Source organism: Cololabis saira, chromosome 20 (genome assembly GCF_033807715.1).
Source record: "Cololabis saira isolate AMF1-May2022 chromosome 20, fColSai1.1, whole genome shotgun sequence".
In the NCBI taxonomy this organism is placed as follows: domain Eukaryota; kingdom Metazoa; phylum Chordata; class Actinopteri; order Beloniformes; family Belonidae; genus Cololabis; species Cololabis saira.
In genome coordinates, this window is record NC_084606.1 from 16921090 (window position 1) to 17125806 (window position 204717).

Genomic DNA, 204717 nt, shown 5'->3' on the forward strand with positions numbered 1-204717 from the left:
GGAAAATATCACCAGAAAAATTACTTATTTGACCATTTTCACCCGTTTCAAGTAAATTTTCACTTGAAATAAGTAGAAAAATCTGCCAGTGGGACAAGATTTATCTTCTTATTACAAGCAAAAAAATCTTGAAACAGGTGATTTTTTTTTTCCAGTGATGAGTCTTGTTTTAAGTGTAATAAGATTTTTTACTAAAATGGGACATTTTAACTAGAAATAGGACAAATATTCTTATTTTGAGTTTTTGCAGTGATCCATTTTACTTATCCTGTGAAGGACAGAATCATATTGATAAGTTCAGAAAACTGTTTTTTATTTTTGTGTTTTGATGTATTTGATGTAAGCAGTAATGTGTATACTTGTGTGTTATTTTTGTGCTGGAACTGGAAATAACTTTGTGTGTTATGAAGGGAATAAGCAAAACGTAAGAGGGAGATGCTGGAAATAAAAAGATGAATTCAATTCAATTCAATTCAGTTTTATTCATAATCTATTACAACAGCAGTTGTCTCTAGGCCCTTTCCAGAGACCCAGAACATGACCTGAAGAAGAAATAACTTGAAAAAGTATTTTCCAAACTTTATTCAGTATATAATGTGTAGAAGAAAAAGGGTGCACAGGGTAAGGTCTACAAACACAAAGAATAAATCAAGGACAAAGCGCTTTACTGCGGCCTATCACTCACAAAAACATATCCCTCAAGCTGACATCAGTTGTATTTAACTGTCAACTTTCCAAACAGAGACATAAGTATCCCTGTTCACAGCTAATTCTTAGCCAAACATAATCATGAGGTTTGATTACTTTCCCTCCACGGCATTCACAAATACAAACGCTCAAAAGAAGAAAAGATCAAGATATCACCTCAATAGACACAATATGATGCAATCCAATACAGAAGATAGACAGAAAACCCTGTCAGTGCAACAAACCAGAGAAGAAATGACCAACACTTTCACTTTATTTTAATCATGTTCTTGTTCTTAAACTGTGAAGTGTTAGATAACCACTTTGAAGTAATAATACGTGCATGATGCAACTCTAAAGAAATATAACTGTATGCAGCAGCTTAGAGACAGAAAAACACAAACTTTGGGACTTTCCAAGGGAAACCATTTGGATTTTGTTTGTCACATTTAGGAAGTCAAAAAAACACGTTACTATTTTGCACTGAAAAGATAAATATGATCACAATTTATAATTTCTTCTCAGGTTTTAATGGAGCTGGATCTGTCTGTCACTGTTCTGCATGCTGATGGTTGTGGAAACGCAGAACAAGCGCAGGACTGGCTTAAACTCCTGCAGAGGTGGGGCATCACCAGGCCCGCTGAATTTATATTGTATGACAGAACATTAAAACAGCTAGCTTTCATTTGTCTCTTTTACACCAAGCCTGTTTAATCCTCCCTTCTGTCTTGCCCAGGATGTTCTTAAAATAGTCGCGTCTGTTCTTCTCTATTGTGGAAAAGCTCACCAAACTGGTTTGGTGTGCATCTATTCTCAGAAAGAGACGGCTCAGTCTTCTTGTGTCACGTTCGAGAAGAAAAAAAGAAGTCTTCCTGTATAAACAAAAATACTGTATTTTTATTGTCATATTTATATGCTTCACAAATGCAAAATCACAACTCACAATAGCAAAATGGAAGAGGAAGGACAAAAGGAGAACAGAAAAGCCTGCTGGGAAATAACCACAATTAGTGACCAGTATCAACATTTTTGTCAAACAAACCACCAAATTCAGGGGAGATTTGCTAGATCCAAATGTGGTACTGGCCTTTTACAGTACTGTCTGAAACACTTGAAAAGCCCTCATAAAAGTTAAAGCACCACAGTTCGGATGGAACATTTCTGCAGGTTCCTTATTTTGGGTTTTGAAATCGTAGCAAACACAGAGAGCTGTTAGGAAACAGGCAGAAACAAGGAACTGTTCCTGTGGACTCAACAAAACATTGTTTCTTTCTCTTAGTCATGTAAATCACAAATACCAAAAAATATATGAGGAATGTTCACAGAGAGAGAAAGGGGCTATAATCTAAAGGGAGAACTACATTTTAGAAAACATAAAGTAGGAACAACAATGAAAAGCATGTGCATATCGAACTGTGGAGTGACTGCAGGAAATGAAACAAAGTACTAACATAAATCTGTTTAAAAAGAAATACAAGAAATTATTTATAAACAGGTATATGGAAGAGGAAATGGCTTAACGAGGAGTGTGAGAATCAAATAAAATAGGGAAAAATGGTATGTTATATTTGCTTAAGATATGTTTAGATATTTATGTGGATATTTATGTAGTATATATTATATGTTGAGAGGGATAGTTTTAAATTATATAATATATGTTATATATTTATTGGGTATGTACCACATATATATTTATAGGGATATTTATGTAGTTTATATAGTGTATATTTATATAGATTTATATAATATTTTTATTTTCAAGATATTGATATGATATTTATGTAATATTTATATTTTCTATATACTTATATGGATAATTATGTAATAATAGGAATGTTTACGTAGTATTTATATAGATTATATTTATATGGATATTGTGTAGATATAATAATAGCAATAATGTAAATCCATAGGGTTATAAAGGGGTAGGAACTAGGAAAAAGTGTATACTTCTTCCTACTCCTTTTTTTCGAACATATGTGAATATGAAGATGTAAATGTTTTTCTTTGTATTTTTTATTTATTTTATTTTTTTTAACTTTCATTTTTATATACATGTTCGAAATAAAAATTAAATAAAAAAAAAACAAAAAAACCCCAACAAAATGGGTATTTTCTGTTCTCACAAGCTGACGGCTAATAAATGTGTTTGCATGTTTGCGTGGGTGTATTTGAACATGATTTGCATTTTCTTTTACAGTTTGTTGTGTGCTTTTACTTATGTACAGTAAGTCAGGATTATGTGCACTGGTTTTACATGTTATAAATGTCAGATGTTGTTTTTCACTTAAGAGTAAAAATGAAAATGACCTCCTTTTCAATTAAAAAAAATACATAAAAAATTAATATATATATAATCTTAGTGCATTTTATTATCAGAAAATAAACTTTTTTTTTACTATACCATTATGTATTTTTATAAAACTTAATTTAAAAAAAAGAAGCCTAGAATCAAATGTGCAATAATGGATACTGACATGATTCAGTCCCTTATAGATCCATCTTCACCTTGAAGTAAATGTTTCTTGTAATACTTAATTTGTCTCTAGCATCATTGTGGAGGAATCTTATCCCATTCTTTACAACATGGATTCACTTCCTTGAGGTTTTATTGTCACAGTTCTCTTTCATTTCAACTGGTTTGATGTCTGGACCTTTATTTAGACTCTTTTCTGACTAAATTCAGAAAGTCACAATGCTCCTTTCCTAGGCGCAGGATACATGCCGTGTCCACCGAGAGAAACCATTGGACATGATGGATTGTCCAATCAATCATAAGAGCCTGAATGACATCATCACCTGAATTCCACCACTTCCTGCCTTGACAGCAACAGGCTTTTTTTTTTTTTTTTAAGTGTTGCACATTGCATGGCCTCAGATCTTCTAGACATGGCAGATAGGTCTCTGCTTTCGGGTATCTTTCCTCAGTGCCTAAAAACACCCATCATCAAGCCACTTTTAAAGTAAAATAGTCTAGACAGGTCACTGATGAACAGCTATAGGCCCATATCAAACCTCCCCTTAGTACAATCATAGAACATGCTGTTTTTCAACATCTGTATAACATCCCAACATAAAAGTACTGTTTTGATGTTTTCCAGTAAGGTTTGTGACCACATCACAGCAATGAGACAGGTAAAGGTCCTTATTGACACTGGTTCCAGTACGGATAGCGACAACATTTCAGTCTTGGTCTTACTGGATCTCAGTGCTACGTTCAACACGGTCGATCATAACATCTTGATAGACCGGTTGAAGAACTGGGTGGGACTTTCTGGCACAGTGCCTGGTTGGAGTCATATTTAAAAGACAGAGACTATTTTGGGTCTTTAGGTAGCCACAAATTGGAGCCAACAAACATAACGTGGAGTTCATCAAGGTTTCACACTGGGGCCTCTGTTGTTAAACATCTATATGCTCCCACTTGCTCAAATTATAAGAACTAAATGTGTTACCATAACTATGCAGATGACACACAAATCTACTGTATATAATCATCTCACCAGGAGACAATTATCCAATTCAAACATTGATCAAATGAAATAGTGGATAAGAAAGAAAGAAAGAAAGAAAGAAAGAAAGAAAGAAAGAAAGAAAGAAAGAAAGAAAGAAAGAAAGAAAGAAAGAAAGAAAGAAAGAAAGAAAGAAAGAAAGAAAGAAACAAACTGGAAATTGTACTTTCCTGGACTTTAATATTCAAGTTTCCATTGAGGCCTGTAGAACATTGAACTCCCAAACTGCTTGGAAATGGTTTTATAACGCTTTTCAGATTGATGTGTGTCAAAAATGGATTTGTTAAGACTATTGCTGTTGGCACTGCGCTAACAAACATCTGAATGCTCCAGTTATAGAGGTCTGCACACCTGATGATGATCAGTTCCTCAAGGGCTGATGATCAGCAGTACCTGACAACTAACCCTCTTAAATACTGTAGAAGCAGCAGAAGGGTACTTAGTATTGCCCATATGATTGCTCGCATACTGTTTTTGTTTTTTTGCTTAATTTCTTTGTTAACGAGTGGCACAATAAAAAATAATAAACAAGGTATTACGTTGTTTGTTTCAAGTTGTTTTTGATTGGATTGTTGTAAAATAGGTGTAATCTTTTCACTTGACTATAATATTGATTGCCAGAAGTAAGTGAAAGTATAATGCATTAACCAAGTGCCCATCGTCCTTCCTTAGATTAATATAAGCAAAAGATCACAGAAAAATCAAACACAAAAAAAACCCTAAACAAACAGTTTTAGCTACATTTTGGGTCCTGTCCTGGCACAACATAAATAACTGACATCATTTCAGGAATACAATGATCACCACACAGGTAATTGTTCAAAAATACTTTCAATTAGCACCTAAACCACTCTTTCATTTCAAATAAGAGCAGACTGTTGTTGCAAAAGAAAGGCAGGATGAACTGTCTTCTTCTGTTAGACTGTTACCGCCACAGATATGGATACAAAAATTTGCAGTAAAAATATTGCAGTTGAAAGAACAATATGCTATATTACGGAGACATTTAAAGAGATTCAACTACAGTGAAGAAAATTTTAGGATGTCCAAGAGCAGCAAGGGCCAAGATCATTGGTGTCACCAGTGCAGAGCTTGCTCAATGATGGCACCTTGTGGGTGTGAATAAAAGTGAAGGAAAAAACATTTTTGCTTTTTCTGAAGAAAAACCAAAAACGTTTTTTTGGACTGCAAAACACTGGTACAGAGTTTTCTCTGAAGATGAATCTTGTCCCATCCTTCTAACATCCCAAGACCATCCATGTTTGGGCGTTCTGATGTAAAGGAGTGTCTTTATTTACTATTGTACCCTACAACACTGCCACGAATAAAGGATGGTATCTGAATGTTCTCTAAGCATCTTCTCTGTACAATTGAGTTGTAATTTGTTGAACATCCATGGATTTTCCAGTATGCCTTAGGGCAAAAGTAATAACAAAAAGACTGAGACTGAGACTGATTATTGCATTGAAATCTTGGACTCCTCAGATCTTATTTTCATTGAGAACCTGTGAGTGCAGTTGGAATTTCGTTGCGGTGAAGTTAATAATTTCTTAGCGTGAGAAATGCCATGTGAGCGTGTGAACTTGTTGAAATGCGTGTGTCTCACGCTCAGTATGTGAGACTTGAGAGACCTGCATGGTTTGTCAGTTGAGCTTAATATTACACTACCTGGTGGGTCAGTAAAAACTGATGCAGTAGCCTATGTCTATCTGGCAGCATTGGAAACACAGGGAACTCAGGAAAGTAGCATTATCTTAGTGTCTATGCTCTATAGACAGAATATACATTTAAAATTTAAAGATCTACTGGCTCATTTATTTATACTTAAAAAAAGCAAACCAGGAATGAATTTCATAGCTTCATAGCTTGAATTTAAATGAAATGAAATGAAATTAAATGTTTCCTTTCATGAAATGATTCAAAGCTGTCATATCATACAAATTCGTTACTTCTGTTCAGATGGTTTCTCCAATTATGCTATCAAATTAGTATTAGCTTGGAGACCAAACTCAGAGTCGAAATTAGGATTTAAACCAATTTCTTTACCTTCAGAGAAATTTCCTGCTACTTTAATCAAATCTGAACTACAGTTAAAATACTTCGTACAGTGCTTTTACTCTTATTTTTCTTTCGTAAATGTATAATTTAACTTAATACTATGCTAAACCAATGTTGACAAAGTGATGTGCGAGCACCGTGCAGTACCAAGTGAGGCCACACGGTGGCAGTAACGACATTTTATTTACCAACTGTCTAGTCTCAATGTTAATCGTTATTGTCTTGTGGTGAAACTCTGGCAAAAAAAAGTTGTCCCAAAAAGGTTTCAAAGACTGTTTTACCATTTGAAGTAGTGGTTAAGTAGTAATGCTTACAGTGAATAGCTGAATTACAACAATGTAATAATATAGAATAATTAAACAACCCTAACTTTTACACCACATGACCCAAAATCTTTTTCTATGCCTCATTTATTTGTTTCTGAGTTACAAAGTGCGTCAATGGAAAAACTGAACAACAAAAAAATAAAGTAGTTTATTTGTAAAGTAGTAATAATACTTCAATAAAGAGGTATAACAGCCACCAGACAGGACATTTTTTTTGTAATAAAGTAGAACCTGAAAATATATCCTGCCTTGGAATAGCAGTAACAACATGAGAACAGTTTAAATAATGAATCACATTCATCACTTCAAAATATGGCTCATTTCAGTCCCATAGAGACCTTAAAAGGAACGTATGCTTATTAATAATTTGGTTAGGACGAGACAAAGTCTTATTAGACACAATATAGAGTACAGCCAAACATGGGCTAAATATACAATATAACTGATTACATATACACCCAAACAAGATCTAAATACACAATATAACTGATTAAATATACACCCAAACAAGGGCTAAATGTAAAACTGAACTACTGCTACTCCAAACCAGTACTTTTTATAACGCAAAAGGAGAAGCCGCTGACAGTGTTCATCACCCAGACGGTTTCTCTTTGGGGTGAGCACGAGTCCTACACTGAAAAGTCTTTCAACAGGTGCACTGGACGGTGTTGCAGCGTTATACCGGAGTGCCACTTTTTCAACCCTTGGAAAGAGGTGAAGGCTTTCCATCACAGGGGCAGATCTAAGATTATCTATCAACTCTGTTTCCACGGACATGAGTGCATTTTAGTAATTTAGTTGTTCAACCCCCCCAAAAAAGCCATCCTCTCTGGGGGCAGCAGTCGCAGCAGCTGGATGAGGATCAGGCATCTGGGTTGAAGGTTCCTCTGACAAGGAGCTGCGCTCTGTAATGAGCAGGAACTTGATGTGGTCTTTTCTTGGTGTCTCACTTACCCAGCGAAGCTTAAACTTGGGCACTGAGACAGCAGCCAGCAATGCATCCTTGGAGTCCAGAGTTGCAGCAAACCGGCATTTGATTGCTTTCACAATGATATCAGGGAGTTCATCAGTCCTCTTTGATAGTCCATTTTTAACTGCAAGGGTTTTGGCCATTAGAATTTCCAAAGTTGGCTGAAGTGTACCATTAAAACAAGTATTATAGTATTATATCGTTTGGAAAATAATTAATTTATTATTAGTGACATCACTGACCCAGAAGAGATTTTATAATCCAACTTCAAGATTCAAATTTATCTCCACATAATTTCACGCCATGTTGCATTTGCTGCAGGGTAAATTACAGGGCCATGTCCAAAACGGTTTAAATCTGCTGAAAGATTTGCGTGTTCGTTTGTCTAGTGCACAATAAGAAAACCAGTGAACAGAATCAAATATTAAGACAAGCTTTATTATATCATGCACAATATTTTCCAGCCGGAAGTACACTTTTCTCAAACCACATAGGTAGGAGAGTAATGCACACGGTGGTCATCGATCCAGTTGTACAGTATTTATACTGACAAGGGATATGTTTTGTACGTGAACCCCATCCGTGGAGCCAGCAGGGGGGAAGACACCCAAACATGTCACACCTTCAGCTGTATATCCCTATTGATTGCTTGCTACAGGATGGGTCCCATCAGTGTTAAAACAGCTGTTCTATTTCGTCCCTACTGACCGCCAGGCGGTGCTGTAAGCACTGGATATCTTCCCTCGCGCATGCGCATGTCGAGTACAATACCAACAATGTCACGTCACCCGTGACCCCTGCATGACCCCCGGAAGGGTATATCTTCCGGCGTCAGCATGGGATCGGCTCCTTATTTCTTCTCGCATCGCGCGTCTGAAGTACAGGACGGAAATAGGAGCTTTGTGAAAGCTTCTTCCTTTCCTCCCTAAAACCGCCGGCCCCCGTGCAGCTTCGTGCCGTAAGGTAGGAGTAACGATCTCTGTCGTCCTCCGAGAGGCTGTGGCCGCGCGGTATTTATTGGTATTTATTGGTGTTCGTTGCGGCGGCGGCGGCGTCTCCCCGCCCCGCCCCCCTGGCCCAGCTGACAGAAGGTAAGCTGTTGGCTGCGCCCGACACCTGAACATTCTGTGCAGTTATTTTTTCTGCTGAAAAAAAAAAAAGAAAAAAAAGAAGACAGAAAGGGATTATTTTTTTCTTTGGAAAAAACAATACAAACACCTTTTTTTGTCTTTCTTACAGCCGTGGTGAAGGCCACGCCCCTCTCCCACCGGCTCATTTGTGGTGACGGCAGCGTTTCGCTCCCTCTCCCACTTTATTAATGTGACAACATTATTTTTTCCTTGCAGATTATTTTTTTCTTTTGAAAAAAAAGGAAAAAAAAAAGGAAAGAAACGAGAGAGGATTGTTCTCTTCTTTTTGAGTAAAGACGCCTATTTTTGCCTTTTCTCATAGCCGTGGTGACGGCAGCGTGGCCCTCCCCTCTCCCGCCTGCATATTGGCGGTGACGGCAGCGTGCTCGCTGTGGTGACGGCAGCGTTTCCGCTCCCCTCTCCCACTGACACACCTGTGTTGACTGTAGCGTGGCCCTCCCCTCTCCCGCCTGTATATTGGCGGTGACGGCAGCGTGCTCGCTGTGGTGACGGCAGCGTTTCCGCTCCCCTCTCCCACTGACACCTACGTGGTGATGGCAGCTCGTCCGCTCCCTCTCCCACCGGCACATCCGTGGTGACGGCAGCGTGACCGCTCCCCTCTCCCACCGACACATTCGTGTGGACGGCAGCGTGACCGCTCCCACCGACACATTCGTGTGGACGGCAGCGTGTCCGCTCGTCTCTCCTACCAGCACATCCGTGGTGACGGCAGCGTGTCCGCTCCCTCTCCCACTGACACATCCGTGCTGACGGTAGCGTGGCCGCTCCCCTCTCCCACCGGCATATTGGTGGTGACGGCAGCGTGCTCGCTGTGGTGACGGCAGCGTTTCCGCTCCCCTCTCCCACTGACACACCTGTGTTGACGGTAGCGTGGCCCTCCCCTCTCCCGCCTGTATATTGGCGGTGACGGCATCGTGCTCGCTGTGGTGACGGCAGCGTTTCCGCTCCCCTCTCCCACTGACACCTACGTGGTGATGGCAGCTCGTCCGCTCCCTCTCCCACCGGCACATCCGTGGTGACGGCAGCGTGACCGCTCCCCTCTCCCACCGACACATTCGTGTGGACGGCAGCGTGACCGCTCCCACCGACACATTCGTGTGGACGGCAGCGTGTCCGCTCGTCTCTCCTACCAGCACATCCGTGGTGACGGCAGCGTGTCCGCTCCCTCTCCCACTGACACATCCGTGCTGACGGTAGCGTGGCCGCTCCCCTCTCCCACCGGCATATTGGTGGTGACGGCAGCGTGCTCGCTGTGGTGACGGCAGCGTTTCCGCTCACCTCTCCCACCGACACCTACGTGGTGACTGCAGCGCGTCCGCTCCCCTCTCCCACCGGCACATCCGTGGTGACGGCAGCGTGACCGCTCCCACCGACACATTCGTGTGAACGGCAGCGTGTCCGCTCCTCTCTCCTGCCAGCACATCCGTGGCGACGGCAGCGTGTCCGCTCCCTCTCCCACCGGTCGCTGTGATGGAGCGTTCATGCCCAGGGTGCATGGCCGCCCTGGACCCTGCGGATGACCAGGACCTCTGCGTGTCGTGCCTCGGCCCTGAGCAGCGGGGCCGTTGGCCAGCCTCCCCTCATCTCAGCCGGGGTCTTCTCTGAAGCGATCGGCAAAGAGAGTGGTGGGGGCCCCCAAACGACGGCGGATGACGAGCCAGCTCTCCTCGAAGGTAGATCGCTTGGCTGCCGACATGGAGCAGATGACGGCGCCCCTCCTCAATCTGCAACCAGGTACTGGCCAGGTGGAACCTGCCATGCCAGAGTTTGCTCTGGGGTCGCCACCGCCGCTGCCGGAGGACGCCATCTCCATTGCAGCCTCGGCGAGCCACTTCAACGTGTCATCAGGGGACCCGGCCTCACAGCGCTCGGGGTTCTCCTCGCACTCATCTGCCCAGAGCTCTCGGGAGGGGACGGTTTGTTCCTCCGTGCAGAGCATTATCCGCACTGCCCTGGCACACTTGCAGCCGAATGCACCGCGTGCGGAGGTGGCCTCTAGCGCCTTCCACAGGCGCAATCCTTCTCCGGTGGAATTCACATTCCGTCTTTGTCGGAGTTTTTTGAGGGCGCTGCACTCATGCTGGAGAGATGTCACAGCCGGCTGATGACCGTGCTCTGATGGCGATGGAGGACGCTGCTGTGGCTGGTCTCCACCACATGCCCCCCCCATCGAGCCCTCCATTGCAGCACTGATAGTGGCTCCTGATGAGGCTCTGAAGCCAGATCCCAAGTGCCCCTCTACCCAGAGTAGGGTTACTGATGGGCATATTTGTAAGGCTTATGAAACAGCGGCACGCATCGGCCGGCTGGGGAACACCCTTTTTTCATCTGCTACTGGCTCTCTCCACCTCCCTGCAGGATGCACAGGTGGATGATTCCACACAGGACATGTGTGACATATCCCTACAGGCTTTTTGCCTCCCAAACAAGGGAACTGGGGCGGCTGATGTCCACCCTGGTGCACACGCGCCGTCATGTCTGACTGGCGCAGTCACCCCTGACAGAGACTGCTCGTAGGGTTCTTCGTCAGGCACTGGCAGAACCGGGGGAGCTGTTTGGGGCAACTGCCCTGGAAGCTCTGAACCGCACCGCCCTGGCTGATGAGACCAGGCAGCGGCTGGTGTACCTTCACAGGGGTGCGGCCGCCTCCTGTACACCGGGAGGCCCTTCACCGGCCCCCGGGCCTCGCCCCCGGCCGCCTGCCCACGGCGGCCGGCGCGGCTTTCAGCGGTCTGTGAGTCAGCCTGCTGGTGACTTTCGCCCCCCTGTGCGCGGACCGTCCCACCAGCGTCGGGGCGTTGATCCCGACCGTCGCCCCCCCGGGACGTCCGGAGCCCGGGGGAGACGGCGCTAAGGCCACGGAGCCGGTCGTCAGCTACTTTTCCGGCAGCAGCTCGGTTACTGGGCTGCCTGCTCATTGGGGCCCGGGTGGTTTCCACCCTAGCCCGGGGGTACGTATTGCAGTTCCGACACCGGCCTCCTATCTCCGGCCGGGTTGAGATGACCATCGTCAGAGACCCGGCAAACATTCCGGCTCGGGCTCAGGTGTTGCCCGCCCTACTGGCCAAGAGCGCCATCATGCCGGTGGACCCCCCGCCGCGGCCTGGGGGTTCTACTTGAGCTACTTTCTCGTCAGCAAGAGAGACGACGGACGTCGTCCCATCTTGGACTTGAGGGACCTCGACGAATACATGAAGGTCTTGCCCTTCCGGAGGCTTGACCACAGCAGATGCTCTGCGTTGGTCAGGAGGAAGTGGTTTGCAACTGTGGACCTACGGGGCGCTTGTTTCACGTGCCGGTCGCGGCACGTCACCGGTGGTTCCGGGGGCTCGCCTACCGGGGCCACCGTTGTCGGTTCAGGGTGCTCCTGTGCGGGCTCTCCCTGTCACCGAGGACTTTTTTCACCAGGTGCGTGATGGCAACCCTTGCCCCTCTTATACCTTTGGGCCTGCTGTCGCTACGCCCCCTGCAATGTGGCTGGACAGCCTCGCCTGGATGCCAAGAGGCACGGGCGCAGGCTGGTCAGGGTTTCGCGGGTGTGTGTCTATACCCTTGCACCCTGAAGAGGCGGGACATTCCGGCTGAGGGGTGTGCCCTTAGGCGCTTTCCCCTCCCTGCCGGGAGGCTGTCATCAGTAGTCCTCCCGGGTCCGCACGCGCTACATCAACGTGCTGGAGCTCTGGGCTCTGCACTTCACACTAACATTTTTTGCAACTCCTGTGGGGGAGGCACGTGCCGGGTCGGTCGGACAGTGTGTCCACTGTTCCTTGATCGGCCACCAGAGGGGGCCCCGACTCTGCACAGCTGCTGCAGGTGTCCCGGGGCCTCCTAGCGTGGACAGCTCCTCGCCTGCCCGGCCTTCGGGCGATGTTCCTGCCTGGAGACAGGAACCGGGTGACGGACTTCCTCTCCCGGCGCAAGCCGCCTTTGCAGAGGGTCCTCCAGAGGGCTCACGGGCTCCTCTTGGTGGCCCCCTTCCGACCGGGGAAACATAGTTTCCACTGCTGCGGAGGCTCTGCTGCGACACAACATGACGCCCCCCAGAGGGACCGTCTTTTCCAGCCGGGGATTCAGGTTTTGCACCACGACCCCGTCGTTTTTGGCTCTGAGTCTGGCCGCTGCGGCGCCCGACCCATTGTTGTCAAGCTGTCCTGAACCTGTCAGGGCTGGCATCTCGAATGCCCATGTGCCTCCCACCCGCCTCTGGTATGAGTGCGAGTGGGGGAGATTCTCTGCCTGGTGTGCAGACGGGGCAGAGGACCCTGTTCTTTGCCCCGTGGCCACGATCCTGGGGTTCCTTTCGGTCCCTCCTGGATGGTGGCCGTGCTCAGTCCACTTTAAGGGTGTATGTGGCGGTCATTTCATCGCAACATGCCCTGGTTGAGAATGCCACCGTGGGGTGCCACCGGCTGGTTTCTCTTTCTCAGGGGGGCTCTGAGGCTGCCCCCCCCCGAGGAGCCCAAAGGCCCCAGTTTTCGATTCCATTCGATTTTATTTATATAGCGTCTAATACAACAGATGTTGTCTCTAGACGCTTTCCAGAGAACCAGAACATAAACATGAATATAAACCCCCGAGCAGTGTGGGACCTGCCCATGGTGCTAGGTGCCCTCTCTTCTCCACCCTTTTGGGCCCTTGGCCCGGGTGGGCCTGAAGTGGCTCTCTACGGAGATAGCTTTTCTCCTCGCCATGACATCGGCGAGTCGATGAGTTACATGCCCTGTCAGTCAGCTCAGGGGCTACGTTGTGGCCGAACGTGGCGTTCCTGCCCTAGGTCCTGCAGAGAGTGGGCCAAGCCTTTTGTGCCCCGTACGGGCCCTTGCTGCTTATGCTACCGCGCCTGTGCGACGGTCGGAGCAGCTTGTTCTCTGCCATGGTGGCCCCAACAGGGGGCGTGCTGTTTCTGGACAGCGCCGTCCCACTGGGTGGTGGACACCGTCGAGCGCACCCACAGGGCCAGTGGCCGCCCCTTACCAGTGGGGGTGAGGTGCCACTCGACCAGAAGCGTCGCAGCTTCTTGGCTGCCTTGCAGGGGGTGCCTCTGGAGGACATCTGCACCGCGACTTCATGGACGTCGCCAGACACGTTCTCCAGGTTTTACCGGATCAATGTCGCCACTCCCAACCATTGGGCGTGGTTCTACTCCCGGGTCCTTCTGCCCCTGGTCAGTGAGGTATGTGACCGGGATCCTACGTGACATTGTTGGTATTGGTCATCCAGTGCTTACAGCACCGCCTGGCGGTCAGTAGGGACGAAATAGAACGAAAGTTACGCCTGTAACTACGGTTCTATGAGTCCCGGATGACCGCCAGGCCTGCCGGTCACTCCGAATCCTCGTGCTCTCGCGAGAAGATTCTAGGAGCCGATCCCATGCTGACGCCGGAAGATATACCCTTCCGGGGGTCATGCAGGGGTCACGGGTGACGTGACATTGTTGGTATTGTACTCGACATGCGCATGCGCGAGGGAAGATATCCAGTGCTTACAGCACCGCCTGGCGGTCATCCGGGACTCATAGAACCGTAGTTACAGGCGTAACTTTCGTTTCTCTTCATCGTCTTCACCTAAAGAGAAAACAGCTGAACAATCTTAACAGTCTAGTCATAAAAAGCAGGAGGTGATCCTGCATGAGAGTAACCACCAGTGTAGCATCTTATAAAAAAAATCCCTTCTAACCTTGAAACAATTTCATAAAATCCTAACACTGCCTTAGTTTATTTCATTGTTCTGCATAGGCTGTGTTGAATTAAATGTCCTAATAATAAGACAATAAAAAATCTACCACAACATAATTAAATAAATGAGGATGAAGGAAATAAGTGGAGGACTGTTTTATCCTTTGAGACATATTTTAATAAGGCCTGGAATGTACAGATATAAACAGTACAAATATGATTATTTCACAATTGGAGACAGTAAAAATAAATCAGATCTGATTTTCAACTGGAGACTCAAAAATGTTGTGTTATCATCATCCAGTCACACCACGAACATTTTAAAACCAACATCAACACACACTAGCCCTTGTTACATTAGTATGAAAATATATTCTCAGTATTTCAAGTCTACACAACAATTACCCAAGAACCTTTGCTCAGGACATCCATCAGATTGCCAGTTCATCATTTTTTTTATTTTTTTGTCCGGTTAATAAAATCCTGTTAAGATTTCAATATTATAGAAAAGGCAGCTGTTAAATGTAAAAAAAAAAAAAAAAGCATTTTTATATTACTGTGGTTATCATGTTATCAACTCCAAAATTTGAAACCACGCATGCTAAAAAACACAAAGAATGTCTATTGTTTGTACAACAGTTTTTCAAGAGTTTAAACTATTCCTAGAGGAAGGATGAACATAAATAACATTAAATAATAGCCCAGGAATCATAAGATGCTCATTAAAAATCTTTTGATAGTAACACATTTAACGTCTTTACTCGGCTTAATTCGTTAGCGTGCTAGCATTTAGCGCTAAGGCTATGCCGTCTCGAATTACCTCAGTTTTGCTGCTATGCTGGCATGTATTGAAGTGTTTGTCTACATGAAAGTTTGATGCACAAAGAGGAAAACAAGGGATTGCACTTCCTCCTCAGTGGTTCATGATTGTGGTGTACTGATGACATGCTACCAGAGTGGCTAAAACCATGAACTCCCTGAACAACGGATTCAGCAGACGCTGTTTTAATCTCCTCTGGGCCATTCATGTTTTCCAGACTGATTTAGTTTGTTTTTTTATTCCTCTTTCACTTGAACAATAAGCTGTTTTGTATGCTATGCAAGTAACCAACACTATTAACAGGCTGCATACAAATTTATAAGCACACCTATGTGTTTGTTACACCGCAGCATCATCTTTCACAAACAAAAATGCTGCGTAAACCTGTTAAATTGATACAAAACAGGCTGTCTTGTAATGGAGAATATTTGAATCACTGTGGCGTTCACACTATGTGATTAATGGACAAGGGGGCACAATCTGTGGAAATCAGGCAAAACAGTAGTTGACCGAAAATGGTCAGGGAGAGGAAACAAGTGGTGAAAACTACGCAGTGATTCATTCAGGGCAAAGATAAAAAAAAAAACCAAGTCAAAGAAAATTGGCAAAGGTATCAATTAAAACACCTGTCTGTGCTACATAGAGAACTGAAGGTGATGTAAAAATGACAACACTTTCATAATGAATAGGCCTAAGAGTGTGCGTGCTTGGATTGTGACAAATGGTGTTCAAATTTGTGTCATATGAAAGTAGTCTTACCCATACTGTAGATTAAATGAAGAAGTATAAATTAACAAAGTGAGATAACCAGGGTGTGAGCAAAGGTAATAAAATGATATATCAGGGCTTATAATGGCTTTGTTGCAGCTTTCAGAGCAAAAAAAACTATATAATATAACAATAATAAGTTCTTTTGACGTTTCCCTTCTTAGTTTTAGATTATTTCCATTGGTTCCATGTTTGACAAGGTTATTTATTTATTTTTTTTAATATAGGATCTATGCAGATCCAGGATGCTTCATTGAAGGTCCTTTGGCTGGAAATATGTGCCAATCAGTTAAAAAGGAGACACTCACCAGGAGAAGTCTCAATTTACTTAAAGGGAACTGTTAAATAAAAAGGTTTCTAGTCCTATTGCCGCTCCAAAATTAGACCAGACAGCGCGTTGATGTCCTTCTCCCCTGGATGGCACTGCAGAACCAGCGTCACCATGTTGTCCTGGTCCGGGAAGACTTGAGAAAGCTGCTCTCTCAGGGCAGTCGTTTCCTCTGGAGTCCTGTCATTCTGCGGGAATCCTCCCGCAATCAGTCCGGGACCCGCGGGCCCATGCTGGTTTCCCACGGCAAACCTTTTCCCGTACGGCCTCCCCTTAGCCCTGCTCCCCTCACCCGGCGCATCCAGAGCGCCTCTAAGTGTTCGGTCTCGGTAGTTCAAGACTTCGGTTTGGGAGCGAGGAGGTTTGGAGGAAGGAAAAGCAGTCGCTACGCCGGCAAAAGAGTGATTTCCTGGATCGGGAGTCCTGAGGGGTGGCAAGAAAATCATAAAGCATCAAAATCAGACTTTTAACATTAATTTAAGATAAGCGATATCCCACATGTGGTCGGTTTGTTACCTGTGCTCCGAGCGGAGGAAGTCATTTAGGTGAGGTCCACTTCTTCCTAGAGGGTCATCGGGGACCATAAAGAGGTCGCCCACAAATGTGTACTGTAGAAGTCTGAAGAAGTAACGAGAGATCACACCAGAGGGTCAACGGCCACTACTGCTTCCTGATTCAACATAGTAAACAGTACAGGTGCATTGATTTCTACCTCTTTTTGATTATGTCCCTCCACGCAGGGGACACGTCCAAGAGGTCCCTAAGGTTGTTGTTGGTCACGATTATGCCGTCTGTCTTTTGTGCAACCTGCAGTATTAGTCTGTGGAAACAAGGGGAACGAGGGTTTAATTTGAGTTCTGTTTTTGAGCATAAAAAAAGAAACAAAAAAAGGAGAGGAGATGCATGTCAGATGATAACTTTCACCGCCCAGATTCTGCTAGGAAGTTCCTAAAATAAGTAATTTTCTGTTCACTGACCCACCTGACTAATAATGCAAGACGTTCTTTCAGCAACTGTACACCTACCTGTCGTCGTGAGAGCAGATCTTCTTGCCTTGGAACTCCCTGGAGGGGGTGTAGGAGAGCAGGCCCAGCTTCTGCAGCTCCGTCAGATAGTGCTGCTCTGAAAAACAAAGAACAACTGAGTTCGGTCTGCACAGACAGGAAACACCTACACTTTGTTAAACACACACCACATTGCTGCGCTCAGACTCAAATTGTTTCCCCCTTTAACTTGACTAAGAATACAACACAAGCAAGCCACACGTCGGAGGTCAGTCCCCCTCGGACTGGACACAGAAGTAAATACACATCTGTGGGAAGCACAGAGGGTTTTATGGCTTTAAAGCTTCAAAGGATTACTGTAGCAGCAAAGACTGCAAAGGAAACGCTGAAGGAGAGCGTTACTCAACTGTGAGATACAGCTGGAGAGATTTCAGCTGTAATCCTGATATCTGCACTCATGAAAACAGCAGTAGTAGCTGTTGTTGTGAGTTATTCTGAATCAGTTAGCAGGTGAAAGGACTACGCTGCTGGAAGCTTTCTAGTTTGCACTTGACGTGCATTTACAGTAGTATTGACCAGTATTAAAATCCAGTATGTAAAGCATCATTTAAATGTCACCTTTGATCTTGGGGTCACTCTTCTGTCGCCACTGCGGCAGCATAGCGCTGATGTGACGATGGCCGCGGTCCCAAAAGTGCTGAACGGCCAGAGCGATGCCTCGACAGGAGAAGAAATGGCCCAGACCATGACTGTGGAGGACATGAACGACACGTGAAAAAATGCTCTGACCAAATCAAGTGTTGAGCAAAGTCACAGTTGGATGACTTTTTGAAACTAAAGACGTCTTCAGCTTCCTCTCACTTCTACCACACTTGGATCTTATCTCGAGTCTTGTGTAATTCTCCTGTTTCTGAAGTTCTGATTTGTTAACTTGTGGTCGAGAGGTGTAGAAGCTGCTGGTGTCTTTCTGTCGCTCCACCGTTGAGAGTTTCCTCTCATACTGCATCACAGTGTGTGCCACAAGTCAGAGCTGCGGTTTCCTGGTTCCTGAACTCATCGCGGTCCAAGCACACTGATTACAGATTGACTTCACCTGGACACCTGGAGTTTTTTAAACTAGAGCTTTTTGTCAGTTCTCATCCTGTCGTATCCAGCCCAGTTTCAGAGTTCTTGCCCCTGCCTCGCCTGACTTGGACCTCGCCGTCGACCTCCCTATGGATTATCCCGCTATTCTGTCCTCCGTGGGTCCTGTCTGCAGACCCGTTACAGTGTGGTTCTCCCACTGCACCGAGGGAGACGGGCAGAGGCTAGGGATGGTGGTGAAGGCAGCACAGAAGGTCGTCGGTTAGCGCCTTCCATCTTTGAAGGACACTTAGGCCCCGTTTACATGTACTGTAGCAAAAATGGTGGTGTTTTCATGCGATTTGGCCGTTCGTTTATACGAAAACGAAGCTCAAAGTCACCAAAAACGATCATTTGTGAAAACTCCGGCCAAAGTGGAGATTTGCAAAAACTCCGTCTTCACGTTTGCTTTTAAACAGAGGGAAACGGACAGCGTATTTATGCAGGTTCGTGTAAATGAAGAGATTTTGAAAACTATCTGATGTAAATGATGGAATTTTTCTAAATGTAGAGGGGGAAATATCAGTTTTTGTAAATACCCGGCTATGTGTAAACGTGGCCTTATTCAGTACGCTGCCTCAGCATGGAGGGCTAGTCTACTGCACGTTATAGATGTCTCCGTGCTTCAGCACATGCTGATAGACATGGCTGTCATTAACAGACCATGATGACCCTTAATTAAATTCAGGTGTTGAAATGTCTAAAACTTGCAGGACACCGGTTCTCGAGCACCGACTACAGTATGTGCACCCCAGGCAATAACTAATTTACCTTGCGCTTTTACTGCCTTTTAATGCCGCTTTGTTCCTTCCTGTGCTACAGTAACGTCTGCTGCAAGAGTTATAGTCCGTCATCAGTCGTTTCTCTTCCCCCGTTCTTTCCCCTCTCTTTTATTTTTTTAACAGGCCTGTGCTTAAAGATATGAGCAAATTTCTACACTCTAATGCACCTTTGCTGAATAACCGGTTCCTTATGTTTCCTAACACACACTTCCTAATTTACACAACATTTGAATAATACATCAGGCAATGTAAGTGAGACTGTAATTCCAGTCCTCGATGAGTGCTCTCCTGAATGTTTCAGATGTTTCTCTGCTTCAACACACCTTTAACACGATTTAACTGGCCGTGTCATTAACAGACTCGTGTGGACCTTGATGAGTAGCCGATGATGGTCCATTCATTCCAATCAGATATGCTGAAGCTAGACTTGTAGTTCTTGAGACCGGTCTTGATCTCAAGACCACAAAAAAGTGGTCTTGGTCTCGTCTCGGTCTCGATCTTGGGTCTCTCGGTCTTGCCATTGCACACACCAAGTTCTTCCCCTAGTTAATGTACAGTTTTGTAAACTATTTGTATTTTGCATTTGATTTAATGTTTTGGTGCATCTGCATGTGTGTCTGTATGTAATTACAGTATTGTGTTTATAATGGCCTTGTTTGAATAAATATATGGCATCATAGGCCTTTGAATAATATTTGCATATTGTTATGATTGATTAAGGTCTATGCTATTTCAGTGATGCTGATATTCAGTGTAATCTGGCTACTATAATGGTAAATAATGAAAATTCAAGTGGATAATTGTATATCTTTAATATTTAAAATTCACGTTTCATCTACAAATTAAGTACAATTTAAATCAGTAACATTTACTACTTATTACTTGGAGGGGGGTGTTGGAGGCTGGTTATTCTGTTAGATGACTTTGGGACTACCGTAGTTAGTAGTTGTGTCAATCCTTAAAAGCACTGGAGTCAATCCTCCAATAGTGTAGAAATAGCGGTAGTGCAGTCGCCACACATATCTGATTTCAGCTGATTGATGAAAACATTTATAGTGAGTTCAACATCAGACATCCACTTATCTGTGTTATTGTACTGCAGTTGAATACAACCTCATATGGAAACTAGCTGAACCAGTATGGTGCTGATGTTCTACAACTCCTGCAAGATGATGAAATAACTAGGTTTCTTTTTGGTCTCGGTTTTGAGCTGAACTAGTCTTGGTCTTGTCTTGGTCTTGGTACTCTCTGGTCTCTCGGTTTAGGCGGTCTTGACTACAAGTCTAGCCGAAGCAGGGAAACATCTTAAACGTGCCGGGACACATGGGGGACACATGCAAAACATTCTTCTTGTAATACTGAAAATAAACTGTTAGACACAGAAGTTCTCACGTTTGGCTGTGTTTCCTACCTCATAGCGACGTTGCTGCCGTCGATGATGATCACCCTCAGTTTTGGGTCTCCAGGTTTGTCCGGGAGCTTCAGCTCAAAGGGGGTCTGCAGACCCTCCATGAAGCGCTGCTCCCCCGTCACCACCACCGAAGACGTGAAGGGCCGACCCTCCCTCGCTCTGGTCGAAGGCGCGTCTTCGACGGCTGCTTTCGAAGCTTTAAAAAACTGCTTCAAGGAGTTTGAATAATGAGCTTTCGTGTTTGAAGTGTCATTGTGAGTTTGATGATTTTGTTTTGAGCTTGGCCGGTAGGGGGTCCTGCCGTGCTGCGCGTCAGACTGGAAACCGTTGTGAGGGGGATCTAAGGAGGGGGGATAGGTAGCCATGGGTGGCCCTTTGACCTCAGGCAGGATGGCTTGTGGCATCAGAGGCTCGTTGTACCTTGGCTGTGAGGTGTATTCACTTACAGGAGGCTGTCTGGGATTATTATTCCAGGTGAGCAAATATGGTTCTGCTACAGGTGGGGAAGAGTTTGGGACCTTCACCTGCGCTTTCATATCAGGTTCTCTGTCTTTTTCAGTGAAGAAAAGCTCCACTTCTCTTCCATTGGCCTGAGATGGGTCAACATTGGGTTCATTGTTGTTCAACACCGCATCATCAGTCTCCCTCGGTCCCTCCATGAAGCCCGCCACATCCCTGCATCCCTCTCTCTGCAGCTCCAGCAGCAGCTGACGAGTGGAGCCCTCGGGCAGCATGCTGTACACCTTGGCTACGTTCTGCTCGGTGTACCCACAACTGGCTGCTGCCTTTTTCAACACCCCCAGGACAAAATCCTCTTGATCTGCCTCCTTTACCTCCACATTACCTTCATCTTGGAAGGGTTTGGTACTCCCCACCTTGCCCCCCTCTTCTTCTTGTACTTCTCCATTACTTCTTAGGGCCAGATCTCCTCCGGCAGCGATTCCCTCGTACTCCTTGTGTTCTGTCTCGCAGGGTCGGTTGTCGTCCCGATTCAAAGGGGTAACCTCTTGATTTTTTGGGTCTGGAGCACCATGACTTCGCTGCTGCCGGTCGCTGCAATCCTGCTCCTGCTGGACCAAGTCCAGTATCTGTGAAGCCTCTTTAGGTCCTGTTCTTGCCAGGACTCGCTTCACAACGTCCTCCGTGTAGCCCATGGCTGTGAAAAACTTCAACAGAAGCCAGAACTCCTTGTTTCCCATTGACAAGTGCTGCTCTTGGTCTTCATCCTGCCGTTGCCCCTCTTTCACCGAGAGGTCTAACGTTCCCTGCTGATCTAACTGCGCCCCTTCGTCCATCTTTTCCTCAGCGCCCTCCGCCCTCCCTCTGGTGCTTGCAGAAAATGCCTGAAAGAGCAAGTCAGTGGATGGAGAGTCTTTCCGCATTTGATCAGCCATTCCTTCAGGCCATCGATCCGTAGTGCTTGAGGCAGCGCCGAGTGTTTGCCGTGTTGCACCTGGTTTGTCCCATCCGTCCTCAGAATCATGTGGTTTTCCACCTGTATTCCCATGCGCCAGTGCTTGGCTCGGGCTTGATCCAAGATCTGCTTCTTTCACCAGATCCAGCAGGATTTCTTTCACTAACCCGGGCAGCACAAGAAGATCCAGAATGTGTCTGTCCTCCCATTTCTCCACCAGAGTTTTGAAGGCCCGGCGTGAGTCCAGGGACTCGCCCAAGCCCCTGTCTGGTGTCTCTGAGCGGCGGGACTGCGTCCCTTCATACCTCGCCACAAGGTCACCGATAAGCGAGTAGGCTCGCACCACCGGCTCGGTGAGACCTGATATGAGCAGGAATCCAGGTGACCCCACCTGTTAAATACAACAGAACTACGTTGATCTCGGTCCGCCTCATGACGACAAACACAACAACATGAACAGTCTTAAAAAAACTTGTGTTTTTGGAAATGAAATTATGATTAAAGAAGGTTAAAACAGATTAATGAGACTGAAGGATCAACAATACTCACCAGATGTTTCTTATTTTAAATGGAAATAATTGTAAAGCCATGGAAACTAAGAAACTAGTCAAGAGGATGTGATTACTTTAATTTACTTGAATGAATGACTATGTGGTTCTGTCCCATTTATTTATTTAGTAAGAGCTTTCCATTTTGGCACTTTTTTATAAATATATATATAAATATATATATATATATATATATATATATATATATATATATATATATATATATATATATATATATATATATATATATGTATATATATATATAAAATGTGTGTGTTACAAAAAGCTGTACATTTTTCCTGAGTTGCATATTTGTATTTTAAAAGATTAATGTTATTAATAGACTAAAAACTCCCCATGGCAACATATCGGTCTGACACATAACTATTAATATTGACTAATAATGGGCTTTTTTTACAACAATATAAGTACTAGATATCGCATGATTGGCCAATCTCATTGTTACCCCAATAAAATCAAGAGTGGCACAATAAGCATGACTTCGCTGTTGGTGGCTTAATTTAATAAAGGAAGTGATACGAGGTTTCTGTTCTTTTTTCATTTTTTTCCACATGAAGAAGCATTTCTAAATTTCATCTTTCATTTCTATGTTGTGGCAGCGACAGTAAGGGATACAAATCCATTTTTATGGTGTTAGTTGCAGCAGTTAATAGACTCTTAGTCATTTATTTGATGAAATGTAAACAAATTGGTTTTGTTCTGGATAGCAGCTGAACTCCACCAGCTTCAAAATCACTCTTCAGAAACCAAGGAGTCACGTCACTCAACGTTCATTGTTTTGTACAGTCTATTGGCACTTTTCCACTAGCACCTACTCAGCTCTACTCATCTCAGCTCGGCTCGAATTGGCCAAGTTTCTTTTCCACAACAATTCAGCACCCAGATGAGAAGTGGGCGGGTTGGAGCGAAGCTGCTGTGACGTATTTGATTGTGTGATCTAAACGAATAAGACAACAACACTAAAGATGTAGAACCTGGAGGAGATGATAAATATGTGACTTGTGTTCGATATCAAGTTAAAAAATGAGAGTGAAGGAAGCTTCTAGCGGCAATGCTTTTAAAAAAAAAATGTTTGTCTCGGCGCTACTGAAAAGTCAGCTGGTAGCCGAGCACCCTCTTTAATTTTCTCCTCTATGGGCTCAAATTAAAGCCATAAATATTTTGTATCTGTAAATAAACTTTGTACTTGTAGAAATAAATAAGAAAAAAAGAGAAACATATTTTCTCATCAACAAAGCATATTTTACATTTTTATACATCACATTACATTTTATTGTTATTGTTATTTTATTGTCTTAAAAATGGTTCAAATATGTTATTTTGTTTGTTGTTGTTTGTATTTTTTTTAATTTGTTTTGTTGATAAAAAAATATGTCTCTATTTTTGTGAGGGGGGATATATATTGTTTTTCGGCACTACCTTGTTCTCTATAGCTGATATAACATGAATTACTCCTATGTGGGATCAATAAAGTTCTTATTTTTGCCGTCTGAGAAAATTAAATATATTATATTTGGTGCCTAACTGTTTCCCAAGTATATTAGTGCGTGTGTGAATGAATAAATGAGACATAAAACGTAAATTTCTTTGTAGAAAGGCGCTTTATGAAAATAAGTCCATTTACTTGTATTAGTTTACAGCGCAGTCTTGCCACATCCAATATGGCGGCGACGTCAGTAGGCGATGCAATGTGCTGATTGGCTCTCCAGAAACTCTTTGAAACCGGTGCCAAAGATCGCTGATTGGCTCTTATTATTGGCACGTCAAAACAGTGCCATAATTCGCCATAATTCGTAGTTGTAAAAAAAGTTTGTAGCTTTTGTAAAAAAAGTTTGTAGCTTTGTATATCCAATGTTGCACACAGACAAATTAATTCCACAGCTACAAAAATGTTTTACACATGCACAAAATATTTCTACAAGTACAAATATTTTTTGCCCATGCACAAAATATTTATACAAGTACAAATATTTTTTGCAAGTACAAATATTTTTTGCACACGCACAAAATATTTCTACAAGTACAAAGTTTATTTACAGATAAAAAATATTTATGGCTTTAATTTGAGCCCATACTCCTCAGCCACCAGGTTTATGAACATCTGCACCTCAGAGTTGGATCATGAAACAGACTTTTGTGCTGCCATTGCTTGTTGAATAAAATGAACAAGAAGCCGCCGTCAGAGTCGCTCTTTGGCTGATGTCACCTCCTGACTCAGATGTCTGACTCCAACCCCCCGACTCGGTGGTGTAGTGTGATGACGTCAGATACAGCCCGACTCAGCCGCTTAGAACCTCGGCAGAGTAGTTACAGAAAAGTATCTACTCGGCACGTTAGACTCCTAGTGGAAAAGCGCCAAACTGAGGCTAGGAGAGGCGAGTTGGGCTGAGTAGGTACTAGTGGAAAAGCGCCAGATATGATGTCTCCATAGAGAGGTGTTTCAGGCATATCAAAAAAGGGGGAGACCAAGGGGCCTCCCTCCAAGGACACAATGATAAGATTGCATCCCTCACCTGACTTGGAAATACCTCGGTATTCCCCGGAGGGGGAACTAGAGGGGATTTCCAGGGAGAGGAAGCTGACGCATTGATGAATGGATAGTCATTAACTTGATTTATTATTATCTTGTATTTAAATCAAACTGAGAATTGGACTCATGCTTGACGATTCATGAAGACATGACCTTTGCTTCTAATAAACTGAGCCTTGCTTTGTCATTTCTGATATTTTTTTTACAATATTGTAAGTTGATAAAGTGAAAAACTTTGAAGGGCAGATTAATCAAAGATTGAAATGCAGGACTTACCACTATTTGCGCAGAGGTGTTTCTTATCAGGCTGTCCATGAACAGGCCTTTGGCTCCACAGAAGACACAGTGAAGGACCCCAGGATACGAGACCTCCTGCTGCTCCTCCTGATTCACCACTCCTTTCACAAATAACTAAAAGAGGAAAATATTCAAGCTAATTGTTGGGTGGAAAAAAGGGTAGCATACAGGACTAAACAATGACAACCCATCATGGCACCATATATGGAAATACATTGCTTTTAAGTATTTATCGTAACTAAAGATCTACAGACTCATTTGTTTCACAGATTTTAGATGCGTCACGTCAGTGCAGTAAAGTAATAAAGAAGACTCAGAAAAATAAAATATATTTGTATTGAAATGTTCACTGCAGTCAGTGTCAGTTTACATAAAGTCGAGGCTTATGTGGTGAATTCCTGGTGAATTGTGGTGCAATGAGTAAGAGGTGTATAAAGGCAGATTGTCAGCCAGTGCAATCTGCATGATTTACCACCATTTTCACACTGTTGAGTTTGCAAACGTTGCATGAAACAGTGGGAGCTGCCTCGAGTGAAACCTATATTTTGCTCTGGGTTTGGTAAGTTCCCCAAAGAGACACATTGTCCGAATGTAAATGTTTAAGATGGGTTTTTTGGGGCGGAAATGCAAAGACAGAATTGGATGATATTAAAAAGCCTTAAATAGAACTTGAGTTAAGATTTTGAGAGTCGCTTTAATTGACTGAAATACATTGTGAAAAACACACAGTATTTTGATTGCTTCTCAGCTACATTGCTAAAAAAGAAAAAAAGCTATTTTAAAAGTGGTAAGAAGAAATGGCGGGGAAAGCATACTCAGACTGTCTGCAGAGTCTGAAAAGCAAATAGAAAGACGTCCTTACAAACCGGCAGCTTTAGGAAGAATGCTGAAAATCGGCAAAAGAGAAAAAGGGAAAGCACAGAGAACAGAGGCAAGAAGTAACAAGATCCAGGAGAAAACACTTTAGCAGTTTACAAAATCAAAAAAAAAAACCCACCACCAACAACACAAAGACAAAAAAACAAAAACAATAATGTCACATGAGGAAAGTCTCTGAATATATAACAGAGAAGAAACAAGAGAAAACTTGAGTGTGAACTACAATTTCAAAGGTAACACTGTTTGAATGAAGTGGTCTGAAACTTTAAGGAGGAGGTATTATTGTGCTTTAAGGGGTTTCCCCTTTTCATCTGTTTTTGTTTTTTCTGTTACTCATTTGCATCTACAAAATGTCTAGAAGTGGGTTTTTTCAATTTCCCGAACTACTATTTAATTACTTCCATCCCTTATTGGTAGATATCATTTGTTGATTTTGTTTACTTTTATGTTTTTATCCTATTTGTTACTACCTCAAACTTTATTTATTTCATTTAACTGCCAGTCACAATAAAACAAAAAAAACTTCTAAAGCAAAACATACGAAATTCAAGTCTTTCTCTGATAAACTGACTTGTGTCTCATCAAAACTGTTAGAGAGGACCCACAGATGGTTGGTATGTAGCGTCTTCTTGTCTTAGTGTTTGCAGTATTTGATCCCTGTTTTACTGCTTTGTTGTTGCACAGGAACACACTTTGCTCAGCTCAGGTAATCTTAACCTCTGTAACCAAACACACACGTCATACCACACTCCCATCAATATTCATAACATAACCAACAGGTTTTGGTTTGACACTCAACTCACACTAGTTGATCAACATTTAAAAGTTTGATGAGTCATTTTCTGGGAAGAACGCCATTTCTTTACAGCCATCTATGTGCATGCGCCGCAGCCTCGAAATTTTCACCAAAATTTCCGGAGCTATGAGCCAAAAATGCAAATGTCTTAAGACATTATGTCGCAATGCATTGTGGGTAGTAGTGATGTCAGCAGGCCGGAATGACAAGTGGGACAAGTGAGATAAATAAATACGACTTCCATTCTTTCATAATTTAAACCAAATGGGTTACGAAAACACCAGACATTTGTGAAGTTTCATGTTTTGGCCTGTTATCGATGGTGATGGAAAGCCAGTGTGACGTCTGCTCCGGGATCAACGGTGTGTCAGCTTTCTGGGCCGACCTTCAACTCGGGCAACATCAATCACCCTCTTAACAGAGATCTAGTATTCTGTCTTGAGACTTTTGGTTTCTATATTATTCTTACTCATACTACAGGATGGATTCTGGATTTCATTTGTGCTCATGGTCTCACTCTTTCTAACTTTGTTGTTGACAAAATCATTTGCTCCTTGTTCAACATCAAACTCACTCTCCCCATAACAAAGCTTCCATGAGTGATTTATTTTCGTTAAATTAAGGACATCAAACCTTGAGGTATTGCCAGTCCCCTGAAAATACTCCATTCATCCATCCCGATGATCTGGGTTGGTCTTAACAATAGTCTTAATTCTCTTAGTTGGTTTACTCCTGAACTACAGGTATTTGAAAGCCAACAGCTTTTATGTTGTCATGTTGTTCTTAAAAATAAGCTCAGAAATCACGTATTACATTATGCCAATTATTACACTAGCATAACCTGCTCAAATGAAGGCAATTGAAAGACTTTGTTTTGACTCCTCAACAATATTCACAAACCCTGAACTACACCATCTCTCAACTACCGTTCTCAAAAGACTAATCTCCATTGGTATCCCTGACTCCCCCCTAGACTGGTTTAAATCTTATCTCTCAGTTTGTCCAATTTTAAGTTCCCAGCTGTCCCCTGTCATCCCTGGTGTGCCCCTGGGTTCTGTTCTGGGTTCCCTTCTCGTCATGATTTACCTCCTCCTTCTTGCCAATATATCCCACAAATATTACAAAATTTGCACCACTATGCAGATGACACCAAGATCTATTTCTCAAGCCAACACAATTTCACCCTCCCACTTTCCTCCCTCACTGCTTCAAGGAATTGACATGCTGTTTTTTTTTTTTTTTTTTTTTTTTAAATTCTAATGATAAGAAAAAATGTCTTCTCTCCAAAAGACTATCACTCAATTCTCACATCCATCCATGTATCCATCATTGCAATTTTCTTCTCTCCAGTCTTATTCACAAATCCCTCCACAGGCTTCAACTGGTTCAGATTCTGCAGCTCGTATTATTACCAAACCCGTTAAACATTCCACCGATAACCTTCACCCTTCATACCGGTGTGACCTCCTCCACATTTATACCGCCTCTTGTTCCCTTAGTGCCGGGACACACCAACCCAACAGCCGACCGTCGGCAGAAAAGCAGTCGTACTGAAAGTCGCCTACCGCCTGCCCGAGTCTCCCAAAAAAATACACCCAAACACAGCAACCCGGCGTCGACTATAGCGTACGTTCTCTACGTCAGTGCCAAATGACGGATCACTCTAGTCTAGAGTTCTGAACAGAACCCGCTGTCATGAGTCAGTGTTTTCATTTCTGAAAGAAGAAAATACGATAATAATGGAAGTATACTGGCGTTCCCAACACAGACAAACACAATCCAAATCCAAACTGATGCCATGATAGAATGTAGTGTAGCGTCTGTGCCATCGCTGTTTATCTAGTATGTTAACTCTGATTCGCTAGTCAAGGGCTAGCACTCCACCAATAAGATTGGTCATAGAGGCTCATTCTACATGTCGAATCAGCCAAAATGAACGGACAACTGCACGGGACACACCAACCCGACTCGAGTCACTGATCTCGCCCGACGGTGCCTGACGGCCGATTATCGGTTTGGTGTGTCGTTGCCCTTAGATGTGTCTGTTTCTCAGCAGAGCTCAGAAACAGAGTACGATAAGGAATAACCCCAAACATTTTGCCACATGCCCATGTTAAAAGTACAGTCCCTGTAATTAGTTCCTCTAGTACGGAAAAGTGCCTTACTTTGGCAGCTTCCACATTGGCCTTCGGCCCTCGCAGTTTCAGCCATATTTGACCGTTGTTGCCATGAGGCATGTCGTCCGCCCCAATTCCAAAGTTCACCCTGAAAATCCGCTCCACGGTGCTGTGCAGGGAGGCCAGCGATACCCGCAGAATCTCAGCACATGCAAACTCGTCCTCTACATCATAATCTCCGCCCCCTCCTCCGGCTCCCTTGCTTCTTTCAATGTCCATCGTGTCTTCTTAAATTGGCGGTGCAGAGCTGAACATTCTGTGGAAAACAAAAATAAAATCTGTTACATTTTCAAAACTGCGATAAAAATATAAACTAAAGACTGGTTATATTCTTATCAATACACTCTATGAAATAAAAATGATTTCGCCTCATAAATGCCCAATTTGAGGTTACCGCAAGTTGTATATCATCCCTCCAAATGTGTCCAATTTTTATAATTATCCAAAAGAACAGACTGAACCGAATCCACACACTGGCAACATGTATTGGTTGAAGCTGGCTGAGCTGGCTTGATAAACCAGTGTGGCAACTTTGAACCTTAATTGTGCCAAACACAGCAGTCATCATGGCTCCTGGGAGTACTCCAAAACACGACCCATAAGTAATTATTTTGAGCTGCTTTGGATGAAATAAGTATTAAATGGGTGTAATGATGTGCATATAGATGGCAAACAACTAATGTGTTACATTTTGTACAAAAATCATACATAAAATTGTGATTTTATGACAATACCAAAAGAGCAACATGTGCTTATTCTACAGAGAAAGAAAAAAGAAAAAAAACATAAATGTATTGTGGGAAAATGTGTTTTGAACAATAAACTGATTATAAAAACTGTCGCTGATTATGTTTTTGTGTATCAATCAACACATTTTTCCAGCTCTGCCAAGTGCCAAGTGATATATCTGAAAAATTGTAACTTTCTCTACTAAGCAACTATCAGTGATAGAGGAACTAAATAAATAGTGAGTCCAAAATATTACAATAAATTTTGATGGAAACCAGTTCTAGTAGCAGTTATTTATAGAGCTGGAAACAAACCAACCCAAGACTGATACTGACATAATTCACTAATCAAAAACAGCAAAATGTGGAGCATATGATGTAAAAACTAGCTTATCAAGTTCAGGCTGCATATAGCTCATACAACACATGCCAACGCCCAAGTTTGGACCGATTCATAAACTCTAGGACGTCTCTGGTCCACTTAGCACTTGCAAGTGTTGTGACATAGCCGTTAGTGCCAAAACTAGGCCAGATTTGGTCCAAATGTGTCTGTATCTAGACAGTATTTGATAATTATAGATTATATTTTCCAATAAAGATTACACCTGAAAACAACAAACTGGATGCCAGAATCAGTTACTGGGATCTGTATATTGGAATCAGATCTATTTCTGTAAATCTAGTTGTAACAGGTGTTGTGATCGAACCTGATCACCCCGGATCTGTTGATCGAGCTGGAAAAGTTAAAGAATGACAGAAGACTGGGACAGAATTTAATAGTCCTCTGCAGAAAGAGAAGTCAGCCTGATCCGCTGAGTTATGACCCCTCTGTGTGTGAGACTAGGTTTTATTGCTTTTTCATAGTGGGAGGAAGACACCTCTTATCTCGTGCCTGGAACAGAATGCTCCTTTCAGTGAGAAGTCAGAGTAAACTCACACTAAGCTTAACACAAACACACATTAGGTTGATCAGCCGATACAGTTTAGTTATGACTTATTTTATTCAACACAGGCTACATGTGACACTATTTTGGCTCTTATGCAAGACTGCATGTAGTTGGATGAGGTCACATCAGGGCATCTGAGGGGACTTTTTGTCTTCCTGGGTGGCACCTCTATGACTGTGACTGACTTTAAGACATTAAAGGAGTGGCAACCCTGAAAGGTATGGGATTACATGATCCCGTGTCTAACTGCATGGTATATCATAGCTACATTACAGATTAATTACACTTTAAACTATATTAATTAATCCAGAAACACTTAAAATAGATGTAACTTAAAGCACAATATTCCCCATTCAAATGAGAAAGATTTCTTATTTAAGTACGGTGCATAAATGGAAATATTTTAGATTAGATTAGATTAGATTCAACTTTATTGTCATTGCACAGAGTACACGGACTGAGACAACGAAATGCAGTTAGTATCTAACCAGAAGTGCAAAGAAGCAGAAAGTGAGGAATATACAGTGGAATAAAATAATGGGGTACAGTGTGTGCAAAGTGAGCAGCAGTTTTGTAAACTGTGACAAACTATGAAATGATATATAGCCTACAGTATGAAAGATATGTACAATACAGTAAAATAGTAAATTATGCTGAGACTATAAACATAAGAATATACAGTATAAAGAATAGAATATGTGCAGTCTAAATATATAAACAAGTACTTATAATGTTGCACAACTCCCTCACAGTAATAACTACTTGCAGAAATTGGGAAATAAGGCTTAATAAGTGCAGATACTGACACTCCGTTGAGGTGTGAGTGTTATTGTGAGACAGAGAGCCGAGCGCGTTTCTGTCAGGAGAAATAAAACCAGGAAGAGGAGGCTCCTCAAACCAAAACACAAAAGAACAACGTTTTACAGACTTTGGTGGTCTAAATGTAAATGTTTATACGGTTTCGGCGTGGCTTTCTTACGTGCGGCGGGTCGTCCGGGTCAATCAGAGTTTCGTTTCCATGCCAGCAGCCGCTCCTCGCTGCGCTTCTTCCGCAATCACCAAACAACAACAAGTGTGGGTCCAAAGTTCAGCTCGGGGGAAGGAGGGAAGAAATGAGGAAATAAAAGAGGAAAGAAAGGAGGAAAGGACGTCCCTGCTGGGGCTCGACGACAACTCCCGAGCCCAACATCGGCGGAGAAAATCCCGAAGACAAAACCGAAACTAGAGAGTCGGATCAGCAGGCGCGTCTGGCTGCGACGATAATGTTTTTATTACTATCATGCGCTCAGCATCTGCTGATGACGTTACAGTCCTCTAAACTCTCCGCTGTGGTAACAATATACCTCCAGTGTATGTATAAAAGGCGACGATATTGAAAGATATATACTTTTCTTAACAAATGTATCATTAAAAATGCGATTTGAAATGTTGTTTTGACTTTTTGTCAAGAGTCAAAGAGGAGACTGAGGGGATTTCCAGTGACGTCAGCAGCGAGGCTCTCACTCCCCCCCAGTCTCTCAGTGGCAGCATATGTCTCCATTCAATAATTCACTCTTTAAAAAAAAAAAAAAAACCCAACAACTTACACAAAAAAAAAAGGTTTCAAACTCATCGGAGGGGGACTGAAGGGAAGTCAGGGTCAAAGCAGGAAGAGAAACGTTTCCATCTACACAACTTCCTGGATCAGCTGATTCACTACTAGTCAAGTTAAAGGGGAACTAGTTTAAAAGCTTACTGTATCTCACAACTCTTCTTTTAAAAAGAGCAGAGGTGTCAAAAGTATTCCCATTCATTACTCAGGTAGAAGTATAGATACTAGAGTTTAAAAATACTCCTGTAGAAGTTGAAGTATCAACTCAAGTTTTTTACTCAAGTAAAAGTATAAAAGTACTGGTTTCAAAACTACTTAAAGTATAAAAGTAAAAGTAATGTAAGGGGGAAAAAAGCCATTAAGGACAAAAGCTATTGAAAATGAATGCATCTTAGTATAATGCAAATATATTAAAGAACCATATATGTATACTATTGAGCATTAACATGTGTTTCAGAGAGCAGAAGATATGATGACTAGTTGCCTATAAGTATTGTAATGGTGCAAAAAGTCAAACTTCAGAGGCATGTTATCATTTATCCTAACCTTTATTGGAATGAACATCCAAGTTTAGTTGCAGGAATCTGAGGGCGACGGATGTAAGAACAAAACTGGACAAGAACATCTGAAACAACCACAACCAAATTCACTCTATCTGGATGGAGCAATTTAACTGGATAGTTTTGTTTTAAAGGATGAAATGAAATAGAGTAACGAGGCTGTTTTTAAAATGTAAGGAGTAAAAAGTACAGATAATTGTGTGAAAATTTAAGGAGTAAAAGTAAAAAGTCGTCTGAAAAATAATTACTCCAGTGAGGTATAGATAACCAAACTTTCTACTTAAGTAAGGTAACGAAGTATTTGTACTTTGTTACTTGACACCTCTGAAAAAGAGATATGAACAAAGAATGACAATTATTTTAGTGATGCATTTATATGCATTTAATATGTTTTCCTCCCTCTTTTTATGATTTTTGTGTAGTTGTCAAGTAGTCTCCTCTTGCAGTATACCTTGTTTTGTTAGATTTGTGACTCAGTGGGTAGAAATGTCAACATTGTTTCTTTAAACTGTGAAGAATGATTTGGAATATTGTAAACCACATGTATTAATGTTCAGTGTTCATATTGTACTGCTGGGAATGGGTGCAGCTGCCATCAGGTTAGAAATAACCTACGGATCCTGGACAGGTCATCCGTCCAAAATGTACTGCTGCTATGCCTGAAAAAATACACTCTCTTCATGCTTCAGATCTTAAAATTCAGTATAAAGCACCTGAGATGAAGAGCAGCAAGCCATGCCTCACCATGTCCTTGTTCGTTTACCAGAAACGGATAGAATAAAATCGAAGAACCCTCCTCCCAATTGTCCTTTGAAGAACCAGCTTTAGCAGCAATAGCTTTGATCAATCAAGTTCCACAATTTGCATCTTGGATCTGGAAAACTTCAGACATTTTTTCACCAAGAAAGATGCAGATCTGCTCAAAAAGTCTGTTTTTGAGTATGTTCACCACTTTTGCTGCTGCAAAGGACTCGATTGAACCAAGGGAAGACGAATTTATGACCTGTGCCAGACTGTGCCAGATAAAAAGGAAGACATTGATGCTGTGGTCATATTCATTTCATATTCATTCCTTTCTATATCGGCCCTGCAATGGATAGGGTGGACCACTTCCCTAAAATGTGAGGTTCTTGGGGACTATCCCAGATGGTCAGTTTGAATTCCTCTTTTGTGGGATCTTGTGAGAGCAACAGAGAAGCCCCATGACACATGGTGAACAAGTTAATCGCGTCTATTTTTCTTCATAATGTTTTCCGTGTTGTACAACTTTAAAAAAGGCTTTGTCAGTTTTACAAAAAAACTCATTTAAAGGAGCATGAGGCAGAATTTATGAAAAAAAAATGCGTATACGTTTTAAGTTTTCTAGCAATAATGTCAGATGAAGCGTTCCAAACCAAAAAGAATGAGCTCTCTAGTGTATCTCTCCGTTGCCTTGAACAGGCTGTGTGCTGCAAAATGCGCTGCAATTCTGGGCCCGAAATTCCCATGCTGTCCTGCGGATGTGACGTCACATGACACTGCATGCGCGTTGTCGACGGCGCTCGGCTTGGATACAGGAAGAAGACGAAACATATTGATACTGGATAAGACAATTCTGTTTTTCTATAATTTACAGACATTGATCCCTGCGAGTGACGTTGAGACTTTGTGCTTGATTAAACAATGACCTTTTATTTAACTCTAACTTTGAATATTGGGTTAAAGAGCATCTAATCGGACGTGTACCGGCCAATGGGCTGCAGTTACCATGGTAACAGTAAACTTAATGGGAAACGTAACTGGAGCTTTCTTTGGAGTCCCAAATGTGCTGCTCATTCAGCCTTTGAGCATTATGAAAACTGAAAGCTTCTTGCTGCATGATTCAGCCTCACGTGTCATCATCTCATCATGCGCTGATCTGGACTTCTAGTTTTAAACCTCTTAGAGTGAAACTTGATTAATTCCTCTATGTTTATCAGCCAAATATATATATACTTACATATGTACACACACGCATGCAAGTCTTGCAGTTTGCTCAGATTCAACTTTGGAAATTATTATATTTATTATATTATATTTATTCTGATATGTTCATGTTTCCAGAGAAGAGTCTTTCTACTGTTAATCTTTTCCGGCATCCCACACAATTGGTCCTCTTCTTACCGTGCTGTCATGAACATCAACATTTAACAGGTTAATTTTGGCCTGGAAAGTTTGAGACGTACAGTAACTCCTGGGTGTTATGCACATTTTCCGAGCAATGCACGGCCTGATCGTGGGGTTTCCTCTAGTCTCCTCCTGGGCAGATGGGCAACTGTCTTGAATGTTTTCCACTAATGAAAAATCTTTCTCGCTGTGGAATTATAGATTTCCAGTTGTTTGGAAACAGTTTTATAACCCTTTCTAATCTTCTCTGAGATCTTTGCTGATGTCGCTCCTCCTTTGCACTATGTTAACACACAACTGACTCCTCCAGGACCGGTCCTGAGGAAAGTCCTTTGTTTTGTTTCATATATTTTTCTCATTTAGTTACATTATTTAATGATATTAAGAAACGTTAAAGTTTTATTCTTCTCTTTTGAAACAAGAAAAGCTTGTTTCTTTTGGGTGCGATGTCTGTTACTTGAATCACGGTTTTTCAAAGAAGCTCTTTTAACAGCCTGTCGTTTCTAAACCTCAGAGATCGTATCTTGTCATAAAGCTGGGGGAAGTCATCACCTGATTGGGGTGACTCTTTCTGCCATAATGATGAACCAGCTTGTGCAGAGATAACAAAGATAATTGCTTTTATGCAGGAGCTCCCCACCGCTGATGATCAGTTATTCAAACGCATTATTTACTATTACTCTTTTAATACACTAATTCTGTATTGTAGGAAAGTTTTTGTGCCATAAATAATAAGACAGTGTTATATGTCACATTTTAAATTATCTCACATTTATTAAACGGATCTTTGATCAGCTCATACATTACCTTGCTACTCTGTTTGTCACATTAGTGTATGTAACGGTCATTCTCAGGAAAATACTTTCTTAAAAACAACACACTATATTTAAAACATGACACATATCGACTCCATTGAATCAGACCGTGAGGAATAAAAGAAAAAGAAAGAAGAAAAAGACAAGACACAGCTTGTTTCCTCAGTAACCTAGAAGCAGAAGTAACAGAGAGAGTTATGGGATGGCTTAGCGCAGTTTCACTTCTTCTTTCAGTACTCGCTGCAGTGCCAGGTTAAAAAGTCTCTGAATGAGCCGAGGGGTTTTTACACTCCTGACGCCACAGTTGAATGATGAAGGAGCAGGACACAACACAAAGGGTAAGTGTTCCCCTGTTTTTGGGGGGAAATTCACCTAGAGACTCTTATTACTGTCAGTATGTGACAGCCTGCAGTAGTTTGTCATGTAACTACCATAGTGGTTTATAACTAAAATATATCCTTAATTATGCATAGGCTATAAATATATCCCATCTAATCGAACAACACAAACCTGCCATAGATGAAAATAGTACATAGAACTATTTTCATATAAGCTTTACACAATTATTTATCATTTTACGAGTGTTTCTGTTGTTTTGTGAACTTTCTGGACTTCCTGTTGCGTGCCTACGATGCTGAACAACAAACAAGTGTGCTTCCCTGAAACCTGTCTAGGTGCGACTGCCCGTAAAAGGTAGAAAGAAAAGAAAAGAAAAGAAAGGGATTATACGGTGAGACATGACATGAAGAAGAATTTCAACTTTGAACCGAAAGATAAATGGCATATTCAAGATTATTATAATTTTTTTTTTTTTAGATTTAAGGGTTTGTGAACCCTGTGAATGTGTTACACATGAGCATGACGTGAAACGTCATAGCAATTTTCTTTAGGGTCGCAAACGTAGGAAGAAGAAGAAGTCAGTCAAATAAAGCAGTCAAAATATCACAATCAGTAATTACGTGATTGAGGAAAATGCATTTGAGGGACTATCAAAGTATATGAACTTCAACATTTGTTCTGCCAGACTGGGACTGAACTTGTGCCGTTGAAGAAACGTCCTCCAGGTTCCCCCGAACCTTCACACAAACAGCTCAGTTCAGGTCCTTCCGGACTATTTCAGCTGAGTGAAAGATTTGATCATCCGGTAGCTTTTCCAAAACTTAAATGTGATTCTTCTCTCAGCCCAGTCTCTAGAAGTATCAGCATGTGTTGTTTGGTTTCCTGACACAAGATTCAGGTCACAGGCTCATGATGTTGACACTTCCCTTGTACTTCACTCTTATACATAAGAAATCTATGTACCATCAACAAATCAAAGCATCTTGATGCAGATTCAGGACCAAATAAATGGATCAACTCAAACTTTGTTGGATAAATACACCAACAGCTTCACCATCCGTCTAGTTTGATGACTAATTTGAGTTTTATAACTATTTTCAAGTAGATGACAACAACTACGCTTTTTGAAAGAAACACTGTCAGAACTCTGTTTTGTTTGTGTCACAATACAGTTTGACAAAAGAGTGCTGTAAAGAATATTAACTTGATCTTTTAATAAAAATGTTCAGCTAATCACACGTGATTCCCATCGTACAAATTCGCAACAACTGACAACTGTTCACGTTGGCTACGTTGTTAGTCCTAGTAAATAAATTATGCCTTACCTCTAGTTATTAGCTATTCATTTTACCTGAATACAACCACACATGACTGTATAACACAATTGTATTGAGTCAAAATGCAGAAGCAGTGTGACAAATCAATTCAACTCTTGCTACTTTTTTTATTTCAAGTTTTTGTGACTCTAGTGGCCTTTATTCAAAGTCTAGACAGGAAGGGTGGAGAGAGATAGAATGACGACGACGTGCAGCTGCAGGAGGGCTGTAGCCTCGGTACATGGGCCGCTTGCTTTAACCACTGTGCGGCCTAGTTCTTGCTGCTTTTCTAGGAATTAGGCGGGTATGCTGCCGCCAAGTACTAGTGAAACGCATGGTTGTTAATACACAGTTATTCAGGCGTGTGATAACACAGTGTTGAGGGGGAACGACATTAGCAATGTTTTTAGAGAAGCAAGAGTCCCATCAGTCTGGGAAAAAAAAGTATAGGGCCATTTTCAGAGCATCACCCCACCGAGAGAAGAATTGTTGAGATTATAGACAAAAACAAAACTTTTCAATTCAGTCAGCAACCTTCCTGGGAGTCGACCCCGCCCCCACCCAGCAGTCAGACCATGCAATGAACATAAAACATGTAGTAAACTTGAAGAGCTAAATATCAGGCTCTGCAGGCCTCAGTTTGCATGTCAAATAGTAAAGTTCATGAGAGTTATGTTAGAAAAAGTGAAGTATCACTTGTTTGGACGGTTTCTAGCAGAAAGCTTCTTCTACTTAAAAGGGACATATTATGGCATTTAATGTATATTTTAAACAGGCCTTGAATGTCTTAAAAACAATCTTAAGCTTGTTTTTTCTACATAAATCAGAAATTCAGCCTGTGGGCCATGTCTCTAGTTTTACCGCTTCTAAAGCCTTTTTCTGTGCTTCATTCTGAGGGGAGGCGAGGCTATGATAATGAGGCTCTGCGCTGATTGGCTGCTTGAATGACGTGTAGCAGGGGAGGGAACAAAGCGTCGCTCTGGGGAGAAGAGCAGCGGCTGTGTAGAAAAGCGTGTCCACGGTTCTGCGTTAAATCGACGCGTACCCTACGCCGTAGGCTCTGCGTTGGTGTAACGCGGAACCATAAATCAGCCTTCAGTCACCTCGTCTTCACACAGGAAGATTTAATTTAATTCTAAACAGGTACACCACAATTATTTACTCCGATTCCTCATTTCATTTATGTTGCAAGACAAATGAATCATGTTAACTGTAAAGAAATCACAACACTGAATTTTCACAAATGGCAACTTTATTGTTAAACAGTCACCGCTTCTGAACAATGGCGGAGCTCCAGCCGGCGGAGTTGTGGGCGTGGTTTCAGCAGCGGAGGCCGACCTATGGAAATGAGCGCCTATGGTGACGTCACCATAGGCGCTGATTCAGAACGGCCCGTAGAAAGTCACATGACAGTGGAAGATTCTGCAGGGCGGGGGTACAGACCTTGCAGAAATTCATGGGATTTCATCTTTCCTGTGTTGGCAGGGTGAGGGGAGACCACTTTATATATGTTAAAACAAGAAAAAATGTGTTTTTCATAATAGCTCCCCTTTAATGATAACGTGGCAGGAAAGGTCCGGCTTAAAAAGCTGCAAACAAATCACAATATTGGATCAATGTCCTTTGGATAGATTAGACAACAGGGGAACATTTTGGCCATAATTACTTATATATGTATTATCTTGAGTATGTTTTTGTTTCTGCTCCAGTGAACTATGGCACTAAGCAGCTGTCCAGTTCCGGTGGAGATCGAAAACTCGGCCTTGGAGGGCTGGAAGGTGATTGGCTCTGGAGGTTTCGGACAAATATACAAAGCCAGGCATCGAAAGTGGTGCTGCGATGTTGCCATTAAACTGCTTCACCACGATGATGGGTAAGCTGTTTACACAAAATAGTTCTTAGCCGGAGGGGTGGGGGACAAGGTTACTAACGGTACAAATCAACACACACAGAACCAGCTCCTCTTTGCTGCGAGAAGTAGACATGATGCGTCAAGGAAGCAGCCCTCACGTTATTCATGTCCACGGGGTGTTCAGGGGTCGACTGCCTGACGCGGGTTCCTCCGTACAGCTTGGTTTGGTCATGGAGTTCATGGAGAGAGGATCACTTTCCTCTCTGCAGGTAAATTAATCAGTTCATCCCTGTCACTACGTTAGCCCAGACTGAAATAACTCTCGACTTTTGAGAGAAAATCAAGTCATTTTGCAAATTATTCAGTGATAAAAACGACCACCAGGGAGGAACTGAGTTGGTTTAATGTAGGTGAGCAAAGACTGTGGTTTGGGTAGCGGAACCTCTGTTGTCATGGATACCATTGTAAGTGCACAGCAAAAACTGTCCCTCTGATTTCAACGAAATAAATATCGTTGCCAGTGGGGTAAGAAAAAAATGTGTTCTAACGGACAATTGCTGGTAAAAGAAAGCAATGTTTGTCTAATCTCAGTTCAAACCTGCACATTTTGAATGTTAGAAACGTGAAAATTAATCAAGTACAGCTGAAAATGAGCTAAAAGACGGTGGCTGTGCAGAGAGAGCAGAGAGGCTGTAATCGTGTAAGCACTTTCTTTCTTTTATTAGGAAACTTTACAAGTACCCCCTCCCTGGCCGCTCGTCTCCAGAATGATTCACCAAGTGGCTTTGGGTATAAACTTCCTCCACAACCTCTCTCCCCCTCTGCTGCACCTGGATCTGAAGCCCAGCAACGTGCTACTGGACTTGTCTTTGAACGCCAAGGTGAGGGCCCGTGATTTCAGGGAGCGCTCGCCACGTTTCACCCGCCTCAGTCGACGCCACACACTCCATACAACATGGCTGGTTCAAAATGACCGACAGTCAAAAAAAGAGAAAAAAAAAAGAAAAAGAAAATGAAAAAAAAAGACCTACAGTGACTTTAATTTGTAACAATTTTTGTCTTTCAGATGTTTACTCATGTCAACATTAAGACTCATGTCCTGCCTACGTCCTTGCTTTCTGTTCTAATCTTTTCTTTCCCCCCTCACTCCCTCTTTTTAGCTCACAGACTTTGGCCTTGCCCGATTTTATCACAGCGTCACACGAGGTTCCAGGAAGGACAGCGACGAGGCTGGAACCATTAATTACATGCCACCAGAGGCGTTTACCATATCATACAGTCCTTCACAGGCCTCCGATATCTACAGGTAGAAAAGACCTTGACCACTTTCAACTGTTTAAATAAATAAAAAAAAAGGATCTTGATTTAATATCATTTAGTTTTATTTTATCTTATGAAAGCAGCTAATCAAGGTTGTAATAACAACTTACTTTATATAAGTCATTTAAAGGAGCTTGAGGCCGGATTGAGGCAGAATTTATGAAAAAAATTCGTATACGTTTTAAGTTTTCTAGTAATAATGTCAGATGTAGCGTTCCAAACCCAAAAGAATGAGCCCTCTAGTGTATCTCTCTGTTGCCTTGAACAGGCTGTGTGCTGCAAAATGTGCTGCAATTCGGGGGCCGAATTTCCCGCGCTGGGCTGCGGATGTGACGTCACATGACGCTGCATGCGCGTTCTCCCCGTTCTCCCGTGCCGGCTTCACTGTTGACTGCAGTACCCCCAACGGCCGTCGTGTTGAAGGGTGGCGCTAGAGAGTCTCATTTCTTAAAAGGAGCCTCAAGCTCCTTTAAGTCTGACTGAACGTTTGTGTATATGGTGGTGTTTGGAAACATGGAAAAATATAAGTTATACACTCATGCAGAGTTGTGAAAACCTGGGTATAATAACTGATCTTGGTATGAAATGAAAATGATAGTGAATGTTAATTTTTAAGTTCCATATAATACAGGAAAAAGCATTTCTTGAAATAATGCTTTACCAAAATAAGAAAAGCGTAATTGCAATCTAAAAAAGTTCCAGGTGCTTATGTAATGACTTCCTCTTCTGATGAACTTCCCCGAAATCCTTCCCCAACAGCTCCAAACAGACCACTACCGGTTACGAGATGTTATTAACTGAGACGATTAAAAATAATAGGACAACGTATGACAATAATGTGGTGATCGTACAATAGTTCAGTGAGTAATGGCATCTCTTTTCTTCTTTCAGCTATGGTATCCTGCTGTGGTCCATTATCACAGGGAAGCAACCCTATCCAAGTAAGTGATCCTTATGTCATGTAGAGTTGTTAAGCCAGACGCCAGGTTTAATATCTTGAACCTAAACTGTACACACTGGCAGACAGCGAGTACAATCAAGCCTTTTAAATCTTCCTTTTAAGTCTTTTCCTTCTTTAAGAGAACTTCCGAGGAGTCCCAATGGCAGCACGACTGGAAGTTGCTGGGGGCGTCCTTGTCAATTAAAAGACTATATATATAAAAAAGGGGAGAGCTAATTAGTGATCTGATGCAGTAGTGCTAGTCCGCTGTGGCGCTGGTCCCTGAACCGCTGTCCCACGTGTGTGTCCCAGTACACACACATCACAACACAAGCCACAACAAGCTCATTGATTTTTATTTATTCATTTTACATTTGTGCAGTTTTACAGGTTTAAATAACTAATGAAAGAATCAACCCTTTACATGAGCCATTGAATTAAACACATACATATTTATCACCAAAGCAACACAATTTTAGCTCATGAAAGCTACTGCATAAACAAACCCAATATTGAATCACTCAATTTTAATCTCTTAAGGTTGTTTTGGTGCTTATATTAATATATATATATATATATATATATATATATATATATATATATATATATATATATATATATATATATATATATATAATATAAATGTGCCTGTGCGCTAGTGCTGCATTGAAGTTATGAGGAAATATCTGGAAACTACAAGTAAATATGTAGATGTACAGTAGACCTTTATCAATGCCAAAAGTTACTTGATGTGACATATCAACTCTTGTCCTTGAAACCCCCTACTTTGTGTAGGCGGTGCCAGCAATAGGCACAAAATATTGTGTGCATATTACTTCATTTTGCCTCAGTATAATGTTTGTTGCTGATAGAAGAAGTTGCTGCTGAGACAGGACTTTATTTACAGTCACCATCACATTTGTTAGATTGTGATAAATGAATGACACGGTGAGGCTTAATAATATTTAAATTGAGAACTTGTAAAATGAGTTACAGACTTGTAGCTTTAATTTAGGAGGTTTCACAAAAACATGATTAATTTAGGAATTACCGGAATTTTGAAGAAAATTACCAAAATTTTCAAGGACTCAAAAACACATTTAGTAAACTGAACTAAGATAAACTTGTATCAGAATAATGGGAAGTGAAATGTGTGGAGAAGGAAAGGAACAGCTTATGACGCAAAGCAGACCGCGTTATGTGTCAGGCATGGGGGAGGCAGTATGGGGGAGGCAGTATTATGGTACGGGCATGAATGGCTGCAAATGGAAGGGTCCACTGGTGTTTATTGATGATGTGTATAGGACTTAACTTCCTGCTCACACTAAGGCAAATGGTACAAAACCGACTTCACTCGCTCGCTTATAATAAAGCTTAGGAAAAATTAAAGTAAATTGACCAATGTTGACCAACTAAAAAGTCAGATATTAACATTCAAATGTCTTGATCCTAAACAAACGATAAGTTAAACAGTGTTTTTGAAGAGGGTTTTCATTGATAACTGTTAAATGCTGTTGACAAAACCTTTATTACCTCTGGTCCTGAAAATCATACAAAATTATACTGCTTTAATCATCCTTAAAAATTGCCATTAAAACATTGGCATACTTAAATGTAAGAGAAGTCACCAACTTCCCAACAGAATTAATTTAGCAAAGGTTTTTGACTGTGTGTCTTTACAGCCATATATATTTTATTTTACATTTCTTTTTTCTCTCAGTGTGTTTTCTTGTTGAGCTGAAGTAAATTTCCCCGCAACGGGACGATTAAAGGTTCTGAATATGGCTGGGTTGCCACGGCAACACTAGTTCTGGCTTTCAGGTAGTAGAACAGGGCGTCGTAAATCCCCTTCTCTGGTCCAGCCACAGTTTGTGAAAGTGACTGGAGGGCACTGAAAAACACCTGAACACAGAGGTCTTGTTGTTAAAATGTGGACTGAAAATAATGAAAAATGTCGCGTGACATTTTCAGACCCCAGGTTCATTGTCAGCGTCCAAATACCGATTGACCAAACTGTACGTGCATTAAATTGCTTACAGACAACAGGCATATATTGACGTCTGTAAGCCACACTTAATAGGTGCAACAAACGTCTAACAATCGTGTTTAATTCTTCCTCTGCTCCAGATGCCATGTCCAGCATCGTGCGGATTCGGATCCCAGAGGGCGACCGTCCATCCCTGGACGAGATCAGATGTCAGGAGGCGGGACGTGCAGGCCTGGCAGGACTGATAGAGCTCATGAAAAGATGCTGGGAAACAAGACCCAGACAAAGACCTTCCTCTTTCGGTAAAACAAACTATGACCTTTGCGCCCTGGTGGAATCGTCAAAATGTGATACCTTGACATGTATAAATCAAACACATTAACAGGTGATGGTGTCACAGATCCATCTGGAGGTGGATGCTGTAATGAACCGTCGATCTGTAGCTGTCACGGCCTTGCTTCAAACAATCAGATCAAATGAGTAGAAAAATAAAACTTATCAAAGCCAAGGGGGAGAAAAGTATATTTAGACTATTTTTCACTACTTTGATTGCTGGAAAAACAAATAAAGTAAAGAAGTTGTAAAAGTTTGACTCTTGCCTCTGATGAAACCTTTTTTCCCTCCTGCATAGAGTGCACAGCTCTAACAGAAGAACTGTACAAGATGCACAAACATACGATCAACGATGCTGTCCATGAAGCGCTGAAGGAGCTGGTGAGGAGCAGATTTAATCTGACGGGCTCAAGTGAAGCTGTGATTAAGCTTATAACATGACACAGCAAAAAACTATTTATGTACATCATTTTCACCACAGCCCGACTCTTTCTCTTCCTCTTTTCAGGACCAAAAACAAGAAGCAGGAATGTCTCGTAATGATACAACTTTAGGTCAGTTTTATTCAATTAGATTATATTTGATATTTGTTTTTTAATTTTAATTAAATTGTTCCTATACCTAGCCAATTTAGCAGACTCCCTCCTCTATTACACTAAAACATGATTTCTAACTCTATTTTGTGTCTCTTTAATCAAACCAGCATCCTCTGTGTGAATTTTAATCAGACATGGATACATTTAAAATACTTTTTTTTTTTTTTTTGCAGTAACTTCTAGAGTTTATGCTCTGAACATTCACGATAATGTGCCAACGGGACGTCCGCCCGTTCAGGTGAGAGTCAAAAGTTTTGTTTTGGCTGAACAATGGGCATCTCCATGCAGAAATGCCTAAGTATGTTTCATTAACAGAGAGCAGCAGACTCTTTAATATCCCCCATGACACCGCTATGATACCACCGTATGGTCAATAAATTCCTGAAAGTGTTCATCTCTGAACCCACGAAGAAAACCAAGTGACTCACGATGCCGTCTGGGAGAGTTTTTTCTCTCGTTGCAACAAATGGGTTAACCCTGTTACTATATTTCTAATGTTTGCTGTGTGGAAATATCGTGCGCATCATTTCCTGCTGCATCAGGGGGATTTTTACAGGAAAGAATGGGTGAACGCAGCAAATCTAGTCTTAAAAAAAGTGAACAAGCCTCTAATCATGGCTACATCGTTTTTTAGATATGCATGTTGGGCTTCAGATTACGTGAACGTAACCGGATCACCTTCTGGCAGGTGTCAATGGCTTTTGTTGATAAATGTTGCAAAGACTTCGCAGAGTGTGTACTATTTCGACTTTTGTCAACCCTTATGCATATGAATGCTCAAAACATCCAGTGGGGATAGTTGGCCATAGAGAGCTTTTTCACTGGTTACTAAATATGTGGTTAGTTACATTAAAGTACACAATATGACATCAAACAACGACAGATCGCATAAACACTGCTGTAACTTGAGCTACAACCCAACCGTCTGACTAAAACTTTATTTATCATATTTTATATTGAAGGAAATGGCCGGACATTGGATTGCAAACGAAAGAGTTGAAGCAAAAGGTGAGAAGGAGGTTGGAGCTGAAGCTGGGAGGGTGGGGATTTACAATGCAACTCCATCCAAACCTTGTCATGGCTTTATGTCTCTTTTTCAGATTCCTATCCAGGTCAACCTCCAAGTGCGTGCAAAGCCGTCCCTGCCTGCTCATCCAAAGACTGTCAAGAGAAGACGTCCTCTGTTCATCCGATTCAGCCCTCGCCACCTCCTCTTTCAACTAGGATGATGCCTCAAAACAAAGCACCAAAATGCTCACAGCAAAAGTTTAAAGAGCTGTCGCCACAGTATCAGGTGGGCTTTGGGATATTCGCCCACACTTTATTGAGCTTATCTTGCAGTGAAATGCCGTATCCCATAAATTAGGGAGGAAAAAGCTCAGCATGCAAAGATAGGACGGAAATATGTGAGCGAAACGTTTGTAACCCATGATGGTGAGATGGTGAGCTGACTGAAAGGAACTGGCCGTGGGATCGATGTAGGTGTGGTAAACAGAAGAATGAGGACATCTGATGGATGGATGGAGTAATGCAAAAAACTGAAGAACAATGGAAAAAAATATGTTGCTTTGTAAATTAAAACTAAAATATTCGACTGAAACTCTAGAAGATTTAAAATTTGAAGCTCTGGAAGTTCAACTGCAACACAAATTTTAGTTTTTGCTTTCTTGAAAACAGTCCACAAGTAGAAAACTTGTTTTCATTGTATTAGCCCGTTTAAAGCCTGACATATGAAATAATACACAGAAAATCCTGTAAATATATATATTTTTTATTCCAAATGTTTATTGTACACTGAAATCAAACAATTGTGCATTTAACCGTTTCTAAAGAATATAGTTTGTATCGCTATAAATACATTAGATCATTTTCATTCATTTATAATCATATGAAATGATTTGTTTAATTTATTATTATTATTATTATTATTATTATTATTATTATTATTATTATTATTATTATTATTATTATTATTATTATTATTATTATTATTATTATTATTATTGGGATGGAGCAGAAGACCCAGAAATTCATGTATCAAACAGATCATGTATTATAAATTCAACCTGGTCTATGTAGCAATACCAACTCTGACCACATGGGGACATCATACCAGCAGGGTCTGTCCCGGTCTGCCCCAGGCATCAGGCCATAGACTGTATAAAACCATCACACACAAAAAAGTGCTCATCTAGTGGGACATGTAATACAAGACATACTGTCCCTTCTGCTTTTGATCAGTTTTTACACCTACTTCAGTCCTAATTAGTATCGTGGGGGGCCTGCTGGAGTCTTTCCAGCTGCTACCAAGAGAAAGGTGGGGTTCACCCTGGACGTGGTTGTCCATATTATTTAAGATTGTTTCATAAAAGCCACGTATTTCAATATCAAATGATGATTATAAAATGATTTAACAGAAAATGATGATATGTTAAGCTTCACATCTTCCAAAAAGGCGATCCTCAGCTGAGCATTAAGTCAAAATGTCCAAAATATGACCTTCAAATAAAACAAATCATTAGTGCAATGCTTTAACTGATTGAAAAATAAATAAACATTATTGTTCATTCTAACAAAAACACCCAGTTTGCGTTACCTTTCTGAAATAAATGACATAAACGCCGAGTTTCTCTTGAGAGGAGCACATTTGTTCAACTTGACATGTGGAGAAGCAGAAACAAATTACTGATGTTCATCATGTTGCACCATGTGTTTACATAAAAACTGTTCTTCTCTCCTCAGCGTCAGTTTTCCAGCCCTGAATCGCTCCTCTGCAATCCTCAACGAAGGATCAACATGCACTTCGTCAATGTGAACGGGTTTCAGTTCGGCAACAACAACACCATGTACATCCAGAGCCCAGACCCCTCCGAGAGGAAGCGGCACCCAACAGCGCCATCAACCATCAACCTCCCACTGCACTGAGGTCACGACGCAGGACGGACCTTTTTATTTTCACATTTCCCTCAGTGGTTCTTTTACAGTTCTCTTTTACAGTGTTTATGTGTGTGTTTTCTAATCCTTTTAATTTAGTGTTTCTTTTGAGTTAAAGTAATATTTCTGTTTTGATATTTTTTTTATTTATTTATTCTGCTTTTTCCCTTTGAAAGGATAAAAACAGCGTCCCACCCCCCTTTTGCACGGTCAGCAATATAAACATGAGCCAAGTCTGATCATATGGCTTTTGCTTTTTCACCAACTGAGGCCAGAAAAATCCAAACCGCAGCGCCAGCTTTGTTTCTGATGCCAAAGCTCTTCTTTCTCACAGACTGACTATTAATTTAAAGAATGTATATATATATATATATATATATATATATATATATATATATATATATATATATATATATATATATATATATATATATATATATATATATATATATATATATATATATACTGTACTATATGCTGTAAACTGTTGCCCATAAAGTTGGAATATTTAAAAAAAAATCTTCCCATGAAATGATTGTGGATGTTAATGTTACTGAAAACAAAATCATTCCAACTTTATGTGCACCATATGCACACATATTTCATTACATTTCCTAAAACTGTAATTTCACCAGCATTACTATGAAAAGAAAAATATTTTTCGTATCTGTCCTGAAAAAGTCAAAGCGTGCTATTTAAATGACTGTTCATGGAGAGGACTAAAACAGTTTTTGGCATCTACTGCTGTGCAATAGATTCCAACAATGTCTTTTTTTTACCCTTATTTGCCCTTTTGTACCCAAGAAAATGATGATGACTGAAAACGATTTGTTTTTGTAAATACAAGCTTACATTTGAACTCTTACCCATTAAATGACACGTTTGTTTGACTGGACTCGAATGATTCCCAAAGCAGAAGCTTCACAGATGTAGATTCAGTGAAATGTTGGAGTTAGTGTACCTGAAGGCAAGGCAAGGCCAGTTTATTTATATAGCACAATTCAACACAAGGTAATTCAAAGTGCTTTACATTGACATTAAAAGCGGCAAGACACAATTAGACAGTAAATAACAAATAAGATTGAATAAAATTATGAATAAGATAAGAAAAGAAGTAAAATAATAAAAAGCACAAGCTGTTAAAAATAAGGGCAGTAGAGTACAGCAGGTAAGTATTTAATTTAGGAGTACGCTTCAGTAAACAGTAATGTTTTTAGGCCTGATTTAAAGGAGCTGACAGTTGGAGCAGACCTCAGGTCTACAGGAAGTTTGTTCCACCGGTGAGGAGCAGAATAACTGAACGCTGCCTCACCTTGCTTGGTTCTGGTTCTGGAACCACAACAAACCAGATCCAGATGAACCTCAGGGGTCTGGGAGCTTGATAGGAACTAACAGATCCAGCATGTATTTTGGTCAAAGACCATTCAGGTCTTTGTAGACCAGCAGTAAGATTTTAAACTCTATCCTTTGACTCACTGGAAGCCAGTGCAGTGATTTCATGACCGGTGTAATGTGGTCCAGTTTCCTGGTGTTTGTAAGGACTCTGGCGGCAGCGTTCTGGATCAGCTGCAGCTGCCTGATAGATTTCTTGTTAAGGCCTGTAAAGATGCCATTGCAATAATCCAACCTATTGAAAATGAATGCATGAATACGTTTTTCCATGTCTTGTTTAGACAGAATCCCCTTAATTCTAGCAATGTTTTTTAGGTGGTAGTAGGCAGATTTAGTGATAAACTTTAGATGGCTGTTGAAGTTCAGGCCTGAGTCAGTAATTACACCCAGATTTCTGGCTTGATTTGTAGCCGTCAATGACATGGAGCCAAGGTGAGCGCTGATCTTTTCCATTTCCTTTTTAGGGCCAAAAATGATCACCTCTGTCTTTTCTGTATTTAGCTGGAGAAAATTCTGGCACATCCACTCATGGATTTGGTGAATACAGTTACACAATGAGATCAGGGGACTGTAGTCATGTGGTGACACTGGAATATAGAGTTGTGTGTCATCGGCAAAGGTATGGTAGGAAATGTTGTGATGTTTCATAATCTGAGCTAGGGGTAGCATATAGATGTTGAATAGAAGCGGTCCGAGTATAGACCCTTGAGGAACCCCACATGTGATCTTGGTTCTCTCAGACTCATGGTTTCCAATTGACACAAAAAAGGCCCTATCTTGCAAGTAGGATTTAAACCATTGAAGCACAGTGCCGGTAAGTCCCACTCACTTTTCCAGTCTGCTGAGAAGAATGTTATGATCAACTGTGTCGATTGCAGCACTGAGATCCAGTAATACCAGAACAGGATTTGCTTGCATCATTATTCAGATGAATATCATTTAAGACTTTGCTGAGTACAGTCTCAGTGCTGTGGTGTGGCCGAAATCCAGACTGAAATGCGTTAAAAAGGTTGTTTTGCATCATAAAAGCATGGATTTGCTGGAAAATGACCTTTTCAATGATTTTCCCCAAAAACGGCAGATTTGATACTGGCCTAGTGTTGTTGCATCCGGATTGGATTTTTTTAAGAAGCGGTTTTATTACTGCAGTACCTGAGGTATCCCTTGTGTTTTTATTTTCTTTTGCAGCATTCGTAAAATGTTCTTTGTCAAAGGAGAAGTCTGGGGGCTATGTTCAGCTGTGGATAAAACACATTTGGTGTTTAGTGCGCATCGCAGTTAAGTTGTAACAACAAAATAGCAGCTATATGAGGAATGCTGTAGGTTAAACAGTCTCAATGTAAAAACAAAACTGATGCTCCTGCTCGGTTTCCTGGAACACACCTTTTCTGGGAAACAGCAGGCCTGTTTTCTGCAGAACATCAATGATGTGAGATCTGTTGTTAGAAATATGGATTCGCAGTATGTGAGTTTATTGTCACGTGTTAGGACAATTTGTGTATAATTTTTCTCACTGTTCATTGGAAATAAAAGAAAGGAAGACTTAAACATTGAAATGGCTGCCAACATTCACTAAGATCTGAAAAAGAGAAGACATTCACCCAGGCTCAAATCGACGTGACGTAGATTAAATAAGGTTAACAATAAATCAGTAAAAATCAATGTAACATGTGATATTTACTGATCAAAGACTGAGGGAGGGCATCAGAGAAAACATATCTATCACAAGGAGCTGCTTTCATCCCCTCAGCATCACCTCAAAGTGTTGGTGCTGTGTGGTAAATATAACTTATGTGACGATTGCTTCACGTAAATAACAATTATCCCTTTCGACAACCAGTGACTTTGGTGATCAAACGTATATTTCGTCTTTAATCATCATGAAATTTACATTTTCAGTTCAAACACACACGTTTCAATTTCCTTCAGAGAGGATTTTCATTCTTCATCATAAGGTGCAATTTTAACAAGCTTTTTAGTTTGTAGTCTTCAAAACTACTTATATATAAGTTAGTATTATTTAAATGTAAAAGTATCTTCAAGCACACTTAGTCTTGCGATTCAGATGTCAAAGAGGCAAGTTTTCTGTTTATTCCATATGTATTAAAACATTAATTACACGTTAAAGTAAATTGTGTTTAACACGACTATTTCTGTTAATGTGAGATTAATACACACACGTTTCAAGAGTTATGAAACTCAGACAAACTTCTGGACCTGTAGTTTGGAGGAACAAGTAATAGTCCATATAAAACATTAGTTGAAGCATTAGGTCACATGACCCATTTGTTTCTGAAGAGCAATTTTGAAACCCTTTTTTCTTCGTACGGGCCACAGCCATGTTGATCGTGAAGCCGATGGAAACGTGTCGACCTTTTAAAACGTTGACTTGACTTGAATCCAAAATTAGTGGCTGGGTTGTTACAACCAAAAACGTAATAATGGCCAATAACGTAATAATTTTGGCCATTTCAAATTTAATAAAGCCAATAGTGTAATAATGTGCCAATAATGTAATAAAACTTTTGAGTCAATAATGTAATAACTTTTTGCCGATAATGTAATAAGGCATTACATTATTGGCTGGTTATTACGTTATTGGCCTGGTATTAAAAAATGATTACAAAATTATTACATTATCGGAAAAAAGTTATTACATTATTGACTCAAAAGTTTTATTACATTATTGGCACATTATTACACTATTGGCTTTATTACATTTGAAATGGCCAAAATTATTACGTTATTGGCAGTTATTACGTTATTGGCCTGGTATTAAAAAATGATTACAAAATTATTACATTATCGGAAAAAAGTTATTACATTATTGACTCAAAAGTTTTATTACATTATTGGCACATTATTACACTATTGGCTTTATTACATTTGAAATGGCCAAAATTATTACGTTATTGGCAGTTATTACGTTATTGGCCGTTATTACGTTTTTGGTTGTAACATGGGTTAATACGAATAGCTGGTTGCCTCGCTAAGCATGACAGTTTGATGATTACAGATGAGCAAACGACAGCGGTTAGCCATTGGCTGATCCAACTGTCAATCATATCAGAAGAAATACATTTATTGCTTGGTATAAATGTTTCTGTTTCAGGTCCCTTAGAACTCTTATGGTTGTCTCAGATGATTGAGACCCAAACGTTTTATTTTTACCAAATTTTAAATATATTTCTGCTCTAAAATTGGACATTTTAAGATGGGAGTCAACTGAGACGTTCAGCTGTGTATAAAAAACACATTTGGTGTTTAGTGCGCGTCGCAGTTTAGCCTGAGATATAAACGATGTAAAAAAGGAATATTGCAAACCCCAATTATTTAAATGAAATTCCAGTTGCAAAAGGAGGAGAGTAAAACGTACCGGCAGCAAGGATGTGATGTGCTTTACCCTCAGTTTATAATACAGGAAGTATCTCTGCTAGCAGACATCTGTCGATGATGAACTTTTGATTGTCTAAAGGGAGCAATTGTAGCATAGGATCAAATATCACTGCGATACATCCACATAATATACCACTAAAAAGCTTTTCTATATAAAATCTGTTGCCATTTTCTCAGCCAATTTTTGACTTTGAAGGTGTCACCTGCCTAGTCTTCCCTTCTTTCAGTTTTCCTACTCCATACACTCCATCCACGGCTCTAATGTGCTAACGCCGGCCTCTGCTGTGCACCAGGAAGCTGACACTGATGGTCCAGAGTGAACCCAGCAGGCTTCTGGCTCCGGTTCCCCTCCACACTGCCAATCCTCCATCTGCCACCAGATCCACCTCGGAGGGACACACTCTCACCGTGCGTCAGTGGAGATAACAAATAGGTTCATCAAAAAAAAGAAAAACCGGTTGTAACGACAAAATAGCAGCTATATGAGGAATGCTGTAGGTTAAACAGTCTCGATGTAAAAACAAAACTGATGCTCCTGCTCGGTTTCCTGGAACACACCTTTTCTGGGAAAGAGCAGGTCTGTTTTCTCCAGAACATCAATGATGGGAGGTTTCTGTTGTTAGAAATATGGATTCACAGTGTGTGAGTTTATTGTCATGTGTTAGGACAATTTGTTTATAATATTTTTCACTGTTCATTGGAAAAAAAAGAAAGGAAGACTTAAACAAGTGTTGACATTCATGCGAACGTCGTAACAGCTAATGAATCATTTGAAAACTAATAAATTATTTCTACATTTTAAAATAGTTATTTCACATTTTGCTTTTACTTTCCAAAGTTTTGGACTATATACTCCAAAAAGTATACTTTTGTGAGTTTATACCACAAACAGGGGGGTTGCTTTTGCATCAAAGGACAATGTTAATTTTGAAACTTAATTATGTCATTGTAAAATAGGAAGAGATTGTTTTGGAATTTCTAGCAGATCAGATAGAAATAAAATAGAGGGACTTCCTTAAAAAAGTATAGAGAAATGAATCTGTACTTTCGCAAATGTGAGTAACAGATTGATTAGAAATTTGCATGTATTCATTTCATGGTAAGACAACACATTTCCAGAGTAATCAAAATGTTCCGAGACGTCACAACAAATGTCCAAACAAAAAGCTGCTGGAACAATCTGGTAAAAGCTATGTCTGAGAGAATTACAGTTTTTCTCAATTGGTTTGGTACATTTCTCACATCAGAATTGAAATTCTCAAAAGTTCTTGTTCAGTTTTCACATCATCATGCCATTTGTGCAGATGAAAAAGGCAGTTTCTCATTGCATTGAACAAATTGCAAATGCTTTTGTCCATCCATGCAAATGATTGTGTACAATTCTCAGTTTTTTCGTACATTATCAATTGCTTTTGTCATGCTAATCAAAATGCTTTGTTATAGGAATCTATCAAATAGTCTCTTTCCCCAAAACATTTAGGCTATAGTTCATCATATAAGTCTTCACATGCAAAATGATTTACCAAGCCATCATAACATGTCAAGCATATATACATTTCCATAAGACATTTGTCTGTAAATATGATCTAAATTGGTAAATTCCTCCCAGGTGAATCTAGACTTTCTCTAATGAAAAGAGTTGATCAACCAATGATCGACAGTTTTCTGAATGAGCTCAAGGGAGCATCTCATGAACAATCTACTGGGGAGTATATAGGTAACCAGAGCACAATAAAAAGTTACAATGTCTGACAATGGAAGGACAACAGCCAAGAAGAAGGAGAGGAAGAGGGGTGAGGCTGCGTGGTGGAGGAGTAGGAAGAGGAAGAGGCAGAAGAGGCGGACACATGCGTGTTCCTGATGAAATCAGAGCAACACTTGTAGACCATGTTTTGAATCATGGGCTGACTATGGCTGAAGCGGGGAGAAGGGTGCAGCCAAATGTTGGCAGAACAACTGTGTCCTCAATTATTCAAACTTTCCGCAGAGAGAACAGGTGTGTAATCTAACAGTATGTGCTGAATTACATGGAGTTTACTGTATTTACATGTCAATACAATAATGCCCCATACAAAATTACAGTAGCCTATTCCACTGATGCTCTATACAATGCCATTGTGTCTTCCTCAAATTTGTTTTGGTTTACATTTCTATTTCCCACATAGGACTGCAAGACAAGTACACAGGGGTGGTAGAGGGCGGATTTTCACACCACACCAGGAGATGGCTATCTGCAACATTGTTGTTGAAAACAACGCCATTACACTGAGAGAGATACAGACTACTATTTTGCAGGACAATGACACATTTGCAAACATCCAAACAGTCAGTATCTCTACCATTGACAGAGTGCTAAAAAAACAACACATGCGCATGAAACAGCTATACACTGTCCCATTTGAAAGAAATGGTGAGAGGGTGAAGGAGCTGCGCTACCACTTTGTCCAGGTACAACTTTTATTCCAAAACTATATATAGATATGTCCTCGTTTGTAAGTCGCTTTGGGTTTACAGTAAAAGGTGTCTGCCAAATGCAATGTAATGTAAAGATGTACACTACACTACTGTATGTGTGGCATTTGCACATATGCTATGGCTGTAGAAAAGAAGATGCAATATGTCATATACGTTTGATCTAACTTCTTTTGCAAATGCATGTAATGCAGTAATTCCAAAAATAACATTTTGTCTTCTGTATTTAGCGCATGATGGAACTGGAAGCTAGTGATCCACCCTGTCACTTCATTTACATGGACGAGGCTGGCTTCAATCTGACAAAGCGCAGAAGACGGGGTTGAAACCTTATTGGACATCGAGCCACCATTGATGTGCCAGGCCAAAGGGGTGGCAACATAACTATGTGTGCCGCAATATCAGATAACGGTGTGCTGACACACATTCCACTGATGGGTCCATACAACTCTGAACGTCTAATAGCATTCCTAGACACTTTGTGTACAGGGATCATATCCTAGGTGGCCCAGCCGAGAATATGGCCCAGCCCAAATATGCCATAATATGGGACAATGTAAGCTTCCACAAGTCAAACCTAGTAAGGCAGTGGTACGCAAACCATAACAGAATGGTGATGGAGTTCTTACCACCATACTCCCCATTCCTCAACCCCATTGAGGAATTTTTCTCAGCCTGGAGGTGGAAGGTGTATGACCGAGAGCCACACACACAAGTGACCCTTCTGGCTGCAATGGATGCAGCATGCCAAGACATTACTGCAGATTCCTGCAGAGCATGGATTAGGCATGCAAGAAGATACTATCCACGCTGCCTTGCACGGGAGGACATCAGGTGTGACGTGGATGAGAATTTGTGGCCTAACAGACAGGAACGGGAAGAAGCTGAAGATCAGGATTGAGATTAGAATTTGGGGAGTTGTTCATATTTTTTTGTTTACCTACTGTATGACCTATGTTTATATTTTTGACCTATGTTTACACTTACGTATTGTATTTCACATTTGTTATGTGCAGTGCTGTCTTTTTTTTTCTTTATGGACTGCAATGTCAATGTTTGCCAATGAAGAAGTCATTCTGTAAATGTGAATCTTGTCTTTTCCAATCAATCTTACACGTATACATTATATGAGGTCAAATGTACAACACTTGTCATCACACCTAAACCACATTTTACATCAACATGTCCCTTCAAAGTGCCTTCAATTGCCAACATGACTAATGAATTTGACTGTCTTATCTGTACACAATGACACAATGATTAAACATTCTGATGGCACTGACAAGTATATTGACACAAAAACTTGCTTTTGAGGGATGGACTAAGGATTTTGAGCAAGAGACTGGCTTTTGCAGGTGATCCACAGTGTTTTGCTATTGGTTCAAACTGTTTTGAGAAATGCACTTGATCTTCTGCAAATTGCAAGAATGATTGGAAAAATGTACCAAAGTGATTGAGAAAAACTGTAAGACATTCTCAGTACCATCACTTGCTGATTCCATCACTGTTGGTCAATGTCTCATGAGGTTGTGTGGCCTGAATACTACCCAGGTAAGCCCATGCTACAGCTATGGCACCACGTTTCAATGTCTTTAGCTATACCTGGCCAATAGCAGCGGCTCCTGGCAAGGAGGACTGTCCTCTCCACTTCCTAGTGACCATTGTCATCGTGCTCACTTGAAAACACTTCTTTCTGAAGAGTGTGGGGTAGCAGCAGCTGGAGGATTTTTGGTGTTAGTTCCTGGCTGGTGCGGTGGAGGACGCTGTGATGCTTTACCAGCTGATCTCACTGACCTAATACCATTTTACAAGGTGTTGGCAACTCAACTCTCTCTCCTAATGTCTTGGGGGGTGACCAAGACTGGACCAAGGATTCTTTCTTTCTACTGCAAGACTCAAATCTGCTTGAATACACATTGCCAGAGCTGTGATGTCATTCTCACAATGGGCTGTGATCTAACATTATTTCTCATATCCTGTGGTACCTCCGTTCATGTCATCAGTCTGTCCAGGTACTGTCTGGAGAGAGCACCAACTCCATTGTTTGGTCCTGGGCGGTACTTGATGGTGAAGTCAAACAAAACTCGATGAGTGGCCCCCCGTTGTTCAACAGCACCCAGCTTGCCAGTCTGTAAATGACTCAAAGGGCCGTTATGAGTGCGTACCATAAAAGGAGGTCCCAAGATAGATAGATAGATAGATAGATAGATAGATAGATAGATAGATAGATAGATAGATAGATAGATAGATAGATAGATAGATAGATAGATAGATGGAAACATGGATAGATAGATCCAAACAATAGTGTTCTTTATTGTCACAAACATTTACAACAATGCAATTCATGCAAAAAATGCAGCAACTTGGCCATGGTGACTCCTGATTTAGGGTTTGCGATTGTGCCATATCACCAAATTGCACTCTTGGGAAAAAGCCGCCATGTTGGCTGCTATGTTTTGATCTGCACATCGTTTGTTCAGGTCATCTGTTCGTACTGTTTTTCTGATATACGATGAATGAGACTATTTTGTGGCTAAGTTGCTTCAACAGAACAAAAAGACTTTTCCACAACTTTCCTGCCTGGTGTGTATAAACATTAACATCTACAGCAACACGCCGTATTTACGGAGCCCCTGAAGGGACACAGATTTTTTTTTTTATATATAATGAGTTTTACTTTTACTTTAAGTGAGCACGTAAAGTTGTTTACGTGAGCACGTAAAACGTTTATGCACTCACTAAAAAGTTTTATGCGCTCTCGCAAAACTTATAAGTGAGCGCCTAAAAGTTGTTCTACGTGAGCGCGTAAAAACAAGTACATGGGAGTATTGCTGGAACTGGAGACGCTCCAGTTGCGCCCTGCCCTGTTTATGAATGGAAATGACATTACAGGATTTAGCTGAGCTATATTTTAACCTGGGACTCCATTATAAGGACATTACCACTTTGATTGCAAGTAAACAACTTTACCTGCTCACTTAAAGGTTTTACGTGTGCGCGTAAAGGTTGCACGCGCGTGCGTAAAACTCATTATAAAAAAAAGAATCTGTGTCCCTTTAGGGGCTCCGTACGTACTTCCACTATGAATGTTTACCTTCTTCTACTGTATAGATGTGCATGAGGACATGAGTTTGACACCACGTACTTAGACAAGAAGAGCTTGTCAGTTTGAACATCCTTTGTCCTGCAGCCATCCATTTCCAAATTGCACATGTAACATTAAAATGATTTGTAACTCCTCAGGTTTACGGAACAGAAATTAAATAATAGGCCATAATATTCAAGGAAAACATATCTTTAGTATTCAGTATTTTCAGCATTTTGTGCTCAGTGAATTTGACACCAGTTCGATATTGATCTCAACGTAAGGATGTATCCATTTTTAACTTTCTCCTTAAAGGTCTTAAATTAACAAAACAATATTTATTTTACAGTGCTTGTATAAGACACTCCATCTTAATTGTACTTTAACCACACCTATAAGGGGAACACTAGAAACCCAGAGAAGGTGGAAAATTTCCACCCACCCATTAGGTTCCCCCTCTCCAGTTTAAGGTAGGCCTTGTCCCCTCGCTCCATGATTATCAGCCCGGCATTGGTGGCTGCTTCCCTGGTCACATCCTGGTCACCTGCAAAAGCCGAGATCACAGGCCAGCCATTGAGAACCAAACTCACCTGGAGAAGACAAGATAAAGCACATAATTAAGGTAATAAGAAGAAACATTAACATAAACATATGAAATTTGCTGGCCGCTAGTCTGCCAGTGATATTTAAAGGAGTTTTCATTCATCATTTTGGACTGTCCGTTTATCCCTAGAACTGATCTTCTTACTTGTATTGTCTGTCGATTATAAACCTTGACGACATGAAAGCTGAAGCTGTAGACTCCTTTTCTGGGTGCCACAAAGATGCTTGTTGCTGGATCGAAATGGCTGCCAACATTCACTAAGATCTGAAAAAGAGAAGACATTCACCCTGGCTCAAATCCAAGTGTCCAATGGTTGACGTAGATTCAATAAGGTTAACAATAAATCAGTAAAAATCAATGTGACATGTGATATTTACTGAACAAAGACTGAGGGAGGGCATCAGAGAAAACATATCTATCACAGGGAGCTGCTTTCATCCCCTCAGCATCACCTCAAAGTGTTGGTGCTGTGTGGTAAATATAACTTATGTGATGATTGCTTCCCGTAAATAACAATTATCCCTTTCGACAACCAGTGACTTTGGTGATCAAACGTATATTTCGTCTACAATCATCATGAAATTTACATTTTCAGTTCAAACACACACATTTCAATTTCCTTCAGAGAGGATTTTCTCTCTTCATCATAAGGTGCAATTTTAACAAGCTTTTTAGTTTGTAGTCTTCAAAACTACTTATACTTATAAGTTAGTATTATTTAAATTTAAAAGTATCTTCAAGCACACTTAGTCTTGCGATTCAGATGTCAAAGAGGCAAGTTTTCTGTTTATTCCATATGTATTAAAGCATTAATAACATGTTAACGTAAATTGTGTTTAACGCGACTATTTCTGTTAATGTGAGATTAATACACACACGTTTCAAGAGTTATGAAACTCAGACAAACTACTGGACCTGTAGTTTGGAGGAACAAGTAATAGTCCATATAAAACATTAGTTGAAGCATTAGGTCACATGACCCATTTGTTTCTGAAGAGCAGTTTTGAAGCCTCTTTTTCTTCGTACGGGCCACAGCCATGTTGCTCGTGAAGCCGATGGAAACGTGTCGATTTTTTTAAAACGTTGACTTGACTTGAATCCAAAATTAGTGGCTGGGTTAATACAAATAGCTGGTTGCCTCGCTAAGCATGACAGTTTGATGATTACAGATGAGCAAACGATAGCGGTTAGCCATTGGCTGATCCAACTGTCAATCAATCATATCAGAAGAAATAAATGTATTGCTTGGTATAAATGTTTCTGTTTCAGGTCCCTTAGAACTGTTATGGTTGTCTCAAATGATTGAGACCCAAACGTTTTATTTTTACCAAATGTTAAATATATTTCTGCTCTTAAGTTGGACATTTTAAGATGGGAGTCAACTGAGACATTTGGCTCTAAAAGTAAGTTGATCTACTTTGATTCTCATGTTAAAATGTCCAACTTTAGAGCAGAGATTTACAGACTGTTTCAAAAGACTTAAAGATTCATTCAGTTTTTGTACAGTTGGTAAAAGTCTGTAAGATACACTGCCTGAAGCCTTGGTCACATGACCTAACGAGTGGTCTCTTTAAACTCACAGCACTAGTGTCGATTGACATTAGTTAGTTGTAGCATCAACTAGGTATATGAGGTAAAAACTGTGCTGCCTCAAAATGATTGCAATTCAATAATTTTAGATATTTCTTTGCAGAGTTATAGGCATCGTTGTGTTGATTTATCTTAGAACAAATGTAAACATCCAAAGCAAATGTTAGAAATGGGAAAAAACACAACTGTTGTGCATCCTCTCGAGATACCTGGGATGGATATGTGAACAACCCCAGGTATATTGTTTTAATTTTTTGTCTGGATAACTCTGTGAAACAGAGGAGATCTTCAAATGTTTTTCTACGGAGCTGATTGATTGATTGATATCTTTTATTTGGAACACAAGCACAAAAATAAATACATAAATAAATAAAACAGCAGAACAATAAATCAATAAAATAAAAAATAAAAATAATAATCACTAAATAATAAATGTACAATCGTAAACAAAGTAGACAAGACTTAATAAATATAGTAGCAAATGTGTCATGCTTAAAGCTAATCTATGAGCTCCGATTGCTGTGCAACTGATACTCAACACCCAGGGCTTATCTGCGTTTGATAGTTGGATCTTATCGGCAGATCAGTTTCACAAATAGTTAATCAAATACTGTATCACATAATCGCTCATCATCATGTATCCCGTGAATCTTTGGGCCATAGCACCAAAACAAGCTGGTCACAACAGTGACGGGGCTGGATCCTGCATTTCACATCCAAAAGCTGGCCACAGATACGTAGATGTTTGTTTTTACAGTGTCGTACTGCATTGTAACCAAGTGCCAACAATTTAAATTCAGGAAAATGCAGAAATAAGAAAAGATGCAGTTCATTAACTGCATGAACATTTTTTAATTTTTTTTGTAGCACATCAGACAAAGTTATACAGGAAAATGACGTTTACCTGTGTAGCACATTTCATGTACAAGACAATTCAAAGTGCTTAAAATGAAAACATTTCAATGCAATAAAAAGTAAGAGACTTTAAAACCAGACAGGCAGTGCATTGTGGGAGATTAATGAAATGCAACAATAAAAAAACAAAAAGGTCTTCAACCTTTACTTAAGGCAACTAGGAGTTTCAGCAGCTCTGATGCATTCTGGGAGTTTGTTCCACAGGTGAGGAGCACAAAAGCTGAACGCTGCCTCAGCATGTTTGGTTCTAACTCTGGCTACAGAAAGTAGGCGTGACCCTGACGACCTTCGTAATGGAAACTCCCCAGCTCCTCCAGTGTGGACCAGCTGAACAAGCTGGTAGCCATGGATACCTTCTATTGACATAAGATGGGATTTGTTCCTGTTCCTGTTCATTCAAGAGCACCTAACTACAGACTGTGTAAGGAGACCCACTGAGCTCCGCTCTAGATCAGAACCGTGTGACCGGGTCCGGTTTAGGTGTTAGTGCTCCATTGACCAGACGTCAGGGGCGGTTTACTCAACAACTCTTATTCCACGATGACCGAAGTAAAGTTTCATTAAAACATTCAAGTGGTTTTTTTGGAGTAAATTCAGTTGAAAGAAGTCCCAGAAGCATTTCCTGCGCTCGGCTTTTAGCCTTTTGCACATGAGTGAAATTCTTGCAGCTACTGTATACCAAACCAAGCAGACTGCAGAGTGATAAACTAACCACTTTGTAATGGCTCTTTTACACTGCAAAAACTCAAAATCTTACCAGGAATATTTGTCTTATTTCTAGTTAAAATGTCTAATTCTTAGTCATAAAATTTCATTACACTTAAAACAAGAGTCATTACCAGAAAAATAACTTGTTATTTGACAATTTTCACCTGTTTCAAGTAAATTTTCACTTGAAATAAGTAGAAAAATCTGCCAGTGGGACAAGATTTATCTTCTCATTACAAGCAAAAAAATCTTGTTCCACTGGCAGATTTTTCTACTTATTTTAAGTGAAAATCTACTTGAAACAGGTGAAAATTGTTGTTTTTTCCAGTGATGAGTCTTGTTTTAAGTGTAATGAGATTTTTTTGACTAAAAATGAGACATTTTAACAAGACATAAGACAAATATTCTTGTTAAGATTTTGAGTTTTTGCAGTGTACACATTTTGTGTCTTATGTTTGGGTTCAACACTTGCACTTGCCAGGCCAGCTGACAGTCTTGCCGGGGCTAAAATAATCTAAGATGGGCCCCCCTGCGCCCAGATCTCTCCTTCTCCACCTTCCTCTCCTTCTGCTCTTCAGGTTTTTATACAAGCTAATGGACGTTAACATTAGAGCTAGCCAGTTAGGTTAAGTTACAAGGTTGGTAAACGTTGGCTGCGCTGTTTCTTACCTTGCTCTACGCTGACTTTAATTCCAGCTTCACCGTCACCACCCTTTTTAAAATATTTGTGTAGAGAATCTTTGAGGCCTCTATTTTCTTCTTCTCTTTTTCTCTTTTCTCTTCTTTTCTGAGCACCGGACTTGTGCTGACCGGACATTTTGACCATTCTAATGGTTGAATTAAATGATAACATCAAATTTTGATCAGCGGCCAAACCATTTTTGTGTTGGGAGTTTTTACCACAAGGACAATTAGGAAGAAAACAAATAACAAGCTTTTATGTAACTCAAATACTACATATTTTTCCCACAAATAGGCATATTTTGAAGCATTTTGAAAAATGATTCCATAATTTAATGAGAATATATTTTTTTTTTTTCCAGTTCTGAGCCCCCCCCCCTACCCTGGGCCCGGTGTTGTGCCAAAAAGTGATTACCTGCCAGAATCTGATTTCCTCTGATTTCTGGCCGCCGGAGCGCGCACAGCAGCCCGTTGAACGATAGCGCTAAAACGTCAGATTTTCAGATTATGAAGCTCAAGAATGAGATCAAGTCATATTTAGGCAGAAACAACTTTTCATTAACTGTATTTGGCCTTCAATCAATTTTTGGCAGGTGAAAATGCCTATTTTGTGTTGTAATGGTCCTTTAAAAGAGTTAAAAGCAATCCTGTGAGCTCTAGTGTTTATATTATGAAGCTCATGAATGAGATCAAGTCATATTTAGGTAGAAACAACTTTTCAATAACTGTATTTAGCCTTCAATCAATTCTTGGCAGGTAAAAAGACCCATTTTCAGGGGAGAAATCAGATTCTGACAGGCAATCACTTTTTGGCACGACACCAGGACAACAGACCCGTTTGTCCCCCCCTATCGGCGGGCGTGCTTGCACCTTTGCACTTCTCACTTCTAAATGATAGGAAAAGCCCAATGATATTACAGTAAGCTTAGTGGAAATAAAACATTGGAATCGTCGATATTTCTATTTCTGTGCTATAGTAAGTACTGTATGGATGTTTATGTACAACATCTGGGGGCCTCCGGTGTGACCTACCTGGTCAAAGTAGATGGTCATGGTGCGGTTGCTCATCTCAGAGGGTTCGTGGTTGGTGTTGCGGATGGCTGAAAACGCCACCCGGCCCGTCCCCGACCTCACTGACATGCCCAGAGCGTTACCAGACGGCTCCGCCGTCGGCGTGGAGTCGCACACGACCAGACACTTCCCCTCCAGAACAATTGGCTCGGTGTCATTTTGACAGCTGACTTCTGCCGGCCCCCAGCGGCCGAGGAGCAGCAGCCCAGCGAGGAAGAGCATTTGGGGGGGCAAGTGTGGTGCAGGTGATAGAGTCGGACAGTTCATTGTTCGAGTTTTGTTTGTGGTTTTACTCCAAGATGGCCATCACAACGACTTGACAGAAAAAAATTAAAAACTCACTTTGGCCATAATTTTACCAGAGATGAGAAAATAAGACAATCCTTATATAAAATATAACGATCTGTGATCCTCACTTAAAGGTTGTGTTAGATTCTCCACGAAGGCCACTATTTGTTAACATCAAGATGGCGGCTTTCCATAATAGCAGACAGGAAGTGCTGCCTGGAAGGTGGAGGTGCAAATATCCAGTTCCCAAGGACGCGGCAGTAATGCTCTTCAGCCAACGGGGGCACCAATACAGAAAATCCAACCTGGTTTTGTAATTTTTAATTTTCACACCTGTCAGTGGGTGACATAAATGTGCACGTTAAAGATAGATGAATAAAACTCCAAAATATTAAAATATTGTGAAACTACACTTAATATGTTCATCAAAGTTAGAGACCATCCAATTTACACTGCTGTGAAATAAAAACTGACTAGAGAGAGAGGAGGAAATGTTGATATAATTAGAAAACTGGATATGCTGAGTGCTGAGGAACAAAATAAGTGATGAGGTAATGCTTTGGCGAGGAGGAGGCCCGCATGAGTGCTGCCAGCTGGACTCAGGATGGGGGACCGTGGACGTTCACATTCCCACCGCCGAGAAGCCATCTGTGGATAAACACTCGCACTCTCCTCGTGTGCTTTTCAGTTTAATCGTCCTGCCTGTGCTTGCATTCCTTCACACCAGCACATAACCATTTTCAGAATATAAACACATCAAAATAAGTCCAAAAAGAAGAAAAAAATGAATTTTCAGAGATGATAATATATTTTAAATGCAGCTGTTTTCTGATGATTAAGCAGTTACGTTTTTTTTTCTCTTATTCCCCAATAATGTAGCCAACAATTACAAAGCTTTTTCTACAAAACAAACCCTTGGAGCTAAAAAAACACACCCACCTTTGCAGCTACTCTGAAGCCAGCTTCTCCCAGCGGAGCTGAAGAGTCCTAGCAGCCCAGTTCCCCTGTTACCTCCAGTTTTACTTGAAGGTAACTCCTCCTTAATTTGCCCCCCCTCTCTCTTTTCCAGGGGACCCCTGCGTCAGAGCGGACCTCGTTTAATCACATCACAATCACGCCTCCTCGACCTCCCGCTCTTCCAAATCCTCTCTTTCAACCGATATCCTCAATGTGCAGACAAAAGTGTCAAATTCTTGAGAATAACAACATTAGATAGGTTTTTAAACTCTAGGCATCTTTATCAGAATCAGCTTTATTGGCCAACTTTGAACGTGCCTGACAAGGAATTTGACTCTGGTTATTCCGCTCACTGAACCCAGATTTAAATAGTAGCAAACAGTAAATAGACAAATGTAGCTCTTATTTACATATATACAATTTAAAAGTGAAAGGTGCAGCAGTATGAGGTAGACATGGTTATTGAAAGGTGCATTGTTACAGCATATGATTGTGGTTATCATTATTATCATTATTATAATTATTGCACGGTGATTGATTACTCTGAGACTCTATGAGTGATGACAGTTCATCAGAACAACACCTTGGGGGAAGAAACTGTCTCTGGGTCTGGAGGTTTTGGCTACAGAGCTCTGTAGCGCCGTCCAGAGGGGAGGAGTTCAGACAGACTGTGTCCTGGCAGAGCCGCCTGGGAGATTTGCGAGGCCCTGTGCGAAATGGCTGGGAGGCCCTTGCGCGTGAGCGTAGCGAGCGCACGCGAAATTTTTTGGGTTTTTCGGGTCGGATCGGGTGTCTATATGCGCAATTTTAACTCTCCAATTAGCAAAATATTGGATACCTTCCCCTGCCTCATCATCATCTCTTGCCTCGACGCGGGGCCCCACGGCTGCTTGAGACCCGGTCGGATGGGTGATTTTTGTAACAAATTTATCAAACAAGCCTTTCAGAGAGGCATTAAACTCTTCCATTTTCTTTCGTTTTTTTCTTTTTTCATTCCGTGATGGAAATTTCCTGAATCTGTCTCGTTCTCTCGACATTGTGTGATAGTTTGTTCCAACTCCACCCGTCTGGATCAGAGCAGCTTGTGTCTGCGCTTGGTCTGACGCAGTTGTATTGAACAACAGACACCACATCATTGCACATATATTTATTGATATGCACAGACTATTACACATTTAGGTCTGTAATGGAACGTGACTGTTGATATTTATAAGGGAAAAAACGAAAAAAAAAATTGAAAAAAATAAAATAAAAATAAGAAAAACAAAAAAAAACGGCCCCTATCGCGAGGCCCCTAGCGCGAGGCCCCTAGCGCGAGGCCCCTAGCGCGAGGCCCCGTGCGGTCGCATGGTTCGCACACCCCTTGCGGCGGCCCTGCCTGGGTTTGAGGGGTCTGCAGAGATGCTACCTGCCCGTTTCCTGGTCCTGGACCAGTACAGGTCCTGGATAGATGGGAGGTTAGTCCCAATTATCCTCTCCGCAGACCTAATTGTCCGTTGCAGTCTGTGCCTGTCTAGTTTGGTGGCTGATCCGAACCAGACTGTGATGGACGTGCAGACTGTATGATGGCATGTAGAAGGTGATCACACTGCCATCATATAGTTAAGAGTTTAGAAATAACACTATTCAGTATTAAAATGCATTCCTGTACTTTTAGTTATCCTACATGGAAATTAACACTAAACATTGATACAAAAAAAAGCTTGAACGGCACTATCGCTGGAATAAACTAGTCTACAGACAGAAATAAGAAAAAGTTTGGAGATTTGTTCGGCTTTTTTTTTTTTTATTAATGCTTGATACAGAAAAGTCCTGAGTCACATTGGGCTTTTTGTGTTTTATTGGCTTTGTTTTTCATGTAACTCATGGAATTTGTTTTTGTTAATTATCATTGCATAATCTGAAGCTGTCAACAGCTGAATTATTTAATAACTCTTGGCAGTCACGCTCAGAACAGTGTAATCTCACGCTCACTGACAATTTTAATTTAATTCATATGCCAGTCATCTTCATCTCTCAAAGGGAACCGCTAACCTCTCCTCATTCATCTGTCAGCTTTGTGGGAAATAGAAAATGACATATAATACCTCATCAAACGTTCAGGAAAAATAATATCACTATGCTTGTTATTTTCTCATTCAAAGTGTTCTTCCTTGGTTTTCTATTGAACATGTCGGTTCAGCTTCATCTTCTTCCAAGGGAGAGTTTCGGCATGAAGCGGGTGAAATGCAGGGCATTTATGTATCAAATGATGTTAAAGACTGGACTTGTATCCTATGATGACCCAACATGTGTACCACGGCTTAAGTGCTCCTATTCACAAATCCACTTTTCATCCGGTCAAACACCATAAAATTATACGATTTAATCAAATTCAAGACAGCAATAACAATGTACAAGGCACACAACCAGATGCTCCCACACTGTATCCTGGAGTTGTTCCAGGTGAGGGAAAGCAGGCACAACCTAAGGGGCTATGGCATTTTTGAGTAGAAATGGCCAAGAACAAAAAAAATGTCAAGGTGTATCAGTGTCGAAGGGGTGAAACTGTGGAACCGCCTGGATGAGGAACTAAAAAAAAGTAGCTCAATTTATAAATTTAAAAAAAATTATAAATCTAAAATAATGGATAAATATAGAACACAAATATAAATTATCTTCATATTAAACTGTCTAAATTATGCAACTTTCCTCCTGCAGCTATCCTCAAATCGTGAGTGACCACATCGATTTTCTTCTCTTCTTTGTTTATTTTCTTTGTTTTGTTCCTTCGTTTCGTTTTCTTCCTATTAGTATCTTTTGTTTCTGAAGTCTGCCTTTGTTGAAAAGGATAGGCAAAATAAGCCATGAGGCTTCAGCCTATACCTTTTTGGTCAAAAAAAAAAAAAAAAAAAGGAAATGTGTACATATATATAATATATATATTTATACCTGTGTGTATACTGTACATATACAGTGTGTATATGCAAACATCTTAAAATGTAAATGACCAAAACAAAATAAACTAAACTAAACTAAATTTGCCAAATCTACTTTTGTCCAGATTTGATCGATTACATTTGCAGCCATAACGAAACTCAAAATATTACGGTTTCAAGCAACCGTGAGAGTTTCCTGTAAAGCAACGAGCCGATCAAATCTGGCCGTGCTGCATTGCAACTGTCACAATAAGTACAACATGTTAACTACTCAGTTAATAACACCTTTTGCAATGAGGAAACTGCAGAGGTGTTACTTCCTCTGTACTGAGCAGACAGCAGTATGTAGAACTCTGTAGCGACAACAAGGATTATTTACTCCTTTCGGTGAATGTTCCTCGCTTACTATCTGAGCAGGGCATCCAGAATTTGAGCTATGCCCAACGTCATGCAAATGACGGCATCCAGTGTGAGCCACTTATCCAAACAAAGTAGACGTTGTTGTCTATTTTGCTGCCTGTCATAGGTATTCAATCTTTATGTCTGTTGCAATTAGTAGTTGTATCAGAGCTGAATATGTGAAAACTTTGCGTTGTGATTTAAAATCACAGAGAAGCTGCTGGTGGCCGTTTGCAGGACGCCTACTATTTGCGATCAGGACAGCGAGTAGAGGAGTTACGCTTGAATGAAAGTGGCAGAGGTTGAGAGCATAGGTATTTTATTGGCTGGATATTTACAACAAAGCAATAAAGTTTCAATCTCAGATGTGGTTGTCACTTCAATCTGTGACATTCCTCCAGTGCATGCAGCTATAAAAATGTGACCGCACACTTGTGGTGTAGTGGTTACAGACAGATATCAAACTCCCTTCCACCAAACATATTCCAAGTGCAGGACTGAATAAAACCAGCTTAAGAGCATAAAGTAACATAATCAAACATACACCAATATGCACCACAGTGTTCATAATGATATTTGAAATAACGCTTAACATGTAAATTACAGTCCCAGGGTTTTTTTTGTTATCTGTGCTTTGTCAAACTGTTGGTAAGTTTAGGTAACTAATAAGGAGCATTCATAGCAACAGTTGGCTGGGATTGTTTTACAAAAATATTCTGATACTTATCTATTTTATGTACATTTTCCACTTTTATAAGAAACAGGAGCTTATTTATGTCATTTATACAGATTTTTGCCTGAGGTTCAAAGCGTTCCAGCCTCCACTGGGAGACCAGCTTCCAGGGGACAGATGACCAGCGGCGCCGTGTTCCTCCCGTTGTCATGGAGGCAGGGATTGAAGTAGGGCTTCAGAGGCTCAGTGAAGGTCAACCCACTGTAAGTATAAATATGAGCCTTTGTGTCCGTGTTGTAGAAGGACAGCGATCCCTGCTCGTGGTCCAGGAACACGCTGACTCTCAGGGGTGTGTCGCTGATCTTGAGGGTGGTGGAGGGTCCGGTGCAGGCGCGCAGGCTCCCACCTTTCCTCCTGCAGATCACCCAGTAACCGTTGTCAGGACGGACATTGATGGAGCCCTTCCTGTTGATGGACTCCCTGGCAACACCGAGATCCCAGTCTGTTTTATCCCCAACCTGAAGCCAAAGAGAGAAAACCGGAGAAGCACAATTATGATCTCAACAACAGTGACAAGAGGAGCTGGTAACATGCAAAGTGATTTCTAGCTCAACAACCTTACGATGTAACTTACACTACACTGTAAGAAAAGCCTGTAGAAATTACCGTAAAAAACTGTGAAATAGCAACGGTGAAGGACGTTAAATTGTAAATTGTACAGGAGAAAATAGCTTTAATGAAGGCATAGTCATGCTAATTTGGCTGAAAATGGATGTTGAATTTACCAGTTTTGTACGTAAATTGTATAATGTTATTTTGTAAAGGATTACAGTTTAAAATTGTAAAATTCACAGGTTGTTCTGTAATGTGTTTTACAATCCGCTGTATCTTTTACAGTATTATTCTGGCAACCACAGCTGCCAGTTTTTTTCCGTAAAAACAACGTTTTTTTTCTTACAGTGTACTAAACATGGACCATCGATTTTGAGGTACTCACGCAACACTACAGTCATGTGACAAAGTGCAGAGTTATTTTAAAACATTATTTTTAAATTAAAGTATTCTAGCTCCATGTTGGAAGTGGGCTACATCCACCTGACACCAAAGTGGAACAGGGTCTAAATGCAACGGATCTAACATGTTTGACTTTTGAGACTCAAATTTGCACGAGTACATGAAGTTTGATGTGAAATAATCTGGTCTTCATCAGGTATTATAGTTAAATTCAAGCTGAGTTATGCTAAACATCATATCATCCATCCATCCATCCACGCATCTATCCATTAACCTCCCTCTCCCTGGACACCTCTTCCATCTTGATTAAAACCCCAACATTGTTGTTTTTTTACAACTTCTCTGTTTGAACTGTCCTAAGTTTCTTACCTGAACCACCCAATACCATCTCCCAAAGGTGAAGCTTTGTTTCCCCAGAACGGCAGTGCAGGAGTCGAACCTGCGGGGGTCGTTGGGGACTTTCCTCTGCTGGGAGCTCAGGCTCACCTACGGACCGCCATCATCACACTCATTAGCAACAACGATGATGTCAGTGGGATGAAAAGCTTCTGTGGGGGTCATACAGTCAGAGAGCAATGTACCTTTTTACCATCTGGAGACAAAACCAGCCAGCCTGCAGCAGTCACCGGATCCAGGATCACGTCCACTGGAGGTGACGAGCACAAACACATGTTGATTGAATTTTTCCACTTTTGAAAAGTTCAGTTGAGGTTGGATTTGTCTGCACTCTCATGGACATACCTGAATATTCACTCATCTTGACAACTTCTGCAAAGAAACAAAATGAAAACAAACATCATGAAACAGTTGGATACAACCAGATTATTTCAGTTTACAACTATTTTCTTCACAGGCTGGTGAGAAAGGGAAATCCTTTACCCTCTGCTGCAAGTTTCTGCTCGAGTTCCTGACAGATGTCCACGAGCCTGGAGAAAGTTCTCCTCACGGTTCTCACGTAGTGATCCGGATCAGTCATGACTTTGCACCAGTTTGTGGTAGAAGGTGGGGCACTCACATGTGAATAGCTCTAAAACAAAATCATTTTATTATTGAAGGACTACAAGAGCAAAGAGGTTTGGTTATGCAGCCGTGTCTAGTCTGTTACTAATTTTATGCTTGTATGCAATTTGCATATCTAAAATAATCTGATTAATGAGAGTTGAAAAGTGATATTAGGTGTGCTTGATTCTAACCTGCAGGAGATGAAGAGGTTCCTTGGTTTCCTCCAGGTGCTGCAGTTCACTCTGTCTCTGCTGCAGCTTATCAATCTCCTGCTGAAGCTCCAAGAGAAGCTCCTCTGCTCTCGTCTCCACCGCCTTGTGCTTCTGCTCGATCTCCTCGATCAGCAAAGTCTGATTTTTCTCAATGACACAGATTGCCATCGTAGCAAACTCCATACTTGTCTGTATCTGTTTTTCTCGATCAATCTGCAAGAATACATAAATTGAATATATCTAAGACAATGCAAAGTTATATATCAAAATGGGGGGAACGAAAGACATCTTTCCCTTTCCACAAAAACTAAATGTCAGTTGACATTTCACATGAGTGATTGGAAAAAAGAGTTATATTTCTATGAAATGGCATCACAAGTCCTTATCTAGTTCCTGGTAGGAAAAAAAAAACAGCAGGAAGTTTGGTGGATGCTCCATGACCAAACCACAGCTTGATCTGAAAGCCTGATGATGCAGCCAACAAGCTATTTAATATCATTTTTGGTAAAAGAATGAAGGATACAGAAATCCTTTTCACCACACTTTTCTTCAGTCGACTTGGTGTCGTGGTTCAACAGAGGGTACCTAATCTTTTTATGTAATTTTTCTTCACTCAATCTGTTATACTTTGAACCAAGTCTCAGAAAAGCTGAGAAAAATAACACATTTTATTTGCTCCCCGTTGATGTTGTACGTGATGTACAACTGCAGCGTTGGTGAAAATTCACATGGTAGAAATCCTGTCAAGCGGTTTATTTTTATTCCAACACATGATGTTAACCTAATTCCCAAAAGACTCAGTGGAAATGTTAAAAGGCTTGGACGGAGTCATTTTGCTGGAAAATGGTGACAAAATGAAAAAATATCAAGAACCTTACTCTGCTCAGCTCCACCGACTGCTTGATCTCCTCAGTCTTCTTAATCCTGACCTCGATCATCTGTTCAATCTCCGCCTGGGTCTTCTTCATCTGAGCCTTTGATGAAATTCAAAATAATATAAGAACTTTTACAACAGACTCAAACACAATTCAATGATTACAGTAACAACTTTTTTTGCTTTTATGCCCTTTTATATCCCCAAAATCGCTGCACCAAAGGTGAAAAAAAAAGCTGCCATTGAATGTGTTATGGATTATCATGACTTTCTGTGAAAATAGATCCAGCAGCTTCTTCTCACCTTGACCCTCTTGCTCTCTGTCTCCATGGCGACCACTTCATGGTGTTTATGGCCCCTTTCTGTGCATTTCTTGCAAACAGGCGTCTGGTCCCTCTTGCAGAACATCTCCAGGGTCTGGTTGTGTTTCGTGCAGAGGTGACTGTTGACGAAGGCGGCCGGATCCGTCAGCCTGTGCTTCATCATCACAGGATCCCTGAGGTGAGGCGTCAGGTGCGTTTCACAATAAGACCCCCGGCAGACGAGGCACGACTTGATCGCCGTTAACTTGTCTTCATCGCAGATGTCACAAAGTATGTCGTCGGGTTCAGGGGCTTGTCTTGCAGAGCGTCTCTTTGCTGGCACTGGCTTCTTAGCTGGTTCCCCGCTCAGAGAACTTTTGGTTTAACAGAAAACAGCTCAAGGTCAGGGTTTGAAAACCAACACTTAAACATCAGAGCTTCACTTTACGCTGCATTGCTGCAGAATTCATGAATCACAACATTTACAACATTTACATACTTTTTAAAGTGATCGGTGATGTCTCTCAAGCCCACGTTGACCTTGAGTTCTGGGCGGTTCTGAAAGGTGTCTTTGCACAGCGGACAATACCAGTTTGTTTTTGTATCCCAGAAATGATTGATGCATTCCCGGCAGAAGTTATGGCCACATGGGATGGAGACGGGATTGAAGAAGCACTCCAGACAGATGGCACACGTAAACTGTTCCTTACAGAATGCAGAGTCCATATTTCTGTTGGAAGAATGACATTATGTTATTGTGCATACGAATGAAACAAATTGTACTAAAAAACATTAAGTGAGGACCTACGGCTCTGTGGCAAAAACAATAAACCAAAATCTGATTAAGTGTCACCTTTTAAGGCTCTGACCTTAGTGTCAAGTCTCAAAGAGAAATTTATGGATACAAGACATTAAAAAAACACCAATTGTTGACCAAAAGTGTTTTATATGGAATGAAACTGAATTTAGTCTGAATTTAAAGAAGACGAAAAGCATTTTTTTTGCAGAATTTAAGTATTTATATGTATTTTTTATAAGTATATAATGTCAACAGTGCTATAAGAATATGTTAGAAAAAGCCATTGCAGCACAAACTCAGTGATCAAGTAAAGCTGACGTACTTCAGACTAAAGCAAGAATGAAAGCTCAGCCTCCAGCAGCATTTGCATATTAATACGGAGCTTCACTTTACAGGAATGTTCAAGAGTTGCATCAACATTAAGTCTGTTATCAGAGGGTGAGGAGTGTAAACATTCATAAAATACCAAAACAACACCAATTGCGCAGTCTTTTGTCTTTTCTGTTGTTTCAGTGAGCGAAACAACCGAAGACAAATTCCCTGTCTGGCATGTTCAGACTTGGACAATGAAGCTTATTCTATTCTACCATGCAGAGTGTTCCTAAAATGCACTTGTTATGTAAGCATCTCCCTCCTGTCGCTTGCTGTAAGTCCGTACTAGTCGACTAGCAAAGATGTGATGAGTAAAACTCAAAATCTGCAGGGAACTGAGTCAGGACAACATTGTAATTATACAATCTTGGGTGGGTTCGTTGTTTAACGACAATGTTTTATGCAGTAAAACAATCAGCTCTTAGAAAAGCGTTGCCTATATTGTAACTCATTGGGATTGTTGCCAAAACATCTGTAACATCTGAATCAAGTGTTGCAATGCTGCATGCTGCTTTAACATTTATTGATTTCTCTTTAATGCACAAATCATAAAAATAAAAAAAACACATATACAAACCTTTCACCTTGTAAAAACCCATCAAAGTGTTGCCCTACATTGGTACGGTGCATTTTGTGTTTAAATTTAGAGTAGTTGGAGTTTTTGAATTTAAAGCAAAGAGTAAGCAAAAGCTTAGACAAAAGACATTCCCAACATCTCTTTTCTGTTTATATTCTGACTGTCTTCACTATCTGCAAGTAGGAATAATGTCTTACCTTTGTGGACTGACAGACACTTGTCACCCGGTATGTTTCAGGGCAGCACGCCTGCCTTTAAACAGCCACACTTCCTGATGTATAGAAGACTGCGTTTCCTCCCACAGTTGCGTCACCTGCACAGATAAACTAGTAACTCAGGTTCTCCCTCTCAGCCTTTCATGGCTTTCAATCACAGAACAGAACAGTTTCAGTCTCAGTCACCTGATCCGGTGAGATAATACATTGTGTCCCGAGGACCATTCAAGGATATTGCGTCAAACAGTTCCTCTACAAATGAGTTCACGCTGGGTTGAAGCGTTCTCTCTCTTTTGAAATATTATGCAATGCTACAGTCTTTTCTCTGTCTATCACAACTGGTGTTCTCAGACAAGTTTTAGTCTTTATTTCACAATCAGAAATGGACTCTGGTATAGTTTTTTGTTTTGGTTCGAGGTGTGGAATTGGAGCGTGTTATATTGAAGTTGAAATGATTTATTTGTCATTGGGCCAGCGTTCCGACATATAGAAATTACACGCCAGTACAGCCCAGCAAGAGAACAGAAAAACAAAGAAAACACGACCAGTGGATACACTAGTGCAATTAGCAGAGAACGGATTACACTGGGAAAGAGGAGGGAAAGAAAGACTTAATAATAATAATAATAATAATAATAATAATAATAATAATATATATATATATATATATATATATATATTATTTTTTATTTTTTATTTTTTTACCTTGTCTGCACACATATTAATGAATGATACCATGACGGTAGAAACCAAAGGCATATGTGCATTATTACTATATTTAATATATATACATATATATACGCATACATATGCATACACATACATAAATATACACATACAGCACTGGAAATCTGCAACAAAAAACCACAAACAAAACACAAAACCGACAAAACCGACACGGAGCCGACCAAAACACGAACAGCAATCAACCCAAATCTTGAGATCTGATCGCAGTCTGAGCTAAGCTACCGCTAACTAACCCCAAAAACTACAGAGCAAGCATGCAGGTGAACAAGCCAGTGTGTATGATCATGCGTGTGTGTATGTGTGTGTGTGTGTGTGTGTGTATTATTATGTTATTATTATTATTACCTTATAATAATAATAATAATAATAATACATTTTATTTGGTGATGCCTTTCAAGTCACCCAAGGTCACCTTACAAAGAATAAAAGCATAAAATAAAAGCATAAAATAACAACATCAAGCATTATTACAACCAAACAACATCAACCAATATCATAGCCACAGAGACAGTGTACAGTCAGAGGGAGTAGGCCAGTTTGAAAAGGTGAATTTTGAGTTTGTATTTGAAAGTTGCTATGGAGTCTGAAAGTCTTATGTCTGGGGGGAGGTTCCATAGTCACCCATGGGGCCCCCATGGTACTGAGGCGTGATGTGGGGATGGTTAGTGGTCCAGCAGAGGTTGAGCGGAGGGTACGGGGGGGGCTGTATTCTTGGAGGAGGTCAGAGAGGTAAGTGGGGGCAAGATGGTGGAGAGCTTTGTAAGTGAGGAGGGGGTTTTTGTAGTGGATGCGGTGTTGGACCGGGAGCCAGTGAACTTGGATGAGAACAGGGGTGATGTGGTCAGATGACTTGGTGCGGGTGATAATCCCGGCGACCGGATTATCACACTGAGTGTAAATACACAGTGTGAAAGTGCAAAAAAACACCTCATACAAACAAATGTTTCCTAAAATGTTACCTGATATTTAGTTTTACTTTTTCAAGCATTTGATGTTTTTCAGAGATTAATTTTCAAGACATTCATAAAGAGTGATGAACGCAGCAATGTGAGCTAATTAAACCCTGGAAATATGCAGCATGAAAGGTCTAATAGAGGTCATCAGAGGTGTAATACCACTAAACATCACATAGCTGTGAGGCATGCTTTGTTGTAGATCTGATACTATTATCTTCAGAAAAAAAAATTGAATATATAAATATTTGCTTGTTGAAAATGCAAATATTTCCATTAGGTGAATATTGTTCTTCCTCAAAAATCCTAAAGGGAAGAGCTGAACTTCCATCCCCTCATCCTCCACTGCTGAAAACTACAGTGGCCGTTAATAAATAGGGACATTGTTTGGTTTATCCCCTCTGAGATGGTGCATCATGGTGGACCCTACAAGTCTGCAGCGTTTTTTTCTAATTTGCATGTTGATGTCTAAATACCGCACATATTTTTTTTATTTATTTTTTTTTATCCCCAATTTTTTTACCCATTTTTATCACTCAGTGCTCCTACCTAAGTCAGTCCTGGGCATTGCCGTCCTCTACCAATCCCAGGAGGGCCCTGCACTGAGCTCAGGTCTCCTCCGTACTTGAGGAGTGAGCAGGTCTTTTCACCAGACAGCGCGTGGAAGGATCACGTTAAGGATCATTATTGCATCCAGATCCTCCCCACCCCATCTGGTGCCCTGGCTGGCCGGGGCGCAAGGATACTGCACGTACAACACGACCCAGCAATGAGAATCTCTTTGTCTAGCCATCAGGTTTTACTTGTTTTACCAAGAAGCTTACTAATAAGTATAGGTGTGTAACTTTTGGACCCACAAGTGCATTCCAGCTCACACACTCCAACGCAATCTTGGTTGAGAAAACAAGACAACAATTCATCCATTTCATTTATTTATATGGTAATGCTAAAACTATTCCTTCTAAAATTAAAGTCGTAGATTATGACGTAGCATTCAAACAATAGAGGTTTTGTTGTGTTTATAATATGACAGTCATAAATAGTCATATTATGACTATTAATACTCGGTTACAGGAGGCAAACACTGCTCACGTAATGGAAGGAACACGGTGTCCTGGGGTATCTCCCCCCAGACCCAATGCCCCAGAGGTGTTGGATTGGATTTAGGTCCGGCAAACGTTGGGGGCAGTCAATGGTATCCATTCCTTCACCTTCCAGGAACTGTGCCTGTGTCATGCACCAGGAGGAACCCAGGCACCACTGCACCAGTGTTGGGTCTGACAATCGGTCCTAGGACGTCATCCTGATACCTAATGGTAGTCAGGGCTTTGTTGTCTAGCCTCTAGGGGTCTGTATGACCTTCCATGGACATACGTCCTCAGAACATCACTGAACCACTACCAAACCGGTCATGGTGAATGATGCTACAGGTAGCAGAATGTTCTCCATGACTTTTCCTCACCATTTCATGTTTGTCACATGTTCTGGTGTTCTATGACAAATGCTAACTGAGCTCAACAGTGACCAACGGGCCCAGTAAAGGCCCTCAGACCACCGTCATAAGGTCTGTTTTTGATTGTTTGGTCAGAGACATTCATACCAGTGGCCTGCTGGAGGTAACTTTGTAGGGCTCTGGCACGGCTCAATCTGTTCCTCCGTGCACAACGGAGCAGATACTGGTCTGGCTGGTGAGTTAAGGACCTTCTGTCCAGTTGTCCTCGGGTAACTGCCTGTCTCTTGAGACTGCACTGGAAGACATAGCAAACCTTCTGGCAATAGCATGTATTGATGCCACCCTGGAGGAGTTGGACTGCTTGGACTGTTCTGGGTACCAGTAGTCTCACTAATCCTAGCCAAATGCAAAACTAGTGAGAAACAATCAGAAAAGATGAGGAGGGACAGAAAAAAGGGTAGTGGTCTCCAGGGCCGCACCTGACTGAATTGAGGCCCAAAGCAAAATGAATGTATCATAGGTACAAAATGACCGTATAACAAGATGCCATTTAACTTGACAACCCTTATTAATAATAACAAATGTTCTGTATGTACAGATACAGTAGTTTGACTGTACGAGTCAAATAAAATAAATTCTACCTGAAATTAATAAATATTGAATAAAAAAATTCAACCTGAAATAAATAAAAAAAATTAAATGAAAAAAATAAACAAATCCAAGTCACAAATAGCCATCAGTTACTCATCAAAAGAAAGCTACTTTCACCACCTCAACCCCCCACAAAAAACTGAAAGCAGGTCCAGCAGGTCTGAAACCAGAACCAAACATGCACGTGTGCCTTTTACACGTGCACACTTCTCTATTTTCTGGACGCAAAGTCATCAATGAGGTCGAACGGTTCTTAAAAAGATAAATTGATATTAAACTATAGCCAATATGTTATATATTGGCAAAAATGTGTAGTTTACATACGACCAACTGGTCATTTTATCACTTCTTTTTCAACAGAGGTGAATGCAGATGGCATTAAAAAGACGTTCAATAAATGTTCATCAGGGCCGCTGGAAAAAACTAATCCTCCAGTCTAGACAGAGATGGAGACAGAGATTCCTGTCTGATGATTGGCAGCTCAGGTGTTTGTGTTACAAAGTTTTATTTCAACAAAATCCCCACCTTCAAGTGAAGCACAAGTTTCCTCGTGTTTGGCTTTTTTTTCTTCCTCTTGCTCTTGATTTGTGATGCCTTTTGGACGAAAGTTGAAATCTCCTCCTAAGTAGCTCTGCAAGAGCCTGCCTGCAAGCAGCCCTGTGATTGGTTAGATGTCGAGTGCTGTCAATCATTGCGTGGTGAGATTAGAGGTCTCTTTTCTCTCTTCCGCCTTACGATAGTGCACATGTGCTACCGTGCAAATGCATCCCCTCACTCAAAATGTGGCCGCTGATGATGTTCTGCGTTCAGGGAGGGCGGCCCTGGTGGTCTCCAGCGCCTGTTTGGGGGTTCTCTCATTAATGTCGCCCCTTTGGTGCACCTGTAATTCATTTTCATTAATGCTAAAGCTGCTGAAACTGCTGCTTAACTGACCAGATCCATAGCCCAGCATTTTTATTGACACTATATATATATATTGATATACTCTGATCAAAAGTATTCCTTTTTAATAAAGTAATTTTTTGAGCAGTGTATTATGACTATAATTTGGGTTTGGTTTTTTTAATGCTACAGAGAATTATAAACGTGGAAAAAGTTACCAATAGGTGTGTTTTCAGTTCTTTTACCATGTTAATTTGTGGGATACAAGAAAAATTTAAAACTGCAATCGTATTATAAGATGAAAATGGTTAAAACCAGGCCAACAACTAGATCAGGAGTCTGCAGTTCTCCGCCAAACTCTGGCTGACATTTACACGTACTGTCGATTATAATTACCATTCATATTTGTGGCAGGGTGGAGGTGCAACCACTCGGGTGATTGGGAACAAGTGTTCCCAATCAACCTCTCCACCCTGCCTGCCTTCATAAGAAGTGGCAGCAAGAGGGCGGCGGTCGGACTGAAGCTGAAAACACGTGTGTTGTGGTGAAGGATCAAATAAGGTGTTCGTGCACAAAACTCCGTGTCCTCTCTGTCCTGTCGGTTGGGCCCCGTAGCACTCGCCGTGCTACAATATTAAAGTAAATGGCGCTGGGAAAGGCTGCAGCAGGCCCCCATGACACTGCACTGGATTAAGCGAGCATAAGAAATGGATGGATGGATTGCCATAAATGCTTTACAACCGTGAGAAGGATCCAGACTGCTAGAGACGATCCAAGAAATGTAGACATAATAGATCTTATCTTAAAACTTTTCAAATGTTTCACATCTGAAACCTAATACCAGAAGAATGAAACTCAGCATTCCTTTTTGCTTAACAACTCATGCGCACTCACACGATCAAATTGAGTAGTAATGTTTCAAGTAAAACATATAAACCAGCTTTTATTTAAGACAAAGACAGTTTAAAACATCAAATCAATGATCAAACACTGACATAGGCTAAAGTGTCACGAGAAACACACATTAAGGGAAATAATTAAAATTAATTCAATTAATTTTTTTTAGATGATTTAAAACTTGAAACAGTAAAATAAAATAAAAACACTTAAATCAGACCAAACATCTCAATTTCCTAATGAATTTTCCTTTTTAATTCAGATTTGAATTTCCTGTCAGCTGTGTATTTAAATCAGAAAGCTAAAAAAAGTAGAACGCTAACTTTGTACACTTATACAATGCGATGCAGTAAGGACACGCAGCATCCTGCAGGTGAAGAGATATGTGCAGAAACAAAGAATGATCTTTCAGACCAAACATCTGAGCTGTAAATGTTTCTACTTGGTCTTTGCAATGCTGTCTTTCACCATTTTGTAAAAGACCACTACACCTATAATTACTGCAAAAACTTTGATGTACTTTTTGCTGGTGATTTTAACCACAGACTCAAAGATGCGGTGGATCCAGGCTCGTTTGCTCCCCCGGTGTTTCAGCATCTCCAGGGTGTAGCAGCCCCCGCTCTTTTCCTTCACCATCTTCTCTATTGTTTCCAGCAGCTGTGCCACCTGCAGGTGGTTGTTCCTGTATTCATCCTGCGGGTTGTTCTTCCAATATTTATTGTCAACGACGTGGCACCCGCCGCCACATTTCTCCGTCAGTTCTTTCAGACGTGTATTTTGTCTGACAAATGTCTCAATGTTCATTCCCTCAGATAACTGGTTGCCGTGCGTGAAAACAAGTGTGCAAAACTTTAAAACATCTGCAGAAAAATATTCACATATCTTTCTGATGACGTGTGACTCCTGCTCTGTGAATTTTTCTACTTGTAGCACAATGATGAAGGCATGAGGCCCAGGAGGGCACTCTGCGACACACCTCACGATGTCACGCCTCAGCTCCTGCTCGGATGTGCTGGGATGAAAGATGCCAGGCGTGTCAATCAGAGTGATGTTCCTCCCGTGAACTGGTCCAGATTCCGACGGACAAAAACCTCCCGCGGAGGTGGTAAAATGATTGACTTGGAACACGTTCTTTCCAAGTATGGTATTCGCCAGGCTGCTCTTCCCTGATCCAGTTTTCCCCAGCAGGACAATCCTCAAGGTGTTTGACGCTAGGAGAAGAAAAAAATCCCAACCGGTCATTCATCTGTGTGTTTTTACCTTTTAGTTACTATTAAAATGTACTAAAATAAAAGTTAACATTTGACTGCTTCCACACAAAACAACAACTGTTTAGATTACAGGACTTGGTGTCTTGAAATCTGCAGACTTGAAGTCATTGTGGAGTTCACACTACATGACTGATCAAAGATCGGGGGGGGCACACACGAGAGGATTTGATTGCACAGCAGGATTTGTTTACCTGAAAGTGGACAGAAGAGCTGTTTGTGTGATGATTTGATAAGAAGACAAACAATAAGACAAAGAACGGGTAAAAGCATGGATTAGATCCACAGCCATTAGTTATTACCGGTACTTCTGCTAACGTTTGCAAGTGAGTACAAAAAGTATTTTGTAATGAAAAAGCAACTGCCTACTCCTGTTGTGATGTGGCATGTTCATTGTAAAATGTTTATGGTAACTCTCCACTTACTTGAAACTTTCCCTTACAAGAGTTTCTCTTCCTTGTGGCGACATCACCCGACGTCTCACTCTGTCATTGGCTGTACCATAAACGGAGACTTCCTGCCCCCCCTTCACTAACCGTAATTAATGTTTTCCTGTCACATTTGACAAGCTTCTCACCAACATGCCTGCGACTAATTGTCAAACTGGTAAACTTGTGTTATTATCATGTAGCTCGTAAATAGCTTAACAGAAAAATATTCACATAACTTTCTGGTGACATGTGCCAATATGCAAATCATACCATGCCATAAATTGGTAAAGGCTCACCAAAAAATACTGCACAGGGAATCATTTATTGTGCTTACCTTTCTTGTTTATTTCTTGTTTATTTGTCCTAAACAGCTCGACTCGAGCCCGTCAAAAATGTAAAAAATATTAATTCAGACTAAAAAAAAAAAATGTATGGCATAGCAATACTTTCAATCTGTACACCTCAAAACGCACCGTGGATGTATTATTTTTTTAGAAATATATTTTTAATAAATATTCTACATATTCAACCTTTAAGTCTGAAAATACATTTGTTCAATTTTGAATAATTTAGTGTATTTTTATTGGGGGGACAATTCATGTTTTTCAGAAATTGGGGGGACATGTCCCCCCCGTCCCCCCCGGGATCTACACCCATGGTTACAGAGGTCAGTAATGATATCCTCCTGGACATTGATGCTGGAGATTATGTGTTCCTTGTCCAGCCGACAGCATTCAACGCAGTGGACCACAGGATTTCAATGTCTAGGCCAGTGTTTCCCAACCCTGGTCCTCGGGGCACACTGTCCTGCATGTTTTAGATGTTCCCCTGCTTCAGCACACCGTGATACAAGTGGCTGTGTCAACAACAGAAGTGTCAAGACCTTGATGACAAGCTAATTAGGACCATTAATTAGAATCAGGTGTGATGATGAAGGGAAACATCTAAAACATGCAGGACAGTGTGCCCCGAGGACCAGGGTTGGGAAAAACTGGTCTAGGCATCTGAAGTACCGCACTAAACTGGTTCAGGTCATGCTTGGCAAGAAAAACCATGCGTGGCTTTGCATCTATCATGGTTCTGATGTCTTTTGGGGTTCCACAGGGCTTTGTTTTAGAGCCAGTCCTTTTATCTATATATTTGCTTCCTTAAGGGCCCATTTTGAGAACTCATGGCTTATTCTGTCATCTATATGCTGATGACAGTCACATGTAGCCGCCACTAAAAAGGAAAGATGCTTTCTCTATTAAGCCTCTTGTGTTAATGCCGCGTTCCATTTACCTCGGAAATCGGAATTGGGAACTGGGAATGGCAGCCATCTTGGAATGGTAACTCGGGGGTGGTGAAGCTTCTCCCACTTTCCCAGTAGGAAATCCCACTTCGAAGGGCGTTCCAGTTGAAAATTCCGACTGGGAACTGGGAAATTCCGACTTCCGAGGACAAATAGAACGCGGCATAATTCTCCATTAACATTAACATTAACAGAGATAACACTGTTTGGGCCAAATGACTCTAGTGGCCCATCCTCAGTCGATTTTGCGTTTGTTGACTAACTTTTTAAAATATTAATTAAATTAAATTAAAACAGTTTCTGACTTGGGTTTAAAATTGGGCAAAAATTTCAAATAAAATTATCAGATATGCTCAGCGGTAAAGTCAAGCTTTTTAAATCTTTTCAACTTGCGAAAGCGAAACAATTTTCAACAGCTCCAGATTTTGAGACAGTAATCCATGCCTTCGTTACCTCCCAGCTGGATTACTGTAACTCAATTTATCCTGGAGTCAGTCGGTCTTCTCTCTCACGTCTCCAACTTGTCCAAAAGCACCGTCTCCTGGTTGGAGCTTGTTGGAGAGACTACATTATGCTGATTTTAGCATCGCTCCACTGGCTGCCTGTTGATTTTAGGGTTGAGTTGATTTTAAGATTCTTTTATTTGTTTTAAATCCTGAAACTGTCTCAGCCTGCTGTACCTCTCTGAGCTGCTCTCTCCCTGCTCCCTAGCTTGGTGCTCAGATCAGCTGATCAGCTCCTTCTGGAGATACCGAGGTGTAGGTGGAAGCTCAGAGGGAACAGAGCCTTCGCGTCTTCACCGCTGCACGTCAGCGAAGCCCCATCAGTGTCCACTTTTAAAACCGGTCTGAAAACCCACTTTTATGTTCTGGCCTTTGACCCAAGATGACACTCCTGTTTTTATTGCTCTTATTGTCCATCTTACTGGTGTTATTTCTTGTTTTGTGTTTTCATTGTATTTTGTGTTTTAGCATGTTTTTATAGTTTAAAATTGTCTGATTGTTTATGTTCAGCTGTTATGTTAGTACTCCACAAATAAAGTTAAGTTGTGCTGAAGGAACTAATTAGGAACAAAGAGATAACTAACCATTAAATCGTTATGAACATCTTAAATAGTGACCGATTAATGATCAGTTAATGTAAAGGGTGATAAATGAAAAGATATTAAATTTTAACTTTAAACTTACAACCACGGAAGTAACTATCGGCGGTGCAACCGGTGCAGCTGCACCGGGGCCCAGACGCCATCAGGGCCCGTGAAATAGGCTACCTGTCATGTTAAGTGCATGATGACGCGACGGCGTGACGTGAGTTTTTAACAAGAAAAAAGAAAATAGATGACCAAAATAGCCGTAGTAGCATCATGTTGAGCAAGCCCAAACCAAAAAAGCGGCGTACAAAACAGAAAAGAAAGAAATGACAGGATGATGTTAAAGCAAAAATGACAAAATTATTTTTTTACTGCAACCGAGGAAAAGGCCAGCGTCCCGCCGGAGAATAGCTTAGCAGCTTCCTCCATGAATGAAATGCGTTGACCCGAACGCCGGGGGCCAGGAGGAGACTTCCCCTGCTCCCCAGGGTGAGTGTGGCCAGTCACAACGTTACCTACATGGCGACCACAGCAGTTCTCTAGTGGCTGTGCATGTGTCTGTGTGTGCATGTGTGTGTGCATGTGTGTGTGCATGTGTGTGTGCATGTGGTGTACAATTTTGTTCAGGGCAGGGGGTGAGAGCACAAAAAAAAATGCACCAGGACCAGTCACCATGATGTTACGCCACTGCTTACACCATAAGTTGGCTTTGACGGCGCAGTGTGGACAAAGCAACATGAATGAGGAAGTGGTTGGTACATTTCCACTCTTCCAGCTCCTTCATGATTAATTTTACAATTATTATCACAGGTTTTTTAAAGGTTGTTTTAGTTTCAGGTCTTGTGGCCACAGAATAACGGAAGTTTTTCTCACCATCCATGATGAAGAAGGGAGGAATGTCCTGTTGTACTCAGCTGGCGTCTCCTCTCCTGCGTTTGCACTCAAAACAACCGTCACATTTTTCTTTCACTTTTGACTTGGCTGTGTTCCCAGAGAACATCCTGTAATTTCTACACTGAGATAAATGACTGTGTCTTCTGAAGCTGAGGGACTAAAAAAGCCTCTTCACATTTGACATTACTGTCCACAAATGATTACAATCACTTGTCGCACCAGAAAGTCTCATGTATTTAACTTGTTTGGTTTATTTCCAGTTATTTTGATGTTTTTCTGTGAGTGTTTTTTTTTTTCCTCACAAGTATCTGGTGTTTGATGGGTGGCAAATCTACATGAAAGTCTAAAGCAGACCATTTGTAGTTGTGAATGTGAACCATGAGATCAGATTTGACCAAAGTAGAATCGCACTGGAGTTAAATAGTGTGGTTGGTAGAATAAACGCAGATCTGTGGCACAGCTGTGTCACTCTGGTCAAAGAGAAAGGCTTTATTGCCCTCTAGTGATTGAATGGTGACATTTTCCGCGGTCCTTCCAGTCACCATTACACCAGTCCAAGTCCAAGTACAAGACATGCATTTTTCATTAATTGAATTAATAATACCACCGTTGGTGAAGCTTCATTTCACTTTTATGGCCCAGGCCTGTGGAACAGCCTGCCGGAGCCTCAGGGCCGCAGAGTGTGATAGTTGGGGGTCCTGCTGTCCTGGCCTGGATAGTTGGGGGTCCTGCTGTCCTGGCCTGGATAGTTGGGGGTCCTGCTCCAGGCCTGGATAGTTGGGGGTCCTGCTGTCCAGGCCTGGATAGTTGGGGGTCCTGCTGTCCTGGCCTGGATAGTTGGGGGTCCTGCTGTCCTGGCCTGGATAGTTGGGGGTCCTGCTGTCCTGGCCTGGATAGTTGGGGGTCCTGCTCCAGGCCTGGATAGTTGGGGGTCCTTGGGGCTTTATAGCCGTGGTGTGGGCCCCTCTCTGTCTGGGTCGGCGGGGTTTCTGCGTCCCCTGTAGTCGTGGGCTTGGACGGCTCTCGGTGTGGATGGTTCCCATAGGATGGTGTTTCCTCACCTGGTCTATCAGTGCTCAGCCATACTCCACTTTTATCACAAGGGTGGGGGTGCCGGGTGTGTATGCATCTGAATAGTATGCTGTGTGTGTGTTGTATGAATGAGGGTACGGGGAGTGGGGGGGTCAAGGGAGATTGTTTTTTTTATGTATTAATGTAAAGCACTTTGTGTTGCACTCCAGCTGCATGAAAAGTACTATATAAATAAATAAAGTTTAAAGGGGACCTATTATGAAAAACAAGTTTTTTCTTGTTTTAACATATATAAAGTGGTCTCCCCTCACCCTGCCAGCACAGGGGAGACAAAATACCCTTTACCCTGAATTTCTGCAAGGTCTTTGACCCCCGCCTTACAGAGTCCCCCAGTGTCACGTTTTTTTGAGCCGATGAAAATCTGCACCTAGGGTGACGTCACCCTAGGCGCAGAGGTTCGGCCTCCGCTGCTGAAACCACGCCCACAACCAGCTCTCAGGCTGGAGCGGTGCTTCCTTCAGCCAGTCGGACGCGGCGCCGCGGCGGAGCGGATCCGGGTTAAATCATCCAGGTTCCCGGGTGATTTGGGAGCTGGGTCCTCGGGGGTCTGTCCCAGGTCGAATCAGCTTCACCCTCCGAGATTTTCAGCCAAATCTGTCGGTTTGATCCCCGGTAACGGGCGATGCGCATAGGATGCGCCCCGGCCGCAGGCGATCTGTGCGCCCGCCGTGGGGTTGCGGCGCCCGTCGCACAGCATCCGCCGGGCAGATCCGGCTGAAATTGCGCTGGTCGGTCCCCGGGAGTCCCTGCTACCAGTCCAGGCGGGTTCCTGCGGTCCCGGCCGGTCGGAACCGGTCAGATTCCCCGGTTGAAGCCGCGGTGATGCGCGCTGCTCCAGCCTACTTCCTGGTTCCCAAAGCGGGGTTTCCGACTAAATTGTCCAGGTTCCCAGCCGCTTTGGGAGCAGGGATTTCTGGGGTACGTCCCAGGCTGGATCAGCTTCACCCTCCGAGATTTTCAGCGAAATCTGTCGGTTTGATCCCCGGTTATTTATATACAACTCATATTTTATTTTTTTAACAATAAAGTTGCCATTTGTGGAAATTCAGTGTTGTGATTTATTTACAGGCTCGGGCTGCTCTGGCGGAGCAGGTTTATTCTCCTCCCCTGCTACACGTCATTCAGGGAGCCAATCAGCACAGAGCCTCATTATCATACCCCCCCCCCCCCCCTCCCTTACAATGAGGCACAGAAAAAGGCTTTAGAAGCGGTAACACTATTGACAGGGCCCACAGGCTGGATTTCTGATTTATGTAGAAAAAACAAGCTTTAGATTGTTTTTAAGACATTCAAGGCCTGTTTAAAATATACATTAAATGCCATAATATGTCCCCTTTAAAGTTTAATAGAAATTATTAGAATAATTCAAATATGAGCTAATGGATGGACCTCCCACTGATGGAGGGAAACAGGAGGAAACATGAATCTGAACTAAGTATTTTCATGTATCTTTATGTACACCTGCTTCAATCCCATTCAGGTTCATGGAGGTCTGCTGGAGCTGATGCAGCTGTCAGCAGGCGAAAGTTGGGGTACACCCAGGATAGGGTCACTTATCCCTCATAAAACCAAAAACATTTCAAATGGTAAAAGTCCAAAATTAGTTTTCCCAGTGTTTTATGGACACGGACCAGTTTCTAAACAAGTTCTGTTGATTTTGGCAAAAACGGTACACGTCCTGTATCCATCCATCCATCCATCCATCCATCCATTATATATACCCGCTATATCCTTTCCAGGGTCACGGGAGCCTATCCCAGCTAATTTTCAGGCAAGAGGCAGGGGTCCACCCTGGACAGGTCGCTAGTCCATCGCAGGGCCATATATATACAAACAACCAGACACACTCACATCTACGGGCAATTTATAATCATCAATTAACCTACTACACATGTTTTTGGACTGTGGGAGGAAGCCGGAGTACCCGGAGGGAACCCACGCAAGCACAGGGAGAACATGCAAACTCCACACAGAAAGACCCTGCCGGGCCTGGGAGTGGAACCGGGGACCTTCTTGTTGTGAGGCAACAGTGCTAAAAACCAAGCCACCATGCTGAGTTCTGTCACTGATCATAATGAAATTATTATTATGCACTCATCTGGTGCGGTCATTCCCGCCACATGTATCCACATCGTTACTACCGTGCAGAAGAATGCAATTAACATGAATACGAGATATTACAATTTTATGTATTAGATATCTACAGATTTTCATCAAATATAAGACTTTGCTCAAAAGTACATAGTAACAGAGAACCCAGTGACTGACTGGAAAGTCAGTGGTTTGATCATCAGTCCCACCTTGTACTTAATTAGTGTGCTCATGCCCACCGAATCCCTACATTCAGACATTCACAGTCTATAAACCTTGAATTAAGTGTTACACAGCCAACACCATTGTTCACAACAATCTCTTAGCATTTTTTTATAGTTTAAAATTGTCTGATTGTTTATGTTCAGCTGTTGTGTTAAAGTGCTCCACAAATAAAGTTAAGTTGTGCTGAAGGAACTAATTAGGAACAAAGAGATAACTAACCATTAAATCGTTATGAAGGTCTTAAATAGTGACTGATTAATGATCAGTTAATGTAAAGGGTCATATTAAATGAAAAGATATGAAACTTTAACTCTAAACTTACAACCACAGGAGTAACAATTGGCGGTGTGACCGGTGCAGCTGCACCGGGGCCCAGACGCCATCAGGGCCCCGTGAAGGAGGGAGAGAAAAAACGTTTTTGTGAAGGGAATATTCCAATCCTCTTAATAGGCTACCTGTCATGTTAAGTGTATAATGACGCGACGGTGGCTTCCTCTCCCGCTCCGAGGGGGGAGGGGGGTTGACTAGGCCGGATGGACCCCGGCCTGAGTTGGGCGATGGGGGTGTGTGGCAGGGTGGAGGTGCAGCCACTCAGGTGATTGGGCACAGGTGGGCCCCGTCAACTTCTCCACCCTGCCTGCCTTCATAAGAACTGGCTGCACATCAGCAAGGGGGCTCTGCTGAAGGTGCTGGTGTATGTGTGTCTGCAGTGAAGGAGTGAATAAAAAGTTCCTGCACTAAACCCCGATGTCCTCGTGGCAACGAGCTTGCTACACCCTGCTCCCCAGGGTGAGTGTGGCCAGTCACAACGTTACCTACATGGCGACAACAGCAGTTCTCTTGTGGCTGTGCACGTGTCTGTGTGCACGTGTGTGTGCATGCGTGTGTGCATGTGGTGTACACCTTTGTTCAGGGCAGGGGTGAGAGCACAAAAAAAATGCACCAGGGCCAGTCACCATGATGTTACGCCACTGCTTACAACATAAATTGGCTTTGACGGCGCAGTGTGGACAAAGCAACATGAATGAGGAAGTGGTTGGTACATTTCCACTCTTCAAGCTCCTTCATGATTAATTTTACAATTAATATCACAGGTTTTTTAAAGGTTGTTTTAGTTTCAGGTCTTGTGGCCACAGAATAACGGAAGTTTATCTCACCATCCATGATGAAGAAGGGAGGAATGTCCTGTCGTACTCAACTGGCGTCTCCTTTCCTGCGTTTGCACCAGTGGCGTAGCCACGGGTGTGCCAGAGTGTGCCAGTGCCACCCAAAGAGACAGCTGGCACACCCAAAAATTTGATGCATTTTTTTTGTATAGTCTTCTAAGTATTCTAAATCTAGGCTAATCTAGGCTATTAGTATGTAATCATGATGTTCAAAATAATTCAAAATAAAAAATCTTATTTTTGCATGTAAAACCCCCCGTCAGGCGATGTGTCGCGGCAGCTGGACTGTTAAACCTAAATTATGGTTCCGCGTTAAATCAACGGCGTAGCCTACGGCGTAGGGTACGCGGCGACGCACAACGTACGGTGTGCGTCGCCGTGCACCTTACGCCGTAGGCTCTGCGTCAGTGTAACGCGGAACCATAAATCAGCCTTCAGACAACTCGTCAAACGGAAGGTGGATGGCGGACATGAGTTCCCATCCATTATTGAAGTCTTACACTCCTGCGACAAAGATGTTTTATCCAAGATTAACTGTTTGCATCGTATTCTGATAGCATTGCCTGTTACAAGTTGCTCCGTGGAGCCTTTTTTTAGTCGTCAACAGGACCAGAGCCGTCAGAGCGACGACAGAGAGACTGGGGAGCCTCTCGTTGCTCATGTTTGAAAAAGATTTGAAGTGTGCATTTTCTGTATTTAACAGCGTTTGTGTGTAATGTATATGATTAATATCAGCAGCACGTCATTATAGGCGCCCCTCTGCTCCTTCACCCGCCCCCCCTCTCTCCTCCCCGACACACACACTAGTATGAGGCTGCAGCTCCAATGCGCGCCCCCTCGAGCATGCGCTGGAGCGCAAGTGTTTTGGATTGACGGTAACTTTATGGAGAGGTAGAAAAAAAGAAGAGAGGAAGAGAGAGAAAGAATCAGGACAGGCAGGGGAAGCCAACAGATTGGTCTAATATTAGGTGGAAGAGCCACCTGGTAGGCTACTAAGTGATTAATATCTAAATATGATTTATATGGAAAGATTGCATAAGCAAGATTTGCAATTTATTCAAAGCTATTAAAAATGCTTGTTGCACAAAAACCTAAATGCCCAGTATGGTTTGAATTTCTGCTGACCAACCTGTCCTTTTGGGAAAATTATATTATTTTATTTTATTATTTTATAATAAAACCATCAGGCCAACCTTAAGCCAAATAGGTGTGTTCTGCCTCTGGTTAAATAGCTTTGTTGATCATGCGTAATGTGGATACGTTATGGCTCTGAGTGCATGAGTTATATTTCACTATGTTTGCTTCATTGGGTAGCTATGTGTGTGTGGTTATGTTTTTGTGATGTTTTTTTTAGGACATGCATAAAGTGTGGTTATTATATTACTTATTATTATATTATATATATTATTATACTTATTATATATTGAGAGTACACACAACATGTGGATATGTTTTGCACTGTTAATAATGGTGGATATACATGCTTTTGAATGTTTGTGGAGGTGTAACGTCTAGTTTTGTTGAAAAAAAATTTGGCACACCCAGTCTTTGCTGGTGCACACCCAAAGTCTCTTTTCTGGCTACGCCACTGGTTTGCACTCAAAACAACCGTCACATTTTTCTTTTAATTTTGACTTGGGTGTGTTCCCAGAGAACATCCTGTAATTTCTACACTGAGATAAATGACTGTGTCTTTGTGTAATATCAAGCTCTTGATTGTTTATAATACTCAAATTGAGATTTCTTTGAATATTATATTGTACTACATCCTTTTTTCAGACTTTATGCATTTGTCATAATAACTCATGGATACAGCATAAAAGCTCCCTTTTCATTCTTGTATTTACAGCTCGGTTCATGGCAGCTCCTTTGGACTCGATATTAAAGTTTTGCACTTTTACATTTCTGAGGTCCAGCAAACGCAGAATAATCTGAAGTTGTGTAGATACGGATGGGGACGCTGGCCGATTTAACTCTGAGTCTGTGACGTCGCTGCACGTGTGACAACATTGTTTTAAAGTTAGTCTCTTCAGACACACAAACACATGCTGCTTTCAAGCACATTTAGAGCCCAAACAGAGGGACATGACTCTGTTGTGTGAGAGGTTTTGAGTTGACAGTCACTTCAGTCCTCAAAATCGATGCTCTCAAATACAAAAAAAATATTTTTCATTGATAACGTGTCCTTTTTAAAAGGTGTGTTTTTACTGTAAGACTTCTGTCTTCTGTGTATTTGTCATTGACACATGAGCTGATTTTTTTTCATCCAGGTCCAATAACACTGGTTTCACGAACTCGTTGTTGTGAGTCTGACACTTATTCAACAATTCCCTATTTTAAGTACACGGAGGAAGACTTATTACATACTTAAACTATGTTTCAAAAGGGTCTCTTTAACTTAGCGTGAAGTTAGGCTCCTAAGGTCAGAGAACCTGACCAGTCATCATGAACCGGGCCGTTTGGGACACAGGAGCAATTTCTTTTCATACAGAAAACATTTGAGCACAGGTTTAGTTTTAAGAAACTATCAAAGAAGGTGTTCAGTCCGTCACAGAGGAATATTTCCTCCCTCTTTCTTCTGTCCGCTCTTTGGTCTTTGAATTTAAGGGAAATTAAAAGTTATTTTAATGTTTTTTTTATTGTAAAAATAATTTAATAAATAGTTCTATTTCTTACTATTTTATCACATAAATTTTTTATATAAATTGTTCATAGGTTCTACCAGACCCGTGGATCCTGTGTTGAAACAAAGTGTTAATGAGTGCAATAAAAAGCAAAGATTCTTTCAAAAGGTTATTTTATTATCCTGTATACAGTTGTACAAAAGCGACAGTTTGTCGCACACACAAGTGCAGATGTACGAGAAACGACAGGAGCGTCACTGAAAAGTCCAACTTTGCTGATGAGCAGGGAGTTTCCTCTCTTGGACCAGAGCCTTGGGACGGTTAAACAAATCCATACAACACTATACTACACTATGATTTAAACATCCTTCATAAATATATTGGTTTAAAATCCCCAGGAAAAAAACCCAAATATATTATACCTGTGTCAGCTTTGGATAAATGTGTAAGAAAACAAGATTAAATACAAACATGTATATGCGCCTATCTGCTGTTAATATGCCGCTAAACTTTGTAAGTCAAGTCTTCCACTAAACTTAATCCTTGGAGGCCCTAAGGCCGGGTCAAAGTAACCCCAGCCAGATCTCAGGCCCTCAGGTCCTCAGAGGACTGGCCTATCCCCTAAAGCCTTGCAAGGACTAAACAGATCCATAGCAGTGAATGTTAAACATGTTTATTAGCGTCGTTGTAGAAAATGTTGTGGTCGGGCTGCTGCATCCATGTGAAGCGGAGACCCGTCGCGACTCCATTCTCGTTCAGTTTCTGCGTCAACTGCAAAACAAGAATGTTCAACAACAGGTGAAAGACTCATCTTTTGATGTCTTTTGCCTTTTTACTTATTTTACAGTCTCTCTTTACAGTTTATTCTCCGCTAATATCACAAAGAAACTTGCCAGAGACTGGATGGCCTCCGTCACCGCGGGGTCATTCAGGTCAATCGTGGATTGCCGTACTGTCAGCTTGACGCGATACACTTTCGTGATGTTTACTGAAGAAAAAAAGGAAATAACCAGCATTCACGAACTCGACAATGGTATCGAAGACGCAAACATGGTGAGATTTTATCTCAAAATAACTCACAGTAGCACATGAAAGGATTTGTGGCTACACAGTGGTCTTCCACCAGCTGTCCAGATCTACTAGCATCGATCATGGTGACGCCACAGTCCCCCGTGGCGGCTAATGGATGGTTCGGCTTCCAGTGGTTAAAGATGTGCTCGGTGCCATCCGACCACCACTTCCAGGTGAATCTGTACATGCCAATGAAGGTCATGGTATCTTGTGGTACCACCTGACGGATCACGTTGCTCTCTGTTTCTGATCTCACGGTGGCCAGGTGTGTGTGGTGCTGCGCGCAGTAATCACGCGCTCTGTGCCACGTCTTTTCCTCATTTATGAAGATATATCTCTCAGTAGAATCGTTGGGCAAGTCTGAAAAGAGAAGATCGGACTATTTTTTTTGTTTGTTTGCACCAATACAGCACAGAGTAGTCCTTCACTTTCAGTCGGTGTGTTTTGACCAATTAGCAGTCTGCTAACTAATCTGCTGTTTTCCACCAGTTCTGTTCATAATATTAATGTGCAGAAAGAGAGTTTCTGAGCTTAAGACGGCATCTTTGCTGATGGGAGACGACTCAAGCGGAGACCTCCAGCAGTTACTGAGTCGTGACTCAGTCCTGTTTTCTGTGTGATATTGATGTATTGACTTCTCCTCTTTTTCAGAGTCCCTTCCCCTCGTGTGGTTTTGTCCGTTACAGTCACCTATTCTGTGTGTGTACATATAGTCCCTGTATTTCCCTTGTTTGTTGCCACTTCGTCTTTATTGTCTCCGTACGTTTACTTGTAGCTATTATCGTTCTTTGGTAGTTTCTAGTTTCTTGGTTTTGACCCCAGCCTGCGTACTGCCTGACCTCGCCTTTTGCCTGATCCCTGTCTGCTTAGTTTGCTCTCATGACAGATTACCTGTGCACAGAACCTGTTTTCTCCAGTAAAAAACGCTACCCAGCCTAACGCTGTGTTTGAGTCGTGCTATTGGCTACACTGACTATTGTTCGCTACACCCTCAGCCTGATGTACTGGGGCAATTCACAGCCGAACCTGAAGCAGCGATCAGAGGGTTGATAGGTAGCTTAGAGAAGCCTCTACTACAGCCATGGTGAGCTGGAAAGTGAAATCTCTCAATTTGCCAGTTCCATTTAAGCCCTTAAATATGGTGATGAGCTTGGGTTAGTGACTGTTGGCTGTTGTCAGGAATACAAGCTGCCAAACTTGGCTTTCTTTCAAGGGGTGACTGGGTTAACCTTTTTTTTAACCTGTTTATACAGTCGTAGTTCATAACTTATCATGTATCTGTCATAATATAATTACATAGAAGTTTTAGTTCTCCAGTTTACGGATAATATCTTGTCTTATATAATATTTACAATACATTTGTGCCCCTCCTCTCTTTGTCTTTCATCCTCTCTTTCCAATCCCCATCCTCTTTTCTTCTTCTTCCCAGCTGGCCTTCAGTAGGAGGGCCCCTCCTAATGATTCAGGTCCTGCTCAAGGTTTCTTCGCTCCTAAAGGGGAGTTCTTCTCGCCACTGTGTGGCTCAAACGTTTTATACTCGCCATTGTTTCTTTAATAATTGCTTGGGGGTCATGCTGTGGTCTCTAAGCGCCAGGAGACTATTTCTATTGTAATAAACGTTGTATAAAAACAATTGAACTGAATTGAGTTGATTGTTCTTGGAACACCTCGGTGTCCCCCTAGTACAGCTAAGAGGTGGCTGGGGAGAGGAATGTCTGGGGATCCCTGCTCAAACTATCGCCCCCATGACGGATGGATGGATGGATAAAAAAGTAACAAATGATGATCATGACCTTTGAATCTTGTCTTTCAAACACACTTAAAGTAATGTGTTGTCAAGTTTTTGCCCCCAAAAAGTGACACTTTACTCACCAGTATTTGTATTGTTGTAACAGACGAAAGGGTTATTTGCAGTGCAGTAATTATCCTCCCACTTGCCGTTCCGTAGGGCACCACATAACTCCCACGCACGCCTATAATTATTTGGAATACGGGCCCAGTTTCTGTAGTCTTCCGGTCGAAACTTCTTGTCGTCTGGCAGATACCTCCAGCTCCACCATATGTCGTACAGGCCTATCCACACCTTTCCGCTGAAGCTGCTGTCGACAGCTGCAATCAGCTGCTCCAGGTCGTTCATGGTGTCTACGGTGGCCAGGTCCGTGTACTCGTCCCTACAGTAGCTTTGGGCCGCATTCCAGGGCTTCGGCTCATTAATGAAAATGTACTGACGGAGACAGGAACAGAGCCCTGAAAACAAAGACACATTTCATTTTGTAGATATGTATATCATTAACTTTTCAAAGGGTAACACAATTTAATTTTTTTGTTAAATTGTCTGCGATATGTTTTTATCAAAACATGTTAAAACAATATTGTGCGCAGTTGGTTTTAAAGGAACCCTGGCTATTAAGACATGTAGGTCTTAAAAGATAAATGTTGGTATCAATTATAACAATGTGATATAAAAAACCTTGTTGATGTCTTCGTTTTTATAAAATTTGAAAATATAATTTAACTCGTAGGTCGCCATTGTTGTTTACATTCTGCGTAGGCTACGGCGTAGACGCCGTAGCTGTGTCCATCGTTTGATGACAGACCAGAGGCTGAGGGGACTGGCCCGAGACTTTGACGAAACGGGAGGCGCAGACTTCGTGTCAAATAGGCAAGAACATCTTTATTTAATTTAATGACGCCAGATCTGGCTGGGGTTTTTATTGTAGCATCGGCTATCTGCTAGTTGAAACGTGTGGTCGGTTAGTCTATCTGAGTTTTATGGTGTTTTTATAGTTCATGCTTTATGGTGCGGCACTTTTTTTTAGGTGCGCCGTTACCTTAATGTTTAGCTGTGTTTTGATCTGTGTTTCTGGTGCGCCGTCACCTGTTTAGGTATGTTTTCATCTGTTTCTGGGTGTCAAAACAGTGGACGGGGGCTAGCAGGAGCCACCGTCTGACGTTACTACCCAGAATGTAAACAACAATGGCGACCTACATGTTAAATTATATTTTCAAATTTTATAAAAACGAAGACATCAACAAGGTTTTTTATATCACATTGTTATAATTGATACCAACATTTATCTTTTAAGAACTACATGTCTTAATAGCCAGGGTTCCTTTTAAGGGGTTGGAGTCGGCATCTTCACTCTGGAACGAGCTGCCACTGCACATATGCCAGGCTCCTTCTATGGCTGTTTTTAAATCTCATCTTAAAACTATTTTTTTACGAACTAGCATTTAACTCGCCATGATTGTTGTATTTCATTTATGCATTTTATGTTTTACGTTGTCCTGTTTTCTTTTTCTTTTTCTTTCACTTTGGTCAGCTGTTGTTGTTTTTAAAGTGCTTTATAAATAAACTTGAACTTGAACTTGAACTTGGTAGTGATTGAGATTAAAAGTAAGAACACTTATCTCCATGAAACAAGCTTTACAATTTAGACTCAACAAAGTTCATCACTCTACATGAAAAAGAAGCTTCATCTCTAAGTACATATTGCTAATGGTACTGACTCCGGTTGTCGGTGCCACTAGTTGTTTATTTGCATTAACTCCACATATTTGATGGAAAATACATCAACTGGGATTCGCACCAGAGACCTGTCCATATTGCTCACAAAATACGCACGCACACAAACACACATAATAAGTGTATATCTATATCTGTGCTATAATCAGTTCGATCCACATGGTCTTCCTAAGTGCATGCATGTTTATATTTGTATTACAGAACTTTTCTTTATTCTGTCACTGCACTGTAACTTTTTCTCCTCTTCACTTTTCATATATTTATTATGTAAAGCACCAACTGCTTTATTGCTGAAATGCTACAGAAATTAACATTTGTGCATGTAACGTAGACATTCAAAAATTACCTATTAATGCAATTGTACAGAAAAATTCATCAATGTACAGAAGTGTTAAGTAAGGATAAATGATGATTATATCATTAAGAGGCATTCAATGCAAACAAATATAGTAAAAACACTGAAAATGTGTAATTTTGCAATCTGAAAGGTACATGTATAAAGTGTACATATATAAATATATATATATATATATATATATATATATATATATATATATATATATATTGTATGTATATATACATACATACATACATACATACATACATACATACATACATACATACATACATAAATACATACATACATACATACATACATACATACATACATACATACATACATACATACATACATACATACATACATACATACATACATACATATATATATACAAATATACAAAAGTATGCTGACTTACCTGATAGGAGGACAATACACAGTATGCCTGTAGATGAGAAATACTTATCAGAAACAATTAATTTAATTTACAGCATGAAGCTCCATAGCTACGTCACGTGCAGACAAGGAGAAAAACGCATTTGCTTTTATCTTATTGTGTAAACACATTGCATACCTGGACGAACTTGTCTGGAGGTTGATGACATCTCCTCAATTTTTGTCCCTTATCTAAAACTGAATAAAAGACCTAAATCAAAGCTGCGGTTGCACCTGTTACTTCCCCGTCTATCCCTCCAACCCTTTGATTTCTCCCGGTGTTCTCTACTTAAGTACATTCACGTCTCTTCACATGCAAAACGGATTGGGGCTTCTCTGAAAGATCTGTCAGGAGATCTTTTGCATCTTTTTTTGTGACCCATCCCTAAAACAGAAGCCACAACAAATCACGTTGCTCCAGCTATTAATTGGAATAGCAGTAGTCTTCAGTAAATTGTCGTTGCTATTCATGTAATGATTTTAAATTTGATTAATTGTCATAGAAACTGTTACCAATTGGATGAAGAGGAAGATGACTATGACCCGTGAAACATAGAGCAGCATTGTAGGGACAACTACTCTTTGTTGATGCAAAGCAGATGCAAAACGGTGAAGATTTGACTGATGTTGGAAGTGTACTGATGTGAAGTGGTGTGTGGCTCTGATGTGTTCAGTCGAGTTGAGGATAACACACAGATAAGAGATTGATATATAAGAGATTATTATAGATTATAAATTGTAAAGCAGATTGGTCAACCTTGTTTTTAAATATGCTATATAGATACATTTGACCTTTGACCTTGATAGCATTGAATTTATCCGAGTAATTTTGTGGCTGAATTCGCTTTGTACAAATCTGACACTATAATCTAAAAGCACCATTTTCAGAAAGTTTTCAGATTTTCAAAAATGTGAGAAAACATTTTGAAATGTATTTTTTCTCAAGGATTTTCATTTGACAGACAAAAAGCATCACTCAGAAACAAACAACAACAACAAAAAGAGATTTCCAGTTTCTTCATTCACCAGTTAAAGGAGCTTGAGGCCGGATTGAGGCAGGATTTATGAAAAAAATTCGTATACGTTTTAATTTTTCTAGTAATAATGTCAGATGAAGCGTTCCAAACCCAAAAGAATGAGCCCTCTAGTGCAGTGATTCTTAACCATAGGGCCGCGGCCCAACGTTGGGCCGCGAGCGCCCTCTAGAGGGCCGCAAAAAGAATTCAGTTTTGAAAGTGTGGGCCGCGAGGGCCGCGGGACTGCATAGCAACTCCCGACCAAATGAGGAGAAGAAGACACTGAGCTAGCTGTACGTGTAATAGTAAGAGAAATGGTGTGTATTTACAGAAAAAATAATTTATTTTGCACAGAGTACGTTTAGATCCGCCAGGATCAGGGATTCTACGGCATAGGCTCTGCGTCGATTTACGCAGAACCATAATTCAGGCTTAAGGCGGACGTAATTGAAGCCACAATGAGAAGGGGGAAGGGGGGCGTGATTTGCCAGTGATTGCCCGGCGGCGGCTCTGGGCGGGACACCTGGGGCGGACGGGGAGACCTGGGGCTCGCAGCCGAGAAGGAGACGAGACTCCCGGGGGAGGTGGGCCGGAGAGGCGGGCCGGAGAGGCGGGCCGGAGAGCCGGAGGAACCGCCCGACTGAGCGGGAGCCGACGCGTCCCCGCGGCCGCGGAGGTCGGCTGCCGCTCGGTGGGCGGGCTCCGTCGTTACTGCTGAAGATGCGTGGGCTGAAGTGTCTGCTGGACTGGACTGTTGTTGCAAAAGCATCGGAAAGTGACTGGGCTGCAGCGCGGAGGGCTGCGGGCTCGTGCCCGTCGCAGTTGATCAGGCTCGGATGAAGCCCGACACGCTGAGTCCTGACAACTGATTAATTTAATATCTTAAATAAATAAAATCTTAAAACACCCATGTTTGACTCCAGATACAGCTGTGAGGCAGCTTTCTCCACAATGGACATAATTAAAACTAAATATGAGCACCTTCTCATGTGTATGAGAACCTGACACCATCCAGCCCAGATTTAAAGTCCTGACAGGAGAAATTAGAGTTCAGTTCTCTCACTGAACGACAGAAAGTGGAGGCATAAGATTATAAGGGGAAGAAAGACAAACTGCAAAACTGTTCAATTGCTAAGATGTGTTTATATTCATTTATTATAAAAATGTGTTGAGACAATTAACAAAGAAAATGGGAAATTCAAACTGCTGGTAGAGAAATAAAATAAGATAGCATTTGAAAAATAAAATAAAATAAAATTTATTTTTAAGAGAAAAAAATATGTGTAATTCAAGTTAAACATGTTAAGTGGCAAATATTTTTGAAATGTACTTTTTTTAATATAACAGTCAGATGCAGATGTTGATACAACTATGAGGCTACTTGAATATATACACACAAATAATATATATATATATATATATATATATATATATATATATATATATATATATATATATATATATATATATATATATATATTATGATGTTATGATGCTTGAGTAAATCTTCTCTAAATGGACCTCTTAAAGTTTTAGTCGAATAACCCTGCTATACAATTTTAATATTTAATGGGCCCCGGGCCACTCTGTACTGAAAAAATTGGGCCCCAAGGTCAGAAAGGTTAAGAACCCCTGCTCTAGTGTATCTCTCCTTTGCCTTGAACAGGCTGTGTGCTGCAAAATGTGCTGCAATTCGGTCCCGAATTTCCCGCGCTGGGCTGCGGATGTGACGTCACATGACGCTGCATGTGCGTTCTCCCCGTTCTCCCGTGCCGGCTTCGCTGTTGGCTGCAGTACCCCCAACGGCCGTCGTGGTGAAGGGTGGCGCTAATGAGTCTCATTTCTTAAAAGGAGCCTCATGCTTCTTCAAGTCGTGTAGCTTATAAACCCTCTTCATAAAGATACCACCGCACACCATAGGGGGCAGTATATATGTGTCACATGCAAGCACCGACCATGGGCTGTAAAAAAATAAAGGACGAAACACTAGGTCACATGAGAGATCTGTGCTGAAATATTTGCAGACCCGCCATCAGACATTTACAGCAGAATATAGCTTTCAACATATTCTCGGCAGTGAAATCAAAAATTACTGTCATGTTTAACCGATGCTGGCTTTGGTTTTGTAACCCCTGGATGCGTTGATAAGTGCAGTAGCGCCAACCATCCAACTTCCAGGTTGAGGCTCATGCAGACCTGAGGTTTGTTGCAGTTTCTCGACCGGCCGCTAGAGGCTGGCTGCATAAGCTAGTCAATATCCATTGATTTCTATGTTAAAATGTCCAACTTCAGAGAAGAAATAAGCATATTTACAGCCTTTTGGTCTCAATTGTTTGATTTCACATCCATGACAACTCTGAGGGGGGTTGAATCTTTTGGTACCAAGTCAGGGCAGTTTATGTGAATCAATACATTTATTTCTGATATGATTGATTGACAGTCAGTTCAGCCAATGGTAAGTCGCTATCATGTGCTCATCTGAAATCGACAAGCTTACTGTGCCCAGCAAAGCGGGGCACGACAGTAATTTTTGATTTTGCCTTTCCACATGTTAAATGGTATATTCTGCTGTAAATGTCTGGCGGTAAAGCTAACTTTGATTGACATACAGTAGGGCATCTTCCTGTTGTCTTCCCGGACTGTGCTTAGGACGAAGAATAAAAAGGCTTCAAAACTTCAAAACTCCTCAGAAGCCAGTGGGTCACATGACCTAACTCTTAGTCCATTGTTTATTACAGTCTGCGGTCACAAGCTACACTCTAGTGTAAGAAACACCACAGCAAACGAGTGTTAATAATCATTTTGTTAGGATTTGGATTTAATTTGTGTTGTTCTCTCAGATGTAAGTCGCTTTGGATAAAAGTATCTGCTAAATGACAGTAGTAATACGACCTGTCCAGCTGGTCTCTGCTCCTCTGACTGCAGTGGATGTTTATAGCAGCTAATATCCTGTAATTTCCTATCTTGAACCAACCTTCTTAGTAAGTAGTTGACTGAATTGAAGTAATCATACTGTAAGGGGTCTCCAACCCTGGTCCTCGGGGACCACTGTCCTGCATGTATGAGATGTTTCCTTGTATCAACACACCTGTTCCTAATTAATGGCCATCATTAACCGGTCACCAAAGTCTTCACAAGTCTGTTAATGACACAGTCATTTGTATGAGGATGTGTTAAAGCAGGGAAACATCTAATGCTGCGTTCCATTTACCTCGGAAGTCGGAACTCGGAACTGGGAATGACGTCACAGCCGAGTTATCAGCGTTCCAGTTACAAAGTAGGTAAACAAGTTTGTAGTTCGCATATACCACATGAAAAATGTAAATTACACTATAGCAGCATATATATGCCGAACAATACTTGTATACGACTGAGCTCTCTACTGTTTACAACCGGGGGGCAGCCATCTTGGAATGTGAACTCGGGGGTGGTGAAGACTCTCCCACTTTCCCAGTGGGAAATCCCACTTCGAGGGGCGTTCCAGTTGAAAATTCCGCCTGGGAACTGGGAAATCCCCACTTCCGAGGACAAATGGAACGCGGCATAAAACATGCGGGACAGTGGGCCCCGAGGAGCAGGGTGGACGAGCACTGCTGGAAGAAGTAGTTACAGCATCATGGAGGTATGTTTCATGGCCACAGTAGAAGGCATAACTAGAGCTGTGGCTGTTGGCATGTTGTCTTCTTTGTTTATGTGGCAGGGTGGAGGAGCAGCCACTCAGCCGATTGGGCACACCTGTGCCCAATCAACCTCTCCACCCTGCCTGGCTACATAAGAAGTGGCTGCACACCAGCAAGAGGTCTGCTGGGAGAAGGTTCTGCTGGTGCACGTGTGGCGGTGTGATTGAATAAAGGAGTTCCTGCACAAAACCCTGTGTCCTCTGTCCTGTCGGTCGGCCCCAGTGGCAACGAGTTTGCTACAGTTTACATTTAAGAAAAAATATTCATGCAAATGTAGTGATGCAGGTTTTCTCAGTTAAATTCAGTTTAAATGCAGTTAGTTTAAATGCAGTTAGATTACATTATAAAAAGTCGGACCAGGTTTATCCACATTACCTTGCAATAATTATATAAGGTTGATGGGTGTATTTGCAGATAGATAGGTAGGTAGATCACAGATTAGTCATGCATTTCCTTTAGTTTCCTTCAGTAGTGTGAAGACAGAGAGCTTTGAAATCTGTACTGCAATTAAATATCACTTTCTTATGTCTGTCACATGATGTTCCCACTGAAAAAATTAACCCCAGAACATAGTTGGTTTGGTTAATGATAACAAATGCTGACCGCTTAGGCTTAACATTGTGCAGATCATTCATCATGTGTAAATAAGGAAGCTTTTATATCATGCTGTTCTTATCTGCAGTCCCTTGAACTGAGCTGTGCACTGCAGCGTTTGTTCAGCCACTGAAAGAAAGTCTTGCAGGTGTGTCGCAAGTGGAAAATCTTAACCATTGGACTCAAACACCACACCCATCATTCAAACACACACTTTACTCATGTGAGAACTATTGAGCTCTCATATAAATATATACACACATGCAGTCAGGTGCAGGTTTGTGCCCTGAGATGCCAATTATGCAATAATGCTTTGGTTGCTAACAGTATTTTGTGCTGTGAATGCTGCGGTTAAAAGTGAAGTTCAAGTGAAGCGTCTGCGGGTTGAGGAGAGGGAGGGCTGCGCTCACGAGTAACTGTTGGCATTACAGTTCCCTTTGTGACGGCTAACCCAGCAAGGTATTCACTTTAACCTTTACAGCAGGAGTCACCTGTTCCACCGTCCAAGAGGAACACAGCAGACGCTTCCATTGACAGATGTAAGTGAGAAACTTGTATTATGTTTAAATAGCTCAGAGAGAATGTCATTTTCTGACCATCAAAGCATTACGTTAGATACTAATGTTCATCTTTTAATGTACATTTTTGTCTTATACCACTAGTACATTTGAAAAAATAAATGTATTTTCGAGCAGCCCTTCACTGATTGTGTGAGATCTGTGTATTTACCTCTAACATGTGCTTAACTCCAGCTTTAATGTTATTGCAAAGGCGTCAGTCTTGAATGAAGGACCGAACCCTGTATATTACAGGTCATTATTATATTATTCTGAGGGGAGCCAATCACAACAAAGAGTCTGAGGTGTTCATTTGGTCTCCAAGCTCACCAGATGCAAACCTGAATCAGCCGGATTCAGTTGAATAATACTTTTTTAATCCCCAAAGGAAAATGAAATTGTTGCATTGTAAAATTAAATAAGCATGAGCTGTGAAGCTGGACAGTGGGCGTGTTTCATTCACCAGAGTTCATCATGAATGCATCAGTGTTGTGTTTATCGCTTGGCAACAGCTCTGGTGATGATGTCACAAGTAGCAGTGACATGGATGGAAAGTCGCAGTCAGCAGTTAAACATCTGGGTCCAAAAATGCTCCTTCACAGTGACACGTCTAGGATTTCAGCATCCGTTTTGAGTGAGCGCTACCTGTTAAGTTTTGGATTTAAAAATAAGGGGAATTTTCTGCAACCCGCTGTCCCACCAGCCCAACCAGGCCCAGTATCCCTTACATTTTAAGACAGGTTTACAAGAAACTAAAATATCTACCTGTCAATCACTTACAAACTACAATTATTTGCTCAGACTCTGACAGGCCGACCTTTATTGACATTGAAATGCTGTGGACATTCTCATGTATGTTTATTCCTATAATAGAGCATAAATGTATTTATTTTAAATATTTTCAGTTTATATACACATTGTCTTCAAGCAAAACATTTTCTTTTAATTTGTCATTTTCACTCATGTGGCTCTCTGGCATTCATGACTGATGACACAGACGCATGTTTCTGTGCCTCCAGCTTGTACTGCTGAAGGACATCAGTCCTTCCCCTGTGAGAGACACTAAAATCGCAGTTATACGTCTTTCAGAACGCGTAACTGAGCCCCATCCTGCTCCTCTTTAGGAAAGTACATTCGGTTTCCCAATTTTAGAGATATTTACACGAAGTCTTCGCTTTTTGGGCAGAAATCTCTCTGCAGCCATCCGTCTCTGATTTGTTGTTCCGAGTTTGTTCCCATTGTCACCACTAACCCGCGAGAACTGACACCCAGGGCACAGTTCTCGCAAGGCCAGGGACAATTGAGTTTGCTGTTTAAAAATTATTATTTTATAAAACGGGACATTTACAGGAAAAAACTAATACTGGGGGATGGCAGGAAAGAGGGGTATGGTAGTTTTCCAGCCAAAACGGGAAACTTGACAGGTATGTCCTGTAAGCATTGCCACCCCACTTCTGTTGGTCTGTCCGGAGCCTTTTGTCCACCGGTGTCACCAGACATGCATGTAGAGAGATGCTGGAGATCCAGAGCATGCTCCTGCAGCCACGTCTCAATAAACACAAACTTCAACAACAAAAAAGAACTGCAGAAATCCTGCTGGCATGGAAACATTTTTCCAAAAATGCAATTTAATCAGATAAAAGCTCCATAAAACTAAGGCCCCGTTTACACGGAGCAAAAACGGAGGCGTTTTCATGCATTTTGGCCGTTCGTTTACACGAAAACGGAGCTCAAAGTCACCAAAAACAATAATTTCTGAAAACTCTGGCCAAAGTGGAGATTTTCACGCTTGCGTTTGCGTCTAAACAGAGGGAAACGGAGATTTAGGCTTTAGAACGTCACATTATGCAACAGAAACGTCACCAGCGTCATGTGTGCGACCTGTGTTTACAATTTGTTTGGCCACCGTCAATATTTTCTTGTATTTTACCTGTTTTATATTCTAAAGTCACACTTAAAAGTAACTCCAATTGAATTATGGTCCCGCGTTAAATCGACGCAGAGCCTACGGCGTAGGGTACGCGGCGATGCGCGCCGTACGGTGTGCGTCGCCGCGTACCCTACGCCGTATCTCTGCGTTGGTGTAACGCGGAACCATAAATCAGCCTTAACTGGAAGTTACACGTGTCATTTGTTGATGTTTTTTCCAGGATTCTGATTGGCTGGCATGACGTTAACAGCGTATTTATGCGTTTCCGTGTAAACAAAGAGATTTTGAAAACGATCTCGTGTAAACGATGGAATTTTTTAAAACGTAGAGGGGGAAATATCCGTTTTTGTAAATACCCGGCTATGTGTAAACGGGGCCTAAGACCTCACCCTGAAACCCAGGATCTGCTTTACATCTGCTGGCCCAGACCCTGACTGGTCAGAGCTCTTTTGTTTGCACAAAGAGGACCTGCTCGTTATCACTCTGGGGGGCATGGTGTTGAGCCTGGAAGAAGAAAGCCACTGCTATCTAAGAGGAGCATTGCTGTCCTTCTGCAATTATTTAAATGTATGTTTGCATAAGCAAAACGCTGCTTTCCAGCATGACAACCATCTGTGAAACATAGTGGCAGCAGAATCATGGTCGGGGTCTGTTTCATTGCCTCCTCCCATTGACAGAACAGTACATTTTAATGTATAGCCGCGAATAAAATCTACATTTAAACTAAATTTAACTTGGAACAATGAATAGTAGTTATTGCTGTGAATGTCATGCCAGATACTCGGAGCGAGCGCTCAAATCTTTCCCAGACACAAATATGAAATATTATGTTTTTGCTCCTCAACAAAGGTTACACTTTTCAAATGTTTTATCAAGATAACTCGCCCATAATAACTTTGTTTCTAATATTGGTATGTGCTTTGACGTGTTGATGGTTTTAATCCGAGCAGAGTCTGGGCGTGACTGGTGACCGCAGCTAAAGGAGAAATCGATGACTAACACGCCGAGCAAAAGAGGAAGAACAGGAAGAGCTCCTGTACTTGAACATACATACTCGGTTGAACAAAAATAGAAACCAGAGCCAGAAGAGGAGCTTTGTCTTTCTCTCTGTTATGAATATTCACTGTTATTGTTGGTCTTTCTGAATATCAACAATATGCTTTAACAATTCTGTCACTGCGAAAGTGAGTTTTGGTGCATTCTACTTTTTAAAAACGTACTTCCTTTATTAAAGATGCTTCCTCCAACTGATCACGCGACTTCCTTATTCCTTGTCATGCAGGTAATGGCTTCCTCAGGTAACATGCTACCAGAAAAACAGTTCCAGTGCATCATCTGCCAGCAGGTGTTTAAAGACCCGGTGACGACTCCTTGTGGGCACAACTTCTGCCAGGCCTGCATCCAGAGCGTGTGGGACAGCAGCGACGCCTGCCGGTGCCCCGCCTGCGACAAGTCCTTTGGGTCCCGGCCCGAAATAAGCATCAACACCGCCTTCAAAGAGCTGGCAGACACATTTAGACAGATGGTCACCTGCTCTGCAGCCTCACCGCTGTCTGCAGCATCACCGCTGTCTGCAGCCTCACCTATGTCTGCAGCCGAGCCGGGCGAGGTGGCGTGCGACGTCTGCGGCGCCATGTCCCAGCAGGTGAAGGCCTCAAAGTCCTGCCTGGTGTGTCTGACCTCGTACTGCCAAGTCCACCTGGAGCCGCACCAGAGAGTCGCCACCCTGCAGCTGCACAAGCTGATGGAGCCAGTGAGGGACCTGCAGGACAGGATGTGCAAGAAGCACGACAGGCTGCTGGAGATGTTCTGCAAGGATGAGCAGATGTGCGTGTGCCAGTTCTGCACTGAGACCGAGCACAAGGATCACCACACTGTCCTGCTAGAGGACGAGAGCAGGGAGAGGAAGGTATAAAGAGGGGATCTTTACTTGAATACTAATATCTGACATTCAAACTTTCTGCACATCTCCCTTTATACTTAAAATCCACAAGATATCCTGATCAATAGAGAATGATCCTAACTCACAATATATATATATATATATATATATATGAAATTTCTGGATTCAGCTGAAGAGTTTGGGTCTTTCTTTGTCCGTTTTCTACTTCTTTAGGTCCAGATGAAGCAGACTGAGGCAGATTTTCAACAGATGATCCAGCAGCGCCTCGAGAAGATTGAGGAGATCAAAAACTGTCTGAAGTTCAGCTTGGTAAGTGACACGCTCAACTCGAATGTGCATTTTCATCATCAAGCAAATATTTAAGGTAGCACCATGAAAGATCTCAGATTCTAAATCAGCTTTCAGTGAGAGTTAAATGTGGAGACGTCCCCCTGGAAATGTTTTGATGGAAAGTCCATGAGGAGTTCTGGTCTTGCATTAATAATAGCAACATCATGAAATTTTTAATTTCCTTTTCTGGTTCAGTTGGTGTACAGAACTTCCTGAATGGAGCCATACATGGAGGCCTGTTCTCTTAAGTTCTGCAGTTATACTGAATATTTAAAACTTTTTCTGTACTTGCTGCAAAGGGGGATTTTGAAAAATGCAACAAATCAACGACTGAGGCTGAAGAGGATCATTTAAACTAAAAGAGAGTTTAAATTTAGACCTGTAACTTCATCTAAAATGTCTTGCTGCAGTTTGAAGAGTCCTGTTTAACCCGTTTTTTTGCAGCTGAGTGCAGAGAAGGAGATGACGGAGAGCGACCGACTCCTAACATCTCTGATCCGCTGTGTCGGGGAGAGGCAAGCTGAAGTCCACGCAGAGATCAAGGAGAAGCAGAGAGCTGCAGAGACGCGGGCGGAGCAGCTCATCGGTGAGCTGCGGCAGGAAACCACCGAGCTGCAGAGGCGGCAGGCTGAACTGGAGAAGCTGGAGAACTCCGAGGACCACCTGCATCTTCTACAGGTGACACAGTCAGAAAGACGAGGAGGAGACTTTTTCACTAAATAATGAATACGAGTTATTTTGTGCAGGGGAAACAATGAAAATGTAATTTCTTCACTGTGGCAGAGCTTGCCTTCTCTCGTGTCACCTCCACCCTCCAAAGAGTGGACGGAAATCAACGTTTGCCCTGAGCTCTGTGTGGGGACGGTGAGGAGAACGGTGTCCAAACTGCATGACGCCCTGAAGACTGAACTGGAAAGTTTAAATAAAGAAGGTAATGACGACTCCAACAATAAGGAAGCAAATAGAAACAGTTAAAGGAGCTTGAGGCTCCTTTTAAGAAATGAGACTCTCTAGCGCCACCCTTCACCACGACGGCCGTTGGGGGTACTGCAGCCAACAGTGAAGCCGGCACGGGAGAACGGGGAGAACGTGCATGCAGTGTCATGTGACGTGACATCCGCAGCCCAGCGCGGGAAATTCGGGACCGAATTGCAGCACATTTTGCAGCACACAGCCTGTTCAAGGCAAAGGAGAGATACACTAGAGGGCTCATTCTTTTGGGTTTGGAACGCTTCATCTGACATTATTACCGTATTGGCCCGAATATAAGACGGTGTTTTTTGCATTGAAATAAGACTGAAAAAGTGGGCGTCGTCTTACATTCGGGGTATAGACATTATACCCATTCACAACACTAGATGGCGCCAGATACCTTTTAAAGCAAATGCTGAACTTAACTCCCCAGGCCAAAGCGAACTCCTGTCACGAAGAAGAAAAATAAAAATAGCTGGTAGCATGAAGAAGAAAAATAAAAAATAGCAGTAAGAAAGAAAAGTGTGTGGAAGTTCGGCAGGTTAACCGGCAGCTGAGGAGAAGTTATGATGCAAACTTCAACATGATGATTTGAATGAGGCAAAATAACATGCTTTTTCTCTCAAATATATTGTTATAATCATTTGTTTCAGATTTACCGTAATTATTTTCTGTATAAAAAAAAATGTATTTGGTGTTCAAAAAGTCTTTTTTCAAACTGGGGTCTTGAAAAAGAGGGGGTCGTTTTATAATCAGGGTCGTCTTATATTCGGGCCAATACGGTACTAGAAAACTTAAAATGTATACGGATTTTTTTCATAAATCCTGCCACAATCCGGCCTCAAGCTCCTTTAAATATAAGTAAAAACTGAAGAGCTGCTGAACTCTGGTTCTGAATTTATATTTATCTGAGATTTGGGCCATTGTGTTGATTTTACACTGAGTGTGTTATGGAATGGTGGTTGGTCGGAGAGATGCAGGAGGCAGCAGTTAAAAAAACAGTGATTTATTAGTGAAAACAAAACCAGAAGCACGACTGAACAGGATACAAAAAAACAGAGCTTAAAACAAGAATCAAAAACTACAAAAACCTGGGCAAAAAACACGGAGGAACAAACAGTACGGACCAGCAGGGAGCAAGGGAAAGACAAGACCAGATAAACACAAGGGTTAACGAGACACAGGTGCAGACGATCAGGGCAGATGGGAAACAGGAACGTCAAACAAGAACTCAAACACAATAACATGGGCTTCAAAATAAAACAGGAAGTAACAAACCATGACATTGTGCCTTAATTTTGTCCATTGTAGTGTCTTTCCAGAAAAGATTAAATAGTTTCAGATGTAAAAATACAAACAGGAAATTAAAATACGAATCAACTCTGTGGTTTCAGAGGGAAAGACCCCATAAAGGGAGCAAAAAGAAATGGTTTGATTAAAAACATGATCCCAAAAAGTGAATGAACTGAAAAATGAGAGTTCCTGTTTTATCAGCAAAATTCAACTCATTTAAATCAGAGTCCGCATGGATGATCGTAAAGCTGCTGGGAGGCACAGATGTGTAGATGCAGCACGGCCGACTGCTTTCGAGCGGACTTTGGAAGTCTAAAGTGGTACGTGAGCCAGTGATCATCTGCTGCCATAAACTCATACCAGAGTCCAAACCTCAATATCGCTGTAAAACTGCAGGTTAAGGTTCTTCAGCCGGGCATCTTTCCAACGCCGTTGACAGGTGGTCCTTCACAGAGCCACACAGATGCTCATAGTCTCATGGTCTAAGATGTGTGTTAGGTTTTGGTTTTTATATTCTTGTGTTTTATTAGTTTTTCTGGTTTGATTTTCTGTTTAACTTCTTTCCTGTTTTATTTTGAAAGTCTAGTTCCCAATATCTTTTGGTTCTAGTTTGACTTCCCCTGCTGTATCTTCCCTGAGTGTTTGGGCCTATGCCCTGTGTTTGCGTCTTGGTCTTTTTGTGGCCTGGTTTTTTAAAGTTTTTCCATTGGAGGCCTACACGTTTCTTATTATTTTCAGGTTCCTGCTGTTGCAGCGCTTTCTGTTTTTAAATTGAGTATCTTTGTTCGAAACCTTTGGCACCTCTCGGTCTCCGTCATTTGGGTCCTGCACACCCTGATTGTAATATATAGACAATTAAACCAAACATGCATGTTTTTGAGAAGAAGCCATTTTGGAGGATGCTTTAGTAGCCACAGTAAAACCTGTGTTTCATTAGCTAATACATAGATGTAAAGTGCTGTAAAAGGACAAAAAAGGTGTACATATTAGCCTGTGAGCTGACATTAGTCACATCAAGTCACATCAACATATGAAGCATCCTTCTTCGTGTCATAACTATGACATTTATTAACCTATTCATTATTTCAGTCAAAAACAGTCATTTATAACTTATTTATGTTGAAAAGTAAAAAAAAAGAAGAAAAATCCTTATTTTTTATATATATGATGTGTTTTTACATATTCAACTTCAAAAATACATTATCAATGCCACGTTTTTTTAGTTAAGGTCACAGTTTTTCACAGTTTTGGTATTTAAGTTCCTGTTTTATTTTGAAACCCCATGTCCTTGTGTTTCAATTCAACTCAATTAGTACTTTATTCTCCCACTTGTGGAAATTTGTCTTGGACTCGACTGCTGAGCCACAAATGCCTCGATGTTTAAGTCAAGATATGTCTTGACTTCCCTTGGTCCTATCTGCCCTGATTGTGTGCACCTGTGTCTCCTCAAGCCTTTTGTGTATTATAAATACATTGGTGAATTTTATGTATTTTTTATTCACGTGTTGTTGTTTTTTTGTTTTGTTTTCATTTTTAATGGAGGTGGTACAGAGGTCTCTGAAATTCATGCATCAGAGGTGATACTTCCATTATAGGGTTTTAAACTATCTTCATTATTACACAGGTCCATCAGAAAACAGTCCATTCAACAAATGTTTTAAAACATCTTCTTTTCCCTCTGACAGAAATGAAGAGGATGCAGAAGTATGCAGGTATGCACATGTTAATCACTGATGTCTAGTTTCCTTTAGTTTATTCATCCCCATTTTCCTTTTTAACACCTTTTCAAATTCCTACTAATAACCTCAGTGGTTGTAGGCAAGCTGAGCAATCTTTGATCAGTATCAGTAAAATGTACTGTGGGAGTATTGATGGAACAACATGTCTTCTCTGTAGTTGAGGTGGTATTGGACCGGGACACGGCTCATCCAAACATCGTCCTGTCCGCTGATGGGAAAGAGGCAGGTAGAGGCGAGCTGCTGCACGTTGTTCCTGACATCCCCCAACGCTTCGACCCCGTCCTCTGTGTTCTGGGAAAGAAAGGCTTCCTGTCTGGGAGGTTCTACTTCCAGGTGGATTGATTCATTTCATCTTACGTTTGTCGTGAAAGTAGGGTTGCCACCTTTCAGAAATAGAAATAAGGGACGCCCTGATTTCAGCAGCGCAGGAGCCAAAAAAAAAAGCCCCAAAACTTCTAAACTGAATAAAAATGTGTTTATTTTATATGAAAAAACAAAATGCTTTGATTTAAAGTTTAAAGTGCTTTAATAGCATTGAACTTGCATGACTGTACAGACAAACAACCATACTAGCAACTGAAATATCCTCCTATGCTGTGTACGTCCACATCAGCCCAGATGTAGAATATAGATACAGGTGAAGAATATGGTGTAAAAGTTAATTTATTTCAATAATTCAACTAGAATATGGTGTAAAAGTTAATTTATTTCAATAATTCAACTAGAATATGGTGTAAAAGTTAATTTATTTCAATAATTCAACTAGAATATGGTGTAAAAGTTAATTTATTTCAATAATTCAACTAGAATATGGTGTAAAAGTTAATTTATTTCAATAATTCAACTAGAATATGGTGTAAAAGTTAACTTATTTCAATAATTCAACTAGAATATGGTGTAAAAGTTAATTTATTTCAATAATTCAACTAGAATATGGTGTAAAAGTTAATTTATTTCAATAATTCAACTAGAATATGGTGTAAAAGTTAATTTATTTCAATAATTCAACTAGAATATGGTGTAAAAGTTAATTTATTTCAATAATTCAACTAGAATATGGTGTAAAAGTTAACTTATTTCAATAATTCAACTAGAATATGGTGTAAAAGTTAATGTATTTCAATAATTCAACTAGAATATGGTGTAAAAGTTAATGTATTTCAATAATTCAACTAGAATATGGTGTAAAAGTTAATGTATTTCAATAATTCAACTAGAATATGGTGTAAAAGTTAATTTATTTCAATAATTCAACTAGAATATGGTGTAAAAGTTAATGAAAATACGGTACAAATCGTGTCCCGTATTAGTTCAATACGGGACGCAACATTTTTTTCTCAAATAAAGGACAATTCCGTATTTTACGGGACGGGTGGCAACCCTACGTGAAAGTGAGGATGCTAATCGTCGCTAATCCTCATGGTCTGTTTGTATCCAGGTTGCAGTGGGGAGAAAGACCTTCTGGGACCTGGGGGTAGTCAAAGAGTCTGTAAACAGGAAGGGCATGATCACCTCCACGCCGGAGAACGGCTTTTGGACAGTACGTCTGAGGAACGGCATTGAGTATCGAGCCCTGGATTCTCCCTCCGTCCTTCTCTCTCTTCAGAAGAAACCCCAGACTCTGGGAGTGTTTACGGACTATGAGGAGGGAACGGTGTCGTTCTTCGATGTGGAGGCCGGGTCTCACATCTACACCTTCTCCGGGTGTTTGTTCTCAGAGAGGATTTTCCCGTTCTTCAGTCCAGGAGTCTTGGATGATGGGAAGAATGCTGAACCATTGATTATTACGCCTATCAATCACGAGCCTTCAAGTTAAAAATTAGTCTTTGACTTCACTCTCTGGTTATCGGTGAAGTTTTATACAAACTTATTAAAAGTCTAGTTTCCTTCCTAACTGGGTTATATATAAATCTAAAGTTTATAAAGTTAGTGGTGATTATGCGTTGGACTGTATAGAAAAGACGGACTTGTCATCAAATGTCATATGTGAATATTGATCATTATATCAGCTGTGTGATGAATGATCCAGACAAAGTTACTATAAAGTAATTAGAACAAGTTCAGCACAGGAACCTGCTACCTGCAGGTGAACGAAACTTGAGAAAAGCACAAAAAAACGTGAAGGTGTTTTGTCCTCAGGGATTTACCAAGTCTCTGCAACACTTATAGCCCCAAAAACCTCTTGGTCTACGTTTTGAATTCACAATGTGTGTGCCTACCTGAATGAATGAAATACTGAGATTTCTTTTTTCGATCAATCTTTATGGTGTCACTTCTGTTTACTTTAATGTTCACAAAGCTAGATAAATATTAGACTTTGGAGATACATGTTCAATCTTCAGCTGCACCCTCAGGAGTAAATACGATCACTCCTGCCTTCAGAAACAACCACAACTTCAATAACTACTTAGTTAACTCAAGGCCTCATAATCTGATTTCATAAATGAATGGTTGTATAACTTTTCTTTGTATCTTTATTACGCCTATACGGTACCATCAAAAACACAACTATGAAAAATGAGTGAATCAGTGTCTGCTTTTTGATTTCATGTCGACTATTTAACTGCTTTAAACATTACACTGTGAACAGTATCTTTATAACGACACATATAAATACATTTAAACCTCGATCCCCAACATCTGATTATGAAGACACGTGTGTCTCAAATGCAAAAACTTGAATGATTAAAGCTTTTTAAAATGAATTGGACTTTGGACTCCACAAACTTAACATGATTCTGCAACACAGATTAACAATGTTGAACCGATTGTGATGGAAATGTAGCCTCGGCCATTTGATTAACCAAATCTACCGATGGGAATGTTAGCCTAGGCTACAGAGTGTGCAAGCTGATATTTTGTAGAAGACTGGCTCTGACGTTACAATGACCTGTTTATCAGAATCGTTAGGATTCGTCATCATTTGTGGTGTTTAAAATCGCTATGCATCCCTGCATAGTTAATGACATGGAAAAAGTATCAGCTGTCATAGAGGTTAATGTTGTGGAATCTGTCATGGAGACTGCAGGGAGACGAACGATATGATGGAAGAAAAGGCCAGACCTCACCTGGACAATAACATTTATTCTGCATCTGAGATATTAGAAAGTATTCATTTGAGAAGCTTTTAGTGTTACGTGTTACAAACTAAGTGTTTCTGTAGTCGTGCTTTAACATCTACCATGACATTAGATTAGTCTATGAAAAACTTGTATGTTATGATTATTGTTTTTTTTTTAGATAAATATGGGTTCATTGTCACTTTTTGACCTGAGACTTATTTGGTTTTACAAGACTTTTGCATCAGCCTGAGGACATCTTCTGTGTTTCCATGTGCTTTGCATAGAAGGGGATACTAAACCATGTGAGCATCACTACATCAGGACCGATTATTCAGGAAGAAATGTGGATTAACATTCATGAACCTTTTTGTGATATGTCCAACTGGTGTTAGGCGTGACCTCTGGTTTTATAAAAACAAAAGAAAAGAAAATTAATTTAAGCTCTTGTATAGTTTGTGTGTAACTCCGCAAACTAGACCTGCCCCTTGATTATTTATGATTCACAAGGGGCCAAGCTTTGTTATATCAAAATGGCTAAATAATCAGCTTGTAATCTCAAGATGATGGCACACGGATAAATATTATTGGGTTTCCTAATGCAGATGTGCAGCAACTGTTGGTTTTTGTTAGTGAGAACCAACATTCCTATCAAGCAAATGTCAGTCACCATGTTGCTGTTTCAGCAGCTGGTTCCTGTACAGAGCCTTTCATAGCTTGATTTTTCATATCTTTATTTTTTTTTACTTATGTCATTCTGTGTTTTGAAATTCATGAACACCGAGTGACCACGATGCCCAGTTTGGTCTGGTGGTATTATAATAATGCTCCATGTAGCCTGAGATCACTTTTTTCTAATTCACTTGTTATCTGACCAAAAAAAAGCTATTGGACTGAATTTTTTTAAGCAAATTTACAAAAGGGTTAGACTTGTTCAAATTCAATTAATTTTACCAAAACAATGTTGTGGAAAAAATCTGCTAAGTCAAGAAAGGTTTTGGAGAGGACCCAGATGCAGGAGAGCAGGAGCAGCAGTTCCAAAAAACTGAGATTTATTCACAAAAACTTAACCAAAAACACTGCTGAGCAGGATCAAAAAACAGAACATAAACATGAATAAGAAAACTAGGAAAACCTGACGAGGAGAACATGGAGGGAGTAAACAGTACGGACGAACAGGGAGCAGGGGAAAGACAAGACTAGATATACACAAGGGATAACGAGACACAGGTGCAGACGATCAGGGCAGATGGGAAACAGGAAGGCCAAATCAAAACTTAGGCCACGTTTACACGTAGCCGGGTATTTACAAAAACGGATATTTTCCCCTCTACGTTTTCAAAAAAATCCTCGTTTACACGGACCCGCATGGAAACGCTGTTAACGTCATGCCAGCCAATCAGAATCCTGGAAAAAACATCAACAAATGACACGTGTAACTTCCAGTTGAGGCTGATTTATGGTTCCGCGTGCCCTGCGCTGCAAGCTCTGCGTCGATCTGGCGCGGGACCATAATTCAGGCTTTACTTCCAAGACGGAATATAAAACAGGTAAAATACAAGAAAATATTGACGGTGGCCAAACTAATTGTAAACACAGGTCGCACACATGACGCTGGTGAGTTTCTGGTGCATAATGTGACGTTCTGAAGCTTAAATCTCCGTTTTCCTCCGTTTTCCTCCGTTTAGACGCAAACGTGAAAACAGAGTTTTTGAAAATCTCCACTGAGTTTTCAGAAATGATCATTTTTGGGGGCTTTGAGCTGCGTTTTCGTGTAAACGAACGGCCAAAACGCATGAAAACGCCTCCGTTTTTGCACCGTGTAAACGGGGCCTTAAACACCAGGACAGAGCTTCAATATAAAACCGGAAGGGTGAAACCCTGACATGCTAAACGTCTCTAGGTGAATAACTGGACTGAGAGCTGAGTGTTTACAGTAAGTTACCAAGAATTAGACTTGAGAGATGATCCAGGTTTCAGTAGATTTAATTAAACAGTCACATGAAAAAGGGTCAGAACAAACATCAGGTGTCTCGATGAAGAATAACAATGAAATAGAGGAGTGTACTGATATTTAAGCGTAGAGGATGATACATTCTAGTAGAGAAAACATTGGTGTTCCCACCGCTAATCTTTGTTTGGGCAGAGTACCAGTCTGCACTTGTAGTCGGCCAAAGCTATATTCTGCTGCTCTCAGCAGTTTGGGCTTCATCAAGTATGGGAAACACTTTTTTCCCATCACAAGCAAAAAAAACAAAAACACTTTACAAATATTTAGGATTTTTATTTTTGATTATTGAATATATAAATAAACAAATAAATAAAGTAAAAAAATGAAGTCAAGTGGCTATCCCTGGCTTAGCTGGCTAACGTATAGATATCTACAGACCCTTGAGGAAAATCTCAGTTGGTACGCGTATGCTGGTAGTCTGACAGAATATAGCTTCACTTTTCCTCCTCCATATGTACCAGTAACAACGCCAGACTTTCTCTCTGGCTCTGCACCTGAAATAATTTACTGAATGATGACTGTGATTAACTGTTTTGCACCCACTCGCTCAGATAATAACAGATGTGCTGTGTTTTGCACACTTCTCACCCAGAATTCTCCGTACTTTATATCTGGTATCAAAGCACAGCTGCTGCCACATCCTCAAAGTATCTCAGAAGACAAATACTGACACTAGATGAGTGTGAAGACTTACTGAGTCGCAACTCAGAGGGGAGGCTGTTTAGAAATTGGCTGTGATCCTCTGTGTCAGTCTGTCAGTCTCAGTCTTTCCTCTTCAGCTCTTTGATACTGGGGCTTCTTTTCTGAGCGAACTGATTGGCTCAGAGATCATCTCACTGTCTGCCATTGCTTCATCAGCAGAAACATTGATCATTTTATCCATTTTATTTGAGTAAACCTGGGTCTTTCACTCAGCTCTGTATTTTCTGCTGGATATTTTGCAGGTTCACATCAAGCTTTTTCAGCTTATCTCACCCTTCTGCTGCAGTTGGGCCTGTTTTGAGCCCTTCAAATTAATTCAGGTCTTCTGTTTCGCCTTTATACTGAGAAATGAACGCTGAAGGCTGCATCACTGCCTCTTCTCCCTCCTCTCCCTCTTAGCAAGAAGCTCCACATCCCTTTAAAGGAGCATGAGGCTCCTTTTAAGAAATGAGACTCATTAGCGCCACCCTTCGCCACGAAGGCCGCCGGGGGTACTGCAGCCAACAGTGAAGCCGGCACGGGAGAACCATGGATGTATTATAGAACTGGATGGTACATCGAAAATGGCCGCCCATTCTTTTCAATGCATTTTGCTCAGCCAGCGCATACGCCGAAAAAATTTCTGACTTCCGGGTTTACTTCCACGTTAACGGGCCCATAGAGCATGCGCAGTTAAGTCACCTCCCATGATGCTCTGGGGCCTCCCATCATGCCCCGGGGCAATGACGCAAATATTAATATAATATGTATTAATATAATATATTAATTAATGTATATTATTACATAGTATTACATATATTATTAATGTATTAATATAATATAATTACATAATATATATTAATATAAAACATCCGTGGAATGCACGGACACGGCTGTGACGTCAGCCGTGACGTCACGCCCAGAAACAGACTTTTCTTTTACTTTTCTGGCCGTTATAAAACATTTTTGACGGATATAAAGTCCATGACTGGAAAATATAGAATACAAAGATTAGTAATTGCCGGTGATTACAGCTGGAAGTGTCCTGTGAACAGTTTTAGAGGCTTCTCTTTTACTATTGCGGTCTATGGGAAAAAAGCTTTCTGGGCCCCATGGGATTTTTTGTTGCAGTACCGCGGCTGGCCACTGGAAAAAATCGGCGTGCCTTCTGAGTGCGAGATTCGGGGGCTGGGGAGAACGGGGAGAACGTGCATGCAGCGTCATTTGACGTCACATCCGCAGGACAGCGCGGGAAATTCCGGCCTGGAATTGCAGCACATTTTGCAGCACACAGCCTGTTCAAGGCAACGGAGAGATACGCTAGAGCAGTGCTTCTCAATCCTGGTCCTCGAGTACCACTGTCCTGCATGTTTTAGATGTTTCCCTGCACCAACACACCTGATTCTAATTAAAGGTCCTAATTAGCTTGTCACCAAGGTCTGCACAGTTCTGTTGATGACACAGGTACTTGTATCATGGTGTGCTGAAGCAGGGTAGCATCTAAAACATGCAGGACAGTGGTACTCGAGGACCAGGATTGAGAAACACTGCGCTAGAGGGCTCATTCTTTTTGGTTTGGAACGCTTCATCTGACATTATTACTAGAAAACTTAAAACATATACAAATTTTTTTTTAAGTGTTGTGTGTAGGTACATGAGCGAAATTTAGATGTGTAACCACTATTTACCAACCTCTTCAGAATATATTCTATTATATCCTCAACAGAAATAATGAGTATAATCACCACCAGACTCTTGTTTTTATGCAAAACATTTATTTCCCTCTCATTTATATCCCTGTTACATTTTCTTTTTTTTTGTGTTGATGCCATCAAATGCAAAATGTGTCAATATTTTCTATGAAATGGAAAGGTGTCTCAGTTTCAACATTGACCTGTTATTTATGTTCTACTGAGAAAAAAAATATGGGTTTATGACATTTTCAAATAATGGCATTTTGATATGATTTAAATTTTACATAGCGTCCAAACTTTTTGTGGAATTGGGGCTATACTAACTAGTTGTTACGAAGACAACCATGCAAATGTTTTGGAGCTGACTGGACACATCTCCTCGGATAACTTGCAAATAACAGTGGCAGTAGTCTGCCCGAACAAATCTGACTTTGAGATGCAAATATGGTCTGCCTAAAGTAAACAAAGCTTTTGGGTGAGTCAGGTTTATGGGCCTTCATGCCTTTTCAGAGCTGCCTACAAATGTTCTGTCAGCTTGAGGTGAGGATTTTGTGCTTAAATCCCTTTGCATATAATTTGGAGATATGCTCGGGGTGATTTGGTTACAGATTGGGTGTTTTTGGCCGAAAGCCATGCAAAAACCAGTGCATTGAAGCGTTTCATGATTTAACAATAATCTCTGTTGGTTCTGCGCGTGTGAACAGTTAAATACATCCTCCACTTGAAACAGAGCTAGCACTAGGTCAGACTAATTATTTTCATATCAAAGTCAATCTTTGTACCACCATTAATGCTAACACTCTTGGTTGAGGCACATTGAATTTCCAGGTATTAGAATGCAATGCAATCAGCATGTAGACTTATAAGAAACCTCAGTGTCTTTTAAAATGTTTAGTGACATTTCAAACACATGTAAAAACCCCAACCCATTTTTTACATGTTAAATAGTTTGTTGCTCTGGCAAGGCCTTAAATATCCCCTATTTAATATAGTTTATCTATTTAAATAATTTTATAGTGGTTGTAATGTATTATAAGGGAAATGTTTTAGCATTTTTTAGTTTGTGTATGATATAATGCACACGTAAATTGTTTGTCATGAACATTTGTCATCAGTTACAGTATGCAGTAACCATGGTATGAGACATATGCACCTACACAGAAGATCCTTAATTCCTGCAGCAATTACAATTTTTAGATGCTGACTTTTGTTGTGCAAGAAATAATATCTAGTACCTCTGTGTACAGTATATATATGTATGTGTGTTGATTATTGATGTTGTTTATCCATTTTCTATGGCCTCTTTTACTACGTGTTGTACATTGTCTTGTTATGTTACTCATGTCATGGTAGCAGATGGGCTTCCTTCTTGGGGAGGAAGAAATCAGAATCAGAATCAGAATTAGAATCAGAAAGAAGTTTATTGCCAAGTAGTTTAACACACACAAGGAATTTGTTGTGGTGATTGGTGCAATACAAAAGAACAAATAATATTAAAAGAGAAAATGTACAACATGTTGGAGTAATGAGTCTGTACAAAGGTGACCTAGGATGTGCATTAATGTGACGCATAAGGTCAGGAGTGGGGTCTTTATGTTAATGTAACGTAGAGTGGGATGGGGGGCCAGTCTGGTAGACGGGGGAGAGGGGGGATTGGGGCCTTGTTGACGAGGACAGCTGCAGTCGGGAAGAAACTGTTTTTGTGGCGTGAGGTTTTGGTCCTGATGGAGCGCAGCCTCCTGCCAGAGGGAAGAGTCTGGAACAGTTTATGTCCGGGGAGGGGAGGGGTTTGCTGCAATCTTTCCTGCACGCTTCAGGGTCCTGGAGGCGTGCAGGTCCTGGGAAGATGGAAGGTTGCAGCCAATCACCTTCTCTGCAGAGCGGATGATACGCTGCAGCTGCTCCTGTCCTTTACAGTGGCAGCAGCGTACCAGACGGTGATGGAGGAGGTGAGGATGGACTCAATGATGGCGGTGTAGAACTGCACCATCATTGTCTTTGGCAGGTTGAACTTCTTCAGCTGCAGCAGGAAGTACATCCTCTGCTGTGCTTTTTTGATGAGGTCAATATATAAAACAGCGTAGCAGAAATGTGTGTACCCAAGAAGTGTTTTAAAATAGTGGGAAAACAAAAAGAACAACAGTGCCACCAATAGTCCATGGGCCAGACCAGATATCAGTACCACTCAAGGTGACAAAACTTGCTTATAATTTTTGAAAATATCCATGTCTGTAGATGATATTTTGGTATGATAACCCTTCCTGAGTGGCAGCTGTATCATAGTTATCAGCTCATGAAATTACCCACCCCCTTCAGAAAATTACATTTTAGATGCTGGTGCATATCCTGGTTTAGACTCATGTACAGGATATCTGTCAATGTTTCACAATATTGTCTTTGGTATCATTTTACATGGGACCTTTTAAGCATTCATTCAAGCCAAGATGTGAATCTTTCTGACCAACATAGAGGTCACTGCAGCTCTTTAAACTATAAACAACACACATTTGTACACAATTTTCGCCTAAATTATATACTATATTTTAGTCCTGTGCATATCCTGTACACAGTACTGGAGTTGAGGGGGGATGGCATCCCCCCTGAAATAAAAACGGTCAAAATCATCCCCCCAGTAAAACTGCCATCAATGAATGTGGTTTTACTGCTATTTCAACATTTAGAGTCATCACCAGAAAAATAACACCAGAAAAATAACTTATTTGACAATTTTCACCTGTTTCAAGTTTATCTTCACTTGAAATAAGTTTTGGTAAAAAAAACCAGATTTATCTTCTTATTACAAGCAAAAAAATCTTGTTCCACTGGCAGATTTTTCTACTTATTTCAAGTGAAAATCTACTTGAAACAGGTGAAAATTGTTGTTTTTTCCCAGTGATGAGTCTTAAGATTTAAGTTTTAAGTGTAATGAGATTTCTTTACTAAAATGAGACATTTTAACTAGAAATAAGACAAATATTCTTGTTAAGATTTTTAGTTTTTGCAGTGATCCATTTTACTTATCCTGTGAAGGACAGAGTCATATTGATAAGTTCAGAAAACTGTTTTTTATTTTTGTGTTTTGATGTGTTTGATGTAAGCCCAGTGGATATTTAAAGCTTACAGAAGGCTGTATTTAACTGCTGCTATGTCATTCCTGCAGTATTTCTGCAGCTGTTTTGGTCAGTGCTATTATTTGTAATATATTATATTATTTGTAATCAGCACAAATTATCTGTCCCCATATGATAAAATCCACCATCCCCCCTGATTTATTTTTACAACTCGAGTACTGCCTGTACATGAGTCTAAACCAGGATATGCACCAGCATCTAAAATGTAATTTTCTGAAGGGGGTGGGTAACTTCATGAGCTGTGATAACTATGATATAGCTGCCACTCAGGAAGGGTTATCATACAAAAATATCATCTATATACATGGATCTTTTCCAAAATCAAAAGTAAGTTTTGTCACCTGAGTGGTACTGACAAGTGAAATTTTGGGCTCTGGCCCCGGACTACAAATGCTCATTTCATAGAAAGCGCAGCTGCAGCCGTGGCTGCAGATGCAGCGCATGGCCGCTGGGGGGAGTCGAGGCCCCGCCCCTCTCCGCTGACGTCATACGCAGCCTCCGCCCGCGCCTGCGTGCTGACGTCAGGAAGGAGTATCCTCTCTCCGACATGGCGGCGACCATTGAGAACAGCAATGCTGTACAGGCGACGAAGAAAAAGCACCTCGGGATCCCCGAAGCGGCGTTCGTGGTGCGTAGAAACCTCGACATTGGTCTGGCCGGCTCGAGTCTGCGGTTAAATCCACCCGGGCCGGGGTTAGCGGACGCGTAGCCGCGCGTTGCTGGCTAGGAGCTAGGCGGCTAGGCTAGCGGAGCTAACGGAGCCTCGCGTCCATCTATGGACTTCTCTGCTCCGCTCTCAGCTGCACCGTTTAGGCTCTGCTGTCACTCTTTTCCTGCAGTAATAAACCCACGTGGTGCAGAAGGGACATTAGGGGAAGGAGAGGGGGTTAATCTCTGCAACCAACGCCTCAAAAGTTATTGTCTTTTCATTAAGACGTGATAGATAGAGGGAAAATGATACGTTTTCTACTATAGGATATAACAAGGAAACCTGTTATATCTTTGCCTTCATTATATCATATTACTTTAAATTAATCACAATCCGTTTTGGGTGTTTTTTGGTCGTTTTTCCCTCGAAATAAAGGTTCATTTTCACATGACTGACAGGCGATAACTCATTAGGGCTCTTCGATTTTGCCCAAAAATAAAATCTCGATTTTTTTCTCTCAATCCGATTTTCGATTACGATTATTTTGTGAATTGACAAAAGGCAAAGAAATGATTTCAAATATGCTGTTTTTTTATTTTATTTTTTTATTGAACACTTTAAGTGCAAACTTTGCTCTTATTAAACCAAAAATGAATGAATAAAGTGCAAAACTCTGTAAAATAAGTTGAAAAAAAGTTTAAAAAAATATAATAAAATATAAAGTTTTATCTCTGAAAAAGCAAATCAGCACTTGCAAACATACAGTAAGTTATATTTCCAATTAAATAAAATAAGACATTTTCTAATTAAACTAAACTGGGTCTTTGCATGCTAAATAATAATGCAACCCATGAAGGAGGTAGAGGTGTGTAATGTCAGTCATTACATTTGCTATTCACATTTGCAAGTTTTTTGCAAGGAACACGAGCCGGTCTACCGCATCTGGCTTGAGGGATGCCCGGTGGCATGTTACAACGCCCCCTCCTACACTAAAGAGCCTCTCCGATGGGGCACCGATGGGGCCAAGTACCCCCTAACCAGCGCAAAACACTTTTGGTTGTAAAAAAAAAAGACCTAAAACAGAGCACTGTGCCATCAGTAACTGATTTATTAAACATAAAAATATTGCTGCTACGCTTCAACCACGACTCCATCGTTGGTCCAAGTGATTGACAGGTGAAGCCAGGTGATTGACAGGTTAGGTGGAACCATCCTGGTGTGGGGGAGACTCTGTGGTTTTAGGATAATAAGTTGAATAGCCTACTCCTGAAGATAAAATTAATTTTATGAATTTAGACTTATATTTTCCTCAATTATTTATGAAATATTTATTTTAAGGATTTTTGCATGGATGCTACTTTTTAAATATATGTATATTTTAAAATCTCACGTACCCCCTGCAGTGCCTTCACGTACCCCCGGGGGTACGCATACCCCCATTTGAGAACCACTGGTTTAGTACATACTAATTGTTAACTGTCAAAAGTAAAAGTGTGATAGTTGGGTATATTGAGATATCCCGAATTTCCCCTCTGGGGATCAATAAAGGACTGTCTTATCTCATCATCTTTTGATATTATTGTTGGTTTCCCTGAGTTCCTAAGATTTTTGCAAACACTATTTTCTTGAATAAAAGGTATTAATATGGTATCTCAACCAAATCCTATGTGTTATGTTCAGAATTTCTTTTATATTTAATGAAATCAGTGAGAGCCCCACCTATGTCATGTGCATGTAGTGTTATTGGCTGAAATTATTTACAAATATGTGTTGTAAACTGTTATTTACAGGCAAATTAAGGCTCGTAGAAGCCACATCACACCGGACGGCTCATCCGGGCGGCTGTACAGACACTGCAGAATTTGGTTGCTTTCCTCCTTCTCTGAGTTGGCAGGCTGAGGGGAGACACCTTTATATATGTTAAAGCAAGAAAAAACGTGTTTTTCATAATAGGTCCCCCTTCAAGAAAGGTTTTCATGGTATAAATTCTCCACCAGATAGTGCTGCAGATGTCAGACCCGAGATGTCTCTTGTGAGGCACTTTGACCTCAAATGCTTGTCTCTCTTTTTTTCTTCGAAAGTTCTGAGTTATTTATTTGTTTATAATCCCTCTCTCTCTTTTTCTGCCCTTACAGGAGGATGTCGACTCATTTATGAAGCTGCCCGGTAACGAGACGGCAGACGCGACTCTGAGGAGGCTGGATGAGCAGTGCCAGAAATACAAATATATGGAGCTCAACATGTCCCAGAAAAAGCTCCGGTAAAGCAAACAATGAGTTCAACATTTAAGAACATTAACAGTATTTGAACAAATTGTTGCACGCTATAAATGATTAGCAATGATTCGTTACTATTGTAATGTTATATTTTGTAATAATTCTGAGCCACTTTCAGTTTTCCTTGTGTGAAGACGTACTTTCTAAACCCATATCTCATGCAAGTATATGATCATGTACTGATTTCCAGTATTTCTTGAGTCAAACGTTTTCTCTTCTTTTGCAGGTTGAAAAACCAGATCCCACAAATCACGCAAACACTAGAAATCCTACGACACATGCAGAAGAAAAAGGTGTGTAACATGCCGTTATCTGTTTTTACAAGTGTAAATGTGTGAAGATCAAAGCATTTGGAGATGTTAACTCCTTTATCAAAGGTAACTGCAGCCAGGCGACATGTCAAAAACTGAAGGACATAAAACTTCTGCTGCTTCATCAGCAGCCAAGTCTTCACGGGGAAGATGGTTTATATCAGTAATCTGATACCCCGGTCATGATTTCTTTTTCAGAGCAGTCTGAACATGATGCTCCTCGTAGCAAATGTGCCATCCCACAAGTTGGTGGATATTCAATTTAAATAGTAGAGCTGTGCGATAAATCGATTTTAAATCTAAATCGGATTTATTAATCAAGACGATGTTAAAAAAAGGAAAATTGGAAAATCCATTTTTTTACTTTGTTTGGTCAAGAAGATTGTTAATGTTGTCACTTTACTAAACTCAAGGAGGATTTACAGTATCTTTCAGTTGCACTTCATTCCCAATCGGGAAATATGTTTATCTTTCTTTCAAAATAAAGATAAAATATTTGAAACAATTTATTCCATTGTCTTTTGTAGTTTTACCAAAAATAAATCGAAATCGAAAATCGGGTTTACAGGAAAAAAATCGGGATTTTATTTTTGTCCAAAATCGCCCAGCCCTATTAAATAGTTATGATGTTATTGTTGAATAGGATAATCGCGACCATGTTCTTCTGCTGGTCAAGTCGACCATCACACCTAGACGCGCGGAAGTCAGGAGCGTGTCATTTTATATGATAATCCGCAGAGAAGCGACCTCTGTTCAGCCTAAAAGCACAGACGAAGCTTCAGTCCCAATAAGAGGAGCAACGTGTGTTTCATTCAAGTATTTTGGATTCCTGCCGGCAACGTCACAAATGTTTTAAAGAAGCGGCTTCGTTGTAAAACAAATGTAAGAATGAACCTTTTTGTTGTTGTCCTGCAGGACACCAGAGAGGAGATGGAGACACACTTCCTCCTGGCTGAAGGCGTTTACTGCAAGGCCTCGGTGCCGCCCACCGACAAAGTCTGCCTATGGTTGGGGGTAAGTCGGGCTCTGCATCTCCGTGTAGCAACAAATGCAGTTCAAGTAGATAATAGCTTCATATTATTTTGAACATCGGTTGCAATAGTAGAGATTTCTGCAGCACGAGAATAAAAGGCTGTAGATTTAAGTTTGTCTTCATATCATCTCGTTGCGTCTCCTCTAAGGCCAACGTCATGCTAGAGTACGACATCGATGAAGCCCAGGCTCTCCTAGAGAAGAATCTGTCCACGGCGTCTCGCAACCTGGAGACACTCGAGGACGATCTGGACTTTCTCCGGGACCAGTGCACCACCACCGAAGTCAGTATCCTTTGAACGAAGTCTGGTCCCTGCAGGGACGGGGTGGTTGTTGGAGTCAGCAGCTGCACACGCTCATAGTTTACCTGTCGTTGTCCTCACTGTGGGCCAGGCGAGCCCTTCTGAACCATGAGCCGGGCTCTGGTCAGAACCTTTGACTCGGTTGTGTAGCTTGTGGTCGTAATACCACAACTAAAAAAGGCACTAATCATGTTGTGTACAGCGTTATTAGTCTCAGGCATCGTCGGCGAGGTGTGTTGACCCACTCGTCCTCACAACGTTGCTTCTTCTGTTCTACCATCGTGGAGTTGGACATGTGCTGGTGGGCTTTGAGCTGTTTCTGTGGTACAGTCTGGCCTTTCAGAGACTTTTCTGTGATGCACGCTCCTGGGAGACTGTTTCCCACTTGGAAATGATCTTTAAACTATAATCCAATAATCTGGAGCGTGAGGTGGATGACGCAGACCACATGAACGGAGCTCCAGCAGTGTGAAACTGCACTACTTGGAGACCTTTTTAATTCTCTGTAGAAAAAAATACAGATGAAATATTATTTATTTGCAAAAACATTGTTCAATTGGTACATTTAGAGCTATGTAATAGAGTTAAAAATATATTAATGAAAAAGAATGTGCTTTAAATCGATAGTGGCAATGTATTTTTTTAATTTTATTTTTTATTTTTGTTGATTTTGCTGATTTTTCTGATTGCATAGCTTGAAAATATTTGTTAAAAATTTTTTATTTGTGGTAAATCTGGCCTTTAGCCGTACTTATTCACTTTGCATCACTTAACTCTTTAATGCTCGACATGAAATAAAACAGAAAATCCTTTTTATTTATTTAATTTTTTTAATTAAAGTGTTTTATTTATTTTTACTTTTTTATCCCTAAGGTTGTCTTCAACAGATTCTAAGTTATACTTTAAAAATAAATGATCAAATACATAAAATTACAGAAAAAAATATACTTAGTCCTTTTCATATTATTTTGGTGCAGATCAAATATGATGCATCTGGCTTTATAGGGTTGATGTTTTAGGAAACGTCTTTGGTGTCGTGTTCATGTGCGTTTTAGCTGAAACTTTCAAGATGAAATGATTTGGTTGAAGGCTGGTTTCGTCCGGCTTAAACTGAACTAACCCTTTTCCTGCAGAACCTTTATTGACTTAACTGGCTTTCTCCAGACATGGCACGAGTCTACAACTGGGACGTGAAGAGAAGGAGCAAAGAAAAGAGCCTGAAATCAGCAGACAAGTCTTAATACCGAAGCACCTGCATCCTCTCTTTTTTTTTTTTTTTTTTTGCCGTCTCTTCCTAGTTATGAAAGTCTACGTGTCGATTCCTCGGAGCTTCGGAGCTCAGCATTTAGAGGACACACCTGAAACCCTCCTGCAGGTCTACGCTCCAGTCTGAACTCATCACGGTTGTGTGCAGGTGCCGGACGTGAGGCGGGAACGAGTGATGTTCAGTGTCCCCTCTTTCGGTTGAGCTCGCACTTCTACTGCTACTGTCTTCTGTTGAATTGTTACTTTTTAAAGTATTTTTTCAAGTAAAACATAACAAAAAACAAAGGCGACGAGGCAGTTTTGTATCTTTTTTTTAATAATTTATGTTCTTTTTTTTGAATGCAGGTTGTGAGTGACAGGTATCTCGCATCTTTCTTTTCCTTCCTGCTTTTTTTGTTTGTTTGTTTTCAATCCTTAAATTTCACACTTGTGCTTTTCTCCGCCAACGTTCACACTCGGGACTTTTATTTGAGTTCAAGTAGACGGACAGTCAGGGTGCTGATCATCAACAAAAGATGGATGCAGAACACAATAATCTTGCTTTGCTGCTTTGGTTTCGACCTACCGAAGGACTTTTAGGGGTTCACAAGGATCAGCTGGAGTCCTGCTTCTAATCTACCACCACCTCCTCCTCCTCCGTCCTCCCCTCCTCCACCCATCACCTCCTCATGCTTCTCTCCTCCCGGCCACTGTTCTGTGTGTATTTATTTGTTTCTTACTGTACTCATTAAACAGTCGATGAGGATGAAAAGAAAGAGATTTGGGAAAAGAGATCAGACCTCCATCTGGTGCTCTGTGTGTTTTTGTTTCACCAAGAGAAGAAAATGTGCTGCGAGAAGATGAGCTGTAAACAAATTAAATGAATGACCAAAGTACGGCCTTCCCCGCATCTGTACATGACGTTTTATGTGGTTGACTGAAGGGTTGCAGACTGATGGTGGTTCGTGTCTCCTGTTGATTCCCCTGGACCTTCGTCTGAAACCTTTTCTTCTTCTTTCCCCCAAAATTGATCCACTTACCTGTCACTTGTCCCATACCTGTCCTTTACCTGTCCCTTAGCCCTTGCCTGTCCCTCATCCTGGCTTCAGATTGTTAGTATAGCTGAATGAAGATGGTTGTGCAGGAGATTGTAAATATTTCCCTGGACGTCTCCAGTCCTGCATGTGATGATAGCAGCTGTAGCTGGAGGCTCAACAGACACTACATTTAGTTGAATACGGTAATTCCTCTTGTGGATTGTAAAAGTGATTTAAAACCTATTAGAATGAAATGGAAATACTTGAAATACGACAGTAATTCTGGAAAACGTGCGAGGAGAGAAATGAATTTAAGTTTGAATGAACGTCTCCAGAGGCCAGATGAGTGAGACTTTTGTGTAGTTTCATTTGAAACTATGATCAGAAATGCAATTTTTGATCCATTTAGACAACTAGATATCCCACATGTGGACTATCTGCAGAGTAAATATGCAAACGTTGCTCATAGTTGGAGAAATGCATGCTTAAATCTCTGAATCTTTAATGTATCTAACAATTCATATCATGTAAAAACTTAAAGTCCACCTTTACAGTCATTATGGGGGCTGTAATTTCATGTTCTGTGTAACACCAGAGCATCTATGAGTCGGAGACTCTTCTGTCAGCCAGCAATAGATGACTAGTGGAGCCTGAATGTTTTCATCCAAGACCCTGCAGGAGGTTCACGAGACGGCCTTTACAGTCGTGGTTCAGTTTTACCAGAACAGGAACAGATACCGGTTTGTGTCGGCCACATTTGTCAGCGTGTGCTTCCTGGACCGCGTTAACAGGATAATAAAAAGCTAATTTCTGCCTTTGGTGAAAACTGACATCTCGTGAAAAGTCAAATCACGACGAGTTGAATTTCCTTCTGACTTGGTTTCTTAGATCCAACTTTAACTTCAGTTTATTTGTGTGAAACGCTGCATAAAGAGTTCATAGGTAAGTCAAATCAAATCAAATCAAACTTTATTTTTAAAGCACCTTTCATACAAAAAAAATGTAACACAAAGTGCTTTTCATAAAACATAAACATAAAATGTATTAGTGACCCCCGCCCCCCCCCCTCCCCCTCCCCCTCCCCGCACACACACAGATAGACACACGCAGACACATGGTGCAGACATGGCTAGGCACAGAGGATCCAGGTGAGGAAACGGTAACAGGGAGCCGTCCACGCCAGGAGGTCTCATAGCCCGCAGCTACAAGGAGGGGGGGGGCCACAGAGACCATCCCGGCCCGGACGGATAGAGGAGTCCACACCACAGCGGTGAAGCCGTGGTGCAGAGCTCCACAACCTTCCAGGCCAGAACCATCCCCAGGACGACCCCCAGGACGACCCCCAGGACGACCCCCTGCAGGCCAGAGTCACTCCCAGCATGGAGGCTCCCCATGAGGAAACACTGGAGATAAAAGCTACAAGAAAACAGGATAAAATACACTAATAGAGTTTAAAAAGTATAACATAACGTAAAATCCAAAGTATGTCTAAAAAGCAAGACATTAAAAACTAAAGGACTAAGACAGTAAAATGTATAAAATAGACCATAAATAACGACTAAAATATTTAGATAAAACATTAAGATAAAACAATGAGAATAAATTATGATAATAAAAAAGGATAAACTAACTATAAAACAGAGTAGTAAGATCCAATAAAAATAAGGGTGAGCATAAAAAATGTAAAAGAGTTAAATGAGTCAGTTAAAAGCCTGATTAAAGAGATGAGTCTTGAGCCTCTTTTTAAAAACATCAACAGTCTCTGCGGCCCTGAGGTTCTCCGGGAGGCTGTTCCACAATCGGGGACCATAAAAACTGAATGCCGCCTCCCCGTGTGTCCTAGTTCTAACTTTTGGTATGGTTAAAAGGCCAGCACCGGAGGACCTCAGGGTCCGTGAGGGTTGATAGGGTAAAAGTAGTGCAGACAAATAAGAAGGCCCAAGACCATTAAGACACTTAAAAACTAGTAAAAGAACCTTAAAATCAACCCTGAAGCGCACAGGGAGCCAATGCAGCGATTTTAAAACAGGTGTAATGTGCTCCCGCCCTCTGGTCCTCGTCAGCACGCGTGCGGCTGAGTTCTGTAGTAATTGTAGATTGTACATGTTCTTTTTGGGAAGACCAGAGAGCAGGGCGTTACAATAATCTAAACGACATGAGAAAAGCATGCATTAGCACCTCCGTGCTGGCCTGAGAGAGAAACGGGCGGACTCTGGCTATGTTCTTAAGATGGTAAAAACAGATCTTTGTTATGTTTTTAATATGTGGAATAAAAGTGAGCTCAGAGTCAAAAATCACGCCCAGATTTTTAACTGATTTTGAGGGTTTAAAATCCTGTAACTTTGGTAAAAGTTTCTCTCTCTGGCCTTCAGGACCGATGAGTAAAATCTCTGTTTTGCCCTGGTTGAGCTGTAGGAAGTTTGCTGCCATCCATGACTTGATGTCTAAAATACAGTTAAAAAGGGCATCAATTGGCCCTGTGTCATCAGGAGACACGGCGATGTACAGTTGCGTATCGTCAGCATAGCTGTGGAATCTGATGCCGTGTCTCCTGATGACGTCCCCAAGGGGCAGCATGTACAGATTAAAAAGAGTTGGACCTAAAATTGACCCTTGGGGAACCCCACACCTTATCTTATAGATTCCTGAGGAACATGTATCCATACTTACGAAGAAACTACGATCAGTGAGGTAGGACGTGAACCATTTAAGAACAGTACCAGAGAGGCCGACCAGGTGCTTCAGTCTGTTTAATAAAATGTGATGGTCTACTGTATCGAAGGCGGCGGTTAGATCCAGCAGAACCAAGACTGTGAGTTTTTGGTTATCTAAATTGCACCTGATGTCATTTAAAATCTTTAAAAGTGCTGTCTCTGTACTGTGGTTCATCCTAAAACCGGACTGATGAGCCTCTAAAATGTGTGTTGAGTTTAAAAATTCATTCACTTGATTAAAAACAAGTTTTTCTAAAATTTTACTTAAAAACGGTAAGTTGGATACAGGCCGGTAGTTATTTAAAACATTGGGGTCCAACCCACTCTTCTTCAGAAGGGGCTTCACCACCGCCGTTTTAAAGGCGGTGGGGAAGACACCCGTCTGAAGAGAGCAGTTGACCAAATATAAAAGCTGTTCCTCAAAGAATCCATAGAGTGTTTTAAAAAACGGTGTGGGAATGGGGTCTAAAAGGCAGGTTGTGGGCTTTACCTTGGAGAAAACTCTACAAAGTGTCCCCGCATCAACCAAGGCAAAACTCTCCAGTGTTTCCTCAGGTAAAAGCACTGATCCAGGTGTGTTAAGAGTTAAAATCTGTTGAGATAAAAGACTGGATCTAATGTCATCAATTTTACCCCTGAAGTGGTCTGCAAAATCCTCACAGTAATGGTCTGTTGCTGTTTTATGGGATCTGTCAGGGTTTCCATTTGTTAAAAAATCTATTGTGGAGAATAAGAATTTGGAATTGTTTTTGTTATTTAAAATTAAGTTTTTGAAATGTGAAGTTCTTGCTTTTTTAATAGTATTATTGTAGTTTTTAAGGAGTTGGCATAAAATTTCATAGTGTATGGTTAATTTTGATTTCCTCCATCTCCTTTCAGCACTCCTGCAGTTTCTTTTTAGTTTCTTTATTTCCTCAGTTCTCCATGGGGGTGTAGGTTTTCTGCTAATTCTTTTGGTTAAAATCGGAGCCACTGAGTCCAGCGTTGTTTTGAGTATTTTGTTAAAATTGTCAACGATAAAATCACAGGGTGCTGGTAAAATCTCTGCAGGAGTGTTCTGTAAAATCTGGATAAAATTTGCAGCCACTTCAGGAGTTAGGTTACGTTTCCTCACCGTTCTCACCGGGGCCTCCCGCTGGTTAAAACTGGTGATGTTAAAAAACACGCAGAAATGGTCAGACACAGCCAGGTCCACAACAGAGCACGCACCCAGGGACAGGCCGTAGGTTATGACCAGGTCCAGGGTGCGCCCTCTGCTGTGGGTCGGCTGTGTGACATGTTGCTTAAAATCTAGACAGTTTAAAAGGTTTAAAAATTCTCTAGATACTGGGTCTGAGATGTTGTCTAAGTGCAGATTAAAATCACCAGTTATTAAGATCCTGTTGTAGGAGGTGTGAATAATTGATAAAAGTTCAGAGAATTGGCTGATAAAACAGGTGGAATACTGGGGGGGTCTGTAGACTGTTATGCAAAGAATTGGGGGGTTGCTAAAAACAAAAGCATGATATTCAAATGATGAGTAGCTGTTAAAAGGAACTGCATTGGATGACATAGTGATTTTTGTTATTGATGCAGTTCCGCCCCCTCTCCTGTCCCCCCTGGTAGAAAATAGAAAGTTAAAATCTGGTGGGGAGGCCTCAGTGAGAACAACAGGTGCATCTGTGCCAAGCCATGTCTCTGTAAGGAGAATACAGTCCAATTTCCTGTCTAAAATCAAGTCATTTATAATAAAAGATTTGTTTAAAAGAGAGCGCACGTTCAGCACAGCCATCTTGATGTCTGTGCCGAACGCGCGCTCATCATGACGTTTTAATGGAACATTAAAAACATAGCTGGATCTAAAAACATTGCTGTGCTTTGTTTTTCTGTGTGAAATTATGGTTTTGATAATGTGGGTGTCCAGAGATTCTGGTGACAGGGGTGGTGGTGGTGCTGTACAGGTGTGTGTGGTGTAAGCTTTTATTCCCACTAAAAAAACACTGAATATTCATATTCAGACTATTTTCTATCAGGTTTTTCAGTAGAAAAGAGGAAACTGAGCTCACGTCCTGCACTTTTAAAGTCAGCATCCATTTATCGCCCACATAGAAACACCAGAGGGCTTCATGTTTGGGTCAAAGAATATTGATTAAACTAAAATGAATAAATACAGATGTAAATCAACACTACAGAAATATCGGAGTACCTTTTTACACGTATATCCTCTTCAGTCGTGTTAATTAGCAATAGTTGCTCAGAAAATAAATAAGATACGGGCTATACACATATTTATAGTATATACACATATTTCCCCAAATATTAGTTATATATAACAAGTCTATCAGCAGCTGAAATGAGCCTGGGTGGTTCATGTATCATAAATCAGTGTTTTCTCTGGAAAAACTAATCAAATGAAACGGTGACTAATTTCAAAGTATCCTTCAGTGATTGTTTCACGCGTCTCAATGTGACTTCCCCATGTTTCACAGAAGTTCCCGTATGTAGCGTCAGCTCTGAGGTTTTCTGTTAAATAAACCTGAATCTGGTGTTGTGCTGAAAGACTCCTCAATGGCACTGACGTGCACGCTTTACTCAGATGCTTCAGTTCAAACCCAACCAGGGAGCAGAAAAACCAGAGTAAACATCTACTATCTGACCTTAAAGACGTTTGTTTCCTCAGCAGGGGGACGTGCCGTCCTGCTTTCTCTGTAGACACAATCATGTCGAAAAAGAAAGGTCCAACTCTGTTCCCTGGTAATTAAGTCTCAACCTGCTCAACAATCTGGTCCTCATGTGTCAGCAGGGTGTTTTATCTGCATACTTTACAGAGTTATTCCTCCCCTGAATTATGTTATTAGTGTACTAAGAGAACAGGAGTGGTACCAAGATACATCCCTGGGGCACAACTGGATTTAAAACCACCTTGCTGGACTGAAAATCCCGTCAGATAAAAAGCTCCATAACATCAGTGCTGGATGGACGTTAGCGTCTCAGAAACGTTGCAGTGGGGTGTCTGTTTGCTGATTTAAATATGAAGTCCAGTACTAAAGTCCTGCGATGGGGAGTCCAGCAGTTTAGTGACAGCGTTTAAAACTGTGAACAGTTTAAATCTTAATTTTGGCAAATCTTTTTTGTTTTAAATCATGCTGTCAATGCATCCTAAAAGGTGTAGGTGCCTCCACACTCGCCCACCTGAACCGAGACCCCACCATCTCCACCTGAAGGTAACAATTAGTATTTATCGTAGTGTGCAACATTTGTAACATATGATTCTTTATGGAATCTGGTTGAGACTCCAATCAATGTGCTGGTGAAGTCAGGACCTTGTAAGAGCTGAGTATTCACTGACACCTCTTGGTATTGTGGCTCCAGAGTCGAACACCACTCTTAGTTTTTTCTTTTGTGGATGCAGAACACCATGACGTGGTAAATACCGTCTCCTGCCATCGTTACCATTCAAGTTATCATCTGGTACCTTTTCCGCATAACCTTCAGAGATTATGTCTGACATGAAGTTGTTGTAGTCTTGAAGAAAAGAAGAGTTCTTCACAAGTTTTTTTCTCAGATTCTGAAGGCGTTGTGCAACAACAGCTCTATTATCTGGCATGCAGACTTTTGAATGTTTAAATGGGAGTTTAGTGTAATAATGTAATGCTGTAGCTTGGCAGTATTAGAAACTTTATCCAAAAACTGCTTTATCCAAAATCTTCCTTTGCAGGTTCCTGTTCATCCCTGGCACTCTCCGGAGAATCAGTTTTAAACTGTTGATTCCGGCTGATCTTGAGCCTCTGCTTGAGTCTCACCCAAAGGTCCGTTAACTGCCCAACCCGTTTTAACTGCATATGGTCCATCTCCAACACTTCTGATGACATCCAGTGGTTCCATCGCCTTTGACACATTTGAGCCAATTAAACTGATCTCAGACTCAATTTCAGGTAGATGCACAGACTTCAAATATGGCCATTGAATTATATCATTCTGATGTGGAATGTTTCCTTTATGCACAGGCATACTGTTCTGAGTATTTATAATAAGAAGATCATAAAAGTCATTGCTGTCTACTCCGGCAACTTCCAGATCTGAAACAATATCAGTTTCAACAACTTTATTTTGTCCCATAGTTCTCAGCAGAATGTTGGATCTCCTTCCTTCCCCGTATGTTCAGCTTATTCATCAGTTTCACCGTGCAAAATGATTTAGTGCTACCTGGGTCTGTTACATTTGCTTTCTTGACCTTGACTTTCACCGGCACTATTGATACTTTAAATTCATCTTTAACAGCCCCAGTAATGGCCACTAGTACCTACCCGGCTTTACTCATCTCAGCTCAGCTTGACTCAAATTGGCCTGGTTTCTTTTCCATAACAATTCAGCACCTGGAGCAGAAGTAGGCGGGTTGGAGCGAAGCTGCTGTGACATATTTGATTGTGTGATCTAAACAAAGAAGACAGCAGCACTAAAGATGTAGAACCTGGAGGAGATGATATATGTGCTGCTGGGTCTGTGGCTTGTGTTCGATATCAAGTTAAAAAATGTGAGAGTGAGAGAAGCTTCCAGCGGCGACACTTTTTAAAATGTTTTAGTTTGTCTCTGCACTGCTGAAAAGTCAGTTGGTAGCCCCGAGCAGTCAGTTTCGACCCATTCTCACATCAAAATGTGAGATAGCAACGTTGGTCCACAGTACAAACCGTATTAGTTTCACAATGAAGCCTCTCAAATTGAGACATGTTCACGTCTTTTTTTCCCTATTATTTTCTATTGGCCTGCCGAAAAGTCAGGTGACTGCCTGCAGCTGCTTGGTAAAAATAAAAACCTTAATGGGCAAAATATTAATATTCTCTAAAATGAGTTTATTGTATTATCCAGACACGTGACAGGATTGATCAGAATCTCTTCTTCATGCAAAAGATCACAAACAAACTCATTCAGTGAGAATGTTGCACTAAAGCAGCCGTCCTCCTGATGAGCTTCATCAGAGCTAGTGGTTAGGAAGAAACGACAGTACTGGGCTGTCGAATAGTCATTGTTTGACTATTCGACGACAGCCCAGGACTGAAAGGTTCTGAATTGCCCAAAGGCCAGACCAAAGTCCTGCCAGTTGAAATGAAACATGAGAGCTGAGGACAGTCTGGTGACCAGGCTAGTTCTCTGATGTACTGACTTCAGACCAGTGTTCACAACTAGAGCCTGTTCATTCATCTTTAAATATTAGCTGCTTGGGCTACTCCTGCTGTAGCTTCAGCCATACATGACACATGACAACATAGTCATCTGGAGGTGTGGCTGTAGTTGGATAACAGTGCAACAGCAGACCTGCGACCAGCCATGAATGCATAAAATATTAAATAAATAAAAGTAACACAATGAATGCATCCCACTCATGGAGTAAAAGTAATGATGTTTCTCTAAAAATCAACTAAGTAGAAGGTTTTCTGCATTAAACTACTCTGACAGATGTAAAATGTATTAAAAAAAGGGACTTGTGTACATGTAATGGAGTTAATGTAACTCATTACAACACACCTCTGCTTCTAAGGTGTTAAGTAACTGAGGGTATCTCACATCCCAAATCTTATTACAGGTTAAAAGATAATTACTAAATTCTGGCAGGCTGAAGTTAATGAATGAGGAATGAATGAATGAGAGAAGGTACTGTAGCCCATATCTATGTGTAACCATACAATAGATACCAAATGTAGCAAGCTATATAAGTCTTTGTATGAAGACAGAGTGTCCGACCAGATCGCATGTGGTGACCCGACGTCGTAATAAAGTTTATTGGAAAAATAAACGTTTGCGTTTCTTCTTTACAAGAACAACCACCAGGACAAACATCCTTTCAATATATTATATAATATTATAACAGCTCTTACATATGTGTAACCCCTGCCTCTCACCTGAAATGAGCTGGGATAGGCTCCAGCAGACCCCCGTGACCCCGCAAGGGATAAAGCGGGTATAGATAATGGATGGATGGATGGATAACAGCTCTTACAGTATGTGTTTTTTATCTCCACAGACACATCTCCTTAGAAGAAAAAAAAGAAGAACAAAGAAGATTTAACTGAAGGTTATTGAGCTATTCTTTTTTTTCTTTTTTTTTTCAACCAAGCATCACTCACTTTGTTGCAGTTATCATTTTATTAAATAAACACAGACGGTGCTGTACACATACAAATCATATAGCCATTCAAGGGAAGCATAATCACTGGTGGGACAAGATTCTAACTGTAGAATAGTGCAAGTAGTGACACTCCCACAGACAAAGCAAAAACAAACAAGATCGTTGCAAAAATGAAATAAATCCCCATTGATGACTTGCAGTTACTGCTCTTTTTCTCTTCTGTGCTGCATATAATGTGACCTCAGGTCATTTTGGCAGTTGGCATACGCCATGCCAAGTCCAGCTCCAGCAGAGACTGAGATTGGCCAAGTATGCCTTTTGAAGAACAGGACAGAAAGCACAACTCCTAACCCGAGTCCGGTACCCAGTTTAATGACACCGTCTGCCAGGCATCGGTCCTACTTTCTCCCCAGTGACTTCTCAGACATGATGGTGAATTTTAGCTTCTCCGGCTCCAAGTGTCAAAGGCAGCTCCGGTCTGTTATTGAGCTATTCTAATAACATTTCCTATTTAAAATTGGACCATGAATATACTGGTTGTAGAGCATGTCCTTGGTATACAAACACATAGGTCACAAATATGACAACGATCAGTGTCTTCTCTCAACAACCTTTTCATATGTCATCTTTAATTTTTCAACTATTGACCTATCAAATAACACTTAAAAAACACAATTCACAATTTGTTCAACACCAGAGGAACCCCATAATAGTTCATGTTTGTTGGAGGACATTATTATTCTGTGCCTTTTTCTTTTTTTCTTGCAGATAGTTGTTGTTAATCAAATTATAATATATACTGTATATCTGAAAATGATAATAATAATAATATTTAATAGCCCCCCCCCCCCCCCCCCCCCCCCCGCCCCCCCCACCGATAGGGAACGGACATAGAGATAGTGGACTCTTACAAGTACCTGGGTGTTCACCTGAACAAAAAACTGGACTGGACTATAAACACCCAGGCTCTGTACAAGAAAGGCCAAAGCCGACTCCACCTGCTGCGCAGACTGAGGTCCTTTGGAGTGAGGGACGGCCTCCTGAGGACCTTCTATGACTCTGTGGTGGCGTCGGCCATCTTTCATGGTGTGGTCTGCTGGAGCGGAGGAGACTGGACAAAGTGGTGAAGAAAGCCGGCTCTGTCCTGTACTGTAGTAGTAGTACTAGCTCTGTCCTGGGCTGCAGTCTCGACCCTGTGGAGGTGGTGGGGGAGAGGAGGATGGTGGCTAAGCTGTCCTCCATCATGGACAATGTCTCCCACCCCCTTCACGAGACTGTCAGAGCCCTGGAGAGCTCCATCAGCGACCGGCTTCGTCACCCACGATGCGTCACTGAGAGGCATCGCAGGTCCTTCCTCCCCGCTAACATCAGACTCCACAACCAGGCCTGCTCACGGTTGCAACAGACAATGACAACATGTGCAATAACGTATAATAACATGTGCAATATCTGTGCAATATCTGTTTACCTCATACACATCCTACCTGCCTTTTTTTGCACTGTTTTTTCTTTCTTTCCCGTACTGCACTACTTGTATTTTTCATTCCAATGTATATACTGTTTATATTTTGTAATTATATATTTTTTACTTTTTACCCTTTCCCTGCAAGTGTGTGTTAGTGTACTGCTGCTGCACAAAGCGAATTTCCCCATTAAGGGAGAAATAAAGGACAATCTTATCTTATCTTATCTTATCTTATCTTATCTTAAATAAAAGCAAACAAAATATGTTATTAATAATTGATGATCAAATTGTGCAACAGGACTAACACACTAGTATGTATGAGGTCTAACACAGGTTTATTTTTATTTTTTGCTCTTTCAGAATGCAGCCATATGGGGGAGGAGACCAGTATTACCCAGTGAAGAGCGTAGTACGGACCGAAAGGTTTGCTCAGTTACATAGAAGTCCAAAAATGTCAGGGAACATAATGTCCAAAGAAACCATTGCTACAGTATATCTGTCTTAGTAGATTTGATGGAACGCAACCTGAAACTCTAAAGTCTTCCAGTTTGTTGTTATGGTAAACATGTTTTAATGTTATTCAGGGGAAACGGATGCAGCTGGTGGAGTGGGAGCCCTGTTCCATGGTATGTAGAATGTCTCCTAATTTAGTTTGATTGTCTCTAAAATAACCTAAGTAGCCTTTTTGTGTATTTGAAATTGCACTGGCAATATTAGCAATGACAAATGAGTCTATTATATTTAATTACTATATTTTCTGATGTCAGAGATGTGGTACTATGTATTTATTTATTTATTTATTTATTTATTTATTTATTTATTTATTTATTTATTTATTCTGACCTGATATCAATTTTCGATAGGGAATGACACCTTCCCAATGCTGACAATTTAAAAAGACAACCATAAACATAGATTTCAAAACACACAGGTTATTGTGTGAATGTAAACATAGTGAATGAATTGGGAGACATGGCTCGTTGTGCCTCATTATACTCACCTTTGTCACCTTTGTTTTGAATCCATGGCTGATATTAACAAAAGTGTTCTTTATATTTTATTACAGTGGAAAGACAAGGCCTCTGCAGGGTGGAAAGGGAGACCACCAAGACAAAATAACAAACACACGCACACACACACACACACACACACACACACACACACACACACACACACACACACACACACACACACACACACACACACACACACACACACACACACACACACACACACACACACACACACACACACACACACACACACACACACACACACACACACTCTGTAAAGTGTTCAGCAGCATATTGTGTGTTAAATAAAGTGTTGAATAAATAATCTTCTGGCTTCTTTTATGTTGCTTGATTTGGGTTATCTAGTGGCACCCAGGTGAATTTATTTTTGTTAGTTAATATTAATAATAATAGTATTTGTGTGTATATATCCTGCGCTGAGGGAGGGTTGGTGCCTAGCAACGGTCCGTGGCATTCTGTACAAACGTAATGGCTTTGATCTTTGATGTTTGTGGCGTCACAGAGGAAGAATATTACCAGTGTTGAACATTTCTTGAACAGATCTTCAGCTGCTTTTGACTCTTCAACAGAATTACAGCGAGTTTCTCTGTTCAAACATGCAGTTTGTGGTGAATACCTGCATTGTGTCCAAATTCATGGACAGAAGTCTGCATGACGGAGAGGTCCAGTGTAATACCCGTGACGGGGTTACTACTGAACGTGATATCGACAACACGAAAGAGATTAAATCCAAGAACAAAGGAGCCAGCTGGAAGAAAACTAGTTTCCTTGCTAAAGTTTTTAAACTCTAACAGGATGTCAGAAGTCCCATCTGCGGGAGACTGTGCAGCAACAGCAGTCATCAAATGAAACCGCTGCATCTCAGCTAAAAGGTTCATGTGAGCTCCTCAAATGTGAGGAAAAGCACAAAGCTGTTGATGAACAGGAGCCGACCTCCCCTCTCCAGACTGAGCATCAGGCTGACGCTGACATCACCTACAGGGAGTATTTAGTCCCTCATCATGGGGACCATCTTGCATCAGGAGGATGTCTGTTCTTCAGAAGAAGATCTGCGGTACCTGAAGGTCTGTTAGAGGTCAAATCTGAGGGAGATGAACAGTTAGACCTCATATCAGTGGAGGATTCTGAGTCTGAACAACGACTGGCTGAGGTGACGTCTGTGGAGGATGTTGTACCTGAGGACCAGCTGTCAGACGTCTCATCTGTGCAGGATTTCCTGCCTCAGCAGCCGTCGTCAGCAGACACCATCCATGAGGAAGCTGAATCTGACGTGAGCGGTGCAGTCCATGTCTCCTCATGTGAGGAAAAGCATCAACAGGCTGTGGATGCAAAAGCAGAGCATTTTAAAAGCAACCTGAGCCGGCTTATTCACACTCTGATTTCACTGAAAGCCACTGAAAAGTCTCACTGGGTTTGGACTCAAGATGATCCCATGAAAATGCACGACTGGCTCTTTGACCTCATCTTCTCTCATGTAGAAGGACAGCATTTTGATATTTCAGCAAGATCCCTGAAAAAATGCACAAGAACATCTTCAAGAGCCTTTGCAAGAAGACCTGCTGCTCAGAAGACAATCTGCTGGTTTTACTGGAGTTGAAAGTACCTGGAATAGAGGACATTGATGTTTCCTTGGTGATAAAACACCTCAGGAAATCCTCCAAGAAAGCTTCCTTCTTTGAAAGGTTGTTCTCATCAAAGAAGAACAAGGTTTCCCCGCAAACAGACTCATTGTGAATCTATGTACCGTAAAACTGTTGGTTAAATGAACCATTTTTACAACTGGATCAATAGACTCCAGATGATGTAGTTCAGTTCCTTGAAATCCAGATTAAAGACTGTTTACAGCTGCTTTCGACTGGATTATTTAAACTGTCCTGAATTTAACTTTAAACAATGTTGATTTTAATTGTAACTCTAGTTTAAGTTTAACCTTTCTTTATTCTACCACTGCACCATAACTTTTTATTTTCTCCTATTAATTTTTCATATACCGGTATGTATTATGTAAAACACCTTGAATCGCCTTGTTGCTGAAATGTGCCATATGAATAAACCTGCCTTGCCTGAGGAAAACAGGTCCCAGGTGAGGAACCGGACAAAGCTCATAAACCCCTAAACTGTCCCCACTTTTACATATTTATTTGAGACATAATTCATTGTGCAATACTGCATAAATGCTACCATAAAATAACAATTAGTATATATGAATATATATATATACATATATATATATATATATACACACACACACACACACACACACACACACACACACACACACACACACACACACACACACACACACACACACACACACACACACACACACACACACACACACACACACACAATAGATTTGATCAAAGCCATTGTATATAGCAGTACTATGATTGTCCATATGAGGGCAGCATGACATAAAAAGTCAATGTGTTAATTGTTAATTATCAAAAAAGCATCAGGCAGAGCAAAATATTGTTCTTTGTTGTTGTTTTTATTCCCAGAAGTAATTTGGAAAATTGATCCTTTCTGTCTGGCAACAACATTTCACTCAATCAGGAGTAATGCGGTGTGTGACGTCAGAGGAAACGCTTTGGGACACTTGTTCTTAAAGTAAACTAATATATTAACGGGAAAACATGAAATCCTTAAGAAATGTAAAAAGAGGGTTCACAAATTTTGGGTTTATAGATAAGCAGATGTAAAATAATAATAATAATATTACATTTACAGCAGTATCCCAATGAGACAAAGAAGTTCTTTATGTTGGGATTGAAATGAGAATTTACTCACAGAAAAAATGAAAATGATGTTTGTGTGGACAAGATGAGGGATTTCAGATACATTTAGGGGCCAACAAAGCTACAGGTCTCCACCAAGTCTGAATGATTTATTGATCTGTAGCCGATACAACCGACGTACAGGAGCCAGATGGACGTCTTATTGGTCCAATGTTGATATTACTGATTACAGATGTTGTCCAAGCAGCAGCAAGAGTTCTGAGGAGCTGCTGCTTCTTTGTCGCTCTGTTTTATTTGTATTGTGACATTTAGAGGAGCACCAGTAACTGGTGTGAACTTACAGAGCAAACTGATCAATACTCAATGAAAGCAATAGAAGATTTGGGGAAATAGGCTTTAGGAGATGTTCGCTCAGCTCAGACTGTTTAAATAACCACCTTGAACACATTAGATCTTCAGTTTATTGATCAATAATAATAATCTAAAAAGTATTTCTGATGGTTCCTGAAGTTCCCACACAGGCCAGTTGATGGAGCTCTGGTCTCCGTTTCAAGAAAACCAGCCAGTAGCTTCACATTTAAGGCCAATTCCTGCTTTCTGCCTCCACAAGGGCTAAATCCTGTCCGTCAGCATTTATGTGGACTCCTCTGTGGACGTCTGCATGTTCCTGACCATATAAGACACAAGCACTGCAAAGGTGCACGCCACACATGCTAAAGGAAGTAAAAGGATGTTGATATTTGTTTTAAAATGGTCTGAACTTGAATTTGTCCTCTTTAAAAGGGCAGCAGGGCATGCAGATGACTCCAGAGTATGATCCAATTGGACATTTCAGGACAGTATTGTTATCTTAACACGTAATAGATTCACAGTAGCCTCAACTACGGTCCAATTAACACCCTTTCTTTGCTGGAACATTGTCCCACGCCTACCTGCCATTTATAGTCATAAATTTTGCATAATGAAGCATTAATCCGTGAATTAAGGAACAAAAGTGAGTCTGAGCTCCATCGGAGTCTCTGAAGTCCAAGGACACGCCACCTTTCTGGACTGATTCACCGTCAGCTGCCGGTGGACCCTTGTTCAGACTCTGGTGTCAACAAGTCTCCATCAGCCTGAATGTGTGAATGCAGAAACCTTGAACTGCTCCTTAATGTACAGACATGAGAGGTTTCAGTCTTTCTGCTCCATTTTCAGAAAGAAAAGGAAAACTAAAGTCCCCTGAATGTAAAACTGCTCCTACATGAAGCACAAGGCAGAACACCTGACTTCATTTAGCTGGTTTGGGGGTAAATGTAAAAACTGGTCTCAATGTTGGTTGTTTTTTTTTAGTTTTTTAAAGTTTTGAATTAGTTAAATTTCAGCGTCAATTAGTTATGGATCATTCTTCTAATTTTCTGACTTCTGTGGCATTAAAACTGCCTTCACGTCTGTTTCAATGTGGCTGCAGGCTTTTATGGCCATCTTGGATTGTGTGCTTCACGTGGCTGTAACAGCTAAATGATCCTGGTGGCAACATCAACCTGCAGAATATGTGAATATTAAACTATAAATAAAAGATCTGTTGCCCCGGTAGTGGAGACAGACTGAAACAGAGCCATGTAAACTGCTCGTATTTACCAAAATGAGTCCTGGAGAGACAGATGTGCCGGTTGGACCTTCCCAGCATGTTTTTATTGGACTACGTTTGTCTCCATCGTAAGCGTGCGCTGTGAGTAAAGTGGTTAACTGGTGGATTTCATTCATTCATCAAGCATCCTGCAGTTTAATGAGCTCCCTTCTCTGATGGTTTTAGCCTTCAAGAAATAAAACATCCCAAGTTTGCTCATCTACACTCTGCAGTTCAGACAGACTTGGCTATTAAGGTGCTTTCCGTTTCCAAGGTACCCACTAATCCACATCATGGGTTCAGTAAAAGACAGACTATAATAAGCTTTAATTCTCGCTCAACTCCGTCAGTTAAGCTGTACACATCTCTTCCTCCTGCAAGAGTCTGTTAGGACCTGGATGGGTGGTGGTGTTTCGTTACAGCGTGATATTCAGCAGATGGACGGTGGATGTAACCGTGAAATCAACGTCATTGAGCTCCCTGGAGGCCCGTACCGACTGAAAGAGAAACCAAGAAGCAACACATCCACAGGTCCGGTCAGAAACGGCTCCTCGGGTTTGTACGGGACCTCCAGGGCTCCTCCGTTGAGCTCAGGAAGGTGTAGCTTAGACGGCGGCACGAGGATTCGATCTTAGCGTGCTTCATCTACGTGTTTGAAATGAAAATGCAGGAAGAGACGCGAGCTCTTTCCGTGTCATGTAATTGCATATCGAGTGGCAGTTGATGGGAGGAGAGATTAGGAGGGAAAGAAAGACGAAACCAGAGTCGTCCTACTTTGAAGAAGAACCAGGGAGGGTCCTCTTTCTAAGGCCTTTGTAAGACTTTCTGGGAGAAACCTTCAGGGAAGAAGCCTGAAACGTGAGGAATTCAATCACTATCCTCTCAAATAAGCATCTTTGATCCTTTCTTCTTAGAAATAAAACAGGTACAGGTATTGGAACAACCCCTTTTGAGTCCTCCATCCACATTCAGGTGTTCTTTTACATCTGGTACAAACATCCGGTGTCCAGTCCGAGGGAAGAACAGTTTCACTCAGAAAGATGGCCGACAGCTCCGTCCATCAGCCGCGCCCCTCTGAATCCTTCGCTCCCGTCGTTTGCGCGCTCTTCCCAGATCAGCAGAGGCAGCGGCGGTCGCTCTTAGTCACCTCCTCTGACGAGTGGACCACGTTGGGCACGAAGCCGCTCTTCACGCCCTCCCAGCCCTCCTGGATTGTGATGTCGCCGGACCGCACCAGGGCGAAGATGTCTTTGGTCAGCTCGGTGAAGGCGTGCTCCACGTTGATGGCGTCCCGGGCGGATGTCTCGATGTAGCGCATCCCGTACGCCCCTGCCAGCTTTTCCGCCTCCTGCCGGGTCACCTGCGAGATCACATGTGTTACGGTGACTCTTTTCCTTTTGGCTCATTCCTACTACGACTACAGAAGTATCACACGACTGTAGGGCTGGGCGATATATCGAGATTTTAATATATATCGATATATTTTCAAACGCGATATGGTACGAGACAATATCGTTTATATCGATTTCTAAAAAAAAAAAAAAAAAAAAAAAAAAAAAAATTTATTTTTTGGATTTTTTTTTTTTTTTTAATGATTTTGATATAGCTTATTTTGTGACAAATTGACTTGAATGTTTTATTTGAGATTTGCACAAATGTTTGGTTATTTGCACAACTGTCAACCTCAGTGGAAAAGTCTGCCTGTTACTGTCTACATTGTATTAATTGCAGTGTATTTTAATTTAATTGTTATGCAGGAAAGGGATATTTGTTTTATTTTATTCAAGAAGCATTTGTATTCTATATATGCAGGCAATTTATTTTTATTTCATTTGTTTTATACATTTTGATATTGTGCAGACCTCTGTTAATAAAGGAACCTGTGTGACATTTGGCACGAGGCTTTGTATTAAAACTGACTGTTTTTTTAAGGGTTTGCCTCAGAAAAAATGAAGCTAACAGAGATGCTAACAGAGATGCTAACAGAGATGCTATGCTATAATGCTTTGGGGGAAACCCCAATTAAGGCACAGAAAAAATATCGAGATATATATCGAGTATCGCCATTTAGCTAGAAAATATCGAGATATGACTTTTGGTCCATATCGCCCAGCTCTACACGACTGTTATTTAAAGCATTTTGCACCGTCATCCTGATATTTCTGATTTCGCTGCACCAGCCGGCCCCAGAGGATTAAGAAAGAAGAAAGCCGGCCTTCCTTTGAGCCAAATATGGACGTGAACCAACGGTTATTTTTAAAACTGATAACATTCAAACGCTGCGTCTAACGCATCCTGACGAGGGATCCCTGGTCCGTACCTGGCGCTGGGCCTCCAGGTCGCACTTGTGGCCCACCAGCAGGAAGACGATGCTGTGCGGCTGGACGTGACTGCGAGCCTCCTCCAGCCAGTCGTGGACGTTCTGGAAAGAGCGGCGGTTGGTGATGTCAAAGAGGAGGAGCCCGCCCACGGAGTTGCGGTAGTAAGCCCTGGTGATGGACCTGGACGAGGCAAGAAAATACGCATTTAGTCCAATTTTGGCCCAATTATGGTCCAGTTAAACAGAGAAATTGAAAGGAGAGAGTCAAGGGAACCCTTTTTGTTAAGTAATGTGGAAAATAGTTTTTTTTCTGACCATAATAGTGAATATTTATGTAATTGAAGTGAGAACCAACTCAATAATCAGTCCGTGACATCACGGACTCAGATCAGAGTAGATTCATCCTCCATCCCCATCCCTGACCTGCTGCATTCACTGTAGCTCAGAGGTGGCGAGGTCAAAGCTGCAGGACAGCCCTCTAATAGGGCACGCCTTGCAAAAGAGAGAGTTTTTGAGAGGAGGACTAATATAAATGAGAACTTTGCAAAGCCAATAAGTTTAGTTTTTGCTTTTAATCCAGGGTAGGCCCTACCTCAGCCCTTACTCTTTCTGGTGTTACATTAGCAAAAATCCTATGCAGTTTTGTCATGTGCAAAAGTTATTACCCCCTCTTTTAATACTTTTATTTAACTGTTGTGTGTGTGTGTGTGTAAAAAAAAATTTGATCAGAGTAAGTCTCCTGGGCAAATGCACACAGTACCTCCATGATTTAAAGGAGCAATGTGTAAGATTGTTTGTTAAAATATCCCCAAATAACCGCAAGAAGAAAATAAGTGCAATCATGTCACAAAAATGTATTTGGCTGCTGAGATTTTACTGAGATTTTTTTTCCCCAAGTTATCGTGCTAATAACTAGCTTCAGTCTGTTCAGTCTCGTAATACCTGTTTCTGCCATGTGTGGCAGTAGTGAGCAACATAGCAGCCTCAGTGCAGCACAATGACACAAAGAAGTCACATGGTTTGGAGGCGCACTTGAACTTGCTGTCAGTCATGTAGGAACCGCCCCAAAGTTGCCATCGTTTTCCTTCTGAGCCTTCTGAGCACGTTTGGGCTGATTGTAAATTAATTTGACGTTTTACAATGGTGAATTATCTTTCTCATTGTAATAAGTTACGCTCCAAATTCTTTGCATTTTTTTTCTCCCTATATTGCAGCAACACGTGTTTTACTAACCCTGGATCACACAGGAAGCGTCACGGGCGTCAGAGACGTCCAGCTGCCATTCATTTTCTATGAAAGCAAGAGGTGTCGGAAGCGTCGGAAGCATCCAGAGCGTCCAGAGCGTCAATTTGAAGTTGAAAAATCTCAACTTTATGCAAATCGGCAGCGGCGACGCCGAGGCAGCGTCCAAACACAGACCGGGATTCCCGAAGCAAGAAGCCTCAATGCAGATTGTGCTTTCATGTACACACAAACTTACACTCATTCACATGCACACATGAGCATGGCTGTGCGCTAACAAACTTATTTTATCAGGAATTCATATATTTCATCCAGCAAACTGACATTTTTGCTGATTTGACTGCCGTTTTTACCTGAACTGCTCATGTGAAACACGTAACTGATGGTTGAGGGGCTGTATGGTCCGAACGATTTTATTTGCTACATCGATCCAACGCAAAATAATTAAAAACCGTGCGTATTAATCACAAAACACAGTTTAAACAATATGACCAAATCCGCTCCGACCCGTTGTGTCAGTGGTGATCGCCGCAGACAGACTGCAGCTTCACCGGGACTAAACTTGTTAAGGAGCATCAAACTCACTCTTATGTATGTGGAAATAACGCAGAAATATAAAGAAGGCTTCCCAAAGTGTGATCCATGGTGAAATAGGAAACTGAAGATGTGCACTCTTTATATAGATATATGTAGACTATATGCACTTTGTTCCCTCCAGTTCTGTAGCACAGCTTTAGCCCCGCCCACTGCAGGCGTCGACAGGCTTTCAGTGTGAATCTCTTAAGCAGCGCGATGCAGGCGTTGAGTGATTTTTGACACTTTCAGTGTGAATCCATCATAAGACTATCACTCATGTCCAAATTGCCCAAACACCTGCTTTTAAAAAGGTCTGCAGCTGCTGATGACCACTTTATGAAGGGCTGACTAGCAACGCCTGCCGGAAACGTGCCCTTTTAAATCTTATACATGCTGTAAGGAGGTACTTAGTATTACCGACATGAGCTTTTCTTGTGCACATGACTGTAAATCCCTACTTCAGCCACAAATGGGACCTACTTTCAGAACATCAGGATACTTCAGGATACTTCAGTATCAGTAAACACAATTATAGAAACAAATCAAGACAGATTGGACCTTCTCTGCACTTCTGACTTTGTTTCAGAGCTGCAAACACGTCCTCATGACTGATAATTTCAGGTTTTGATGTCACTTTTAGTAATTTACTTTTAGTTGTATCATAGTTGTATCATACCATAATGGCCTGCTGTGTGTAGTCTTACATCCAGGCCTCGCTGTCAGGTCTGGATCATTTTACAAGTCTTCGCTGACGTTATTAATTAAGATCATTCTCTGTAGGATTTTTCTCTGTGTGATAAAAAAAAAGGTATTTCTGTTCCTGCTGGTAGTCATGTCATCTCTTTTAACTACTGGTTCTGTAAAACCAAGTGGTTTATCGCACTGTAAGGCTGTTTCAGTTTCCTGATAGATCACAACGTACAATGGTAAACCACGACTTCCTCGTTCTCCTGCCGGTCAGCACACGTCTGCTCAGAGGCCTTGATTCTGCTGCATTTTCCAGAGATATTTCCATTAAATGCTTTGCGTGTCCAACCGGCTGGACCCGGTAATTTGCATCAGCTCCAAAGGCACGACTCTTTCTGGACACGTATAACACAACAAATACTCCTGCACATGCTGATTTAAACCTGGAAAATATCTTGAAATGTTATTGTTGTGGCCAAACAGGAAAATGTACATTTGAAAAAAAAAAAAAAAAAAAAATAGATGGTCTTCATTCTACTTCTGGTATCCCTGCATGACTTTTCAAGCACTTGCACTGTAAATGCGTAGTTATTTTATATATATGTATCCACTCATTAATAGGAATAAATTGCAGCACTAATTAATACAGTTATTTCTTTGTCTTTCTCCATTAATGCTGAATCATCCTACAGTCATATAAAAAGGCTTTCTGTATCAATACATAAGAAAAATAATTCATCTAGTCTTAACAATAGGTGCATATACATTACATTACAACTTTTGGTATTTTTTTATTTATGCCCAAAAAGGAATGTTTTGTTGGACACGAGAATAACTATTGCCATGATTTTGCCTTCAAATATGTTTAAAGGTATGACAACATTAAAGTTTCCAGTTATAATAACTATAGTAACTGCAATTACTTATATATACTTTCTTGGGGTTACAAATGCATAAAATGCTAAAAACCAAATTCTCAAAAATTTAAAACCGAAAAAGACCAAAAATAGAAGAAAGAAAAAAAAAGGAATGTGGGAAAAGATTACATCGGATTGGCTCGGATCGAATCAAATCTTGACAATCGATTCTGAATCTTAACAATCGGAATCAAATCGATTCTTGACCTTTGAATCGATGCCCAGCCCTGCATATTACACTGTGTAGTTATTTGTCTATTAAACACTAAGCCAAAATGTAAAAGTAGTGTGTGAAAAGTCAGCCTAATTTATGTATTTTTAGGATTTAGGATGGAAGCCAATGTACCACTCACAGTTAAACAACATTATAAACACATATTTTTGGATTGTGGAAGGAAAATTGAGGACCAAGAAAGGAAATAAAATAAACAAAAGTAGATTATAAAACACACAACTTCATTGTGACACTGTTCTGCATTTAATTTCTCTGCATTCCCACTTAATCAAATCAGACTTAAATATGCTCTAAAAGTAACTGTTTGCAGGATTTGAAGCACGTATGAGATGTACACATCCTTTCTGCACATTGCTCCTTGAAACAAATACTAGTTTTCTAGTAGACACAGGTGCATGTGTGATTATTTGTATGTGTGTGTGCATCTATCTCAAGGTGTTGCAATGACCTGACAAGGACCTGACTGCAACAATGTGGTTAAGGAAGAAGAGCATAAACAAATGCCTGCAAACCAACATGATCTGAATCATCCCCGTAGACACAGTTATATGAATGTGGAGTTGAGTTCAAGTTTGGTTAATTAGAATATCGTTGCATTATATTATAGAACTAGACAATGACTTGCTTTGACTAAACTGGACTGTATTTAGACCCAATGAACGTCTTTACTTGAGAGACATTTTGTTGTGAGTTGATTATTAATATGCACATACTGTAAACTGAACTGAATAGAGACTAATATGGACCAGCTATGGACCAGATGACTTTAATTACATTATGATACCTAAATCATTATAAAACCAAAGAGGGCGCACTTTCTTGCAGATGATTGTTTATGATTACTCCCTAAACAAGCCTTAACAAGAAATCATTCAGGCAGCTGCAGCTGATCCAGAAGTCCTTAAAAACACCAGGAAACTGGACCATATTACACCGGTCATGAAATCGCTACACTGGCAAAGGATAGAGTTTAAAATCTTCCTGCTGGTCTATAAAGCACTGAATGGTCTTGGACCAAAATACATGGTTGATCTGTTAGTTCCTATGAAGCTCCCAGACCCCTGAGGTTCATCTGGATCTGGTTTGTTGTGGTTCCCAAGAACCAGAACCAAGCAAGGTGAGGCAGCGTTCAGTTATTCTGCTCCTCACCGGTGGAACAAACTTCCTGTAGACCTGAGGTCTGCTCCAACTGTCAGCTCCTTTAAATCAGGATAAAAACATTACTGTTTACTCAAGCGTACTCCTAAATTAAATACTTACCTGCTGTACTCTACTGCCATTACTTTTTAACAACTTGTGCTTTTTATTATTTTACCTCTTTTCTTATCATTTTATTTGTTATTTACTGTTTAATTGTGTCTTTCTGCTTTTAATGTTGATGTAAAGCACTTTCAATTACCTTGTATTGAATTGTGCTATACAAATAAACTTGCCTTGCCTAAACCAGCATTGTATATAACACACACAAGCAGCAGGATCATTCAGCTTCAGCAGTTAAGACTTTATACTTATATTTCTAAAACTGTGTTGAAGTGACTTTTTATAGCTACTGTTAATAGAATCTGATCATTTTCACCTCCTCTCGTGTTAAATGAGCGCACACACACAGTCCCACCTGAAGCGCTCCTGGCCCGCCGTGTCCCAGATCTGCAGCTTGACCCGCTTGCCGGGCTCGATCTCCACCAGGCGCGAGAAGAAGTCCACCCCCACGGTGGGGTCGGACACCTGGGCGAAGCGGCCCTCCGTGAAGCGCCGGATCAGGCACGACTTGCCCACGGTGGAGTCCCCGATCACGATCAGCCGGAACTGGTACAGCCAGATGGCCTCCATGGCTCCCGGCCCGGGAGAGGGGGCACGCCTCGGGTTTGCTTATGATGGGAAACCGCCGGGGACGCGCGCCAGCGTCAGCACCAGCTCGCGTGACTGCGAGGAAACGAGAAGAATGATCAGAAAATCCTGATTGCATAATAAACTCTGAGTAGGAATATTCCCGGAACTGACTTTAACCTGAGGAGGAAGATTAGTGGCAAAACCTTTACGCATCAGTCAATTACAACAACGTGAGAGTAAAGTAAACTCCCTAAAAAATACTTATTTGTATAAAAACAGTCCTCATTATGTCAAATCCAGCTGTCAAAATACAACAAGATACTTCAAACTTATATTCTTATACTGCTTAGTTTGCTGTAGGAAGCATGCAGGCTCTTGGCCTGTAAAGGCTGTCCTCTCCTACAACCCTGAAGAGGATCAAGGTGGGTCTAGATAACAGGTGGATGGAGGATCCCATGGTGCTACAGGTTCTACTGAAGTCCCTGTACACTGTACAGGGACTGTCACGGTTTGGTCAGTTGCTGTTTTATTTTGAAACCCGTGTCTTTGTGTTTCAGTTATGCCTTGACTTCCCTGGTTCCTGTCCGTCCTGATTGTCTGCACCTGTGTGTCGTCAACCCTTCTGTGTATATCTGCGGTGCGTCCGAAATGCCATACTAAAAAGTATATACTAAAAAGTATACTTAAGTTCGGCACACTTTTGAGTAAATATCAGTAGTCTGCATTAATTCAGACGTACTATTAAGAGTGCACACGTCCCTTCCTGCCGTTGGGAGGAAGTGACGAGTCACAGCAGCAGTAGCAGCGTAGCCGAAACAAGATGACATTATATGATATTATTATATACGAATATTATAATATTAATATTATATAATATAATTATTATACTTATGACATATACGTATCACTTAGCAACCAAACGCCGCTGCATTGCATTGTGGGAAGTTTCTGCTCGGCTAGTGTCCATCAATCCACACTAGAAAAATTCTCCGGAATGAGTATGGATAGAGCACACTATTGAGTACGTTCTAATGTTTCGGACGCACTAAAAAATCTCGTATACTCATTTTGCATACTCATTAGGGTGGAAGTATGCAATTTCGGAAGCAGCCCTGGTCTTGTCTTGCCCCTGCTCCCTGCTGGTCCGTACTGTTTCCTCCCTCTGTGTGTCCTGTCAAGGATTTTAAATTTTTGCTCTTGTGTTTCGTTAACCCTGCTCTGCAGCGCTTTTGGTTTGTTTTTGAAGGAATAAAACCTGTTTTTTTGGAAGTCCTGCGTCTCTCCTGCACTTGGGTCCTCATCTACCCATTCCTGACAGGAATGTATTAACTGTGACAGTAAACGGACCTTGTTTAGCAAATGCTTTATTCATGTGATACTTTTAAATGTCCCTGTTTCAGCTTTAATCTCCGTCATCCCCCCCCACCCAGATACTGAGCTCAGTGGAGGGAAGATGAGGGTCATCTTCCGACTGATGGAGCACGTTCCTCCTCGAGTAAGATCACAAGTGCAAACCTGGATCATCATAGTCCGCGCTGGGAATAGTGACGCCTGGGTTGTGTGGAAGATGCAGCACAACGTTTGACGATTGGTTCTCAGGCAAAACAGAAATGGAAATCAATAAAAATGAAGACAGATGACAAGTCAGGTGTGTAGAAAGTTGATGAGTGGCGACCAGATGGAGAGGGGTTCTATTGCTGAGTGTTGGGTGTGAAAATCCATTGAGATGTGGTCAATGAGTAAGTGTTCCCATTGAGCTTTGTTTGTTTTTTTTCTTGTATTTCCAGTTCATGAGGATAGTTTTCTTGGCGATAGTTAAGGCTACAAGGATTAATTTGTTTGAATTTGTCAGATTTATTGTTTCATCTATACATGTACTTTGGTGAGAAGTGAAAGAGTCTCTTGTCCGTCCCTGTTTTTGATGATATGATTGCAGCCGTTTCACAACACTGTAACTCTCACATCTGTCTGCGTCTTATACTGGCAGCTATGACGGTCTGAGCTTTTATTAGTCAACAAGAGGTTTGGACAGATGTTGCTCCCTGTAAATGTTTGCAGTGTGGGTATTAATGTGAGGTTGTTTGTGAAAATGACCAGTGTGTTTTTAACCATGAGTGTGTTAGTTTTTAATTATGTAAAGCACTTTGCGTTACTACCGTGTAAAAAAAGTCCTATAAATAAAGTTTAATCTGATCTAATCTAGTATCAGAAGTGGAGGGGGGTTACTCTGGGATAGAAAAGCTCCTATAAACGGCACAAGTTCTCAAACTGAACAACATTATTAGATCTCACACTGTATGAGTTGTCTCTCCTTGGTTGAGTACAACGCCAAGAACGGTACACTGTATACTCGTGACACCTTCTGATTCGAAGGCGATGACAAAGTGGCATCAGCATGAAAACAATCAGCAAAACGAGTGTTCATGTGGTGACAAATACACATGAGAATGATGTCCCAATCATGAGGTAGGTCCAACAAATTAATATGTTATTTGAAATAGCATTTTAATCGACCAGGATTCATCACGCTGTTTGAAACCGGTTGCTTCCAGAAAGCCGTTCAGCAGGACTTGCATATTTGGAGCTACGATGAAAGATCCTGCCGCAACTCTGTCACATCTTTTGTCTGCAACAATTCAAATCCTACGATGCGTACAAGTAATTACAAGTCAGTGGTGCTCTGTTGACCCGATTCGCTGGCGATGGGGCAGTTCAGCATTTATGGGAAGTTCCCAGCCTTTTCTGAAGAGTTCCCATTTCTACATTTATCAGATGAATCTTCTGTTTGTAACTGAGCATCTGGTTTGGCAGGTTAGGCCGATGTCGTTGGCAAGCACACCTGCTTGCTATAAATAGTGGAGCGGATCACCTGCTCTTGCATCTGGGTTCAGCTGAACAACGTTTATTTGGGTTCTCCAATATCCATCCTGCAGGAATGGTCTACTTCAGGGTTTCTAGTCTTTGCAAAAATAAAAGATCCTTTACTTTGCTTGATATTTTGACATTAGAACCCTGAGAGCAACCTGGTATGATACATTATATTATTACACATTAATCAAAGTTGTTGCAGTCAAAGTGGGATGCATTTTATAACTAACAGCTAATATCGCAGAGCACAAATTTCTCTTATGTCTTCATGTAAAATCTCGCTAAGCAATCATTCAAATGAGCATAAAACCAACATAATCCGACTACAGTGGTGCTGTTGTTTATAGCAGCTGCCTGCAGGAGCCTTTTCCACCAGAACTGCTAGACATTTTACAGCCTTGAGATGTGCCGTTCCATCACGTTTCATCTCCGCCGGCATCAAAAGGCTTCACTGTTTCACTCTTTCTCTCCACGCCCGCTGCTTTTTGGACAATGTGTGACACTTTGTGTACATCTGCTCTGCATCACCTCAGCCCTTCTGCACCAGTGCCAACCGCTAAAAAGTAAAATAACACCATTCTTGGGTCGGCTTCCCTCAACTGAAACATATTAACCCTTGAGTATCTGCCCTCCACTGCTCACGCTCTTTCATTGTGTTCACTGTGTGGTTCAACTAAAACCACCAGGAATTGGAAAATCCTCTTATGCTTTTCTAGTCACGTGATGGCGTCATGTGATATCTTAATAAAAGGCTGCTTTTTGGATTATTGGCTCTGGCCTAATGCCCTGCGGAACGAGGATTTGGCATCTGAATGGACGACTGCGTAAGTAATGAGACCGGTGGACTACTCTGGTGCATTAATGTCAACACTGTACTCGCAGGGATCTAATGCAAGCAATACAGCAGTTATCAAACTATATCTAAGGACACTGACAAACCGGCCACTGGTTTTTATAGACCATGTTTTTTTGTGTACCCATTCATATGTAACTTGCACTTTATACTGCTGTATACTAGGAATGGGCGATATTTTACCGTTCACGATAAACCGTCAAAACAATTCCCCACGGTAAGAATTTGTCATCTCGCGGTAAAAACGATAAATTCCGTTTTTGTAGGAAGGAAGGAAGGAAGGAAGGAAGGAAGGAAGGAAGGAAGGAAGGAAGGAAGGAAGGAAGAAATATATGAGCCAGAAAGAAAGAAAAAAGAAAGAAAGAAAGAAAGAAAGAAATGAGCCTGAAAGAAAGAAAGAAAGAAAGAAAGAAAGAAAGAAAGAAAGAAAGAAAGAAAGAAAGAAAGAAAGAAAGAAATGAGCCTAAAAAGAAAGAAAGAAAGAAATGAGCCTAAAAAGAAAGAAAAAAAGAAATGAGCCTAAAAAGAAAGAAAGAAAGAAATGAGCCAGAAAGAAAGAAAGAAAGAAAGAAAGAAAGAAAGAAAGAAAGAAAGAAAGAAAGAAAGAAAGAAAGAAAGAAAGAAAGAAAGAAAGAAAATTCCCGTTTATCACGTTTTTGTATCGGTATTTTTTTTATCGTTATCGGGATAAATGCCAGAAATTATCGTGATACATTTTTTTAGTCCATACCGCCCATCCCTACTGTATACCACCTTTCACTGGACCTTATTTCAGGTTTGTTGACGTTGGGCTTTCCATCCATTTTCTATACCCGTATTATATTTTCCAGGGTCACGGGGGTCTGCTGGCATCTATCCCAGCTAATTTCAGGTGAGAGGCAGGGGTTCAGCCTGGACAGGTCACCAGTCCATCACAGGGCTACATACTCATATATAAATACTCACATACTCACACTCACACCTACGGCCAATTTAGAATCATCAATTAACCTAGTATGCATGTTTTTGGACTGTGGGAGGAAGCCGGAGTAACCGGAGGGAACCCACGCAAGCACTGGGAGAACATGCAAACTCCACACAGAAAGACCCCCACCAGGCCCGAGAATTGAACCGGGAACCTTCTGTGTGAAGTCTTATTAGTGTCTCCTCTCTGCTCCTCCTCCAGAGTAGCTGTTTGCCCTTTTCTTTTCTCCTGTTTGTACAGCCTATAATTCAAACCCTTGTTTGGACAACTTTGATGTGATTTAAAACACGCGAGATGCTGCTTCAGCCGCCTTCCCCTGTGTTTCCGCTGGTCTGGTGTGTGTTTGCAGGTGCGGGCGATTGTCTCTGAGAGGAGGCTGTGTGCACAGCGTTCTGAGTTCTGCCTGGCTTTTGGTAAATGGTTGGGTTTTTTTTATTTTAATCTATTTGCTATTGTATTTGGACGCTTTTCTGTAAGTTTACTGACTGCTTGTTTGTTGTGCTGCAGGTTGAGCATTCCTGTTCGCCTCTACTTCCCCAACACCCACCTACCGGGTTGACATTTGTCCCTGACTCACAGTTTCCACCCTTGCAGCTCTTGTTAAGGCTATTATTCGCAGTAACCTTGATATTTATTTTCTATTTTTTAAGAGAACATTTCTGGGCCTTTTTCCATATTTTTTTTTCCCACCTAGAAAATGTAATTTTTTTCAAAGTAATTCTGAGTTGTTGGTGTCTGACATGGTCACAGACGTCTATGAAGAATGAGAGCTATGAAAGAGCAGATTTTCACCATCTAACACTGTATCAGATATATTTACACCACCTCACTTTTGCACCTCTCAGTTATTTGCATTGTCATTAAATGGTCCTCAAAGGTTTGGGTTGTTTTATGTAGTGAAACTGTAATCCTCCCAGTTACTTAACTCTGAGTAGATGTCGTCCTCGCTTCCCATCACAATCCCTCCCTGACTGTCTAAACGGAGGATGCTACGACAGCTGTCTCCTCCACATTAGTAACTACTCAACAGAAACCCTCTTAAAGTGAAGCAAAACTGAATTTGTTTTAATGGCTTTGACACTTTAGTGACTATGAAGATGATACTGTAAATCAGGGTAGGCCAACCCTGGTCCTCGAGAGCCACACTCCTGCATGTTTTATGTTACCCTGCTTCAACACACCATGATACAAGTACCTGTGTCATTAACAGAATTGTGCAGATCTTGATGACAAGCTAATTAGGACCATTAATTAGAATCAGGTGTGCTGAAGCAGGGTAACATCTAAAACATGCAGGAGTGTGGCTCTCGAGGACCAGGGTTGGCCATCCCTGCTGTAAATGTATGTGATTTTATAAAGGGGATTGTTACTATTATCTGTTATCTTGTACAACTGGAGTTTGGCTAAATAAGGAGTGGGATCTCTTGTAGAGCCTGAGACACTATATGTCTATAAATTATACATATTTCCACTTGTAAATGTTCCCATCAGTAATATATTAGAAAGAGAACGGCATTAGCTTGGTATTTGCTGTAAGTAGGCTACTATTAAAGCCATGTCACAAGACACAGGAGCATGGGTGCAGATCCCGGAGGGGACGGGGGGGACACAATTTCTGAAAAACACGAATTGTCCCCCCCAATAAAAATACCCTAAATTATTCAAAATTGAACAAATGTATTTTCAGACTTAAAGGTTGAATATGTAGAATATTTATTAAAAATATATTTCTAAAAAAATAATACATCCACGGTGCGTTTCGAGGTGTACAGAATGAAAGTATTGCTACTCCATTTTATTACTACGCCTATTAAGATACAGGATATCTTCTTCCAGGGAGTCCTGGAAAATGACAGATGAAAACGAACATGGACATTTATGTAAATAAATTTGATGTTGGGTCAACTTGTGCTGTGTTTATTGTGCTCTTAGCAATGGGTCCTTTCTTTTTTTTTAGAACTGTTTACCACCATAACTGTGTTAAAACATGATCAGTTAGTTTAAACAACTTGTTTAGGGCTCCATATTTCATCCATATATCAATTGATCGTGCATAAAGTAGTCCCATAGGACAAAAGGAAGATGGTGAGAAGAATTTGAGATGAGTAGACACTACATGCCCAAAACCATTAAAATTATGATTTACGAATATAACAGTTAAGTAAGCAGTGACACACACTGTTGGCTGTTTAGGACAAATAAACAAGAAAGGTAAGCAATAAATGATTCCCTGTGCAGTATTTTTTGGCGAGCCTTTGCCAATTTATGGCATGGTATGAGTTGCATATTGGCAAAAAATTAAAAATTTAAATCACGTTGGTGTCCCCCCCAATCCTGACATCAGATCTGCACCCCTGCACAGGAGTAACCAGAGTTATTCCAACACTAAGTTTGGTCCTACTCGCCACAAGGCGGATGCATGCAGCATCCCATCCCCACCTGTCACATTATCATCCTCCTGTAGTTTAAAAACGCACCACAATATATGGTGAGTCTTTTAGATTTTATAGGCTGTGCTGGTGTGACGCTCCATCACGTGCACGACCTGTCATCACGAGCTGCCCGTGACATTGTGGAGTAAAATCTCGTGCGTTTTTGTTCCTTGTTCCTCAAAAGTAGTTATTTTATTCCAATAAAAGCCCTCGCAGGCTCTTGAGATACACAAAACACCTTTAATGTCTGAATTACACATGGAAATGTCTTTTGTGCGGATAAGGAATTACAGAAAACCAACCGGGATGGGTATAGTTGCGCGTTTAAGCTCCACGATCGACATTATGATGATGAGTAAAAGGCTGATTTATGGTCCCGCGTTACACCAACGCAGAGCCTACGGCGTAGGGTGCGCGTCGCCGCGTACCGTACGCCGTAGCCTACGCCGTCGATAAATCAGCCTTAAAAGGAGTCCTACTTGGAGCAGGGATGGAGTCCGCTTTTAGGCCGGGGTTGTCGCTGTGTTCACGCCGCTCACGACCACGCCACGACCTCCATGGCACCCACACGAAGGGGGTCGACCTCCCTCTCGATACCAGGCCCGATGGAGAGCCGAGAGAAAAGCGCACCGACCCGGGGCAGGTGCCACAAAAAAGCGGATCCTGCACGAATAACCCCGGCGGCTGCTGCTCTCGCTTTCGGTGTGTGTGAAGACAGGACGAGAGGAGAGGAGGGGGGAGTATCGGTATCACTTCTGGGTTTGCTGGCTGCTCGCAGGGTTCCTCCGCTGATGAAATGGCAGCAGCAGCAGCATCATATAGCCTGACTCATCCCGCATCAGCACCACTACCGTAAAGGAGCGCGCAGCGGCGCAGCGTGTGGAGGGATGGGCCCATAGACATAAACGGAGACGCCCCATCGAGCGCTGAGCCGTACGTCAACGTCGCCGCCATATTGGATGTGGCAAGACTGCTCTGTAAACTAATACAAGTAAATTGACTTATTTTCATAAAGCGTCTTTCTACAAAGAAATGTACGTTTTACGTCTCATTTATTCATTCACACACGCACTAATATACTTGGGAAACAGTTAGGCACCAACAGAGGTGGAAAAAGTACTGAAAAATTGTAATTGAGTAAAAGTATCTTTACTTTGCTTAAATTCTACTCAAAGTAAAAGTAAAAGTACTCTTCTAAAAATTTACTCGAGTAAAAGTACAAAAGTACTTCATTTAAAATGTAATTTGAGTAAAAGTTACTTTCAGTTATTTAATGCAAAAAAAGGATGAGTCACGAATCAAATCCAGCACAAGTTATTTAATCAACTTCGAGGCGTATTAAAGTATTAATTTAATTAATTTAACATCCACACTTGTAAAAGCTCAGCTGAGCTTAGTAACATGATCCTCTTACTTCCGCAGAACAGGACAAAAAGGACAGTCACAACCTGTACTGTAAAGTGTAAAGTGAAAACTATTTTTCGTCATATTGTCCAACCGACAACACTAAAACCAGAATCAAAGTGCCAATAAAATGCCCACAAGATTTTCACCATAAATTTTGTACTCAGTAACGTGAGGGGGTTCAAATGTAGTGAAGTAAAATACTTGGGTCAAAATGTACTTGAGTAAAAGTAAAAATTACATATTTCAAAAACGACTTAGAAAATTACAAAATACTCATAAAAAGTACTCAATTACAGTAACGTGAGTAAATGTAATTTGTTACTTTCCACCCCTGGGCACCAAATATAATATATTTAATTTTTCTCAGATGGCAAAAATAAGAACTTTATTGATCCCACATAGGAGTAATTCATGTTCTATCAGATATAGAGAACAAGGTAGTGCCAAAAAACAATATATATCCCCCTCACAAAAATAAGAAAAATAGAGAAATATATTTTCTCATCAACAAAGCAAATTTAAAAAAATTTCAAATAACAAAATAACATATTTGAACCATTTTTCAGACAATAGAATAACTGAAAAAATCTGAAAAATTGTTCAAATATGTTATTTTGTTACTTGAAAATGTTTAAATGTTTATGTAAAATATAATTTGTTGATGAGAAAATATGTTTCTCTATTTTTCTTATTTTTGTGATTTTTCTTTATTTTTTGTGAGCTGATATAACATGAATTACTCCTATGTGGGATCAATAAAGTTCTTATTTTTGCAATCTGAGAAAATTAAATATATTATATTTGGTGCCTAAACTGTTTCCCAAGTATATTAGTGCGTGTGTGAATGAATAAATGAGACGTAAAACGTACATTTCTTTGTATAAAGGCCGCTTTATGAAAATAAGTCCATTTACTTGTATTAGTTTACAGCGCAGTCTTGCCACATCCAATATGGCGGCGACGTTAACGTACGGCTCAGCGCTCGATGCGGCGTCTACGTTTTTATGTCTATGGATGGGCCCATAGGCCCATAGACATAAACGTAGACGCCCCATCGAGTGGGCTCGCCTGCTGCTGCGATACGTCAACGTCGCCGCCATATTGGATGTGGCAAGACTGCGCTGTAAACTAATACAAGTAAATAGACTTGGATGAGGAACTAAAAAAAAGTAGCTCAATTTACAAATTAAAAAACAATTATAAATCTAAAATAATAGATAAATATAGAACACAAATATAAATTATCTTCATATTAAACTGTCTAAATTATGCAACTTTCTTCCTGCAGCTGTCCTCAATCGTGAGTGACCACATTTATTTTCTTCTCTTCTTTGTTCATTTTCTTTGTTTTGTTCGTTCGTTGCGTTTTCTTCTTATTAGTATCTTTTGTTTCTGAAGTCTGCCTTTTGTTGAAAAGGATAGGCAAAATAAGCCATGAGGCTTCAGCCTATACCTTTTTGGTCAAAAAAAAAAAAAAAAAGGAAATGTGTACATATAATATATATATTTATACCTGTGTGTATACTGTACATTTACAATGTGTATATGCAAACATCTTAAAATGTAACTGACCAAAACAAAATAAACTAAACTAAACTTATTTTCATAAAGCGCCTTTCTACAAAGAAATGTACGTGTTACGTCTCATTTATTCATTCACACACGCACTTATATACTTGGAAAACAGTTAGGCACCAAATATAATATATCCCCCCTCACAAAAATAAGAAAAATAGAGAAACATATTTTCTCATCAACAAAGCATATTTTACATAAACATATTTTAAATTTTCCAAGTAACAAAATAACATATTTGAACAATTTTTCCGATTTTTTCAGTTATTTTATTGTCTGAAAAATGGTTCAAATGTTATTTTATTGTCTGAAAAATGGTTCAAATATGTTATTTTGTTATTTGAAAATTTTTAATTTTGTTTTGTTGATGAGAAAATATGTTTCTCTATTTTTCTTATTTTTGTGAGGGGGATATATATTGTTTTTCGGCACTACCTTGTTCTCTATAGCTGATATAACATGAATTACTTCTATGTGGGATCAATAAAGTTCTTATTTTCGCCATCTGAGAAATTTTAATATATTATATTTGGTGCCTAACTGTTTCCCAAGTATATTAGTGCGTGTGTGAATGAATAAATGAGACGTAAAACGTAAATTTCTTTGTAGAAAGGCGCTTTATGAAAATAAATCCATGTTATTTACAGCGCAGTATTGCCACATCCAATATGGCGGCGACGTTGACGCATCGCAGCAGCGCTCGATGGGGCGTCTACATTTATTTGTCTATGGATGGGCCGACAAAACACACGACAGTTAAATAATTTCAGCAGATCGAAAGGTGACATCCTGCAGGACTCCTGCAGGAGGAGTGTGAAATACTGACTTGGGTAGCCGACAAAATCCTACAGGGATATAAACATAGACTTATATTTACTCAGGGGAGCTGTGTAACAACACATTTCTATCTAGGACTTCACAGGATAAGTTACAAAAAAGAGAGTACTCCTTGCTATGTGAACTAATTTATTGTCCAGTATCCGTGTCAGACACGAGAGACTGAATGAAGGTTTGTTTTTACAATGGCAAAAACAAACTTTTTTTTTTTAGGTGTTTGTTTTTAGAAAGTAAAGCCGTCCGCGCATGACGTCATTGCGCAGTCCCGGAACTATCAGCTGTTGCCTCTTTTGCGACTGGGAATTGTAGTTTTTACACCAGAACCACTGGTTCACTCTCCCGGCGTGTATTAATTGTGCTGCATATACATATCTCTGAACACATGGTCGCATAGCAAGGATGCATACTGATACTTAAGTTATAGACCTGACTAATAATAATATAAGGGTCCTGTTTCACTGAGATAGAGAAGTTAAGTGAAATAATAAAATGGTCAAAAGGAAAAAAAGAGTTGCACAAAGACGATAATTCGATGTAACACCACCAAATGGAAACAAAAAAGGCAGAACAACCACAATGAGATGTTAAGCTATCCAAACGAGGCACAGAATGAAAAACAAACCAGACAACATGTTTTCAAACTAAACTACATGATACACACAGTGAAACACAAAACGATGTCCTTGTGGCTGATATAACAGATTAAAAATGAATATTAGACATGAAATGACCTTAATAAAATGGCAGAAACAACCTTATTATTACCCAAAATCCCCACAGTGATACAGAATGCAAACAAACACATGCAAATTGACCAAAATAAGATAGTTGAGGTTGTTTGTAAGTTGAACTGAGGCAAAAGTGAACACTTAAATGTCTGAAATTATCAAAGGATGTGTAGATACTGGGTAAATATTTACCAAAAATGAAAAGAAAAGCAAGATTATTTTAAACACCCCCGAACATCAAATGTATGTTTTTCTTTTGTTTTATTATTATTATTGTGCGCCCCTCCACATGTTTTGAAGTGCTTTGTCCCCCTTTCCTGGTTCGAGTGATGCCTCAGGACTGATGGCAACGCAGCAGGGAAAGTGTTGATTTTCTGCAATAAGATGTCAGTTATTTATATCCCTTCTTTGAATTTTGTCAACACTGAAAAAAATAAATCTAAGCGCATGTAAATATAACATACTTAAATCGGTGATATTAACAATTAAAAATGAAGTTTGTTGCTTTACATGAATACATCTAGTTTTGAACTTAATCTGCATTTGTTCAAAAAACATTGTGCATTTTTTCCTTAACAAGCAGTATTTATGTAATCCCAGGCAATCTTTTAATTTACACACAAACAACAAGCAATGATCTTGTTGTATTTACTTTTCCTTTAACAATTTTAATCTATTGGGCAGATTGACCAACGTTTAGATGAAACATGCTTTATTTGTTTTATGTAGAACACCACAGTAAAAAATATCTTGCTTGATCTACTTTAAAAAAATTAAGGTGACTTTTTCGCATGAGATTTTTATGGAGTTCAAGAAAGACTAGTCTTTGTATAAACTACTTAATTTTTAGTATGTACAAAATTCATTTTCAAGTAAAGTAAACTTAATTTTTGCAACTTAATTTTTCATTATTTTTTTTAATTTTTTTTATTTTTTTCTTTTTTTTTCTCCTTTTTCCTTTTTTTAAATGGTTTCTTCCTTTTTTCTTTTTTTTCCTTTTTTTCCCTTTTTTCTCTTTTTTTCTTCTTTTTTTCCTTTTTTCTTTTTTTCCTTTTCTTTTCTTTTTAAAGTCAACTTAATTTTGATAAATAAAATAAACTTAACACAATTAAGTTGACTGTACTTGCAAAATGTATTCTTCACATACATAAAATTAAGTAGTTTATACAAAGAGTGTTGATCTACAAAATAATCTCATGCAAAAAGTTGACTTGTTTTTTTTAAGTAGATCAAGCACAATATTTGTATCAGTGAATGAACAATGAACATGAACTTTGGTGCAAGTCTAACAGTTTGAAATTCATGATGCAGGCATTTCTAAATTGTTTTGTGCCTCTTTTTTTCTTCTTAAAATACTTTCGTGTATGTTTTATGTGTTTGTCAAGTGTGGTGGTTTACCGCTCCTTTTTATGAAAGACAGGAACAGACTGATGATGGACAAAGCGTGACAGAGAGAGATGTGTTTTTATTTTGACTAAGTTGCGTAAACGCATGAAACACACACGTACACGAATGCACACACACACACACACACACACACACACACACACACACACACACACACACACACACACACACACACACACACACACACACACACACACACACACACACACACTGACAGCAGAGCCGTCCCCGCAGTCCTCTCCGTGCGCATGGCAACAGAGCCAGCTCCGGGCGGAGAGGAGCGCACACCAACCGCAGCCAGAGCTGATAACAACGCCTCGCTTCTTCTTCTGCTTCTGGCTGTGACTCTGTCGTTTTACAACTTCTTCTTTTGTCTCGGTTTTAAACTGTTTTTGCAAAGAGACACACAGAAACCCGTCCCGTGAACGCAGGAACGCAAACTCCGTCAAAAGATAATCGGATCTGCAACTCTGTGACATAGACTGTTGTTCTTGTGCGGGACTTTAAGATACGCAGGAGGAGTCAAAATCCCTTTAAATAGTTTAGCGAGTTTTATTTTGTATTTCATCTAAAGACAATTACATCCATGTATTACTTTCAGCTCGTGCGTAATCATTTGGATAGCGTCTTAAAAAGTCTGCGGCTTCTTTTTTAAGAGAAAAAGTAATTCTAAAAGTTTTTTTTCTTATTTATTTAGTTTTCCTCCACATCTACTAGTCAAAGCCTCTACATTTCGCAACTGTTTCTCATGCGGAACCCATAATTGGAGACATCACTGCGCCATCGCTTTCACGCGCCGCCTCGACAATGCAGCATGAGCGGCTGCTCAAAGTTCTGGTCATCGGCGACCTGGGAGTCGGAAAAACGTCCATCATCAGGCGCTACGTGCACCAGATCTTCTCCCAGCACTACCGGGCCACCATCGGGGTGGACTTCGCTCTCAAAGTGCTCAACTGGGATCACACGACGGTGGTGAGGCTGCAGCTGTGGGACATCGCCGGTGAGTGGAAAGCGGCTCTGATTACATTTTGTAATCGTTTTTGCGCGATAAGCCAGAGAATTAAGCGACTGCTGCAAAAGCCTGTGTTTACTCCTTATCTGAACTTGCTCAAGAAACAATAAAAGGTGATGTCTGTGACACAGTAATAATCAGAGCTGAAACCACAAACTCTGCTTGTAGACTGATGACTGCTGCATCCTGACCAGGGGCGTCAATTGGGTATGGCAAGGTATGGCAGTCCTTTGCTTCAAGGGTTAAATGTAAATGTTTGTTTTTTTAAATACATTTATGGAATAACTACAAATGCAAATAAGAACAAAATGATCGATTTCACTTGTTATTATACACTGCAAAAACTCAAAATCTTAACAAGAATTTTTGTCTTATTTCTAGTTAAAATGTCTAATTTTTAGTCTCATTTTTTTTTAAATCTCATTACATTTAAGACAAGACTCAAAAACAACAATTTTCACCTGACATTTTCCTAGATTTTCACTTAAAATAAGTAGAAAAATCTGCCAATGGAACAAGATCGTTTTGCTTGTAATGAGAAGATAAATCTTGTCCCACTGGCAGATTTTTCTACTTATTTCAAGTGAAAATTTACTTGAAACAGGTGAAAATGGTCAAATAACAAGTTATTTTTCTGGTGATGACTCTTGTTTTAAGTGTAATGAGATTTTTTGACTAAAAATGAGACATTTTAACTAGAAATAAGACAAATATTCCTGGTAAGATTTTGAGTTTTTGCAGTGAGCGAGACTGCATTTGAAAAAGTTCAATTTTTCTTGACCACACAGATTAGCTACATAGCAGACTTGTGATGAGTATTTGCTGGACGTGTTGATTGATATTCTACTTAAGTTCTGTGACTCGTAACCTTGCCATACCTTAGCTTCGACTGAATTGACGCCACTGATCCTGACCAGCGTTTATATGTGGCCGCTATTAAAAGTGGGTTCTAAATGTGGGTTTCCAGTCCAGGATTGTTGGTGACCCTGCCTGTGTTTGGAAATAAGGACTCAGAGTGAGTCCATCATGACTTTATATAATAACCATGACCTCTATGGGACCCACACAATTTCCCCCTTCTCAGCCCATTCAGCCTCATATAGACTTCACATTTGGGCTTAATAATACTTAAAACATGTAGGACCTTCGTCATTTGCTCATTTCAAGCCAAAGCACACTCTGTTCTTATCCAAATAGCCCTCTGTTGTTCCAGATGAGGCCCATGGTCGTCCTGCCTGTAGTCCAATCAACTTTGGCGACTTGATTGAAATTGAGTTTTAAGGCTACTTCATCAATTTGCTGATTTTCAAGATGATAAATTAATCAAAACTGAAATGGCAGATCATTTCTGATGTATTACAACAGATTGGACCAATAAACAATAATTCTATCAGGTGGAACACAAAGCTGGAAGTCTTGTGACTATCACCACCGCAGCATCTGTGTTGTTTTTTGTTGTTTTTTTTTTTCCTGCCTGGAAGTAGTAATAGGGTTTAATTATGCATTAATGCAGGCAACTCAAATATAGTTAGTGAAAAATAATCAGTCTCACAGTTGTACCTGTACCATGTGTGTTTACTTTGCTGTTTTTTTTTTTTTTTTGTTGTTGTTGTAGATTGTTTGTCCTGGTTGTAATAGTATCAACTATGAAGTAAACAAAGTTAAAAAGGGTAGGAACAATAAGCTTAGGCTTCAGCCTACACCTTTTGGTCGGTTTATTCCTTACTTGTTTTTTTTATTTCTTTCCTACAAAAGGAAATGAAATGCAATGTATTTATCAATGGAAACTGATCGACCAAATAAACTACTACTACTACTACTACTACCTTTGTCGTACAGCTGAAATATCTGTACAAATGTAGCTTTTGTATGTTTTGATAGTTTAGTGTGGTTGCACATATACTTTGCATGCAGACATTACATTTAGCAGCATCCCTCCGCCTCATTAATACTTCATTTTACTTATGTTGTTATGTATGATATGTTTAATTTGATGCCAATTTTCTGTCTTATTTTAGTTATTGTAACATTTACAGTTTAGATTTACTTTGCAAACCTGAAGCTGCATTTCGAGAAAGGTGCTATTAAGTCAAATCTGAGGTCAGTGGTTTTATTGATGGTATGATTGCCTTCATTTTTATCCATAAGTACGGAAGTTAGCGCTACCTAAAAATAATAACAATAAAAAAAAAAGACTAATAATGATGATGATCTTTAGGTCAAAGTGAAAACTGTGTAGTATTGAGATGCATCTCATTGCAAGGAAAAGTCTTGCAATCATTCTGTTGCCTCAAAAATGCAAGCAGCAACATATACCTTGTTTATAATTTTGTATAACGATACAGTCTTTTGGTGGATAGCAGAAGGTTTAATTTGGTTTATTAGTGGATAAAATTGAATACACCAAAGATATGATCCCTTCAAAACAAATACCAGAGTTGCAGGGGGGACACATTGCATTTTGTTATTAAAAATCGATTTGAAACTACATAAACATATCACACAGGATTTGATAATGTTCCACCAACGTCATGTTTAAAGGATACACATTTTTCAGTATTTTTCGTTTACTTATCACAATTGGGATTAAAAAATTACACTTTGCCTAATATGTTGCTCTTATTACCTCGTTAGTATCAACACTGCGCCGTCGCTACGCGGTGAGAGACAAACCTCAGATTACACATTCAGTTATCTGCTTTTTCAGTCTTGCTTGGTGATATATCTTGTTATGACGACGCGTGAGAAGTAGCTGGGTGAAACATGTCCCATTCCTGCAGATACAAGTCATGAGGAAAGCTCCTTGTACTGGACTGGAACCACCTTGTTTCCCAAATTGGGGACAATTAGATTTCTGTAAACTATGTTCCTCCTGTCTAACGTCTCACAGGAGACTTGCTGTTGCGGTGTTGGGTCAGGTGACAGCTGATAGGCGCTGTCATTTGCATGCAGCTCATTCCCAGGCAGACTTTAGACCTGCAGACACACTTTGTGTAGTTGCGCACAAAGTGTCATATCCTCATCAATGTTCCTGTGGTTAATAACATCACGACTTTGTTGTGAGTGACTCTGGGGAGAATGAACGGTGTACTTCAATGCAAGGTCACAATATTACTGAAAACCCAAATTGTGAACTGTTTTACAGCTAGAAAGGTCTAAGAATGGATTAAGATTCATTTTATAATGTAACATAAATAAAAGCCCACAGGGAAGTTCTACTTTCACAATAAGGGTGTTTCAATGCTGTATATACAAGTTTAGTGGAATAGTGATGCCTTTGTTTCAGGCTAACAAGAGTCTCTGTTTTGAACCCATCACAAATAAAAGCAGCTATGTAGCAAGTTAAAGAAACCGCATGCTGACGTTCTTACATCTCCACGACAGCTTAAAAGCGCAGCGTAAACAATCAGATGTGCACCGTTTTAGCACTTTGAAATCTCAACTCCCACAATCTGGTTGTGGATCCAAATACCTGCCGCCATAAGTGCAAAAGTTAATATATTTTCTTTGATAAAATTTATTTACATGATAGAATGTCCTGGCCAAGAGCTTAATGAGGAAAATAAGTTGATATAATCAGTTGGCACGATGTTGTAGCTCATATAAGTTATTTATACTTTTTAACATGTCAGTAAGTGTTTGCATTTTTGTGTGTGTGTGGGTTTTTGATTTTTTTGTCTAATGTACCCTCTTAGCAAACACAACAAACACGGTCACAGAGGTCTCAGTTATTACTGTAATCAGAGTTTTTATTTTTGTCACATGAACCAGAGAGAACGTTTATTTTGCATCAGAGTTGTTGAGGAGAGAATCTAACAGGATCTGTGTTCAGGTTTCAGGTTCTTTTGTTGGTGTTTTTTTGTTTTTTTCAGACAATATCAGAGCAGGAAGTATGTGAATGTCTGTTCCTGAGAGCAAGACGTAGATACCATCTGTTGCTAAGACATCGCTTTCAAAGAGCCTCAGTGTTACAACACAGAGGTTCATATACTTCCACAGCTTGTTTTTCTGTATGGTCATGTGTGTGTGTGTGTGTGTGTGTGTGTGTGTGTGTGTGTGTGTGTGTGTGTGTGTGTGTGTGTGTGTGTGTGTGTGTGTGTGTGTGTGTGTGTGTGTGTGTGTGTGTGTTTGTATCAGATGCTCACACGGTGATTCACCGCTATATCAGGATCATGTGGAGGAAGTTAGTAGCCAGATAAAGACTTATTCATATACTCTCCGTCTCTGTGTGTGACTGAATCTGAAATAAAGAGTGCATCTTTATGTTTTCATGCACCGAAGTTTTGACGAAAAAAGTTACTTTTGACTATTTAATGCTTTCGGATCTGAAAAAACTACAGCAGTTGTTTTTATTTAAACAAAAAAAACTCTTAAAACTTAGCCACTTACAAAGATAACAGTTTCATGTGAGCAGACAAGTTGATAAACTGATTTACTTGAGTTAGTTAGCATTAACTTAAAGATCCATAATGCTTAACTGTGTGAGTCATGGGTGTTAGTGTCGTGCAGACTGCACGCTTAGCATCACCGCATCATCAGTGTGGCATCTTTTTATAGGTGTATTTTTGGTCCGTTTTGATAAAACATGCCTTATTTTGATCGTTTCATATGCGTTTGTGATAGAAATGTGGTCTTTTTTTGCATTTCTGCTAATGTAACAACAGAAAGTTTCATTTTGTTTTTTTTTTGTATTAATTTGTGTCTATTTCTTTTATTGTTTTTACATCATTATAGCTTATGTTTTTATGTGTCTCAAGTGGGTCATTTGGTGACACACACACAAGTCTTTTTTCCAGTTCTATGAGTTGAATAATTGTATTACATCCATTACAAGAGCAATTGAGTTTCTACGGCGATTGTATGTCTATGTTTTTTGCGATTTCTGTTTATCATTATTTTCATCTAATTTCTTTAAATGTAATTTCTTTATATGTTATTTATTTAGTCAAATGTTGTCTATTTATGCTAATTTGACATCATTTCATTTCAAATGTCACCATTCACATGTCTTTTGTGGGTCTATCATGGACATATCTAGAAACGATCAGGTGCAGCAGAGGGGAGCCTGGAAGAAGCCTGGCATTAAACCGAGTTTTACTTCTGTTTGAAATGAGAAATAAATACAAAACAAACAACAAAAATTCATTAAACCTTTTTTCATCACTAAGAGTAAAAGTCGTCTTTAGAGTGAAAAAAACGAGGGGTTTTACAGCCTAAAGAATTAACTTAATTTTAATTCAATCAAATAATTTTGAGAGCTGAACAGAATGAAAAAATAGAAACTTGTGTGGAAAGAATTTGCGTCTGTTTCTCTCTTCTTATTTTAGGTCTGATACTAACGAAGTTAAGCGCAGGTAGCTTGCTTCCTTGTGGTTCTGTCCCCACTTTTACTTTGCTCCTGATCAGATGTGAACATGGTGGTTGTAAATCAACACAGCCTTTGATTTTGTATCTTCTTTTTTTCTCCCCCTTACAAAAGGACAAGAACGTTATGGAAATATGACACGCGTGTACTACAGAGAGGCAGTGGGGGCGCTGGTTGTCTTTGACATGACCAGGCTCTCCACGTTTCAGGCGGTCCTAAAGTGGAAAGGAGACCTGGACTCAAAGGTAAGTTGGATGATTGTCATGGAAAAAACCAGCAAATGTTCTTTAATGTGTTCTTTCCAACCAGGTGAATAACTGGACTGAAATTGAGTGTCTAAGTTACAAAGAATAAGACGTAGCAGATCTAATTAAACAGTTGCATGCAAAAAAGGGTCAGAACATACATCAGGCGTCTCAATGCAGAGTGACAACGTAACAAAGGAAGCACACTGATTTTTTTTTTTTTTTTTTTTTTAACACTATATTTATTGACATTTTTTCCAATTATTACAACAATACAGTTATCTGTAAATAAAATGTACAATCAAAATTTAAAAAAAACAATGAAAGAAAAAAAACAAGCATAGCAGACAAAGATACAGAGACAAAACAACAACATAAAAAAAACATTACGCACAAAACTCAAAACAAAACAAAAACAAAAACAGAATCCCCCCTACATCATCATTCAACAGAATCATCCAGTCCAGGGGCCTGTACTACGAAGCGGGATTTGGGGTTAGCGAGGTAACTTCAGGTTTAACCCTGGGTTTTCAGGACTACGACGGTGGTTCACTTCTTATCGCCATGGTAACTTATGCTGAACAGCTAACCTGCTCCGGAGCAGGTTATGTTCGAGATACAGATCGCCGGGTATAAAAGCACCGCCCACTGACCAATCAGCTCTCTTGGAAAATGACATGCCCTTTCGAAGAGAATCCAGTGGAGCTTGTTATATAATAGATCCATGAGCTTGGTGCGCGGATCGTGAGAGGATCCCTCCGAAGAGAACGCGTATTCAGGGACCACCAAAACCCCTTTGCTTTCCCTGATGAGTACCTGTATGAACGATCCAAAAAAAAAGGAAAAAAAGAAAAAAGAGGTGGAGGAGAAAATAAAAAATAAATCAATCAATGAATAAATAAAACAAATCATCACCCAAAATCCGATGTACAGTCAATCCAAAACTAATACCAATTAAATAAATAAATCAAGAAGAAATGAAAAAGAAGATGCATTTGTAAGGGGATAGCAAAAAAGGGATTTTCAATTTCGTCCCTCGAACATTCTGAGAAGTCACTTTAAAATACTAAATACCACCCTCCTGAAAAAATAAAAAATTAAATAAAATGAATAAAAAAACCCAATTCTTTGGTACAGCATCAGCACAAGTTATCGGTCAACAACAATAGTTATAGAACCAATATATACAGACTGTCTCAGAAAATTAGAATATTGTGATTTTCTGTAATGCAAACACAAAAACAAAAAAAAATGTCATACATTCTGGATTCATTACAAATCAACTGAAATATTGCAAGCCTTTTATTATTTTAATATTGCTGATCATGGTTTACAGTTTAAGATTAAGATTCCCAGAATATTCAAATATATGTTTATATCCCTATGAATTTACGCATTTATACAGTCAGCGATCTTTTGCCAGCTGTCTTTCCTGCATTTTGCAGCTGCAACTGTGTTGCTTTTTGCCTGTATTATATGCCTATACTCATCATATTTCCGTAAAATTATTGTTTGCTCTTCGCTACTGAAATAAGCGGCTCTGACAGCGGACTTCTCCATGCTTGCGATTGGTCATGCGCTGAAAACACCGCCCCTTTTATGTGCACGCGCTCATATCCAGATTGGAGAAACCTGGGTTGATATACCGAGTTGATAACCGCCGTCGTGTGACCGCTTAGCGTGATTGCAATTGTCCCGCTTAGTGAATCTGGATAAGGAAAAGATATCCTGGATATGTTGAACTTGCTTCGTAGTACAGGCCCCAGGTCCCAATGGATTACTCTTCATAAAGCGCATGAACTGTCCCCAGATTTCCCAAAAGTCATCAGATTTCCCTTTCATGGCATATGTCAGTTTCTCTAATGCAAGACAATTTGAGAGTTCTTTGTACCATTGCTTTATGTCTGGTTTGTCTGGGTTCTTCCAAAACAATGCTATCGAATGTTTCGCCTGGAGAAGAGAATAAGTTATCATACTCTTCTTTCTACTGTTTATTTTTAAGTTATCAGGAAATATACCTAAAATACACAATTGTGGACAAATAGGAATATCTTCTGAGATAATCTGGGATAAATTACAAATTACTTCTTTCCAAAACTTTGCGATCTCTGGGCATTGCCATAAGCAGTGATATAATGTACCCCTCTCCACGTTACACTTTACACATTGGTCCGGTATATTAGGATCAAAACGATTAAGTAGAGAGGGAGTAATATACGTTCGCATAAGCCAAGCACACTGATTTTAAGGCACAAAGGATGATTCATTCTTACGATTCGGGTCGACAAAAACATCTGGGCCAAGGCTATTATTTTGCTGCTCTCAGCAGTTTTGGTTTAATCAACTAGCCAAGGCTGAATTTTCCATCACAATGATGATGGTGGAGCATCTGGGAATAATAGAAAGCACGAAGGAGATGAGGAGCAAGAAAAGTATGGAGGAAAGAAATGAAGGTAGCCTTGGCGGAGTAGAATGCTAGTCTTTTTGTTATTTGTGATGTTATATGGGCAACCGCTTACTGTCTCCGATAATATGGACCATTGGGTCTATATTAGCAGGAGTCACAGCTTTGTCCCAACCAAGTCACAACGGGCTGTTAAAAGCACAACAAGACACATTGTCTTTATAACAGGAATGATTTTACTTTGTTAAGTCTTTATTCGCAGTCAAGTCAAGTTTGCAAAAAGTGCTAAAGTAGTTAAAGTGATAGCTGGCAGTTTGACCCTTGGACCCTTGGAGGACAACAGAGCCCTCTGTGAGTGTACAATTTACAAACCATATTATCTTTGAAATAGGGGGAGCTTGTGCTTTTTTTTAGCTCATCAGACCTCAGATGTGTAGTTCAACTAAAATGCTTTAATGCATTAAGTAGCAAAATCGTGACTTTAACACCATAGACATCAATGCAGTGATCTCAATTATATGTTTATGGCTGTTGAAATACAGTTGTCATAGATTTGAATTCTAGCTGTGGAGACAAAAATGTTTTTTGTTTCTAGGTTTGAAATGTTCATTTCTGATCTGAACGTAGACATTTTATCATGAGGAGACTAACTCCCTTTTGGACCTACCGCCTAGTGGTCAGTCGTGGAACTAGAAAAGCTGGATGTTTCCCTTTGGCTCCAACATCTTTAAAATAAACTAATGATCTTACCTCTGCTAACACTTGAAAGTCAGTACCGATACTATAAAATGAATTCTTAAATGAAGTGGAAAGAAATAAAGAAAATATACCCCAGCAAATGTGTGATCAACTCTTAGCTGTCCCACTGTTGACTGGTGGTCAGATGCCGCTGCATGTGTGCTGGTTTCATGGCTTGGTTTGACAGAACCTCTCCAATAAATAGCACAGAGGCTGCTGAGGGTCCCAATCAGTAAATGTAAATCCCAACATGATTATATTCTTTTTTATAAAGTCTCTTAATGCCGTCCGTTTTCTTTTTCTTTTCAGCTGGTTCAGTCTGCTACCCCCGGAACAAGCTGTCTTTTTTAATATGAGTCATCGTCTTCTACTTCTTTTTTTCTTCTTTTTCTTTGTGTTACTGTGCTTATCGTGTTTTTCTTTGTTTAGTTTTTTTTTTTTTTTTAACATTATTGCAATTTCGAGCTTGAACTTTACAAGTTAATGAGCATTTCCCCAACAACTTCCTGCAAATATTTCACAATAAAAGGATTTTAAAGAAATGAAGGGGGTGTATGCCCACTGAAATGTTAGGGGACTTATAATTGTAAAAGGATGCAAATCGTGTCACGTTTGTATCAGCAGTGTCATGCAGTAACTTCAACAATGCAAATGGGTGCAACATTTCTTATTAAAATACAACGAATTACACTTGTAAAGAGTAAAAGAAAGTCATGTTACCCTCTGTAGTTTAGGTAGATAGAGGTCTCAGTCACATTTGAGTAAAATAATAATCTAATTCTATAAATGTATTTTAAAAATGTATATATTTTATTATCACAGACCTACGGACCCCTTGCAATTACACTACGGACCACTAGGGGTCCGCAGACCCCGGGTTGAGAATCACTGCTGTAGATGATCTTTTTTTTTGTAAAGACCGGTAAAAAGTGCATTACAATTATTCATATAAGAGGAAATAAAAAAGAAAAAATTGATAATCATATCTGTTCAAGGCTTTGACCTAATCCCGTATAATTTATAAATAAATAATTAAGTTTATTATTAAGTGTAACCACAAGCTATGCAATAACTATTTACTGTAAAGGTTATCTTTAGGCTTTTAACCATTCGGCTGTCATAATATGATGCTAAAGATTACCCAAAGATCAAGTGTGTTCTTTACTGATTTCCTTTTTCATAATTATCAAGTTATGACTGTAGTCAACTCAGACAAACTATGAATAAGGATTATTCTCTAAAGAACACAAGTCTCAACAGGTACATTCTCCGAACCCCTCCTGTCCTCGTCGAGCTTAAGCAGCTCACTTCCTGCTTACTTCCTGCTTTTCCTGTATTCTCTGGGTGCTTGAAAGTTCCTCGAGATATTACACACTGGCGTGGATGTTCACGTCCTCAAAATTATTATTATTGACTTTTATATTGGAGCTCTCGTTCGTTGCGCTCAATGATTTCCCCTGCATCTCTCCCTGTCTCTTGTCAGGTTGCCCTGGCCAACGGGAGGTCGGTTCCAGCTGTCCTGCTGGCCAACAAGTGTGACCAGCGTCGTCACGGTTTGTGCCCCAAACTTCCCAAAATGGAGAAGTTCTCCCAGGAGTACGGCTTTGTGGGCTGGTACGAAACCTCGGCCAAGGCAAGACGGGCTTTTCTTCTGTGTGTTTGTCTGGCTGTCAGCGCCGCTCACCTTTACGCTGTGATCACCTGCACGTCAGGGCTACTGGATGTTTCCTCAGCTCAGTTTGCTTGTTTGCTATATATATATATATATATATATATATATATATATATATATATATATATATATATATATACACAGTTGAGGACGATATTATTAGCCCCCCTATGGAATTTAAATTTTTTTTAAGTTTCTGGGAAGATCCATTTTAGCAGAGCAAGGCGGTTCTAACAGAGCATTCCTGAACATACAATTTGTCATTATATGGGCCAAAACATTTATATTTGTGCACCAAAACATTATTATGTAAGAAAAAGCTAAAATGACCAGGGACACTATTATTAGCCCCCTTTAAGAAATTACCATTTATTAAGTCATCACACAAGCCACTTTTATGCAGCTATGTGCTTAACCTTCACAGGTGATGTGCATAAAGGTTATTAGGTCAAACAGGTGATTGCACTAAATTCAGTTAAGTTAATTAACTCAAGCCAAAACATGGTATAAAAGCCTCATTATGGAGCTGGCAGTTGAGGAAGCAACATGCCAAAAACAAAGGAGATCAGTGTGGACCTCAGAATAAGAATTATAGATGCCCACAAAGCAGGGGAGGGATATACGAAGATATCCAACCGTTTCCAGGTGTCAAGGACTGGAGTGAGAGGCATCATTCCACGCTCCAAAGACAGCAACACAGTGCAGTACAAGCCTGGCAGAGGTAGAAAGAGAAAGATTTCAGAGAGACTGGAGAGGAAACTGGTGAGAGACGTGTCTAGAGACCCCAGATTAACTTCCAAAGCGCTGGCAAATGACTTGGCCACATCAGGAATCATTGTCTCGAAGAAGACCATAACTAGAGCTCTGCACAGGAATGACCTACGAGGGTGCAGACCAAGAAAAACCCCACTTTTGAGGAAGAGGCACCTTCAAGCCAGACTTCAGTATGCTCGAGACAACCTGGAGAAAGATTATTCATACTGGAAGCGTGTCTTATGGTCTGACGAGACTAACCTAGAGCTCTTTGGCCACAGGGACACTGCTTACGTTTGGAGAAAAAAAGGACAGGCATTCAACCCAAAGAACACCATCCCCACAGTGAAGCATGGTGGTGGGAGTATTATGCTGTGGGGATGCTTCAGTGCATCTGGGACAGGAAATCTTGTCAAGGTGGATGGAATCATGAATAAAGAAAAATATTTGGCTATTTTGAAAGAGAACCTTAGGCAGTCAGCTGTGAAACTGGGTCTGAGACGTCACTTCATCTTCCAACATGACAAGGATCCTAAACACACCTCCCTCTTGGTGAAGAACTATCTCCAGACGACCAAAGTGAAAAGTCATTGAATGGCCTGCACAAAGCCCTGACTTAAATCCAATAGAAAATCTGTGGGGTGACCTAAAGAAACATGTCCATGCCAGGCACCCATCAAATCTAGAGGAACTGGAGAGATTTGCCAAAGAAGAATGGGCCAGAATTCCTCAAATGAAGTGTGAGAGACTTGTTGTAAACTACAACAAACGTCTGCAGGCAGTAATACAGCAAAAAGGATACACAATTGACTATTAGGGTGTGGGGGGCTAATAATTTTGACCCTGGTAGTTTTTGTGTTTTGTACAATATCTTCATTTCTGAGTGGAATATAAAATAGTGTAAGCATCCAAAATAAAACTACGAAGTCTACAAAAAGCTGTGTTCAGTTTATTTTGCTCTGGTTAATATCACTTGGAAAACACTTAGAAAACAAGCACTATTTTGTAAGGGGGCTAATAAAATCGTCCTCAACTGTATGTATATATATATATAAAAAATATACTAAATATACTCTTGACCCAGACATTTCAGCTAATTATAGACCAATTTCCAACTTTGCATTTGTATCTAAAATCCTGGTAAGGTAGCTGCAAGATAGCTACAGTATGTGGCCATGTGTGCCATTTTAGCGCAGACACAAATTGAGTCATGAACTACTTTTTCATGACCTCAGATAAGGTACTAGTGTCCATACTGGTTCTACTGGACCTCAGTGCTGCCTTTAATACTGTAAATCAGCATTTTACTGCACATGTTAGAGCATGTTGTTGGGATTAAAGGGACAGCTCTAGGTTGGTTTAAATATCACAACTAGAGACAACTTCTGTTGTAATAGACGCTATCTAAATAAATCAGAATTGAATAAACTAAACATTTTTACTTTTAGTTATCTTTCAGTTTAAATTAATAATCTTGACTTGATGCTCTAAAGAGGAGTTAAAAAAAAAAGATCTTGATAAAACAATAAAAGAAACAAAAAACATGACCATTTCATAAACTTGGACTTGTTATTAGATAATATACTTAGCTACGGTTTTAAAAAGAACAAAAGAAGTACAGTCCAGTTAAATGTCACGTGCTGATTCTTACTTTAAGATAATGAGTTTCCTTTGGCCCGGCAGCCTGGGTCAACACTTTCACATACTTCAGGTCGCAGCTGGTCTGAGTTTAGACCTGAAGGACATTTGAAACATCCGTGAGCGAGGAGTCACAGATCTCGCTTCCCCTTCATTTTCTTTTTTAATCTACTTATTCAATTGATCGAATATATTTAAAGTTGCAGATTGGAAGCACGGCTCTGTGTTGTTCCAGATGAAGAACCCTCATAGCCTCAATTTGCTTTTGTCTCCATTTACATGCTTCATTAAAAAAGGACTCTTCATTACAGTGAATGCTCAAACAGCTCAAACAGTACTGTATTTCAGATGATTTATCTGGGAGTAATTACCGTAGCACCTCACCCTAATCCTCAGTCTCCTGAGCAGGGTGAGTGTGTGGTAATTAAAGCAGTAGTTGTTTGTTGATTGGACTGTTACCAGAAATAAATTTTTTAATGAAGCATTTAAAGGTCAACCAGTCAATGTTTGATATGATAATGGTGGAAAGTCACTGCCATTATTGACTAACTCGGATCATTTATGTCTCTGGAGCTTTTCAGCATCTTTTAAGCTCTTTCACTTGGTGCTAAACTCAATTAATTAACTCCTGCAGCTCTTTTCAGGTGTTTCTTTTTATAACAGGCTGCTGTTGAAGGAAAAACATGGCAGTTGTGGGCATGACAAATATGTTGTTGTTAGAAGTTCAATAGTTACTGAAAAGTCAGATATTCCCTTCAGGATTTAGTGGAGACCAGTGTAGTATTGGGATGAGACTAATATCACTGCTGGACCTGCAGTAATTCTGCAACTACACCCCAACATTTGTACGTAGTTCAGCCCATTTGTGCTGGATACGTGAAGCTTTCGTCAGTTTGTGTTGGTTTTCCAGTAATTTACAGACATTGAACCTGTCAGTGACATTGGGCAGTTGCATTGCAGATGCTAGCAGCCGTTAGAGGAGCTGTGAGTGTTTTTGCCTTCCTCATTGATGTCAGACTGATGTAGCCCCTTGAGGTGGACGTCACTCCTCTGGCAGCTAATCTTGGTTGTGCCATTACGACCTTAAACCTTACATGGCTCTCTGGTGGGATATCTAACTCTGATTGTCATGAGAGTGCCGTGTTTCTGCTTCAGTTTAACCGATTCATCTGCACCACTGGGAATTTGCTGCATTTTGTTTGAATGAGGTGCGTAGAAGCAAAGAAGCATCTAGATTATTGACGCAGGGGCCTCCTCAGTGCCGGAGTTGAGAATCGCTGCTGCTGGCATGATTACCTGAGCAGAAGTGGTCTGACTGCAATAAAAACAAAAAATCTAACTGAAAATAAAATATCTCTTTAAACAACCAATTACAGCCTCATCTTTACATAAACATGTAACAACACCTCCATGCAGTGATGCATCGTGGAGTTGATGCTCTCCCTTCAGACGAAATGTCCCACTCTTTTTATTAGTTGGAGACATGTTTTGTAATATTATATTTGGACAGAAAACGCTTGGAAATTAAGTGGTCCCTTTTATAATCCCAGAAAGTGGTTTGTTAACTTGTACAAACCTCCAGTGACTATTGAGTCATCGTGTATTGATAAAAAACATTTTTTAAACAACTTTGCAGGGTTGATAATACTCTTACAAAGAGAGGAACACGAGGGTTTCATGCTTTTACCAGGATTCCTCTGTCACCGAGAATAGTAGTCACGTTTTGGGCCCATCTTTGCTCTCTGAACGGCTGAAAAGGGACATATGTCATTATATACATGTTTTATTGTTTTGTTTTATTATTAATTAGATTTAAATGATAGTAAATAAATGCCAAAGGGTTATTTCTGTTATTAAGTACTTGTGGAACTTTCGTGAAATCCTATTTTGAGCTTGTTTTTGAACCCTAAAAAAAGAAAGAAAAACAGAGTTTTATGGTGCCAGTGTGTGTTTTTAATTTTAAAACAACCTCAAATACGTTTTTTGGGACTTTTATAATTTAAATTTAGTTTGCTGACTTTGGTCTGTTTGGTCTGTTCTTCCTCTAACTTCATCCTCCTCCTCTGATGTCTTACTCTGATCTCTCTCCAGGACAACACCAACATCGACGCCGCCATCACCTGTTTGGTGAAAAACATCATATCTCTGGAGGAGAAGAGAGGTCCAAACGAGCCGGAGGGCAGCGTCCTCGTTCTGCCTCACTTCGACTACAACGTGAAGGAGAAGAGACTCGGTGGATGTGGAGGATGCTCCTCCTACAAGCCCAGACACGAACATATGGACTGAAGGAGCTTTGTCCTCCTCTCCTATCCAATGAAACCAGTATTTGAATCCACAACAGGAAGAACTTCTTCCTACTGTATATTTTAAGGATCTTTCTAAAAATGTATTTCAATAAATGATGAAGGTTTTGAACTTCACATCAGAAAACTGATAGTTTTGTCAATACAAGAGCTTTTTGCGCTGAAATTATCATTATATTTGTCAATTGTTCTAAAATAAGAAAATTAATCACATTAATGAAAATGTTCCAAAAAGATGACGACCCTATATATATATATATATATATATATATATATATATATATATATATATATATATATATATATATATATATATATATATATATATATATATATATATATATATATCTGGCATCAGTTTAAAAACTGCTCATCTGCACTTTTGTTACATCGTCATGAAAACAAACATTTACATTTTGCTCATAACTATTTAAAAAAAGTATAAGTTGAATATTTTATCACTGAGGAGAATTATAAATACCTTCTGTATTTCAGAGTTATTGTCAACATTTATTTATATTTTATTTAAATTAATTAATAACCTGAAACTGCTTTTTGATGTATTGTCTCTTCTGTATCCCAAAAATATATAAACTAGTTATATGATGCAGTTTTTGTCCAGCGACAGATCTTTTGCACTAATAATGGTTGTTGACCAGTAGAGGTGTTATTGAGTAGGGTTTCTTTTTAGGATCTAATGTATAGCGTTGATTAAACGCCAGATCAAAATCCAAAATCTGAGTATTTAAAACCCAGAATCTGTAACCACGAAATCAAAATCTCCAACAGAGAAATCATCATTCACACTTTTCTCTTCTCTTTATGTAAAACCCATCTCTGTTTTCAAACAGTCTTGCTCAGTTCTTTTCTTCCTTTATGCGGTTTCAATTCTGAAACGAGTTGGCGTCACGTCATTGTGCAGCGGGGGAGGTGGGACATTGCAGAAATATAGTAGCTCATCTGCTACTGAGAGACTCAGCGCCTTACATCGGCATTGATGGAGGTAAGGTGTTAATGTCACGAATGATAACGAAGTGACAAACATTAACAGTGTACCTCTGCTCGCTGGTTCTCCATAACTGTGACTAGCTGGTTTTAGCGATCTGAATTCAACACTAGAACCTAGAACCAGGGCTTGTCCAGTTCTTCTTATACAGTCTATGCTTAAGACACAACAAGTGCACCTCTGGTGGGATAAAGCGGTGTTACAAAACCTGCCTGACCATTAGGACAGTATTATCTCTGCTCCTTTGTCAGCACAGCAGATCTATACTGCCCCCGTGTGGTCAGAAGTGGTATCTGTACATAGAGTAGCTTTAAGACAATTGGTGTCAATAAGAGGCACGGCAATGCGCCAGGGCTTGTATATCACCAGGTGTTGGAGCCAAAATACTTTATTTTGTTTTATCTATTTAAACACATTACTAAATGAATCTCAAACTGAATATGATTTGTCATTCCCCTTATGGTGACGTCATGTTATACCTGTCAATCATTCAATCAGTCTTGGTGGGTGGTTGTCATAGAAACCATTATTACCTTCCTGGGTGGTGATTGCACTCAGGTGCGACAGGGGGAAGACAGACAGTTTTCGACCGTGCAAGACGTGCAAGACAGACACTTGCATTCAGTCACAGGTTTATGTTTGTAAGTTTAGGCAGGGGATTTATATTCATTTTAAGTGCTGCTGCATATGGAATAAATGGATTGGCATATCCTACCTGGATCCTATGTCTGAACCATGAATTTGTTTAAAGCACGCGTCCTAACTAAAACCAACCCAGTTGCCCTGCTGTATAGCCTATAGGCGCAGGCTTTACACCAGGGTTACCAATGTCCGTCATGTATCGAAGATGTGTTTGATGAACCTTGTCAGCAGTTATACAAAGATACTATATTTTGGTGTAATGCTGTTTAAAATGTGGACATTTGCCCAAATACACAGACTTTAGGGACACACATGTAAAGTCTGTGTAATTCCTGAAAATCATTTTATATTTCAATTGTGATTCATTAGATAGGTTGAAATCGTATTAGGATTTAACAAGTCTAACTTAAAATGAGATTTTCACATTATTTTTTCTATTTAAAAACAAAATCCTGACATGAATTTAGGGAGATTAAGCTGCTTGGTGTGAAATGGCCCATATCGACCACCGTATGTACAGGAGGTCTTTAGAGGGGAATTTGATACTATATACATGCATAAAGTCAAATTATTTTATTTAAAAGGAAAACATGCACTTGTATCATTTCTCTGGCTCTGAACAACGACATCAGTTCTTGAGCCTTTGATGTGTGATTAATGTCTTGTGTTTCTGCACATTGAGATTAACTATCACTAAACTGCACTCAATTATTTTATAAACTAATTTAGTTATTAACCCCGTACAGGATTAAAATGGCTATAGAAAGTGTTAATTTCTTTACATTTTCACAGAGCCATTAGATGTAAAGTGTTTAATATGGACCAAACCAGAAGACTTTGAACAAAATCTTAAAGCCTAATCCGAACCCAAACCCACGGGACCCGGTTGTGCTGGAGAGGAGCCTGGCAGCTGCAGGATTTTGAGCAGGCGCGTGCCGCCAAAGCCTGCAGTCTGGGAGTGGAGTGGTCTCCTGGGAACTACGAGGTCTCTGAAGGGGGCCCTCGAGAGCCTCGTGAACATGGAGAGAAAGTTGGAGTTTCACTCTTGCTTTAGCAGGGAGCCACAAAAAAGGAGCAAAAAGACAGAGAGAGAGAAAAAAAACAGCATTTCTCCTGCTGATGCTCGTCTCAGCTCTTGCTGTACTATTTTTACGTAGCTGGAGGCTTTTCGTAGATTTTTCTGGGACAACCTGATAATAAGGACTTGCAGTCCTCTCTTGAAATAACAGCGGCATAAACGCGTTTTTCTGCCTCACTTGAAGAGAGAATCCAAAACTGTGAGAATATTCCCAATCGGATCAGAAAACGCCTGCATCTCAACTGAGTCAGCAAGATGACTTAGCCTTTTGTTTAAATATTGATGCCAACATGTAACCATGTATTCATTCATATTTTAACCAGCACATGTGTTTTTGTTGGTGTTTTTAACGCTGAACTTTAACCCTGCACTGGTTAATACTTAACTCCAACCAACCACCACCAACAGCATGATCCAAGTCTCTGGACAGGGACATTGGACGTTGGGGAAGGACAGAGTTTAAACCCAGTCTGGCATGTAAGGTGACCTTCCACTCCTCCAATCTCCTAAGAGGAAAATATAGATACTGAATGCTTAATGTGGTGTGTTATGTTTTCTTTTCATTCTCCATTTTAATCACAATCCTGCCGTACGTTCCCAATATTCTTGTTTTCGTCCTTCTGATCTCCTCCTGCACATCCTCTAACTGCTTCTGCTCATGTTTGATTAATCATACCTGTGACTTTTTACCCTTGCTCAGTATTTAAACTACCCAAGAGCGCGAGTCCAGACGTGCATCTGGAGAACTGAGAAACGGACATGGACTATTGTTGCCTAGGCAACAATACCTAACCTATTTGCCTGAGCTGCTGATGATGGTCCCTGAATTCAAGCTGCATATATACAGTGATGACCAGATTAAATTGCCATAGTTCTTTTCCATCCAAATTCAAAAAATGTTGACCATCGTGCCTCAATGGATGTAGATGTAAAGATGCTGAATTCAGCAGAACACATTTAATAAAAGAAGGAATAAATTGTTTTGGTCTCAGATCCATGACAACTGTATGAGGAGAGAATTTGTCTGTACCTCATCAGGTGAAGCCACAAAAGTAGTCATAAGTGGAGTGATTTTTATTTGAGGGATGCAGAGGGATTGCACACTGTAAGAAATGTTCGTAAAAATTACAGTGAAAAACTGTAAAATAGCAACAGTAAACGACCGTAAAATCCAAAATAGTATATCACTGTAGTAGATACATTATATTACCCTAAATCAAGAAAAGAGTACATAACTATACTTTTTACTGTAATAATATGTAGAAATCACAAAATTTTACTGTAAAAATATAATTTTTTGGTAAAAAAAATTTGAAAATACCGTAATATCACAAGCATGTAATTACCCTAAAATTAACTGTATTATTCTGTCTAAATTACAGATTTAGCTGATGTTTCCATTTAAATTTACAGTATAAAACTGTTCAACATTATGCAAAAACATACTGTAATTTCTACATAAACAGGTTTACAATATTTTTTTTTTCATAGTAATTTACTGTAAATAAAACAGTTCTCAACTATGAAATGTATGGTTGCCTGAAAAGCGTACCGTAATGTCATATACATTGTTAACGTTTTTTTACGATGAAATTCTGGCAACCACAGCTGCCAGTATTTTACCTTAAATTTCACAGTTTTTTTTTTGCAGTGCAGTCTGTAATGTTTACAGGTAGCTGTGGCTACTTAGTGAGGTGAATGTGGCATCTGTGTGAATAGAGAGCTAAGAGAGCAGGATCCCTCCTGTTTTAGGAATAATATGGCTTGTTGTACTGTAATGTGTTGAACCGACTTCGGCGACAGGCTCTGGGGGAGAAGGCAGGTAAACCAAACACACGCTGAATCCGTCCTCTGCCGGGTGTAACTGCTGACGACCAGCTCCCCCGTGGCGGCTGACCAAGCCGACGCCACTTCAAGGTCAACCTGGAGGCGTCTCGGTGTAGCTGCTGCTGGCTTCTGTGACTCAGCCACCTAGCTGGGAAAAACTAGCAACGGATGGCCGCGGGCTAAATATTAATCCTTAACAAAGCTAACAACAGTCCACATTTCTGCTGATGTGCATGGTTTAGGTTTCACGCATTTAAGCAAACCTTCAATCAGACAGTCTGTTTGCATGTTACGCTCAAAGCAGATCTTCTCTCGCGGCTGTCAGCTCTTAATTGTGTCTTTTCTTACGTTTCTTCCACTCAGACACGTGATGTTTGTCTCAAAAGCCGCACAATTCTTATTTCATTCATCAGATTCTTGTTGTGGAAATAAATAAACATGTTGAAAGGAGTGTTTGTCAGACGAAGCTGTTTCTCTCTCTTCATGGTCACTGTTATTCAGTGTCACAGTCTTTTAATATGTAAATGTATCTTTACTGCGTCTGAACATACCTCACAATAAACATACATTTTCTATTCAGTCTATTGTGATTCTTTTTTCTTTTTAAATCCTTTGAAAGGGATTTTTCCTGGTAGACATTTTTCAAGCAGTTGAATGTCATCACATTTTATCTGGACTTTTCTTTCAAATGTCCTTTTCACTGCTGTCATTACATTAATCTCTTTCCTTTTCCCCTTTTCTTTCCCTCCCATCCCCTCATTTTTCCTATCTCTTGCTTCCAGCTGCAGCCCGGAGCCGGAAGCAGAGCCCCGTGATGGACATTTGTTAAGTGTGAGTGTGTTGTTCAGCCCCGCCGGTCCTTGCTCTCCTGCCTCACAAGTAACGCTCTGTGATTTCTCTTCATCGAGCTGGTGCAAAACTTCAAATGGTGTTTTTTTTTTTTGTCATCTCTGCTGCATTCATGCTGCAGGGCGTGAGCTCGCCGCAGATACTTGAATGAACAAATCAGGTTCTCGACAGAAATAGTTGCTTGATATACATGTTTATAAAACAGGGAAGCTGCCTCCAATATGAAGCTGATGCTGAAGGGAAATGCTGCATTCTATTTTCCATCTTTACAATATTGACATTACTGCGATGTGGAGTAACTTTACAAATTTTTTTATTTTTCAGTAATAAACAGCTATTCACCATGTCGATGGATCAAAGCCAAATTAAAAGCAATGCATCAGAAGATTTTTTTAATTATTTGTTATTACTTTGCTTTTGATGAAGTCCACGGTGCAAACTTGATTAGACTACTTAGCAAATACAGAAGATATACTGTGTCCATTGTGAGGTATTTAAATGTGGCTGAAGAAGGTTGACCAAATACTTTGGTGAGATAACACATACAGGTCTTAGCACATGTTATTACCCAAGTTTTTCAATGTTGTGAACTTAGTGACATGTGATGTAATGAAGCCTACATGCCAAATATCTGCTAATAAACATCAATCCACGTGAAAATGTGTGTCACCTTGTGGTCAAAGTAGGCAAAGGCACCGCACACAACTCATGATAGCATCCAAAACAATGAAAACTGAACAAAAAACAAGCCAACATCCGGCTGACAAGTGTAGTTGTAAAACTTGTACACCTTTGCTGGCATAATAAAACAAATAAATGTGTCATTTCAACTTTGCACTGTATTGCTTTAAGTGCTACAAAGAATCAAATCTCTACTTTGTGTTTATAAATGATTTATGTGCGGCTTAAATCCTGTTCAGTTCAACTCCATTCGATTCAGTAAATCCTATGTTGCAGGAACTGTCAGTATTTAGGTTTCTTCAAAGAGAGCTGTGGGCAGGAGGGATCGTCTGTGTTGCAGCAGATCTGAGAAAAAGTCTCAGACACTCTGCTGTTGTGAAGAGGATGTTCAAGGTTGTCTGTTACGTTTTTCTGTATATCCTTCCTTCCTCACACGATCAGCTCTACAGGCTCCAGAGCAGTCCCCAAAACTGAGCCGGCCCTCTCTATCAGTCAGCACCAGATGTAATTACACTAGAACCGTGTTTCTCAATCCTGGTCCTCGTGGGCCCCTATCCTGCATGTTTTAAATGTTTCCCTGCTTCAGCACACCGTGATAAAAGTACCTGTGTCATCAACAGAGCTGTGCAGACCTTGGTGACAAGCTAATGAGGACCTTTAATTAGAATCAGGTGTGTTGATGCAAGGAAACATCTAAAACATGCAGGACAGGGAACACGAGGACCAGGATTGAGAAGCGTGACTAGAACAAGGGTCGGCACCCCGCGGCTCTAGAGCCGCATGTGGCTCTTTAGCGCCGCCCTAGTGGCTCCCTGGAGCTTTTTCAAAAATGTTTGACCTTTTTTTCATTTTTTTCTTGTTTTTTTCTTTTCTTTTTTTCCTCTTCTTTTTTCCCTTTTTTTCCTTTTTAATCTCGAAATTTTGACTTTTTTCTCGACATTTCAACTTTTTTCTCGACATTTCAACTTTTTTCTCGAGATTGTACTTCAACATTAATCTCGACATTTAGACTTTTTTTCTCGAAGTTTTGACTATTTCCTCAACATTTAGACTTTTTTCTCGACATTTAGACTTTTTTCTCGACATTTAAAGGAGCTTGAGGCTCCTTTTAAGAAATGAGACTCTCTAGCGCCACCCTTCACCACGACGGCCGTTGGGGGTACTGCAGCCAACAGTGAAGCCGGCACGGGAGAACGGGGAGAACGTGCATGCAGCGTCATGTGACGTCACATCCGCAGCCCAGCGCGGGAAATTCGGGACCGAATTGCAGCACATTTTGCAGCACACAGCCTGTTCAAGGCAAAGGAGAGATACACTAGAGGGCTCATTCTTTTGGGTTTGGAACGCTTCATCTGACATTATTACTAGAAAACTTAAAATGTATACGGATTTTTTTCATAAATCCTGCCTCAATCCGGCTCCAAAGCTCCTTTAAACTTTTTTTCCTCGACATTTCAATTTTTTTCTCGACATTTCGACTTTTTTCTCGACATTTCAACTTTTTTCTCGACATTTCGACTTTTTTCTCAAAGTGCATAATGAAAACATAAATCTCCCCCCGGTTCTAACTAATTTAGAAACATGCAGCATATGATGTCTTCATTCTAAGGTTTATACAAGACTTTTCATTTTTTGCGGCTCCAGACATATTTGTTTTTTGTGTTTTTGGTCCAATATGGCTCTTTCTACATTTTGGGTTGCCGACCCCTGCACTAGAAGAACGACAACATGTGGCGGCAAACACTGAAGTACTGAGTTCCTTGAGAAATCCAGTCTGCTCCGTCCTCACCTGTGAAGGACGTACTTCGTCCCTGGTCCAGTCTGTTGTCCAAGAGCTGGAAAGAAACCTGCATATTTGCATGTATTCATGCTTTTGAGTATATGTGAAAGACAGATTCTTGCACTTCATTTCACGCCCTGCTTCTTTTTCCTTTTTGCTAGTTTCTGACATAAAACTATAAACATGACTGACACCTGAGGGATTTTAGCCAAACCAGGTGATCAGTTTGTGCACCACATTTCAAGGCCTATTTCTTTCCTTTGAACTTCACTGTTTAATATTATAATCTTTAAAAGGTGATCACTGTAACAGCACAGTGCAGCTGCAGACTGTGTCTCTAAATTGGACTCCATAATATATTATTTTAATTCATGCAAAAGGGAAATGTCCCACGTTAGTATGTAAATTGAGGGTATTGTATTTATCTGACTACAGCACAATCCAAAAGAAGTGAAAATGCACACTTCCTTCATTCTTCATTATTGCTTTGAGTCCTTTCAGTGGGAGAACACGTCCAGCCCTTTTCTATGTCACAAGAATCATGTATTTATGGTTTCAAGTGTCCAAATAGAAAGTCAAATGATTATCTTCTCTGTCCTGTCTCCTGAAATCCATCGAGGTGGCGGTCAACCGTCAGATGTCCTGCGGTTTCATTCAGAAGTGCTTCAAATGCACAAAATGGTGTTTGAACGTAGAATATCATTTGGATCTCTTGAAGTAGCCTCTGTGTTGCAGCAGTTTGTTCAGTGTTGCATCTCTCTCTCTTTCTCTCTCTCTCTCTCTCTCTCTCTCTCTCTCTCTTTCTCTCTCTCTCTCTCTCTCTCTCTCTCTCTCTCTCTCTCTCTCTCTCTGCTCCTCTTTCAGTCTCAGGAAAACCTTCCCCCTGCTCTGCCTCTCTCCCACTCCCGACTCTATTTTCCCCATGAGGAGGTGTAGTCAGATCTCGTCAGCGCCTTGATGATAAAGGTTACTGGTAATTCTTCCAGAAACAGAGAGGCGGCTGTCGCCTGAGCTCACCCGGGCTCCGAGGACCTCCTTCATGAACTGATGTGTTTTTCCTCCGTTTTTTGTGAATAGGGGATGGATTGTGTCTATTTTCTTCACCTTTCTGCTGGGAAGCCTGTTGCATCTTAGAGGGCTCGCCACCGAGAAGAGATACTCCACATTTTGAGCGGAGTCAAAAGAACATTTCTTCTCTCTCTCGCTGCCGCTTGCTCTGATTTGTAAGTTATCATTTCCTCCCACATGTGTCTTCCTGCATTTCAGCCTTGAATGGAAGTCAAGCAGATTTTCTGACTTACAAACAGAAGCAAAAACAAACAAAACAGCCGTTGTGTATCTGCTATCTAATATACTTTTTGTGTGTGCGTGATTGGTTTTGATGCCTCATTAGGGCATTTTATCATAGTATAATCTGTGACCTTGTTTTGGGACCAGAGCAGGGTCCTAATGAGGCTGGATGAGAACGAGGGGAACAGCTGCACGAGCAGCATGTGTAGAAAACCCTTCATCTGCTGAAGAGCCACTCAGTGTTTCCAATTTAAGGTCATCGTCATTTTAAATTTGAATCATTAATGAAACAATATTCCTCTCGATAAATCCTCCTCTAACTGATCAGGTGTCTTTTCTCATCTCCATGACTGAAACTCCTCTTCTTCTTATTTAAAGTTGTACATTGAAAGCAAAGTAAAAGTGTAAAAGTGTGAATCTCAAGAAACCAGGAATACTCTTGAGTTGCAACTGACAAATGTAATTCAGCATGTCCTCCTTCAGGAGTTTTCCTGGAGAGTCTGGGACTGGGATGTTGGTGATTCATCCTTTGGGGCCTGCACTGAGGGAAATGTTCGTAAAAATTACAGTGAAAAACTGTAAAATAGCAACAGTAAAAGACCGTAAAATCCAAAATAGTATATCACTGTAGTAGATACATTATATTACCCTAAATCAAGAAAGAGTACATAACTATACTTTTTACTGTAATAATATGTAGAAATCACACAATTTTACTGTAATAATATAATTTTTTGGTAAAAAAATGTGAAAATACCGTAATATAACAAGCATATAATTACCCTAAAATGAACTGTATTATTGTCTAAATTACAGATTTAGCTGATGTTTACATTTAAATTTACAGTATAAAACTGTTCAACATTACGCAAAAATATACTGTAATTTCTACATAAACAGGTTTACAATATGTCTGTTTTTCATAGTAATTTACCATAAACACAACAGTTCTCAACTATGAAATTTATGGTTGCCTAAAAAGCGTACCGTAATGTCATATACATTGTTAATGTGTTTTTACGGTGAATTTCTGGCAACCACAGCTGCCAGTATTTTACCTTAAATTTCACCGTTTTTTTTTTTACAGTGTGCCTATTGTGGGATGGGGGTCTCTGTGGGTTGGAATTATCAAGTCACATCAGTCTGGTGTCTGTGGAGTTTAGCAGTCCAATAACAACGTATAGCTCTTTGTGTTTTTTGACCAAGAAAAAAAATGTTCAGGTGTCTGCTACTGACCTGCTGCAAAACTGTTTGGTTCATCTTTGGTGTATTGTGACACAATCAGAAGTACCATGATTCTAATGTGATGGTTTCCAAATGTCTCCTGTCTTCCCAGTAAACCAAGTCCAGCACGACGATGGCCGCAGCTGTAAGGATCTTCCTCAGTTTGCTGCTGATTTTACACTTAAGTAGAGGTGAGTGAGCAGTTTGTCATCCACCTAGAGACAATCTGATCATCTGCTGATCACCTCCACCCCGCTCCCTGTTTCACTTTGAACACGATTTCATGCATTTGGCACGTAACGAAATGCAGACGCCGGATTGAAGAAAAGGAGCCTTTGAGAAAGAGCTGGCAACCACGTGACGCACACGCCACAAGGCTTATCAATGCATTATGTAACCTAAACACGCCAGGCAAATTACATTTTCTGAGAAAGAGAAGGCTTGAGAGAGGGAAAAGAGAGCGAATGCTGCTTGCGCATGTTGGGTGTTGCTGATTGCTGTGATCAAGATTAACAGAGCGGCTGGCAACTAGAAGAGCTGGGGAGAGATTCAGCCTGGTAGTGACAGAGGCAAAAACCACTGATAGGTATAAATAAAAAGCTTATTTAGGGACCCAAAACAAAGGCCACTTCTGTGCCAAGCAGCACCTGATTGAAGAGGTTGTATCATGATTTTTATTTGTGTTTTCCTTCATGTCAAATCTATGCAGAGTAAGTAATTGTAGGTCTGAAAGAATATTGGTTTATAAACAGAAACAGCTCCTTAATGTCTCCATTTAGGAGACATTCAGACATAACTGCTCGGTGGCCAAGCCGTCATGTCTTGACTACGGATTGTGCAGATGTCCTGTATAATCATGTATGTATTTAACTGGGTTTTTAGAGAATTTAGAGAACAAATGCTTAATTTGCAACAAAAAAAAAACAAAAAAAAAAAAAACATGAAATCCCAGACTTGCAATGGATTTTTTTCTTTGTTATCATATAATATGGTGTACATCATATGTCATATCAACAGGGAAAATTTCAGAGTAACTTTTATTTAATATTTATGTCGGCCTTAATAAATGACACAAATAATGCTTAATTTCACCTTAAAAGTTGGTATTTTGCATATATATATACATAAAAAGGGCACTGAGCCTCCACTATATCCTTGTTTGACCCTTGACTATCGATCTAGAAACTTAATTTCCTCATCTTGATTGCCTACTTACAAAAAAATAGGAGGAAATGGTCCAATAACTGTGCAAGATGGGCAATTTGGCGGCCATTTTAATATGCAAATTAGAAGGTAAAAAACTCAAAATTTCACTCGGGTACCGTTTTTTTTGGACTCAGCACCCTTGAAATATGTAAGGTAGGCCGGTTCCCGACTTGTACCCATAAATGCTCCTTACTTCTTATAAAAGGCCTTTTTTCTGAAATCCGTCTAGACTAGTAGTCCTTTTACACTATTTTCACTGACAGCTGAGCCGTCAGAGCAGTCCTGGCTTCTGGATGTGCAGGAGGCATAATGAAACACGATGTAAAACAAATGGGGTTTGTGGCAAAAGGTGACGAGGCACTGCAGTTTATCACCGTTAGAGAAAAATAACCTGGTTCAGCAGAGATTTGTCATGACTTTGGCTGTTTTGGATTGAAATGTTTGACAAAAACGTCCAAGATGGAGCTCGATAGAGACCCAGCCGTGTCGTTTGACGACTTGAATGTCTGATCCACGGTATCATACCTTACTTTCTCATCAAAGCTCAAAATAAGACACATCAGCTACTGTATCTCCTAGAGTCTGGAGATAAAAGCTAAACATCTTCAGAGGTAAACATCTTCAGAGGTGCAGATCTGTCATCCCTCCGGCCATGTGGTTAGTTTCCAATCCTTGTCCAATGAGCGTTTCTACAAGGAGATCAGGTCTCCGCTCCCATCGGGCCTCTCCAGAACCACTCAAACCCAGCACAACTGCTGTTATCACACAATTGAAACAGTGGTTGAGCCTATTACCTCTGAAGTATATACATGTTCACCACACAAGCTCATCTGCAGGAAGATAGTAAGATGGCCCTGAGGGACGTGCAAAGATGCCTCTCCACACAGATGAAGGAAATGAATAACAATCCCTCGTGACATCATCCTTATTTGAGCTGGTTTATTGGGATGACAGAAAAAAAATGCTTTCGGGCTCCCACCACATTAATTCACATTCATCCTACAATTTCAAAATCGCCATGACAGGCCTCTGCGTCATAATGAGCGTATATCCATTTAACGTGCCAATCATGCACAATATTGCCCTTTAAAAACACACTTACATGTGTAATATGTTCATCCGCATGACTGTGAACATGCGCCGTGTAAAATACGTTTAATTAAAGTTCTAGCAGGGCTGCGTTTTTAAATGTCAAAGTACCCGCCAGTATTGTCTCTTTTCCCTGCAAGGTGATGTTTTACAATCAGTACATGATATGAGCTTCCCAGGTACCAGTGTCGCTTTCTTTTTTTGAGTCATTTGATTTCAATTTCCCCCTCAATGATGACTCTCCTGTAGGAATGGGCGATATTTTACCGTTCACGATATACCGTCAAAAAAATTCCCCACGGTAAGAATTTGTCAGCTCGCGGTAAAAAAACAATAAATTCCCGTTGATGACGTTTTTGTGTAAAGTCGAATTTATGGTTCTGTGTTAAATCCACGCACAATGTAAAGGAAGGAAGGAAGGAAGGAAGGAAGGAAGGAAGGAAGGAAGGAAGGAAGGAAGGAAGGAAGGAAGGAAGGAAGGAAGGAAGGAAGGAAGGAAGGAAGGAAGAAAGAAAGAGAAAGAAAGAAAGAAAAGAAAGAAAGAAAGAAAAGAAAGAAAGAAAGAAAGAAAGAAAGAAAGAAAGAAAGAAAGAAAGAAAGATATGAGCCTGAAAGAAAGAAAGAAAGAAAGAAAGAAAGAAAGAAAGAAAGAAAGAAATATATGAGCCTGAAAGAAAAAAAGAAAGAAAGAAAGAAAGAAAGAAAGAAAGAAAAATATGACCCTGAAAGAAAGAAAGAAAGAAAGAAAGAAAGAAAGAAAGAAAGATATGAGCCTGAACGAAAGAAAGAAAGAAGAAAGAAAGAAAGAAAGAAAGAAAGAAAGAAAGAAAGAAAGAAAGAAATGAGCCTGAAAGAAAGAAAGAAAGAAAGAAAGAAAGAAAGAAAGAAAGAAAGAAAGAAAGAAAGAAAGAAAGAAAGAAAGAAAGATATTAGCCTGAAAGAAAGAAAGAAAGAAAGAAAGAAAGATATTAGCCTGAAAGAAAGAAAGAAAGAAAGAAAGAAAGAAAGAAAGAAAAGAAAGAAAGAAAGAAAGAAAGAAAGAAAGAAAGAAAGAAAGAAAAGAAAGAAAGAAAGATATTAGCCTGAAAGAAAGAAAGAAAGAAAGAAAGAAAGAAAGATATGAGCCTGAAAGAAAGAAAGAAAGAAAGAAAGAAAGAAAGAAAGAAAGAAAGAAAGAAAGAAAGAAAGAAAGAAAGAAAGATATTAGCCTGAAAGAAAGAAAGAAAGAAAGAAAGAAAGAAAGAAAGAAAGATATTAGCCTGAAAGAAAGAAAGAAGAAAGAAGAAAGAAAGAAAGAAAGAAAGAAAGAAAGAAAGAAAGAAAGAAAGAAAGAAAGAAAGAAAGAAAGAAAGAAAGAAAGAAAGAAAGAAAGAAAGAAATGGGCCAGAAAGAAAGAAAGAAAGAAAGAAAGAAAGAAAGAAATGGGCCAGAAAGAAAGAAAGAAAGAAAGAAGAAAGAAAGAAAGAAAGAAAGAAAGAAAGAAAGAAAGAAAGAAAGAAAGAAAGAAAGAAAGAAAGAAAGAAAGAAAGAAAGAAAGAAAGAAAGAAAGAAAGAAAGAAAGAAAGAAAGAAAGAAAGAATCTGGGAGATTCAGTTTTGCAGTACAGGTGGACTCATTTAATCAGTGTTTTGGGGGCTCCAAAGACTGAATGTGGTAATAGATTTATAGTTACAAAAGGTGGAGTTGAATTGGTATTTTTTTTTATCATCATTTTTATCGTTATCGGGATAAATGCCAGAAATTATCGTGATACATGTTTTAGTCCATACCGCCCATCCCTACTCTCCTGCATGAATGAACTTGCACTGTGCACACCTGTGCCAGTCTGGTCTCATGAAACAGAGAATAACAGCGTGAGTTTGGATGGATAGCCGCCCAACCTTTTACCCGTGAAGGAACTGTCCTCCCTTCATGCGTCATTCGAAGGTATAAAAGGACACAACAAGCACAAAATGTGCAGAAGTCACCTTCAGGAATACGGTGCAGGTGAGAGGTGAGGTATTCAGATGCCGACTCTTCTGTTGGCGTCTGTCTTATCGTACAAAACTGTCTCGGAAAGGCAACATGAAACAAGACATGTTATATTCATCCTTTTCGTTTCAGAGATGAAGGAAAGGTAAAATGTTTCTTGAGGTTTCTTTCATTTTACGTTCAGAGCCGTTTGAAGACCTGACATTCACAATGTGGTGCGACGTGTGACCGTACATTTGTCTCCCTGTTTCCCCTTTCATGTGCGGCTGACTGTCTTCCCCTCCGCTTCGCTCTCCTCTTATCTCATTTACCAGTTTGTGCATCCTCCTCCTCATCCCTCACTCCTCAGCCTCTCCTGCCACAGACGCGAGCGGCGAGTCGGCAACAGACACAAATGGAGAGCAGGGGAGTCGACAGGAACTTAAAGTGAAGACGTTGCTTCAGGGCCGTCGGTTTTAAGTTGAATCACGTCAGTTAAATATAACTTGTGACGCAGTCGCAGTATTAAGCCATCGAGGCAAAAACCTGCATTTTATTTCTGTTAGATTCCTATAAAAGGTGTTTGTGGCAGATTATGTTTCATAACTAACGGAATTTACAACGCAGGTTTAACATGTCGCGCTTTATTTAGACATCAAATAGACTTCTGTATACACAGCTCCTCCAACAACCATCTCTTCTCACCAACTCCTGGCTCCTTTGCTCGGGCTTTAGTCATGTGATGAACTGCCCATCTGTCCAGCAAATTAGGTGAATGAGAGGAGTGAGAGTCTCTCTGAGCTCCCATGGGCAGCTAATGATGTCATAGCCATCCCATACAACTAGACTTGTAGTCAAGATCGCCTAAACCGAGACCAAGACACTACCAAGACCAGAGAGTGTCAACACCAAGACAAGACCAAGACCAAGGCCCAATCTCAATACTCCCCCTACTTTTCTTCACTCGCCCTTCTTTTCTCCACTCGCCCTGCTTTTCTTCCCTAACCCCTAAAAAAGAAGGGGGAGATTTTAGGGCACTTGAGATCTAGGGCACTTGGCCCAGGTGCCTGTCCCATTTCTCCTACTCCCCCTCGTTTTCATCCCTAACCTGATCAGGAAGCTGAGAGCCAAAAGCTGTTTTAATTTCAGCTGTAGCGCTGTTAATATGGCACTTTATTAAGTTTTAATGTTTTTTCAGGCATAAAGGTAACCTTAAGATCCGCAACCGGGGCTCAGTTTATCCAAATAACGCCTGTTAAGAAATTTGACCCGATGTTTTCGGAGATGAGAAGAGCCGCCGCCCCCGGGGAGCAGCCTCAGCTCACAGCCCGAGAAGAGACGTGTCCGCCGGGTCAACCCAGCGCCGTCGTCCCGGGAGAGAAACTCTCTCCTGGGACGCAGCTCTGTCGAGAATTATGCTGGCTGAAATAAATCATTTAGGAAGATGTTGGTTTAATAGATGAAATCTAACAGTTGTAGCTACGCCTGTTAAGAAATTTGCTCCGAAATTTAGAGATTTCTGTCTGCCGGCTCCGGAGTTTGGGTCTGCGTTAAATAGACGCAGCCTATGGCGTAGCTTACGTAACCTACGGCGTCGCTTACGTAGGTTACGTAACCATATTCCGGCGCGATTTTAGCGAACAACGGACAAAAAAGGGATTATGTACATTCACTGAGTGAATATTATGAAAGTAAAATATTGGTTTGCGCCGAGAAATGTAATCAAAATGCGTTTTTATGCAGAAACTAACTCAAAATATTGATTTTATTCCCCAAAAAATAAGAAATGTCCGCCATGTTTTTTTTTTTGATTCAGTCCACAAATGACGACGAAAAGCATTCTGGGAAATTTTCATACCCCCTCGCTCGCCAAGTCAGCATCTGAAATCCCTCGATTTGAAGGGGCTATTCTCAGCCCCTAACCCTCGTTATGCCCCCTCCCCCTAGGTGAAAAGAGGAATTGGGACACCACTACCTTCACGGGAACGCGCAAAAGTTAGGGTTAGTGAAGAAAACGAGGGCGAGGGGGAGTATTGGGACGCAGCCCAAGACTATTTCAGCTCAAGACCGAGACCAAAAAGAAATCTAGTTATTTCCTCATCTTGCGTGAGTTGTAGAACAGGGGTTCCCAACCTATTTTGTGCCAAGGACCAGCAGAAGTATAAACAAAAAGCTCATGGACCGGTTGACAATTTATGTCAATTTTAATAAACATTTTAGAAAAAAACAATGCATTTTAAGATCGGAACACAAGCCATTTCACGGCCCAGTAGTAACAGCTCTGCGGCCCGGTACCGGTCCGGGGACCGGGGGTTGGGAATCACGGTTGTAGAACATCAGCACCATCCTGGTTCAGCTGCTTAGTTTCCATATGAGGTTGTATTCAACTGAAGCACAATAACACAGAGAAGTGGATGTCTGATGTTGAACTCGTCCCAAAGTCATCCATCAAAATAACCAGCCTCCAACACCCCCCTCCAGCTCAGAAAAGTGATGAATAGTAAATGTTACTGATTTAAATTGTACTTAATTTGTAGATGAAAGGTGCATTTTAAATATTAATGACACAATTATCCACTTGAAATTGCATTATTAAGCCAAATTATACTGAAGAAGTGGTGATCACCAGATTCTGTCACCTTGGTGTGCAACGGCATCTCAATTATCCGAGTCAGAGACATGTCGAGACCTGAGGCTGAGACAAGACCAAGACCACAAAAAAGTGGTCTCGATACCGGTCTTGAGACCAAGACCGGTCTCGAAAACTATAAGTCTACATGTGTGTAGCCTCATGTGCCTCACATGAAGCTTTCCAGGGCCAAAGCGGTGCTGAAAGTGTCACAAATGTGTCTGCAGATTTAGACTTGACTTCCTTGCATCCCATCAGCTCACACTGACCAGATCAAATGATGAAAACTCTGTTGTTTCCCCTCACTTGACACACGACAAACCGACCATCTGAATCCAAGAATATGTTGGCAAAAATATGCACTGACTCAGAGCTCAATGATGATGCCAGAAAACGTCACCGCTCACAAACAAATACAGCAGCGATTTTGAACAACTGTCACTAATGAAACCCGAGAGCTTTTGTTGTTGCTGGGCTGATTAAAATGGCTGTAATGCTTGTTTGTGAGTGATTGTCAGCCAGCCTGCTGATTACATCCTGACCATACCACAGGCCAGCCTTCAGCACGTCTTATTTATTCATTTATTTATTATCCAGACTCATTTTCTTGAAGCATTTTGACACAGTCCAGATCCAGGGGCTGCCAGTTTTGCTTATATTACCTAAGTTTGCTCTCCTTTGTTCATGTATTTATTCTCCTTTCTGACATCTTAGACACAAGAAACTAAAAACAGCTGTTAATTATAGCAGCTGTGGGTTTTATTTAGCTTCCATGTGACCTGAGCTATAGTTGCTATAGCAACAGATGGTCACCAGAGGGAGGTGTTGAAGCTTTTGGACAGTTCTTACTTCATCATTAGACCTCTTTTTGCAACAACATCTAATTATTTTCACTCCTTCTCCTCTTTCTTTCTTTCTTCTTGCTTCAGCCCAGAAATCAAGTGAGGAGGTTTCCACCCAGCCCTCCTACATCCTGCTCAGCCCCCAGACCATCATCAGCTTCCTGCTCCTGGGCCTCACCGTGACCCTGTCCGGCAGCGTGTACCTGTGGATCCTCAGATACGTCTGCATCGGCTGCTGTCAGCCGGTGGCCGTGGGCCCGGAGTCGGAGGCTCTGGCGGTGATGGTGTGATGTCACGAGCCGCTGCCTGGACCGCAGCGTGACTCATTTTCTTACAATTACACATTCTGTCTCACTCCTCTTGTCAGACAAATTATATGTTTCACACCTGCGCACTCAGCCTGCCAGCAGAGAGATCAGGCTCTGATGTTAGAAAGATTGGAAGATGGTGTTTCAGGCCTACATGGGCAACATGATGTTTGATTATAATTCATAGTTGAGCTGCTTGTATAATTCACAAAGCCAAGCCTGTCTTGAGGGGAAAAAAGAAATTAAGGAATGTGCAAATGAGTGATGTGCTTCAAAATCGGTGCTACCAGCCTGGTTTCCGACCTCTTAGTCCCCACTCCCATCTCACATGTTCGTCTTCGACTCAAGCTTACAGTTGTAACTGTTAAGGAAACGATTAAGGCTAATTTTATCAAAAATTTTAAAAGATGTCAGTAACTTCTTGTGCCAAACTCCAATTAAAAAATTGTGCCAAAAATAAAATTACCACAAAACCCTGTCGACCAGTATTGAGATAAACAGACAGTGCAAAATCCAATTTGGTCATTTGTTTAATTTAGATAAATTGGACTTTGCAAGCATCCCACAGACACCTGAAACGGTTGATTGAGGCCGCGCTCAGACACTGATTACATCAGTGGGTCATCTGAAGTGATTTCTGTCAGATCTGAGGTGTTACAGTCGTGAGTTTGAGCCAAGAATTTGATATTCAGACCGAAGACTATATGCGGAGGCACAGTTTAGTATAATCACCTTCAGTGACTTAGCCTGGGCCAATTATGGGCAATCCTTTGAGAAACATCTGCCCATTGTTAAGCTTACTACTTCTTATGTCTTACTTAGTGGTATGTAAATTCAAATGCAGATTTTCCACAAACAAATTATTACATTAATTCTTCTCAAATCCATCCAAACATCATTATTTTAAAACGAGAACAAGCCGAGCTCTGCCGTGGCCTGCTGCTGGCAGGGTTTGAGCCGCTGTCGTAGGGCACGCCCACCAGCGTAGCGGCCTCATACTCGGCGGGTCACAGCAGCGTCCACCGTGGCTCCTGGCTCCTTCAGACGATCCACGGACGGTGAGGAGCTGCGGCGCCGTCGGTGAACCAAATACAAATGTCGTTTCAGTGGTGAAATCTGAAATGACCGCTGAATTCAGCCAACGCTCGTTTAGCACAAGCTGCCTGCTCTCATCGAAGCTTCGTCCTCAGACCCTTGCAGGTCATCGTCGGCAGCGGTCTGTTGGTAAAATCAAGCACATGCTAAACACATTTTCAATAAAATACATCATGAATGACTTATGCTCTGTTAGGTTTTTATTAACCGCTCCGAAGATCAATGCAGTGCTAAGAAGCAATTAGCTCCTCCCCCCTCCGTCCCCCAGCCCCACCCCTACGGTTGTCATGGATGTAAAATGTAGCTATGGAAACCAAAACAGTTTTTTTTTTTTTCAACCAGTCTTTCAATACATAACTGCTGCAAAGTTGAACATGTTAACAAGGATGTCTCTAGACTCTAGTGGTCATTCGTCGAACTGAAGTTTTTCCTATTTCCTTGTTGGCTTCAACCCAGAAGTTCAGATTACATTAGGCTTCAACCTAATGTTTGTGCTTGCTTTATTACCACAAGGTACCAGCTGAATCTTATACTCGGTCACTAGATCTTTTGGTGGCGCAGACGTGTTTCCTGGTGCAGCTTTAATATTTACACAAATTACACAAAATGACCCAACTGTTGTTTCAAGTTGGACACAAGTAATGTTCCAACAATAATACAATGCAAATATTGATTTTATTCACAACCCTGAGGCGAAGTTGAAATATGGAAAAACAATCTAATCTATTGTCATTCGTTCTGCAGCCTCATTAACTCCAATCTGAATAACCTAGAACTCATTTAAAAACACAAATACATTGTTTATGTGCATGAAAATGAAGCAGTTTAAGATCTCAAATTTCTTTCTGGTACGAATCGATATTTGCAATTTATGATTTGGTTTGTAAGTGATTTTATAAGTGGATGTGCATCTGTCATAGTCCCCTCAGTAAATGTGTACTTATTTTTATTTTTCTTATCAAAGACTGTTTATTTTAATGCAAGAATAAAAATCTTACAGAGAAGTTTGAGTTCTTCTTTCAACTCATTTATGAAACCAAAATAAACCTTTCCTTTGTGACAGCCCTCTGTTGGACTACACCTCTGAATGAATGATGATATCATTTCTGATGGAGGTGAGTCACCTGCGAAAAGGAGACCATCACGTTTGCATCCTAACGGCTCCAATTAAAACACGATTCAGCGGCTCCGCGTCCCCTAAAAGCCTAAAAGATGAATGAATAAGTGATCTGAGAGAATTTCGAGCAGTTGTCAGTTTCCACGGTGGCAGTGTTTGATATCTCACCCTGGAACTAGGCGTGCTAAAACAAAGCCCCTGCTTCTCCATCACCCGTGTTTACTGAAGAATTCATGCGAGCGCTGAAGAGCCGTGCCTTCATAAATTATTCTCATGCAGCTTTGCCGTGACAGCTTCCATTGACATATGGTTTTCAACATTTATGGCCCTGATTTATATGAAGTGAACGGTTCTCCCTGACACAACGCTGACGTGACTGACAGGATGAGATGAGATGTTGGTTCGCTGCTGGTGATTGTGTGCTGATAGTGAGATGAGCTGAGACCAGCGTCTCCTTTACTTGTCTAGTTTGTCAGGACTTGTAAGCATGTCTGTCTTAAGAGACAGGGCTCTGCAACAGGGAATAACTGTGGGCCCCAGTCACAGCTGCGCTGAATGCAAAGTATTATTCAAAGTAACATGCATCAAGACACTTGGTCTTGGACAAAAGCAGCGGCCGGGCATCTACCAGTGAGGAAGGAGACATCACTGCATTGCTGAGGAGAGAAAGGGAGGAATGGGGGACTGCTGCATGTGGTGTTTGCGGAGGCCGTGCAGTGAACAAGGAGCCGGGCTCTTGACCGGGGGGGACAGGCCGGGACCAGATAGGTCTCTACATCGTTTAATGATAGAAGCTACCTTTTTCTATGCTGCTTATATACATTTTCAGTGTTTTATTCAACAGTAAAAACCGTTTAAATGTCATGTTTTGGGTTTAGTATTTTATTTTGTCCCTCATGTTTTATGCCTGGTCTTCCTGTTTTATTTTGTAGTACTCACCTGTGTCTCTGTCTTAGGTTCCTGTCTGCCCTACCTCCTCCTGGTCTGTCTGCACCTGATCCCTGATTGTGTCTCCTACACCGTGGTCCAATCAGTCTGTGCATATTCCCCTCTGTGTCTCGTCTCGTTGCCAGTTCACTGTTCTTCACAGTTCACTTACCAGCATTCTTGTCATAGTCATTGCCTTTTGGATTTTCGAATCTTGCTTGTTTTTTGACATTGCCTTTTGCCTCACATTTTTGGAGTCCTTCGCTATTCTGCCTGCTTACCCGTGTACTGGCCCTTGTCTGAATTAAACCTTGTTTCACGGTTACAACTGAGTCACGTTGTGCATTTGAGTCCTACCATCTTGTGCTACGTTCATGACATTAAAATGCCCCCCCCCTGAACCCTCCAAATCAGGATGCTCTCCGCAGGCTTAAAGTCTAACATTTGATATAAAATGTCTTCAGGACGGTCTGACTCTCCCCAACCCAGCCTCTGACAATGAACCGTCCAACTGAGTCCAACTCAGTATATAATTCTGATCAAATTTTAATTGTTAAGGGAAGTTACAACAGCAAGATTGGTTTGAGCAGTCTATTGGAACTGGATCTGGTGCTACTGGATCTGGTGCTACTCCTCACCGACACTGTGGCCAGCAGCACTGGGCTCCACAGGGAACTGTTCTGGCCCCCTTTCTGTACACTGCACTACTAACTACGCTACAGTCGTGTGTCATTTAGCAGACGCTTTTATCCGAAGTGACTTACATCAAAGACACACACAACGCAATTTGCTCAGGTGGTTCATCTTGGTTGCCATTCTGGGGCTTGAACCTGGGTCCTCCAGACCCAAGCCCACCTCTGTAGCCACTAGACTACCACCCCCCACTAGACTACACCTTAGACTTTCAGTTCCGAGTCCTGTCACATGTAGAAGTTTGCAGATGACTCTGCAATCATTGACTTTGTCAGTGAGGGGAAGGATGAGGAGTACAGCGGTGTTGTGGACTCATTGAGTGGTGTGCAGCCAACCATCTGCACCTAAACTCCACCAAGACAAAGGAGCCGGTGGTGCAGGAGGAAATCTCCAACTCCAGCCGCAGCAGGTCAGAGCCACCCTGCGCAGAGTCGACGCGAGGAAGGCACCTGGTCCGGAAACCAGCTGGCTGAGGTCTTCACAACCATCTTCAACCTCTCCCTCCAGCGGTCTGTGGTGCCCACCTGCCTCAAATCAGCCATCATTGTCCCTATACCCAAAAAGAACACAGTGAACTGCTTGAATGACTACCACCCAGCTTTGAGAGACTCATTCTCCCCTCCATCAAGTGCGCCCTCCCTGCCAACCTCGATCAACATCAGTTTGCCTACAGAGCAAACAGGTTGACAGAGGAAGCTGTCATGATGGCGCTCCACACAGCCCTCGCCCACCTGGACCGAAGAAACACCTATGTGAGGATGCTGTTTGTGGATTTCAGCTCAGCATTTAACACAGTCATTCACCACAGACTGATCCAGAAGCTGGACAACCTGGGTTTAGGCAGGTCACTGTGTGCATGGATCTACGACTTCCTCAGGAACAGACCCCCGTGCGTCAGGATGGGAGACCGCACCTCCTGCACACTCACCCTGAACACTGGAACGCCACAGGGGTGTGTTCTCAGCCCCCTCCTCTACTCCCTCTTCGCCCACGACTGCTCCCCCATCCATCCCACAAACACCATCATCAAGTTTGCGACGACACCACCA

At 40.7% G+C, this 204717-nt stretch overlaps 10 protein-coding genes across 11 annotated transcripts; 4 read left to right on the forward strand and 6 right to left on the reverse strand.

The window, feature by feature from the left end:
* Positions 1-14534: 14534 nt before the first annotated feature.
* Positions 14535-32414, reverse strand: khnyn (KH and NYN domain containing). Its single transcript, XM_061710029.1, has 9 exons — positions 31931-32414; positions 29265-29532; positions 25404-25538; positions 20615-22419; positions 17918-18048; positions 17321-17417; positions 17008-17115; positions 16812-16913; positions 14535-16718 (listed from the first exon to the last, which is right to left on the reverse strand). The coding sequence occupies exons 2-9, from the start codon at positions 29493-29495 to the stop codon at positions 16331-16333; spliced, it is 2997 nt and encodes a 998-aa protein (XP_061566013.1). The 5' UTR covers positions 29496-29532; positions 31931-32414; the 3' UTR covers positions 14535-16330.
* Positions 32415-36315: 3901 nt separating this feature from the next.
* Positions 36316-48553, forward strand: ripk3 (receptor-interacting serine-threonine kinase 3). Its single transcript, XM_061709764.1, has 13 exons — positions 36316-36400; positions 39427-39590; positions 39670-39838; positions 40295-40450; positions 40730-40875; positions 41781-41830; positions 43957-44118; positions 44448-44530; positions 44658-44703; positions 44919-44983; positions 45708-45753; positions 45846-46039; positions 47488-48553. The coding sequence occupies exons 2-13, from the start codon at positions 39433-39435 to the stop codon at positions 47668-47670; spliced, it is 1458 nt and encodes a 485-aa protein (XP_061565748.1). The 5' UTR covers positions 36316-36400; positions 39427-39432; the 3' UTR covers positions 47671-48553.
* Positions 48554-57262: 8709 nt separating this feature from the next.
* Positions 57263-64205, reverse strand: si:dkeyp-74b6.2 (cerebellin-1). The gene is made up of 3 exons (XM_061710020.1): positions 63555-64205; positions 58773-58892; positions 57263-58614 (listed from the first exon to the last, which is right to left on the reverse strand). Exons 1-3 carry the CDS (start codon positions 63858-63860, stop codon positions 58417-58419), a joined length of 624 nt encoding a protein of 207 aa, XP_061566004.1. The 5' UTR covers positions 63861-64205; the 3' UTR covers positions 57263-58416.
* A 4262-nt stretch (positions 64206-68467) lies between these two features.
* On the reverse strand, positions 68468-74278 carry LOC133420199 (E3 ubiquitin-protein ligase TRIM39-like). Its single transcript, XM_061709802.1, has 10 exons — positions 74178-74278; positions 72732-72962; positions 72234-72606; positions 71935-72030; positions 71036-71269; positions 70722-70869; positions 70584-70610; positions 70424-70488; positions 70212-70328; positions 68468-69346 (listed from the first exon to the last, which is right to left on the reverse strand). Exons 2-10 carry the CDS (start codon positions 72956-72958, stop codon positions 68960-68962), a joined length of 1674 nt encoding a protein of 557 aa, XP_061565786.1. The 5' UTR covers positions 72959-72962; positions 74178-74278; the 3' UTR covers positions 68468-68959.
* A 5546-nt stretch (positions 74279-79824) lies between these two features.
* Positions 79825-89369, reverse strand: LOC133420568 (GTPase IMAP family member 7-like). Of its 2 annotated transcripts, none has more exons than XM_061710268.1 (2): positions 89318-89369; positions 79825-80989 (listed from the first exon to the last, which is right to left on the reverse strand). In XM_061710268.1, the coding sequence occupies exons 1-2, from the start codon at positions 89322-89324 to the stop codon at positions 80217-80219; spliced, it is 780 nt and encodes a 259-aa protein (XP_061566252.1). In that variant the 5' UTR covers positions 89325-89369; the 3' UTR covers positions 79825-80216. The 2 variants fall into 2 exon arrangements, with proteins under 2 accessions (XP_061566252.1, XP_061566250.1); XM_061710266.1 differs by lacking the exon at positions 89318-89369 and adding an exon at positions 84732-84825 and having other exon boundaries at positions 79826-80989.
* Positions 89370-92136: 2767 nt separating this feature from the next.
* On the reverse strand, positions 92137-97578 carry LOC133420739 (macrophage mannose receptor 1-like). The gene is made up of 6 exons (XM_061710523.1): positions 97462-97578; positions 97306-97332; positions 94894-95268; positions 93031-93381; positions 92844-92938; positions 92137-92721 (listed from the first exon to the last, which is right to left on the reverse strand). The coding sequence occupies exons 1-6, from the start codon at positions 97490-97492 to the stop codon at positions 92614-92616; spliced, it is 987 nt and encodes a 328-aa protein (XP_061566507.1). The 5' UTR covers positions 97493-97578; the 3' UTR covers positions 92137-92613.
* Positions 97579-102882: 5304 nt separating this feature from the next.
* Positions 102883-113588, forward strand: LOC133420746 (E3 ubiquitin-protein ligase TRIM69-like). Its single transcript, XM_061710534.1, has 8 exons — positions 102883-103151; positions 106382-107008; positions 107216-107311; positions 107777-108010; positions 108116-108263; positions 111283-111309; positions 111494-111669; positions 112775-113588. Exons 2-8 carry the CDS (start codon positions 106385-106387, stop codon positions 113150-113152), a joined length of 1683 nt encoding a protein of 560 aa, XP_061566518.1. The 5' UTR covers positions 102883-103151; positions 106382-106384; the 3' UTR covers positions 113153-113588.
* An 8839-nt stretch (positions 113589-122427) lies between these two features.
* On the forward strand, positions 122428-128033 carry vbp1 (von Hippel-Lindau binding protein 1). The gene is made up of 6 exons (XM_061709696.1): positions 122428-122540; positions 124697-124821; positions 125064-125130; positions 126064-126162; positions 126330-126468; positions 127647-128033. Exons 1-6 carry the CDS (start codon positions 122460-122462, stop codon positions 127721-127723), a joined length of 588 nt encoding a protein of 195 aa, XP_061565680.1. The 5' UTR covers positions 122428-122459; the 3' UTR covers positions 127724-128033.
* A 14526-nt stretch (positions 128034-142559) lies between these two features.
* Positions 142560-160173, reverse strand: rab39bb (RAB39B, member RAS oncogene family b). The gene is made up of 4 exons (XM_061710022.1): positions 159831-160173; positions 152020-152327; positions 146748-146928; positions 142560-145787 (listed from the first exon to the last, which is right to left on the reverse strand). The coding sequence occupies exons 2-4, from the start codon at positions 152232-152234 to the stop codon at positions 145542-145544; spliced, it is 642 nt and encodes a 213-aa protein (XP_061566006.1). The 5' UTR covers positions 152235-152327; positions 159831-160173; the 3' UTR covers positions 142560-145541.
* A 5403-nt stretch (positions 160174-165576) lies between these two features.
* On the forward strand, positions 165577-181673 carry zgc:162171 (uncharacterized protein LOC565931 homolog). Its single transcript, XM_061710476.1, has 4 exons — positions 165577-166305; positions 171797-171927; positions 176553-176702; positions 181224-181673. Exons 1-4 carry the CDS (start codon positions 166113-166115, stop codon positions 181416-181418), a joined length of 669 nt encoding a protein of 222 aa, XP_061566460.1. The 5' UTR covers positions 165577-166112; the 3' UTR covers positions 181419-181673.
* The last annotated feature ends 23044 nt before the right edge of the window (positions 181674-204717 follow it).

Bases quoted from the DNA above. Each gene is read 5' to 3' on its own strand.
- khnyn (XM_061710029.1), bottom strand. From the start codon at position 29,495: ATGGACATTGAAAGAAGCAAGGGAGCCGGAGGAGGGGGCGGAGATTAT. The intron at 25,539-29,264 runs GTAAGGCACTTT...TTCCTCTTTTAG, and splicing joins CCAATGTGGAAGCTGCCAAA to TTATTTGTGAAAGGAGTGGT. The intron at 17,418-17,917 runs GTGACATTTAAA...TTTGTTTTTCAG, and splicing joins GAGTGACCCCAAGATCAAAG to AGCAGCACTATCTGACGGAG.
- ripk3 (XM_061709764.1), top strand. From the start codon at position 39,433: ATGGCACTAAGCAGCTGTCCAGTTCCGGTGGAGATCGAAAACTCGGCC. The intron at 41,831-43,956 runs GTAAGTGATCCT...CCTCTGCTCCAG, and splicing joins AGGGAAGCAACCCTATCCAA to ATGCCATGTCCAGCATCGTG. The intron at 45,754-45,845 runs GTGAGAAGGAGG...TCTCTTTTTCAG, and splicing joins CGAAAGAGTTGAAGCAAAAG to ATTCCTATCCAGGTCAACCT.
- si:dkeyp-74b6.2 (XM_061710020.1), bottom strand. From the start codon at position 63,860: ATGAACTGTCCGACTCTATCACCTGCACCACACTTGCCCCCCCAAATG. The intron at 58,893-63,554 runs GTAGGTCACACC...TCTCTTTTTCAG, and splicing joins TGACCATCTACTTTGACCAG to ATCTTAGTGAATGTTGGCAG. The intron at 58,615-58,772 runs GTAAGAAGATCA...TGTCTTCTCCAG, and splicing joins ATAATCGACAGACAATACAA to GTGAGTTTGGTTCTCAATGG.
- LOC133420199 (XM_061709802.1), bottom strand. From the start codon at position 72,958: ATGGACTCTGCATTCTGTAAGGAACAGTTTACGTGTGCCATCTGTCTG. The intron at 70,870-71,035 runs GTTAGAATCAAG...ATTTTGTTTTAG, and splicing joins AACCTCTTCATCTCCTGCAG to AGCTATTCACATGTGAGTGC. The intron at 70,489-70,583 runs GTATGTCCATGA...CGTCACCTCCAG, and splicing joins CAAGATGAGTGAATATTCAG to TGGACGTGATCCTGGATCCG.
- LOC133420739 (XM_061710523.1), bottom strand. From the start codon at position 97,492: ATGTCATCAACCTCCAGACAAGTTCGTCCAG. The intron at 97,333-97,461 runs GTATGCAATGTG...TCTCATCTACAG, and splicing joins CTCCAGACAAGTTCGTCCAG to GCATACTGTGTATTGTCCTC. The intron at 92,939-93,030 runs GTGAGTTATTTT...TTTTTTCTTCAG, and splicing joins AAATCCTTTCATGTGCTACT to TAAACATCACGAAAGTGTAT.
- LOC133420746 (XM_061710534.1), top strand. From the start codon at position 106,385: ATGGCTTCCTCAGGTAACATGCTACCAGAAAAACAGTTCCAGTGCATC. The intron at 107,009-107,215 runs GTATAAAGAGGG...CTACTTCTTTAG, and splicing joins ACGAGAGCAGGGAGAGGAAG to GTCCAGATGAAGCAGACTGA. The intron at 111,310-111,493 runs GTATGCACATGT...TCTTCTCTGTAG, and splicing joins GAGGATGCAGAAGTATGCAG to TTGAGGTGGTATTGGACCGG.
- vbp1 (XM_061709696.1), top strand. From the start codon at position 122,460: ATGGCGGCGACCATTGAGAACAGCAATGCTGTACAGGCGACGAAGAAA. The intron at 124,822-125,063 runs GTAAAGCAAACA...CTTCTTTTGCAG, and splicing joins ATGTCCCAGAAAAAGCTCCG to GTTGAAAAACCAGATCCCAC. The intron at 126,163-126,329 runs GTAAGTCGGGCT...GTCTCCTCTAAG, and splicing joins AAGTCTGCCTATGGTTGGGG to GCCAACGTCATGCTAGAGTA.
- rab39bb (XM_061710022.1), bottom strand. From the start codon at position 152,234: ATGGAGGCCATCTGGCTGTACCAGTTCCGGCTGATCGTGATCGGGGAC. The intron at 146,929-152,019 runs GTGGGACTGTGT...TGCCTCGTCCAG, and splicing joins GCGGGCCAGGAGCGCTTCAG to GTCCATCACCAGGGCTTACT. The intron at 145,788-146,747 runs GTACGGACCAGG...GTGATCTCGCAG, and splicing joins ACCTGGAGGCCCAGCGCCAG to GTGACCCGGCAGGAGGCGGA.
- zgc:162171 (XM_061710476.1), top strand. From the start codon at position 166,113: ATGCAGCATGAGCGGCTGCTCAAAGTTCTGGTCATCGGCGACCTGGGA. The intron at 166,306-171,796 runs GTGAGTGGAAAG...CCCTTACAAAAG, and splicing joins GCAGCTGTGGGACATCGCCG to GACAAGAACGTTATGGAAAT. The intron at 176,703-181,223 runs GCAAGACGGGCT...ATCTCTCTCCAG, and splicing joins GGTACGAAACCTCGGCCAAG to GACAACACCAACATCGACGC.